General features: G+C 43.4%; 4 protein-coding genes across 20 annotated transcripts; 3 read left to right on the plus strand and 1 right to left on the minus strand.

Annotated features, from left to right (window-relative positions):
• Nucleotides 1–28,849: 28,849 nt before the first annotated feature.
• On the plus strand, nt 28,850–221,880 carry dab1a (DAB adaptor protein 1a). Of its 12 annotated transcripts, none has more exons than XM_047586880.1 (19): nt 28,850–29,230; nt 102,485–102,493; nt 143,703–143,759; nt 177,899–178,184; nt 192,716–192,855; nt 195,313–195,411; nt 200,675–200,806; nt 203,920–204,039; nt 204,480–204,518; nt 204,937–204,999; nt 206,322–206,375; nt 209,827–209,961; nt 211,706–211,768; nt 211,952–212,048; nt 212,859–213,265; nt 214,593–214,788; nt 214,907–215,055; nt 216,394–216,490; nt 219,743–221,880. In XM_047586880.1, the coding sequence occupies exons 4-18, from the start codon at nt 178,115–178,117 to the stop codon at nt 216,472–216,474; spliced, it is 1,845 nt and encodes a 614-aa protein (XP_047442836.1). In that variant the 5' UTR covers nt 28,850–29,230; nt 102,485–102,493; nt 143,703–143,759; nt 177,899–178,114; the 3' UTR covers nt 216,475–216,490; nt 219,743–221,880. The 12 variants fall into 12 exon arrangements, with proteins under 12 accessions (XP_047442836.1, XP_047442834.1, XP_047442837.1 ...); XM_047586878.1 differs by having other exon boundaries at nt 28,850–29,204; XM_047586881.1 differs by lacking the exon at nt 143,703–143,759 and having other exon boundaries at nt 28,850–29,204.
• Nucleotides 221,881–223,492: 1,612 nt separating this feature from the next.
• LOC125009164 (FYN-binding protein 1) lies at nt 223,493–233,852 on the plus strand. Of its 5 annotated transcripts, none has more exons than XM_047586870.1 (20): nt 223,493–223,740; nt 224,189–225,339; nt 225,417–225,586; nt 226,727–226,924; nt 227,021–227,309; nt 227,394–227,521; nt 227,713–227,753; nt 227,836–227,870; nt 228,022–228,190; nt 229,968–230,127; nt 230,266–230,389; nt 230,474–230,508; nt 230,591–230,669; nt 230,783–230,817; nt 231,728–231,797; nt 231,889–231,960; nt 232,061–232,080; nt 232,166–232,217; nt 232,804–232,894; nt 232,981–233,852. In XM_047586870.1, exons 1-19 carry the CDS (start codon nt 223,732–223,734, stop codon nt 232,880–232,882), a joined length of 2,916 nt encoding a protein of 971 aa, XP_047442826.1. In that variant the 5' UTR covers nt 223,493–223,731; the 3' UTR covers nt 232,883–232,894; nt 232,981–233,852. The 5 variants fall into 5 exon arrangements, with proteins under 5 accessions (XP_047442826.1, XP_047442821.1, XP_047442823.1 ...); XM_047586865.1 differs by having other exon boundaries at nt 223,494–223,740; nt 230,585–230,669; XM_047586867.1 differs by having other exon boundaries at nt 223,494–223,740; nt 230,585–230,669; nt 232,169–232,217.
• prkaa2 (protein kinase, AMP-activated, alpha 2 catalytic subunit) lies at nt 233,785–245,047 on the minus strand. The gene is made up of 10 exons (XM_047586871.1): nt 244,642–245,047; nt 243,356–243,497; nt 242,289–242,382; nt 241,008–241,152; nt 240,061–240,148; nt 239,479–239,703; nt 239,008–239,170; nt 238,363–238,701; nt 238,156–238,282; nt 233,785–237,552 (listed from the first exon to the last, which is right to left on the minus strand). Exons 1-10 carry the CDS (start codon nt 244,739–244,741, stop codon nt 237,302–237,304), a joined length of 1,674 nt encoding a protein of 557 aa, XP_047442827.1. The 5' UTR covers nt 244,742–245,047; the 3' UTR covers nt 233,785–237,301.
• A 1,526-nt stretch (nt 245,048–246,573) lies between these two features.
• Nucleotides 246,574–274,248, plus strand: plpp3 (phospholipid phosphatase 3). Of its 2 annotated transcripts, none has more exons than XM_047586372.1 (7): nt 246,574–247,156; nt 259,244–259,398; nt 262,329–262,421; nt 263,147–263,334; nt 263,438–263,495; nt 266,863–267,039; nt 272,065–274,248. In XM_047586372.1, exons 1-7 carry the CDS (start codon nt 247,018–247,020, stop codon nt 272,191–272,193), a joined length of 939 nt encoding a protein of 312 aa, XP_047442328.1. In that variant the 5' UTR covers nt 246,574–247,017; the 3' UTR covers nt 272,194–274,248. The 2 variants fall into 2 exon arrangements, with proteins under 2 accessions (XP_047442328.1, XP_047442327.1); XM_047586371.1 differs by lacking the exon at nt 259,244–259,398 and adding an exon at nt 259,799–259,956 and having other exon boundaries at nt 246,577–247,156.
• The last annotated feature ends 14,110 nt before the right edge of the window (nt 274,249–288,358 follow it).

Here is a 288,358-nt window from a genome sequence, read left to right on the forward strand (position 1 = left end):
CAGTGTTGATTTAAATTTGAATAACCGGCTTTCTTCCCGGCCTTTCAAGAAGGAGAAGGTGCAGTTTAATGAAGGGAAGGAACATTGCGGAAGCCGAGGGGGAGTCGGAGATGTGGAGATGAGATGAGGTGAAATTGTTTAAATCAGTCTTCCTCAGCTGCTTTGACACTAGTTGCTTTCGGTGTTTGGGTGCATACGTCAAGTCACAACTCGGGGCAGGCTTATTAAGATGCTGTTCTACGCGTTCTTTTTATGGGTCTATGGGAAAAAAATGAACAGCATGAAACAGTATGGTTTACTGAAGGACAGCAAATTAAGTTTAAAAATGTGTTGTGAGTTCAGACTGCCACAGATCCTTTTTATTTACTGATACTGCATGCTGTTTTTTTTTTTTGGTTCGACTGGTTCCGACCCCTGTCAGAACATTTGGTGGCCATCAAGTGAGAAATGCTCGGTGCACTGGTGTGACCCTCCTCCCCAAAAAACCCCAGCGCATCCTGTTTTTACCATCCATGTGTCTGTCAGTGCAGTAGTGCATTATATTCTTCGTCTCACCTCCTGTGTGATCCCTGTGTATCCATCAGAAAGACATGGGAGAGTGGAATTCAGACCAAAACACTGTCAGTCACTGTCAGTTAAATTCAATAAACTGTGACAAGCTTGGATGTGTATTTAGACCTCAAGTAAGGTACAACTGGTAAGCATATCTTCAGCGCTGCTGCTACAAGTTTTGATTTTTTAATTCATCTTTAATTCTGTGCTCAACTCTCAGATGCACCGCTGCACCATTTCCAGGACATTCCTGTCACTTCAACATTTCATTGTGCAACTTAAAATATCTTCCTACAAGTGTCAAGGTCGGTAGGTTGTGTTGTAGGACCCAGGTGCAGGACAGCACGAGGTGAGGCAGGAGTTCAACAAAAAAGCATTTAATAACGAAATCAACTCGAGGTGCTGCAGTGAAGTCAGGTAATCCAAACGGGAAGAGAAAATGAACATGGGGGACAAACATCGAGACAGGATGACAAGACTGTAGCATGACGACAAGAACATAGGAGGCTGATGAAAACATGATGGCGAACAAAGGGAAAGGCAGGGCTATATGTATTCATATCTATGGGGCTATACACACAGGTGGGCAGGAGGGATGACTAGACACAGGTAAAAACAATCAGTGAAGCACACAAGAAGAAAAACCAATAAAAAACAAAAAGTAACCAATAAAACAATAAGAGGGGGGAAACAAGGAGAAACGACAGGAAACCAAGGAGGAACTTTACAAAATAAAACAGGAAACGCAAAAAATGTTCACAGGAAAGGACCATAACAGTATGACAGCTCCCAGAGAATTGGATCATAGTTTTATGTTAAAACTGTTTTGTTCATGCTGAAATGTTTCAAATGTTTGAGATTGTTTGCGGCCTTACACATCCACACAGGTGTTTTAAATTAATCTGATTACACCAAGTCAAATTGAAGTTCTGGTTGAGCTTGGCCTTATAACTGAGGTCAATTTACGCAGTGTACCAAGACTAAGGTCCTCTCGAAATTGGCTATGATCATCTCATATTGTCATAATGCGAAACAATTGAACGGAAAGTACAACCAGAACCCACGGACACCGCTTAGCTCCGAGTTTAGCAAGCTAACCACCTGCTAGGAGTATGGTAACATTTTACCAACAGGACGACGCTGTTTTGGGATTATAAACCTTTAAAAACCTTTACCAAAGCCTACGACAAAATTACAAAATATTATGTCGCCATCCACTTACGCCATTTCGGGAAAATGTCACACAACTAAGGTGAAGTGAAGTCGGACATTGGGAACGCAGCTACTTAGCAAGGTAAGCATGTGAGCACTGTTAAAATGAGCAGCACATATATTGTTTAAATTAAGTACCTTTAGATGACATTTAGATAAAATATTTTGGTAATTTTTTTCCGGGAAGATTCTACAGAGCATATTTTCTGTTTTTGTAGTTTTCATTTATAAAGCCTAACATGCTAAAAAATTTTAGCATTTAGCAAAAATAGACGTATTTTGTGAAGCTAAGCATGCTATACTGTTATTTACAAAGTTATACATCCTAAAACATACTCCAAGTAGTTATTTACAAAGCTAAATGTGCTAAAATACTCTAAAACTTTATGAATTTATGAAGCCAACTTGCTAAGACATAGTAAAAATGCTAAAACATGCCACGTGCTAAGTAACTATGTATATAATTATGTATAAAGCTACCACATAATAAAACTAAATTAATTGAGAAAAAAAGAGCTAAACCAAAGTTGTTACAAGACAGTTTTTTGGCTCAAATGTTTCGGCTAAAACCTGCTATAATATAGTTGGCAGGTTTATTAGCATAGCAAGACACAATTCAGGTTAAATGCCACAAGTTTTGTTTGTTTGGCTACAACATGCTATAAGTTGCATAAGGTTAAAGTTAACGTGTTGCTGTAGTATCCATTCATTTCAGTTTCTTCAGAAGTCTGTACAAGAAAGACAATCTGACAAGGCTACTCAGGAAAAGGGAACCGGAGGCATTTGTGTATGTGCATCTGCCTGCTTACAGCTACTTACGAGGGATATTATGAAGGATTAGGCCCGGAATAAATTAGAATAAATTCACATTAATCCTCGTACGTTTGTTTTCGTGACGTTTGTTTCAAATTTGACGTTCTAATTCCAGCTTACTGCTGGAGGGGCGGGGGCCATGTTAGGTAAGATTCATAAAATAGACTTGATGCCAAAACATTAGTGACTGGGAATAAATGCATGGTTTCTGTTGGTTGGAGGCCAGCTCAGTTCTGTGGGCTGTATATGTTTAATGAGCAACTTTGATAGCTCAGATTTAGAAATTGTGAGGAAAAAACCCCGCCGAGCCCTTATTAAACCAAAGCGCCGGCTCACACCATGCCTCAAAGTCCTGCAGATCTGCCAAGAAAATTAACTTATACAGCATGTTGGAGTGTGTGTAGGTGTGTGTGTGTGTGTCCGTGTTATCCAGAAATGCGTGTGGGGGTGAGGGTGTTGAGAATCATATATATTTTTTTTCTCTCCCACATATCTTTGCCTTCCCCTTCAGTCGTCCTCTCGGCAAACCCCATCTATCCATACATACATCCATCCTCACTCACCCTAAGCAGTGCTGTCTATTTGCTGTCTCGTTGCCATGGTTCCCATTATGCTTCCTGCCTGCTCTGGTTTGAAGGACAAAGCACTGATAATGGGTAGTATTAAGACAGAGAGAGAGAGGGATAGAGAATCACTCAACATTGAAGGAAGATGTATGTGAATATGCTTTTTCTTTTTTGTCACTAGCTGTTTATGGTCATCTCTCGCTCATCGCACGCACACACACACACACACACACACACACACACACACACACACACACACACACACAGACAGGTTTTCGATCCACATCCCCAGGGTTCTAGGGAAGGTAGAAAGGCAGCTTTACGCTAATGCTTCCCCTGGTGTCAGATGTTTAGTTCTAGCAGGCCTTATCTTTTAACTGATCGATAAGCAGGTGGTAACAGCATTCCCTCTCCTCTCCACGGGATAGGCTGCAGTTACACAGGACTGCACATGTTCTGCTCGACGACTGCATGCGGCCGAGGAATACGGGGAGAAGGATTTGCTCTGAAATCACTAACTGGCACATGCAACTGCTTTTGTGCGCCACTGCTGTCTTTGTGTGAAGTCTTCAGGCTGTCAGAAATTAGGCTAAAACCGTGGACTTTATTTAGCTGACCTGGTTGGAGAGTGAGGAGGAGTCACTGCAGATGAGAGGGGAGAATGACGCTGTGGACTGTGTGTGAAAACAGAAAAGCAGGAGTACAGAGCGCGAAAGAAGGAGAGCTTAAACTCAATCCTGTGCCCGCCACACGCATCACCCCCTCCGCTGTGTGATTCTCTCACCCCCACTTTTATTGTATAAGGTTCTTAGGGCCTTCCTTAACTTTTAATAAGAGTCTTTAATAAGTCCCCAGATCATGGCTTGGTCGGTCAGGACTTCTATTTCAACAGAGCTCTGCTTAATCTTGCTCTAAAATAGATCTGCTCCCTCCTCGCTCTTCCCCTTAGCCAATCTGCCTCCTGCCTCTGCGCTTCTCTACAAGATTGTTAAAGTATCTAATAAACTATTGGGGGATCAAGCAAGGTTGTATCGACCTCTGTGGTGTGTGTGTGTGTGAATGTATGCATGCACACTGCTAAAGGAATGATTGAGGATATACCAGTTTTTTACTATTAAGGGGAATCAATAGGCATGTCGTGCGAAGAAATATCGTGGGATTCAGTAATGCACGACAGATTTTTTTTTTTTTTTTTTTGGACCTGAGCCATGTTGACATTTTGTATGTTGAATTTCCCTCCAACTTTAACTTCCTATACTGAAACCAATTTTCAAACTTCGGCCAAGTCCTTGCCATAAAATTGAATGACCTTTTATCCATAAATGTAACAAAACCACGTCCCTCCAATGCGACTGTGTACGCAGATTTCCCCACACCAGTTGTAATTGAAGCACACATGCACCGAGACTCTAAAGCAGCTCCTGAAATATGTCATCCGTTCTTGGAGTTCCCAGTTGCTACGGTCTGCACGGTGATGCTGTGGCGCGCCTGCATGTCATACTTTAGTCAGCCTCTTTGGCCTACTTAGGCATATTGTAAGTAGCACACTGAGCTGCTTCTCGTTTCCCTGTGGAATCTGGCTGAATAATTGAGGGGTGCTGAGGCTGGGTAATAAGCTATACTGCCACTGTAATAACCTGCTGGACAACGTGCGTGTGTGAGCTCATGTCGCTTGGTCTCAGTAATGAATGCTATTACTCGAGGCCTTTGGAAGCAGACACACGCTGTTTAAGGAGCCAGACGTGTTATATGAGCATATGTGTTTTTGTGCTTTCTTTCTGTGTGCAGGTTTTGTAATACGGGTCTGATATGAATCAGGCAGATTAGGTGTCCTCCACAAGAGACTCTCACGCTGCTTTCATCAGTCTCATCCCTCATATAGTTATAAACACGTTCTTGTATAAATCTGGTGCATTGTGTGTTATTTATTCCATCAGTTTTCAATGTCACTGTGTTGTTTCATACATTTACTAAAGAATCTGCTCTTTCAACAGAGCTCCATCAGTTGCATATAAAAACGGATACAACCACAGGTTTCCCAAGGACCTGTTTTGAAGGCAGGCGGGTGACATCCTGTCAGAAAGATCGCCGCCTGTGACAGCACTCTGTTGTTGTTGAAAGCAGACATGCCTAAAATAAGGCATACATTTAAGCTGCGATATAATTTAAACAGCTGAGTTATATAAAAGCCGACGTGTACAGAAATGAGAGCGACAGTATCTGCTTCATTTCTCAATCCTAGAACTGCAGCTTGGTTTTTTACCTGTTATTAGGTTAATTGTTAGTGAGATCAACACATCAGCGCCTTCCAGCTGCATTCATTTGTCTGTATATGGCTCATTAAAAACCAGCATGATGAAGGCCAACAACATAGGGCTTCAAAACAGAGAAACAGATTATATCACGTCCACTTCCACTTCTTTTGTAAAAGTAATAACAACTTGATTTACTTTATTTAAGTAACTCCTTGGTTATTACATTGTTATTTGTAAAGTTGTTGTAAAGAAAACAAATCATCCATCCATCCATTCATTCATCTATCCATCATGTCAGTTTGTTCATCCATCACTGTTCAGCTTCTTTTTATCTTTAAATGAGATCTCCACATCAGAGAAAACAAATGAATGTAAATGTCCAAAAGAAAATAAACGAGGGAAATAAATAACCCACGAATATAGACATACATAATAACCTGAAAGACATTCTGCTGAATCTGTCATCTGTGGCCAGATTTCATACGCTGAAACAAATCGTGTTAAAGGATTTGATGTTCGATATGATGATTGTTACGTAACACAACGTGACCCACTTTCATCGCAGTGTTTACTAAGAGCGCTTTTGTTACTTTAAGGTAGATTTTTTTTTTCTCTCACTAACATTTTGTCTGTCCCCCTCTGTTTTTGTTCTTCCCCCTCCTCCTCCTCCTCCCCCTGTGTGCGTATATCTGAGAAACAACCCTCACAGACGAACGTTACACACAACTCAGCATTTCCCCCCCTGCCAAGCTACAGTATCACTGTACCGATGAGTGAACCCCTCCCCTGCTGCAATCTCAAACCAGCATCACTTAGATCCCTTAAATTCTTAATGCACAGTCCTAAACCTGCAATACTTCAAAACCACTCTCCAGTCTCACTTGGTGCGGTTCTCTTTCATCTGTCCCTCTTTGGTTGATGGACTGATTTGCCCCCCGTTTGATTGATTTGTTGACGGCGCTTTGTAATAATTCAAAGGAAAATGATAAACAAAATTCAGGTGCTTAACAGACACCATATGTATCACACCTCCTGGTGTCACCATCTTTCCTCTCTCTACTTTGTACCTTCTCACAGATGAAAGCTGTGCCTCCTGGTTACTGAAACATAACAAATCAGAAGGAGAGTGGAAGAAAAGCCATTTATCAAAAAGTTGGAGGTGACAACTGTTTTCTGCAGTGTTGCACGTAGGTAAGTGTATTTTGCTGCTGTCTTTGTGAATACTTTGATGTGAACATTACTTGTTGTACGTGTGGTATGAGAAATGGCCTGTTGCAGACATTTCCTCTTTCCAGCCTGCGTCACGCTGCCTTCTCCCGTGTCCTGTCAGTGTCTCTGCGTCGTTTCTGACATTTGTCACGGCCTTATTTTGACAGTCAACACAATGCTCTGCCGTTCAATCACTGTGTTGCTTGGCTTTGGAAAAATCACCCTAATACCAGACTAACTAACCTCACATATCACAGGCACATATACTCTCTCTGAGTTTAAGCTGTCAGTGTGATGGATGTGGTCTCTCAGACCTTAGTGCTGTGTGTTGCATCTCAACCTCCAGCCTCACCTTCAGACTATATCCACCAGCCAGGCTGTGTGCGCAGGAGAAGAGAGTGTTTGATCATCAATACAAAAAAATACCCTGCAGTGTTTAGAAAAAAATAAAATGAACACCCAGGGACTCTTCCCCATTCCCTGTTTTGCTATTACACACGCACACACATGCACACACATGCACACACGCTGGCTCCAGTGGCTGATAAAGACCTTTTTGGCTGAGGCTCTCCTCTGTGCTGTGGGCTCATTAATGCTCTGAGTGTGTCCCTGTGACTGAGGACTAAGCCCTCAGCCCTTATCAACAACACCAGGCCCGGTCGGCTACACACATACACACACAATCACACACACAATGGATTATGAAGAGTGTGGATAAGTCGCCAACATCAGCTCCGATATCCCCTTACAGGACAATGACAGGCACCCCCTCTCCCAGCCCACGGTCACAGTCATGGATACTGTGTGTTTGTGTTCACAGGGTGGCGGGAAGTCGGGCGCACTGTTTTCCAATTTATCCATTTGTAGTTGTTGGCCCATTAGTTCGAAGTTCCTGTCATAGATGGGGGTGTGTGTGTGTGTGTGTGTGTGTGTGTGCGTGTGCTGGGTGTATCATCGCAGCACAGAATGACATAAAAGCTTACACCTATTTTCCTCCTGGGTACTATTTGTTTCCTATAGTGCACACACACAGATACACACACAAGCTGTGGGGTTATTTACATATTTATTACTGCACTGTGCTTGTGCTCCACAAATTGATATTGCGTGTGTGTGTGATTAACTGGCTGTTGGCGCAGACTAATGTTTCAGCCCTGGTTTAGTGAGGACAGAGTGGGCGTCTGTTGGTTTATAGCTATTTCAAGTTGCTGTGCGTGTGAATTGTTGTTTCAGTGTATTGTCTGAGCCCTCAGGCTGTATCTATTGAGGCTGGTGGAGAAATATTATTACTTTATCCCCAGGGAGAGCAGAGGTGACGTACAGCAACACCCACTGCCCACCACCAATCCTTGCCACGTTCCACAACACATGCACGCACGCACACGCACAAACACACACACACGCCGTAACCTTGACAGACTTGTATCAGGCTCATGGCACGGAACCATGTTGGTTGTGATGTTTGTCTTATTTTTAGAGTACTTTTCTCTCCATTGTTCTGTTTTTGAAAATGCATTATTTAAAAGCTAAGTTTTCAGGAATGTTTCACAGCAACCTTATTGTCATCCATTTTTTTAACAAAATATTATTATAGGTTTTCCGTGGATTTTATAGGCCCAGGGGTCACGGCAATTGTTCCACTCACCGAAATAAAAACAATGCAAATCAAACCTGAATTCCAGTTTCAACAACAGCAGCACTAGTGTTTTCTTCTTGTTTTACTTTTTTTTTTTTTAACCCAGTCTCCTCACAACAATTCTTTCTTTCCCCCACGTCAAGCCCCTTAACAGAGCAGACGTAGAATTAACAGCATCCAAAAAATTCTTCTTCTTTTTTTTTTTTTTTTTTATTTCATTCTGAGCTTTGTAATCTCATCTCTCCATACAAGAGAACAAGTGGACCGGATGTCCTCTGGTGGGTTCAGATCTAATCACGTTGAAAGGCAGCCAGTGTAGCTCGCGGCACTCGATAATTGGTTGACCTCAGAAACACTCTGGCTCTTTTTGAGGATTTGATATTTTACAGCTGATGCTAAAACGCACACGGCTGCTACTAACGATGGTTCCTCTGCTTTACTCCCTAATTCATCAGATAGCCTGCCTTGATTTGGAACAGTCAGGCGTCTGGCTGCGTATTCCCGGCTATGTTACCATTAATATGGCTCATTAATGACAGCATCTGGGGCCTGGACAGATTGAGAGGCAGAAAGGGCACATTTCTTTTCGTGAGCAATAGTAGGAGCAATAGTAGGAACGCAGTGAGGTAACACCCAGGAAGGGGTCTTAGAACTCAGTCAGAAAATAATTTGTCCCTGTGCATGTGTCAGTAGTTGGCGTTGATTTCTAGTGCACACGGCAGAGATGGGAGAGTGTTAATATCCACTGTTGTGTATGTCGGTGGTTGGTGGTTGGGTGGGCATCGTGTGATGGCCTGTGTGTGACTGTAAGTGGTGCACGCGTGTGTTTCTTTTGTCTGTTAAGGGAGTTGAGAAGCATCTCTTTAATTTGGTCTATAATTGAATTTGGCCCATGGGCATGCAACACTCTTCTGAGAGATGGCAGCAGATGAAGGGGGATGAAAAGAAGTGGTGGAGGGAAGGAGAAGGGGACAAGCGGAGGCATGACAGAGGGAGAGAAAGAGAAAGAAGAGGTGGCATACGGATGAAAGATGAGGACGTGTGTAGAGGGAAGGAAAGGAAGCTGGAGGAGGACACAGCATTGCATCCTCAGTCATCTGTGAGACTTCATAAGTACTGGGCACATGGGCGAGTGGCTGGCAGTCAAGTCAATATGACATATGAATATTGCAGCAGCCATTCTCTCGCCTTCTGCCCTCCTCAATTATTAACGTCTGGCTCAGAGTTGGCTCAACTTTCACCCGAGGCATTCCTCTCCAATACTCCTGAAAATCAGTAATCAGTAAGAAACAGAAAGGGAAAGACAGATGCACAAACATAAAAATGACAGAGAAAAGAGCAGAGCTCGATAGACAGGAAGGTACGTGGGCACATGTGGATGGAGCAGAATGAGATGGGCTTTATTAACTCTGAATACTCTGATCGTTCCTTACTGCAACAGTGGACTTTATTAGCTGTTATCTGCAGTGCACTGTCAAACCTAACAATGCAAAAAAGGAAAGGTCTGTCGCACTAGTTATGGCCACACTGCTCATTATAGAAATGCATATAACAGCTCTATTAATTATTATAGATTATCATTATCATTGATTTTATTATGCACTTTCATATATTACTGAGTACATGGCAAAATAATCTGAACAAGTGTTGTGCTCTTAAAGAGAGAAGTGTCAAGTCATCATAGTTTGAGGCAACATGTTTGATATCTGGATATCTGCTGTACTGCACAGTCACTGATGTGTTAATATTGAATATTCTGAAGCGTGTGGAAGAAATTACAGCTTAAGGCCTTTTTGAAAATCAATACTATGGAGTTGCATATATGCACGTAACTAATAGTTTATGTTATTGTTCTGTTTGTGAGAGCGGCTGTAACATGCTTTGCTTTTAAATGTCAGATTAAAACCCATCACATTTACAGATTATTTGTGTCTCTTTTTTCTGGGACAGCTGTAAAAATAATTCATAAGTCTAAATGAATAAGAATCAGTTGTCAGTTTTACTTAAACAGTTTGATAATTGGTCATTATAGAAAGTGTGTGAAGGTTGTAAATGTAGGTCAGACTGTTGGAAGTGAAGGGAACAGAGCAGTTGTATTTCTTTTTTCCAGTCAGTCTCTGTGTTTATATAGTTTTTTTTATTTAGCTTAGGTGTTATTATTTCTCCAAATATTATCTTTTGGTTATTAGTGCATACACGTGTAAAGTAGTAGTGATACCGTGTCAACAGAGTTTAATTTGCTCCAGCCCTTGTGTCAGGAGGTGGCCCTGGTCAACCCACTGTACATGGTACTACCTGCATGGGTGATATGCTAGACACAAATTACTCAGGCTGTTTGGAGGATAGCCATTAAAATGATTGATAACTTGTGTCATTTCCAATTAGAGTTAAGCATTATTTAAAGGCACCAAAGCGTGACATTAAGCCCGCGAGTGTGAGTGTCAGATCAGATACGTGGTAGCCGATAACCTTAAATCTAATGAATGCATGAAATAAAGTTTTGAATAGGTCACAGCGGATACATTGATTCAATGTGACTGCTCGTCCTTGAGTCCCATCGTTGCCGGGCAAACTGTTACTATGAGGCCAGCCTGGTAGCTGACATTACGGCTCTGATTGACCTTAGCGGCAGGTAAGGAACGGAGGGAGAAGGTGGGCAAAGAGGTGCTGCAGTGTGTGTGTGTGAAGGCCGGAGGGTGGGCAGGGTCAGAGTGACTGGCAGAGTGTTGGCAGGACGTCGGCACGGCAACAGGGTGGATCTGAGTGCAAGAGACCCGCCCCGGCTGGGCACCCGATTCAGAAAGTGGATGTCAAGGTCCCCCGTGTTGTTTGAGCGCTCCTCACAAACACTCCCACACACTTATGCATGCACACATTCACAAACACCCACACGCTGCCTGTGTTCTGAATGTTGACCTTGTTGGGCTGACAGAGTTAGCAGACACAACACCTCTCTTTGGCAGCATCATCTGTTTGCTTTGAGCAGGCCAGTGTGTTCTGGTGTGTGTGCATTTTGGCACTGTCTTTGTAGTTTTAGTTAAACTCCCATCGGACCAGGTGATTCATCCCTTACATATTCACAAGTTGAGAGGACACAACAGGAGAAAGTGAAGAAAGTAGAAAAAGCAACAGTGGGTCTTCAGCTTGTGTGCCGGGTGCTTAAAGTGGATTTTCGAGGATTCTTGTAGAACTGGAGCAAAAAGTCCAGAGCTTCAGTCAGTTGAACTTAGCTGAAGAAACCTGCACACTTGTTTCTGCATGCATCTTCATCTAGCACTTGCATGCGTCTGAGTTGCTGATTGATGTGCATCTTCAAAAGCTTCGCTACATTTTTAGTTTTTTGTATAAAATTGATCTAAACAACTTTGTTAAAAACTGTTTTTGCTCAAAGCAAAAGTTGCACTTTTGATGTTTGTGCACGACAGCTTTTAAACTCTGACTCACAAGTTGGGCAAATTTCTATTTTAGACAAACAAGAATTGTAAAACGTTATATAGTGTAGTGTATATATAGTGTAGTTGGAGTGGTCAGTTTTCTGTTCATGCATAATTAGTCTGTGACTCAAAATGTGTGTTCGTTTTCAGAGAGAAAGACCAAATAAAATATACAAAATGTAGGAAAAAGTCTACAAACTCCAGTGTTTTACTCCTGTATTATTACTTGTGTGTCTGCTTGATCTTTGTTGTGTACTGCAATGCACCATATGTCTGCCACTTGACCAGTAAGAGACTGTTTCAAAAGTATCTGCTAACACAAAGTTGATATCATTCAGCTACAAGCACGATTCACACCACCACTAGAAGTTCAGACTCCGGTCCAATGAGAAATTGAAAGGCACCTGGTAGATTTTGTGAAAACCTTAACGTGCTTTTCACATACTCTCAGAAAGGTGGTTCGCAAAGTAGGAGACATCATGTGTGTTTGGGTATTTAAATCTTTTGAAATGAAAGTAATTGTACATTCATAGCTGCAGGAGTGGAGATTTCATTTAGAGTATGTAAGTTAAGGTAATTATTTTTATATATCTCTTCTAGTGTATACCGTGTGAACAGATGGGCAGGTGTTTGTGTATTTGTTGACATTCAGAGTGGCTAAAATGCCTTTGTGTTTGTGTGTGTAGCTGTGTCTGACTGCGTGTTGCAGCCGCTGTAGCAGTGATTGACGAGGAACTGTGAGTGTGCAGTAGGAGCAGAGCTCAACCCCATCTGACTGATCTGTAAATATTCTTTCTTTCTGCTGCCTCAGCAAGTCGCTGCAGGAGCACAACACATGGATCACATTGGCAGGGCACAGGCAGGGAGGGGGGGAGCGAGAGGTGTGGAGAAAGCTAACAAATACGGAATGAGAGGGGAGGCAGGGAGAAACTGTGGGGACTGGAGGAAGACTGGAGTGTTTGAGGGTACGCAGAAGGAGCGGGGCTGCAGAGCTCTCTTCATCAGCTGCAACATTGAGCCTTCAGGCCCTTCTGGACCCCGGCCAGAACCACATAGCAACAAACGCAGGATCAACTCCCTATTTCTCCTTCTGTTGTTCTCCCAGTCTGGATTCAATTCCCTTTGCCATCTCTCAATGTCTCAGCTTCGCCATATGATATAATATAGGAATGAAGGAGGCGGGACTCACTGGAAATGGAAATTTACTATAGAAATGAGACTGAAGTTAAACTGCGTAATAAAAACATGAAGAAATGTCCAACCCTGGGAGGATCCCTCTCCTAACTCTCCGACTGTTAATTATGCATCAGTCAAGATTCACTTTACCTGAACTCTTTTTGACTTGTTGTTTACTGCTTCAGAAATGTTTTCAGCTGAAAACAGATGGATAGAGAGGTAGGAAAAAGTAAGACGTGAGCAAATGTACAAATAAACAGAGAGGAGAGCAGGTAGCCTCAGTTACCTCGTTCGCCCCTGGTATTCATTCCTCCGCAGTTAGAAGCAAATGCTCGGCTTCAGATGAAATGGACGTATTGATATTAAAGGTTTGCCCTGCAGTGGAGCATTACTAGGTAATTTTCTAAAGTAAAAAGGACATTTTAGTCGTGACCTTTATGAATCTATTTCTTTTAAACATTTCAGTCTGTTGCGCTCACACACCCACTCACAGAAACATACACGTGCTCTCATCCACATCCTCATATTCACATTTCACAGCAGCGACATGCCGAGTGTTTTGGGGCGGAACTAAAATCTTTTAAAGCCACTTTGCAAGGTTGGTCCACTGGCTAATTCCATTCAGTGTGAAATGAAATTGTGAGCTTCTGTGAGGCATGTCCAAGTCTTGATTCGGAGGCCTGCAGCTTCTTTAAAGGAGGATTTAAAAAGAGCAAAGGTCTGACACAGGGTGGCTTTGTTGATTGCATGAAATTAGCTCCTGCTCATTGGCTTTTTCTCCCTCCTTACTTATATAAACCCTGCTGGCGTTTCCATTACTCCTTTGGCAGAAGCATGTGACAATAGTGTTTCTGTGTGGTAATATGATTACATTAACGGGAGGAAAAGAGCCAGTTGCTCATAGAAAGCTCAGTTAAACAGGCTACTCACTCGGACATTTTACTACTGTTTTTACTGTCTTTTTACATTCTTATAACCGGCCTTTATGCCTTTGTTTCTTCCCTGTTCTCAGGCCAAAATCCACTTAAGGTAATGATCCTATTTTGACATGTTGACAAACCTGCAGAGGGTCTGCACAACATTGGGCTACACAGCATGTGCAGAGCATTGTTCAAAAAAGCAAAATATTATATGTTCCAGTGTCATTCTGTGAAGGGACTAATAAAGCTCTGTTCAGACTCAGGCTCATTGCCAGATTCATCCCCAAACTCAGCACTCATTCATCACTCATGACAATCTTAGCAGAGGAATGTCTGGAAACTTACTTACAGTACTTTCACCACTAGAGCTGGGTACTGACATTCAGTACTATTACTATAGTATTTCAGTGCCACTGAATTTTTTATTTAGCCTCCCCCCCAAAAGTCCCACATGCAGATGCTACATTTGACGTCACATCAGTTTTTTTTACCTTTATGGATGGTTTTGAACCTTCAAAATGCCCACAGTCAAATGTGAAAAGTTTGGCTGTATTTCACCTCAAAATAAGTATATAAATACATAAGTACGATATTATGCAAGGGAGGCAACACCTCAAATTTGATTTGAATTTGACAAAAATGATGAATAGCATTTTTTTTTAAAGCTGAGAAATGTAATGTCTTTGATAGCCTGTAAAAGCCAATACCAGTGGAGTGACAGTTCATACGCTGCTGTTTTTGATGGTTATGACCGTTTGTTGTGAATTTTATTTTATATTGATTAATTTATTTCTTAGTCTTAGTTATATTTAGATTATTTAAATGAATATTGGGTTCAACTTGCAAGTCACAAAATGCCTTAAAAATAAAACAGCACTATTTTTGGACAAAGTCTGTGTTTTCCGTTCTTTAAGCACCAGTTCAGGCACCGTTTAAGCACGAGCACCTTTTCAAAAGTACCGGTTTGGCACCTTAGCGATACCCATCCCTATTCACCACAGCCAATGAGAGAAGCAAATATAGAAGGACATGGAATAGCCAACAGTGTTGTCAAGCATTGGCAAACATACTAGCTGTCGATGCTAACCTTAACTAGTGTATTAGACACATGTTGAACATCTTCCAGTTCTGATTGAAGAGTGAACATCCCATATTGTTAGACATCCCTACCTGTTTCTCACCTCACAGCAAAGTTTAGCAGTTGCTCAGTGGGTAGAGCTGCTTGACCACAAACCAAAGGGTTAGTGGTTCGATCCCTGGTGCATAGACCACATGCTGAACTGTCCTTGAGCAAGACTTTGAACCCTGAGGTGCTTAGCATATGTCTGTGTGAATGAATGGCTGTAGTATTGTGACTGCAAAGGGTAGAAACTAGGGGTTGCGCAACATTAGGTTTTTTAAAAGTTGCTTATTATAAGATGAAAGTCAAGCTGACACTGAGTGGTTACTGATAATGTCCCCTAATAAAAGCACAGTAAATGCTCTTGTTTTTTTTTTGTTTTTTTTTTATAGTGCCTTTCTACCTATTGGTGCTCAAAGTACTTCACAGTCACAGACCCATCTACCCATTCGATCACAGTATTTCATTTAAACTTTCAGCAAAATGAATGTTGAAGAACTTCACACTTTTCTCCAAATTATTATGCAAGCGACATAACAGGATATCAATAAAGTCAACGTTTAGTTTATGGTATTTCCATGAAAGTTTCACGTGCCTTTTTTAAGTAGGTGGTATTAATCTCAGACACGGTTGTCATTACTGTGATTATTGTCATAATTTTTCCCTGCAATCTTAATATAAGGTAAGCCTGTTTTTTAATTGTTCAGTTCACTGATCCTTTGTAGAAAATGAAGCAAGCGTCAGTGAAACGACTTGAGCGATTCATAGTGTTTTGTGTAACAAATCAATAGTATTATGGCAGCTCACAAAGATAAATATTTGCAGTGGACTCAGAATTGGATTAAGACTAATTTTCAAGCTGTTTTATTTACTAATGAAGGCCACGCCACGATGAATGATGCAGATGTTTGGAGTTCTGAGTGGTTGTTGAGATTTCATATTTGACATACTCTCCCTGATTATCGTGGTATTTAGCTGCAGTTGTCATGGTTTGCGAAAACAGAGGAGGTGTCACATCTTCCAGAAGATGATGGACATGCTAAAAGTCTGTAGTTTGTTCAGAAACAAATGCACTCTCAACTCCACATTTACACATTTCCGTACCTAAAGAGCTTCAGCAAAGGACTTTATGTGTAAATCAGGTGTTGCAGACGAGCTGTGTTGGTTTGCTGCAGGCTGAACGGTCTAAATGTCTTATCAGAGACATTGACCCTCGGCCGTCTGGTTGAGCAGAACAGTGAGACTGTATTTGGTTTGTCCTTTAATCAGATTCAGCATCGGGGTTCGATAGATGCGGGGCCTGTAAATGTATTTGTGAACGTTTAAGTTGGTGAGAACAAGAGAGGTTTTGTGGCAAACCTCTTAGCATCGAGTGGCTTTACACTCAGTATCAGGTCAGACAAAACAAACGGCTTTTAACACTCTTACATGTGACTCACCGTGTTTGAAAGCAAGACGAGAGAGGACACTGTCACCTCAACGTGACCCCACGTTGTCCTTGTAATTAACAGATAACCTTTAATGACGCTTTGGCCTCCCAAAGCTCTTACCGCGAAAATGTCACTTTCAACCAGACAGTGACACGTCCCGCCTCCACGCGCGCACATGCAGAGTGTGTGTACGACGCACACACACACACACACTTATGTACATACGCATACGGTGGAGAACGTGTTAAAAGCGTCCTGTCATGCCATAAATGTCATCTGACTGTAACATTCAGGAACTGCCTCTGTGCTCTTTACAGATGGATTGTGTGGGTGTGTTGGAAACAGCCTGGGAAAGATCAGCCTGTCACAATGTGTTGTCATCTTGCACTGAGGAGAACAGCGAGCTGAACACATGAACAAATTAGTCTAATCTGTGGACAGTTTTCATTAAATCAAATCTGTCATAACAGAATCCGCTCTCTGTATCTGATCATCAAAACATCCTTTTCTTGACAAAACAATGTCAGAAGCGTTTTATAAACGGGGACAGTGGGGAGCGTGTATTCTCCGGCTGGGTTCAAACCAGACACAATCTCTTGGCACTATTCTACCTGCTGCTCTCTCTATGTACTCACTTCACTTTTTGATCTCTCCTCTGTCGCTGGCTGTTTGCTGCACTCGTTTTTCTATCTGCTTCCTTCCTGCTTCCTATCTGGCCTCTCTTTGAACACAACTTTTTCTGACAGTTCATTTATGGGGAGCTGGATTGATGTGAGCAAGGTGTATTTTCAAAGCGCATGCACACGCGCACACAGGCACAGCAGCACTCGCATTCAGCTAGGTAGCCATCAGGGAGCTATTGTTTGTAATAAGGTTAAACTCTGTCCTGGTTGTGGTCACTGAGGTAAGCTCCTTGGCTGTCAGATTGTCTTATTGGTACAAAGTTTATCCACACACACACTCAGACACCCAGCTTAACAAAAGCAATAAACCTTCGCCTGAGCTCTCTGTGCCTTTATAGGTCTGTGGGGCTTTTTTTTTCCTGGGGAGCAAAATGGTTTATTTAAATATGAGACCGCTATAGTATAAATGTATAGATGTGTCTTTGAGTCACTGCTGGGATAATTATGAGCGGAGAAATAGGCTTTCAAAGAGTGACACAAAATAAGTGCTTCCATATCTGCAGTGTATGAGAAAGATACTGATCCAATAACGCACACATTCAATGAACAGTTTAGCGTGTTGATGTCAGAGGGGAGGAGTGACACGTCTGGCTATTCATTGGTTGTGTAGCAGTGAGTGAGGCCGCGCGAGCGTCTTTTCGCCGTAAATCGGCTCAGAAGCGAAACTGTCAACTTGCATCAGACGGATACGTGGCGGAATGTGAATGCAGAAGAGATGTGTGTGTCTGTGTGTGACGCTTTGTTGGCCGCTCTGCACTGCAGCACAGTGCAGAGTTGTACTTGTGTACTGTATTGCCCGCACGCCTCACTGTTGCGCGCGCACGCAAAGCACGCACACACACTCCCACAGAGTCGAGATGTACGAACAGACACAATCGCATAGACATTCCCCCTGCATCTTGTGCTCCCGTCACGCCTCCCTGACATTCTCTCATTGTCTGAATGCGAGATGAATACACACGCAAACAAACACACCCACACCCACACACAAATTATACCACCCGCGCAAGCACGTTCTTTAGGTTAGAGGACAATTTGTTCAGCATCTGTGAAATTAGACATGGGGTTACATTGTAGCCTTTTCAATACTGATCACTGTCATACAAGTCTGTGTTTGTGTGCCTCAGTGTGTGTGCATTTGTGCGTTTTCTACATTCTGAAGAGACTTGAAGAAAACATGATTGTGGTTCTTTGTGTTAAGTTATTGTGAGCAGACTGCGTGTTCCAGTGGTTTACCTTAACTCCTGTTTTTTTTTTTTCTTTCTCATAAGGTACATGCTCCTCCATTCATTGAAGTACCCTCCAGTCGCTTATATTCTGACAATGAGTTTATTGTTTTGATGTTTTGGGCAATTAACAAGGCAAAATACACCACAACCTTGTGTGTGTTATTTGAGACATGTTAAATCTATGTCAGTCCACTATAGTCTAGAAAAATAACACACACATGAACACTGCAGTAAACCTTATATTTGTGGGTTTAGCTCATGAGAGAAGCAGCAAACTCTGTAGGACAAGTTGTCTCCTTCACAAAATACATCCCACAAAGGTGTGTCCACACATTTTTTTACGTGTATTTTTCATGAAATTATGAAATTACAACTAACTGATATCCATAGGAATGTAACATGTAACAGTCATTTCCTGGATTTTTAAGGTTAATAGAAATCATCAAATTTTGCTCAATGTAGCATCAGAAATATATTAAGAGGCCTGATAAATGGTACCGAACCATAATTTGACACAATGCGTCCCTGATAGGACGCAGGAGAAGAACAACCGTGTAGACCTAACATCGTAGAATTAAAGTACACATCTGCCACACTAGCCATGTTCATTTGATGCACAATTCAATATTCAAGAACGCATATGGAACGCAACAGAAAACTTCCAAAAGTCGCTCTGTGTTTTTCTTTGCTCTTGTAATGGCGAGGGTGATTGGTTTTGATTCTTTGTCTTTGAGGGGGTTGTTTTTTGGTTTGCGACCTCTGCTTCTTCTACTCTGTTTGTTACAGACGTTTGTTGCCTTCTAAAACACTTTATTTGCTCCAAGCCATTTGAAGAAAACTCAGCCAATTTCTTTTTTTCATTACGGTGACATTTCAAAAGTTTGATTCAAATTTGTTTGTGCGTTAACTGGAAACACAGCTATGTTTTTCTCCCCTCGCTGTGTTGCTGTTGAAGGAAGTATTTATGAGAGCATATCAATAATCTGTACTCTGTGCATTTATCTGTGTGTATGCCAGAGACGGACTGGACTCCAGTTAAATCAAAGCCGCCTCTGCGCTTGCTCCTTCAATCCCCTGTTGGTGAAAACTCAGTTTGTCTAGGAGCTAAAGGAGACTGGTGAATTATTAAAGCTTGCTGAAGCCTCACTCATAGAGAACCAGCAGACCTCTGAGACACCACAACACACACACTGAGAGGCCAGTTCAATGTAATACCCACAGGATGCCGTACTCACAATTGCTACACATGAAGAATGTTGACTGCTCATGCTGAGCAAAGCTTGAGGATTTCACTGTTTGCAACTTCAGATGAACCACAGTAGCCTTTCAAACATCCAGCTATAACATACTCTTACCACAGCTCGCTACAGCACGAAAAAAATATCACAACACCTGACTCACAATGTTTGTGGCTCTGGAGTCAGGTAAGATTTATGAAGAGCTGCTGCTGCCTTGCACTCTCTAACCTTTTAAAGATTCATTGTGATGGCATTTCTGTTTTATTAGATGAACAGCAGGTAAAAGACAAAATAGTTCTGGGTTACAACCTAGCTATGTTATAATTGGTAAAAAAATAAGTGACTCTGTGGTTGGGGGGCTTACATGCTGAAATACAACTGCATATGGAGTTTCCTGATATCTACATCTCTGTCTGTAACACTGTAATGAGCAATTTATCCATGAGCAATTCCAGTGACTTTATGTTTTGTAAATGCAGTGATTCTTCATAGGGTAGTTATACAACAGGCTGTATCGGTAGGAGACTATCAGATTGTCAGTCAGTATTCACACTGTTGGTACCAACTGGACACTTGTCGGCTTTTCAGTTCATTGCATGTTGCATGGTTTTTGAATTGGCAGCAAATCATAAGATTACTCAGATGGTCCATTCAGCTCATCAAACAAATGCATGAGAAAGAGAAACAGAAGTGACGAAAGTGAGCAAATAACAAATTCAGACACATTTTTCTTCCGTGTCTCATGTGAACATTCCAGTACGTAAATAGTCTCACAATGACATGGACATCTGGCAAACTGATTAGCATGACTCAGGAGACTGTTTGTAACTCTTCTTAGTTTCCCAGCTGATCTCACTTCCTCTGGTTTTCACCTTCGACGGAAGAACACAGGCTACTGCCACCTGTCTACCTGGTGTGGAAAGTTATTCTGTTAATTTTTTTTTTTGCTCACAGCATCACAGTTGGCTGTCATTTGTCAATTAATTCTTTATTCTTTGGTTCTCGTTTTGTGTGTCCGGGCCTCAACATCACCAGGAAGGTGTTTTATCTGTCAGTTGTAATGTTGTAATGTACTGACGAGTTTACTGACGAGTCCTGCTGTCATGGTTAACTCTGGCAAACTTGGCTACATTTTTAGAGGAATAGAGAATACAAAGCCATGTTATGACACAATTTAGATTTGTAGCAATCTCTAAAATCCAGTGAGAAAATGTGTAGGCAGAGTTGGTATAATTCATTGGAGGCACTAACACTGCTCACAGTCTGAGCTGTGCTTACAAGATTTATGTTCTTATACGTAATGTTATATTTATATATCATCAATTTCAGATGTTCAGCTAAGACCCAGAGTTCACCTGATACTCCAGTCAGTGCTTTCTTATTTGTGCTAGAATAACATTTGAGCATGCCAGGAGAATAGCCTTCCATATGCTATAAATATGTGGGTGGAAGAAGCAGTAGCTCCAACCAGGTTTCAGTATATCCTCAACGTGAGTCGCAATGAGTGAAGAGAGAATAACGCAGAGGTTTATTGTCGCCAGTGGTTTAATTAAGCTGCTAAAATGGAGCTCGTAGTTCAGGTCCTAAGCATGAGGTCATTTGTGCTACCTAGATGAGGTGATGATCAGCTGACTCCTTTAAGCCTTCACACGTATTCACATGATGGAGCAGTCTTCTTAAACACTTCCATGGATCTGCTGTTTTCTTTCCGTATTGGTCACGCGCTGCACTGCAAACAGAAGTGTCCAGCCTTCACTTATAGTTTACTTAAATTAAGCAGATTCATGAAGCCTGTGTACAGTGTACACATGACCAATAAAGAGATTCTGATTATAACTTAAGCTTATACATTTAAGACTAGACAGACGCAGACAACAGCAGCTGTGATTGGTCCAAAAGCCTTCACACATCTGTCAGTGGCTGTGGGTGCAGAGAAAATTCCCTCCCTCTTCTGCCTCAGTAGATTCAGTGGTTCTAACACACCATCTTCTTTGACGTCTTCTGTCTCTTCTGCATTGCAGTGATTTCAGTAAAGCGAGCTGTTGTTTAGTAATGTGTTCAAACATGTTCAGCTTAGTTCCCGTCGCTGTTGTTTGAAGGACATGACGAAAACACTACAGACCGGCTTTTTGACGGCAGCCGTGAGGCTCGAAGAGCAAGTATAACATCCTACAATAGTGTAGGCAGCTTTCAGAGGCTACTGTGTAGGCTCTGTGTAGATAGGATGTCTATGTTTTAACCATCTAATAGTACATTGAAATTATACTGATTGGCTACTGTAGCAGTGAGCATCGGCATGATTCATTTGGGCTTTTTCAGAAAGTAGAGTGAATGTCAATGAAGGACAGTCGTGTTGATCCACAGCCATGATAGAATTGATTAACAATGCTTCATAGCTTATTAGAAATATATTGGCGTTCTATAGTGGGACGAATTAAGCACAAAGATTCTTAACAAATTACAATTGAAATAGTTTAGGCACTTACTATATTGTCCTGTGAGACAGACGCCACTAATCTCCAAGAAGCTCGAAACAAATGCGTTTAATTATGTCCTCATCTTGTTCCATCAAGGTTTGCCATATAGTAATTGTAAACGTTACGAGGTGTGTCTGCATTTGCCATTTGCCATCAATTCCTAGTCTGGGGAGATCACAACCGATCTATTCTTTCTAGCCAGTGGCAAGTTGCAGCGTTATCTGTTGTGTGAGGCAGCCTCCATTGACTGCTGCTGGTCAAGCTGGCATTCATTATCAAGCAGGTAATAACACAGAGCACTGGGCCTAACTGAACCGGCAGTGGGCTCATTAATATAAACAGGACCCTAAACCCAAACTCAATTTACTTGAAAGCCTCTTTGGAGATGGGGGTTCAGTGAAGAGCCGTTGCCTGCACCCGTATGTGTGACTCAGAAAGGTATTAATCATTCCTCTCCCACAGCCCAGCACACCAATACACAAACAGTGCTGACTGTGTGCATGTGCATTACAAAGCACCAATTAGATAGCTGATCAGTGGTGTATATTTAAGTAGTCACTCATCTCTTTTCCCTCCCCACCCCCACTCATATCTCTGTCATTAATGAGTCCAATTAGCACATGCAAATATTTACTTCTAACTAGCATGTGTGATTTATCACACTGTTCACTCTTTAAAACAAACCATCACAGTAATTTGTGTGTGTGTGTGTGTATGTGGGTTGTCTCTATTTATTTATGAAGCCACATCAAGTCATTAGGGCCCTCCTGTAGAGTAAGATCATCAGCAATGCAAAGAGAGGAATCAAAAAACAGTGTTAAGAGGAGGAGAAGGAGCATCGCAGATTCTTCACTGGAATATTCAGCCATGCAGACACACACACACCCCCATGTATCAGTCATTGATTTAGGGTGTGCGACTGTAATGGGTACCACTCCACTACCATCAGATTAATGACACCCACCCAGACATTGCAGAAGGCACTGGGAAAAGGAGGGGGGAGGGTGGGAGGAAGGGAGGAAGGAGGAGATTAAATAGAGGGAAACAGAGATGCTCTTTTGGGGAGTTATTGCTGAGAGGTACTTAAATCTGCTGCACATAGGATTTTAAAATATCAATATATCACTGGGAAATATGTTATGATGCCTCTGTAGAATTGACGTAAATAAATGGGTGCTATTGTAAATGTTAGTGCTTTTTTTTTTTTCTGTTCTGCCTCCTTTGTGCTGCGATTGTGTTCATTCACTGTAAAATCAAACACGATGCAAGTGAAAATAAAATGCAGTGCAGAGGGCGTTATAAGCTGGAAATCTTTATAAACAGACGTCCTGCCTGCTAATTTATTCATTGGACATATCGTATACAGCCGGAAAATAAGTATATTTTCTGATGTTTAATGTGGATTTTAATAACTAAGCCTGGTTAGCATGAAAGCTTGTGGTATGTGAAGTATTCTGCTTTGTTGTTGCTTTGATTTGTGAGCATCCCATTGTAAAACACTGACACAAATGTCAAAATTTTAAAACGCTCCCTTCATTATGTGAAAACATTTTCATACTCACTTGAAAAATGTTAAAGCAGTTGATGAGATGGATAAACCGTTCTGGATATGTGTCCGGATGTGTAACTTGGTCCTTGCTCCTGCTAAAGAATCACTGCATTTCTCTGGGTCCAGACAGCATGAAAAAGAACTTATATGTTTTCCTTTTTGCATTATTTAAAACATGTTAATTTTAGATCTTAGATGTCTATTGAATCATAGTTATTGTGAGATATTAACATGCTATATATCTTACTAGTCACAAAATCGTGGTTGAACATCTTTGAGCCTCGTGCACATTTTACTGGGGAACCACCATTTTGGAGGCACCACCAATGATACTGCCACAGACTTAACATTTTATTGAGTCATTTCATTTTAAATAGTAACAGTGACATAATTGATTCATAGAATTAAAGAATGAAAATAACTGTAAAATGTCTAAAATAAGACATTAGTATTTCTGTCTATACATTTCATTTTTTTATTTTTTTTTCTTCTTTGCCAGAAGGAAAAACCTTCTTGGTAGAAGAGGAAAATCTTGATTAACATGCTCTGCCATATTGCCAGTCCTGAGAATGAATATGTGGGAGGTCGATGGAACCCAAATCAAATACTAATATATTCAGGAGTGTGTACCAATTACTTTTTATGATTATCTCTCTGACCTGAAGGCGGGTGTGACGAATAGGAATTGGTTTCCTCATGTACTGCCATAAATGTGATTGTACAGTATCTGTGTGTGTTTGCATGTATGCATGTGTGTGCTCTAATCTGAGGGCTGCAGCATGATCATTTTCTATGTTTTATTCATCCGGGAGGCCGTCACCAGCTAATGGAAAAAGGAGGTGCATGGGTCCAGATGCATGTGTGTTTGGACATGTCTACATGTCTGCCTGTGTGTGTGTGTGTGTGTGTGTGTGTGTGTGTGTGTGTGTGGGGCGGGGGCTCGCTGCCAGTTCTCTGACCCTGCTGCTATGATTAACTACGTGGAGAGCTGCCCTGTAAACTCTTTGTTGAAAATGGTAACATTTACAAAAGAAAACAGAGGGGGGAGTTATTTGAGTGTTGAATATGATACAAGTCGTATGGTGATGTCAGCAGGTGTGCACGCTGGGGTTGGTGAGAAGTGACGGTAAAGCAGAGCGCGCTTAAAAGATTGTTGTCATTTCTATGGAATCCAGTCACTGAAGCCTCCACACTGAGTTCATTGAATTCAGGATTTAGACTAGGAAAGCAGAGAAGCTCCAGTTTTATACCGAGGCTAAGAGGAGTCACTTCTGTTTGGTGTTACTACACATAGTACTGTGCTGGAGCACCATTATATCTGTCTCACAAGAAACTACTTTTAAATAATAAATTATTTTCCGTGAAATGTTATTTAGATTAATGACCAAGTCTGGATGAGAGTTTTACCAGAGTTGTTGCTGTCTGGCATCTAATGGCTTATTTCTATAAATAATGTTAATATTATCTATGAAGCATTAATGAATACATTTTACATAATAAATATAGGTTAATATAGCATAATAAATTAATTAAAGGTGATAACAGACAGTTAGCAATGTATGCTTTAATATTAACAGCCGCTAACTTTCCATCTGTGGTAAGACTGTTTTATTCATTAGACTAATCATCTCATCATCATGCAAACAAATTGTCTTAATAGGTGAAATGGTCTAATTTTGATATCACAAAAGATTTCTTTCCTGTATTTTCCCGTGTGTTCGTTGAGTGTTTACTGTGCGATGTTTTCTTGGTAAAGTATGTGTTTGCCGACAACTTCCTTCTCACATACGGAGCACACGGTGATGAGACCTCAGCATTCCAGTACTCACCCATCTGTCCCCTCACCTCACCCCTACAATCCTCCCTCCCCGTCTTCTTCTGTCGCACAGCAACCATCCGTAATTAATGAGCTTTTACAGTTCGATCTGATCTGCCTCAGGATTGGACACGTCTGATAAGCCGAATGGAAGATACACGCAGTCCTGCCCCTCTCTGCTCAGCGCTGCCTGGAAATATAATTAGTTGAGAATGAATACACACACACACACACACACGCACTTAAACACACATAATGAATAAGCCCAGGTTAATACCAATCTTTTTCCTCTCCCCTGCACTAATTAGAAATATACTGACGAGTCATTTGTTTGGAAGTTGAATGCACTGTGCACTTGTTGTCGTTATTCAAAAACGTAGATAATTGAATCTATTTAATGATATGCTTTAGTGAGCGTATGTGTGTATGTTAATGTCACGCTTTGATGCTCTTAATGAGCATGTGACAGTGGCAGGGAGACGGAACAGCATTCCACAACTAAATACCGTTGAGTCAGTCATTACCTAAGCATAATCTATCTCCCCTCTGTCAAATGACAGTTAACGCACTCGCTTATCAATCTGCCCCTTTGGCCGCACTCGACAGCTGTCAATGGGCTGCTCAAGTGGCTCCTTATAACAACTTAATCGCCAGGAAGTAGATGGTAGGACTGTGCTCATGACGGAGCTAATTTCCTGGATGGAATCATGTTGCCCAAATAATCCCGGTGGTGAATCTGTAGGAAGCCACAATGCGGTCTGGTCCTCAGGGACCAGTGATGTAAGTGTTTGTGTGCGTTTTCTTGTGCACAGTGTGAACATGTACAGCATAAGCACGTACAGAGACACTCCACAGCACAGTCAGGTTTATTGCTGTGGCCATAGCAACGGCCATGAGTGGAGATTTCTTTCCTTTTTTGTGACGACGCACTGAATGTCCTTGTTCCGGTGAGAGAGGAGAGTGAGGGTTGAAAGCGCAGTCGAAGCGAGGGATGGACGGAGGAGAGAAGAGTGGAGAGATGTGGATGAAATTTTAGAGACTGATCAGAGGCTTTCCTTCTTTCTCTTTAGCTGTTTGCTCCACGAGGCGGTAGAGCTCTGTGAAATACTTTCTGTGAGTTTATTATTTTCTGTCTACCCACTTGAATTGTGGATTTTCCCACCGACTGTGTGTCATATGGAGACGTTATGTGACATCAGTGCAGAGCAGAAGAGAAATGCTGTTCACCATCTTATCAAGGACAACGTTCCTGCTGCATTTCTGTGCTTCCTCGTCTTCTGGGTGACCTCTGCTGTGGTGGTTTCTTTCCTGTTGCGTCTTCGCAGCCTCTCATAATCCTTGGCTCTGCATAGACAACACAATGAAGGATAACAAAAACCAATACAGAACCATAAACTGGCCTTTAGTTTATAGCAACAGGGTTACTTGGCTGACGCGTGTACGGCAATAAAGCAAGCGCCGCACCCCCGAACTGCTCCCTGGGAGCTACAACTGTCGCTGCCCATTTCTCTGAGTGTACACACTACTGTGTGAAGGGGTGGGTTAAAAAGCACAGAGGATTTTCCCCACGGGGGATCAATAAAATAAATAATAAAAAATAATAATAATAATAAAATAACAGACATGTTGTATTTGCTTATTAATGGTATTAAATGAATGAATCGATATCACAATGTCCTACAGGCTTAATCTTAACATTTTGATCATGTCTTTCACCACAATTTAAGCTAATTATTTTCCAACATCTCTCCAACCTAAGCCCGTCTGATACAGCTGCTGCCGTCTCCTCTGTTTCCTGAGTTGCTCTTTTTTCCCAATGGGTGACGCTCCACTTGACTTCCCCTCCCACTGTTTATGTGTTCCTCTCTTCCCACTCTTCTGTGCGGGTGTCTGTGTGTGTAGTCTGTCTGTGGCTAATCTGTGCGTTGGGGAGGGCTGAATAAGCCTGTCTTTGTCAGGGCATTAGGTTTGAAGAGGATGAATACATTAAATGATAAATAGTGGTGGTGAAGGTGGTGGTGTGTGGATTCATCCGGGTGCTGCTGTCCTTCTCATATTTCCCTTGCTGTTGTATTGTCGTATTGATGTGGTTCGTTTGTCCCTTTGTTAAAGGATGATTTAACCACACGGCTAAAAACGTTTTGGTTTCCACTGTGATATGTAGGTTTAGTTTTCAGTATTTTTAATTGTTTCTCAGAAAATGGCTTTGAGTAATGTTTGTGTCATATGCCATTTATTCAAATCTAATTATATTCACCTTGTCAGGGTGGAGGCAAAGTCCTTGTGACAAAGTGGCTATTTCAAAACCTGGGAAAATAATCCCAAATACATCTGCATAGTTACGGCAGGGGTGGCAACATGTGCACCAGTCAGCCACAGTGAAAACACTAATTACCTCATTACCATGTTATGTTCCTCTGGGAAATCTGGATCGTGTCGTTATGTTGATGTAACTTTGACACATGCTGTAACAACACCTGACCATTGTTACAGCTCAATCTCAACGCTGCAGCAAAGGGCTGATCCTTGCCCCCCATCCTAGCCATCCTAGTTACAACGGACGCCTGACTGGTCTACAGCCACACCTTTCTATAAAAACAAGAAATGAATGTTTTCAGCAATTTGATCTACCGCTCACCATTTGGTTCAGACCGTGCAGGTCAACCATCGCTCCTCACGTGCATCAGTGAGCCTCGTCCATGACCAGAGGCAGTTCTTGGCATGGTGCCCCAACCAGGGCCCCGCCCCCGTTGTCGATTGTGTCGCCCTGGATGGACGGAGAGTTGAGACTCCAGCAGTCACCACTCAAAACATTAACTGAGGGGCCGGAGAAAGGAAAACGGTAATAATAATAATAGAAAAACATGTATTAATGATAGTCAGTGTGTGATGTTGCTCACTCCGCGTCTTAGCTATTCCCCAACACTCCGAGGGCATTCCCGCCCAGAATCACCACCGTCCATGACCTTGTTGCTGCTTCACAGCTTCTCCTTGCTTGGATCACTTTTGATAGATACTGATCACTGCAGACCAGGAATGCTCCACAAGAGCTGCAGTTTTGGAGATGCTCAGAATTAGTCAAACCCTTCCATTTGCTAATTTTTCCTGCTTTTAACTTTTAGCTTGACAAAATGTTGCACTTGCTGTCCCCGGTAGACTGGTCTTATAGACATCACACAGCATGAGATGGTTTGTTGGGAGTTGAATGTTGATGTTTTGGAGGTAAGGTATATGTAGTTACCTTTTAACGCTCCTGTTTCTTCTCATGTCCGTAAGCACAGTCACCTTGAACTTGAACGAGGTAATTATTGAGTCTGCTTATAAACTGCAACATTTCTCTGCCTGACTGAAGGAAAGCTGAGGATGCGATGGATGTATGCTTTAGTTAAGGAGGAAAGAGAGGCTTCTGCTATTAGGGGGAATGTGGTAACTGTGCGAGCGAGAGGAGGGGGTGGAGGCAGCGTGAGATGGAGCCGGGTGGGGTGGAGGAGAGGGGGGCTAGGTTGCTGACTCGGAGCTCTGCTGCGGTGAGCTTTGAGCTAGCGACTCTGTAAGCTCTCTGACTGCGCGCGTGTCTGTGGGCTGGTGTGGTGCAGACCGTAGCCTAGCCTCCCTCCCAACACTTTCCACAGCTCCGTCAGCTGGCGGCTCCGGCACATTTCAGCTGCAGCTAGGCTCCGCAGTCTTTAAGCGTCTCTGTCTGCAGCTGAGGATTTCCTGCTCCTGGAAGGATTCTCTCTCTTTCTGACCAAAGCAGAAAGAGACAGAGAGGGACAGGTAGAGAGAGAGGAGAGGAACAGAAGACACGCAACAGTGGGCCGGGAGTGACCTTCGTGGTGTGGTGGCACAGCAGAGGAGGAGGACCCGGGACAAGCGTAGCGTCTGTCAGGTGTGTGTCGGCACTTAAAAGGACGAGTAAGTGTGTTTTGGGTTTGAATGGTACAGTTGGAAGGATGCTTTGTAAGTGAAGTGCATGAAATGTGTCAGGGGGGTAAGATTTAGTTTGAAATGCTTTACAACATGTAATTTCATAGCGTAATTCTGTGTGTTGAAGTTAAGTAAGAAGCAAGAAACTGATGGAGGAGAACTGTCAGAGAAGTGGATAAGGATTTAAAGAGATATCCTTCTGTGGCGTGCTGTAGATGAATACATCCTCACAGAAGCCAGATATAGAGATGCTGATATGAAGAGAGTGAGAGGAAATATAAATGGAGAAAAGTGGAGATGGATGGAGCAGGAGAGCGGGGGGATTGGTATGCTGTGCCAGCTAGAGCTCAGCGAGGATGACAGACGTGTTTGGTTGTGTGTTTTTCTAACTGGCTCGGACTTGGCTGGTGAGAAAAATGCCTGTATCAGAGTATCAATCACTGTGGGCTGGGCGCTGCCTCAAGGTTGCAGACTGGGGAAGTGCTCTCACAGATATCAGGCGGAATCTGTGCCGTGTGCCTTTAGTTTACATAATGTGTCATTCTTTTGGATTACATTATAATATTCGTATGTCTTTATTTGAACTGATGTGCGGGAGTTTAATGTTATAAAAAGATGTTAGAGGGCGCTGGCCCTCAAGTCAGGTGGAAGTTGAAGCATGTAGTTTGGGATGTACTGTATATCCACACCTGTCACACTGCCTTGCTACCGCGCTTGTTGTCAAGTGAGAGGAACCTTTTTCCTCAAAATATTCAGAGGTTGAATGAAATCAGTTGAGCAGACTGACTGCCCCCTCATCAGACGTCCTGGGCTCCTTCCTACCTGACAGATAACAAGTGGCCTTGGGCTGACAGTGAATCTCCCCATCTTCAGGTGGTGCTGCTCCCCGGCCAAACCTTCCTGCTGTCACTTTTGTCATGTTTGTGAATTGTGTGCTCAAGGGCTCCTCGACAAGATAAACACTGCCTAGCATATGTTACGAAATCGCACCTCAAGGCCGGTTTTGCCCATTTTTCAGAGGTTAAATTAGTCATTTTGGCCATTCATCCGTCTGCCTATAGTCCTCCATGCTCAATACTACTGACGGCCAGGCAGAGAGCAGGGATGTGGGAGGATGAATGGACAGGAAAATGGGAAAGCAATTAAACTGTCTTAGATAAAACATGCAAGTCATTATGTTGGCTTGAAGCCAGTCTAGGGCATTGGCGATTGCCTCTGCATCCACATGTATATGTGCATCAGTTTGACAGATAAAACCAGAGGGAGGGACGTAGGGAAATATACTGTGTGTGTATGTATGTGAAGGTTTGGTGTGCGTGGCTTAAGCATGTCCTCTGTGTACGGCATGTCTGCCTTTTTGGTTTTCTTTTTCCCATGACATAACATCATGTCTTCCCGAGGTAACAACTAGGCATTGACCTACTGAGAATCTAGTTTCACCCAGGCCAGTCCATTGTGGATGCTGTGTGACTCAGCAGCAGACACACACATACAGTATATACATACACACAATCACTGGCTAGTCACGAGGTTGTTAAAATTCCGGTCATGCTTCTGCATTGGTATAGTGCAGAATATTGACTGTGAATAGTGTCAGTGATATAGAGTGGATATGAGCGGTAATATCACTTTGTTCGAAAATAACACACCTCTACTGTGTCATGCTGGCAATTGCAATATCACATTATTTGCTGTACCGCATTTTCTGTGTAGAAGCTTGTGCGAATGTGTGTACAGGTGCTGTGCCGAACTCATAAGTTTCCACCCTCCGTACAGCAGAACATCATCTGTTAAACCAGGAGGGGAAAAAAATCCAATTACAGTCTCCTCACACTGTCTGCCAACAATGAGACAGGCTTTTTATATCTTTGATTTTACAAATCTCTTTCAATCATCAATTGGGCCAAATGCACCTTAAACGGTATGCTCTTACTGTATTCATTTGGCACAATGACTGTGGGATTGAGAAACTTGTATGCGCATAAATGTTTGTGTGTGTTTCCAGCTAAGGGGAAGTGTGTTATTCATGTGGAGGTAAAAGCATTTCCTTGATAGATCCCGACAGAGAATTCCATTATCTACAGTGTGTAGGTCTTTGCTATACAGCCTCTGTGGATGGAGTTTGGTTTGAAGCACTAGTTATGTGTGAGGGTGCGTGAATGAGCAATATAAATGCACATATTTCTTTTATGTGGTGTGTATGTATATATAAGTGGAGGCTTTATAAATGCACATTTTTATTAAATGCACACATTATGTACTGTGTCCTTTTGTGCCCGTTATGCATTAAGGACCTTTGGACATGGCAAATGAGGGACGGAGAAAAAGAAAGAAAGAAAGGAAGGAGAGCCTCTCTTCCTCTCATCCCTCTCTCTGGCCCTGCTTGGCGCTATCATGGCTGTAATGAAGGATCATTTATCTCCATCTCTGCACAATCTCATCATTCACATGGGGGGTGCAGTAGCTCTGCAATGAGGATGAGTGTGCATTGTTTGGAGGATGGTCATACGTGTGCACGGCATGAGGATGGATGCTCGAATGCAATCAGTGATGCAGAAAGTGACCTGTTGATGTACCTGTTGAGTTGAGTGGAATGAGTGAAAACTGGTCACTTTTGATACACAGCGGCCACGTGTTGTGTGTTTGTTGAGCGTTGTGAGGGCAGGCTGCCGGTGCAGTATTGAATCAATGAACATGGATTACGTCCAAAGGTCACGTTAAGTAAGCATCCGTTTGAGCCGTGGAGCTGCCTCCTCACCCCGGAGAGGGAGTGAAGGGGAGAGGAGAGGGCCGACTGGGAGACAGACACACGTTGAAACAGAGGGATGTGTGTAGAGAGATAAAGGCTGAGTAATGTCATCATAGGCCCCCTGTCCTCCAGGTCTGATTAAGAGGCTCTCCGAGCATTCCCAGACGCTGCGCTGTGATAGGCCAAGGTCACTGCGAATCACAGCACAGCGCTGCAGATTGATGCTTAACTCCGTCAGGAAATGGCACAATCTAATTTGGCCAATGGGCTTCCTCTCTACTTCAGATGAAGAGGACAATTCTCCTCGCCCTGGGGCCCTCCGGCAAAGTCTGCGTGTGCGTAAATGTTTGCTGGCTCTCCGCCTGTTCAGTTGAGTGTGTGGTTGTGCATGTTATTACTTCTCACCATGTTTAAATGTGAGCCTACAGTACATCCATGTGGATGCGTTTCTGTATAAATGTGCTTCTGCGTGTGTGTGTATGCCTCTCAGTATGTGTGCATCACCACTCTTGTCAGCATGTGGTTAAGAAAATCTATTGTAAGTGATTGGCAGGCTGCGATATTAGTTTGGGAATGATAACACTATAATAACTCAGCAGTGTTTGCCTCAGAGAATGAGTCCAGGTAATTGCATTGACTCAACACAATCACTGTCTTACTGCCCGTGCCCAGGACGGGACTTTTTCATTTCCTCTTATGAATGTTGTGAACTCTGGTGAAAATCGTTCTTTGAGAGTGATCCAGCTTGGATATGAGAACAGATAGCTTGATCCTATGTAATATGTCCATGTGTGGGCAGCTGCATGACAAAGTGCTATATTTAATTTAATCTGATCTAAAAAGTATTTCATTTGACTGTACTGTGATATTTGTTTAAGGTCAGCTTGTATATTTTTGGTAGATCTGTGTGTGTGTGTGTCTGTAGGGACTGCTGTAAGTCTGAAACAGAAAAGGTTGGCTTCCCTTCTGGAGAAAAGTTTAGAAATGATGCGAGTGCAGCAACAAAGTGCACCGTCACTGCTTTTTCCAGCCTGATCCAAGTGCCTGTTGTAAGTGAAATGCAATGCAGCAGAAACTTAAACATCAATTATGGTGATGGAGTATGGCAGTGTTTGTTGGAGTCAACATCTCTTTTGGCATAGTACAAGCCAGCCAGCAAATGTGTTGCTGTTTTGATAACTTGTAAACAGCTTATATTGGTCTTTGTGATGAATGAATTCACCTTTGTGACTGTTATTTCCATCATTGATTAACCTGCTGATAATCTATTTGTCGTGAAATAGTTATACATTTGTCTGCTGTCATTGGTTTTTACTTGCAAGTCAAGTCTACAAAGAGCCAAGCAAGTGGCACATAGTCAGTCTTTGTAACTTTGCTACCCAAACACTAGTTGGTGCTGAGATTTCTATGCTACGCTTTAAGGCATTTTTAACATTTTTCAGGAGAAGGACTCCCAAACTGAAGGAAAGATTAAGTAGTGACCCCCTACCTATTATATGTTAAAAATATATAAAGAATGTCTAATAAACCAAAGATTTTGCAACTCCCCGCGGATCATCTAGGGGTCACAGACCTCCTGTTGAAGACCTATGCTTTAAGGTTTCTTGTTGTAACAAAGGAGATTGAAACTGAGGAGATCATCTTGGAGATGGAGCAGTTAAATGTTGAACAATAATTAGACACAAGAGTGGATGGTTCGTACTAGGGGATGACAGACTTCAGTCAGCTAATATGTGGTGAAAGTCGAGTTGCGTCAACTAGTTGATGACGCCACCCATAAAAACACAGTAGAAAGTAATGCTCAGCAGCGTGATCTAGACTTCCTGCTTAAAGCGTCATGGCAAAGCACTAAAGTCGACTAGTCGGTGCAATTAAACCAAATACTTGTCCAGTCACAGAGAGATAAGATGTGACTTCCGTATCCTGATGTTGTACCTATGGCGTGTGTTTGATGCAAATGTATTAATTCGATGTTCAGAATGAGGCAAATTGTCTTGTGACTGTATACGTGATTAATCAATTGTCAGTACCAAACAAATGCACAGGAGCATAACCACATTATGTCGCCATAGAGATCAAGATCCTTGAATGAGCAGAACTAGGTACCACTTCCATGAAAGACTTCATCCTTTTAGTGGCATGTAATCATGTTTGTTAAACGAATCTAAATGTGAAACGTGCTCACATTTCTGCTATGAAGATATCTGATTGGAATAATTGCATCTATTCACACCACATGCATGTTGTAAATGTGGCATTTTCCTGTACCAGCTAAATCCATGTCGCTCTGGATGCTGTTTTGATTGAATGTGTTGTCAGTGGATTTGTCGATTTTCTTCCAATGAACCATTTATGAAACAAGAATCAAAAACCCAAGGTTGGTAACTTTTTTTCGTTCACCACATTATATTAAAGAGAAGGAGAAAGTATATGAGGATGATAGAGAGATGCTTATCAAATGAAGAGTGGCCTATGAGGGCTTTCTGAGTGGCGCAGCGTTCAGGAGAGAAGGGTGTGAACAGAGGGGCCCGGGCTAACAATATATGGCCGGACTAGTGGATCGATAATATACTCCCTGATCTGTAACATATTAAAAGGAGGGAATACATTATTACTGTTAAGAGATGTCAGGTGGACAGGGCAGAGACGCACACACCGGAGTGCTGGGGAATTTGCAGTTGAGTATAGGGTGAGGGACACAACACTGCATCTGGGCAGAAAGCCAAAGAACAACCTCCTCTCCTCTCCTCTCCTCTCCTCTCCTCTCCTCTCCTCTCCTCTCCTCTCCTCTCCTCTCCTCTCCTCTCTCTTCTTAAATCCTCCTCCCCCAGATGTACCCTCTCTGTCCATTTCATTTCCTGTCTTAATATCCTGATTGAAGTGGTCACCTTTCCCTGTTGTGGTTAATGAGCAGCAGGTGTCTGAGTGCAGCTCACTCGACCATGGACCCAGGACTAACTCACAGTAGTGCATCTTCTTTATCAGCCTGGAATAAGAGGAAGAGTGCAGTCCGAAGGATTTTAATGGCTTTTCATTACTGCTGATAGGGAAGAGAGGAAATAAAAGAGAGTGAGGAACAAGGCAGCATTAGAAATGTCATTAAAAGTGTGATACTAGGGCGTTTCTCATCAGTGCTATTGCATTGTTCTGCTAGGTTTGAACCCAGTGAGATCCCATTTAGTGAATGTTATCACATTTTTGTTTCCAATTTTCGAATAGGAAAAACATGGATACTGTATACAGTGCAGTGCCAAAGATGAAGAGTTTCAGCTTTCCACACAATACTTGTCAGCATCAGCAGTGTACACTTAAGTGTATGAACGCGTGTGTGTCTGTTTACAGTTCTGAATTTTGCATTTTGTGCTGTCTACGGTACCATGTCTGACAGCACCGTTCTGCCTGTGTGAGTTGTCCACTGCAATGCAATGCAACATGCCGCATCAGATTATGTGCTTTGAATACACAAGTATAGCCACTAGATACAACGACTGCGGAAAAAACTAACTTGTATGGTAAGAATATTGCTCAGTGTCTCCGTAATCTTTCTTTTCACTCACTGTCTCAGGTATCTTCTGTATATGTACTAAAATACACTGATCAGCCACAGGATTAAAACCCCTGACAGGAGAAGTAAATAAGATTGACCATCTTGTGGCAATTCAGTATTCTGCTGGGAAACTTTTGGATCACCCCACAGCAATGACACTCCTTGATGGCAGCAGATGCCACCTGACACAGACACACACACAAATCAAGTTTAGGAAAAAAGAAAGAAAAGAAAAAACATGAAGAACAGCACAAGGTGTTGGTCTGGCCTCCAAATTCACAAGACCCCAAAGTATCAGTCTGATGATCCACAGAGGCCCCTCCCCTCAACCCATAGGACCCAAAGACCCCCCCACAGCAGCCTTTTTCCAGACACCACAGGACACCCTGAGAACGCCAATGTCCATTCTCTGATGTGTCACAACACAAATAATGCACCTTGCATTGTGTAGATATATTACTGCATGTCACTCATGTGACTTGATTATGTTTAGGGTTAAACAAGTTGATGAATACATCAACTGTCTGCGAATGGCAGTCCACTGCCAAATGATTTGGGACATATTTTCCCATTTTATTTAGTTAATTTAATGGTCTGCTTCTTTGAGGATTCAACTCTGTAAGTAATTAACCTGTGTAGCACAATTCAGTGCGTATGCTAATAGGAACTGGCAGTTGGAGTTGGGCCATATTAGGCACTGATTTCTATCTTTCACAAAACCTGTGAATGGCTAAATTATAATAACGCCAGTTAATGTCCAATGTTCAGCTGTTGGTGGTGAAAAGTAAAAACAATTTTTACATTTTATTTGAGAACCAAACCAAAACCTGATTGTGCCTTTATGTAACTCGACCATTCAGTAGCATGTTATTCCCACGTGTTTATTTAGAGGCTACAAGCAGAGTGTCCTTCGTCTGGCGTCCCCTGGTTTTCAAATAGTGTCAGACAGCTGTTCAGCTCGTCCTTACATCATACCGCTTATCAACGATCTCAAGGTGATGTGCTAAGTCTGAATGTAGAATATTCCTTCAAACTGAACACAATATTTACAAGACATCGTCAAACGTAGAGTATTACTTCAACAAAGAATTCTGAAAACAGAATAATACTTTCTGCTTTGGGCATGACTCAAACATATCAGCAGTCACTGCTTGTAGTTCTGACAGTTGCTAGCTGGAAAAATCTAGGATATTGACTAAACATGAACTCTATAGATGTGCATGTTGTTCGAGTGACAGCAGAGGTGAACAGTTTTGATTAGCTAGACTCACTTAATTTCACACCACAAACACAATCTTGTATATTTTGGTAGTAAAACCTTTGCATTGCAGAAATATTAACCCCCTTGACATCGTGATATATGATACTTGAATTTCCTCCTTCTGTGTCCTGACGCTACACTCATCATCGTAGCATCATAGTCATAATTTTCACAGTTGCTTTACTCAGCGTCTTAACCAATCAACAATCATTAATGCTTAAAAAAAAAAGTGTCTCCTTCCTAGCAAACCCTTTCTCCGTCTCCTTTACTGTCCTCTAACTATTGCTGGAGGTCATTTCTGCTGATATCTGCCCCTGAGCTAGCATCGCGGTGAATATTCACAGTAGCGCTTTGCCTCTGCATGCTTTTACTACTGCCTCCCTATTGGTCCACCGAAGGGATTTTTAAGCTTATGAACTGACTGACGACCCAGTAAGCCCACTTACTGTTTAAATCACCATCACTGGGGAATGCAATAATGACAGTCCATGCAGACCCGTCCTCTGCATAGAAAATATGGACGGTGAGAGACAGAGGGACACTTGTTAGCCTAAAGGTGGACAAATAAATGTTATTTCCATTTTCAACTGCTTTTAAGAAGTGACTGATTGTCGAGCCAGAACCAAACATTGGTATTACTGTATCGGGTTGAATTAACTACCAGGACTGTAATTGGTATTTCTCATAGTGGCTTTGAATCAACCACGTAGGTCTCTGCAGGTTGTGATTCAGTAGAGAAAATCATCAGGTGCGAATCTCGTTTTCCATCGTCTTTGATTTCATTGATTGTGGTTCAATCCATCCCAGTGTCCCAGTTATGAGGCTTTCACTGTTTTCTATTTTTCTAACACGTTCAGAACATTTACATGCAACACGGAAAAGTCATGTTAGTAATAATCCCTGTGTACATGATGACTACTGGCGTGCTGGTTACTGTTTATTGCGTTCTGTTTGTGCAGGTACTCGTGCTATTTACATAAAACAACTGAATTAATGAAAAGCACTATTTTATATGCAAAGTTTGACAAAGCAACTGACCAGATTTTGACGTCTCTTCCTGTGGAGGCTCAGAATCTCTCATTACCACCTTTGTTTTGGTACAACACTGTACTGATGGTTAAGTTTCCCAACTAAACGCCCACATACATTTCATTCTTTAACTACCAAATGACAGAAGTTAATCAGTCCAGTAGGGAGACACTTACATTGCTGCAATTGCAATGAAATAATTGCATTTACGTCACTTGACTGTAAAAAATTAACAAACAAACACAAACAGTGTGTTAGTTCTGCTTCAGACTGCTGTGTTACAGTTCTGGTGGAATATGTGAGCTTGGACACCCAGTCTTTGTGTTTACAGCTAAAACTTGTGCAGGTTTATCACTATCCCATCCCTTGGGTGTTGTGTTTGTAGAAACTGAGCAAGGCCGAGATAATGGGCTCTGTATTCTGTGTCCAGGTCCAACTTTATTAATTTATCTCTAAGCCACAGCCGAGCTTGAACTGGGACGCAGGGAGAAAAAAAAAATGGACAGTTGGTCAGAAAGAGGCGAATGAACGAGAGGACACGTGTGAGGCCGATGCCAAGAGCCTGACTCTAGGTTCGTATCTCTGACAAACATAGATGCAGCAGGTTCACATGCAATGCAGCACCGTACAACCTGGGAGAGGGAGAGATGAACTACGCACGTACTTTCACAGCTGATGTCGGAAACGCCAATTGATGTAGTTCCTTTTTTTTGTTAGTACCACTCTTCCTTCTCCTTCCCCCTCTCCCGTCCTCCCTCCTCTCTCTCTGCGGTGTGAGCGCGCTGAGGCCAGATGAGTTGCTATGTCAGAGGGAATGCAGCAGTGAGGGAGCTGAAGCTTTATTTCTCCGTGAAAGGTGTATTTTTCTCTTGTCAACAGGCATGGCTGCATCAGCCTCTCCTTGACTCCCCCTTCCAATCTCCATCTTTTTCCTTACACTTCTCCGGTTCCTTTCTATCTCCGCCTCCCTCCCTCTCGCTCTGCCTCCTATCTCGAGCTGTACAGAGGACAGATTGAGGGTATTATTTTTCTCCGGCTGAGTTTTTCCGCCATGCGGTGATACTGAAGGTCCCATTCTGCTCCTGTGTCCAAGATAAATCAAAAATATTTTTTCTACAGCCGCAATCAATGCCCTAGCCCTTTTTTTTTTTTCAACAGCTCTGCCTTTTTCCTGTCTCTCTGTCTCTCTCCCTCTCTCTCTTTCTTACACATAGGCAGACACTCTTAAGACACACATACACACGCTTTCTCCTCTCCGTTTCTTCCTTAGGCGGTGGTTCTCTCTTGAACGCTGACATCAGATAGCCTCCCTCCAGCAGTCCACTCCTCTGGGAGGGATTTGCATCTTATTTGCATCTCATTACAGATTTAATAGAGCAAACTGTGCTCCATCCTGAGTGAAAATGATGAGGAGGGGGGGAGGAAAGGTGAAGATAGCCGGGCAGAGTCAGTCTACTGGCGACTGTGTGTGTCTCCAAGCAGCTGTTACACTGTATACCTCCTCTTACACCCAGCCAGTGTAACTCTGCGATTAACCATATTCTCGAACAATAAAGATAATAATGTCAAACCTTACAGACTGCTAAAGTGAACACCATAACCCCTGGGTTCTAATGCAGACTAGTCATATTGACACTAATTGCTCAGCAGTATCCCATAAGGTCTACACCTTTTGTTGAATCATTCATCTAGAATGTCCTGATTTAACAAGCACAGTCTTTATTCGATCTACAACATGTTTTCTCATTGTGTTGGAGTGTTTTTGAATAGTGAAAGTATTGGTCATCATTAGACAGGAGTAGATCCGATTAACCGTCCCTTTTTATGGATTACGCCTCCTGGAACATTTAATGTTAGACCTAGAAAGTAGGAGAAATATTCCTGTAAGGGGTGAAAAAAGGTCAGTCTCTGCTTGATGTGGCTGCGTGTTAGTTTTGAAAAGTTCCAGAAATTGATGAACGCAGCGTCGCCAGGTTTCCAGACTGAGATCAGTCAAGTAAATGGACAAGGAGGCCCGAGCGGTGTAAATGTTTTGAAGCGAGCAGCATTACAGTGACAAATTTGGGAAGATGACATCAGGAGAAAATGCAGGGGAATGTCATGGATGAGGTAGACCTTTTCATAGCGGACACAAACCAAGAAAAGCACCGGTGGACCTTTTTGGTAGCTTAAACTATAATATAAAGTTATTAGCTCTTCATCCAGTGCTTTGTAGCAGACCTCGGTCACTAGCTCCAGTCTCTGATTGTCTTGCTGACCCTCTTTTTTTCTCTGTTCTCTAAAATCCATCTGGTGTCACTCAACACTCCAAGTCTGCTGTCAACATGGTGAATTGAGCCTTCAGCCAGGGACCTTATTCGTCCACCGTGTCGGTGGAAGTCCATGTTATGTCACCCCATCAATGCTCGACCGTTCCTGTGTGAAGTCCCTATTAGAATGAGCCCTTTATCTTCAGGGTGAGTGGCTCCTTTCCCATAGAGCTTGCCATGTTGTGCGACAATGTGGCCATGTTCAGTTTACAGTAGCCCGGAGTACACGAACCAAACCGTTTTTGTTTTTACAGTGGGTGGTGGCGACCTTGGCTTCTTGTACATGCTTTGAAAAGAGAGGATATTCAGTTGGTTGCAATCTTCAATCTCACTATCAGATGTCGTGTCATAATTCAGACTGCTCCTTTCAGTCAGTAGAAAAGCATCAGTGAGACGTGGGAGTCTTTAACTCGGTTATTGTAGTTAAATTTGGTTCTTCTTCTCTTCCTCTACAAACACACACGTTCCCATTCAGTTAATAGGGCAGAAAATATGATTTGTTTATGTAAATTCATATCAGTCACTGTGTGACAATCCTGAGATAAACCCTGCTGCATCACACAGCGCTTTTTAATTACCTTATTGTGCTGTTTCTCCACAGCAGCAAACTCCTGGAAGGAAGAGGCTTTTTCAATTAGGACTTCCACATCTGAGCTCCAGTCCCTGCAACACACTTTGTTATTGTGTGTGTGTGAGAGAGAATTATTTGGTAACCTTCTAATTTCACACTTGTTAAGTTTCCATGTAAAAGGCAACATTTTAGAAAGAAGCCCTGAGGATGGGTGAATGTCATTAGTAGATGTGTGTGTCCCTGTGTGTGTTTGTGAGTATGGTGATAGAACATAGATTAGTAAAGTGAGGCAAATCTGGGGGCCAGTTCACATTTCTCTGGGGCTTTTTCTACACACACTTGGACACACGCATACAAGCACACAACCAGGATACATCGCAGCGCCGTTGCTTACACTTCTGTGATGAAATAAGGTGATCAGCCGTTTGCTATTGTTTGTCATCTCAGACCTCCATAGGCACACTCTGCTGTGTGCGTTTCATGATGATGATTATGCTCTCTTTTTGTTTGTTTCTCTCCCTCTCGCTGTCTCTCTTTCGCTCCCCCTCTAATTTATGTGTTGTTGTTGGAGCTGGTGCTGATAGGCCCAGAGATGGCATTTAGCTAAAGAGCAGAGAGGCTGTTAGCTTCTCCATTCATCTAATCAATCTCACTAATGAAACCACTGTCCTCTCCACAGCCTCTTTCTTCCCTCTCCTCCCTCAGTCTGCCCTCTACCCTCTCATCATTTGCTCGACTCGTGCTTTTATCATTTTTACTTTCTATCCATTCTGCTGCCCGGTCTCATTGCGTTTCCTTCCTTCCATCCTTGCCTCCTTCGTACAGCTGCCCCAGATTTACCAGCAGCAGACTCGCTCCCAGTGAGGCAGCCTTTTCTGATGTTTGCTTCCTCCATTTCAGCAAAACCCGCGTCTCGTCCTTCCCCCAGAAGAATAGATGGTGGATTGACCCAGTTAGGCCGAGAATGGGTATTGTACTAGAAGTGTATATGTGCCAGGGTGTGTACCTCCACGCTCAGGTATCATGCACACACAAAAATCCCACACGGCTACAGTATGTGTCCGTGTTCAACCTGTGTAGATGTGCCGCTGCTTTAAAAGAGCAATTTGGTCGTAGAGCTGATGAGTTTTTAATTAGTTATTGAGGCAACATCTTTTGGCATAATGTTAATTTCAGACCATGGCAGCATCAGCCTCTCAGGGAGCGCCCGGGCAAACCTCCTGCCCCCTGATGTGGTAATTTCATCTGGTAAGTGGTGTAGTGTGATTTCTAGTATATTAGGCCTCATAAAGATGCATGTAACATAATGATGGCCAGAAAGGTGCAGTATATGATGTGGTATAGACAAAAGCAACACGACTTCATGTATCTATTCATCTACACCACATCTAAAACTATTGGTTGAGTATCTGATCAGTTGTTAGAAGACATTTAGTTTGTTCCCTGTTTTTTGAGGAACATAGGATGTTACAACTTCCATCTTCTCTTAGGCCTATAATATGATCTTTGGTTAAGTTACTAACCCTAACTCTGGAACGTGGTTCTAGCAAGCAACAAACAAACAACATGTCTATACTGAAGAAACGTTGTTTGATGCTGCAGCCGATTTATGCTTTAACTGTGCAGCCAAGGCCTTGGGTTCCCTTTGGTTTCAGCTTTATTTTAAATACTCAAGGACTAATCATTACAATAGTATCTGCCATACCCATGACTTTTTAAGGACTTATCAGAGTGAATTCTCAAGTTCATATCATGCCCAAGTACCGGAGAAAAAAGAGAAGCTGGGTCCATCTCATCATCCATTTTTAAAGGCCGGGTTTGTTTGGCTCACCGTTAGTCCCATTCCACAACAGAGCAGTAATTGGAAATGAAGCAAAAAGCAGACAGAAGTTTAAAACATAGCACATCTGTGATTTGAACTAGTTCCAAGACAAGAGCAACATCTTGAATGTTCATTGACTTAAATAAAGTAGTAAAAACATAGAGTACTTCTATTTAAACAGGTTTTATGTAACTGTGACAATAATTAATAATCATTAATAATCTGGACATGATCATGGCTGTTGCTATAGTTCCCTGAAACTTTACTTGCCTTGTATTGATTGCTGATTTTGTATTGGTGGGCCATACCTAGCGTAATTCTTAATTGACATCATTAACTGACACCAATCAGAAATTTTTCTTGGCCATGAAATAATAGAACATTAATGCATCTTAGTGTTTTTTGGTCACGTTTTTGGTGATGAAGGAGAAAGTGATGAAACGTCTCTTCAGTACTCCAGCTAGACAGACAGACAGAGAGAGAGAGAGAGAGAGATTGTCCCTGGGGCTGCTGGGAAATCTGTATTTCTGTGTATGTGTCTACATGTGTATATATTATTGTTGCTGTGTGAGCGTTTGTAGCCTTGGGGTATTGACGTGTGGTGGACAGAGACTATGCAGAGAACCTTTGTGGAGAAGTCTTCCCTGCAGCAAGGTCGCTGCTTCCCTCCCTGGTTACATCCAAGAGCGTATCTGTGAAACGCTCAAAACCGCATCTAAGCACAACATGCCTTTACCTAAATGACAGGCTCATTTTTATTGATGTACATTTGCTATTTGTCCCCAAAATGTCCCTACAATGGATACATTTGCATGGAGCATGAAATATTCCTTCAAGCTGATTCAAATAATTCTGATTAGAGATTCCTAAAAAAAATCATGAATAAAATATTTGTGTGTTCATGCTGAAAAACATCAGCCAGAATATGTAGTTTTTGACATGCACAAGGTGGTTCTGTCTGCTCTGGAGCATTAAATCTGCTGGAGATGTAACAAAAGAAGAACATTTGAGTGGAAACAGTGAATTCATTCAGTAGAAATAGATGGACTGAGATGAACCCACAGTTCCAACAGTGTCGCCAACATACTCACATCTTTCCAACACTTTGAACAACTTCTTGCTTTGCGGTTGCCACCATGCTTCTGTCCCTCACAGAAACTAGTCAAAACAAAAACTCACATGTATTTGTTTCAAACCAAGAGAAACAACTAAATCACCACGTGCTAAAATTTTCTTATTGACCAACTTATGAAAGGTTTGCTCTGCCCTGATCGGTCACATGAGACGTGCCTGTGTGTACATGTTACATATTCATTTTTGAATCCATATTTCTAGTGAAGCCAGTTGTTGCCACAGCAGAATGTAAATGTGTATATTGTTGCAATTCGTCTATTTGTATTTTTGAATGCGTGCCTCTGTGACTTTGTGTATGTCTGCTGGATATCTGGACTGAATATAATGTATACATGGGTTGACTTTTGTTGGAGGACATAACACATCCTTCATAGTGCACTGCTCAGACGCACAAGCACGTACGCGAACACACAAGCTCATACATTTAAAAGCTGCTAAACTATTCATGTGGTATGTGTTGTGCCAATAGTACAGGAGTATATAAAGACACAAAGCATTGTTCATTTTCTGTAGCACATATACAGAGGGACATTTTGTCCTTGTGACGCTTTGATGTGCACCCAAGCACCGCACTTTTAGTTGGTGTGTGCGCGTATGTGCTGTGAGTATGTGTGCGGGACAGTGATACCGTAATTCCCCAGCTGTCCCACTGTGAACAGAGAAGCCGCGTTACCGCAGTTTTACCTTTGAGTCTTTAAGACACACTCTTACACACACACACACACACACGCACACACCTCAGTTGGATGCACATCAATCATAGCTCCAGGCTCACCTGTCATTGTCTTTGTTGTCGCTTATACAAACATCCCTCTCCTGGTCCGCCGAGTAAAGACCCCAATCAGCATTTACATTCGCAGCATAGCACCTTTTTGCTCCTACACAGTCACTCCCACCGGGGAGGAAAAAAAAAACACAACAGCGTTCTTTTAGCCAAAAGCCTAGCGTGCTGTTCTGTTCCTTTCTCGCAATTACAGTAGAAGGAAGTGAAGAAATAGAGGAATAAGTGTGGGTTCTTTGTGGAGGAGTTAAATTGATTTGCGAAAGAACGGATGAGGAAGATGTCGAGAGCAAGAATGTGAAATTGGGACAATCAAGTCAGAAGGAGGGACAGGTGAGGCGTGTGTGTGTGTGTGTGTGCGAGATGAGCTTGCATAAACATGCACGGTGCTGAATGCTGATCAGGGACAATAAAACCTCCATTAAAGATTTATTCTGGAGAGACAGAAGCAGGGAGGGTTAGATGATAGAGAGAGGGAGACGGAGGGGGGGGAAAGGGAGGGAGAGAGACCACTCAGGTTTGTGTCACAGAGTGGATTATACCAAAGACACCTCTCTCCACAAACACACGCACAAACGAGTCCTTAGACTGTGCATTTTAATAGCCCTGTCACCTCCAGCTATAATGCCAGACAATGGCTCTTTGAGCAGACACTCGTCTCAGAAGTGTCTTTCGTGTATGATGACAGGCTCGATCGAGAGCTAACTGGCTAGCTCACCACAATTATAGATCCCATCTGTGTAGTCACAGAACTACAGCGCACCTTGGCACAACAAGCCCGAGGCCACTCTGTCAAAATGTCACCTGGACGGGGCTGTGCTCCAGGCGAGACACCCAGGCGCTTTTTAGTTAATATCTACAATAGGATTGGGGGGTAGACGAGAGGAGCAGGGGGAAGAAAATGAAATGACATGGAGAAAATGTAATCTAATTCACCGCCCCCTCCTCCAATGAAGTGTGCTGTCAGCTTTATCTCAGAGCTCCAACCCCGTTCCCCCCACACCTCCTCTACGAGGCCACGCTTTCATCCTGTTTGAGATGATTGAGATTCAGAGTTGATGCTGATGACATTTGAGCAGGTACTTTACTGTTCCACTCACTGGTGACTGACTGGTCGGCTTGAAGACTGGGGGAGACGCTAAATGTGTAGAGAGTGGAAGGAGGAGGAGGAGGAGGAGGAGGAGGAGGAGGTGGTGGATGGCAAGAAGATGGATTTGGAAATGGAAAATGGGACTGTGGAGAAGAAGGAGGAAAGAAAGAGGGGAACAAAGAAGAATGTTGGGGGTTGGGGGAGTAAGGAGAGGAAAGTGATGAGGAGGCTACTAAAAGCACTAGGGAGGGACGTGAGGAAGAGAAGGAGGAAATGGGAGATATGAGAAAGGAATAAAGGGCACAGAAAGGGCAGCTGGGAAGGTGGAGGGCATGTTATTGCAGGAGTGGGACATTTACTTCAAAATCAACCAGCTCTCAGAGGCCGTCATTTTAATAAAGGAGAGCAACAGAATCAATAGAAAGATCCCCATGTAAAGCTCCCATGATTATCATGTTCGTGTGTGTGTGTGTGTGTGTGTGAGAGAGAGAGAGAGTGTGCATGGGAATGTGATTATCAGAGTGTTTGAGAACACTGTGACAAGGATAATTATGTTTGATTACTAAAGACCCCGGTGAGAGTTTACATTATCAGCCACTGTGCTCCTTTGGTATTTTCCTAAGCCTTGATGGTGAGCTGCCATCGCTCTGTGTGTTTTTCTGATAGCCCTGTCTTATTCCTTCTCTATTGGACTTGTTAAACAGTAAGTTCTGCATTGTAAATAAAAAAGTTTGTGATTGATAGACGACATTTTCTTCACAGAAGCTCTCACACCAGTTTCACACAGATGCTGCTCATTTTATACAATTAAATACTCCACTAAATGGAAAACAGAAACAGCATTTGAATATTGTAGAACAGGAATTAACTGAAGGGAATCACAATCAAGATAAAAAGATAGAAATTAGGCTGCTGTTTGCCGTCTGTGTCTCAGTTCCCAAGTCCCCCCATAGAGGACCTGACAGAAGACCTAAGACAAATTGTCCTTTCACAGTAATTGAACAGAGAGGTTGCATATAGTTATATTTATTGTGTACAGAAACATCAATACGGTTATTTTCTTAGCACACATGCAGATGTTTTTTTTCTGTGTTTTAATCAACTGTAGCTCTGTCACCACTAATTTCTCCTGTAGGCGATCAAAGGTACCTCTTAGCTGACATACAGTTTAGCTAAAATCCACATTTAAATAAACCTGGAAAGATGTTATCAAAATCTGAAAATATGAGAACTGATCAGGAGAGTGGAGCTGAGGCTGGACTGGTGTAAAGCTGTGTTAGAGCTGGATCATTAGGAGGTGGGGCACATTCCTTTGCCAGTCAAGAGAAAATAATAGACAATTATGGATTTTTATTGAGCTGTAGAAAACAGCCTCTTGTTTTAAAGTAAAAGATAGAAACCTGTTGAGGCTTAAGGTAAACAAGGACATGAATTAGTCACACCTTAGTGTTTTTAATTCTTGCTTTCTCATTTCTTCCTCTGCACCCTCCACTCAGTGTTTGTCACATTTCTCACGTTTGTTTTTCCCGGAGCATTTATGTCTGTGTTTGGAATGAGGTTTGCAGGTTATTAACACTTTGATCCTCATCTATTGTGTGATTACATCTGAAGTGGAGCCAGTGCCTGAGGTCCAAATCTTGGCGTTTCTGTTAATGGCAGCCAACGCCTCCACCCCTGTCAGAGGTTTGTCTGTGAACGTGTGTGTGTGTGTGTGTGTGTGTGTGTGTGTGCGTGCGTCATAGATCGACTGATGTCCTTGTGGTGCTATTGGGACTGTGGCCATTATCACCTCTTGTTTATAGACCGCAGAAGTCTCTCTCTCATTGTCATGCGCACACATGCTTCCGCACACACACAAATGTCCAAGTTTTTTCATGCATCAGTTACTCTGAGCTAATTGCTCACAGTTTGCTCTGTCTGCTAGTTCTGTCTGTCAGCTCCTGTGTCTGCCTCGCCCCGTCGCCCCATTGCATACCTCCGTGCACACATACGTGCACAAACCTGCGCACATTAATCATTTTTGCTTGTCTGGGTAGTCAGACAGACATCCCTCCACAAATGGACGTCTCCAGTCTCATCATGCATCGTACGTTGGAGAACACACATAGTACACATCATCTTCAGACAAGCAAAAAAAAAGAAAAAAGCAAATGTTCTCATGTGCTTGTATATTAACGCCACACATCTTTGTGTGCACAGTCCTGTGTGGTAATTCTTTTAGCTTGATGACCCAGACAAGGTAAAATGAGTAATGTGAGTAAGTTTGTGTGTACATTATTCTGTACTAACCTCTCATCTTATCATCATTAAATTCTTTAGAAGCAAGTACAACAATCCTTATTCTTTTATATTATATACTACCTGCGCAAAGCTTCCAGCCTTGGTTTGTTTTTTCTTGAATCAAAATAAGGTCCATATGATTAAATGAGGTATAGATCTGGTCTTCTCATAGCTTCTTATGCAAGTTCATGTTTATTTAACCGTGACCCAAGTTGGAACTAACCTTGTATAATTTATGCTTGGTCCAAGGTAAAGCTGTTAGGGGACAGAAGGGTGAGGAGCACTGCACTGAGATTACTGTGAGACTGGAGCTGTCCTTGGTGCTGAATCACTCAGGCTGCGCCTGACACTGCTGCGATACACTGCAGGTTATGTGGTTGTAACCAGTAAATATCCACACACATCCTGATGCTGCTGTAGCCTCGTCTGTGTTGTCATATATTCTGTTCAGCAGCCCTTCTGTTGTCTTCAGAGTGACTTTGAACTGTCTCCTCCTGGTGTGTCCTCCTACTGACAGACTTCAGGTCAGTCCTGGTGTTCAGTTCAGAGTGGAAACACTTTCAGCTTTTGCACTGTTCCACACCTTAGTCCTGTTGAGACATGTACCTCACAGCGTCCTTCTGTGTATGTCTTTTATTTTGGCCCAAACTGTCTCCTGCACCCACACATTTCATCCTCTCTTCACTGCTTCCTCTCTCTCTCTCCCTCTCTCTCTCTACTTGGGGCGTCTGTAGAGATTTCATTTATTGCCTACCGCTTTAACCAAGGCTTAATGAAAAGATGAGGACATTAGTCTGTCCCCTAGCCCCTTGCATGAACATTCAGTCTTCCTCGCCTCTCTCTAATTCTGTTGATTGGGTGGGGCGGATGGATGTGTGTCCTAACGGCACTTGGCCCGTTTCTGCCTGTGAACTGTACGAGCTTATGACTTATTGTATGTGTGGTTCTTATCTTAGTTATTAGTTTATCTCCATGACTATCTGGGTTTCATTGCTCTACTGCCTTTCGCTATCAACCCTCCACATATTAATCCATTCACTCCCAGTTCTCCAGCTCTATCTGCCTAAAGCCTATAGACAGTCTAAAGGCCACAGATAAGGCTGACATGCTCTTGTCTCCTTTCACACTAATTGAATTGACATCAGTTGCTCTGCATCAAAATTAGACTCAACCCCTTTTAACATTTGGCTTGTATTGTTTTTTTTTCCCCTCGCTACCATCCAGGCATTTGCTCTGTATGCAAATACTGCTCACTGCAGCATGATTGACAGCGAGAGTAAATTGTGTCTGTGTGTGCTCTTGTGTGACACACTGAGTCCTGCTGGTGTGTAGTGGTTGAGCCCTCCTGAGCAGGGAAATCGGCTTATTTCCAGCTGCCTCTAAAAGCACCTCAGAGGTGCGTTAATGAAACAGCGTTAAAGGAGGGATGAACACTGCCCTAATCCTAATTTTTGTCTACTCCTGCTGCACACCACCATGACCCACCCTCCCAGTCTCTTTCTAGCTCCCATTCTCCCTTTTTTTTTTTTGTCAGCTATCATTTTTGCAGAGATTTTTTGCACATTTTTATTTGCATGTGGATCAGTGGTTTGGAAATATTAACGGGTTATTCTCCACACATCTTTTCCTCAATGAGTAATATAAGCTGTGATTCTGGCTGTGTGCCCTGGTATTGTTCCTAGAGTATTAAACAGTATTTGGTGACATTACACTCTGGCATTTTTGTTTAACCTGAGGGCGCGTACAGATTGATTTCCACCCAACGTCAGCACTAAATCCAATACCATCCCTACCCTAGTCCTCTGACCCTTTACTGGAATATTACTCGTTTATAGAAGTATAGAAATATGACTGTGTTGTGGACGTGTGGCAGGAGAGAGAGAGACACACACACACACACACACACACACACACACACAAAATAAAGACAAAGCTGTGGGGGTTGAGCTATGGTGTTGCATTGTGAGCTTTGGGGCAGGCTTATATTTAATGGCTGGACTGGGGCTAAATGAGCTGAATTAATAGGGTCTGCTCTGAACACTTACATGCCTGCTAAACATACATTTGCGGGCATGTGTGTGGGTGTATGCGTGTGTGTGTGTGTGTGTCATTATTAATTGGGTCATCTTTCAACCATTTCATGCCCTCTAAGCCTAGACTGAGTTGATGTGGGTTTGTAGGCTACAGTTTTAACATATGTATTTTTTTACTAATACAGTATGTTTCTCAATTTTTAATATCATTGTTTGAAAATTGATATTTTTGTTATATTTTCTAACATCCCCATACTTCAGTGTTAGTCTTGTGTATTCATTTACAAGGTTTAGTTTTTCCCTTGTGTCTCTGTCTGTGTTCTTAACAGAGTTTTTGCAAACAGATGCAGAATATCAATCATGGCTCACACATATATGTCCCTCGGTGACATGTTGGCTAAGAATTAAAGCGTCATTCCCTGGTGTGTCCACTGAATCGGTCGTGTTCGGGGTCCCTAGTACCACAGCAGACTCCACCCCCCCCCCTACTCCATCCTTCCCCCTTTCCTCTCGCCGCTCCAGCTCATTAACCTCAAGTTTTACTATCTACTGAGTATTTCCTTCTCCTCAGAAAGGTTTCAACATGCATTTCTCATCTGTCATCAAAAATTCTTCTCCCCCTCCCCCTGCTCTAGGCTGGCCTCAGCACAAGTCTGACTCCCCACAAATAAGGCCAACCATTCTGACATGAAAGGCTACAGGCTCGGAAGAACAAAGACTGGTGTTTGTGTGTGTGTGTGTGTGTGTGTAAATGGAAAACATGAGCTTGTTCTTCATCTCGGTGGGTTTGTTTCACATGTCTCAAAGTATCGTGCATATAACATGGAAATCATGAGGATCTTTAGCACTACACCCTCATTGTCCTTTGCCTACCATGTTCGCTTTAGGAATGTTACAAGAAATGATCTTTATGTGAGACTGTTTTGACACAAAGGAGGATTAGTTAGTGTTAAGAGGAAGTATTTTGTCTCTATCTCCCATTATCTGGACCCCTGTCTCTATTGTCTCTCTATCTCTGTGGTTCTTAGTCTGATCTCGTTGGCTCAGGATGTTTTCAGACGGATTATCTGGACAGCGAGAGGATCATGTTCAGAGGGTCAGCCAGACTGTGTCTTTCTATCCACAGGCAAAACACAAACGGAACAAGACCGACTCAATATGTCTCACAGAAGAAAATCCTCTTGAGGATAACTGAACTCACGCTGCCGTCCCTCACCTTACTGCACAGGAAACTACAACACACACACACACACCACATGTTGTGCAGGATATCGTACAAGTGTTTCCTCAGCAATATATTATCTGATTAGGCAGAATTAATGAGACCCAGTGGAATGGTAAAACTCCTTTTGCATCCTTCCTTCTAGTTATCTCACTATCCCTTCATCCTCTTCCTTTCACAGTAGCTTCACCCTACAACTCCCCTTTTTCCTGTGTGTTCCTCCTCCAGTCATTACCTCGCTCCTCTTTCTTTCTTGTGCTCTAGTTTGGTATAGAAAAAAAAACAGTTTGAAGTGTTTTGCATATGGAAACAGTTCTCCTTCTTACTTCTTTAATTATTCTTAACATGTGCTCCAACAAAAGATGGCAAACTGATGGTGACACACACGCAGTCACATATCCTCAAGCGTCTGTGACAGTTCACGCTGTGCCGCATTCTTGATTTGCCACAAGTTCCATTTTATCTAAGCACACGCAGTATTACAAGTGATTAAATTCTGCTTGATGCGTGTGAAAGCGAGAAGACGCCGGTAGCTTTAACCAGCTGCTTGTCTTCATATGTGAGCTGGCACTAAAAAAAAAAAAGAAGGCAGGAGATTCCCTCAACCCACAGTCTGCCTTTCTTATTAAACACGCAGCGCTCGTAGGGCTCTCCTCCTGCAGACGGTGTGATGGTTTGTGTGTGCGTGTGTGGACTTTGTGAGTTTGGAAATCTCCTATGATACAAGAGTTGTTTTTTTTTCCATGACGCAAAATGTACTTTGTTATGAGGGACGGCATCAACACGCGCACGTTGAGGGGAAGAATTTGTGTGTGTGAGTGTGTGTTAGCCTTGGGCCTGCTTCTCGTGATGTTTTAACCAGAGTTTTATGTCTTCCCTCGTTAAATCAAAAGGAACAGTTTCTTTTTCCTTTTTTTTATGTTTGAAGAATTGCTGGTGTGAGCAAGAGCATGGGCATATGTGAGCTTTTTTTGAGGAATCTGGGACTCATCAGTGGCTCAGCTTCATCAAGGCAATCACAAAAACCACAAATCACAGGGGAAAGTGCTTGGTCAAACACGTGGTGACAGAGAGGGGGTAAAGAGCAGGTGATATTTTCATCCTTGCTCGTACCTCAGGTCATTATGTTTAAAAGGGGTGGGCGGAATAGAAATTTCCACATCCAGTGATTCGCTATTAACCCCTCAGCCTCTCACATTAGTTATCTGAGTGGTTTATGCAATGGGAACAGTAATACTGCAGATTTAGCAAATCACACCTACTTCACACGCCTTCTGTAACTTGACCACGTTATGTTTTTGGGTTGTACATCTCTGTGTCCATCTCATTTGCACATTCTTGTGAACATCAAACCTCACAAGTACCTTGATGGAATATCTTCAAAATGTCCTCTTCAAGGATGAACTGTTCAAACATTATAATATCAATAATTAGCAATAATTATAATTATATCAGTATAATAAAAATGGCCTCATATATCCAAAGTCTACGCTACATAGTGTCTATTATATTAGTCAGAACTGAACTTGATTTACTGGTGAAAGCCTGTAACTCTATGTTTCTATGACTGAGCTTGTCACATATATTCCAGTAAATACCAGCCAACCAGCTTTATATATATATATATATATATATATATATATATAGTCACAGCAGTTTGATTTGATTTTGGTTTTGATCTTGTTTTGTTACTTTAAAACAACTGTTAAAATTAAACCAAATGAAGGGAAAAATTTCTATTCAGACACATGTGAGCTATACTTTGCCCTATTCTGGCATCCCCAGTTAAAAGCAGTTAAATCATAACTAAATGCGTTTCTTGTTATTCTGTTTTATTTATTTTTTATTTATTTATTTTTTTGCTCATTGTTATTCTCACTCAAATCACATCATCATTTGTATCATTCATTTGTATGAACCTCCCCTTGCGCCTATTTGAGGTGAGTGCTGGTAATACGCAAAAATTTGAGCAAAGCTGCTTTCAGGGTTATGAAAACACCAACATTGTGTTTTATATATATATTTTTTTGTGCTTCCACGTCTGTTGAGCAGAATATGTGTTGGAGCTTCAAATGATTTCCTGTTGCCGACGCGTCTCTGAGCTGTTATATATCTGTGCAGACAGAATATGAGTCACGGTTAATCTACAGAGTTGAATGAAGAGTTTCAGACTCGTGTGTGTGTGTGTGTGTGTGTGTGTGTGTGTGTGTGTGTTTTTGTGTGTGTGTGTGTGAGGGTTGAAGTTTTTCCTCTGCCTTGACTTACTGACTTTATTATCACATTAGTGTGTGTGTGTGTGGGTGTGTTAATATGTTTGCACTGCTTCTCTTCAAGTGTGAAGTAAAGCATTATGTTGCTCTCTTACACTCTCCATATGAGTGTTAAAATCATAAATTATAGATGGTGAGAAGTTGGATGAGAAGGTGAAAATCAGAGGGGATAACACCACGCTGATTGTTGTTGTGGTAGAAAACACTCAGAAAACATTAGCAACGTGTTGTTAATGTTGCCTTTAAATGAGCTTGTGAGTACGACACCAAAAACCAAGGAGTCAAAATGGTTTGTGTTCAAGTGGAAACATCGGCCCTAAGTTGTGTGAGTCAACTCTTGGCACCTTGATGCCACTGAGGGTAAAAAGTTTAAGAAGCTAATGAATGGGAATGTAATGAGGGAAAGCAAAGGTATAAAATTACAAAGAAAATGTTATACAACTACATTTGATACATCAACTTTCCATACACCTCCACTATTTCTGAAATGACTACTCTTCTGAACATGATAAATACAAGGCATCATAAAATGAAGTTAACAACTGTCAGATACTGTTCTTTGGTGCTAAGATCGTTTAACATAGCTTAAGGTTTGGCTTTAGTTTTCTACTACTCATGATGACCATCCATCCAGTCTACTGTTACCTACTGTTGACTGCCACAGCCACAGCTACGGCCAATTTTTCAACCACCGACAGAAGAAGGGGAGGAAACCACATCACCCAGCACACACACAGATAATGCAAACTCTACACGGAAACGCCACCTTCAGCCAGCTGCTCCAAACCCCTCAGTGTTAGCCACTGCACCAGCATCCTCCAGCACGTCGCTGCAGACGTTTGCAGCTCGTGGTGCTGATCAAAAAGCATCATCACGTTCAGAATGTTTGCACTGATACTTCATATCAAAGTATATATTTTCGTGGCATGCAGTGAAGCACAGAGCAATAAACAGATTATTTTAGTACCTAGCTTATTTATTTATAGATTTAGCTACATGGGCACACATTATGTAAGACTGTACACAGGGAATGCATTTATTGATGGCATCGCAAATGGCAGATCTGCAAGAGTTCTCATCCTTTACTTTGAATCTATCACTCCAGTCACTGGATGGTACAAAGTTATGATTAATAGCATCACATTTATTTCAAGGATCTTGGAGGAGAGAGAGGATCAGAGAGCGAAAAATAAAAGGACGTGGAGACAGAGGATGGAAAGAGACGCTCTATCCCTTTATTCCCATTTCTCTGTAATAACAAGTCGTCCTGTCACTGTTTTCTGCGGAGGATAAACTATTGTTGACTCCTGCAAACTCCTTTCAATTCAGTTTACTTCAGTTTTGTTCAATTCAAATGAGCACTTCAGTCTAGCAGAGCTCAGTCCAGCTGGAATTAGTTTGGTGAATTCCAACCCCTCAAACAGTTAATCATCGAAGAGGACGCACAGACCTTTTACTTTTAAATTTCTCAACATGGGCACTATGTGCTTTCCTAGGATACCATACTCCACACAGAAACCGAAACATTTGTAACTCTAGGTTTTGTTGCATTGACCTTTCACAGGGCAGGATTCTACCTGGATCATTTCGCTCAGTCTCTGGCTCCTTTCTGCGCTCAGAGCTGGGCCTCGTTTTACTGTGGGCCACTGTGCTGCAGCTCTACGCTTTTTTTCAGCGCTCATGCATAATCATGCAAAATCTGAATAAATAAAAACTCCGTCTAACCTCAACCCATTTTCCCCCCGCTCAACATAAAGTCTCGATATGAAACATTTCAGCCATCAGCTGTAAAAGTTATAGAGCAGATGCTGTTTGGTAATTTAATGACTAAGATGTCGTGAAAAGACGATGTTCCCCGTTGTGTAAGGACTGCAGTCACAAGAGAAACTGATGAGAAAGCAGAATGTCATCCAATCTTGTTTGTCAGTCTTGGCACTGCATTGTCACATCTATGTTCACCGAATTGCTTGTCACTCTGTGTGTGTGTGTGTGCGTGTTTGTGTGTGACGGAGAGAGATGAGTTCATTTGAACGGCAGCCAACAAACATTTAATTTTCATTGATGCTCCACCTTCACAGTCACTCTGTGAAAGCAGCAAACTCTGTATCATTAGCAGAATTCATTAGTCTCCCTCTTGTGAGCGTGCCAGCTAAAACACCTATTCATTTTCACACCGCGCTCTTAAAGGAGTCAGACAGAATCGGCTGGAGGAAAAAATGAACCGCTCTCAGGATACCGTCACAGGACGCACAACACGGAGACACGCGCTTACGTTATGCACAACGAGCATCCGCACACACCTAAGTGACACCCGACCAGATCCGTGTGTGTTTAGATGATTAAACATGTGTGGGTGAGGAATTGGAATAGAAAATAGGCTTATGTGTGGTGAAATTGAATTTTGTTTGACAGTAAAGCTCAAGAGATTAATCTGATTTGTGTCCTGATTTCACGTACGTGATTCTTTTACGGTGGGAGTTTCATTACATTACGTGCTGTAAAGGCTCAGTATTAAATGTTTCCTTGTAGCAGGCAGCACGCAGAACACCGACCGTCCGACTGGATTGATTGTAGTGATGTCGTTCGTAGTTGTGCGCGCTTTAAATTGCCACTGGTCTCCGCTTTAACGTGGGCCGCACCAGCAGGGTGCGACACAGACGTAGAGTCAGTCATGTCGTCCTTCCCCATCTGTGCCGAGTTTTCCTGAACGATGAGTAAATGGATTTAAGCTTCACTCTCCTTCCTGCTCAACAGGATCTCCCAACTCCTCGCTCCCCGCACGGCGCCCCAGTGTTTCTCTCTGTGCTGGACCTTCGCCAGTTCACGTGTGCGCCGACACGTATGAAGCTGTTGTGTTGTTCCTCTTGGTCGCCGTGTGCTCCAGTGCGTTGCTTCGCATGCAACTGGCTCACGTTTACGTCCTGATTGCCTGTGATTTATTTAGCTCTCAGCTCGGGCTCGTAAGTGTCCATATGTGTATGTGTAATTACTCATGTCTCGGCGTGTGTGTGTGTGTGTGTTGATCAGTCAGGGTGACCTCACACACCCACTAATTTTTTTTCCACGCACACATCTTCAGGCTCTCTGGGCTCTTTCATCTAATGTGTTTTGCAGGAGCGAGTGACGTTACACGCTCGCCGCCTGCTCGCTCCGCGTGATGCCTCACTGTACGTAGTGATTCGTTGCGTGAGATATTTGCTGGATACAGATGTGTGTTCATTAATGTTGTTTACCGAAACGCCGTTGCACCAGGTGCATCGATCCGCGCCCGCCTCTCCGAGTGCATGTGTGCGTCGTTGCAGCACTGAGACTATTGATCTCTACCACTCCCAATAGTGTTTATTCCTACAGCAAGTCTGTCAAAAGCCAAGTATAAGTAATCTCTCTCCCCTTCCTCCCTATTTTTCAGCTTTCCCCCCTCATGTGCGATTTGTCTCACTCAGTCAGATTCAGGTATTGTTTTAAATGATTCAGATTTTCTTCAGTCTTGCTTTGTGTAAATTCTGTCACGTTTGTCTTTTTGATTTTATTCATTTATTTGCTTCGTATCAAACAAAACGTATGTGTGTGTACTGCATATCTTCGGCTGGGTAGTGTTTGTATATTTCATACCCAGCCAACACTTGATACTTTGTACAACATGAACATACTGTGGCATCAAATTAAGCTCTCTGCACTGTGACTAAATTCCACAGATAAATGTCTTTTTTTTTTCTTCTTCTTTTTCTACCAGTGAGTAGAGTCCTAGTCGTTGTGTGTAGTGGTTTGTGTTTGAAGCTGCGGGGCTGGGGCTATCTCTCTAATTGCTTTTGACTTCCAGCTTTCAGACACATTACCATGACAAGGCAGACGCTGGATCCAAACTGTATTACATTAATTGTTTGTCAGTGTTGCTGTATGACAGATGAAAGCGAAGAGTCTCACATGCACATACAGTTTTTAACGCTGCCGAACAGCAAACCGGATTCCACCTTATGCACACATTTTCCTTTAACCATCAGTGAGTTGTGTACTCAACGCTGAAGATCACACTGGTGTTTTTAAACAATGCAGCGCCGTACGAGATGTGCAAGACCTTTTTGCAGTAACACATTTAGACTCTTTAACTGAGGAGTTTGAACTCGTTCCAGATCAAGTTGCAGCACAATTTTGCTGACTCTGGGAGTTCAAATGGACTTTGTTGATTACACAATACAAATGTACCTCACTGCACTGTGACAAAGTAATTGTGTCTTAAAGGTCCACAGCAGTTTAATTTTCCTCTTGTAATTTTATGTTTCTGTGGAAAAATTCAAGACACATAATATATTTGTTTATAGATGATGGATGGTTTTAGTCGTACTTGATATGTAGTGATACTTGAACCAAAACCCACAGAGGCATTAATTAACTACTACTTTCACATTAACTTGCAACAGAACATATTACATATTGTGTTATATTGTCAAAGGGCTGGATGAGATAACAATGAATGAAGCGACAACTTCATTCATTGCTAATGACTGACTTGACCTCACATCTCTTAAGACGTGTAGGCTTTGACATAGTTATATGTATGTAATGGTACAGTACAGTGACTCGTGATGTATCATAGGTTCACAAGAACACAGCATGAGGACAGCCTGGCTATGTGTGGGAATCAGCCTTAAAATGATGGATGTTACCATGGATGAACTGCCACAATACTTCAGACTAGTGACAAATTTGGCCACATCCTGGATGAAGGTTATTAAGATTACAAAATACTCAAGTTAGACACTGAATAACTAAATGAATATTTGGTTTTAAAGATATACTCACTATGGGTTCATCCTAAAACTGCCTATACATTAGTCACAGTACTGACTTAGCATAGAGGCACAGCTGATATTTATAATGATATTATATTGTATAACACCACAAAAATAATACACTGTCATTGTCATTAGAGTCACTGAAACTGAACATTTATCTTTTTCATTCTTTTTCCTCTGTGCTCCACCTTTCATTTTTCTAAACATCCACTCAGCAGGCAACTTTTTCTATGGCAAAACACACGGTGGCATAATTTTTGCAGCACACACTTACTCTTTGGGGACATTGTGATGAGAGAGTTGCACCTGATGTGTGGATTCTGAGAAGTCCCTCAACCCGTCCCTGCTTGCTACAGCATCACTTTGTTCTTGGGAAACCTTGTGGCACAACCTGTTCATGTGTGGCTGTCTTCTGTATTGATGCTCAGTCTGGGGCACGTGCTCTGTCTTTAGCTGAAAATGATGGAGATATTTTAAGGGGTTAAACATTATTATGTCCAGGTGCCTTTAAACAACACAAACCCTGGACAGAGAATGCATCTCAAGCTGCCGGGGCAGAGAGTATTTATTTCCCACTGGCCACCCCCAGTGAAATGTATGCACTTGTGATGAATGGTTGGATAGTTGAATGGATCGCCCAGGACTGGGGGAGATGAGTAGTGGGAAGAGGGACAATGGTTGAAAAGAGAGGTGAGATAGTAATAATAAGATTGGATAAGAAAAAGGAGGGGAGAGATGGAGGGCAGCACGGGTGTTATAAGTGCGCAAAGAGGTTATTCAGGGTTGAGCAGTGAAGCAGAGAAGCTGTTGCACACCGAGGCTGGGTTGTGTGTGTGTGTGTGTGTGTGTGTGTGTGTGTGTGTGTGTGTGTGTTTGGAAGTAAGCATCTGCATTAGATGAGTTTTCAGCCGCAGAACTCAAGGAGCCAAGTGTCCTCTCGCTTCCTCAAAGTCACTCCACATCCTCCTTCCCTCCTCTTTCCACCCAAATCCATCTCCAAATCACCCCGTAGTCGCTCGCTCTCCTTTCCTCCTCGTTGACACCGTCTCCCCCTCTCTTTGGGGGGTCCAGTCAGACCTGGCGTCAACATTCGCACCACGTCACACAACTCCCACCCTTCACACAGAGGAGTATGACAAAGCTCGACACGACTCTTCTCTTCTCCTTCTATTCCCGAGATCACTGCAGAGCCATGCCGAAGTCGCCCCGTGTAGGTTTGTTTTGTCACACTTTATGCAGCACTTTATGTGCCAGCAGTATGTTATGAGACGCAGACGTGTGCGTGCATGCGATCAGACATACACGCGTGTTGTCTCTGCTTCTCTCTCTTTACTGCGCCGGCCTTGGGATTGCACCTCATTTCTAAATTTATCCTCAAAGTGTGCCACCTCTCTTGTGAGCGGCTGCTGGGATTGTGTTGTGGGGTGCTGGGAGGCAGAGGGGTGAAGAGGGGTGTAGAGATTGCGGTGGAGAAGCGAGCGCAGTGGAAGGAGACGATGGGGGGAGGGCAATAATCGGAGAAGAGGGAGGAGAAGTGTGGTGAATGAGGGTGTGTGTGTGTGTGTGTGTGTGTGTGTGGTGTAAGTATGTGGGACACAGCAGCTTTTCTCTGCCGTCTTCCTCTTTTTCTTATCTCTTCTGCCATCATCCCATCCCTGTCTCCAGGCTGCTGAGTTTATTTGGGGGGGGGGGGATTAGCGACGTGTACGTTTGTGTTCGCACGTCTTGCGCGCAAGTAGTATTTGCACTCGCGTCACGGCTTCTGAGGACCCCTCTTTTGCATGTTTGCACGGAAACATACATGTTGTTCTGAACATAAGCTACGTGTGTCTGAGTGAGAGGCAGATCAAACCGCTCCCGACACACACAGGTAGAACGTTCACGGACAGTAATCTGCAGCCCCTGCACAGCAGCACATCACCTACGGTTAGGATTACACCTGGATAAATGTGGATTTCTTATAGGTGTTTGTGCGTTTGGAGGGCTGATAAAGATACGTATCCACTTGTGAATACCCCTGAATAGAAAATCAATATCCTCAGCAGGATTAATTACTGGGCACACAGCACGTGTAAGCACTAGTGTGCACACACCGCTCTGGTACGCACACATGACATTTACTCACCTTGTACAATATTAGTGGGAGAATCTACAGGGCTGTGGTGTTATAGTCTGCCTGGTACCAATTTACATCTTCATTGATGTTAAACAAAAGCCGCTATGTTGGGTGAGTATGTGGCTCCGTATGCGTCAAGATGTGTGTGTGTGTGTGTCTTTCGTACAATAGCTGCCATGTGTGGTTAATCTCTCACCGACAATAGTCTCCCTGAGCTGCCAGCTCTCAGGCCCACAGGCCTGCAGTAAAGCCTGGGGAGCGAGGTTGGAAGTCACCCAGCCAGAACTCAAGGGACTGGACTTGGACTGCGTCCAACTCTCCCTGTGTGGGGATGATTGAGGGGGTTGCAAGGACACTACTGCTCAGCACAGAGGAGGCCAATAGAGGAGACAGGAGGATAGCGGAGGAGAGATAATGAAAGGAGAGGTGAACAGATGGAAATGAATAGCAAGGACGGGGAGGGAGCAGGGTAGGGGTAAGAGGAGAGACTGTTAAACAGTAAACCTCATGCGACAACACAGACGTTCACCGTTTGATTCTTTGGGAAAGCATTGTCAGTGGAGAGTAGCTGTCAGTTTTGCGTTGTAACTTTATTCAGAAGCTAATATGCTGCATGTATGCCATTATATTTGTCATTTGACAATTTTATATTTGCAGTTGACAAACAGAAACATTCTGTTTTTCAGGAACTGCACTGTCAAATGTCACTGTAACTTCAGAGTGACAAAAAGTTTTCCTCTTTCTTCTGAGGTGTTCTTGGAGCTTCTCATGAATTGCTGTTAATATTTAACCGCACAGTTTTCTTCTTTTGTACATTGCATTGTGGGGGAATCCTGTGTTTTTTTCCAGTGTGGACACACAACATGTAACATGGACACAATAACTGTATTGTTTCAGTTTGCTGCACAGGCCAACATCAATAATAGCTGCAGCCCAAGATTTGTAAGAAGAAAAGCTCCTAGAAAAACCTAAAACTTCACAGAAAACTTCAGAGGAGGATTTGTGGATAGTTTAACATATTGCATCTAGAAAGTAAATGTATCGTCTGTACCTGCAGTCTCATAATATCACTTTCGATTATACCTGCTCCGTATTGAATTTCTTTCAGAGCAGTAGTTTGAACTGGAAAATGACTGCACCATAGTATTTGCTTGATCTGACTGAGGTGGACACTTCCTATGAATATGGATTAGACTTTCTATACCCACATGGCAGCGTAAAGGTGTGAAATTTAAATGGCAACAAACCCTAATTTGTAAATGTATTTGAACAGTTTTAAAAAGGTTTAATTGCCTTGGTTAAATAACCCTCTTGACACCCAGTGTAAAGATGCAGATGGTGCAGTTTCAGTGAGTTTCTCTAATTTCCCTACTGACAAAGTAATCTTTGAAAGAAAGAACACATTCAAAGTTCGCCATCTGTATCTTTATGCACCATGATGAGAGGGAGATCATTTATATTTTCTTTGAAAGCTCAAAGACAATACAGAAATCCCATCCAAAATGAACGTGTTCCGTGTGCTCGCTTGAATGGGGTGTTATTGAGTTTGTTAGATCTGAATTTCCAATCAACATTAATTAGAGCAAATCTTTTCCAGCTAGAAAGACTAAGAGTTTATATCTATATATGTATATATATATGTGTGTATATATATATGTGTGTATATATATATGTGTGTATATATATATGTGTGTATATATATATGTGTGTATATATATATGTGTGTATATATATATGTGTGTGTGTATATATGTGTGTATATATATATGTGTGTGTGTATATATGTGTGTGTGTATATATATGTGTGTATATGTGTGTGTGTATATATATGTGTGTATATATATGTGTGTATATATATGTGTGTATATATATATGTGTGTGTATATATATATGTGTGTGTATATATGTATGTGTGTGTATATATGTATGTGTGTGTATATATGTGTGTGTATATATGTGTGTGTATATATGTGTGTATATATATGTGTATATATATGTGTGTATATATGTGTATATATATGTGTGTGTATATATGTGTATATATATGTGTGTGTATATATGTGTGTATATATGTGTGTGTATATATGTGTGTGTATATATGTGTGTGTATATATGTGTGTGTATATATGTGTGTGTATATATGTGTGTGTATATATATGTGTTGAATATTATATGTTATGTATATATATGTGTTGTAGATAATATAGTGTGTATATATAATGTTATATATGTGTGTATAATATATTGTGATGTATATGTGTGTATGTATATGTATGTATGTAATATTAGTAGTATGTATGTATGTATGTATTATTTATAATATGATGTATGTAATATATATATGTATGTATGAAATATGTTATATGATGTATGTATTCATATGTATATGTATGTATTTATATATGTATATGTATGTAAATTATGTATATGTATGTATATATATATGTATATGTATGTATATATATATGTAATAGTATGTATAATATATATGTATATATGTATTATATATATGTATATGTAGATTATTAAAGTAATGTAGTATATATATATTGTATATGTATGTATATATATATAATGTAAGTATGAATATATAATGTATGATGTAATATATAATAATGTATATGTATGTAATAAATAATGTATACTGTATGTATATCTATATATGTAAGAGTATATATTATTATTTATGTATGAATAGTAATGTAGTCAGTCATCTTGATATGTATGCGTCTGGTCTGTTATTATACTGTCTAAGTAACGTCATATGAATGCAGTCAAACTTTAGCAGAAATTGTCACGAGATATCAATTATTATCTCCTGTCATGTCATAATGTTGTGCTGATATGTATGCAAGTATCCAGTAGCTACTACATATGTTTGTAATGTGGTTGAAACTATGTACTTATGCAACTGTATGTATCTATTATATTACTATGTACTGTACATGTATGAAATGAATGAACTATTGTCATAAAACAGCACATTGAAGTAACCATTAATTGTAAGTAATAGATTGATAAATGTGAATGTGTGAAGAAACTGAATACTAGAACATTGACCAAGTGATTAATGAAGATAATATATTAGTGATGATATGACGATAAATCAAAATAGTCATAGTGTATGTATGTTACTAACACAAAGCTCTTGTAGATACAGAAATCCCATGATATATAAACAGAACAATACATACTGTACTTTCATTGTTCCCAAATTATCACAGATTTAGATCAGTCATGTACTTACTAAGCCTGACTGAGTACAATATATATACTATGTATGACTGATTAATGATGCTACTAATATAATGATGTAGATGTATAAACATGATAAGATTAATGTCTCTAAATCATAATATGTGATGAAGTATATAATATATAGTCATTACTGTACTATGATGAATAACAAAAAAGTAATGTAGTATTAATGATAACTACTAAACAAAGTAGTATATGTAATAATATAAAATACAATATAATTACATGTATGACAAATAAAAAATAATATAATGTAGCTAGTATAAACATCAAATATAATATGTAGTAAGTATATAACAATAAATTAATTAATGTAATGAAAATAAAATATAATATGATATGAATGATATAAATATAACATAGTAGTGTATATATATCAAAAATCATATGTATGTGTATGTATGCTATAAACTAACAACTGTAGTGAATATGTATGTATAAATCAAATATATTATAGATATAGTCAAACATATAATATGTAATATTATGATATACTAAAAATATGATGTATGAGTAATAACATAAATATGTAATGTATAATATAATAACAATATTACATATATATATGTATGTAAGTCATGTATATAATAATGATAGTACTGTATGTATATATAATCATATAGAGTATAAATTACATATATAATGTACAGTACTAGTAAAATATAATGTACACTATTAAGTAAATAAAATAATATATAACATAATGTCATAAATAATGTAGATGACTAGTAAAAATACATAAGTATAATACACATAATTACATACAGTAAGCATAACAAGCTACTAAGTAGTAATAATGTATGAATGTATAATATTCAACAGTACATACTAACACAGTGATATAATATATACTAAAATACTAAACATACAAAATATAAGCAAATCATACACTACATACAACATATAATATATAAGCCAGAAATCTGGCTTCAAATAATGTCATACTAAAATATTACATTACAATAAGCAGGTGAATGCAACTTCTGAGTCAGTCTTTACTTTAAACTGGATAAAACTGAACATGCAAATCAACCCCTAATAAATGCTGAGTTGCAAATGTAACCATGCTTCTATGAATTCTGGATTCTGTGGCATTATGGAAACAAATGTACATTTCTGTCTTGTTATGTCGTAGCTGAGAAGCCAGACCGACTTCCCCGCCCACAACTGTTTATTGGTCTGTTGTTGCTCCGTTGTGAACTGATTGTGTCATGATGAAGATCTGCCACGCCAAACAAACTGTTCGGCCAGACTTTGTGCGGTGATTGACAGACGAGTAACAGCAGTAATCATACGCTGATGTGTCGTGGAGTTGCTAACAGCTATTAAGATATTTATTAAGAATGCCCCAAGTGTTGCTCTGGTTGGTTGTCGTACTATCCAGTTGCAGACAGAGGTATTTTCTTTTCTTTGCATCGGTTGAATGACGACAATGTGTCAGGCTGCATCCTGCTGGGTGTCATTGCTATGGGGGGGCGTGTCTGGTCTGGTCTAGGTGGGTGATACATGTCTAAGTAACGTCCATATGAATGCCAGGTCAAAACGTTTCCCAGCAGAACATTGTCACGAGATGATCAATGTTATTTACTTCTCCTGTCAGTGGTCATAATGTTGTGGCTGATCTGTGTATGCCACAGTTCCCAGCGTAGCTACGTCGACCATACTGCTTGAGATAAATGTTGGGGGTTGCACAACCTCTGTTACTTCATGCAGGAACTCTGTCACTCTGTTCTAGTTTATTTTCACTCTTCACTTTACATGTTGAAATGAACATGAACTATCTGCTCCATACACAAACAGCAGCAGCTCTGACAGCTAAACCATTACATTGCTCCGAAGGATTTTTAATTAGATTTGATGAAAATTGTTGAAGTGTGTGAAAGAAATGCCGTGAATACTGAGAACATTTGGGAACCAAGTGGATTAATGAAAGGAGGAATATTTTAGGATGAATAATGCACAGATAAAATCAGAAATGAGTTCATAAACAGTGTTTGTTTTACTAACGGCACAAAGCTCTTTGTAGATCAGGCAGAAATCCCCACCTGGATAAATAAAACAGAACAATACATACTGTACCTTTTCATTGTTCCCCGAAGATTATCACAGATTTCAGATCACGTCCATGTGTACTTTACTTAGAGCCTGCACTGAGTCAAATTTTATGACCTTGTAGACGAATTTAATTTGAATTGCTGCTAATACATGATGTAAATGTTAAACATGATCAAGATTAATGTCTCCTACAACCTCAGCTGAATTATTGGTGATGAAACGGGAACATTTCCGTCTTATCCTGGTCCTTTGATAACACCAACCCCATCTCGCTCAAATGAACCATCTGAAACCAAGTCTAATTATTCTGTCTGAGGCCGGCGCTGAGCCTGTCTGCATCGTAAATGTGTGCATGTGTGTACATGTGTACATGTGTAACATGCATGTATGTCTATTTTTGATGCCCCAATGCATTAATGTAATTTTCCCTAAGTTCATCATCTGTGAAACAGAATTTTTGGCCAGATCTCTGTTGTACAGACTCGCAAAAACACATAAGACTAAATATTCTGAGAGAATATGTGGTGAGAAATGTGTTTTCAGTAAGACTGGATCACAATGAGCAGTTTTTCTCCAAGGAAATATCTAGAAGGAGATTGGACAGCCATAGCGCTATCACAGATACTACATGGCAAATGAGCTTAGACTGTGGAAGTCAACAGGGAGATAACTATCTCTCTCTGTCTCCTGCTCGTGCTTCTGTGCTGTTTCATATTTTTTTCCTCAGCTCTCGTTCATTCCATCTTTTAATACGCTTTTTTTTTTTCATTGCACTTTCCCTTGTGCCCGGTGCTGTTACAACATATCCATCTTGTCATTTTTTTCTTCTTTAGGAGGTGTATGTGCGTTACAGAGAGAGAGAGAGAGGGAGAGAGATACAGTATCCCTGTGTATTTAGCTGCGAGTGCATGTGTGAGTAGATCTGTGTGTGTTTGTGACTGCCACAGTTATGCATGCCTGCCTTCCAGGCCGGACATAAATCATCATTAGAGATGGCAGGTGTGTGTGTATGCACGGCTGGTTGTGTGTGTGTGTGCGTGTGTGTGTGTGTACTTGACTGTACGTGTGCGCTCAGACAGGCCGACTACAGCAACTGTAGCTTTCCATGCTCAACAGGCTCTTATTGTTACAGCTTCGATGCTCTGTTCTGCTTCGTTTCCAAGGTTTCCGAGATCTGGGACTGCTTTAACACGTACATAAACACACACACACACACACACACTGTTGTTGGGACTGGGTGACCTTGCACAGTGATGAGAGACTGGTTGATAAACTCTGCTGAGAGAGTGTTTACTCCACCTCCATAAAATGGTTCGCACAATGCTAGCAGGCAAGTAGTTTTGTTGTGATGGACCCGCGGTTTACACACAAACGCTCGGCCTCTGCAGAACAGCTATTTTATCACCTGAAATCACATGGGACCTAAGTTGACTCACACTGGCTCTGTACTTTGAAGCTTGCGTAGAAAAATGTGGGTATATTTCACGTTGTGGGATATGATATGAGGTTCGCTGTGTTGACACTTCATTCCTGCTTGGTGTTCAATGACTGGAGTCAGTCAGAGCAAGCTCTTGTAACTCTTAAGCATAGGTCTTCAACAGGGTGTCCGCGACCCCCAGGAGGTCTGTGAAGGTACTGCAGGGGGGGGGTCGCAAAATCTTTGATTGACTATACGTTTTTTTATACATATGTATGTGTGTGTGTGTGTATATATTTAAATTTTCCCCCACAAATTTTAATGTCTTTAAATGCACATTAACATGAATCCGACATATTTTAGTAAAGGGATAAATGGAGACAAAAGACAGTATCTGTAGGTTTGTCAGTTATGTCAGTTAAATTATAATAATAATAATAATATATTTATAAATAGGCTGAGTTTAATATAATACACATATAGTAGGTAGAGGGTCTCTACTTAATCTCTCCATCAGTTTGTGGGTCGTCGGCCTGAAAAACATTGAAGACTCCTGCTCTTATCCATCATGAATCTAAGTTGACCACAGTATCAAGCGTTGCTTTCTTTACTTAGAGTGTTTTTATAATGTGCATACTATAATATGCTTCTTTTTTCATCTTACAGCATGTGAAAACAAAAAATATTTCAAGTTAAACCTGCAGTGTGGAACGTTCGTCTTTACAATTACAGAAAACTTTCTACAATTCATGGAATTCAATTGACTTGAGAGTTTTATTTTTTATGTAGTTTAACCTGGTGAAATAAAATAAATAAATACCTGGAGCGTCAGGAAGTCTTCCTCAACACTTCCTAGATTTTTCAACCATTGGCTCCTCCATACTTGTCGCTAATGTCGGCTACTCTGACTCAGTCGCTGTGATTGTTCTGCTCTTCAGCTTTGACAAACCAGTCACTGTCAGTGGAATGTCCCGCAGACACCAACGTTAAATCTGTGGTATTCAATGAATGAATTCTTCCACTGAATCGTCAGCACATATTTTACTGTCATGCAGGTGATTGATTAATGCACAAATTCTTTAGTGTTACATTAATTACAGAGCATGCTTGCTTTTCCTCTACATTTCCTTCCTAGTGCGCCACCAGCTGGAGGCATGCCAGAGAGGAGAAATAAGTATACTGTAATTAATTGCAGATGCTCACATGGCGCTGAGCTCTTCACTGTAGAAGGGCGCTCTGCTGGAGGCGGATGCTTAATGTCATATAGCCTGCTGGCTGCTGCTTCTGTGGCCCTTCAATCATTTGTTCACAATGCTGAAAAAAGAAATATAAATCTACCAGGATACATCATAATCATGGTATGGTATATATAGTGTAATTGCACAGATGTGTCCTAAACTTGTCTCATGTAGCTTCGTCTGTAGGTTTAACAAAAGAAAGCCAATGCAGATAAACAGTATTTTGACTGATGTCCTGATGCAGCAGTAATTAGGAAGCCTATCAGATATAAATCCAGATGTTTGCTCCTGGAATGACAGCTTTCATAATCATTATCTCTTAAGCTAGATTAACACACTGCAGACATGGCTTTGTGAGAGCATTATACAATAGGAAGCAGTGATAATCAGTGTGAGCAAATAGTCGTTTTTAATTGAAATCATCAGTATTCCTTTGATTGTGGACCTTGTCCAAATGGGACTGCAGCACAGATATAAAAGAAAAAGCTCCAGGAACCAGGCATTATTCTTTCTTAGTATGATGATAAATTAAACTACACTAAAGTGTTGAGAGTAAGTTAGAAAAGAAGACATGGCCTTGAGATGTCAACGAAGACACGGTTCAAAACTCAAACCAGGATAATGGACTACTGTTTCTGTAACGACACTACATGTCAGATGATGATGACGGTATGACACACAACATAAACTGGATGAAGTCCATTTGAAATATTATGCAATTATTATAATAGACATAAAATATTGTAATGAAAAGATAAACCCCTTGCAGGTATCTCAGTGAGCTCCTGATGAAATAATCACGACGCACCGAGCGACATTTTTCACTGACTTCACCTGGATACACGTCATTTAAAGTGGACGTTTCATTTAAATGTGGCTGATCAAAACACAGAAAGTTTGAGGGATGAGTCCCCGTTGTTGGTGCGAGGTACCGATCGACGTGCTCCATCAGTTCTTCTCTGCGCATGCTCTGCTCCCGTCGGACTCATTTGTGGCAGACGATGTCATGGATTGATCTCGAGTGGAGGCCAAAAAGTGGTCGGACACCCGCACGCGGTGATGGATGAGCGTGGCCAAGCAGGAAAGGAGGACGTACGGTTAAGCGTTGGCCGGGGATTATTAATGATAATTTCCTGCTACCCTCTAGTTGCTGCAATCAGCCGCATTCATCAGGGAGCTCACAGAGAGTGAAGGAGAGAGATGGGAACAGTCTTATTGTCTGTCGCTCTCGCTCCTCAGGTCCTTTTAATTTTCATCTCATCCTGGATCTGTGAGGCTGATTTGTTTGTCAGTCAGTGTCAGAGGCTCCCTGCTAGTCCTCTCTGCTTCCTGGCTTCGCATTAATATGCGTTTTGTTATCTCTTTGAATATTTGTCAGCATTCAAAATACCTTGACAATCCCTCTGCTTCTGGCTTCCTTTGCCTGGCAGGCCTCCAATAGTTTCGCTGTCATGTTTGTGTGCTCCTGTCTCGTTGCCAGTCCCAGTGTTAAGGGAGGTATCACAACTGACACTTTCTTTTTCCTTCCCTTCATTTGTATCCCATCATTCATTGTGTGTGTGTGTGTGTGCGTGTGTGTGTGTGTGTGTTAAAGGAGGCGGTAAAGACTCCTGCAGCAGTGAGATCCACAGATCCATTATACTCTGACTACCTTCTGACCAGCTGGGGTGTGTTTCTGTGCGTGAGTGTGTATGTGTTGGACACCAGGCAAAGGAAAATCAATGGTATTAATTTGCGGAGGCAGTGGTGTGAGCTGAGGCAATCTGCTGCACACTGGGAGCCACGCTTTGCTCTGATTTACCGCGCACACACACACGCACACACACACACGCACATACCTCCTCTCCAATTCCACCTTCCCAAATCACACCTTCCCTCCTCTCTTCTCCTCTCTGGTTTGCATTCAGAGACAATATCAGTTTACAGTTTTATGAGGCACACTGGAATGTCACGCTTCACCCGCTCCCTGCCCGTCTCTCACTCTCTCCAGCTCGCTCTCGCTCTCGCTCTCTTTATCGTGGTGCAGGTAATTAAAAGGCAGGCTGCTCCATGGTGGCAGCTGGGAGGAGAGGACTGGAGGGAAGGGCAGATTCGAGTCACCAACACACACTGTCCACACGCTGCCTCTGCCAACGCGCATAGCACACACACACACACACACACACACACACTAGACACGGTTTCTTTACAACATGAGGTACATTGTTAGTGATGGAGAGGCTTAGCGGAGTTACTGCTGTGAGGGTAACAGATTGTTCACTAGAAACTGCTGTGGAATTACAAAATCACAATCAAAATTACATAATGGTTCATTTTGTCATGTTATGTTAATTCATCTTGAATAAATGCACTGAAATGACTAAATTACATCACATGAACTTCCCATGATCCAGTTACAAGGTTGTGAATCCCATAACAAGAAGTCTGCTTCCATTTGAAGGTACAACATCTTAATTTACAGACACGACCGGTATCTTTGGCTGAAAAATGTCATCCTAGTTCAAGTTAGGGACACGGAAGAGAGAACTAGTATGAACATGCACAGTTTGCACTCTTCTGCATCTGCTCCTGCCACGGTCACATTTGAAACCGTCATCAGTGCAACAGCACAGTAGGTTTAAAGTTCCCCAGGTCAGCTGTTATAAAGCAGATGATTGGCCTTTTTGGGGAGAGAGCTGTGGGATTTTACCATATTTCTACCTGGACTTCTTCCAGTGCTTTGTCCCTTCCTGTAATGTCATTTTTACTTACAACATACCAACAGACTAGATGCTGAGAATTCCCTCGTCTACATGTCAGTGCATGATGCGCCGCCTCCTTCTTTGAGCTAAAACACTGGCAGCCACCTGCCGTGAACTCCAAACAGAGTCAATTATCATATTTTATGAGTAATTAAAACCAGCAGCATACACACATTTTTCATTGAGACAGCTAAATGTGCATTTGATGAACTCAGGAGGATATTTTTCATGTTTTTATGATGCCTGATGATTTCAGTGATGGTTCTGATGAATATGTTTGTTACTTAACAGTGAAGTACGCACCGGGACAACACTGTGCCTGCATCACTCACAGCTATTAGGATGCATTTTCAGCTTAGCCGTGGATGTTTGCTACATTTACAAACTAAATGAGCTGCCAATATCCATTACTTGATATCATCAGTATTTATCCTGGGATTTCATTCACGTTCACTGGTGGCGATAAAACCCCCTTTGTCATAGTTATGTGATTAAATTCTCTCTCACACACAGGTAGTTATTAGATTAAAATAAAACTCAAAACAAGAACACATTTCTATCCTGTTTTTTATTTTTTTTTCTCCATGTGTCCAACATTTCACCAGACATGACTAATCCACTGTAGGTCTTAATCCCATCAGACCTGTATTCTGCTGACCCAGAACGGAGAGGGCTAGTGCTCTGATGTTGTTAAAAATGTGCAGTCAACACAAACACACACAAAACATAGTCAAACATCGAAAAAAAAAGCACTTTCGTTCTGTTGTGTTGTGAGTTGTGCGTCATTTGTTGGTTTGAACCTGGGGAAACGCACACCTCGTTATTTAAAAAGATCTGTGGATGTGAAAAGAAGTTAAAAGAGTAAACAAACCTCCGTGTTAACAAAGCTTACTCAGGTTTATCGGTTCCCCAAGTGAAGTGATAGATATTAGTTTCACCTCCAGGTAAAGTTCTTTAGATAAATAAATGAAGACTTCTTTCCAGACTGTCTGCTGCTCTCATCTGGGTTTTCTGTCTTGGTAGCTGTGTCACTGTGTTGCCAAATCTGAATGAATAAACTGGCAACATCAGCAGAATAAAATTAGTGGCCAGATTGAAGAGAGTACGAGTCAACCGGTACACTCAGTTACAATACAGAATGTGACAATAAATCTATGAAACACTTTCCAATAACCTTCAGTCTTCTTTGCGTTAAAAGTTAATTTTGAGATGTTCAACAGTAAATGTACATTTATGTAGATGTTGGGACGCACTTCATTGATTATTATGTTGTCTGCAATTATATTGTGTTTGGCCATCCATGCTTTTTGATTAAGGATGTAATTTCCATACTTCGATCTTTAGATAAATTTGACCTTGGAATGTGAGACACCAATATTCTTGTGAATATTATTGTATCAGTTTCATCCATATCAGTCCACTCTATCAACCCCTTTTCATGGCTGGGATCCTGCTGCTAATCACACATGACTGCACCTAGTTTTTAATTGATTTGGTTTTGTGTCTTCAATAATAAAAACACATCACCATCATTCACATGGCGATAAGAGGCTTTCGTGTATCTCTCAGGTTTATTTTTTGTCCATTCTCATCTCTGCTTTACTGCCTCACTTCAGTCACTCGTCTGTCATGAGCCCAGTTGCCGTCCTTCCTTCCATCCAGCGAACCAAAACAGACTCACGTCTCACCCGGCTGTCACACTGGCAACAAATGCTGGGAGGGAAAAACCCGCGCTGATGAGCTGGTATGACTATTTGCTGTTGTTCGCGGGGCTGTGGATTGAGGACTGATGTCGCCGTTATAGCTTTTCTCTGTCATCTCAGGCGAGGAGAAAAAGAATCTTTTTCTCCAGTCCGCTTTCATCTGCGAGACCTCCGAATCTTGCCTGTTATTGAATAGCTGAGGAGTCATTTTCTAGTCCTTGTGTCGGGAAGAAGAAACTCACACAAGACAAATGGTCCAATTTTACTTTAACAGGCCCATTCATATTGTAATAGAGGGCTGGAACAAAGAAAGAAAAGAGCTGGGACATTAGGAATGGCACAGTCAGCCTTACTCACTGCATTTGACTTTGTGAATGTGTGTGTGTGTGTGTGTGTGTGTGTGTGTGTGTGGGAGAGAGAGAGAGGTTTTTCTCTTTAATTCTCTCTGTTGGAGATGTACTACCTCAGGGATATTCTGCCATCTGATCCACTTTAGTAGTGTGGCAAACAGCCAGGGCATCTTTTCAATTACACAGAAATGGATAGTGTGTATGTGTGTCCATGCGAGTGTGCACGCGTGGGTCTGTGTGTGTGTGAGCGCAGAATAAAAGACAAAGAGGCACAGCGAGAAGACAGAGAGAGAGAGGGAGGGAGGAAAAGAGCAAAAACAGAGGCAGCGAAGGTGTAAGCCAAGAGGGGTCTGCACTCCTTCATTGCTGGCTTGGGACTCATCAAGAGAGAGGAGAGCAAGATGACAGGTAAGAGAGGGAGAGCTGGAATGAGAGGGCTTTGCCATGGAGGGAGAAAATACTGCTCATCCTCTGTCTTTAAGCTAAGCAATAATTTAAAGTCTCGGCCCTCTGAAGCCTTGAGTCCACATTGACCGGTCATCTTAAATCAAATCAGGGCACTGGGCAAGCTGCTCAGTGTGTGTGTGTGCGCGCGCGTGCGTATTTGTGTGTCGGTCCACATATACAGAGAGCCTCGGGTCTACTCTGAATTATTGACGGTGGAGAATAATTGATTGGTTCACCTTCAAGCCTATCAGCCTCCGTCTGAGTGCACCACCTCATATCAGAATGCCTCCTCCTATTTTACTCTCACTCCCACACACACACTCCGGTTGCGTCGCTTTCACATTTCCTTCTCATTCTCCTCCTAGATATTTATTTTATTCTAAAAGGTTCGGTTTATCCAACAAACGCATCCATTTAACATATTTTCTCACTTAACGCTGGTGGCATTGACTCACAGATGCTGTTATGTCAGTGTGTGCCAGTGCTTTTACATATCAGCTGCTTAACTTTGATTTGATTCGACTTAAATTTGCCCTTTAATTTCGAAATAAGCAGGGCTATATTTCAAGAAAATGCACTGGTAACTCACTCGGTCGTGGTCCAAGAGGTAAATATCATAAAACCCCAGCATATAAGCAGTAAAACAGCGTGGACTCCTCATTACAGTTTCTCATGATTTGTGCGCACTGACCTTTAAGTCCTCCCCCCGTCTTGATCTCTCAAGCCATCTCCTTTCATTTTCCCTTACTTCATACTTCACTTCTTCAGCCCGTCCTCCCAGGCGCAGGGACGGCCCTGCCCCTGCTGCCGCTGTGCACCATGTGATCAGTCACGGCTACCTATAGTGCACCGGGACATGTATCCAATCAATAACATGATTCTGCAGGCAGGAGATTGCTATGACATACAACCGCACGCGCTGACAGACACGCGCATACGCTAACACACACGAAAGCAGGGGTGCGGCGCGCACGCATGCTGGCCTGACATACAGCCCCGCCGCTTTGACAGGGCGGAGATGAGGTGAGGATGGATGGATGGATAGATGGATGAATGGATAGATGGAGGAGGGAATGAAGGTAATGGAGAGAGGTGAGCGGTGCAGCGGCGGTTGCTGGATCACTGTCAGCGACGATGGAGTCTGACACACTCTATCCTGTTTTGGGCCCTCGCTGAGAGGCCGACTGTTTATGATAAGTCTCCAGGTATGGATTTTTACACCCACCATAACTCTGAAGGCGGTGGGACAGGGCGCCTGGCGGGGCCTTAGGTTTTAAAACCCAACAAAATATAGAGCTCAATTACCAGCTTACCGTACAAATCTCCGGGCCGCAGAATTCTCACGGCATCTCTCGGGTTGTTTGGGGTCCTTTTTCAAAGCTGCCATGAAGCATATTTTCCTCCTCCTCTACAGCACTAACGCCAACATGGCAAACTGTAATAGCTTCTTTCTGGAAGCACACTGTGGGAAAGATGCAATATAACTTTGTACTATATCAACAACAGCATAGGCTGCTCTTTTATTATTGGAAACACAATAATCTTCTTATAGTCAGCATGCTATTCAAATAATATTTATGCTTATTACGCGGAGCCCTGTGCAGTTTCATTTGGAACAGCTGAAACGCTCCGAGCACACGAGTGATAGTGTATCGCGGCACATACTGCACATTCTGATTCAGCATTATTCCAACTACAAAGGCGCCGCTGCAAATCCCCTCCTGGCAATTTTCAATTCTCTTTTCTGATGTTAGTGTAAACAGCCTGCGCATGCCTCTCGTCGTATCCATATCGGTGTTGCGCTGGTGGGATGCATGCAGTACTCAGGTGTGTTATGCAAATGTGCGAACCTGGATTAGACCAATGGGAGGGTTAGGGTGGTGTAATCCTCTCTCCTGTACACTTCATTATCATATTTACACCACAGCAGTGGAGTCCTCGTCCCGTGAAATAAACCCTCTGACTCAGCCCATCTCAGAAAGAGAGACAACAGGGAGAGGCGTTGTTGTTGCATCTCCTCACCCACCGCTCTCTCCTCTGAATGTGCTGACTCCAACAGAATGCCTCGCAGCTAAAAGAGAAGTCAATTAACCTGCATGCGTCTTTGCTCCCTCGCTTGTGTGTAGCTAGGTGCGTTTGTGAATCTGCGTGGCTGTTTTGTGTGCGTCGCAGCTGATGCGTGCGTGCGTTTAGGGGGAATGTGTTCGTGGGATGACAGACAGGGGCGCGCTAATCCCGCCGCCTTAAGCGCGTCACCGCAGTCGGCTCACAAAAGCGTCGACGCAGACAGCGGCAAACATGAAAGCGAGTCCAAACCCGTCTGAGTCTGAATAATTATTCATTAAAATGCATTTCAACAGAGGGTGTTTGTTTTATGAGCGTCGCCGTCCCTCTGTTCGGTCCTGCTGCTAGCAGCCTTTGCTTTCGCAGTCACACGCTGGCAGAAGAACACAACTCCTCTATAGGACAGGATTATTAGACGGGCCTCGCTCTCAGCTTGGTGTGTTGAATCCTTGTCTGCGACAATATGGAGAAGGAGGGAAGGAGGGCAGGAGAAAGAGAGTGGGTAATTGAGACAGACAGAGCGCGAGAGGGAGACTACAGTACGTGCCACCAAAGGTAATTAGCAGAGCAGCTGTTTGAGAGGGGAAGCTATAGCCGTGACACTGCAGGAAAGAGCTGGGGGAATAATTAGCCAGTAACACCCGTCAAGCTTTCACAAAGCAGAGATGTGTTATTCTACTTGTGCTCTCCAGTGAGGAATGCTAGACCTCCACGCACAGTCCAACACCTACTGACTTCCAGCATGCACAGCTTTTTTAGTTAGATGACATAGGGTGTTACATATGTGTGTGTGTGTGTGTGATGTATCTACTCACCAGTGCCATTTTTAGAACATGTTAATTGGGTATTGATCATAATGGAGTCTGTAATGATGTATGACAATTTCAGGTGAGTGTACTTGGAGTGAAATGCATGTTACATGTGCAAATATATGTATGTGTGTGTGTGTGTGTGTGTGCGCGTGGCCCCTGTTGTCAATAACCACACACTGTATTCAGTCAAACCTCCTCAGTGGAAAACATTCCTCTTCTTTCTGGATACCTGGATCAATGCACTCCAGCTTTACCAGGCCTCACGCCATTATGCATGACACTTAAGTGCAACAAAGCAATATAAGTCAGGCAAATTACATTTTGTTCCGCCTTTGTGGAAGAATCGATTTAAAACAGCGGGAGAGTCTTTAATTTATTCCTGTATTTTGCCATCTGCAATTTTAAAAAGTCCTAAATGTCTGTTTCTGCTCTGTGGCTGTGGGTTGTTGCGCTCACTGGACCAGAAGCACACGGCGAACTGAACAGTGTTGAAGTGGGAGTAGTTACAGTATTCATTTATTAGATGGAGCTAATTAGAGACACTTTATAGACTTTATAGAAGATTTTAATTTCAGAGATGAAAAATGTTTTAGAATCATTAAATAACTTAATAATAATAATGTCTTCAGTGGAATGAAAATATCTTCCCTATTCTGTACTGGGTCAGTAAGTACATTATAGTTTTATTATAGAATATTTTATTGACTGCTTCTGTCTTTGTCACTGCCGTTGTCTAATATGGCACGGGTGACATACTGAGCTGCTAGCGAATTAGTACTTTATTCTCCTCCGGCTGGGAACTTGCCTGGTTTAAATTAAATTTAAACATGTATACCATGACATTTTTACTGTGTGATAACGGTTTACGTTGTGGTTCCCCTAGTGCAGATGGATTGATCTCCCCCCGCAGTCAGTCTGCTGGGCGGGGAGTCATCCATGAAGACCTAACTATACAGCAGCACATAAAGTTACAGATGCCATCGTCATCCGTCTCCATATTTCCAGTACTGTAGCGGTAACCTAGTTATGGTGCACCTTACCACAGCTATGTCATATCCCCTGTGTCACATTGTCTGCCTCGGAGACATTCACTGTCCATGATTCTTTTTTGTCCTGGAGCCGCTGGACTTGTCAGATTTAAAGCTCTGTCATGGTGAAATGAAGAACGTAACATGAAATGGAAAAACATGAACTGAAGTCTCTGTTTGATACTGTTATAATTATGGCGGAAATTAAGAATATTAACATTTTTTTTATTCTTAATCTTCTGTGTTTCGAGGTAAATATTAATTTATTTAAACATCATGACCACCTTCTTAATATTGTGTAGGTCTCTTCCTATGAACCAGTCAGTTTTCAGTTGTGACTCATCAGAGTGGTCTAGATGGATGCTACATGTCTAAGTAACATCCACACTAATGCCAGGTCCAAAGGTTTCCTAGTAGAGCATTGAATTGTCACAAGATTGTTATTGACTTCACCTGTCAGTGGGTTTAATGTTGTGATGATTGGTGTATACTACCAACCTACTCACTACTTATTCTAAAGGGTCATGGTGGGACCGGAGCATATCCCCGCTGTCATTGGACAAGAGACAGAACAGACCCTGGACAGTCAGAAAGACAAACACTCATATGCACACTGATGGGCAATTCAGTGTCTCCCATTACTGTCCTGGAGGAAACTGGAGAAGCTGCAGAAATCCCACACAGGCACAGTCAAACTAAACTAAACAAAGGACGACTGCAGCTGACCGATGGGTTCAGAACCCAGAACCTTCTCGCTGCGAAGTGTCAGCACTGGGAACTAAACCCCAGTGCACTAAATTTATTTTTTCAAGCTGAGCTAAGAGGTTTTTTCCTGTTTACATGGAAACAAACATAATAACAGTGAATACTGAATAATAATAATCCTCTAATACTGAAAGATGTATGGGTGTACATGCCCCAAAACATAAATCAGACCAGCGCTGTTTTGATATGCACAAAGCGGTCACGCCTGTTATAGAGCCTCAAATCTTCCAGTAAACAAAAAATTTCTTTTTTTATTTTTTTTTTTTTTTGCCCCAACTGCGTTAATTTAATAGAAGAAGATGATGGAAATGGACAGTGTTTTCAACGATACGGCCCATATGGATTCCATCTTTGTTCATCTTTTCACTCTTGTGTTGACTTGATGATCTTGGGCTTTAGTCTATATCTCATCTAGCCAACTGAAGTCCCAGGGCGTTTTTTGCTTGTTCGTTTTATTAGTGTTGCACTCGCATCTGTATGCATGAGCTGTAATTTGCATGTTTATGGAAACGCTCTTCTTGGAACAACATACACGTCCCATACACAAATGATATGCTCCTTCTTCTCAAGTGTACGCTCTTCTGATCATACATATTTGAGGCCTTTCCCGAGAAGATCTTTGATTTTTTAACAGAAATGCATATTTAATTCTAACTTCATGTGTTTCATGTCTGCCTAACGATCTAATGAGATTTATTTCTAGATGAACACAAGGCCGTGTCTCACTTCTCTTTGTCTATATTCAATACATCCAGTTTCATGTTCCACCACATGTGACTGAAGACGTTATGTCTTCAGTTTGTCCATGTGTTTGCCTGTCTTGTATGTACAATAGTCTCATTCCCCTGAATGCCATAGATAAGATTTTCTTTTAAATGTACCATAAACGTTCACTTCACAGATGCACATTGATACTAATGTTAAACACATGTTCAAGCAGATCATTGTTTTTTCCCCTTTGCACGGGACAAACATGCAGAATGTCTTCATTCATTCCACCCAGAGAAAAACAAGTATTTTTATAATTAAGTGGCAATTTCCTATTTAACTGATGGGTTACTTCTCTAATTTTGCTCTAATTGGGCTGCGATACCAATTATTGGTAGTGAACTAGTGTCCGTGTAAATGAAGTATTTCCCACAGATAAGCTTTGCAGTCATTCCTCTCTCACCTGCTTCTCTGCACAGACTCCTGAAAGGTGATATCTGTATAGAATGGGTGGATTGAAACAGTGAAGTATGTCATCGTGTTGTGTCTTTATCGTCCGTTAACGACAACAGTTTAATCAGAAGAAAATGAAAAGCGCAGTGTTTCTGCACTCTTCGTCTTATGATGATGGACCGGTGTGAACCTTCATCACCAATCACACGACGTCCGCAGGCAGCTGCAGCATTAATTAAAAGGCTCCGTTTGGCCCGTGTGCGCGCCCCGTTGTGACTGAGGTTGATGCATTTTCGCCGCGAACCTCTGTTTTCCACACTGTCATTATGATGATCCGAGCTTTGTCATGCCCAGTCGAGACTCATCCGTCTCATTCCTCGTCTGTATTGTGGATAAGTGCCTCTCCATTTCGGTGTCCGCTGCGGTTATGAATAGACTCCATGGTGTGTTGACTCTGCAAGAAGGCCTGTCAAGTTTGCGTTCACTGTGAGTCCCTTTGTACTGCGCTGAAGCATTGAGCAGCTGCTCTCATTTTCACCCCACACTCCCTTGGAGTAGATGAGGGTGTGTGTGTGTTTCCGTGCCCTAAGCACTCCCCACCTAGAGATTACCCTTCATTTTGCAGTGAGCCACTAGAGCTGCTGACAAAGCTACTTCCTACAGAGAAACTTTGCATATGTATTGACTCCGTGTGTGTGTGTGTGTGTGTGTGTGTGTTTGTGTGTGTGTGTGATGCTATGTCTCTCTCCTATTCCCTCCACAATACTGAATAGCGTAGCTCAGCTCGCCTTTGATACTGTCACACCTCTTCATTTCATTCATTACTCTGCACGTCCGCAACGTATTTGTATTTGCTTTGCATTTTACCTTGTAGCTTCTGGTCTGTTAAGATTGTTCACGAGTCCTTCAAAGCGCCGCTATTCCACTGATGTGCATAAGACAGGGGACAAAAGTGTGTGTGTGTGTGTGTGTGTGTATAAATGATGCCTGGGGACTGGTTTTTATTCCCAGCACTCCTGAGACAGCAGTCAGATGGGTCATAAATATACAGGAGCATCTGCTTGAGGTTCACACACATGCATACGCACTGTCCTAAAAACCCGGAAGGGCGTTGGCTTTTTTCTCCCCTGACAGTGTTGACACCTCCCAGTGGGAGCCTACAGTGTTATGGCAAATGGGACAGTTGGATTTACATATTCATGAATACTAATGAATGTGCCGGAATGGAAATTGAATGTTAAAACTTTTTTCTTCTCAGGCCATATGGTGGACAGTGCTCAGGGAGGGACGGGAGTTCACTTTAAATTTGTTTATGCATGTTGTTATAGGAAGGATGCAGGGAAAGGCGAAGCAGGAGGACGTTTATGCTGATTGCCTGAGTCACCCGAAAGGAACGAAAGCCGAGGGAGCCTGATGGTGGGCTCACAGCACGATACTTTCTCCTTTTTTTTATTTTCTCACTGTTTGTGTGTTGCTCTCAGAAGCAGCAAAGTGTAATCAGTAATTTGGAATGTGTGCATGTTTAAGTGAATTGCGTGGTTTCACAGTCCATTCAGGCCACTTTAGTCAAGTTGAGTGTAAGGAGCAGAATATCAGGAGAGAGAGGTAATTTTATGGATGATTGCGTCTCACTCTTGCGCTCATTTTAACTCAATCATATTCTGAATGCCAATATTTTTGTTGTTTTTGATAATGGAGAGGGCGCAGTCTGCAGCATGAGTCAGATACATGCAGATTAGGAGATTTATTTAGGAAAAAGTGACATGTTCAATAAGGAGCCCACTCTTGACATCCTGGTTTATTGGCTAAAAAGCCGTCACTCGCTTTATATCATGACTTTATATTTAGGTGCGTCTACTTTATATCTCCTCTAATTTTACCCTGTGAACAACAAACTGTGCTAACAACAACGATCTCGCTCCATCTTCTCGACTCTCGTTTCTCGTCTGAGTGCAACCTCTCCCCTCTTTCTCCCCTCGTTCCTCCCAAAAACCACTAGCGCTCATGCACACCTGACAAGACGAGCTCACAGGGGGGCCCAGAACCGACAGCTGCTTTTAAGAATGCCATTTACTTCAGATCACACGCGTCGAATAATTGCAAAAAAATGTTGTCACCTCCACTGAAATGATAATTGCCGTTTTACCACGCAGAACCGAACAGATGAAAGTGCTCCTGTAAGCTTTCCGTTCCTCAGTGCGCAACGGGCGCACGCTCGCACGCACACACTCCCGGAGAAAAGGAAGAGAGGATTCCCCAGAGATGGTTACTCCTCAAACAGGAGACACTTACAAGTGTTCCATCTCATCAGGCCCCTCTCTCCCACTCTCTCCCTCCGCTCTCACAGAGGGAGGAATACAGGTTAAGTTGTGTGAAATCACCGTGACAGTACATGCAAATTCACCTCAGCCCACCTACAATGGAACCTGTCAATCCGAAAGGCTGTTTTTCTCCTTTTGTATGGGCTTGCGTATGAGACAAATCAAAATGAACAATTCTCTGGGTGCCGTCGGGACGCTCAAGTAGTTCTGCTTGAGGCTCTTGGGCTCCAATCTATATCTCATCTAGCCAACTGCAGTCCCAGGCGGTTTTTTGCTTGTTCTTTTTATTAGTGGTGCACCTGAATCTCTATGTATGAGCTGTAATTTGCATGTTAATGCAAACGCTCTAATTTTAACAACATACACATACCATACGCAAATGATATGTCTCTCCTTCTGGATTGTTTGTTCTTCTGTTAATTCAAAGCCTTCTTGATTTTTTTATTTATTTTTTTTAGCAGAAATACATATTGAATTCTACCTTCTAATGCTTATATACCAGCTTAAAGGTCTAATGACATTTATTTATAGATACACTCAAGGCTTTCTCTCACCCGTCTTTATCTTCAGTAGTAATCTCAATTTCTACCATATTTGTTGGTTACTGGCAATATCTCCTAGTTACACTAGAGTTACACCTGTCCTCTCTTATTCGGTTTAGAAGCTCAGACTCCATATAAACACCTGAAGAACCAACAGGCCCAAAAAAAAGAAATTTCATTCATGCGGTGCCGCCAAGAGCTTGTTTCTAGTAACAAGAACTAGACATTATCGCACGCTTAGACGGCAGAAAAAATAGAAATATTGAGCTGTTTTAAAAGGTCCACCAAAAATTAATTGAAGCCACGATAGACTGAAGCCTGGAACAAAATCAGAACCGCTGGTTCTGGCTACACAACACAATAGCAAAAGTGGATGTGACCCCACAAACTTTCCGAATCATGCCGTTGCTTTAATAATAAAACTGTAGAAACAATAGCGACTCCTATGTTGATAGATGAGAGACGTCCATCTTTGATCCATCCATCGCACATGTTGTTTTCATCAGTCTGTGTATGTCACACATCTGTTCTGTTAAAAGTAGATGTGCATGCAAACATCAGATCGGAATAGATCACCTCACAAGAGTTGACCTGAAACCGTCAGTCAGAATGAGAAAAAAAGTCTCCATGTAAACCAGGCAAGTGATTTCATTTTAAAGGTGAAAGATCAGAGTGACTCAACAAAAAACAGTTTTGGTCATAACTCTAAAACACATAACTCCAAAAGGTCAAATGTTTGCTTCTCTGTGACATCATAATGTACCACAAAAAACATAATAAATAAATAATAATAATTAAATTCACTGAAAGTCTCCATGTCCTTAGGAAACTGAGATGGTTTAAAATATGCCAGAAGCTGCTGGACACGTTCTATCAGATTTTTGTTGCCAGTGTCCTCTTCTACGCTGTGATGAGGGAGACAGCACTAAGAAGAAGGACACCTCACGGCTGGACAAACTGAGACAGAAGGTGGGCTCTGTGTTAGAGGCAGAGCTGGAGTCCCTGACATCAGTTATAGAGACAAGGACCTTGAATAAAATCCGGTCCATCATGAACAATGCCCACCACCCTCTGCACCACACCATAGTCAGGCAAAGAAGCTGCTTCAGTGACAGGCTTCTGTCTCTGTCTCTGTCCTGCTCCGTGGACAGGCAGAGGTAGATCATACAACTATACAACCCCTCCCTGTGAGGACTGTGGTTGTCGTCCCCAGTGTTGTATATTTCTTACACAGCATCATATATTCCCATAATTGTTATAATAATATCTCTGTCTGTGCGATGAAGATGCTACACACAGAACAGAACAGACATGGAAGCAGCCTGCAGTTTGACAGCTGGTCTCAAGTCTAGTTTCTATGGGATGATGAAAACTAGTCCGAGTGTTTCAGGAGGTTTGAGAGTGAATTTCTCTACCCTCACATTACCAGATAATCTGAGTAAACCTTCGTTTGTCAGACAGGGTGAATCAGAGGACAAACCGGCCCGAAATTCCTGTTATCTGAGCACCACATAATGCACAGTTCTGCCATGCACCGAAGAGGCTTTTTTTCCTCTCATTGTATGTACCGGAGGAGCAGCTACTATACCTACTCAAATCCGTTGTTTGAAAGATGTTGCAAAAAAGGGCCGGTGTTATAGAACAGGAGCTGCCAGGATTAGTGGGACAAGTTTGGACTGAAGCAGGGTGTGATGTTGCGCCTATTATCACGTAGAGCCCCAAAGCGCAGGGACACTAAGCTACTCTGCACACAGGGACACACATGTATAGACCGTCTCCCATAAGAAACAGGAGGCGAAAAAATAAAAAAAAAGCAGCAGAAAGTTGCTCAGCTCTGCTGAACATCTTGTTTCTTAGACTTCCTGTGAAGAATGTGTTTGTTTATGTGTGTGTTTAATCTGGGAAGTATGCAAGACTCTTTCATTTGCCTGTTTGGTGTTTGTTGTCACAAGGCCAATTTGCATGCTGATATCAACTCATTAGGATCTTTAACTGAGCTGACGAATGTAGATTATGCATCTTGCCGCAGTGTGCGAACATGTACATACACATGCATACGGAGTCACGCGTGCATACAAACACACTCGCTGGGTTCTTAAATGAATATGTATGGCCCGCAGAGGGATGGGGGAGAAATAGGAACAGTAGTGTTCTTGTACAAAGCGCTTCGCTGTCTTCCCGTTGAAGCAGAGTGAAGTAGCACGGAAGAGTAAGAGAGAAAAAGACTGCAGAAAAAAAGGTGAGGGGGTCATATTGCGTCTTTCTTTCATGCTTTTTACTTCCTCACCTCCTCCCAGTGGGACGTACCACATTTCTTTTCTTTCTATTTCTTCCCTCTCATGTATCTCAGCGGGGATAATAGGCTAATGTGATGAAACCAAATGGAGACAAGTGATGGCAGCGAAGAGGGAGAGAGATGTCAGGATTTCCAGAAGCAGGAAGGCCAAAAGAAAAAAAGATAGAGATGAATGTCTCCTGTTCTCTCCAACAAACTTGATGTGACATTATTTCCCTTTAATGGCTCTTAGTAAGTAGCGCAGAGACCGGATTCTCCCTTCTTTCCATCGCTCTCTACCTCTCGCTCTCCGTTCCTTGCATTTAATGACTTTGTAAATGAAGAGATAAGAAAGTGGAGCCAGTCGGAGCAGAGTGAGCCAGGCAGACAGACGAGGGATGTCTGGACTTAGAGGGTGGATTTTGGCCGCTGTGCTCTGTTACCAAGCAACAAGCAGAAAAGTCCTGAGTCACTGGTTTTCTGCGGCGGAAGCAGCTGACCTCGCCGAAGTCGAGGTCAAAGGTCACCTCAGCCTTCCTTCCAAGAAAATATTGACTCAAAGCAAATAAAGCAGAGGAGTTTGATGCCATCTTCTGAGTAGGGGTCGAAGGAAATGTGTGTGTGTGTGTGTGTGTTTTTCTGCGCTTTTATTTTCTCCGCATATTGTTTAAAGAAGGTCTCCATGCTCATATACCGTATGTCCTTGGAGGCTGTGCTTTTGTTGTGTATGCATGCACAACATGCATGTCTGTGTTGGTGTGTGCATATAGTTGAAGTGACCGAGTTAACCCCGTAGCATGTGAATGTGAATTATTCATGGTGTGAAAGCCCATGAGACGCGCCTATCCTCAGTGTTACAAATGGCTACCTTCCTCTCTGTACGGGGACTCAGACTTCACGCTCCAGTATACGGATGGCGAGGGCAGAGCTTTCATGTTTATTTTATGTTTTTTGCGTGTGTATGAACTTCCTATGTGTCACAAATTATGCGCTGGAAAATAAATCACGGTGTCACCGCTCGAGCGTCAACTTCTCTAATATAACACACAAAATGAAAACCAGTGGTTTTAGATCAAGAACCTCTCGACATTATGCAGATTTTAAATGGCTATCATGAAAGCTAAGGTCACAAAGCCCCACATTAGAGGGCTACAGTGTGACTGGGATACGGAAGTCCAGATAAGACTCAAGACACATGCAGAACATATTAACTAATGATTAGCATGATTATTGCAGACGTGGACGGGGCAAATCCTGCAGGAAGGTGCAGTGTTGAAACAAGAATAAAACTAATGTTTAGCAGTATAATGTTTACCTCCTCCAGCATGTTAGCAAGCCAAAAACTGTAACGGAAAGTAAATTTGAAACTGCAACTATTCAAGTTTAATTCAGTCTACTTTCTGAGGCCTGCACGATGTTTTGTGTGTTGAGGATGACACCACCTCAGTCTGAACTGTAGGCGGAGGTGATGGGTGGGGAGTTTCTGTCCAACCGTCCGACAATCAGATCAGACACAGTATGCTTCCTCCTTTACAGGCAGAGTCAGGGGATATCCAATATAACATTATACAGTATCTGACCCAAATTGTCTGGAAATCCATCCAGTATTTGTCGAGCAATATTGTAGTAGAAGTTCAGTCTAACAAGAAAATAACCAGATGCTCTCATGGTGGAAGTGGTTATTTAGTCACTGACTAGAAAAGCCTTAACGATTTTTTATTGTAGCTGCTACAGTTACATTTATGTAACTTTATGTAGTTGTACCACATTTGAAACAAAACTTAAGGTTGACAAAGTTTTTTTTTTTTTTAACCTGAGGGTGCCTGCATACTGCATATACTGTACGTACACATGGATACCCTCACAAAATCATACATGCCACATACAGACATTAATTTAATGCAAACTGTAACCTTGTTTGTCTCATTAATGTACATGAGAGTCCACACACCAACATAGTATTGGTCATAAATAACATGTGGAAGTCATTTAGACTAAATTGAACTTGAATCTTTCACTGCTCCAATAATTCTCTGCTGTCGTTAAAATATTAGACGCAACACGGCATGGGAATGTTTCTGCTTCTGTTATCTCTGTTCATAACAGGAAACAGATAAACAATTCAACAATTTAACACAAAGGAGTAAAAATGAAGGAGTGAACAGGGTAAACCGATAGCAAGAAAACCTGAACAATACATGAATTAATTTGCAACACACAGTATAACAAGTAAATATCAGCTTCCAGCCTGTCAGTCATTCATTTTTCATTTAGCGATACATTTATGTTCCTCTCACCACTCTGTGGTCTGTGAGCTTCAGATTTACGAGTCACTTTTGTCCGTTGTTTTATCAAATCTATTGCACATGTAGAAGAGTCAGTTTGCCTACCGTCAGACTCAGACATGTATTTTCTGGTCCTGTGATCAGAGCCATTAATCAGCAGAAAAGCAGACAGGCAGTGGGCGTACGGTGACTCAGGTGCTTGATCGGTGTGTCTCAGTGTGTGTGTCTCTCTCTGTGTGTGCGTCTCTCTGTGTGTGCGTGTGTGGGTTGGTCAGTAGATCCCTGCGGCCATAAGCGCCGATGAGGAAAGCTCGGGTGAGTCTCGATGACGGCTCACGGAGCAGATTCCAGTCATGACTCTGCTGCGGCTCTCGCCGGTTCGCGCGCCCACACAAACGCACACGCTGGAACAAACGATCACAAGTGGAGTGACAGGTACTCTCTGTGCATCTGCATCTTTCTCTCTGCGCGCCCCGTGAAATCTGCACGACGCTCATTTGCGAGGCCCTTGGGGCTGATTTAATACTCGAATGAAGCGCTCGCTTATAGGTTTGCGTGCGCACGCCTGCACTTACAAAAGCGCACGTGGCACACGCAGACAAGTCTGCCCGTCCTTACAGCGACACAAACGGCTGCCACTTTTCTCCTGTCAAGCAGCGGGAGGGAGGATGGAGGGAGGACGGCTGCCAAGAGCTAAGCATCGGAGGAGAAAATAGAGTGAGGACAACAGAGAAAAGGCAGTGAAAGATGTGACTCTAATATACTGTCTGTCTCCAAATAGCTGTTGTTTCATTTCTCCAACTGGCGTGTGTCTTGTTTAGCCTGGGCTGTTCCAATATGCTAAACTGTTTATGTTTATGCGCAAGGAGGACAATGAGCACCAGCCACTTGTTTACATGCAGCTGCCTCTAATCATCATGTCATGAGTCAGACAGTGATTGTAGAGGAAGAGATGAGATGGTTATACACAAAGCTTTGTTGTCCTGTGGCCCTAGCGATTTTGTTTTATTTATTTTTTTTATGCTGTTGGATTTTTATTTTTCACAATGGAGTCAGTAGGTAATAATTTTAACATCACATACACGACAAGCAATGTGTGACTCTATATATAGTCTCTATTCCTCAGCGAAATTACATCTCATCCCACAACTGCAGAAATTACCTTCACCAAAATGCAACATTGGTTACGGTCCTTGGAAAATATTTCAGGTGAGTGTGTGGGTGTTGTTCCACACCTGTGTTTCTCTTATGCCTCATGTGTGCAGATGGATGGAGTTAATGTGCGGAGTGTGAGCCGTACAGGAGGATTATTCAGACGGAGCGGGGATTTGCATATGCTTCATCTAATAAACAGCAAATCAAATCCACATCAAGGCTGCGCCGCCTGCCTACGTGTTTCTGTGTGTGTACATATGTGTGCAAATTGCAGCCTCTGTCAGCCTTTGTGTGTACACAGAAATATACACGCATAGTTGCAATTCACCAAATTAGAAGTAGTTTTAAGAAGTTCATCTGAGCTAATATCCACAGAACGGTTGAGTTCCAACTACGCTTAAAAACAGAGCTCGGCTGCGTTCTTCAATATGCGTGTGGGTGCTTTCATTTTGTTTATGTGTGTGTGTACAACCAATGGATGGACATGACTTCCTTAGTTTGGACAAGAATGTCAGCCTTGTAATCCAATCACAGGGATGGAAAATCAAATTATAGAGAGCAGCTAAGAGATGGGTGTGTCTATACAGTGCCAGGCAGAGAGACGGAGCTGGGCTCTTTGCCTAGAAACAAGGTTACTTAGAGTTGTCGAGCGGCCTTACAAAGGCAGCCATGTTGGTCATGTTGGATGAGGAACACTGGGATGATAAATCCGTCCAGCCATATTTACGCGGCTGGAGATGGTTTGCCGTCACCCCGAAAGCAGTTAAAGTGGCTGGGTCGTCATTTATACTGTGTTCTATTTATGGTCAATATTTGCAAAGTAAAGAAACGAGAATGCTGCTCCCACCACTTCGAGGCCTTTTCGCTCCCTTCCCTTCCCTTTCCTAGACAAACACATCGTCTCCCTTTCAAGCTGTGTGTGGGCTTGTTTGTTACTATTTCACAGTGTGTCCTTACGCGGCGCCATAAAAATGAACAGCATGTGTGTGTTTCTTAGAAGAAATGCGGGACACTGCTCGAGTTAAATTAGAAAAGCAGTCATTTTGGTGTGATGTCCTATCATCTCTAAACTAAGAGCTGTGAAGACTGAGGGGAACAGAGGAGAGGAGAATGAAGAGATGAGAGAAATAAAAATGTAGGAAAAGCAGTGGAAAAAAAATGCAGAAGTCTGAAATAAACTGTATATAGCACTTGAGTGGAATGATTTGTTCTTTGTGTTTCCCTCCAAGGTTCTCTCCTTTTTCCATTTTAAAGTGAACAGGTGCAGGAGCAGGGACTTGTGCTGAAAACACATCTCACTTGTGCCGGGTTGAACTCAGCAGCCACCTTGTCACAAAGTTCTCATCTAAAAAGCCCCTGAGTACAATTAGCTAACTCCATGTGGTTCCTAAAGGGGTTTTAAGAGATGTGGGTTTCACTTTGAATAAGGTTAGCTGCTGTAATGCCGCTGAATAAGGTTAGCGCTGCCCTTGTATATCTAAATGGGGATAGCAATTGCTTCTTGTGCTTTGGTAATCATGGCGTTTGTTCTCCTCTGAATGCTAACGTCGATGCTAACCCAGTTTCATCAATGCTAACGCTGTCTCCCAAATTGAATTAATTCACAGGAGGATGTCAACAATAGCCCCTAGAGCGTGTATGAGAGGGAACAGCTGAATCCTGAGTGTCTTCGCTCCTTTTGACTCTGTTACAAACGGAGCGTCGCCTCGAAGTGCGCGCTGCATCTATTCAAACGCGTCTTTATAATTTTCCTCCCATTTTGCTGGAAATCAGATGCATATTCACTCCACGGGCTGGATTTAAACCGCTTTTAATCTCTCATATGCATCACAGATAATGGAAGAGGAAAAGCAGACAGATGTATATGAGTAAGCACGTGTGCGAACCAAAGTTAATTTGTTAGCGAGAAATGTCTTTCCTCATCACGAGAGACTGGATCGTAAAACCCGAGCCTGTTTGAAGTATTAGCGCGTGCCTCCGCGAGTGTGCGTGCGCACGTCCACATCAGTGTGTTCCTCCGAGTGCACGTGTGGGCACACGCGTGTCTGGATGGATTATTTGCTGCATTCAAGAGATCCAACAGTCATGGCCAAATCTAATGAACCAATTATAGTAAAGTCTTTTCCTCCTCTTCCTCTACTTGATAGTGAGAGTCATACTGTGGATTAAGCTGCTTTACTTTATTGCATCTCATTAACTTTACCAAAACAATGTTTGAAGTACAAATCAGCTGTTTAAATAGAGCATGGTAACAAAATGAGGCCCAGAACTAAAGTTAACTAACAAACCGCTGCTGGAAAATACAATGTTTTGATGTTGAAGTCCTGGTAAAGTGACAAATCATTCCCCACATGGGTTTGGTATCGTTTCTTACTGTATAATTGGCTATAGGTACATGTAGAACTCAACCAGCAACCAACCTGTATAATGATCGGATGTAAATGTTATACCAACTCAGTAGCCATGAGAGTCACTGAAGTGGTCCTAGAGGAAGCAGGTTGGGCCTCCTGTCATACAATAAGGTTGACAGGAGGTTATCATACACTCATATCATATACTGTGTTCTAGAAAACAAAGTGCTACTTCTCATTCATCTCATATAAACACTACACTGACTCTGGTACTGTCTGGTTAACAACTTCCACAGGTATCAGTTGATTTGCATAATGTTGTTACTGTTTCTTATTCAGTTGTTTTTGATTTTTGAATGTTTAAAACTTATTTTTCTCAAACAGCCTATTATATAAATAGATAAATTGTTCTTTTGACAACAGTGATGATAAGGTAGTAGGTTATAAGTACCAAGACTAGACCAGAAGATGCTGCTGATTTAAATAAATTAGATACGTTTATTGTTACCATTCAGTGTTATCTCCTGCTGCAACTTATATTTAAAAAAACAAAAAATGCACTAGATGCCAGTGTTACCCAGCGTACAGGGCTGGAGAAATACACTTTTAACCCAATCGGTCAAGTGTTCATGGCGTTAGAGGGTCTTTAATTAGTAAAGCCGTCGTGCCCTCGTGTTTACATATAGTCGAGTAAAAGTGTTTTTTTTTTTCTGTGTGTTTCATACTTTAAATGAGTCTGCTGCCCTGCGCTCTGTGTTGCTATAGGAACCAAAAAGGTCAATAGAATATCTTTTGAGCGGGTATTTGAAGGCTCTGCGTGGGAGACAGATTTCACATTTACCTGTCGGGAAAAAAAGAGAGCGAGAGACTCTTTTCTAATGCTTGCCCTTACTTTTTTTTACATCTGTAGTCTAGCTTGGTCCTTCCCTTGCAATAAACTACTTCTTTACCCCCCACCTCCCCTCCCCCCATCATTCTCCTCACTGGTTTATAGACAGATCTCATCTCCTCACTTGCACCACACATTGTACTTCTAGAAAGGCTCTCTCATCGACACTGACAGCTATCTAATTGCCCTTGCATCCTTATGAATAGCTGCTTGTTGTGCGTGTGCATGCGTGTGTGTGTGTGCGCGCGCGTGCGCACGTTCTCTGCGTCCGCCCCAAAGCTATTACCCGAGCCGCTTCCCCGCTACATTGTGTGGTATTTTATAGTGTGTCTCGCATTGTCCGCCGGCTGTAGCAAGTAGTGCCTCATCAACTTACAGGTCGATAGCGTAGTTGAGAATGGAGGATGTCCGTCAATGATGAGGGAGGGAGGGAGGAAAATGCGCAGGGGGGAGGGGTGTGAGAGCAACCTTTCCTTTACAGTTTAATTTTGCCTCTTTTTGTGTTCTGGCAGGTCAAACAGAGTGTGTTTCATAACTGGACTGACATCCAAATAGCAGCATTATAACTTTTTGTTACTTGCCTTTAATATATTTAACACAAAACATGCTGTCTACTGAGAAAACTATTTGGGTACTTCTGTCCAATTTTTAAAAAGGCAATTTGGTGTCCATTAGTAAACTAATAAGTAATGTATCCAACAACACACAAAATAAACACAAAAAACAAACGTGTGCACGCACTCCCACAGAGTTTGATGAGACAGATGGCAAACGACTGGAGGATGAACCAAACTGTCCGTGTTATCTTTAAGTGTAATGGTGCAGCTAATGATTCCGCCGTGCTTGAACGCTGCGGAATATTACATAAATTACAATGTATGCATTATCAGTTAGCGCGAGAGACAGAGGGATTTATCTTAGTTTGAGTAGCTGTTCATTAGCCTTCTCTCCCAGGCATCCGGTCAGATGAGAGTCTAAATCAGGCAGACAAAGCATCAAAGTTTTGCCCTGAAACTTGGTCTGTTTTTAGCCTGACCCGATTGGATTAGCTGGTTATTAGGATGCAGCGCGGAGCTTCAAGGCTACGGCATGTTTTATAACATCCAAACCTTCTAGTGGGTGGATTCAGTTACATGTCCTTGGAGAGAGAGAGAGAGAGAGAGAGAGCAGCAGACAGAGTGTGTGTTCAGATGCGTTGGCATGTGTGTGTATTTATGTGTGCCAGTATATTGTGTTCAGTTTGGTGTCTGTTTGAGAAGAATCTGACAGACAAACCTCCTCGGAGCTTATTGATTCTGTACTATCCTCTCCTCTCCAAGGGACAATACCATTTCATCCTTCTTCAGTGCTTTTGTGTGTATGTGTGCCCGTGTGTGTGTTTGTGTGTGCGTGTTATAACAACCCAACGTGAGCACTGTCTGGGGCGATGTTATGTTGTTGGTTGCTACCTCTGTGTGAGTCCCATGAGAATCCACGAGACGCTGGGATTATCCTGTCCAGTCTCGCATCACCTGAACCAAGTCACCAGTCACTAATGTTTGTGTGGAGATGTGTGCGTTGGTGTAATGCGTGTCCACACAATCTGTAGCTGTTGTAAGATGAGAGGATTTGCGAGCATACCAAGGCGACACCTCTGTGTGACTTCTGCCGACAGCTTTCACCAGAGAAACTGCATTTTCACGTTGCTCATCACTCACTGATTGCTGAGATTTGGTGGTCAAATCTGCAAGGCCAGGTGATAGTCATCAACTCTTTATAGAGTACAATACAAATACTACAACTGTATCCATTTTATATTAATCCATGTTACTGTGCAGCTGAATGAACCTTTGTTGAGAATACCTCTAAAGTCAGTGAGCTACATTGAGACGGTCTGAAATGCCAGTGCTTCCTCTGAGTTCAGGCTAATACATAAATAAATTTGCTACTGTTACGTACGCCGCTCAACCATAACATTATGATACATTGTGTAGGCCTCCCTTGTGCCTCCAAAACAGTTGTGACTTATCAGAGGATGGACATGGGCCTTCTGAGGGGGTCCTGTGGAGTCTGATAACAGAATGTTGTTAGCGGGGGCCTTATGGGTTGAGGGGAGGGGAGTGAACTTAGAGGCCATTTGTGCCATTTTTCATGTTTTTTTTGTTTTTGTTTGTTTTTTTTGAGTGTTCCTAAACTGTTTTTGTGTGTGTGTCTGTGTCAGGCTGCATCCTGCTGGAGAAGGCTGAGTTCATCAAGAAGTGTCATTGCTATGAGGTTGGGGTGTCTGACCTGGTCTACGTGGGTGGTGCATATACAGTGGGGGAAATAAGTATTTGATCCCCTGCTGAATTTGTAAGTTTGCCCACTTCCATAGAAATGATCAGACTCTGGTTTTTATGGTTGTTTACTGGTTATGGGTATAGACAGAATATCAGTCGAAAATGCATAAAAAACACACAATCTAAAAGTTATAAATTGTTATGTATTTTATTAAGGGAAATAAGTATTTGATCCCCAAGCACAACACAAGTCAGTACTTTGTAGAGAAACCTTTGTTGGCAAGCACAGCGATGAGACGTTTCTTGTAGTTGGTCACCAGGTTTGCACACAGCGCAGGAGGGATTTTGGCCCATTCATCTTTACAGACAGTCTCTAAATCCTTCAAGTTTCTTGGCTGCCTCTTGGAAACTCGGAGCTTCAGCTCCCTCCACAGGTTTTCGATCAGGTTAAGGTCTGGAGACTGACTAGGCCACTCCATGACCTTAATATGCTTCTTCTTGAGCCACTCCTTTGTTGTCCTGGCAGTATGTTTTGGGTCATTGTCATGTTGGAAAACCCACCCACGAGGCATCTTCAGTGTTCTTGCTGAGGAAAGAAGGTTTTTGTCCAAGATGTTACAGTACATGGCTGCATTCATTGGCCCCATAATGCGGTGAAGTTGCCCTGTACCCTTTGCTGAAAAACAGCCCCAAAACATGATGTTTCCACCTCCATGCTTAACCGTGGGTATGGTGTTCTTTGGGTCATACTCACGTTTTTTCATCCTCCAAACACGGCGGGTCGAGTTAATGCCAAATAGCTCAACTTTGGTTTCGTCAGACCACAGCACTTTCTCCCAAGCCTTCTCTGAGTCATTTAGATGTTCACTGGCAAACTTAAGGCGGGCCTGTACATGTGCCTTCTTGAGCAGGGGGACCTTGCGGGCACTGCAAGAGTTCAATCCATAACGGCGCAGTGTGTTGCCAACTGTTTTCTTGGTGACGGAGGTCCCAACTGCTTCCAGATCATTAACAAGCTCCTGCCGTGTTGTTTTAGGCTGCTCCCTCACCTTTCTCATCATCATCCTCACTCCATGAGGCGAGATTTTGCGGGGAGCTCCAGACCGAGGACAGTTGATGGTCCTTTTATGGGTCTTCCACTTGCGAATAATGGCACCAATAGTTGTCACCTTCTCACCAAGCCTTTTGCTGATGGTTTTGTAACCTATACCAGCCTTGTGCAGGTCTACAATCTTGTCCCTGACATCTTTTGACAGCTCTTTGGTCTTGCCCATGGTGCTGTAGAAGTTGGAATGTAAGAAACTGATTCTTAGAGCAGGTGTGCTTTATATACATGACGAGTTAAGATCAGGAGTATTGGTAATTAGTTGACTGAGCACAGCTGTGTGCCACATGCGCACCAGCCAATCTGTAGGAGCCTGAATTCTAAGTGAATTGTTGGGGATCAAATACTTATTTCCCTTAATAAAATACATAACAATTTATAACTTTTAGATTGTGTGTTTTTTATGCATTTTCGACTGATATTCTGTCTATACCCATAACCAGTAAACAACCATAAAAACCAGAGTCTGATCATTTCTATGGAAGTGGGCAAACTTACAAATTCAGCAGGGGATCAAATACTTATTTCCCCCACTGTAAGTAACATCCACATGATGCCAGGTCTAAAAGTTTCCCAGCAGAACATTGAATTGTCACAAGATGTTATTTACTTCTCTTGTCGGTGGTCATAATATTGTGGCTGATCAGTGTACCTTTAGTTGTTGAAAACATTTATTTACGATGGAAATAATTGTTGTGCGTAGTAGATCCCTCCATTGCGTATTGATTTTGCTCTATGCGAAAGAACGCACTGATGAACCACGGAACGAAACTAATACCCAAAATAATATCCTCAAATTGAAAGTAAATCTGCCCAGACCTCAGCAGTCAACCTTGGAGAAATAAACCAAACTTTTGCAGGCGGCAGTGAGTTTTCTGTTTAAGGCCATCTCGCAAAGAAACACCCTGTGACCTGTGAAGACACGCATCTTTCTTAGAGTGGTACACTCCTTCAAACGAGGTTTACTTTGCCATGGGCTGTTCCAGCTAAAATGGTCTAATGTGCAGAATTGTAAGGAACATATTTGCAATTAATAAACTGCATTAATAAATGTGTCAGCCTCGAAAAATCATTATGTCGAGACTGAAGCCACAAAATGTGAACATCAGGAGTGAAGCACATCCGGTGAAACACAATGCCTGTTAGTAACACTAAAACAGATCTGAAGTGTTGTGGATGAGAAAGAGCATTCTCTCTGTCCTCTCAGTGGAGAGGGACTTTTAATGTCCACGGAGAACAGCCAATCAGAGCGGGGGGGCAGGGGTCAGAGGTCAGGGCCGCAGTGACAGTTCTCATCTAGTTGCTGCATCAGGGTCAGATTTGTGATTGTTCCACTGGGCTGAGGTTCGCTTGTTGGGATGGAGGGCTGATTTGTGATTAGACTGAGAATAGTGATTTATTGAGGGAGGCTGGAGGGGTAAGAGGGGAGGTAATTGGTTGTAAGCTAGAGATTCAGGGGTGGAAGTGCAATGAATCGCGGTCCAGACTGCGTCCCAAAAGGTTTCAGGTTGTTGCCACACCAGTGATGAAGCACAGCATCATACACACAGAGAACATTAAGACCTTTTATTTTCCTTGCTTGCTAAATAAATTAGGATAGAGGGTCTTAGTTTTGGTGCCAGTTCAACTTCAAGTCCAATTTGTTTCCTATCGCAGCACTAAATTGAACAGATTGAAAATGGAAGACCAAGCCCTGACAAATTTGTTATAGACTCTGGATCACTGCTTCATTATATATCTCATTTTCTCTCTCTAATATTGTGGTGCATGTAATTTCTCTGCAAATGGACAAAGAGGATGTATTAGTCTTATTGGGCTTTGGGCTCTGATCTGCGCTGATACGTTTGAAGGTCAGTCCTCAAAGAGGAAATGGAAATAAAGAGCATAATTTAATCTCAAATGCGGCATAATAGAACTAGACGCACAAAATGAGAAGCGGGGACGACGTAATGTCCATTGTTTTAAGAGCTGATAGACTAATTGTATTGTAACAAGGAGCACTTTGGAATAAAAGGACACTTCCAGAGACACATAATGAAACAGAAACTGCCTTGAGTTGCTATATAAAATAAACCTCAGTGTGTGACAGGCAGAGTCGGAGAAACACAATCTCATCTCGCTGATCTGTTTTCATCCACGTCTGTCATGTTTTTTTTTTGTTATGTTTTTGCTTGATGTGTGAGCTTTAGTTGAACCTCTCAGGCTGACTGTGTTTTGTCTCCGACGCAGGCTAATAATCGCTAATGTGTTAGCTGCTTTGGTGCTGTTTTCTCAGAGAGTGCCAGACATTGGGAGAAAAAGCAGCACTGCCTCAATTTGCACCTTGTCTTTAGGAACGTGTGAACAACAGCGAGAGAGTGCTTATGTGTTACAGAGTGTTAAACAACCCTAAGGGAGCGGGCTTTAAAAGAGGGCCTGTATGATGCTAGTTAAGACAAAAAAAAAAAGACGAGAGTGAGAAAAACGAGGGAGGGCATCATTCAGGAAGAATATGGTTGATTGTTAGAAAAGTCCAATCATAATGTGTTGGTGCTGACGTTCTCCTCATGCTTAAGTTGCAGCACAGATGAAGGATGACAGTGATTCATGCAAATCTGAACCGCTTTGATAAATATATGAAATGAATCGCGGACCATAAAAGAGACAATTTTGGCCCTAATGTCGGGGATTGGGCCTTTGTGACAGCGTCTTAACCCCCTCGGTGGCTCCTCTGTCCCAAAGTCTCAGAGCCACCACTTCATACATATACATGGCTACTAAAGAGATGGTTCATGAATACAATCAGGACCACGGTCTATGATAGTGTAGTTCTATATGAGTGTGTTTGATGTGCTGTTGTTTTTTTCCCCTCCATCATTAATACCATTACTGGCTGTATGCATTCAGCTGTTTTGCATGATCATCACCACTGGCCTCGACATCTGTGCGGCGATGGTGACACCTTTTTGTGTTTACCAGCCTCAGCAGTTGTGTATTGACTGCCTCTAGAGGCTCTTAACATAACACCAAGCTTTACTGATGATGGTTTCTCCCTACTGGAAATGTGTGCTCCGATCAGTCCTGACTGGGTTAACCCTCAATATGGGGTGTGTGTGTGTGTGTGTGTGTGTGTGTGTGTGTGTGTGTGTGTGTGTGTGTGTGTGTGTCTGCTCTTTTTTTCACACGTGTGTCTGTAAGTCTTTTAATCTTTGTGTGTGTCCATGTGGGTGAAATCTTTTAATGCTACTGTTTATCAGAGGAAAGGCCTGAGGGCAAAACACTCTTCCTCTTTCACACAAACACACACACACACACACACACACACACACACACACACGCCCTTTAATGAAACGTTAGCTGCAGTGGAGTTTTGCAGTAGCTCTGTGTGTCTCAGGTTGTGAGTCTTTATTAGTAGTGACTTAGTATTGTGTATGTTCAGGGGGAGTTAGACTGCGGCTGCCTGCAGCCTTCTTTTTATTACACAGTGCTGTAACTCAGCCGGAGAACTAGTCCCAAGCCTACTCTCTTTCTCTCTCTTTATTTGTGCGTGTGTGTGTGTGTGTCTGTCTGTGTGTGTGTGTGCGTGCCTGTGCATACCTGTGGCAGCTGTCACGGGCATGCTGTCTAATCATGTAATGTGTCACTCCTCACAGTGGAACAGATTCCATACTCTGGTTCCTGTCACTCTACCAGGGAGACATTGCACGTCTCATTTTATCAGTTAGTGTTTTAATTGCACTGCAGTGGGAATGTACATGTGTTTGTAGTGGATACCGTGGTACTGCAGTGCGCACGTACAGTAGGTACTCTGTAGTCTTTTGATATGACCTGCCTAGGACTTATTGCCCTAGTGCCTCTTGAAGCCATTTAACTGTTAGGAGATAGCTGATAAACCCAGCTCAGCGCGAGCGTTCGCATAATGATGGAAAAATAGTACTACTTGACTGTATTCACATAACAACACATGACGGCCTTTTATGTATATCTGACAGCCTGCAGTTGATACTCAGCTTGTTCTCCCGGTTGGTGCGGGACTTATTTTCGTACCTCTTGAGTCCTTTTCACACAGAAAAAAGCTGAGTGGTGCCTTTTTGTGTCAAAAAGTCACAGCAGCATTTTCAGCTACCTTCAGGATCAACCTGTGACGGCAGGATTCAACACTCTTCAAAACAGCTATTTCCCTTCTTTATTTACATAGAATATATTGGGGGTTATGACCAAGGAGTTTTTTTTTCTTCTTTACTTTGGATTTTCAAGATGTTTTTAGTGCACTTTTTTATTAGATGCTATGTAAGGTTTATAGGACGTCCCTGATCTCAAATCAGCCATGAAGAAGGAAGGATGGAGGTTGGTTCAGGAAGAAGTAAACAGTGGTGGAGGATGAGAGGAGCCAGGATATGGTGGGTGGTGGCTGTGGATCGTAAAAATCTGAAAGACAAATCTCTGGATAGAAGAACCAAAGCGCATCAAATTACTGGGCAGTGTTTACCGTCTTACAGAGACCTTTAAACCTCTTCAGCTTGTGGAAAGCGGACTCCTTAAACTGTTACTTGCCCATTGAGAAAAAAACTGGGACACATCATGATTTGTTACCTGAAACACAAGGATTCCTAGAGCCTCAACACCTGGCACCACAATCGGGTTCTGAAACCCATTGTGAAAAGAAAAGCCGGTGGAGGGATCTACGAAGCCATTGGGGGTCTTGACAAGAGTACAAGCCTGGAAGTGGTCTGGAGCCAGCTGAAGTTTCCACAAGTTTACACTGTTGCAACTACACCTGCCCTGAAGAAGGCATCCTCCTTGTACTGGAGGTGAAGGTGTCGGGAGGATTGTATGGAGAAAGAACTGAAGGCCAAATATGAAGAACTGCCGGGGGCAGGACTGGAAGGGAAGATGCATGCCCATCTAGGTTCAATGCAGAGTAGTCCTGGGACAATCACTCTACAAAGCCTAGAGCCAACTTGGTGTTTGATTGGCAGCAGCATTTGTTGTTAAGCCATTTTAGTTGTAGCCATTACCCATTATCCATGCTGGCCTGTGTGAGTGTATGGCTCACAGCAAGGTCTGGTTATTTTGAGATATATTGTTATAGGTTGAAAATAAATCCTTTTACGTCTCTGTCTATAGGCGTGTGGCTACTGTAGGACTTCTTTGGAGGGAGGGGAGCAGCAACAAAAGATCTAAAAGCCTCAACCAGAGGTACTCCATCTACATTGCAGCCACAAGGACAACTGTAATCAAATCTATCAGTGCGTCAGCAGTCACAGAGGCAGCAGAAAGATCCTCAAGACTGTTCTGGATTAGGGAAGACGACACAATGTAAGCCGTGATCTGATGAGCAACAGCTGGGTGAACTGAGAGACTGTGTCTCGTCTTGTCTCGGTAAAAGAACCAAAACAGCCGTTGACCTCCGGCTCATTGATGATGCCTTTGGTTGCATCTCAGGGTGTATTTACAAAAATGTCTTTCCAGCAGGACGCAGCGCTCCGACGGTTTAAACAGACACGTCAGTTTAAATGGCAGCTTATTGTGACACTGTCAAAATAAAATCTTTGCGACAGGACTACAGTTACACATTTTTAATTAATTCGACCTCCGCTGGTGAAAGGCACGATAATGACAGCGAGTGGATTGCTACTGAAGCAGCTCTGTGAAACAATGAAAAGGTTGCCAGTGTGTGACAACAGAGGCCGTGCTCTCTGACAGACCTTGCTCTAATGCTGTCTAAAATATGACTCTAGGTGATACGCAATTCTAATTAAAACTGATTTCAGAGCCCCGCTGGTTTTGTGCCCTTCAGTAATAGCTCTCCTCTGTCTCTGCTCTTTCATGCTTATTTTAGCAACCTTTTGTGTAGCCATGTCCTGCACTTTTCCTCCTTTGTTTCTGCCTTTGTGGCAACCACGTCGCCGATGCATCTGCTAATGATCGCGAGAATATTGTCATTTATTACGCTCTGACAGAAAGCGCGTGAAGGCGCACGTGCAATCACAGACGCGCACAGAGAGGCGCAAGGATTTCTCTGCATGACCTTATTAAAAGTCATCATCATTGGAGGGAAAAGCTAAGTACTTGTGGAGAAAATGACACCACTGCTAATGAGGACATTGCAATGACTTTCTCAATGAGTATTAGCGACCAAAATAGAGGAGCTGGGAAATGAGAGTGAGGCTAAAAGACAAGAGAGACAAAGAGAAAACGGGAGAAGACGTTGACATATGGTGAGATTTGAGGATGTGAGCGCGGTGGCCACGAAGCCACAGACATGCCCAGTGTAATAACAAAGCTACATCCTCAAGAGCTCAGTGGATTCCCAGAAATAAGAAACAGACGACTGATGTCTGCACAGCCCCTCATTCTCCTTGACCACCTGTATCTCTGAGACGCTCTGTCAAAGCCAAAACCAATAGACTGATGCGGGAAACCTTTTCCCTCGAATCCTTTCCCTCCGATTTTATTCCTAGCTTTATTTTTCTTCCTCTCACACACGCAGAGCTCGTCTTCCTCTAGAAGTTCAGTTCACGTCCTCTCATCGCGCTGCAGGATCCGCACTTCACACAGAGTCCAGCGGTTTATGTTTGAGATTTGATTTGTGTTTCTGTGTGAGCTTGCAAGCGGCTGATAGTGTGTTTACTTTGTGCGTGTGTGTTTTTGTGCTGTGTGCATACACGTGTGTTTCTGTACCTGCCCAGGCTTGGGATTAAATGTCAGTCTCGTAGATTGATGTTCCCTCTGATAGAACAGCCACAGCAGGAATGAATCCACTGCAGCTTGCAGATGGGAATAGAAAGACACTTAAAAACACACACACACAAAAAAAAATGTATCGAATTTTCCAAATGCACATGAGCCAACGGAACACACACAATACATTTCAGAAACACACTGTCACTGTGGTTCAGCTTTCTGCCCACAAACAAAGCGGTGTGTAGGCCGTGGGGGGGGGGGGGGGGGGGGGGGGTTTCATATTCAACGTAGGATAAGATTCTATGAGGGAGCATCAGCAGAAAAGGGCGGGAGGTTAAATGTTTCCCTTTTCAGCACATAGAGGGGTCACATGCTGGTAATGTGCTGTGAGTGGCTGGCAGCGCGCCATGCAGAAAGGGCACACTTCTACCCTTTCAGCAAAGTGGAAGTGCGGGGGAGAGCTTGTGGGTGTGTGTAAATATGTGGACACAAGAGTAGGTGCATGAACATGTGAGGAAGTGGACGTGTGTCATTTATTTTAAAGTCTGAATCAGGGAATAACGTCACTCACAGTTCTGCCACATTCATCCATACTATGGAGAACACTTTTATCAGGCTTTTCCTTTTGAGTGACCTCGCTAATGTGTGTGTATGATCTTTTTCTATTGTGTGTGTCTCGACATTAGTCATGAGTCCATGAGCAAGTGAAATGACTTTATTCATTTTTCTGTGTGTGGTTGCTCTTAACTGTCCACTAGATGCCCATGCTCCTTTGGGTTTAGTTTGTTGACCAATCAGAGGCTGTGTTCTCAGCTGTGCAGCAGTTCTGATTTCAAACACACTCTGCTATGAGGTTTGTTCCCCCCCATCTTCCATAAATGCCATCTGCCATCGTTAATTTTTATTTAAGTTATTTCTAACAAGCTTGGTAGCTAATTTAGTTTAAACTGTATTGAAAACCTCCTCTTCCTACCGCTCCCATCCCTAGCAGTGTTCTTTACAGTAAATTATTAGTTGTAAGGGTCACACTAGGGTTATACATGCCAAATGTCACACTATTGAATTTGATGAATTTGCCACAATTAGATTTTTTTTAAACAAACCCAGTCAGTTGACACATATCTTTGTTGACAGAAAAAGGTAGTAATGGTAGTAATAGTGGGAAAATATAATAATTTTAACAGTCTACCTGACATTTAGCCAATATTCACAGCTCAATGTGTTTGTGTGATTTTTCCTCATAATTATTGACTAATGAGTCCAAGATGATCTTAATGTGTTTATGACATATCTGATGTTTTGTTTCACTAAATATCTCCTCTTCTCTTCCCTGCTTTCGCCTGAAACAGCTGGAACAGGTCAGTACCTTCCCATGCTACTTCCACCACAAATGCTGCTCTTGTAAACTGTGACTGATGCTAAACAGGCTGTTTATGTTTATGTTGTAGTATGTGTGAATTGCACAAACCGTGCCTGCAAAACTATTATGTAGTCTCTGTTGGCTCCTTTTTTTTTTTTTTTTTTTTTTCTTCTGTGAATTATGGCTGAAGATCCAGAATGGCTCTCAGTATTTCTAGTGGGATTTTATGGTTGCAGACAACAGTAACAGCATGTTTTCAGGACACCCACATGAGTCACGCGGTAATACTAAATTTCTCATTTCCGGACTGAAAAAGAGCTGCATGCCACATTTACAGGCATTAAGTCAGAACTAGTCATGCTGGGAAATGTAATTCACTTGGCAAAGTCCTGTATTGTCCAGGCTCTCAAGTTTATACATGAGCCTATCTGGCCTCCACAAATCCTCAGAAAGAAGAAACGTTCTGAGCTGGCAGCAGCAGAGGAGCTGTCCTTGGTGCTGAACTCACAGGAGATTTGAGGACGGGAATTTATTGTCTCAGCTTGTGTTTTCTGCTGGAACACTGAGGGCAATAAATGTGCTGCATGGGACTCATGATTGTATCTAAGACGTTAAGGGAAGTCGCTTTTGCTTTTTATGTTGAGTAGACAGTTTGTGGCAGAGGATGAATAGTTGTTGTTTTCTACTGTAGGCTTTTTTCTTTCCTGTCTCTCTCGTGGCGTCTTTCTCTTTGAGTTTGTGCATGCATTCGTTTCTCCTTCCTCCTGATGCCAGTGTGAAGCAATCAATCATGGCTTCATAATTTCAATGTTTGGTGATTGTCTTATATTCTCACACTTGGGACGTGCCTGTGAAACTCGCAGTCGGTATAAAATAAATATTCAGTTATGTTTGGTCTCCTGCCTTTATGAATACTTTAAGGCAGGGCTACATCATTCAAGCTGGTGTGTCTGTGAGAAATAAAGTATTTCTTGATCTCACATCGGCTACAGCTGTGCAAATCTGATTGATTTGACTCCGTCTACAGAAGAAAAGTAGATGTAGCTGCATTGCATAATGATGCTGCTGTCAGAAAAAAAAAAAGAAAGAAAAAAGAAAACGTACCTCCAGTGTTGATGTTTTATCACTTTTGACTGGAAATGAATTGTGCTGTTGTTTTTTTTATGACCAGAGGGCCCACAGGGACCCATTACAAACCCGTTGTGTGGTTTCAAAATGGCCAGGCATCAGTCGGAATATCTGATTGGATGTTACTCTGTAGCTCACAAAAAACGTACTTTTCAGCTGAGCTGAGTCTGACAGCAGCAGTAGGTCTGAGCTGGGAGTGCGTGTAAACAGATGGTGGAGAGCAGAGATGGCACAAGGCTCAGAACTGTCTTCACTTCCAGCTCGTCTCTCCTCATGTACAGGAATGTTAGCTCAAATCACACTGAGAAATGCCTCCAGCAGCATCTTTCCTGCTGGTCTGCATTCTTTAATACAGTCAGATACGGCCCGTGCAGGACACGGCGCACAAACACACACTCTCTCCTCCAAAGAGATTTCTGCCAGATGTGCCATATCTATATGCTGTTGTCCATCTGTCTTTTTCTTGTTTGGGCAAGTGTGTGTGTGTGTGTGTGTGCATGTGTGTGTGTGTGTGCGTGTTTCTGTGTGCGCACGTGTCCCTTTGCTGTAAAACACACACTCATTAGATGTACATTCTAGAGCACACTAATTAACAGCCTCGTTAAGGCTCAAGCAGCTCTCCTGCTGAGGCTCAGAAAAAGCCAGACAGTCTGATACAGACACACACACCAACTCACGTTTCCATCTTTGCAAGTGCTTTCCATCGGCATAATGCATTTCTAAGCTCCTTACCCCAACTCTGACCATCTCAACTAAATGCCTAACCCTGACCTTTAACCCAACACTTAATCATGACCTAATTGTAACCTTTACCCTAAAACCAAATCTTAATTGATTTTAACTCAGCCTCAGCAGGAGAGCTGCTTGAGCCTCTTTTTCTTGAGAAAAATTGCCCTGTACCATTAGTATTCTGCAAGAGATTGGCCCCCACAAATTAATAGAAACAAGACCACACACACGTGCAGAGATTCGCACATGTTAGCATATTCTCTCATCAGTATCTATATGATTATATACATAGAGGAAGCTGTAGTGAACAAATACATGAGGAAAAAAAATCAGAATGTCTACGTGTACCGCATACAGACCCACATGGTTATACGCACACGCTAATATGAACACACAATCTTAACACACATGCAAATGAGCTGTTTTATTGAGCACAGTTATTATGAGAAAGCCCCGTGTTCTGCCGTCTTGCACAAGCTCTGTTAAAGGTCATTCTGTATGTTCAGAGATATTGCGGCATTAAATTGTAATACCATAACAGGAGTCAGACTGACTTCTCTCTCTGTCTCTTTGTGTGAGGTACAGTATGTCTGAATTCCCACAAAACATTCACGTGAGAACCACCAGCGGCTTAGTCCAACCTTGTCTGCCCACATTCTCTCCCTCGCGTTGCTCCCTCATCGTGTAGCAGACGCTTAGGTAAAGGCTGCAAAACAAATCAACTCTTTGCAAGAATCTCCATGAAAGCAAATGTGGCTCTGATATGGCTTTACTGACTTGAATTACTTTCACGTTGAATTGGTAACACATTGATTTACTTCCGCTTTCTCTGTTGCTCATCAAACCCAGTAACAGGTGTAGCGTTTCTATTATTTGTGTTCCTAAGTGTCTTTGTGTACAGTTGTTTAGTGTGACAGCTCTCTAATCTGTATGCTTCCAGGATTCCTGCTGCAATGCTAATGCAATTTTTAAATGGCATAAGTGTGTGTGAATGCATAAGCACCCCGAGTGACATGTTTGTTTTATCTGTCTCCATTGCGTGTAAATATACATAAATATATCTCTCCTGTCCATCTGTTCCTGTGAAAATGATAGGGATGATAGTGTAATACATTTTAAATGCCTCACGTAGAGGTAAACCTATGTCTTCTTATTTTCTGGATGCCTGCGGTTATGCTTGAATGACCACTTAAACCCACAGAGACAATAACAAACACATACTAACGGTGTAAAGGCCATTTGCTACTTGCTGCATTCTGTCTTCATGACGTCGTTCTCACCAGGCAACAGATCCCATAATTTAGCCCTTATCTTGCTGGTGGAGGTTGTTTGTAGGGGAATGTGTGTAGGCGTGAGTGTGTGTGCTTTCAAGCAGCCATTTTTTGTGCTTGTGCACCAGGTAACAGTGACTCTGCTCACTATATACATATATATATATATATATATTCTTTTTATCGCCACCTTGATTTGCTCTATTGTTTGAGTCTTAAAACCGTTTGGCATTTGCAATCACTCCCAGCTACTTTGGATAATTGCTACATTTCATTGAGTAGGTGAAAAGCGAAATTGCAGGCAGCGTATTATAAAATGTACGAGGCTTAGTCAATCATCCAAGTTACTTACAGTTTAGATGTGAGAGCGTAACTTTAGTAATTATTGATGCAGAAAGCCATGTGCCAGAGGAGGAGGTTTAAAGGAGGTGGGCTGGCTGGCCTTCAGCAAAAACCACATATACAGAAGCCAGGAGCTGAGAGCTGAGATGGGATCAATGCAGCAGGTCTTATTTAGATTCCAATTACAGACATTTCTGATCAATTGGCTCCTCTCCTCACCAGCAAACCTGAGCTCTGCCTTTGATCAATGGCCACACGCACAGATGCACTCGCACACTCAACTATAAACACACTTTCTATCTTTATGTGTGTGTGTGTTTTTTTTTTTTTTCCTGCTGTCCTGCATGCAAACACACACAAGCACGAATGCAAAACCATCCAAATGTGTTTGATCAATGCCCTGAGTGCAGGATCTGCATTATTTCATGCTCTGTAGTTTGAATTGATCGCAGGATAAAATGATTAGTGAAGGAATCTTTCATGTCGTTATTTTCCGTTTCCCTCATAGTGAGCCTCCAGGAAATCATTTACAGGGAGAAACATTGTCCTTGAAAGCGCACTCGTGTGATCTTAGTTTTTGATCTTGAAAGATGCAACAGGCACATCTTCGAGCAGCATAGAGGTTCCTGTTGCATCGCATGATGTTGTCGTGATGCGTTTCCCGATGTGTTTCAGCAGCACGTTGCATTTGTATATTTTGTGTCACTTGCTGTGACAACTCAGTAGTCTAATCACTTAAAATGTTCACATTCTAGATAGTTCAGGCTGTAGATTTCAACTGATATTTGACAGCAGACATTTTTACTTGTCTCTGTAGGTAAAGCATGGGTATATTAATTCCATCAATCCCTGAAAGTTAACCGGGATGTTAAAAAACTAAATTTCTCATTAGTTAATACACTTACATTAAGATCATTGACTGTATATACTATCGACAACCTCATCGTGACATCACCCATTGGATTCTGAACCTCAAAAATGAAGCCCTTAGTGGGCGGAGCCTGTGGTGGCCATGTTAGATGAACTTTACTCCACCCACTTAATAAAAAACAAACAAATGAGGCCACTCGATGAACTGCAGTTTTTTGCACTTGGAGGTTGCCGCTTGGTCAAGATATGCACCATATAAGATGGTCAATTGTAAATGACTGTGGATGGCAAGGCGTAAGGTGTTACAACCCAAATTTCTTACAAAGCAGTTGCATGCTCATACAGTCATTATCAAGCATCCACTTCAGGCTCTTTTAAAGTACTGTGGGTAAGCCATCTATATTTGTCTGGCTCACTCTGTAACAACGCCACCAAAACGCTAGTCAGAACTGTGTCTTTTCGCCAGCCGGGTAAATTTTTGTTTCTATTTCCTATTTCATTTCCATTACTTTCAACAATAGCGACTGAAACTTTCAAGTCATACAAATGTCTGCCTCAGTTAACCCTTCCTTGATGTGTTCCTTCTGTGTTGATCCCGAACAACCAACACGATAAGAGATGGAGAAGCAGCTGGAAATACTGAAGCAGACTCATGCAACAACCAAGCGGACCAATCACCAATCACAGCTCTCACACTCTGCGTCGCCACAGTGTGTAGTTACATTTCTTGGGAGGTGCACATCAGTTACGGCACTAGGGTCAGCGCAGGCTCTGCATAAACGTCTGCACTGTCGCCATAGCTTTTGTGTCAACTTAACACAGAAGTGTAGACCAACACTGTCAGATGTCAGTGTGACGTCCTGGGGAAAATAAGTCCAGTTTCCCTTCTTTTTCAACAGTGTTGTCAGTTTTCTTTCAACTCACGATGGAAATATCTTGTGCTGTTAAACGCTCCACTATATATATTTTTAAGCATTTGTTCATGTCTGTCTGCTTCACACAGGTGCACCTGTAACCGCATCTAACTGGAGCACACCTGGTTTACAGCTGGAAGTGGTGTTAAGTTGCTGTTTTAATGTGCTCGCTACTATCATTATGCAGGTTAGGTGTCTTTAAATAAGGGATTAATGCAGTAGAGAACACTGCCAGCAGTACACAACTGGACATAGACAGACTGTACAATGAAAATATGAAGGATGGAAAATATGAATGTATATGGCGCAGAAGAATACCATATCAATGTACCTGTTAATTACATTATTAAACCCTACCTATATGTATAATATTGTGTAGGTTTTCCTTGTGTCACTGAGACAGCTTTCAACCACTGAGGCCTGGATTCCTAATGACCTCCTAACATGTTCTGTGGTGGGCGGGGCCTCTGTGGATCAGATGTGGAAGTACACATTATCCTGCTGAAAGATTCCACTGCCATTGGTATATTACTTTGTCATTAAAAGCATGTACTTTGACCCTTTAAGACCTAAACATCTGCCGATAGATTAAAAAAAAACAACAACAACAACAACAAAAAAGCTTGTGGTATTTGAATTACCATAACTCACTAATGGACAAAATTCAAAGTGTGGCTGAACAGTGGGAAGTTGTGCTTTCTGGTAAAAAAAAAAAAAAAAAGCTGCCGTTACGGTAATGATGACGCACCGCTGCTGTTGACTGCAGGTTGGGGAGCGATGCAAGACTGGGAAAACCCAGGATGAGAGGGTTGTTTGGAGGAATTTGTTGGTAAAAATTAAGTTAGTTATTCCCTTGAGATGTCACGGAGGTCTTCCAGACAAATGCATAACTTACCTTTGTTCAGACACACTTAGAATTTTTTGTCAATAGCACAAACCACTGTGAGTTATGGTAATTCACGAACCACGGTTCTAAAGGGTTAAGTCTGCAGCAAGATTAAGTGTCAAAGTAGCATCCACACATACATCAAGACCCATCACACTACATCCATGCTGTGCCACGACACATACTGCTCCCATAGAACTTCGGCAGTGGACAGTGGTCAGCATGGGCACTCTGATTGAATTGTTGCTTCTCATTTTCATACTTAGCAACTGTGTGTTATGAAACCTTTCATAAGGTCATAGCCATTTAAGTTTTCAGCAATTTGTATGTATAGTATCTCTTCTGTGAGACTGGGGGGACGTTTTGACCGGTTGACCTTCCTGGGACCACTTTCAGTAGATAGGAACCACTGTATACCCGGAACACAAGACACTTTGGAGATGACAGGTACCATTGTACTGTGGGAATCATCATTCTTTATTTCACTTGGTTTAAATACTGAGGCTGATATGTCTGTGTGTGTGTGTATTTAACAAAGTAAGGTCAAGAAAAAAACAGCTCTGTTTGTTGAGTGGGAGGCGTAGTGTTATAAGTGAGCATTGTTTTGTACGAGAAGATCATTTGTTTTTTGACAGAACCACTAAATGACCTAAAATGATTGCAGATGGCTGCGCACAGATGCTTTCCCACACATTTTCACGCACACAGAAGCCCAAACTCCTCCCATACACTCTTCCCGCCTGCATCTGTGTCAATACGTCTGCTTTGTCTGGATGCGCCCGTTCATTTTGTTGACTTACTGTTATTTTTGTCTTGCATCAGAAACAATCGGCGCAGAGATTGGGAAGGGGATTAATTTTATGCAAATGTATGCAAATAACCGTGTCACAGAACTCCATCCGCATCGGTTCTATGCAAATTGTGTTTGCTAAACAGCCATATTGGAAGAGCCCACATTTCCCAACCCCCTCGCCTCCCACCCATCCTTCAAACCTTCTCCCAATCCAAATCCCTCCCCCTCCCCCGCCAGCGTCGCCCTGTGCTTCTCTTTTTATCATTTCCCCTTTTGCCCTCCTTTGGTCTCCTCTAATCCCTCTCCAACCTTTTTCTCACTTGGTCAGCCACACTGCCCAGGCCTCTCTCCCCCCAGTCTCACCCAGTACCCCCGCCACCGCTCTCGCCTCTCCCCTGTAATCCTCCTCTTCATTCCTCCCCCTCTTATCCTTCTGTGTGCCGCATGGCTGTTAGCGGTGTGAGGAGGCACTAATGGGGCTTGAGGAAAACATTGTCATAGTGCCTGGAAAGCGCAGAGCCCGGAGCCATGAAGGAGGCAGCCAGGAAGGCCTCACATTAGACTTGCTAATAGAAGGTTAACAGAGCGCCGAGAAAAGATGGGATGGAGAGGGAAACGGAACAACTGGTGGAGATGAAGGAGGCCACGACTCCAGTGACAGCGGGGACAGAGAAAAGGGCCGAGGGAGAGGAAGTGAGTGGCACAAAAAAAAAAAAAATATCAAGGGGGATGAGATAGATAGAGGCACTTCTAAGGGAGATGGCAAACAGTGTCATCCTCTATCGGCCTGTCCTGCCCACAGCTGGGGGAGGTTTAAGAGGGTGAGGAGCGAGGGAGGGGGGGAGTCTCTCTCCACCCTCCATACTCAAATCCTCTTTTCTGGTTTCCCGTTTTATGAGGAGATTGCAGCATCATGCGTGACGCTTCCTTCAAAAGGCGAGGGAAAGTGTGCGTGTGTGTTTGAATGTAAGGAAATTCATGAAACCCCCTTCCACCCACCACAAATTCCCCAGACAAGCCCCATGACATACGCCACTGCAGTCACAGCAGGAAAGAAATTCTTATAAAACTTGCCCATCCATGGTTTTGTGTTCATCTCGTAGTAGCGCCAATTAAAGTAGCACTGCTCAAAAATAGCGGCCTCTCAGAATCAAACCTTGAAAAAGAGTTTGTCTCGCCGCGCTTGAAGTGCCAAAACAGCGCCGCGTTGACTTGCGAGTGCCATGGGGGGGCTCTGGAGGAAGGAGACTGTGAGGGAGACTGTTCCCAAACGGCATGTGTGGAGCATCCGGCCACAGTCAACACCTAAATGGCATTTGTGAGTAATATGCTTTTCTGTGCTGCAAGTGCAAGCAATGCAATACGGCTAAGTAATATCTCTCTGCAGAGCAATAGCGGCTGTCAGCATTATGTGGACGAGTTGATGTCTGTGATGTGTGTGTCTGTGCACGCTTGTCAGATCCATTTAGATTGCAGGTACAGGAGTTAGACGGAACTGTTGGGAGAGAGGAGAACAGAGTCTCGCGTTAGCCATGCGTCATTAGCATTTGTGACCGGTCGCATGGTTGACTGTGCCTCAGTCGTTTGGGAGGAAGTGTGGAATAAGAGAGAGGAGGAAAGGAACGGACTGAATGACAGAGTATGTGAGCGCACATTAAAGAGGATTCCTCGAGATCTCTTCAGTTCAACTCTGAATGGCGTGGGGCACGAGAACGCAAAATTCAATCAGAGATGAGCAGCTTCCACAAATAGGCAACAAATGAGCTGGTGCTGGTGGCTCAGCTGCACCTCCGTGGTTAAAGGGGTGCGTTAGGTGTGTGTTGCTTGAATATGAGTGTAGCAGGTTAGACTGCCTCAAGGAGATCACAGGATTTGGTGTATTTGTTCTTACAACTCACCTTAATACTACTGCAACAGATTTTTCGTAGATTGATTGTGAGCATTTAAAATTGTGCAAGGTTTACATTTTTACTATTCCCACCAAGAAGAGAAAAGGAGATATACAGTGGAAGGTGGTTAGAAAAGTAGTTTTGAGACCGTATTGTTACAGATTTGTGTCCCTCCCACCTCCAAACTGCTCCCCCTGGTCTGTGCACTCACGAACGCTCTGGGCGCACACACTGCTGTGTGAATGAATAGATGGGTTAAAAGTATGACAGAGAATTTCCCCATAAGGGTTCAATGAAGGAAAAATTTCTTTTTATTCATTTATTTACTTATTTAACTTTATAATTTCAATCCTATCTGTTCCCAAATCTAAATTCTTCACTTGCCATATTAGTTTATTTAAGCTGTCTCGCCACGATCACAGATCTCATCCTTCAGTGTGGTGATTATATTTTTATCTCAACCAACAGGAGCGATTGCTAAACCCTTCAAAAGAAGACCAATGCCAGATTTGTCCTTTAATTCATACTGACAAAAAAAAAAAAAAAGACGGCGCGAAAGAGATAAAACATGCAGACCAAAAGAGAGCGACACATGAGGAGGGACGCACACAGGCACCGACGCACACAACGGGAACCAGACAATACAGATTTATGTGGCAATACAATGGCATGGCAGTTGCTGTCAGCCACTGCGGTGACATCCAAACTCAGCAGGCCCCCGGCTCTGTTCTCTGTGTGTCTGTATGTACAGACTCCAGTGTCTCCAGCAGCTCTCATCTGTCATGGCTACAGATGGCTGCTGAGCCACCACCAGACACCGCTCTTTGGTTATGACAGACATCTCAGCGTGTTTGTGTGCCTGCGCGTTGCCGTTTATGCGGCTGATGTGACAGGTCAGCTAAATGAGTGAGCTTCCCGAAACAAGTGTACGTATAGCCCTCGGTGGTGACACACACAGCGAGTCTTCGTATCATCCCGGCTGTTGGGATGTGTTTCGATCCCGTAAGGCCAATGTGTTCTTGTCACACTCAATACTAAGCAGCAAAGTTCTCCGAACAACAGCGGCTCCGCCGTTCTCGTCGCCTGCTTTCTAATTCACGCTCGTCCACATCCAGCAGAGAGTGTAACGAAGTGAGCAGAGATGGATGGGAGGGCAGTGAGATAGCAACACGGGGGGAGAGAGGAAGTGAGAGTAAGAGAGAGAGAGGATGATGGAGTGAGACGGTGCGGGGAGTTTGATTCCTCCAGTTGTCAGAGACGCTGCATTATTGATGTGCTGAGTATCCCACAATGTCGCAGAGATTCTCAGTCTGTCACGTCACGTCCTGTGCGCGCGCGTGTGTGTGTGTGTGTCTGCGTGTGCGCAAACCGCTCGTGTTTGCTGTGGTCGCGCAAGTCCCGCCGGCGCGCTACCTGTCAACAGCTGCATATCACAGGGAGCTCACTCACTGACAATACTGCCTCCGCTGCACTGACCACAAGGGACAGCCGCACTCACAAACACGCACTTCCGTGCTGATTTGTAGGATGAGGTGACCACGTGCGCATGAGATGGGTTTTGTGTCGCACTGAGGATTCTCTTGGGTCTATCATGCTCTCTAGATGTTAGAGGTATAGTCTGAAGTAGCTCTGTGTGCATGTGTGTGTTGAGACGATGCACCTCTCTGTGAGACGGACCTCCTGCTCTGAGCTTTGTCCCATGAATTCTTTAGGCCGTCTCTTCGGCAGACAGAATACCTCAGCAGCAGATACAAAAACAGCGGTACACAATCCATATATTCATGCCACACTACACATCCGCTGGTGCATCACAAAGAATGCAGCCAACAATCAACAATCTGTTCACTCTTTCTTCCACTCACTTGCTTTGGTTCATAAAATGTCAAATGTGTTTTTTTTTTGTTTTTTTTCTCCAACAGCTCAGTGTTACATCTTCAGAGGGATTTCGTTGCGGAATGAACTCCACACATTTCTGAGAAGGCTGCAACACTTCTACGCTTGATGAATGTCTTGAGAAACGACAGTTTATCACAGTTGTTATTTTTTCCCCCGTGAACTGTTGAACTGTTTTACAACCACCACAGAGACACACTTTCTAATCTTATCTCATCAAATCTAGACACCTTGCTGCATTTTGATACAAGGCAGGGGTTTAAATGTGCACCTAAACAAAATGCCTCTGATGAGAACTCCACTGATTTCCTCCACTTTGTTATTCATTTAATACCCAGGTGGCCCAAATACCAGTGCTGTCTGTGTGTCACTTAAACAGGAGTCAGACTCTGTTATTACCAGTGATTAGACCATTAGATGTGTATGTCACTCCTCATCCTCGTCCCCTTCTGCATCTTCACATTACAGTTTTCAAAAGCCGCTCCTCTATAGACATTATAAACACAAAAAACAAACACAACTTACATGCTGGAAATTGCAGGTTCTGACAAAGACTTCGATCGTGCAATAAGTGTTTCAGCGAGGACTTCACTCAAGTCACTGATTTCACATGTAAGAATCCATTCCTCTTCACACTGGGGCTGGGTGTTACGGTTATTATAACGATGAACAGTGTACTTTTCTAATTTAAGACAATGCCAACGCTGGCAAGTAATGTACATTTTTGAATAACTTTAATGATGATAGAACGAAAGTAATTTCCTCCAGTAATTTTTTAAAAAAACTTTTAAAATGTCCTGCGAAGTTTTATGTCTGATTATGAGTCTGGCTTTACAATGTTTTAATTCATCAGTGAGGAATATTGGCCTGTTTCCAATCTGCTATATACTGAAGTTCTTTTTCACTCGGTCTATAGCGCGGGAACACATTAAAACACAGGGAGATGTACTGTTGTTGAGATATGCGTGCTTAGCAATTTCAATTAAATACCAGTGCTCATTGTAAGTTACAGCAAGTAGAGTAATAAATGTGTTTGAATCCGATCATATTTCATCAGTGCTTTCTCGGCTTTTATCGCCGTGACCTTAAAGCATGTATTATCAGCCGCTGACATTAGGCTCTGGGAAAGCACCACCATCAAAATGACACACACCCTCACCCTTCAACTTGCAAAACTCCCACTCGTATTTTGCTTTTATCGCATGCCATGAACTGAAATGCGGGATTCCATTTCACGGGGAGTGTAATAAAGGAACTTATAACTTTTTATGACAATTTGTCTATTGGCGAAGGATTTCACTCCAAGAGTTATCTGCTGTGAAAAGCAATTATCTGAGAAAACATAATAGAAACCAAATGACAGACGGACAAATGAAGAAATGAGAGTGAGAAAATGGACAGAAAGGAATGAATAGATGGAGAGATAGAGAGAGTATTGTGCTGGCCATCTTCCCAGATAAGAAGGATCGATCAACAGGACGAGGGAGACTCACTATTTCCTCTGTCAGTGGAAGGAGCCGGGCTAATAATGGGAAGCAGCCATCATCTCCCCTTTCTCTCCCCTTCTTTCTTTCCCTTCATTCCATTTTTTTTTCTTTTTTATGGGAAAAACAATCATAGTCTCGTCAGACTCTCTCTCCCACCGCGATCTGACATTTGAAAAGCAAACCCGTTTAGCCGCAGATGTGGGCGTTAAACTGCAATGAGCCTTCTGAAACACCGACTCACGACATGCAGGGGTTGTCAGCGCACATATGCAGGCATAGGCTCGCTCACGCACATGAGTGGGGCGCCGCATGAATATGTCAAAATCCCTCAGTGTTTCCCGGCCCTGCATCAGAAACAATAGAGGAATCAAGAAGGTTGCAAGTCAATGGTCCAATCATGGCGGCCGCATCCAAACCGCCGCTACCTGCTAGTGGTAACGAGCTAAACGACCTTTCCGCCGCACTCATTGCCTCTCAAACCCCCGTCAGTCACTCCGCCTCCTAAACACAATTACTGCCATTCACGAAGTCGAGAGGCCAGGTCTTTGCTGCTTGTTATTCGTGCAACTATTTTTGTTTGTGTGTGTGTGCATATGTGGGTGTGTTTATGTGTCCTCCTGCAAGAACTGCTTTAAAAATTATTAAAAAGTTAGCCTCTATTTTTATTCCCCAAGTCCAGTCTTGAAATCTGAAAACAAAACCAATTATCAAATGACATCACATGGGGGAAATTTATGAAAAGACTTTAAGCCACCTTAGATGTCCTGTGGAAGGACAAAAAAAACTTCATGAAAACTTTATGCACTCGTTATCATGTGTGCAGTATGACTCCCCAAGACATGTAAACACTTCAGTTTGTAAAACCAGAGTTCAAATTTACGCATAACGTGATTTTGATATGTTGTTCTTAAACATGTAGTTCCTTCCCGCTGATATTGTTATTAGTGAGTTCCAGAAATAGATTAGACTGGCACATGCAGAAACTTTGGTTTAAAACCAGCTCCGCCTCACTGTGGGAGAAAACGAACAACACTAATCATGAACTTAAATGCACAAAGAAACAGAATTAAATTAATTAGATTACACCCAGAAAGACAATGTGGAGTAAAGGTGTTGCTGTCCCTGCCTACCATAGAATGTACAAGTAGAAACCAGATTTATTTATCCATTTTCAGTGTTTTCTCCTTCGTCTCTTAGCATCAAGCTGGTTCGATAACACACTCAATGGTTAGAGGCGTCCCACCCAGACATGTATTTTTATCTTACTGTGTCTCCAGGTAAACAAAGCAAGCTCAAAGGTTAGCACCATGTGGCCCGATGACTGTATTGTTAAGTACATTTTTATTCTGGCTTATTCTCGGCTCCAGAGGAAGAGGTTTTGCTTTTAGCAGCTAGCTGTGAGTTCACCAGATGTTTACTTACTTTGTTTGCTCTGCCATTTGGTGGCCGGAAATATTGACCAGAGCCCGGCAATAAGCTTAAAGATGACAAAACTCATTGGGTGGTCATTCTCTGTGGGATCTCTATGATGGTAATCTTTCACAAAATACACTAACTGGCCAGGTAGTGCATCTAATCATTTAATTCACTGTTTATGCAAAATTTCAATTCTTGCTGATATTTTTGTCACTTTCAGCAGCGCTCATTTGATCCCTCTTAGTCAGCACAGCTCGCTGAATGAAGTACCTCAAGTTACTTGTGGAAAAAAAACACATGATGCCAATGCCTCTGCTGTATTTACCAGTGGACAGCTCAAGGCTGCTGCCCAGCACTCAACATAAGGCTGAACCCTGCCACTGTGCACGCGTGTGTGTAAGTCTGCGTGTGCGCGCCCTGCTGATGTCAAAGAGAAGATGCTGTCATTCAGACAATGAGATCATAACGGGGATACAGCATCAGAATGTGACACACATCAGCGTGACACCTTACAGCGGTGCCTGTGTGTCTGCTGTCTGACAGACTGGAAGGCAGAGGAATACAGACAGATGGGGAGCTGGTAGAGGCTACACATAAATAGACAGAAAGAGACTAGTCCTTTTAACCTACTGCTCCTGCCTCCCTCCTCCATCTGAAGCCGTCCGGCGCGCCCTCTCCCTCGACTCCTCAGATCTTTACAGCTATGTCATCATTCCTGTCTTCATCACATCCTCCTGCCATCAAAAGACTAATTTGTATCATGCCCTTTCCAACTTTTTTTTTTGCCCCAGCTCTCACTTTCTTCTGCTCCCTCTTTCTATTCCATGTGTCTCCCCCCCGTATGTCTCTTTCCTCCTCTCCTCTCTCCCTGCATGCGTGTTCACAACCAGATTGCTATCTGGAGCACAGTGAGGGGGCCATTAAAATTCAACAACCTTCCACAGTATCTTTAAAAGCTGTGTTTTAATAAAACACTAACGAGTAGAGCGTCTTATCCTCTGCTCAATAATCATCTTTTTTTCTCACTCAGTTTTCAGATAAACAGATGAGAAACACGCTACAGTAAATATTCTTGCAGCACCAAGAATAGGATTTTGTGTTTTTTAATGAAAATCCTTTTTACTTTGGAAATAATGTTCAGTGAGTAACTGTGCAAACTTGTAAGCAAGCAAATAAAACTTTGCCTTGTTTACCACATAACTCTACTTTTGTTACAAAAGAGAAATGGAAAGATTATTCTGAAAATACTATATCATCACGATGTTAAAGGTCACTGGCTTGCTGTGATGTGGCTTATTTTTCTGTGTGTGTGTTTGCCTGTGTGTATGTGCTCATGTGTGCCGTGAACTGATGATCAGGAAGGTCAGTGATTTTACCAAGGAGCTCTTAACAGCGCTATAGACCTCAGCCCGCTGACTAATTCACTTTGCACTTCTATCTATTAGGCAAATAACCTTTTTAATGCTCGGACTAGCCTCGTAAAAGCCTGATTAATGGTTTTAAATGCTCCTACTTGTGTATTAATTAGCTCAGTGGATGTAAAGCAGAGTGACTGGATACAAACACAGATCTTAAAGTGGATAGACTTTAGTGTCGGTATCCTGTCGTATATTTCTTGGGGTTTATCTGCCCAGTGGGTACACTGTACATGTACACTCACCAGCCATTTCATTAGGTACACCTTGCAAGTAAAAGGTTGGACCCCTTTTTGTCTTCAGAACTGCCTTAAGTCTTCGTGTCATACTTCCAACAAGGTGTTGGAAACATTCCTCAGATGTTTTGGTCCATATTGACATGATAGCATCACACAGTTGCTGCAGATTTGTCTGCTGCACATCTATGATGAGAATCTCCCGTTCTACCACATCCCAAAGGTGATGGTCTATTGGATTGAGATCTGGTGACTGTGGAGGCCATTGGAGTACAGTGAACTCATTGTCGTGTTCCAGAAACCAGTTTGAGATGATATGAGCTTTGTGACATGGTGCATTATCCTGCTGGAAGTAGCCGTCAGAAGATGGTCCACTGTGCTCATAAAGGGATGGACATGGTCAGCAACAATACTCAGGTAGGCTGTGGCATTTACACCATGCTCAGTTTGTACTAAGGGCCAAAAGTGTGGCAAGAAACTATCCCCCCACACCATCACACCACCACCACCACCAGCCTGAACCATTGATACAAGGCAGGATGGATCCATGCTTTTATGTTGTTTACACCAAATTCTGACCCTGCCATCTGAATGTCACAGCTGAAATTGAGACTCATCAGACCAGACAACGTTTTTCTAATCTTCTATTGTCCAGTTTTGGTGAGCCTGTATGAACTAGCTGACAGGAGTGGCACCCGGTGTGGTCTTCTGCTGCTGTAGCCCATCTTCTTCAAGGTTGGACGTGTTGTGTGTTCAGAGATAGTATTCTGCATTCCTTGGTTGTAACCAGTGGTTATTTGAGTTACTGTTGCCTTTCTATCATTTCAACCAGTCTGTCCATTCTCCTCTGACCTCTCACATCAACAAGACATTTTCATCCACACAACTGCCGCTCACTGGATATTTTCTCTTTTTCGGACCATTCTCTGTAAACCCTCGAGATGGTTGTGTGAGAAAAACACAGTAGATCAGTTCAGATCAGTTTCTGAAATACTCAGACCAGCCCGTCTGGCACCAACAACCATACCACGTTCAAAGTCACTTAAATCCCCTTTCTTCCCTATTCTGATGCTCGGTTTGAACTTCAGCAAGTTGTCTTGATCACCTCTACATGACTAAATGCATTGAACTGCAGCCATGTGATTGGCTACTATTTGTAGCAATTGAACAGGTGTACCTAATAAAGTGGCAAGTGAGTTTATCAGTTGTTAAATCAGACGTGCACGAGTAGGGTTCAGTCAGATATTCTTCAGCTAGTTATTCATATGTGTTTGATCAGAGGGGCAGGGTTGATCAGTGAAAACAAAACTGGCATCTGTACAGGAGCTACATGCTGCTGCTTCTTATAGTTCTTCACTTCCTGCGGCCACAACAGAGTTGGTGTGTGTGATTAAGTTAAAGTACAACACTGCGGCTGACGCCGTGGTTTTAACTTTAGTCGATATGGACACTTTCTGGCTAGTGTACATGTTTACCGCTACACCTGACTTATGGATGGAGACTTTGATGTTGACATCTACATTAAAGCGGACAGGAGGAGAGCGAGAGGCTGAGGAAGACAGACAGAGTCAGAATCAGAGAGGCGAGGAGAGACGAGGAGATACAGTCAGCCTAGGATTTATAACAAGGAATCTTCCCAGCATATGTTGCCAGGAGGCATAGCAAACTGGAGTGGATGGGTATGCAAGTAATACAAACATATTCATACACTTACATGCAGATGCATGAGAAGCATGGGTGTATTGAAGAGCACAAACTATGTAGCAGTCTCTTAATCTGATGTGTGTGGGTTGTAATGGAAATTTTTTTCAGCAGCTGTTTTAACATCTGAATTTGTTGAGGTATATGTCATATGTTTTGTAGTGTTCTTGTGTTGTTTCACGGCCTTGTCTGGGAGCCAGGCAGATAGCTGAGGGAACAATGTGACCTCCAGTTGATAGGAATTATAAAACAGATCTACAGAGTGTATTCTTTGCTCATTTTCTGCTGTCAGCGCTTGGTGCTTTGTCTGTGCTCTGAGCTCAACTGCCAATGCTGGATTAAACACACAGAGAGACCAGAGTTTTCTTTTTTTTTTTTTTTTTTTTTTTTGCAGTGTTTTCCAACAGAGATTTCCACCACTGGGGGCATATGAGTATCCATGTGCAAAACAGTGTTTTGCTGCTGGGTTTCTGTACGAATGGCATGTTTGGAAATCACTTAACTCCTGTCACAAGCTGTTATATCTCACCCAGCCAGAGGGACGGAGGAGGAGACAGAGGAGGAGAAGGAAAGGGACTGATAGTGGGAGATGGAGATAGAAGGAGAGAAGAAACCCGGGAGCTGCACAGACTTTACCTGAAATGAGTTTCTTAAGTTTAGTCTTTTTTTATGCCTTTCTCTTTGCAAGAACCGATCTGACCAATATCCCAACATGTGAGCCCTGAGCGGGGTTAAATACTCGATGACACTAGGTCGACGTCAGCTTATGGTGGACAAACACAGACCTGCTGTCCCTTTGTGTCGGTACCGTAGTGCACGGAGGCGCACATACACACAAATGCGCGCACAGAAAAGCATAGAAGTGCATTCATCCTCCTCCTGCGTCTGTGTCACCCAGCCACCCCCACAACACTGTGAGTCCTATCTCTACAGCCTCCTCCTCTCATCCTGAAAGGTCAGGGCTCATCACCATGTCAGATGGAGTTTATTCATTCCTCCTCTCCCACCGACGTCATTCTCACCAACTTGGTTGTCAGAGTGGGTGAATGTCGTGCACTTGTCAAAGTTGCATCTCCAAGATTTCTTTGCCTTCAAAATGCTCAGACGCCCCCCCGTGTCTCCCTCTGGATATGTCTCCTCTTTATGTGTTTCATTCTCATACATATCATCCATAGATTTATGTAGGCATAAATTCCTCCATTGTTCATCCGCTGGTTTCTGTTTCTGATTTGCTTGCAGGTGAGAAGAAGAAAGCGTGCGACGGGAATTTCCTCATTTCCAGCCATTATCTTGACTCAGAGCTCATCCTTTCTGGCTCTGCTGCGTGTTATCTGATTGCACACAGAAATTCCTTGATGCTGCCGGTGCAAATTGGTTTGCCAGAAGCCGCACAGGAGCAAAACTGAGAGAGGGAGAAGGGGAAGAGGAATCGGTGGCAATTAACATCACCTCTTTACGCCGACTACTTAAAATCCTTTCACTCTCAGCGTAAAAACATTCTTTCTTCTCTATCTTTCTTTCCTGGGCTCTCCCACTCCTTTTTATATCCTCACCAAAATATGAGACTTTCAACTCCCCCGTTGGAGTAGCGAGGCGCAGGGGAATCAAACAGCCCATGTCTGCTCGTACTCAGACGCTTGTTAGAGAATTGCTAGTGTCAAGATGCATTAAACGGGTCAGAGTGAGAGCGGCGTGATGTGGGCTAATTTAAGGCATTGCACCAAACGAACATAAATGTTTCTGCCAAATAGCCAAAAGCCATAGTCAAGACAGATTAGAGGTGGCGATCTAAACTCACTGTCAGTTATGTTACACTAAAAGCAGAAATATTACATGCCAGGAGATCCAGACTGGTGCACTTGGCCCTTAATTACCCGTTGTGTAAAAACCTGGTTCACAATTAACAGTTTGTGGTTGCTGGCAGCCGTAATGGCCATCATTAATTCATGTCTGCTTTGCTGTTGTGGTCCTTCAGCTCCTATTGTCCTTAAAGCGGGCGGCTAATGCGAGCGTGGCGTACTGGGCTGCTCTGCAACCAATTAGAGCGACAGCAGCTCGTATGCGTGGTCCAGTGGAGCATGTCTCTGGTCCTGTCCAAACCTGACCCCGCTGCTTGCTCCCTCGCTCCCCACTGGAAGTCTGCATTGCGACCGTGCAGTTCATTACAGGCAGGCCACATCTGTGGGTAGCTATGTCAAGTGTGAGGTGTCCTCAGGGCCTCTGTGACCTACCATGCAGAAGATTTGTTCTGAGCTTTCCAAGTGAGTTACAAGGAATGTCACTGCAGGTGTGTGTGTGTGTGTATACGTACAGGCCAGATAAAGTACGCTTAACACCAAAAGTCAACTTATAGCAGGGGTCAGCCACAAATCCCCTCACTTTCAGAAAAAAAGCTGGAGAGTGGAAGACAATAAAAGCAAGCGAGTGCCAGGTTTATAAAATGCTACGTGCCCTGCCATCTTTAAAGAAAACATGATGGATGGTGGGAGAGGAACAGGGACGGAAAGAAGGAGACGACTGCAAAGACTTGTGATCCCGCCGCAAAGTGAGTGAATGGTAAACCTGAAACACACTTAGGTCTGGGTTATTGATGCGGATGTGGTTGATTTGATGCACTGGTAAATGTGAGTTCCTTTTCAAGCCGAAGCAACACCGGATCACAGGCCCAGACTCCCTGGGGAGCTGCACTTTACCAAACACACCACTCGGCAGTGGATCAAAATAGAAAAGGAGAGATGTTTTTTATATATATTCCGCAACAAAACAGCTTCTTTTTTGTTATTATTATTTTTTCTTTTCTTTTCTTCTGGTGATTTGTATAGGTCATTTTCAGTCTGCCATGACCACTGACTCTAGAGACAGTGGCCCATGTTACTCCAGCTGACAAATTCCCCATTCAATCCTGAATTATACATTGTTTAATACAAACTGTGGTCAAGTCTTTATTCCTAATTCATACAGTGCAGTCTGTGCATGCACCACATCGTGTCTAAACCAGCCGATAGAGAGATGTACAGGCCTCTACAGGATGATTACTTTGGCTCCGTGTGAACAGCCTGTACTGTGCTACAGCTGTCAGAGAATATAGGGAATCCATGGGGGAAACTCACACCCACCCTCAATTACAGGCTCGCACTGACAGCCAGCCTCTCTGCTCATCAGCCAGCCAACCCACCCAGTCATCAGCCAAGCCTGACGCTCCTACCCCCACTCCCACTCAAGACATCCCCTGCCTGTAGTCCTCTTACCCAGTTTCAAACTAACCTTTGCTGTCTTTAAGGCTGAAACATGCTCGGAGTGTGTGGGAGTCACCAGGGTCTGTGCACGTATACGTGCTCCCTGCAGATGTAATTGCTTTAGTCCCATCCCTCTGTTTTTATGACTACGGTTGTCATGTCACACAAAACCAAACTGCATGCAGAGCTTAAACAGTTGAGTTATTTCACTGACAAAACATTTATCGCCATCCATTTTGAGAAATATATGAAGTAAAACAATAAAAGCTTTTATTCACTGTTGGAGTATTCAGATAGACACTCTGTTAAATAATTGCAGATTTAATATTTTGCGAGTTTGGGAAACTGGAATTGTCCATGTCTCACAATTTTTCTCTCGATTTAAAGGAAAAAGAGTTGATAATCACATTTGTGATCTTTTATAGAAAAATATATCAGAACTGATGATGCGCACTAGCTTTGCATCAGAAGATGATTCACAACAAATGAAATGAACCCTGAACATAACTCTAATGTTGATATTAACATACTGAAAATAGATTATATTACGAGAAGCGACACACTGAAAGAGATAAAGTGCCAATACAGTATGTATACAAAGAGTGGCAAGTGGCAGAATCCATGGGACACATGCAGGTAGGGGTGGGTATTGGAAAGGACTTCATGATACGATACGTATCACGATACTTGAGTCACGATACGATACCTTATTGCAACATTATGACATTGCGATATATTGAAATATTCTATATCGTTAACTGAGAAATTTTAAATGCAGCTTAAAATACACGTTGCATATATTTACATCAGTGATAATTCACTGTCATCTGATGTTCAGCACTTGTACAGAAAAAGTGGTGGTGGAGGTGCAGAAGTCGTTCATGATCGGCCAAAACATGACTTTTTCTTGATTGATCGACTCAAAATCGATATTGTATTGGAATAAAAAAATATCACAATGTGTTGTCAAAAATATTTTTTCCCATTCTTACATGCAGGGTCTTCAAACCTTTTAGATTCAAAGTGGAGTCCACTCAGTTGCCGGCCATCCCAGCCTCAGACCATCATAGCTCCTCCAGTAGGTATAGATTGTCTTCTGTGCTGAGCCTTGGGGGGACCAGTAGGCGATAACAGAGGGAGGTTGATACACAGCATCAATAACACACAGGTTAACACAGCCCTTGCTGTGCACCATATTGCCTGTTGTATTTTCATGAAAGTGTAATAGTTTTCTCGTGTATCTGTTGAATCCATATATAAATATATATAACCAGTCCACAAGCTTCCACATTTTTTTAAATGGTTTCTTTCTCCCCATGATTTTTTCTCTCATACATGTTCCCTTCGATTCTTATTTGGTCTTTTTATTTTTTTTCTGTCTGTCACCACACACTCTGTCTTCTGGATCCCAGAAGCCCTAATCAAGGCCCTCACACGAGCCTCACAGAGACAGAAAGAAGAGTGCACAGAGGCTCCCAGTTCACTAATAGGGCAGAGGTTGGAATCTGTCAGCTGTGGCCATAAAGACTTTGTTGCTGTGCCTCTGACAGCACACTGCTGTTTCTGAGTAACCAGGAAACCCGAGTGCTAATGCAGATGGCACTGCACGGTCACAGGCTAACTGCTAGCGGCAACGCTATGTGGACTCGTCAAGGGACCCAAGATGAATCCAAGACTCTGGAACAAAGCTGCTTCTTCTTTTCCTTTTTCCTTTTTTTTTTTTTTTTTTTAGAGAACTCATAAATAGAACCCTGCTCTTATTTACTTTTTACTATCTTTTCTCCTCTTTCCTAAAACTTATCCTCCCATCGCTTCTTCCACCTCCTCCCCCACTTGCTGTGACTTTAGCTCTGGTAATTTGAATATGTAGATGTGAAGTATGAATGATTAATTAGAGTAATGCGGGGGGATTCAGAGGGCCATACCTTTTCTATGCAGATATCGAATGCCTGGAGCTGATTTGCATAGATCTTAACCTTGTGCCACTAGTGGAAACTAAACCACACGGTGCAGTGTCCATTTTAAATAAATGTCCGTGTTTAAAAAAGGAAAAAAAAATATGACAATATAATCAATATAAAAGATGACTGGTAGCGTGTTAAAACTGACTGTTTTGTCATTTTCAATTTACAGAACCCTCCACAGCCCAAATGTTCACGCCACCATGGGATTGTTGGGGATTGTTGAGGTCAACAAATGTGTTAGCTGATGTATTAGCCCAGCTTAAAGCCTGACATGTTACATATACGTTACACACGTCGGGTCAAGGTAATCGATCATTTTCCACACCCTGACTGGTTTGATTTTCTTTCCCTTCTAATTGGACACAAGGGGACAGACCGTGGTGGAAAGAGTCTGTGATATGATCACACTGCTCTTTTGTCATGGCAGGAAAACATAACCTACATCCTTTTGCACATATACACAATTACTCTTAAGAACACACAAGTAGTATTTCTCATATACTCAGTGGCAAATTGCAAAGCAAAACTACAATTGTTGTTTTTCTTTTTCTTTTGGGCAAACTCCATGAGACATTGGAGCGTTTCAAGCATAATTAATAATGTTGAGGTTTAATCTCTTTAAAACTGGAGCCAGAACAATTGTCATTGAGTAAAAGACGAACCTTGTGTTAGATATCTAATCTCAGTCCCCTCCCTTTTCAGTGGAGCCAGTGATTTTTCATCCAGCACCCAGACTGTAATTGAAATGTAATCATTTCTTCTGTTAAGTTGAATTTGATAACCTCCAAACTCTGAGCATATTTGCATATTTTTAATTGAATATCTCCGCTCTGTCTTTTATTTGTTTATTTTTAGATCATCTAAACTCCCTTTATTATCACATTAACTAATTAATGTGTCCTGACCGGTATACGTCTGTTTATTCATTATTTATGATACAGTGAAATTGATCGTGTGTATACTCTCTTGTGTATGTGTGCGCCTTGTGTGATGCCTGTGTGTTTGAATTGCATGCTCCTGTTAGTCGTATCAAATTTACATACCGCTCCTCAGCAAACATTTCCCTGCATGTCGTTCTCTTGACCAATCACACCTTTGCAGAATGGTTGCCATGACAGCCTTATAGCCTCAGCCTCTGCAGGGTTGCTGGAGGTGTGTGGTTGCTCGTGTGTGCTGCTGTGTAGTTTTGTGTTTCTGCCATAAACATGTTGCCTGAGAAAAGGAAGCCAGCAGTGATAACGGTTCAGTTAAGTCTTGCGCGTGTCTGGGTGTTGTTATCTGCATGTGGCAGCAAACGTGGCCGTGAAGTGAAAGAAAATATTTTTGGAGAAGTCCATCGTTGGAATCAATAGCTCGTTGCTGGAGAAACAGCAAATTTAATCAGTTAAATCTTCAGTCAAATTTGATCGATACATGTTTATGATGAGCTTTACCCAAAATCTCTGTTGTTTCTGGATTTGCTGGGGGGCGGTCACTACTGGGGCTCAGGTTCTCAGGTGAACTCTACTGTATTTGCCTATTTGTGTAAGTTAGTGTTGTGGCTTGTATGTTTGATTGAACTGTATGTGGCCGAGTGCCAGAGGCTCAGAAGGAGAAATACATTTCCTTTGATTCATTTTTTTTAACCAGACCTCGTAACTGTTACACATGGATTGTGCAAACATTGATTTTGTTGACATGCACACTGGTATGCTATTTATGAGACGCGGTTTTGATGTTATTTGGAATATAATGCTTCCATGCACACACAAGTGGTTACTCACTGGATAGTGATTACTGTGTTGTGTTTCTGCAGGTGCCTGTTAAACTTCCTAATATTGTGTAGGTCTCCCTTGTGCCTCCAAAACAGTTGTGACTCATCAGACAATGGACATGGGCCTTCTGGGGGTTTTCTGTGTTTTCTGGTAACACAGTGTTGTTAGTGGGGGCCTTTGGGTCCTATGGGTTGAGGGGAGGGGCCATCAGGGAGTATCATTGCTATGGGGTGTCTGGTCTGGTCTAGATGGGTGGTACATGTCTAATTATCTATACAAATGTTAGGTTCAGAAGTTTTCCAACAGAACATTGAATTGTCACAAGATGGTCCATGTTATTTACTTCTCCTGTCGGTGGTCACACTGCTATGCCTGATTGGTTTTTGAGTGCTAATGTTAACTGAGTAACTTATCTTGGATGTGATGTGTCGCCCTGTGGACGTTTCACAAGCAGACATCAGCACATTCACCAACACGTTTTCTAGTTGTTTGATGCCACATCTTTGGTTGTGATGTTTGATGTTGTTTTGATGCTTTTCTTTACATCTGCGGTGTCGGGCAATCAATATGCATAAACCATAGTTTTGGTGGTGTGTAGTAAAAAAAACTGCCAATGCTCATAGTCAGTGTGTTCGCTCAGTGGTGGGACAGATCACTCCGATTGGCTGATCAGTTTAGCCAACCAGTGCACGGGAATTGGACAGTAACGAAAGGAAGCAAATAACAAAAGTCAAGAGGGCACACAGAGTGCTCTTCATGTGATGCCGTCAGTGAGTTGTAGACTGACGGATCAGGATTATTTAAATTCTGTGAAATGGTTATCTGTCCTGGCTCTTTTGGTTTCCATTCTGAATAAGGAATACAGACTACTGCCAACTGCTAGATTAGAGAATTACTTCCGGCTGACTATAATCTTTGCCTTGTGTTCAAGCACAACTTTTTAGTCCAGACACGGACAACATGATGTGATCACAGCCCATCTTTGTTGCTTTTAGTCATTAGTTTGGTGGATCTGTTCCAGTATTTGAACTCGCTCATGCTAAAACTCTGTTCCTTCATCACTCCAGAAGTGAGACACTTAAATGCACCCATTGTTTAGATTATTAATCCCATTTTCCCATAGGTACATACTGGTACATTTAAATTCTGTCTTATTTAGTTGTCTCACTAAGGCTGGAGGGTAAGGTAAATGAGACACGAACACATTAGTGGAGTCAAACACACCGAGTGTCAGTGCACCTCTACCAACAGACACACACATACCAAAGATTGAGCGGATGTCAAGGAGGTAGAAATACCTGAAAGTCCAGTAGGTGTTACGGAGGAAAGGAGGAGCACCGGAGTACAGGGGAGGTGTGGGCACAGGGGCAGTCTGGGGTCAATTAGTATTCATAAAAGACAAATGAATCCATAGCTGCGGCCTAATACCAATTACTTTTGATCACCTAATCAATTAGAGTTGGTTAGGGTTACTGTAGCTAAATAGAAAATTAACTGTGACATTCACCATTGGTGTCGAGATGACTTTTCATCAGCCCCCACATTGGACATGTTAATTTCCTCATCAAGGTGGAGAATGGCGCGATATTACCCCGCCTGGCACACTCCTGCACACGCACACACAGGGAGCCGCACACAGTTATTACTGGCCCTTTATTAAATATCCCCATGGCCCCTTAATAGACAAATAGCATCTGATTCTATCAAGTAGAATATAGAGAAAGCGAGAACAAAGGAGGGGAGAAAATTAACAGAGTCCTCGGTGGCAGAGAGAAAATGCAGCGCTGAGAGACACAGTAAATGAGTAATTCAGGACTGATTGATTGTACAAGAGAGGGAGAGAAAAACGAAGAATGGGAGAAAGTGTAAAATAGGATGAGATATAGTGAGGGAGAGAGATAAAAAGTGCCTTAGACTGCAAAAGAAGGGGAGGATTGAAACAGAGGGAAAGGAAGTGAGAGATGGAGATTTGAGAGATTGATAGTGAGAGATTCAGATGAGAGGGTGATGTAGTGGTTGTCATTTCCCAATTCTTGGAAGGTGGATTGTTATTAGGTTTACACCTTTTTACGTTTTCCATCCCACTTAAAGTTCAGTCATCGCCTTGGGCGCGAGTGGAAGAGGAGTGGCAGCAATATCGGGTCAAGCTTTGGGAGGAGAAAAGCCCAATGGTTAGTATTCTCCGAGTGTCAAAGGCAGAGAGACTGGAGGGAGGCGGAGCGGGGAGAGTGTCTGGTGGGGGCAGGGAGAGGATGGCTGGAGGGTGAAGCTTCGACTTAGGTAAAACACAGGGCTCCTCCTCCGAGGCTGACTGTGGTTTTTAGCATCAAAACTCTGTCTCCTGCAAAGTATGCTGACATACAACCACTCCCCTCCGCTATAGTAAATGTGTTTTAGTGGCCGCGGCAACATGGCAAGTGTGCCTATGTGTTGTTGTAACCACAACAAACTGTGGTTTTGGGTTTACATTGTCATCGTCTCCGTCTCATGTTTCAAGCATTGCTTGACTTTACAGCTGAGCTGAGCGTCCTTCTAAGAATGGGCACTTATCGTCTAGCACCACCTGAGCATCAAAGTTTTTCGCACACCCAGTGAAATATCTCAAAATCTTGCCACTTGAAATCAGACCTTCCTGACGACAAATCCTAACGAGTTTAGTGATTCTGCTTGACCTTTGTGGCTTTGAAGTAAATGTTTAGGTGATGAAATGTGGCCACTGGTGATTTGCTGGTTTTTCAGTTCAGAATTGTAGTTTGTCCAATACTTATATAAATAAAAATGCATTTATAGGTGCCAAGCATAGTGTAAATTAGAAATATGATAGTATACTGACATGCTTGAGCTAAGCTACTGCTTCACTCTAACATACTTAACATTAACTTGTTAGTATTGTCATTATGAGCATGCTAGTTACATTGTATTTAACTCTTAAAGAGTCGACACACTAGAAGAGACCATACCACTTTATTTAGCGATGCAACTGAGGCAACAACCAATGGGAGGGACAGTTTAGTGACATATGACGCACGCTTATGGTGAGATTCAAACATGGAGAGAACCTAGATGTACGGGGTGGCACTTCCTTTTGCAGTAGAGAGTGGTGAAATATACAAAATGCTCACATAGACTCGTTATATAAGTAGAAAATTTAATTCTTCTCCTAGATTCTGTAAAAGATGTCTGTGTGAACCTGTGTAAATGCATGTTTCTGAATTCATACAAATGTGGTGTGAGTACACGTGTGATACATAGCGGGATGTAGTACAGATGGTAGACATCTGCGAGGAGGTGACGACTAAACACACTCCAGGTGGCCGTTCATCACTTGTTATACTGTAAATGTGGAAAGATTTCCACTGCATGCATTACGTGTGTGGCTCACGCCTACAGGTGTTTGCTGTGAATTCATATTCATTCCTGCAGACTCATTTCTCTCTGCCCTCCGTGCCTTGCCCTCTCTCTAATTTGTCTCTCTCCTCCTCCTCCTCTTCTCCGTCTCAGCCTCCCTCCGTGTCTTTGAGGCCAATGGCCAAGACAGGCTCCCGCGATGCAGTATTGATGTGGACGGTTAGTTAGCTCTTCCTCCACATATAGTCCTTCCTGTCTAATTAGTGTCGGAGGAAAAGAGTATGAGCCGTGTGTGTGTGTGCGTGTGCATGTGTGTCCTAGCCTCTGCTCTCTTATCTCAGAGCTCTCATTAACCAGGCTTTGTTTTCCTTAGCTTCATTAGCATTCCCGTGACAACAGCTGTTACCTCGGCGCTGGGCTAAATGCTAGGCTAAATGGTGGCCATAAGAAGCCGTTTTGCCCCTTTTCATTAACATTTGCCTGTTTACATTGTCTAAGTGTTTGTAAAAGCAGTGACACAGCTTTCCCCAGCAGCCCTTTGGCGGTGTCTCTCCATGCATAGTGTCTGCTTTCAGCTGGTCTGCTTTAAAATTGTGCGAGACAAATCATCTTTCCTTCAGAATATGTTAAGGCTTGCTTTTGGAAGTAAATTCTCTTCTCTGTGCCCATGGGAAATCTGGACTAGTCTATTAACATGAAGGCGGCATCTGGACAGACGTGTTTGCTCCAGGTGTAGGACACTCTGCACATTTTTCTAATACCGCTATCTGGTCTGAATGCAAAGAGGAAACAGAAGAAATAACAGGGAGGAACAGGGAAAGCACCAGGAGGGTCTCTGATTCAGACACAGACGTGGGGGAGGTTGAGGCAGAAGAAGTGGAAAAATGGAAAATGGATGAGTATGGCGGGAGGGGGGTGAAGGGAGTGCACGAGGTTGTTTCAGAGGTCCCAGTTTATGGTCTTCTCTGAGGGAGTGTAATGAATTACAAGGAGTTAATAAAGGAGACTCGGCTGTGACAAAAGAACGCCTGTTTTAAGGTAATACGGGTAATTCTGGTACAAATACCACCAATATGTAATGATCTCTAATGATAAACACTGCCAAACATTAGAGTATTTCAACAAACTAAGATCATATTAAAGGTTTTCCTTATTTATCCAATTAACTTCACTGTGTTAATTGTATTACGGTTTTTAAATTATTCATTTCAGTTTGACTTACAGTATTATGTGTGAACCAGCAGCGTACATTGTGTTCTTCTTTTATAACCTCTCATAATCTTCACCAGTGCTAAAAGTTAAAAGGCTTCTGAGGTTACACAACAGATGAACAGGATATGTTTGTGTGGTTGCACATTTCAGCTCCTTCAGCTAATTCTACTTTAAAAGGTTTTTCTAAACAAGAACTTAGCAGAAAAAATGGATTCATGCCACCCCCAAAGGGCCTGAACACATCTTTTTTGGGGGGTAAATCCCATTTTCCACACCTCCAAGATGTTGAATTTTTTTCTCTACAACTTTTTCATACCATTTACCCATGCATACATAACACATGTTTTTACAGCCAATGCATCAGATCACTTTTCTTGCCTGGATCCAGATCCTGAATCCGTCTGTTCCACCGAGTTGACTCATAGCGTTGTGACATGAACCGGCATCTTTCTCAGCTGAAAATTGCAGTCCGTCCGCGAGAGGATTCATGATTAGCTTCACTATTTTTTTTGACTGACAGCATGGATTCTTATTATCACCTAACATCATAGTTTGTTTTCACCTTACTTCACTTTTAAAACCTTGGCAAAATGAGTATGTTGGCATGGTTACACATCAGCATCGACTTAAAGGGAGGTTAGCTTCAGGTCACTACTGATCGGTTAGGTAAAATTAATTCTCTCCCATGGAAAAGGGTTAGAGTGGAGGTAACAGCTTTTTCACTGAGGTTGTGCTACAATTCTGCTAACAAGACCCCCTCATTGTGGCATTTTTACTTGTTCACACAGAACCCAAACAAATCCAGTATAATAGCGCCTCAATGCCACCATTTCCCAGCCAGGGTCAAAAAACACCAAGCCGACGGTCGGCCATTAGCTTCACGAGAAAAGAAACAGATGTGACAAAAGAAAACAAAAACAAGTCAATAGGACACACACAGTAGCATTATCTCATCTGAACATTTAAATACACAAAATATTGTCAGAAGAATGAGTAAGTAGACAACATCTCTCTGTGAGGTTTTCTTGCTCTCTCTCACTACTTAGTCTGGTATTAGTTAGTTGGTGGTTGTTAGTGGTGTCTTCAAGTGTAATGTTTTAGTCCAGACACAGGACACGTGAGGCTACGTCCACACTGACCTTCTTTGCTGTTATTCATTGTCAATTTGTTGTGTCTGCTGCTTGACACAGCCATTGGTGTGTAGTATAAATGTATCACCATGCAGACTCTCTTTCAAACGGTATTTGTTTTGGCTCTACCACTATCTGTGCCTCCACCTTAAAGACGCACCAACGTCAGCCGCTCCAACAGAAGACTGAAGCAGAATTAAGTCACGACCTTTAACAGACTCTGTTAAAGGGGCTGATGTCAAACTGAAGATGGAAATGAGTTGACATTTCTGTCTGATACAGGGAAACATCCTTTCTGCGCGGTCTCCCGATTTAGAGCTCTTGAGGATCCCTGCGCCAAAACGGTCTCGTCGTGCTGAATGTGTGTTATTGATGGAATGCCACTGTCATTCCCAACGCAGCTGTAACACAAGGCCAAAGAAGATTAAGTGGAGAAAAACTTTCAGCCATCTGAAACACTTCAACGTGTCAGCTTTATTGGCCCTGTTAGTGCTTCACAGTCAAAGAGCGCGTGCTCCTTAAGACTCATCGTTTTGTTCCATTGTTAAAAAAAACAAACCAGTAAGGAATGTGTCGTACGAGAGGCTGAGGTTTTTCAGCAGACGCTTGGCTATATCTTCCAGAATTTGCAGCCATAATGCAAGTGTTGTGAGAAAGTGCTGTCTCCTCTGTCAGATGAATATTGCTCAGGGATCAAGTGTGGCAAGACAGATGGGAATAATTATGAAAAAAACATCCTACCTTCTTTCCATCCTTCCTTATCCTCCTCTTGCTCTCCCAACCCCCTCTCTCCTTTCTTTATCACTCTTTACTCCTCCCTCTCTCTCTCCCGCCCACTAACCTTGTCTATCAGAAGCCCAGTGCTTACACATCCTTGCAGAAGCTGAAGTGGTCATTATTCACAGCTTAGTCCATGGCTGTTTGCTGTGAAATAGCTCACAGTATGCTAACATGCGTTCAGAAACGCAATTAGCATAGCGATTAGCATAGCTATTTCACATGTTAACCTGTCCAGCACCTCTCTCAGGACCCCTACAGTCAAACCTGACAATCCAGTCATAATGGAAGGACATTTCCATCATGCATTTATTCACTCTGAGGTAGAAATAAAACAAGTACTGAAAGGGAATAGCGAGCCGTAAGTACAGTGTATGTAAGGAAATGAACACACAAGTGCCTTTCCACATTTGTCTCTCCCTGTAACATATGTCTGTGTCAACTCTCTGTCCCCCCCTTCCATCTCAGGCTCATATGGACCTTATCTCTGTATCAGTTTGGCCTTTTTTGTGTACAATATGTCCCCAAGGATCCTTTGACTAAATGGGAAACCCCCACAGTGATGGATTAACACACACAATGTTATTTCAACAGCATGGCCAGTGACCCTCTAAAAGGATCCCTGCCTTGGCTGTATACACATAACCTTAATAATTCACTCACACAACTCTCAAACACATACACACACACAATGAAAAGGTCTAAATAATTTACAGAGAAGGACGTCTAGCCCCCAGCATGAATAAGTAAGAGGCAACCCACTAGCCAATTGCACCCCTCTCATGGCTCCTTTCTGACCGCGTACACAGTTTAATCAGCTCATACATAATGCATTGTTTGCTTACTCGATAGTCTCACTAATTCTGTATACAGTTTTTGCTTTCATTTAACTACCACTTAGCGAATCTACAAATTGTGTTGTTAACGACAGATCAGAGCAACTATTTCCCCTCGCTTTAACAAAACAGAAGTGTGAGGATGTGCTTTAATATGATATATGCTTGTTTAAATCATTGTTACTGTAATTATGTGCATTAACCTTTTTATGTTCTATGTGCTGGTTATCTTTGATTTGTTCTTTTAGTGAGTGTGTTTGTTACCTTCCAATCTTTACTAATCCCAGTTTGATTGTTCTCCTGTTATAATTCACACTTGAACACACATTATAGCTGTTCATTACATGGACTGTTATCGGATGACCTTTACCCTAACATTAACCACTGGCTTACCTTGAGGTGTTTTGAAATGCTTACTTGCCTTTAGCAAAAAGCAGCGAAAGGTCGGGTCACTGATCACCTCCTATTCCCTCACACACGCATATTTTACTGACATGGAAAGTGATGAAAAGTGTTACCTTGGAAGATTAAGTGGACTAAGGCCAAAAAACAAACAAAAGTACAGGAGAAGGACAAAGAGTAACTGGCAGGGAGAGGACTGATATCATGCAGGGGGTGGGGGGTGGGGGGCAGAAATCTGTCTGGTCATATAGGAAATAATATTCAAAAAGATGCCCTAAAGTATTGGGATAATTCATATATGGTTCATATCGGTCAGATTCATATAAAAGCTTAGCAATAGATCCAGTATTGCATATTATTTCCAAAAGGGAGGGAAGTCCATGTGGTCTGACTGAAAAACACGCATTTTCCTTATTTTTACTGTAGTTATTTTCTTAACAGTTATTTAATATTGACATGATTTGTTGGGAATGTTAGACATAATGCCAATATTATTGACCCACCTGTCAGGAGTGAGCCTCAAGAGAAGAGGTGCACTGTGGAGCTGTAGCACACGTCTTAAGTTCAGTAACTCAAATGTAATGAAGCAAATATTTATTTCTAAGTAAACTGCAACTAAATAACACCACTATAAACCAAGAAAAAACATCACTCGACAAATTAGGGGAGAATGGTAAAAAGGGGACTTTTCTATAAATCCCGGCCTTAATAAGTAATTAGTCAGTTTCGGTTGCACCGTGCTTTCAATGAGAAACTCATTTGGATAAATTAAACCGCATTCAGTAATTGTGCTGTATTTGCAATTTAGGGAAGGTTCTGACCCAGGTGTTAGAGAATTTTTGATTTGATGTAGTCATACGATACGATACGATACGATACGATAGAATGTTATTAATCCTGAGGAAATTCTTGTGTCAGAGGACGCTTACACAGCAAATAGCAGTATACACAGCAAAATTACAATACACTCTTAACAATTAACAATTAATTACCAAAACACAATCTGACAAAATCAGTATAAATAGACTAATAGAAAAATAAACTGTATAGATTTGTATTGCTCATGATGTGGTTGTTCTCGGTAGTCTCAGTCTATGGTTCAAAGTTCGCCAGTAGCACTACAGTGTACCAGCGGTGAGATGTTTTTCTCCGAAGCATGAAAAGTTTTTTTCACTCCTCCAAAGACTCCACACCCAGGACAGAACCAGCTTTCTTAAAGTCTTTTCGTCTTGACCCTGCTGCCCCAGCACACAGCGCTGAAGATGATGCTGACTACACAGAAGTAAAGGCACCTCTGACCTCTCCTGTACAGAGGGTTGATGTTTTCCATAGAGTTCTGTTGCTGACATGATTAAAAATATCTTAATTTAGACACCGACTACATTTTTACTACTATTCTAGCAAATGAAACGAAGTCATGATTCTACTAATAGCATTCCTTCATTAGAAAGATCTCAAAGGTTCCTTAACTCAGTATCAATATATTGACTTTCTTATACGTAAAAGTTGCCCCTTTAATTAGATTGTACATTTCCCAAATTAAATCTTAATTCCTAAGTACTATAATACACGTTGGGGACTCTTTGCACTCTCCAGCACATCACATAAAACAGTGAGTTTAAATGAGAAAACAATTACAGTCGTGTAGTCAGTGTAACTCTGGGATCATGTGCTTCGTCTGATTTGTTGGAGGTCTGCCTAGACATGTGTAGGAGGTCCTGGCACATAAAGTTTATTGCAGAGAAACTGGCATGTTGGCTGTCTTTGACACATTGCTGGATGAGTAGTGCAGACTGTGTCCCGGGCTTGTGTGTCGGCCAGTCTTGCAGTTTTTGCTCATATCATCTGAGGCTAGCAGATTTGTTTTTGTGCTTTGAATCTCTAAAGGCCTACGTATTTACAGGTTCACACTAATAGAAACTACACTGATCTGCCACAACATTAAAACCACTGACAGAATGTAAATAACACAGAGCATCTACAAATCATTTGCGTGGATCTGACTTAGATATGTATCACCCACCTACACTAGACCAGGCACCCCCACCCCATAGCAATGACACTACAATTAGGAACAACTGATTCAAAAACATGAAAAACAGCACATGGTGTTGACCTGGCCTCTAAACTCACTTGATTCACTAGACCTCTCCCCTCAACCCTTAGCACCCAAAGGCCCCCACTAACAACATCCTGTTTCCAGACGCCACAGGACACACTCAGAAGGGCCATGTCCATCCACTGATTTGGAGGCTGTTTTGGAGGCACTATCCAGGTCCTGTCTAACTACATATCAGGTTTGCTGAAGGAACAAAAACCAAGAAACACAGAAAAGTTGGCAAAACAAGAAGAACACCAACCAAAACCCCTGCAGCGTTCTCTGGTTCTCTTTCTCCCTCTGTTTCTCTGTGTGTGAGTGGCAGCGCAGCAGACGCACTCCTCTTAACTCATTCAGAAAAACCTGCCAGATTGTTTTCAGTTCTGTTCAGCTTAGGATTTGTTGGTTCTACTTCTCTACCTCCCGCTTCCTTATCCCCCCCTCTTAACGTGTCTCCCTATCCTGACCTAGCATCCCGGCAGCTTAATGGTCAGCAGGGAATCCCTGCTATAGCAGCGCAAGTATTTCAGACCAAGGAATGAAGAGGGGCAGAATAACAATGAATAAGAGCGGATGATTGCATCCCCTTCTCTCTGTCTCGCTCACACTTCTTTTTTTTCTTGCCTTTCATCTCTCTCTGCGGGGGGTTCCTCTGTTCTCCCGCACTCATCTCCGTGAATGTGTCCTTTTTGTTGGTAATTAAACTAACCGGTTAAATCAGTGATGGAGATAAAGGGAGACGCCGCCTGTCCTCTTCCTTGGAGCCCTTTCATTGCTGCAGCTTTTAGGAAGACATGCTATAGATCTGACCGGAGAAAGGACGACAGAAGCAAATGAACGACTGGGAAGTGTTAAGGCAAAAGGAATGAGAAGAGAGGAATAGACAAGCAAAGAGCTGAAGGGAGAGGGAGCTTTAGAGGCAGGGAGAGGTAAAGGGAGAAAGTGAAATAGCGTAAAACGCTGAGCAGGGTGCTGCATGTCAGCGGGTATCAGGGGGAGTATTTGGTGGCTTGGAGCCAGTATGAGTGAGATGAGGGGAGGCGAGTCTGCAGAGCCAATAAATTACAGGCCTTCAAGCCCCACTTTACATTAATGGAATGTGCGGCACTGCTCTCTCCGGTCGGCCACTGAGATTAAAGAGTAGGGAAATGGCTGTGGACAGGCTCTCCCTGGCCTGGACCGTGTGTTATGGGCCTTGAGAAAACCTCACCGTGGCCCTGTGGTGCTGATACCCAGCGAAACAGTGAGGGCTGCGCACGGAGGTCCAGGCTAAGTTTTTTAATCATACATTCATCCTAATAAAACCCACAAGCCTTTTTACCTGTGCAGCAACAATCCATTGACTTTGCAGCACTAGTGAGGATGGTTTTTAGAGAATCAGCAATAATAGTGCAAAGTCCTCGCTTGGGATGTTTATCTGCAGTACTGTATTAAATATCAGTTTCTGGGAAAGTCAACCTGGATACAGTGTGGATTATGTGGGATAAAGTGTGCGAATACGAAAGAATGGCTGGAGCACATCCACCTAAACCGTGCTCTCTTTCACAGCCTCCAAACCCATTACTCCACCATTCATCTCTCAATTGAACTGTGCTACTGTTGTGTGTCCGCCCGTCTCCTGGTGGCTTTACACCCGTTTGATGGAATCAGATGCATCTGGGAAGATTCAATTAAAATGCCGTTGCCTTTCTTAACTACTTCTCACTGCTTGCATGTCTCCTGCCAGTCTTTTAAAGTGATTACACACAATTATTTCAATTAGATGTCAGGAAGTAGTGCCATCATCATCAGACAGTAATCAGGTTGTGGTGGAGCCGTGGGAGACGGAAAGCGACAGCTCCTCCCGTTCTCTTTCATTAAAGATGGAGGAGAACATTACTGAGCATTTTCCCTTCTCTTTTTTTTAATTTCCCCCCTTTATGTTTCACAATGTGGCACACAGAAATGCAGCAACAGACACATGTACACCCCCAGCAAGCTGCTCTCATGTCTGCTAATAAATGAAATCCGTTTCTGGATCTCTTTCTGAGAGACGGATGAAGATGAGGGAGTGAGGGAGGCACAAAGGAAGAGCAGACCTCCCGTTGTTTCCTGGACACAGTCAAATAGTGCAAAAGAGAAAGAGAGCCTGCTGGCCATTCTTTCTATTAGACACGAGTCATAATAATACCTGAATGAAATCCTGTTCTTTCAATTTAAAATTTATATTAATTCAGATTAATATTACTGCCGCTACCTTCCATTTCACTGTTGTTCTTTTTTATAATACAGTTTTTTTTTCAGGTAATTATTGTAAGGCAAATTGTGTAAAATGAACAGAGACACAAGGAAAAAAATTAACTCAACATTCAAATACAAACCCGTATATTCATGCGCGTTGTTCATCGGGAGTTCATGAGCTGTGTGAGGTGGTTATGGTTTGTTTCTGCCGGAGCTCCTGTGAGCTGTCTGAATATACTATAGATGTTCCCGTGGGACTTCGGTATGGTAACACAGCCAGCGCAGGAGCTGCTCAGACTCTGTGTTGTGATAATAGAGGCTTTGCAGGAGCAGACACACACACACACACACAGCATAACCAACAACTGCAATGCCACTGCAGCACAAATGCTGGTTTGCACACGTGTATCTGCTCATACAAGGTCAGGAACGTACATGTGATGTGTTTTTCTTTCATCCCATTTTCATTTATTTTTTTTTTGCTTGTTTTCACATAACGTCACCGTGTACGATACGTGCACACATAAAAGTGCACACGTGCTATAATGAGGCAGCCCAGCCCTCTGCAGCACATGCTTGGCTCCTTAGCCAAGGCCACGCTGACTGCATGCCTTACAGCAGCATCAGTATGCTACAGGCATGGTCCTGTGTCTACAGCGCTCCCTCCTCCCTCCCTGGGCCCATCTCTCTTTTATGCCTCCCTCTCACTTCTCTGTCTTACCTCCATCACTTTGTCCATGCTCACTTGGCTCTGGTACTCCCTCCATTCCTGATCCCCTCCCTCTTTACAGATAAAAGGAACCAGGGTTGGGCTAACGCTAACTCCAAAGCTGCTGTTTGTTCATCTCTTTACTTTTTCCATTTTTCTTATCATACATTTAAATTGCACGTGTTTCCCTGTAACTAACCCCCTTGCTGCTTAACTTCTCTCCATCCTGCATCTTTCAACGTCTTCTTACTGCTGGCTGGGCTGTTGAGTTTTCAGGTCCAAGTGGGGAGCGGCGTGCTAGGTTAATTATACCGTCATTTTTGGCTAATGTTGTTCTTCTTCCTCTCAGTTTTTCATTGTAACCAGGGGACAGGCCCATTAATTGCCCTGCTGATGGCTGTCATCATCCACACCCCTCTATGACCAACACCGAGGGGAAGTGTGTCTGTGTGTGTGTGTTTGTGTGTGTGTGTGTGACTCACCGCGGGTGTCTGATGGGAGAGTGCTCAAGTGTAGAGGACTCATCATGGGTTATTAGGAGCGTGCAGGGGGGCTATCAACCGTGAGAGATAGAGGCTGCAGAGAGATGAAGAGAGAGAGATGATTACGAGAGGATCGTTTCTAAAGCAAACTACTCCAGGTCCTGAGGAGTCATTTGGTTCTCCTCTTCTGCCCTGCTCCTTGAAATGCCCTTTGGTTAAACTTTTGATGCCACGAATGACACACAGTGGCATGCAAAGGTTTGGCCACCCCTGGTCAAAATTTCTGTTAAGGTGAACGGTTAAGCCAAGTGGAAGATGAAATGATCTCCAAAAGGCATGAAGTTACAGATGATACTTTCCCTTTACATTTTAAACAAAATCACGTTTTATTTTCATCTTTTCCATTTTCAAAATAACAGAAAAGGAAAAAGGAACACAGCAAAAGTTTGGTCATCATGCATAGTTAATACCTAGTAGCTAAAAATCACAGCTTGCCAAAGGGGTGGTAGACCTTAATTAGTCTGAAAGGGTCATGACTCATCGTTAGGAAAGACCAGTTGATGCCAACTCCCTGGACCTTGTCCCAACAATAAGCAGCCATTGGTTCCTTTAAGCAGTTGCCCTGAACTAGAAATGATTGATGCCCAAAAGAAGATACCATTGTTCAACTGTTCAGCAACACCTGCACAAATGCGGTCTTCGTGGAAGAGTTCTGTGGACCGATGAGGATAAGATATAACTTTTGGGCTGGACTGAGCAAAGGCATGTTTGGAGAACAAAGGACACTCATGAAAAGAACATTAGTCCAACAGTGAAGCATGGTGCTGGATCGATCATGCTTTGGGGCTGTATTGCAGCAAGCGGCACAAGGAACATTTCACAGGTGGAGGAAAAAAACGGATTCAATTAGATTTCAACAAGTTCTGAAATCAAACATAACACCATCTGTAAAAAAGAAAAGAAAAAAAGCAGAAGTTAAAAAGAGGATGGTTTCTACAAATGGATAATGATCCTAAACACACCTCAAAATCCACGATGGACTACCTCAAGAGGTGCAGGCCATGGCCTTCACAGTCCCCTGGCCTAAACATCAGTGAAAATCTGTGGATAGACTTCAAAAGAGCAGTGCGTGCAAGACGGTTAAAGAATCTCCGAGAACTGGAAGACTTTTATAAGAATGAATGGAAGAAAATCCCACAAACAAGAATTGAAAGACTCTTTCAAAGCGTTTACAAGCTATGATTATAGCCAGAGGTGCTAGGTATTAACTATGCATGGTGCCCAAACTTTTGCCGTGTTCCTTTTTCCTATTCTGTTATTTTGAAAATGTAAAAGATGAAAATAAAAGAAAGAAAAGGGGCAACACTTGAATCAGCAGAGGCTGAAATAGCTATATTTTCTGCCGTTAGTGTGAGTCTACTGAAGTTAGACTACTTGAGATAGAAACACATCAAATTGCAACTTCAAATTGCCTTTTCCAGACCATCCTTTCCAACAACTTTTTAAACTCTACAATATATTCCTGCTTTTTCGGTTACAAACATGCAGCGTCCGAGCTCAATCCAAGCTGCCGCCACTGTCATCATCGCAGTGATTTTCTTTTATCACGGCCTCGGTTGTACTACGAATGACTAGTTAATGGATATAGATAACCTGTGAGACGGACAAGTAGCATCATGTGGCATTTAGTGACTTCAGATGGACAGATCACACACACTCACGCACAAACACACATTACCTACAGTACACACACTGGTCTCTCTCATTGGCCGCTGTTAATTTCCTTTTTCACATCCTCACGATACATGCAGGCAGATAAAGATAAAGGATGGGAAACCAGACAGCCTTGTACGTCCTGATTAATTCATTTCATATTCCGCACGCCTAGAATGAATGTGCAGTTAATATTTAATATTCCCATGCTTTTTCACATGATTGCAACACGATTATGAGAGAAGCACACGGTGGCATGTTTGCGAGGTGAGAGAGCGAGCGTGGAACCACACGATTTGTGTGCTGCACTGTTAATACTCTTTATGCTCACCAGTGATGTAATGAAACAGAAAACAAAATGAGACCGGAGGAGTTAGAGTAAGGGAACAGAAGATTACTGGGGTATGGGAGGACTAGGAGGGCGCAACATTAGCATATGTAGTTCAGGGTGGGGGGTGAAAAGCCTGACACAATTTGTTGTTGTGCGTCTGAGCGGTGCAAGAATAAACAGAGCGTCTTTATTTGAACGCTGTATTAAGCCAGAATAAAAATTCACCCCGTTTCTATACATAAAACAACCACTACACAGTATTTTGTGTGTTAGTCTTTCTGCCGTTGAGACCGGCTGGATGAAAGCAGCAACACCTAGAGAGATGGTGTAGATTTCATGTAACATAATAACAGAACCCTTGAAATCATATTATTGTGCATAATTAGAGCCTTTAATAAATCCTCTGAAAGGTCATGGTATATTAATGGCGTGTGTGTGTGTGTGTGTGTGTGACAGTGATTTAACTGATTCACAAAGCAAAACAAATGTGGATACTCAGCCTCCACACATGCTTATGTTAATCGTATGGAGTAACTATTGTTACATCTGTGAATATTCATGCAGATTGAAGTAGAGCGGGGTGTTATGGACACACAGCTAACGGAGCACGTTGCATGCTAGATACACACTGAAGTATAATTTTATTGTTTAGTTTGATGCATTTTTAGCTTGGTGCCTTCTTAAATAGATAAGAGGAAATGTGCAGCTCGCTATGTGCATTGTTAGAATATAGATAAATAATAGGCTGTTATTGTACCATTGAAAAGTTGTCCTCTGTCTGAACTGGATGTTGTGTTTTAAAATTTATCATGTGAACCGATCAGGCATAACATTATGACCACCTTCCTAATATTGTTCACTTCTCCCTTGTTTCTCTAAGACAATTATGACTTGATGTGTTTGGGATCTGGTGAATATGGAGGCCAGGTTTTTGTTTGTTTGTTTTTAGTTGTTGTCTTGTAGTAGTTGTTTTGTGTGTGTGCCTGTTTTAGGCCGCATCCTGCTGGGGATGACTGCTGCCATCAAGGAGTGTGAGTGGAGGTGCCTGGTCTGGTCTAGGTGGATGCTACATGTCTAAAGGTCCAAAAGTTTCCCAGCAGAACATTGTATTGTCACAAGTTGATCAGTGTTATTTACTTCTCCTGTCAGTGGTCATTATGTCGTGCCACAGTGTTTCCAAATGAGCTGGATGTTAGTGCAGGCGGAGAAGTATGTTCCTGCCTTCACACACACGCATGTCGTATTTTTTTTTTTTTTTTTACAGCAGTAGTACTATGAAGTTACAGCCACGGGGCTGAACGAGAAGTTAATTGGAGGCCAGGCCAGTCATCCCCCCTTTTCTGACCCAATTCCACCCTCCCATCACCCCCAACTGCATCTGTTCTCATCTGTCATTCACAGTCCCGCTACTGCTAATGAGCGAATTGTGAACCATACATTATGTCTGCAGCTGTACCTTTTTTTTTCCCCCTGTACAGTGTACCTCTGCTTTTTTTTTTTTTTGCTCCAGAAAGAACGAGAGGGCTTTTCGTTTCCCACCATGTCTCCAATTAGATGCCCCTCTTTTCAGGCTTCTGTCATTTTTCCACCCTCTCTCTCTCTCTCTCTCTGTCTCTCTCTCCTCTTGTTTCTCTCATCTGCCGGCGTTGGAAGCCGGCTGTAAAACAGGCTGCCTTATCCAAATGGAGACAAGCCCTGCGGTCACCGTAGTTTTGTTACGGAGGCAGAGTCACATTATTCTCTCTAGTCTCCCCATGCATGTGTGTATGTGTGTGTTTTGAGGCTGTGCGTGACATTAGCCTCGCAGTCACAGGTAATGATCTCATCTCACCGCTGGTGACTGGAGGCACACAAGGAATTACACACACACACACGCGCAATGAAAAGGAAAGATGGGGAACAGAGATTGGTACTGTAATGGTTCTCTAATGGGCTACCTGACAAGCGCTTTTTCTTAATGTTATAACCCCCTTTCCCCCCCACCCTCCCTCCCCGTCTCCCTGTCTCTCCCCCTCTCTTCTTCAGGTGCTTTTTCCTTCTTTGAGGACCAGTGATATGGACACCAAGTGTGGTGACGTCCAGGTATGTTGAACACTCATAGCTCGCGTGTGCATTAAACACGTCCTCCTGTCTGGATGCAACCCGCTGGACTTGTTCGCCCAGTTTATGTCTGTTTCTATAGCATCTGATTTCTGTGTTGTGTAAAGTACAAGATGAGCATGTGCAACGCTTTTTTTTTTGCGTCGCTTTTTGTAGATGCGGAAGTGAACTTTGACTCAAAATCACGATGATTCATACGAGACATACAGTGGTACTCACAATAGACTAAATTATGCCACACACTGTATGTAAATCAGCGCACAAAGCAGATGGTGACTGACTCTCAAATGGAACAGAATCTCACTTAAGACTTGTCTCCGCACATCCCATTAATCACAAACAGTCAAAACGGCAAAGTGAAACAACAGTCAAATCACGGCAATACAAATGAGCAGCAGTGACTGATTGCTTCTTTCTGACTCACACCGCCCATCGTACTGATACAACTGCAGACGAACCGTATTAGAAGAAACATTTGTCTGTCCACCCGGTATCACAACTTGTGTTTTTTGGTTTTTTTTTTTTTTTTTTTGTGCAGCCTCCCATCCCCTCAGACACATGACAGTGCTCTCATATTTCTGGCTCCCTATTTTTCTATTTATACCCACTGAGATGAGCAGCGAGCTCCAGGCACCCCTCACTTACCCAATCCAAGCAGAGTCACACTGGGACAGAAACACAATTTCTCCCTCATACAAATACGTACACGTGCTGTGAGGTGAGGTTGAGCTGGAGGTTGGGGGGGGGGGGGTTTCATCAACTGTGTGTCTGACCATATGCCGCACCGTGTCGCCTCAGAAAGCACATAGAGGGCCGGAGCTCACACTTTGTCCTTGCTCTCAGCCTTGTGCCTCACAGAATCTGAAACCCATTCCAAAAAGCACTACTTTTCCATATATATGTGTGTGTGTGTGTGTGTGTATATATATATATATATATTTATTTTTTTTTTTTTTTTGAAAACATGTCTTGATTTATAAAGGTGAAAAAGCAATAAACGAAAGACAATGTGGCTCTGACACAGGAGCAACAATGACTCCGTTTACATGGACTGTATTCCCTGAGGGTGATATAAATCATTCTGATAAGACATTTTTACCTTAACTCTTTACTTTATACACGACACTGAATTGATTCAATCAAAAAAAGATGACCAAGATGAATCCACATCTTCAACAGTACTGCCCACATCAATTCCAGCTGTCCAGTCCATGTTTATAGGACCTAATACTGAAATAATATTAATGACTAATGACCGTGTCATTCACATTAAGTAGACTGTCAAAGGTTTCCTCCACTCCTCACAGTGTGTTAAATCCTTTTGTTTTGTTGGTTTTGTTGATCCATGTAAATGTTACTGCCACCTCGGCAGTAACTATGAAATTTCAGGAGCCTGTGGGATTTTTTTTTTTTTTTTTTTTTAACAAGTAGCTGTTATCAAAGAAGGAACTGTTTTTTTTTCAGATGTAAAATGAAGTAAGTTTTAAATTGATCTACAGAGTCACTTGACTTTCTTCCTGACTCACAACAATAGCATAAGAGAAATCTGTTTTGAAGCTTTAATTAGCTCCAGCAATCAAAAAGCGATTAGCAGCGAGCCATTAACCTGCCTGGTCTTTATGCCCTCGACTAAAAAGGTAAGTTTATCGCATTAAACACACACCTGTACATACACCGACACGCAGGCTTACGCCCACACACGGAGGGAGGGAGGGACAGAGAGCTGGAGTACTACTGTGTAACTGAACCAGTTAAAAATGAATGAAGACAACATCCAGGAGAAACAGCCCGTTCTGCATTATTTACAATATTGCGAACACACTAAAACTGTGTCAGTTGGTCTTGTTCCAGCTACTCTGGCCTCTTTTCCCTTACTCCTCTCTCCAGCGCTGCCGTCTCTCCTCCCACCCAACACACTTTACCTCCGTTAACTGCACCTGTTACGATACGATGATACTCAATATCACAACTCCTCAGTCCAGTGAAGCAGAAGGTAATCCAGAAGGATATAGTGCACACCAGATGCTCTTATCGGCTCCTAGATTCACACTAATGTATAATCTTTGGATCTGAGTTTTAGATATTTTTAAACACTTTTGCACACTATTCATTTCTTTATGTGCAATTTTATCTGCGTAACAAGTATCGCTCTCCAGGAGAAGATGTGCAGTTTGGATTAGAGCTTTGTCAGAATGTAGATAGATGATAGGCTGCTGTATAATGCAGGGACGGTGGATGGATGGTCGTCTCTGTGATTGTAGAGCTTCAGAATTTAAATCCATCTGTGTGTGTGTGTGTGATTGATGCTCCTGTACAATAAGGTAATATCTGCTTTATATGACAGGTCTCTCATTTCATTTCCTGTTATGTGTTTGGCATGAAATCAAAATATAAACACACATATTAAAAATGCAACAACAAGAAATGTAAACTGTATCTGTAGACTGGACGGTGTCTTGTTAAGGAGAGAAGGACTTCCAGGCTTCATTAGGGTGAACAAGGTTGTACTGTATGTCCACACTTTAACCAGCCTAAGCTAAAGTATGCAGGCTTACAAAATATATTGTCTGTGTTTGTGTTCTCTTCAGGGGTTGTTCTACATTAGGATCAACTTCCTTGTTCTGTATTGTGGTGTTGTGAGTATGTGAATATATTTTAATTGTCACTACGTTCACTGTATAATCCAGATATGCTTTATACTTTCCACATAGCTGTGACAACTGTTAAAAAAAAATGAATAGACAAATAAAACAAAGCAACAGAATTGTCACAGACGACCCAGAATGCACTTGTTGCTGGTAATGTTATCACCACTGCCTCCTGTCATTTCCACTAAGACCATGTTAATCTTCCCCTGCTAATAACCTTCTTTAATTGCTTCTCACACACAAATGATGTTCCTGTTTTGACACGTATAGATCCGCAGAATACTTGATGATAAAATTAATGCATTTCTGTGTTTGTTTTGTCTCACGGAAAGAAAACTTTAACAAGCAATTTTCAGTTTCTGTTAATCACATTCACTGTAGTTTGCTACGGGCGCAACTGACGGCAACTTAAAAACTTCTGTGCTGGGACTTTCTGGTTCAATGAGTTCAAACTGGGGGTTCGTAGTCATGCGTGTAGAAAGCTAGGATTAGATACATGTTTTCCTCCTCTGTTCTATGGAGACTGACTGCATATATATATGTGTGTGTGTGTGTGTGTGTGTGTGTGTGTGTGTGTGTGTGTGTGTGTGCGCGTGCGCGTGCGCATTTTTCATGTCTTCATATGAAAACTTATTAATGAAACATGATGAAATCAGATGGACGCCCCCCCCCCCAGAGAGGCAAAGTGCCTCAAAGTTACACATCCTGATAAAAGCATAAACACGTGTGACATTTCAGCGTAGCATATCTTTGAATCTAACCCCCACGAGGGTTACTGCACACACATGCTATACGTACTGGATATACACACTCATACACCAGCTCCTTCTCTCCTTTATTCTTATCAGCTACACACTAGTCAACCTGTCACCTAGATCTTTTTTTTTTCTATCTGTCTCCCTTTCACTTTATTTGCACACTGGAACACAGTTGCACTGGTCTGTCGTAATGTCGGCAGCATGTGTGCACATGCAGAGTTTTCAGATTCAATATATTTTCCCTCTCCTAAACCATCTCTCTTCATCTCCACATGCTCTTTCACTCTCTTCACAACTGTCGGGCACTTGATATCCTGATGCATGTGAGTTATTGAAGAGTGGCATGCTTTGATAGCGCCGCTTATGCCATGATATTTCATCTTTGGATAGGGGTCTGGCATCGTAGTTCTGTTCCATCTGCCTCTGGTGGCCCCCTCTCCCTCCCTCGCTTTTATCCTTTCATTCTGATACACGCACACACATGACATCCCGTCGTTACAGCTAAGTAAGCAGTGCAGGTGATGCTAGATGAGACAGATCAGTGTATACTTGTGTGTGCATTTGGGTCAAAGTTAATCTCGTTCTCGTCTTGATGCGTCTCTCAAATTCACCTCCAGACGTATTGACGCCTTTTCAGAGGAGACTGTGTCATTCACAGTCGTCGGCCGATTTCCGTGGTTGGTTTCAATGTTGTGTGAATTTGAATATGACGCAGGGAGATTAGATTTGGAGCACACAGCTATAATTAGAGCTTTAATAAGGTATAGCGTATAATGTTGGGCCCGTGCCCAAATAATAAATAAATACCCGGTGTCCTTTAAAAGTTGCTTTACTACTGCAGGATGGTGCCAACCCAGAAATGAGTACAAACAGCTGAAAACTGGTGTTTATGTTCGTAACAGTTCATTAATTAATCTCTCTCAACATATATCTGCATGATAATATACAGGAGTGGAGGGATAAGTTCTAGATACCGGATACTGGTTTAATTTTGTGCCTGTGTACTATTTATTGATCGTGTCTGAGTAGACTTTGGTTGCATACAGGTAAACAGTCCATGATGATGGTTTTAAACGCCCATGGATCCCAGCTGTCTACATCGACTCACTTGTTTTGGTCTGGAGTTGCTAGTTGGACAATAAACAGCTGTAAGACTGGTCATTTTGGTCCTTAATATCCATTAACTGGCAGCCAGACTCAATTCAGTCTACAACTATCCATTATTGGATGTGTTTCACACAGTAAATGCTTCTGCACTCAGCTGAATTGTCCTACAACCAGAGCCATCTTATTGTGAACAAATTCAACTCTGCGACATTCAGATGACATATCAGGGTGTTGCCCTTCTGTCTATCACTGCATAAATTCCACCCACACCATTAAGTTGGCCAACGAGGTCTTTGCCCAGCAGAGTTGGTCCTGACCAACTGGTAGAACGATGATCTGGGCTCCAGGCTGGTAACCCCCCACCGAAATTGCCGTTTGTTTTTAGCCTCTACCTCTGGCGGGGTCTTTCTACATTTAAAAACCTTCTTTTCTACTTTAGCTACCATTTAAAAGGTCAGTGACAACAGTGAGAGATCAGAATCAGAATCAGACAAAACTTTATTTATCCCGGAGGGGCAATTTCGTGGGCAAAGAGCGGCACATAAAAATAAAGAGCAAGAGAATAAAATCACAAAAGTGGGTGAGCTAAAGCAGGATATTGTGTGCCGGTAACAACATGTACAAATATAATGTACATCATGCAGACTCATCAAAAGTTCTGCCCTTTATTTAGGCCTTATTGTTCAGTTGTGGTCAGTACGTACATTTGTTAATACTATTAATTGTGGTTCACGCTGTTGTATTGACCAAGGACTTCTCTCCCACTTAAGCATCCATGTAATTAAATCCATATATGTGGAACACGAGTGGATTTAGATTCTAAACATGACTAAAGCACATGAACCACAAATGTCCTGATTCTGCATGTGAACATATTTTAATATGTTTTACCCTGAATCCGACGTCAGTGCATTTGAAGACTGTTGGTCAACATGTTTCGTGGCTTAAGGTTTTATCTAGGCTTACTGTAATGATGAAGCGACCGCCTTAGACCCACGCTGCCGCTGCACTGTACCGCTATTACAGTAGTTCAGCAACGCAGGGCTGTGCTCGGGCAATTAGAGAGCAGCTTTTGTTGCCTTTAACGAGTTTGACCCATTTTTCTGCAAATACAAATACATTTCCATTTTTACTCCTCTTCTGTTTTTTCCCGTCAATTCCCCCCTCTCTCTCTCTCTCTCTCTCTCTTTATTTCTCCCCATTTTGCTGCATTTGTGTGAATTTGAGGAATCCTAATCCTTTCGAAACACTGTTATTGTGAACCGCACGAAGAAGCTGACCTTCAAGTTCTCGCTCGAGAGATCGTTCCCATCTGGACATTCCTGTGGATTACCCTAAAACAGACGGTTGTGTCTGTGTGTGTGTGTGTGTGTGTCTGTGTGGGTGCGTTTATGCGATTATGATCTTCTCAGGTATGTTTCCGTGTTACTGATGTGTGTATGTGCGTGAGGAAGGACCGAGGAGAAAGAGAAAGCTAGCTGCGGGCCTGCCTACATGAGCATCCAGGAGTTATCTGTTCAGCCATGCTGAGACAGACCGACAGAGACTGAGAGCAGGGGAAGGTGAGTGAGGGAGGCAGATACCGAGGGTGGGAGATACGGCAAATGGGTAGAGATATCGAAGTGTGGGAAGGGAGAGAGAGAGAGAGAGAGGGGAGAGGAGGGCTCTGCACAGATAGAGAGTGTAAACTACAGCTATACGTAGGCAGGAATACAGAGCAGGGAAGGAAAAGACAAGAGGCAAGAGTGGCACCGGGTGAAAAGTTTACGCGAGCTAAAGTGACAACGAGGCTTAATCATTTCAACGAGGCTTAAACACACAGGAGTGAAGTTACATGCTGTAAGGATGATAAGTGCCCAAGAGCTTTCAGGGGAGCTCTCCCTGTTGAACATTTTTGGCGTGTTGGAACCGAAAAGCTTAGACGGTCTCTAAAGATTACATTGTCGTTCATCTTCAAACGTCAGTATCTATTCCACGTCGCTTTCTGGTTAGGAAATAAAACCGGCGGTGACAGGAACAAAGGGATGGATTGATGGTAAGCACGTGTTTGGGATGGCAAATTGCTCCGTGATTAAAAATGAAACACGAGGGTGTGCGTTGGTGGGGTGTTGCTTGAGGTGAGATGATGAAATGCGATTGACATCCTTATCAAACCCCTAAACATCACACGGCGGCGTATCATTTTGCGGAAAAAAAAAGGGTTTCGTAACTATTACAGTGACAGGGTTTTCACAACGAGGCCCTGAAACGGTGCTATGCATCCAGTTTGGTGCTGTGACAGGAATTTGCATGTAACATATTGAGTTGGCCCACGCTCCGTGTTGTTGGATGAAGTCACATGGTGTCAGTTGTCGTTACCACTTTAGACATCTGATGGCCTCGTTGAAATGATTGAGGGCAGCTGAATGTTTAATGTCAGGCGGCTGAGCGCGGATTTAGTAATTTGGTTCATTTTAAAGCTGCTATAATCCAATCCTTCAGACATACTGTATTGCTCTGTGTTTATTCAGATAGGAATCAATTAGTTTTCACGTAAACCTCTGATTATTTGTGACATCACCCACTTTAACTCTTTTGTGCTCAGATGGCACATGTGAGTTCAGTCTAGACACCTGCAGGCTTTGGTCACCTCCTACAGATACGACTGTGTCTCGTAGCTGCCAAAAGTAACACTGTAATATTATCATGTGTCAGATTCTAAGCAAAGAGCAGCTTATTCACTATCAGATTGTGTCTAAACTGAAGGTTCCTACGTTGAGTACAGCTTCAGAAGGTAAATACATCAAGCTTTGTGTTCTGAAAAACAGAAACACAACTCTATCCTAGATAAAAAAAAATTTGCTAAATGAAGAAAAGGTTCTGTAAAAGAAGTGTGACTCACGTGCTGAGTAGAGTGTCTGTACCACTTCACCTGGATGACGGGAAAAGAAAAGTTTAACCTGCACTTCTACAGTCTGTCTTTTCCTTTTCTCAGATTTGTATGTAACCGAAGGGTGTGTGAAAGGCTTCCGCAGTGTATCAAATCCACAGTGGAACACGCTGGGGGACCAGGTACAAGACACGCTGCGTCCACTGGGTTGTGTCTTTTTAGAGGAATCATAGTGCAGCTGGATAAAAAGCCCTAACACAACTCAAACGTTGGCAAGAACAGCTTGAAGCCCAAGGAGTGCTGACTGTCATGCAGTGACAACATGGCCTCTCAGGTTTAAAGAAACTTTTCAACTGGAGTGTTGTTGAAATAAAAGCAAATGCGGGACAAACAAATGCTGGATATTTGGGAGTTTATGTCCATTTGTTACAGATTCAACTCTTTGGTCAAACTCTTCAGAAAACTGTTGTAGTAAATCCATAACATATATCTCCACTAGTGGTCTCAGACGTTTGGATTTTCCCGCCTTCTTGATATATTCCCCCCTCTCCCATGTATCTCCCTCTACTATTAAACCAAACCCCTGTCTCTGTATGAATGTGGCAGAAGAGGTATTAGCTGGAAGAGCGCCGCGTGTCTTCCAGTCTTTGCAGAGATCAGAGGGACTGTGTCCACACTGAAGCTCCTAAACTCTCCACAGCAGCACAACAGATTTGGAGAGGAGGATGATCTGAGGCCCGAGAGTGGAGGAGAAAGGGAGAGGACGAGGCGCGGGGGAAGCAAAGTGAAAAGAGGGGGATTAAAGGGGGACAGGCTGCTTGAGATTAAAGCTTGAGGGAGAATGGAAGAAAGACATGAAACTGCAAAATATTACGATTCAGGGAACTCGGGTTTGGTTGCGTCACTCTTATTTGGTCAGTTTTGCACTAATTAGTCAATTTCAGCGAGGCACTGCTGTCAGCGGCGGTTTATCCTCTTTTTCTTTCTTCTCATTTCTTCACAGCCCTGACAGCGTTAAGTGGGCTCTGATTCTTAGGTTAGACACCGTGGTGAATTTGCCAAGTCCGTGACTCACGTCCGATTTGGGCTGCACGACTTCAGCTGTGGGTGGTTAACCGATCAATAGTCTGTGCTGAGACTGGGAGAAGGCTGCAGCAGGACTGGTTGGCGCATTCATGATTCAGTGAGTGTGTTTTTATGTCAGCACTACAACGTACGTGGGGAAAGGCTGTGTGTGATGATGATGAAACCTGGACAGTACAGTCATCTCTAAACTACGTCCAACGCTGTCTGTCCATATGCTGATGACGTCCTCTCCACTCCCAAGTCTGATCACATTTCTTCCCTAACTTTTTTTTAATCCACCAGCCAGCCCTCTCCATCTTTTTTTCCTTTCATCTCTTCTTGCTCATTATAGTTCTATAATATACATTTTCTAAATCCCTCACCATCACCCAGTGCTTTTCTTCTTCTCCTCCTCAACCCCCCCACCCTCACTCCTTGAAAGCTGGAAATCAGGACAGTTCAGCAGCGGAGGGGTTAAGATGAGCCGAGCGTTGTGATTGGCTGGCGGCCGGCGGTCTGAACCAGCCTACAGAAAAGAGGTAACCAGGCAACCTCAGAGAGGGAGAGAGAGGGAGAGGAAAGAAGAGGGGGCAGAGGACCGAGGAGGAAAAAAAAAACGCGCTGAAAGAAGCCTGGCATAGTTTTGGAAGGATCGCGGAAAAAGATGTAACGAGGCTTGCAAGCGCTCTCCTCGGGATGGAAAACTGGATTACTATCCCTGCTGAAACACACTGTGGATGTCTGAGCAAACCAGGAGGAGATACTCGGGAATGAATGGATTCTAAAGCCTTTGCTCAAAATGGGAACTAACTGTGCTCGTTTTCGCTGTAGTGCAAAGGTAAGTGCACGCAGATGCAGAACAAGTGGCAAATTTGCTCCCGGTTCTTTGCAGAGGGCCCAAGAAGTGTGTACTTTCAGATCGGTGTGTGTGGCGTGTCTCTAGAAGCCTGTGGATTCACTTGGTTCTCCTCCTATCACTGCAATGAATTATCTAGTGCTGCTGCTGCTGCTGCTGCTGCTGCTGGTGCATCAGGATTTTAGTGTGCGCGCATGTGTGTGTGTGTGTTGGGCGGTTGTGGGGGAGTGACCCGCTCACTGAAATAGTGGTCAGAGGTTGTGTGTGTGTTTGTGTGTGTGTGTGTTTGTGTGCTGTTAGGCGGGAGGACAGAGACTGGTTTACTGCATTTGCCGTGTGCAGTCCGTTTTAAACACGATTATTTACTATAAAGTGAAACCCTCTCAAATGTTTATTAATTTCCTCCTCAGAAAAAAGCAATTTAACAGTCTTTAAGGTGCTCTCCTCTCATGGTGCGCGCTTGGCTGCTTCTCTGCCCCAATGAAAGCAAATAAATAAAAATCTTAAGCAAGGTGACTGTGGCTCTTTACTAACGTTATCATGCGCAACTGTGTTTAAAAAAAAAATCTCCCCAGACTTTAATGAATCTTCAGCAGAGATTGAGTTTTATGGCCCTGCTGCACTTAACCAAATATTTTTTCTAAACAAGCGTGCGTCTTGACGCACTTAGAAACTTTATTTAACGCTCCTTTACGCACGGGATGTTTTCCATTCCCGCCGGATGTCCCCGGTGTGTGCGGGGTTTTTCGTCCACGGTTTAGAAGGTCGGCTCGCGACGGGAGTGGGGAGAAATGAAGTGAAACGCGGCTCGGCGGAGGTTTTCTTGATGAAGTGTTAGTGGAGAAACGCGGTCAATGGCCTGTGGAGTACAGCTGGTTCCTAGTCACTGGGTTTCGGTTGATGGAGAAGGAGAAAGGGCGACAGGCGCGGGAGGAGAGTTGAATGGGCAGCCCGGTCAGCTTGCTTCGGGGGGCCCAGGCTCCGCTGCAGCTAAAAGCCGCATTAATCATGAAGCTCTGCAGACCCTCACTCCCTCTCCCTCTCTGTCTCTGTCTGGCACATAACCTGCATTGAGCTGGTGCATAGTAAACTACTGCATATGTAGTGCATGCACTCTGTGTGGGTGTAACTAAAGTCGTACTCTTTTATCATGTGTGATTCTTCTTCTATTCATCAATGATTATTTGTCTAGTGTAAAATCGAGGCATTCACATGCATGATAGATGCAGCCAGTAGGCTACTATACTGTGCTCACTCAACTAGTGTTCCTTTCTTGTCAAGTCAGTTTACTTAAGTATTTCAACTTTGTGATACTGATATTTACACAGCAAACATGACATCATGAAAAGTGTCCTGAATACGAATCTCTTTCCTCTACATGGTAAATGCAGTTAGTTACATGACTACTTTAAAGTTGCAGATCGATGCGGGTCACTTTATTTTTGGTTATTTTTATTTTACAGTGTTGACACTTTGACCTCAGTAAAGAACGTGGATACTTTTTCCACTTCTGACAAACAGACTCCTTACTTTTGCCTCTATGGGCCCAGCTGGAGACTCCAGGTTGTCATAGAAACCCACAGAGTATTGTGCAAAAACTCTCAAAGAAAACACAGTTGAAGGCTCTCTTTCTCCTTTCAATTCTCATCTCCGTCTGCTCCATCCACAGCCTCTTTTCTCTTCTTTTTTTTTTGCCTATTCTGGCATTTTTCCCAACCGAGCCAGCCTCTTGCAATTTATGCTTTTCCGTTGCAGTAGCTACAGTAGGTTTTATGTCTGTGTGCTTGATAGTGGTAGACTGTGCTCCTGAATGAATGTTGGTGTGAACCCAAAAAAAGAAAAGAACTCTTTTATTTTATATAGTCTTGAGATAAAGACATCTTTGGAAGGTGGAGATTGATGCTGCGGTTCCTAAATGTTTTCACAAGTTTCGCAACTGTGGTTTTGTATCTCAGTTGGAGACATTAGGAAGTTCTGATACCTGCAAAAGCCTCTTTTTAACGTGCAGTAGTTTTATGCTCCACGGAAACTCCACTGACACCTTGCAAATGTCTGTTGTAAGAAAAAACAGCACCACCTGCAAAGTTTTACATCAAGCCCAAGGTCTACGTTTAAATGTTCTCTGTGTAAAGTTCGAATCGTACGCACGGCTACCTGAAAATAATAAGGACCATTTTGCACAGTCAGGTGTTGAGGCCTTTCAGCTGATTCACTGGAAACCATACGTGGCTGGAAATGAGTTGGTTTTGAGTCAAGTCCAGCTTTACTCTTAGTTGTGTGTAGACCAGTGGAGGCTGAAGAATAACATGAGGAATTAGACATCTTGCCACTGCACCAAAATAGAATAAATTGGTCTAATTCTTCTCATATGGTGGCTGTAACCTCACCGTTTGCCTCTTTTGTCGAGGCCCCCCAGTGACACTTGTTGCTATGGATACAGTTCATCGCTACAATAAATTGACAGCCTATTCAAGTTACCTGCTTGACAATTCTTTAAATGAGCTGGTGAAAACAATGAGCAGGCAGCTGTACCAGAATTAAATTGTGCATGAAGATAACTCAAATTTAAGTCCCCCCGCCTTCAGTGTTTTGTTTCCCTGTTTGAACTGGAAGCCCCGGGGGAATGTCTGACTGTTCGTCTACTTTATATCGAACTTGGCAAAAACAGCTACATTTCAAATTCAGATTGCTTTTCCTTTGGGCCAGTTCACTCTCATTCTGTACTTGTTTGTTTTTTATTGGACACTTTCATTAGGTGAGCTACGGCTTTTTTTGTATCGGTGAAACCTCCTACTGATGTTCTTAAATTACATTTTAAAGGCGTTCAGTTCAAAGGGGAGTCGTTGTGGAAATGCAATCCATGTTTCGCCACAGCAGAGCTCACTTTTTCAACAAACATGAAACAAGGTCACGTCATGCAACAGTTTTTTTAGGAAACCAAAAATGCCCTGAAATAGTAAAATACTTTAACTGCAGAACCAGATCCACAGTTCAGTCCAGTTGTTTCTTAGCTACACTAGGCCTGCATCTACTCTTCAGCAAGTTTTGCTTTTCGAAGTGGAGCCTTCAAACTAGAGATGTCCCGTTCCGGGATCCCGATAACAACTAATTCAGGAAATTTTGATATGATTTGATCGGACTCCAGCCAAACCGGATTTTTTGCAGTTATTTGTTTTACGTCTGAAACAAACCAAAGAAAACGAAACTGCTTCTGTTTTCATGACTGTTGGTTTTCCCAAAAGATGCAACTACTTTAATCTGGAAAATTAAGTCAGTCAGACGGCAATTTGTAAATGACTGGGGATCATAATTCAATATGATTTGCCACCAAATCACAACAGAATCCATTGAGTCCACTTAGGGAAAGACTGCGTCAAAACATCAACAACAAACACTGAGCACTGAGTAGTTGGATGACCGGCACATTTCTGTCGCACAGAACGCAGGTTTTCACCATCTGTTGGGGAACACATGAAATCTCACATCGAGGTGATTTTGTTTATTTAAGATCAGATCGGGCGATACTCACTCTCAAGTGATTGGCATCGGATGGAGGAGCTAAAAAATCTTGACAGGGACATCCCTAATATTAACTTGTGCTTAAATGCAGCAGGTACACATTTAGACGTGAAAGGTTGAGTTTCTTTGGATGACAAGTTCTTCTCTGTTTTTGATGTTTGCGTGGGTTTAGCACACGCCAGCTCACGGTGCAGATGTCCTCATGATTCCAGTTCAGATGTGACTGATGTCTGGATCTCGTTTGCAATCAATAGTTTCAGTTATAACCCACCTTATTTTTGGTTGAAATGCCTGGAAGTTCACATGAGAACAGAACAGTGTTCTCTGTTAGTTGAAAAGCCCCAACAGCCCCCCCACCCCCTCCCTCAGACTAAAAGAGGTTTTGTCTGCCATCACAACATGCAGCCATTATTTTTCACTTTCCACCGCCACCTTTTGCCACCTTTCCACACCTCACTTCTCTAAGTTTAGTCCAGTGTACAGAGCGGCTCTGACTTGTAATTGAACCAGGCTTGACTTCTCCTCAGTGTGAGGCCGAGATGATGCAGCACTTTACTGTAACCTCCTCATATCCTCCCTTAAACCACCATCAAACGGAGGAAATGCTACACTTTAGGGACAGAAATAGAAAGGCAGGAAGAAATCCCAGTAAAATTTACACTTGCTCTTGTAACATGTTAAGTATTGGTATTTTTCCAGTAGGGCTTCCTCCGTTACACAGAGAGAAAAGACGGAGAATTGACTGACTCTTGGCTGGCTGCCCTTTCCATTGATCCGCTTCCTGTGTGAGTGTATATGTGCACGTGTGACATTCTCTCAGATATAATTGGCATCGCGAATATGTCTGCAGCCCACTGGGACCACGCGCGTATGTACTGTAAGTACCCTATTTCTTGGCATTCATTTACTGCGAAGGAAGTGCGTTTGCGTCGGGCGAATCAATATTTACACAAACACACGTCTCCGTCTGAAGACACAGTGCGTGCACAAAACCGTCATTACCACCAATCATGATTACCTCTCGAATACAAACAGGCACACTAAAGCACATTACGCACTCATTCACTGAGCGGCTGTGAAAGAGCAGCGTCGTCCATCCAGAGGTGCAGATCAAGCTGCCAGCTAATCTTCTTCCGCAGTCTGTAATCTATAATCTTCTTAAAACACTCGCAATCTGTCCAAACCTGGGATTAGTGTCTGTAGACACAATAACCGCTTGCACACACACACACAGACACACACACTTAAATTTGACCACAGAAAGACTGCTGTGTGGGTTTGGCATGCTCTACCTTTACAACTCAAGAGCACGATTCTGCAGTTTGATAATTAGATGAACAAAATGTTTGCACAGAGTTCCAACCTATTTCTTGTTTGCGGGGGAAGCACTGAGCACGAATTGCAAGTATAATCAAATGTGTGTGGAAATTCCAGAGCGCACAACGGATGCTGAAGTCCAAGGTGTACCACGTTACTCTCTAAATCTTCAAACCTTTTTGCATATTTACATTTTCCATCCTGCTTTTAATGTCAGACTGAAAATAACTGGACAACCATAATAATTGATTTTATTTTGCCATTGAAGACATGGAGACTTATAATAGATCGTTGCTGTCTTCTTTTTTTGAGTGTTTCTCTATCTTGGTCTCTGCTTTTCTCAGCCTTGCTATACTTCCCTCCACCTCTCTCCGTCTCCCCGCCTGTAGCGTAGCTTCAGGGATCTTCTTGTTTCAGATGAGCCGTTGATTATAGATCTAAGACTCTCGAGCTTGTTTTCCTGCCTGTATTCACATAATCAGTAATATTTCACGTCTTCATTATCACATCTAGTCCATTTCCCTCGTGCTGCCATACTCGTCTGTCCCCTTTCTTCCTCTGGTGAGTGCCACTTCGGGGTGAAACCACAAAGGTGTTCTCTTTGTTAATGAGTTTTCACAGCAAACAAAAGCACTTTAGAGGAGACGTACACACACACACACACACGCGCACACACAACGCCATGCACCAAGGTGGAGTCACAGCACATTAACAGTTCAATTAATTCAGCGCCTTACACTCTAATTTCCCCAGAAGTCGAGATCCCTGACCGCCCCCTCCCTCCCTCAAACCACACACACACACAGATCCACACACACACCCACACACACCAATAATGTGCGGTGCCCCCTGTCATGCCTCAGCAGACCCCAGCAGTATTACATGATCCTTGTGACATTTTGGGTGCTGCAGAGAAAGCGGCAAACAAAGAATCACAAATTACATTTTCATTTGCGCTCTTTGCCTTTTATAGAATCATGTACAAAGGAAGCAGAGATGCTTGCTTTTGTACAATATTCTTCATTCACTCGGTACAATAGATAATGAATGCATGTGTTGCAGGGGGAGAGGACCGGAGCGGGCCTTTTTTCAGTTTTGCTGTTGGCGGGGGTCGCGAGCTCCTCTTCCCCGTGGATCAGCTCCACTGACTTCCACACTCGCCCTGAGACTGCAACAAAGTTAGAGGAAGAAGCAGACAAAGACAGGGATGGAGAGATGTTTTCCTCAGAGTATTTACTCTTTGTACCGCCCCTTTCTTTCTCTCTTTTGTGTCTCCCATGATTTCTCTCCATCCGCGCTCCCCTGCTGCTGCTCACTAATGAATTTTTAACCGTCCCATGATTCTCCCCTTTGTCTCTCCTTTACTCTCTCTGTCTGAAAAGATTAGCCACAATTCACTGTCCGTCATCACCCCCCGTCTTATGTCTTTACAGTGTGTTTATGTATAGTGTGGCAGGAGAAGATTTTGATTTTTGATTTTGAAAGACAAGGCGCTGGTAATTAAATTCCTCATCGCCAGTGGTTACGTGACCTTGTGGCCATGCATTTATTTAAGCGGATGAAACGAAGGCCGTGAGAGTCTAAGAGAGAAGAGCTATCTCTGGGCCAAAACCATATCACAAGTTTCCTCCCTGACACTCTTTAGGACAAAGTTTCAAAAACAGACCATCTCTGACTGCACGGACTATATTTCTCCAACCCTGTTCAGATCGTTGTGTTTTCTTCTGATTTCAGCTTAAAGCTGAACATTGAATAGTGCAGCGTTGTAAGTTTTTTCATCTTTACGAACACTTCTTTCAGCAACTCAGTGTTTTTCTACCACCATAGTATTGGGCCTCCCATAATCACACGTCCACAGAATCAATGTATTTTTTCTAGCGAGAATGAAACAGTTGTGGTTATTAATGCTATTAAAAATGCTGTAAATATTTCTCCACTGAACAGATTATGAAAAGTCCAAAGAAAAATTAAAATTGCTTCCGATCACAGCAGCTTGTTCTGACTGGGGTGGTTTCATGAGGCTTTTTTGCTCTGATTAATGAACTTATTAGTCCATGTAAAAGTGTCATTGTCACCATCCACGACGCGCATTCACCTCCTCCTGCATTTTCACACATGTACAAACTCAGCTCGCAGCGCTCAGCACTTCAGTGTCATGAAAGCACTTTTGTGGTCGCAGAGTGGAGTTTTATGTGGTTCCATGGGTCATGAAACCTGCTCAAGCCATAAACCAAGTTAAGTTTCAATTAAGGTAGAAACATAAAAATGATCAAAATGGTTTTTTATCATGCTGCATGTAACGGTGAGAAACCTCAGAGGCTTCAGTTTTACAGTTTTTATGTCTTTTCACCTTGTGCTCTACGTGCAATCAATCTTTTACATACCCTTTTCCGTTAGTGTTATAAATACTACTTCATAAGAAAACAAGTTTAAATCATGCCAGTTTTCTTTGTTCTGCTAGCAGGTTAACAGACAGCATGTATGAGAAGAATACGAACTGAGGCGTAAATGTATAGAAGCTGAGAGGAGGTTAAGGCTGAGTTGAGTAACAACGGAGGTTTCTCAGTGTCAGTGCTGCAGAGCCGTGTGTGGCCTTTTCTCTGCTCGGCCTCCGCTTCATGTCCCCCCGTCTTTAACCCTCTCACGTAAGGACACGCATAGAAAACGTGATCCTGGACACATGGCACTCTTCTCTTTGCTCGTCCCATTTGCCTCCCTCTGCGCCACACACACACACACACACACACACACACACACACACACACAGACACACACACTTTGGGCCCCTCTCACAGCGCCACACGTTTAGAGAGGTGAGCAGAGAATATTAAATGCAGTCTGTGATATTTCCACTCACTTTCTTCATAGGCCATTTTCCGGACCTGTCTCGCAGAGGTCAGTCGCTTTGGCCACTAGAGAGACTGACAGTGACAGAGGCCAGATTATGAATACATGAGCAGAATGCATTAAACTAGATTGAACTCGGTAGAATAAAACGTCTCATTCAAAGATTTTCTTGTTTGGCTTTTTGTATACTGGGTTATTTCACTTCTTTACGTATTCGCGACATTCGTGGTGCCCATTAATTAGTTCTTCTTTGCCCCTCTTTGATATAAACATCAAAGCCAGAATTGCACATTTAAAGCACAACCACGACTGCAGCTACAGTAGCATTAACAGTTGCGTTATCCCAAATCTGAGCCCCAGTCAGTCTCAGCAGAGGTCATTGACAGAACTTGTGAGCTGGCTCCTCCTCGACTTTTATTTCTGGACACAGCGATACGGCTCGTGTCTTATCAGCTACAACGGCAGGTGGAGATAATTCCCACTGTGACCTTCTGGAAACTCGTAGACGGATGCACAAAGATAAAATCACTGTATGCGCAGTGCTTCTTCTCAAACTTATCATCAGTGGCCCTCCCACCTGGATTATATTTTAAAAGAATATTCACATTTACAGTGATTTAAGCAGCTATTACATTATTTGTTATCTCTGAAATGACGGCTCACTGCTGTGGCTTTGGACTGCAATGCTTTCTTTATTGTTGCCATCGCAATACCAAATGATGCACTAATGCATCATTTAACTTGATGCACCTCTATAAAATATATTATTATTACATACTGTATGGTTTAACGTTGTCCATGCCCTCATACACACACAGCTAGCACCCTCCCAATGATCTAACCCATATCCGTCCTGTGCCAGAATTTGCCGTTCCTCCACTATTAAATGTTGTTTACAGGCAGTCGTGTAAGAGGATTTGAGTCTCAGTCACATAAATACACATGAAAACTAAGCAGTCCTCACTTAACTGTAGGAATTTCCAGCTCTGAACCTGTTAGTGCAGCTTTGTGCTTTAGATGGAGCTGTGTGTTTAGCATGCATTTATTAAGCATTTAAAGGAAATGAGAATACAGCTGTATTATTCATTTATAAAAGGCAGAGGCTGATGATTCATGCCACGTTAAATGACTACCAGTACAGGCTGAAGAGCCCAAAACAAATCTTGTAGTGAGGAGCTTTGATACTTTATCAGCTTATCAAGTTCTTATGGTGAAATCTGTGGCAAACAGTCACCTGTTAATCCTGAAGGAACATGGAAACGCTGCAGTCCTTTTCTCTGCCTGTCGAGTTTAACTCCAGATTTCACTGGTCCGCTGAGACGAATACGACAGTTTCCTAAGCCGGATTTTAGTTTTAGTCTGCAGCGATTTGTCCTTCTCGTGTGGATGAAAGAATAACTGACTCTACGAGCTTTAGAGTGTTGTTGTTCATAAACTGGCTTAGAATTTTTTTACATGACGCATCCACGGATCGTTGAGCTGGAAGCATCTTCTAGGTAATTAATAAAAATCTAGCAGTATTACCAGTAGCTGTGTTCATGTTTGTGTGTGTGTGAGGTGTGTGTGAAGTGTCCAGAGTTCAGTCAGGGACCTTCTTTAAGGATGAATGGAGGATTCAATCATCTGCTCTTAGGTCATTTGTTCTCCTTGATCGAGTTCCACTGAGCATCTACCAGACTGACACACTCTGCTGGACTGCTGGGCTTGTACTTGCACACACACACACACACACACACACACACACACACACACACGAACACACCCTCTCCCAAATACACATACAAATACACACCTTGAGATGATGAAAGAACATAAAACTGAAGAGTTGATGATTTTATTTAATTTTTTTCAGTCTGATTGTGTGTTTGATGACTCCTTTACCCCCAGGCCGAGACCTCACTGTCTTTCTCTCCTTCTCTGTCACACACACATCCTCCCAACCGCTCTCTATATATTAGCATTAAGATAGGCAGCTTGTAATTAGCTGGATATGCTTTCAGATTACGACTCATCTCTATCCATAGTAGTCTGAGGGCTGTATGATAATCACGTATGATAAATCATTTTTGGGAACGAGGATGTTAAAAGACCACCCATGCAGCCATGACGCTAAGCTCACTCTGTGAGTGTGTGCGGGTGCATAAAGCAGGATTAATGAGCATGATCTAAAAACTGCAAGGTTAAATGATGGTTTCAATCAAACACGAAACTGACACTGACACTGAATATTTCGCCAGGACTCATTTTAGCAGTCGATAATGTGTTGTGGAAGACTGAACCACATTATTGCGTGTATGATTTAAAAGAGTTCACAACACAGTTTTTTTTCTTTTCAGCACTTTCCAGCTTTGCAGTGCTTCAGTCTATAGTGGAAGCTGGTACCAGCAGCTGTACTGTACATTTTACTTCTAAAGTTAGGAGAGGCTGTTATCTCCACTTCTTGTATTTTCTCGTGATGTTACGAATGTGAAGACCAGAGAGCTAGTTCAGTGCTGCTACAGCAGCCATTAAAAGTGTGTGTCCTTCTGGTGAGATGTAAGAAAATGGACGAGAGGAAAAAAAATAGCATTAAAAGTTTGCTAAAAGAAAAAAAAAGAAAAGTGCATTTTTAAAATAAAGTGACCGAGTCAAAAAAGTTGGATAAGAAGCGAATGTCAGAGGCAGGAATGAAGGAGCAGCAGGAAGTGAGAGATGGAGAGAAGTGAGGTGAGAAATGCTTGTGTGGGCCCCGGTCTGCCTCAGTGATTTCTGCTCTGTTATTAGTCGTAAGAGTTGCTTACGCGGCCTGCCCGGCGCTCCTCGCCCGGCCTTCACCTGCACCCAGCCACCTGGCTCGTGCATGCGCCTCCATGTGTTTGTGTGGGTGTCTGATGGGTTTTTAGAGCCAGAGTCAGCGCCTTTCTCTCCTAACCTGGAGACTCTGCTCTCGCCTGGAGAAAACACACTCTTACCTTGGCCTTTGCTGTAAATCGCCCCTCAAATGAGTTCTTACTGTGATCCTCACACGCTGCCTTGGACCAGACCTCTCTGGAGAGGACAATTTAATGATCCCCTGTCTGATAAACGGAGGCTGGAGGAATGAATGGAAATGTGCGCTGAAGGGAATATTTGAAGCCTGTTGTCTATCAGGTGGCCTTCCATGAGTGTGGACCTCTTCACCAGAGTGGATTGACCTCTGCAATTTATTACCTACATCTATCACATGAAAGCCCTCAGGGACACACATGCTATAATAATATTGCGGCAGGCCCATACCACTGACCATATGACTGCCTTTCTACTGCTGTGAATGTCTGTATGGTATATTAAATGACTGACTCAGTGGGGCTCCTTCTTCCTCTGTGGTATTTTTGTACAACATGCTGCCTCCAACTATGACTATACATAATTAACCATAAGCTTGGGTACCTATTGCTCTGCTCATCTGATTTCCAGCCCTTAAATCACCCAGCCTCAGTGATTCCTTCCTGATCCTTCTCCTTCCCTTTCCTCACAGCTTCTTACATCAGTCTCTACCACTCAGTGTGTATTTCAGTTTGTTACAAGACTCTGTTGGACATGCACCATTCATGGAAATGTCTTTTTGGCAGTGTCTATTGCTGTGAGTGGTGACTTTTACTTTCGATCCGAGCACAGGTGAGTCTGTTGCATTAGCTCCTCCTACTATAGAAACACTAGCGTGTCACTAACATGTGATTTTTAATGGGGATGTTGTCACAGACGCCCAGTGTTAACATTGAAATTCAAGATATTTCCTATAATTGAATCAGGGGGTCATAGGCCGATCACTGTGCTGCCTCATTTAGTGATACTGTGTTTAACCCTTGTTTGAGACTGACACTTTTTAAGGTCTGAATTAAATACTGTCACATTAATGTAAAGGCCAAAGTAACACAGGGCTAAAATTACAGAGGATGAGCCAATATTGAGCTGTGAAGGGATTACACTGTAAAAAAGAAAAAAAAGAAAAGAAAAGAAGAAGAAGTGTTTCTGTTGCAGTGCAGTGGAAAAGATAAGGAAATATTTCTTAGAAAAACGCAATAACCAGAGCTGCTTTAGTTGGACCATATAAAATAGGTGGCTAATAAATTATGAAAACCATGTGAGCATTTATTAGAGAACCCTCTGGTGAGAGCTGGGCCGAACATCCCCAGCGCTCACCATGGGCATTAATTAAAGCTTCCAGTGCGAACTAAGTTTAAATTACATCTTTGATGCAGCCTGTGAGAAAGGTAAAAACACTTCTTCCTCCTTTTTTGGGGGCACGCAGCTGCAACCACTTTTTACTAGATAGTACATATTAATTCAGAGTCGCAGCTCTATCCAAACCAGTCTCACAGAAGGTGCTGCATTTATGTCCTAAACATTTGACGGTTTGGGGAGATTGAACTAAACCCTGTCATATACATTGTGAACCACAATCTTTGAGTAGGCTATTGACGTCATCACTTAATAGACAGATGGGCCCAGCAAAGTTACACACTCTATGTCTGAATAAGACCCTGAGGTGTGTCTCTAAGTCTTAATGTGTGTTTCTTAGTGTGTGTGTGTTGTGAATTAAGACAACAGCAGAAATGGGAGGGATGTAGGATAGGAGGAATTCTTCCAGGTGTGGCAGAGCATTTAATCACTCACCTGTGAGACTAATGAGATGAGCTGGTGCACCACACACACACACGCACACGCACACACACACACACACACACACACACACACACACACACACACACACACACACACCCATATGTGCTCACACCCATATGTGCTCACATGTACACGCACGCCCAGACACTAGTGGGACTAATTACCACAATTCTACCACAGGAAACGCTCCGGCACAGCGCGGCTGGTAAAGCGGCATTCAAACGCGTATACAAATACATGACAGCTTGCCGCTGCCTCCGTGACTCATTACGCCGCTCGTCTCCTGCTCCGCTCCTCATCCTGCCGCCGTCTGAAGGAGTCGCAGGAGGAGGAGAAAGGGAAAGCGAGCAGAGCGGTAGCTAGCAGGTCAGGAGCCAGATAGGTAGAGGCTGCTGCTTCTCCGTGCAGGCTGTGGCTGCAGGCAGCGCTACAGGTAACAAACACATCAGTCACATACACAGCGCACCTGTTACTGTACAGATGGCAAGCCCTGGGAGAGGCAGGCAGAGCAATGAAGAAAGATGAGCAGTCAGACAGGGACAGGAACGCGGAGGAGCAGGCACAAAGGAAAGGGAGGAATGATATTTTTCATGGGTAAATGTTAAAGGAGGTCGAGGAAGAGAGGAGAGAGCTCGGCGGAGGTGGTGTGAGGTGGAAGGGGGGTGGAAGGGAGGGATTTCCTTACCTGTGCTGTTTGCCTGGAGCAGTCTCTCTCTCTCTCTGTTCTCTGTATATCATTAAACGCACTTGCACACACCTGCATCTTTTTTTATCTCTCCTTTTGATTCAGCTCCACCTAAGAGGTAATCCTCTTCATTACCTGTATCCTCATCAAAGACACTGCAACATTCTCCACAGCTCTCTACCTGCTCCCAAGATCTACCATTATCATTTTGTTCCCTGTAATCATAGAATAAAAGGTTTTAGTCTGTGTGAGTGTGTGCGCATTAAAAAAAAAGAGTGTGTGTGCAGATGTGCCTGTGCCCCCAGCTACGTATCTTAATCTGCTGTCTATTAGCATATTCGCATTCATATTATTTCGCCATTGGAGGCATCAGATAGGCTAATTTCACAGCCCCTCTGGTCTTCATCTCGCTCCAGGAAGTGAAGACGACAGTGTGTCTTGGGAATAAGATGAGAAGGAAGAATGAAGTGTTCCAGCCTTTTCTCTCACGGTGGCTCTCGTGACTGATCGAGCTCAGTTGTGAATGGGCTCAAGGTGCTCGGAGAAATACCAATTTCCCATGAAAATTTGACTCCAAAGTAAACAGTTTCATCTGGGTCGTGTTTTAATTAGGTCTTAGACATCAAACGTTAGTATTAGATGATGGTTTTTGAAGAGAACAGAGAAAATTTATGGTTCTTTTTATGTTTTTTTTTTTTCAAACTTCTTATAAAAGTGTTGATTGTATTAGACATTTTTTTCCTCTCATTTATTCTTTCTGTAAAAACCTTCCCTGTCTTGTCCAGTAACTAACTGAACATGACATTTAGAGACGTTCACAAATGTAGACGTCCTTCTGCGTTTGGCCACATCATATCAGTGAGACTTTGAAAGCCCAGTTTAGGCTAGCAGTGTTTTTTTTTTTTTTTCAGAGTATTGCTAGAGTCCCTTACAAAAATGTTTGAAATATGAATACTCCTCTTCGGCGGTACTGTTTAAATTTTGATTCCCTCCATTTCAAAGACAGAGGGGAGTTTTGGAATTATCTTTAAAGCCATCATTCAAGATAAAAAGCAATCTCCAGAAGTGCAGGCTCCTGTTTTATTCCTGGGAGGTCATATTGAACAAAGCGCATCCACCGGCTGTATTATTAATCCACATAGATGCGGCGGCGCAGCTCGCGCGGGGCACACACACACTGCCAGCCTTGGCTTTTCAGTGTGTTTGGTGGTGGACAGTGTTGTGTGTGTGTGCACTGTGTGTGTTTGAGAGAGCTGGGAGGAGGAGGAGGTGGAGAGGGAGAATCAGATTGCCTATTCCAGTCACACGGATAGTCTTCCACTCCTCAGCCTGTGACAGCACATTTCCTTCCCTCTTCATGCTGGTTGCCTTTTCTCTAACAGCACACTCTCCCTTCTCCCACCGCTTCTTCCCCCATTCTCTCTCAAATGCATATTCAAATTAGCTTCATTTGCCACACAGTGATCTTTATGTAACCCAGCATACATTACTAAAATAATAGGAACATTCTTATCCTTTCTCTTTAATTGCGTCCGCCTCCTCTCGACCAACTATTTTTTCCTGTTCGTCTCTCTCCCTATCTTCTCCCCTTCTATCCTTGTCCCCCTTTTTACTCTCCTCACACCTCTCCCCCTTGGGCGGGTGTATGCATTGGTATCATTAGCAGCTACACTATGATGGATGGCGCTGAGAGGCTGGGGTGGGACTCTGCTTAAGCGCACCATCATTACCTGCACCACATACACATACGCATGCACACGGGTGAGCACACACAAGCCCGGACGTGCTGCACCGACGCCACGTGTGCACCTGCGTACTCCCACCGTGCATTTACAACTGATGCACGTCTGAAACAAATGACGTCATTCAGATGACGGCCCACCGGTGGAAAAATAACTATTGAATTTTAACTTGTCTCCCCTCTCTATCTCTCCCTCTGTCTCGCGTACACACATGCAAACAGTCGCACGCTTGAAGCACACACTGCATTTTCTGAGTTTTAAGAGGTTTGTATTGACTCAGAGCCCCACGGGGAAGTGAATGCCAATAGCCCCTCCACTCTCCATGAGAGTGCAGACAGACCAGCAGTCCAATAGACCATAGGGTGCTAAAAGGGTTTATTTCAAGAGCTGGCAGAAAGTTTCACCTCTAGGAACTTTCACAGACTTCACACGCAGCGGGAGATTTGTGTGTTTGCGCTATAGTGTGCGCATGTGCTCATGTGTGTGGCTGAGAATGTTTGCATATAGTTCAAAGAGTTTGGAATTCAAAAATGGAAATTATGCTAATCGCGTCCTAAGTATGCCAATCCCGTGGTGATTCACTCCCAAGATGACATCAGAGGGTGCGGTATGTTTTATCTGGGCTCCGATGTGTGCGTGTCTGTCTTCGTGAGAGAAAGCGCAGGGACGGCCAGCTAGCACAAGAAATAAATATCAAGGCAGAAGAACATCCAGCCTGCTGTACGTGTAGGGCACTGGAGCTGTACTTACTCCCACGTGAGGAGTCGCGCTGGCTGCTCAGGTTGTCAGAGTCCATAAGAAACAACAGGGCCTTATTAAACATGGACACTCTGTAAAGATTGATTTGGTTTGCCTGTCTGTTTTAACTGCAAGGGCAGGCAGCTGTGACAGTGTGCGTGGGTGATTACACACAAGGGCAGGAGGCAGGAGCTGCGCCTGACTGATGGACACTGGTGGCAAGAAGCAACGAGAGGGCCTGGAGAGAAGATGTACTCCCTCGGGAGCTTCTCCCAGGGGCTGAGGGGGCTGACGGAACATAGACTTTCCCTCCGTGCTTATACTGGGCTCCGAGCGGAAGGTGGAGAATCTGTTTCTTCCTCCGCAGCGCACAATCTGTAGTCATCGATAAAGTTCACCCATGGGCTCCTGCAGATGTGCGTCTCGGTACAAGCTGCTGGATGATGTGAGCTGCGTGCCAGGGGCTTGCAAGTAAAGAAGTTTGGGGATGTCACAGTTGAAGGTTTAGCCAAAAGATTTCTTAGCTTCTTTAACTCTCTCCGTTCTCTGCTCTCCTTCCATCCAGCCTTCGCCCTTCTCTAGACATTGTAGACCGAACCAAACAACTCTGTTTTAGAAGAATTTACACCTTACGGATGAGCCATATCATTATGACCACGCCTAATTTACTACTTATGCCCTTTTTGGCGTGTAGCCAAAACAGCTCCACACTCTAACAAATTATGTGCTGGCTCAGTGTAAAAAATTGATATAACACTTTGCATGGATATTTTTAAATAATTTCATCTTAGCTGGTATTGAGTACATGCCCCAAGACTTCTAGTTAACTCAATTACTTTAGGACTAGGGACACAATTTGCCTTGTCCTCTACAAGCTTATTTAAGTTAACCAGACGTAATTACAGTCGTTAAATGGTGTTAAAATAATAATAAAATAATAATATTTATCGTAGATTTACCATACACACTCGCTTTACTAAGTCGCTTTACATTAGATACATTATTCATCTGTTCACACAGTCGCAGCCTGGTGGTGGTAAACTACCTCAATAGTCACAGCTGCTCTGGGACAGACCGATCCACGCCAACATCCTCTCCACCACCACCAAACACCACTCACATTTTGGGGTCAGCCATTGGCCATAGATGAGTCCTCATGCAGTACTTTTATTTTGACATGCTAGTACTGATCAAATATGTGGTACTAAATGATAAACCCAACTACATACGTCACTGAGTGGAATGCACTTGAGACTGTATCACTAATTAGTGGTCCACCATGACTGAAAGAAGGTAACTGATAGAAGTTTATGATCATGATAATGTTAATGGTGAGCTCTATTTGATGATACATTTAATATCTATTGAATGAATCCATCAGGTGCAAACGGACAGAGACCTTTGACTGGAATATGCCAGATGTCTTGTTTTGGTCGCATTTGGAATTTGTGTTGTATGTCATACCCATCGCTCCCTTTATTTCCCTTTTGTCACAAGAAATCAGCAGTCAAACAACAAACAGATGCACAGCTTCACATCTTCATTGAAGGGCATAAATATCTTAGATTGGATCTGTTGGACCCATTTATCAGTTCAGTAGCAGCTTTGTAATATTATTGAATAAGTTTAGAACTTTGGCTTCCTCAAACTTCTTACAGTCGGCTTCAGGCTTAATGAGTTTACCCTTTATGCCGTAAATAATACAAATATAATACCTACACGATGGCAGTGACTTGGACATTGTTCATTGCGGCTAGCGTTGGTCCAGCTGCTGCAAACAGCTGCTCGGCTGGAACAGATGTCCACGAACACTGTTGCACCAGCTTTATAAGTTAGGACGTTTTTCAGTATTTACTGCCACCGCTAAAATGTATTTCTATTCAAAGCCGGGGAGTGTTGTTAATCACCTTTTAAAACTTTTGTAGGGAGGCTCGTGCTGGTCCTGACTGTCAGCAGTGTTAGCGGCTACAGTGCTGCTCTCTGACTCTCAGCTCCAAACCTTCACCAACCAAACAGCTGCTCCCGCTTCTGTTCAGCGTTCTAGGTGAAGCATTAGCATGCTCCTCAGATAGAGAACTAAACCCAACTTTTTGCTTCAGTAACGACCTGTCACACGCAGCAAAATCCACGTAGTGGCTACAGCAAATCTGTAGTGAAACAGCACATTCCTCTGCTTCTGCGTCACTAGTGAATATATTTGATTAAATTACTGATGCCAATTAATCAATGAACGATTATTGAGATTACTGATGTAATTACCATAATCCCTTGCCAAAAGATACTGGAGGGACTCCGAGTGAAGCAACAGTAATCCCATATCTTTATTCCCCTTTTCATCCATCTCTCTGTCTGCGTCTGCCTTTAGAGGAACCGTATTAGAAGCCAGTGGTTCGTTTGTCTGTGTGCGCGTGTGCATGTGTCTGTTTGTGCAACAGCACCGTCCTACACCATGATTAAGTGTTTTGAATAATTGATGATTGCATCCCTCATTAAGCCTCAGTCTTCTGCTCCAGCAGGCTCTGGCTCTATTTTTATGCGCCAGAATCCTCATCTCTTCTCTTCCACTCCGCAGATGTAGTGAATCCATCACTCACTTTAGGCTCTCCTGATGTGGGTCCAGAGGGGCTGTGGACGATCTAAATCATGTTGAGTGGACATTTTCACCAGGCCAGCGTCACAATGGACTGTAGCTCGGTGATTGTGATTTTGTAGAGAATAGAGCGACCCCTGGCTTCAGAGCTGCTGGGGAGAAACCGGCTTCAACAGGCCAAACTCCAAATGATGTTGTCATTGTTAAGCCAAGAGTCATGGATCATTTCTCAAACTCCATTTACAAAAACCTCCTGTCTGCTTCTGTATTGTGCCCTCTTTCTTTCCCTGTACACAATTTATTTACTCATTCATATGCACAAAATTAAATTAAATTCTGTTTATTATGACACAATGGCTCTGTGGTTAGCAGTGATGCCTCCAGCAAGAAGGTCCGGGTTTGAGTCCAACCTGGGCCTTTCTGGATTTAATTTAGGGTTTAGGTTAATTGGTGACTCTAAATTGACCCAAGGTGTGAGTGTGAATGGTTGTTTGCCTATGTGTTAGCCGTGCGATAGACTTGCAATGGCACCCGGGCTCCAGCAAGCCCCCGATCCTAGTGAGGATAAGCAGTAGAAGAAGATGAGATGAGATGTATTTATTTTGTTCTGAAGGGTCAGGGAGCCGGTGGTCAGAGGCTCTGGTCTGTGTTTGTACTGTGCTCTGTGTGTAAATCCTCAATATCCCTTATCATATGGCTGACATTTGCCTATGTCTGTCAACTACAAGCATACATATAGAGGAGAGAACAGAGCTCCAGTTCTACCTTCACATGTTGCTTCGTGTTGGAGAAGAGGAATAATTTGCAGCAGTTCTAGTTGTGTGAAGGCCATCTACAGTGATACACCATTAGACGTGAACAGGAGACAGGCTGCAGCAGAACTCAATCAAAACATAAATTGCACAAGGCAACACGGTCGACCAGTCGATAAATGTCTGTGACCCTAGTTCAGGGCGTGTGTCCTTGTTGCCACTTGTTGATCTCTGTCGTTCAGAGAGATCACCGTAATCGGCTGTTCAGCTCAGAGACCCAATGAAACGGACGCAGTCTGATCGTTCAGAAACATTTGTTCAGAACAAACAAATATTCTCACAATGGCATGATCATCTATAAAGGAAAACATGAAGATCAATGAAGCAGCATGATTCAGGAGAGGTCAACTCTGTAGAAAAGTAGTCTGTGCAGTGTGTTCATGCAGCTTTCTTCATCCAGGTGCTGGCACCTTGTTACCGGTAGTTCTTTCATGTTAGTTTAGTGTGTCGGGATCACGTCCTAAAGTCAATTTGGACTCCAACAAATGTGGTAATACGCTGATGCATACACAGTAAAGGAACGATGCAGGTTGTTGTAGTAGAATATCGCCATGGGGTTAAAGGAGGCAGCGAAGAATCAGAGTGTGGGATTGTTAATAAAAGGCAAACCCACAAACTGTCAGCAAAGCTGCTGCAGCTTCTCCGCATGAAAAAAAGACAGCGCTACACACATTGTTGAGCGGGACGCGATTTACATTTTAGCACATTAACAAGGCAGAGAAGACACGTACACACTCACGTACACTGGGGAGGTGCAGGGAGAACGAGACTTGTTTTCATCTATTTCCCCTTAAAACATGAGAAAGGAGGAATTCCCCAAAGAGAGCGCAGCGCTTTGATATCTACAGCCCTGCGTCTGTAAATAGGTTAGGTGAAGATGATGTGTGTGTGCGTGTGTGTGTGTGTGTGTTTTAAGTGCATGTGCGCATGTGTTTTTGTTAAAGTGAGAGCCGCACGTGTATGTCTGTCATCTTGTGGGGTTATCCTATTTCTGTCAGGGGATTGTGGGTGGAAAAACCGTGTGTGCCCGTAGTATGTTTACCTTTTCCTGATGAGGCCTCTGCTGAATGTTCCTTCTAGTCATTCAGGCAGACAGGGAGACATTTGAGGTACTTGTAGCGGCTCAGGATCCAGCGTTGTCTCCCTGCAGTGTGCTCTTGTCCTGGCTGGTAGCCTGGCTGACTGCCTGCTGAACTAGATGCACTGTTGTTTTTACAGGAGTCCAGGATGGCTGCAGGAGCTGGTGCTTTATCCCCACGACAGCTGCAATAACACTTCTGAGGAGTGGTTTGTCCTGTATGTGGTGTAGATATGACCACTGTTGAAGTCACAGTTTTCATTTTTATTTTTCTTCCAGCCATCAGCCACATGTTTTTTTTTTTTTTTTTTTAGATCTGTTAGAAATGCCCTTTGTGTCAAAGGCCTGCGATGTCATGCTTTAGCTGTGCTGTGGTGTGTTGAGCTGAATTGCGTCTCAGCTGGTGATAACTGCACTGCCCCATATTGAGTCCCTGCTTCTCAACACCTCCTCCTTTAAGCACAATGCCGAGGTGTACAAGGGATTTTGAATTGTTCAAAACCTTGCCCATGTTCAGCTTTTGTACTGTTAAAGCTTCACTGTGTATAAGAGTTTCGGTGGTTTCAGAATTAGTCGGGTTCTTCCTTTTTCGTGTTGGTAGTTTGGTCTAACAGGAACCTCCGTGTTTTCCTCGTCTCTCCGGCAATGCTGTTGAGTCTATTTTTAGATTATAGTTGGACCCAAAGATTATTCAGTATAGTTAGAAAATTTTGAAAATACTTCATCACATTTCCTACATGACTCAGGCTTTTCTGGCTGGAGTTGCTCCGGGTACTCTGGTTTCCTCCCACCCTCCAAAGACATGCCCATTAGGTCGACTGGTGATTCCAAATTGCCCATAGGTGTTTGCCTATTTGTGTTGGCCCTGTGATGAACTGGCGACCTGTCCAGGGTGTACCCCGCCTCTCGCCCGATGACTGCTGGGAAAGACTCCAGCAACCCCAATGACCCTAGTGAGGGTAAGCGGTGGTAGAAGATGAGATGACACATTTCCCACATCCCATATATTATCATTTCCTCTTACCTAAGACAAGGCAATGGGCAGACTCTCACACTAGAAAAGCTGCGACCAGGAAATGTTTAGCATTTGTAAGTGAATGATGACGGATTCATTGATTATCAAAGACATCAGCAATTAATTTTCTCATCAATTAAGTAACTTGTCCAATTTTGTCTTGATAAAATGACATTTCAAGTTCAAGCAATGCATATTAGAAGTAGAGTTTCCTGTGGTTAATGGATAGTTAAGATCAATCATTAACAGAAAAAGTTGACCCACAATCCAGTCAGTGACTTAACCCATGCTCCTATTGTTTTATCTTAAGTGAGATTTAGGTCACTGCAGTTTTATTGTTGAGTTTAGGACAAAGTGCGGAGATATGCGTCAGTTATTGAGGCATGACACTGAACTTCAACCTACACTGATGTTCTCAGCATATTGTTTTATAATATTTTTATCTTTGTGTCCCGTCTAATAGTCACCGTCTTTGCATTATCTCATTCCCCCAAAGTCACGCCCTCCAACCTCTGTTGATCTTTTACCCTGTTCTTTTCCGTCGCTCTCTGCGTCACTCTTCACTGTTCTCTTGTCTCTTTCTGAGCTGGTTGGACTGCTGGAGTGGAGTGGCTACTACACTATATATTATCTACAGCTCAAAAACGGGTATGTTTTATATCCCTAGTTTTTAGGGGTTTTTTTTGGTTTGTTTTTGTTTTTTGATGGAACATGTGTTGACATTTATTTCTCTCTTTGCCCTGCTCCTGTGCTCTTTCAGTTGACATTTCGAGCTTAATGTATCCATTTGGGTCTCTAAAACCCCGCCTGATTTTGTCTGTTTGTTAAGACAGTTTAGAGAAACATTGTTCATGTACCACTGAATCATCCGAAACGTGGCAACATGTAACATGGGCTAATGTTTAGCGCGCATGTGGCTATTCATCAACGAGTGCAGCTCAGAGGAGAAACATGCCACTGATAAGAACTGAAACGCGGTGGTGTCAAAGGTGGCGTTCGATGGTAGGGACGGATTCAACGGTGCTGTGTGTGCTCCTGTGCGTGTGGGAATGGACGGAGCACAAGCAGTGTGAAAGGTAGCGTAGAGGTGGTCTCTGTGATTATTCATTATTGAGATGGCAGGAGAGCTGGATGAGTGGAGCCACTAATCTAACTCTGAGCCTGATGGACGGAACACAATTACCCTGAGAGAGTGGGAGGTGGGAGAAAGGGGAGGAGGATAGAGGGCCAGAACCCCCTTCTCGCATTTCCTTTCTTTTTTTCTTTCCGTTCTCCTGGCAGACTTTACTGTAGCTGCAGATGATTCTGGGCATTAAGCTCTTGTTGGCAGTGTCCTGGTAAAACAGGCGCACACACACATACGGGGAAACACACACACAGATCTTCGCATCACCCACCCGCGCCTGTTGGCAGTGCCCGATTTGCGGACGTCCAATTTGCTGCTCATTCCCTTCTCCTCCTTGCCTCCACTCCGTGTCTCCTCTGGTATGGCTTCAGATTGCCGTCTAAATCCAGACACACTAAGCCATGTTCACATCCCGCTCTGCTGCTACATTTAGACTGTGCACTGATTCCAGGTCAAACCTCCACTACAGCGTTCGCGATGGCTTTTTATGGCGCTGCTCTTTCCTTCACTTTATCTGTGCGCGCACGAGGCGGGGGATACGTAGAGCTAGAGCTAGACACGAACAGCTTTTTTTTTTTTTTTTTGTGAGAAATTAGCTTGTTCTCTCCTCCAGGGACTGTAGCTTTAGAAGTAGAACTCTTCACCGAGTCTCCAGAGAAGCAACCGTATGTCTGGAGCCTCAGAGATGTCTGGAGAGCGGCGCTGCAGCACATTTTTCATTTTCAGTCTCAGGCTCTTGTTTCTTGCTCATTTTCACCCGTGAACTAGCGGCTGTTTTGCTCGCAGTGGTTGGATGGTTTGGACTTCTTCAAATAAGTGAGTTTTCCTCTCACTGGGTTCATTCTGCAGACAGAGCCGTAACTCTGAGCTCATTTCACAGTCTTATTCTCGATATACTTTTGGATGTGCCCTCAGTGTAAAACTACAGGAACAACTCTTTGAATTAGGTTCTTTGTAGCTGTAGAATAGAAGCTTTTTCTGGGAGGGGGTGACGCGGTTTCTAGGTTGCCTCTAGTTTGAGGATTAACAGGCTCCCTTTCTTAAACACATGCTCCAGATGCTGCCTGAAAGACTTCCCGGTTAGAAGGAGGAGCGCGAATTCGGAGAACAAAAAGGAGAGCGAGGTGAGGGACAGACGGGGACATATTCAGGGTTAGAGCCGAAGCCACTCAAACTCCATCCTTTCTGTTCTGATTTTACTTCCTCTGGCTTTTTTTTCTCCCCTTTTACCCCTCGCTCATTATCTTACTCACCCACTCTATGCTCCCTCACCCCTCACTTTCTTTCCACTCTGTTCATTTCTCTTCCCTATAACCCCTCTCCCTTCATGCTCACTCTCTCTCCATCCATTTGGTGGAACAGTGCTGCTGATAATGCCTGTAATTGGAGTGACTCACACTTTTCCAGTGTGTTTGGACCAGATAAAGAATATTGTCAGCATTTTGCCGACATGGCCTCTGCTGGCAGAATTAAATGGACTCTGTTCTGTTCTGTCTGCAGCAAATTAAAAGCCTCTCAATTCATCTGTTCTCGCCCGAGGCTTACAGGGGCCTCCTATTCACACAGAAACACCGTGGAGAGAGGGAGGAAGAGAATAAGAGAGATTTCCCTCTTCCTCAAGAAGCACCAATCTTTTAGTTTTGTTCGGATCTGCACTCAGCCACTGTTAGACGGAGATGGCGGAGGAAAGGAAGGTCAGGGCTGATAGTCTAAGAGGTGAAAAGCAGCTCGGGAGGTAGTCGGATTCATTATGTAGCACGTCAACTTGCAGCTGTCTCCTGCTGTCTTTGTACCCCGAGAGTAAGAAAGGAGCTTTTCTGCGTTTGTCTGTGCATGTAAATGTGTGTGTTTTCACAAGGCAGGGTTAGAGTGTTTTTGGCTCTTAGTTTATGGTCGTCATTGCCAGTCAACACTTGAGAATAAAGCAGTGGCAGATGGGCAGATGGGAAGAAAGGGCAGAGTGCTGGAGCCAGGAGGGCCGGTCATGCACTGGACAGGGCCCAGGGAGGACAACTTGTACGGTTGTAGTAAGAAGAAATTAATAAAACCTGGGTTTAGTTCGTTTGAGTTGTCTTTATTGCTGCTGAGGATAAAAACATCAGTTAACAGTACTTGGAAAAATAAAAGCACCAAATGGTAAAATTATTGCGTAACGTCTTATTTGAATCACAATTCTCACATAAACTGTATTTACAGTGTGTGCCTGGTTTGACTTTGCATTGAAGGATTCAAGTTCAGAGGAAATCGCATTTGAATGTTGATCAGTCTAGATAATCTGTCTGTACAGTTGCCTGACTTTTTCTTTGATGGAAATACTGCAGATTGCAAGTGTTAGCACAAAATCCGTGAATAAATGAATCCAAAAAAATGATCAGATTGTAGTTGCACAGGATTTTTAAAACTCAAATGACGTTACATTATTAGTGTCTTTAAGACGTGTTCTAATCTAATTTTTTCCAAGTGGAACAGAGAGGTGGGATTCTTCCTCAAGAAATGTTGTTGCTGAGGCACATTATTGACAGAAAGCACAGTGCAGCGCAGGTCTCTTTAGTCTGTTACCATGGGCAACATCAACTCAAGTCACAGCAGAAACAAGCTCATTCTCATGCCCGCTGAGAACTCTTGCTAGGTTTTCGCCTGCCAAGAGTGAGCGCAACCTTTTCTGAAGCAAACCTTTCTCTTCCTTTCTCTTTCTCCCCCCCCAGCTCTCTTTGGGTGTATGTGGGATGTTGTGTCAGGGCTAAAGCCCGTCCCTCTCCCATGAGCCTGTGTGCCCACACACACACCTGGCGCCTCCACGCACACACCCGGCGCCCACACACGCACAGCCGGCACTGACGCTGTGAACTGGACCCTCGGAGCCCAGCGGATCTCCCAGCTGAGCCAAGCGGAGCGGAGTCTAGCCCAGGAGGAGCCTGAGGATGTCAACAGAGACAGAGCTACAGCCAGCGGTCAGGCCCAGCAGCATCAGACGGGACTCCAAGAGGAAAGGTAAGCGCCGCACGTGTTGTGCAGTTGTGAAGTTGCTGAATACTAATGACAATTAATTTTCTTATTCTTATACTCATTGGGTAAATAGATCATTTCATTTGCTATTCTCCTGTTTCACAGCAGACAGTTTGACTGAAAGTAGAAGAAGCACAGTTGTCACATGATAGGCGGCATGCATAATACCAGCGCCTTGAAATCGTGGCAGCTTAATAGAATTCAGCTGTCATTAATTTTGTTATTTACAGGGGTGATTTCCCCACTGTAACACGTCAAAATGTCTTCTGTGTGAAGGGGGGCCCCCGGTGTTCGTGCCAAACCATCACCTGTTAGGACGGGTGGAGGGAAGACAGTTGAGCTTTCCACAATGTGTTGCTTTGCACTGGTTATAAACAGTGGACTCACAACTCGTTCGGCCTATCTGTTGACGGTATTTTGGCTTAGACAACAGAATGCGGGGCTGCCTTTGTTCATAGCTAATTAACAGATGCGGGGGGGCGGGGGGGGGGTATCACGCTAGAGTAGGTCGCAACCAAACAGGTGCGCGGGGTGTGCCGTTCTGCGAGAAGCGAAAACATCCAGGTGTGAAAAGCTCCAGAGGCAGGTAGCTAGCAGGTGCGCGAGAGCAAGCCTGGGCGATCTCAGAGCAGAGGTGATGCCAGGGGCCAGGCCGGCGGCGGCCGCCCAGCTGCTCGGTGCCACCTGCCCTGCTGCGAGAGTGACGCCTGGCGTTCTCTGAATAAGCATCTGATTGATGCGGCCAAAAGTCCGGACGCCGTCGGGAGCGGCGCTTAATGGACGCGTGCGACGACACAGAAGCGCGCGCGCACGCCGTCGCTATCACCTGCAGCAGATGCCTCGTTGCGCGCGGTGCACCTCAGCCCCTGCAAACAAGCGTCAGTTCCCCCGTACACAGAGTGTGAGGGAAGGCTGAATGCCTCTCATGTCCTATTTAGAAACACTATTGTTCTGCTGCAATGGAGATCATGTTCATCATTCAGACTGCTCTCCATATTTGGGAGACATGCACACACACGCGCACACACACGCACACACACTCTCACACACGCGCACACAGGGACTGGGATTGAAGCCCAGAAGAGCATATGAGAGGGAAGATGAATGGTTTGCCTTCAGCACTGAGACTTGTGGGTTTTCTCTCTCTTTCTCTCTCTCTCTCTCTCACACACATACACACACACATGCAGACACACACACGTTACCTTACGGCTCGTCTCTATCTGCATCCTTTTTTTTTTTTTTTATTTTTCAAATGGGACATAGAATGTGCTCAGCTACAGACTCATCGAGCTCGGGGTGCATCCATCTCTCCTGTGATCTGGGTCATCCTTCCAGACAGATGCGCACATGCACACATACATGCACACACACTCACTCAGCAGGGTGATGAAAGTCAAATGCAATCGTACAGTATACCTCACACAAGCAACAGGCATGACCTGAAACCCGAACGTGTTTGTGCGGCACGCCCGGCCCCAGCCCCGGTTTCCGTCTCTGCCGCGGCTGAGTCTGAATGAAAACGGGCGACTGTCATTAGTGTGTAAATGGTGAGGTTGCTGTTGTGAAAAGCCCCAGCAGGATAGCCCCTCACGCCTTTAATACCCTTCCTCTCCCTTTCCCAGCCTCATCCTCCTCGCACTCCTCAGGCTCCTAAATGACCTTGTCCTGGATAAGCGAAGCACAGAGGAGAGACTGATCATGGAGAGAGAGGAGAGTGAGAAACTAATGAGTCAATGTGAATGAGAGCTCTTTAATCTCAGGCCTTTGTTTCACAGTGTTGTGGAGAGGAATGTAATGAAAAAGACTATGGCAGTGCTACGCGTCGCACATTAATCACAGGTGTTTGCTCTCTTCATCTGTGCGTTGGTGTAGGTCTCTGTGCACACTTGTGTTGTTTTTTAAAAAATTTTTCATGTGCACACTTATGCTTTATGAGAGTTCAAAGGGACATTTTTCTAAGAGTACTCTTTTCCCCGGTAGAAAGGTTTTATTGAATTACCATTGTGAGGTAGAGATAACCATTGGCCTTTAGCATTGCACGACCTGAGCATAATAACTGTAGCTTTGTGCTTCATCAGACAATGAAATAGTCACTATTATTGGTCAAACTGAATTCTTAAACTACAATGGCCCTTAATAATCACCAAAGAGATTACATCTGCCCACCTCTCCACCCCGCTTTGATTTCTAAAGTTGTCCTGAAGACAGATGACAGGAGCTCAGTTTTCCGTGTAACTCCTCAAACAGCCTCTATAAGTGTCCACTGGTGAGCAGTGAGCTTGTCATTTGGAGCTCAGTTGTTTTATGCGTACAAGTAGAAGAGCACGAGCACATTGTCGGACCTGATAAAAACACTGCTATCAGTATCAGGACATCCTCACTGGTTTCCTCTCCCTCTCGCCTCTGCTACTACTACTTGTGGGTTTGTAAGGGATGTCTTATTTTCCTCTGTTCCTCGACACTAAGGGGATGAGCAAACTTCAAACGCCTCGAGTGAACGCTTGTTAATTAGTATAACTGTTTAGCTTTTTAAAAAGAAACACATTTTGATATTCTTCATTATCAATAAACCACAGAGTTGACAGCCTGCCAGTACAAGCACTTCTATGTAAATGTCAAATTACAACAGCAAGACAATTTGACATTTGTGAAGCTCCGAGCTGCTGAGTTCTGTCTCCATTTAAAACTTTTACATGTCAGCGCCCACCTTGCTAATGAAGTATGATGAACCATGGATGCCTTACTCTGGGGAGTCTTTGAATCGCATTTCCCACTTTCAGCGCGCGAGCAAATCATTCTGACATTGAAACAACACTGCATTCAGTGTAATGTAGTGTAATTAATATAATTACAGATTACCTTAAGCTGTTAGGGAACGGTTGCTGAACGCATGCTTCACCCTCCACAAGATGTGTGGTTTCTTGTCAAAACAGGGTACAAAGATCAGTCTGCTAACAAGCTGGCTGAGAGACTGTGGGGCTGTTTAACGGTGCTCCAATTTATCTCAGTTATATAATGGCTGGGAAACAAATTGTCAACAGTGTTTCTATAGCGCATCTATTCTGACAAAACTAAATGAAACTCTAAATAGAGGAATCCCTGCTCGCGGATAAACTGGTACTGATATCTGCGACGCTGGCATTCTGCCCGTATTCATGTTGCTGTGTTTGGACATTCTCAGGATTATGAATGAACATTTGAGGTTGACCAAACATCACTTGGATCATTTGAATGTTGTTGATTTCTAAACCGCTTCTGTTCTGTTAAAACACCTTTAAATGTTCAAATAAAACATTCGCCGATGCCTGTCTCTCTTTCACGAGGTGACTCGGAAAATTATTTTAACAATTTCCGCCGCCGTCAACACTCGCAGTCAACTGTCGTGACAACTCTGAGAAATCTCGACTCCCTGACAGTGGGATTGGGTGGAGGGTGCGTGGGACGGCATCCCCACACTGTAGCTGGCAGCCAGTGGCATGAAAAGAGTGGTTAAGGGTTATAGCTGCGCAGCTGTTAGCCTTTGTGTTTGTGTGTGTGTGGCTGTGTGTGGGTGTGTGTTTGCTCGTCTCTGGTGTGCGATTAGCAAACACATTATCTTCTTCGTGTGGATATTATGCACACATCCAGTCTATCTGGCACAATCACAGCAGCCATTTACTCTGATATCTTTCCCTGGGGAATCTTAGAGCACAAACAACGGCATTTTGAGTGTGTGTGTGGTGTGTGTGTGTGTGGTATGTGTGTGTGTGTGTGTGTGTGTGTGTGTGTGCGCGCCTTCTATGAGAGGTAATCAGATCTGTTCCCTCCAATCAGACAGAGATTGAATTGAATTGGCTGTCTGCTGTTGTGGTTGTCAGAGGAGGCCAATAGTGGCTACTGGGGGATGGAAGGCAAAAACGACACTCACTAGCAGATAGTGACACACACTTTCCAAACGTGGCTTTTCTAGCACTAAACTATATTTAGAGATAACTGCCGCCTCTGTCCTCTCCTGCCATTCTCTCCCGTCAGTTTATTTCTGGAAACCTCTCTCTGTCCCGGTGCTCTCTGCTCTTTCACCTGCTCTCACAGTAGCCACTCGTTCGTTTTAAGGGCAGCGAGATGCCATCGGGCCCATTCCCATTCTTCTCGGCAAACTTGCATCCTCTTTCTGTGCGGCAACCCCAATCACACGCTCTTCTGCCCCTCTTCCCCGAGTGTTCAAAAACCTTCATCGAAGCTCTCTGATGTGTCCGCAGCGAATTAGCGTTGAAAACGGCTGACTCACGGAGAAAGTATATATCAGGAAAATCCTTTTATTTGCCTTCCTTGGTGTGTGTATCTGTGTGTGTGTGTGTGTGTGTGTGGTCGCTGGTGTTCTCTGTGATCCTCTCGCTATGTTCAGCTTAGTCCTCTCCTCCACACTAGTTGGTGTGGCTTTGCCCACCGCATCACTAACTACAGTCTCCATAGCAACAGTTTGCTCCCTGCAAATAATTTGCACAAAAGGAAAATGTCCCAATGTCACACACGAGCTCTAATAGAAGCTGATACTTTCACCCTGCTGTGCAGTTTGAAGGACTGCACGTTGAAAGGGCATTTCTTATTTGTCGGTGACTGACAGGCTGCTGCTTTGCTTTTCAGATTTCTCTCAACGCATGTACAGAATTTACAGCCTAACCTGAGACACAGAGTGGAAGTGACACACTATTAAATATTATTGTTATTTGATGGATGGAAAGTATAAATTCAGCATTATATCAAGTGGTGGGAAGCAGTTTTTTTGTGTTTCCCTGTATTGTTTGTCACATACACAGGTGACACAAGGGAGACGTATATGTACAACCACGGATAAGTAAACATAGATCTAAACAACTGCTGCCACTACAGTCAATATGATTATCTTGGTTATAAGAAGATAATATAACTTCCACAATAACTTTTATTTAATTTCCATAATAATTTAATAACATATTTTAACATGAAGTCTAAAATCAATGTTAACCTCATAACACTAGAGTGTTAGAGCGAGTGGATAATAGTTTTATATATTACATAAACACAGGCCGTACAACTTGCGAAGTTACTGGAAATCGGTGTTGCCATAGTATTAGCATCAGCTCTAGTCTGTGTTGAGTTCTTGAAAACCACTGACCACCAACAATCAAACAAAACTCACTTTAAGTACACGGATCTACTCTGTTGGATGCATGGTGGTCGTGCTGCTGCAGTATACCATGTATTTTTCTTTTAAAAGCATCCATTAAAAGAATTCTTCTGATGGTCACAATCAGGCTTTTCCTGTCGTATGTCAGCATGCCTGGTGGTGGGAGCCACCATGATTGCGAATGGATGTAAACATGCCATGCAAATCAGCTTATTGGTGTAACACACTGATTTGTGTTTGTCTGCACTGGAAACTTCAGAAACATGGGACCTCCTGGTGGTCTTCTGATAAAGACTCTGGCCGGAGAAGTTTCACCCTTCTCTCTGCTTCCACGTTTTCTGTTTCTACGCTGCAATTATCTTTAAAAAAAAAAAGTCAAAGGAACAAAATAAATTTCTTGTACGTTGTTTACTCACAAAAAAAGGAGCCTTGAACATGTCATTTACAAAGCAGTTTTTAACACAGCCGACGGGGAATTTAACTTAAGTTGTACTTAAAAGACGTGAAACTGATGCTTGTATGTACACAGACAGGAGATAAGAGAGAGTTGGGGACATGGAGAGACACGCTGGCAGATGGCAGAGACACCATTTGCTTTTCATGCTGTATGATGTTCATCAGTCCTCCTCTGCTCCGTCCATCTCTTCTCGGACCCTGGCTGAGTCAAGGAATGGAGAGGTTCATTACACGAGATAAGACACAGAACGATAGAGAGGGGAAGGACAACAACTTCAAGTGATTCTATATTTTCAGTGGGGATGACAGACACGAGGGAAGGCTTTGTTCTGGCATGAAAGGACGGCTGCTGTGTTCTGAGGAGTTACCTGTGTTTCCTAATACTTTGAAAGAAGCAGTGTTCAGCAGCGGCAAATACGACACACTCGTCCATAAATGTGCACTGCACACAAGCGCACCAGAGTCAGTGGGATTGGGAAACACATTTTTACACTTTTGTGTGTGTGTGTGTGTGTGTGTGTTCAGGTAAGGGACTAAGGGAGGAACAGCAAGGACAAAGTGTGCGCTGCTTTCTCTAGTCCTTCTGACGGTAGGAAGTATTTGGTGGAAGCTCACACTGTGGGGCTGTGAAAAGCTACTCCTTCTCTTGCAGCAGAACACTACATGACCATTTCTGCGCGAGTGTGTGAGCGAGTGGCAGCTTAGGGGCATTGAATACTGCAGTGCTGGGGGGGGGGGGATCTGCGTCAGCGTCGCATGACAAGATGCAAGCTGTTTGTTTACACACTGTGCTCTGTGATACCCTGTCAGAGCCCGGAAAACACACAACTGACACAAAAGCAAAGCATAGTTGCATACACACTAACTTGCACACTTGCAGGCTATGTTATGCACCGTTAGTGAACAATTACCTTGTATTTAAATACAGGGCAAGAAAAAAATAACTTTACAACCAGCAGATGTTGTTAGAGGAGATGAGGACATAAAGAGAACATGTTCATGTGTCTGTCTAACAATGGTCAACGTGTGACGCAGCACTGTCACAAGCACATAGTCCACCATTAATGTTGTAGTCAGGGGCTAGAGGGTGGGGGACGCCGGGATGAGAGTGGGGCCATGACATCATCGTATTCATATCAGGCTGTTCACACGAATGAAAAAAAGGAACAACACGAGATCCGTATTTTTTCTTTTTCATCCTGGAACCTGGATTCAACAGGGCGCGTTTCATTGCCTGTTGCATTAAGACTCTACTCTTAATCAACACGGTGTGAACAAACAGCACATTGCGTTTCATTTAGTTAACATCAGCTGAGTGCTTTTTGTAGACTACACAGAAACCAGAACCTCTGAAAATTTTTTGACACTGAGAATAAAAACCACGCAGACGGGTTTGGAAGCGCCGAAGCGGGAGCTCTGCTGCGCTCCTCTTTGTGGTTCATGAAAAACTTGGTTGCATGAAAAACAAATCCAGCCAAGACAGAGATCTGAAAGGTTCGGCTGCATGCGTAAAGCAGTGCCCCAGAAAAATCCATCAATAGATCATCTATAACCACTTGTGGGGGCTGGAGCCTGTCCCACCTGGCCTCAGCGGAGAAAAGGGGTGAAACCTGCACAGGTTGTGTGGTATAACCAAAATACTGAATAAACTGAAAATTATAATTAAAATATCTACAGTTAAAATGATCAGATTCTTTATCATCTAAAGTGATATGAAGGATAAGAATCAAGAATAAGTTTGTCACTAATTAAAACTCATAAAAACATATTGTTGCTGTAAACATTAACACACTGACACACATCTGTGAATAATTAGTGTCAGTTAAACTAGTGATGCCCACCCAGCTGCTGCTGTCACGGTGCAGTATAGAGGAGAAATATGGCTGATCAGTGTGATATAGCATCACACGATGACACCAAATCATGCAGTTGTACAGTATATAGTACTGAAAATAATCAGACTCTTAAGAATATTAAAGTATTTTTAATTGCATAAGGGATGCCAGTGCTGTCAGGTCCTACGGAAATAAATAACTGCAAAAAAGTCTGGTCTGTGTTCCCCAAACTCTAAAGATACGTTTCCTCTGTCTGCTTTTCTAAAGTGACCTTGACAAAGGGTGCGGGTGTTCCTGAGAGTGCAGGAGTTTATGTGGGACGGTAATGGGCAGTGTGCTGCGTCTGTCCCTGACGTATTTTCCAGCTCTAATTTGTTCTGTGTTTTCTGCCAGACAGGATAGCGGGATGCCTCAGGACACACACACACACACACACACACACTTTTATGCACATGTAGGTTCCTGGCTGGGACCTTGTCATGCAGTCCTCCAGGTTAGAGCAGCAGGTGACACGGAGATAGAGCCGGGGAGAGGAGGGAAATGACCACGGATGTGGAGAAAGAAGGATTATTGAGATAAAAGGGAAACATTAGAGCCAGCATATCTGCATTTCATCTCCCAACAGGCTCACTTCCCTCGTTGTCAAGCCTCCACGGGCATGCTCTCCTGTCTTGCGTTGATACTAAGTAAGTCGCAATGGTTACACAAATTTGTTTTATAGAAGCGTCTTTATATGATAAACACACAAAACAAGCAGTCACGTTACAAATAAGACAGAAAAATACACATCTATAAAAGCACGGTGCTCATTTAGTTGATGAGTGGTCATCGTAATTTATCATCTCATTTTACACCTCCACAACTGTGGTTCTGTTTTCCTGCGTGATATGTGTTTACTCAGTCAAGTGCGAGTTTTTGTACGCCAGATCAGTGTGCCAGCATTAGGGAAGCAGCTGAGGGGGAAACTTGCCGTTTGTTCCTGTGAGTGAGGTATGAGTGAAAGCCTCTTCAGAACAAGTCTCTGGTAGGTATGGGAAGCACAGAAATAACACACACATATTCACACACACGCAGGTTCAGCAGCAGGGTTTAGAAGCAGGATTAATTGGAGAATAACTGCCGGGTTCCCTCATGTGCTGTTGAGTGTTTGTTGGGAACCATCCCAGCTGTAGTTAAGAGCCTCTGGGCACTTCTTCATCTGGAGCACAGTGAAACAAGCTCCACACTTTACCAGCCACAGCAAACAATGCAGGCCTGCTGAAAACAAGTGGATGAGTGCGGATATGCGCTGCCACTGGGACGAGCATCATCAGCATTTTTTGCCATTAACGTCATTTCTGAGGAATATCGCAAATATTAACGTCACACGTCTTAAAGTTATTTGCTGAAGCAAGCTGCTACATCTCTCACATCTTTTTGCTCAATGGCCTTAAACTGATGGCCCAAGTCTCTAATGTCTTCTTCTCTTTTCTTCTTTTCCTTTCAGCTGTTCCCTTCAGGGGTCGCCACAGCCACACGCTTCATGTCCTCTTTCACTGCATCCATAAACCTCCTCTTTGGTCTTCTTTTAGGCATCCTGCCTGGCAGCAGCATCCCTTCAGCATCCTTCAACCAACATATTCACTATCCCTCCTCTGAACATGTTCAAACCATCTTAGCCTGGCACCCCTAGCTTTCTCTCAGAAACATCTCACGTGAGCCGTGTTCCTCTGATGTACTCTGTCCTGATTCTGTGCATCATGGTCACAGCTAGAGAAAACCCCAACACCTTCAGCTGTGCTACCTCCAGCTCGTCTTTAACAGTTTTCACTTGACTTGAGTTCCTTGACCTTTAACCTTCCATAGCCATTTAGCTATCAAGGCACTGTGTTAAGTGGGGGGGGAGGGGGGGGGGGTTCCAGCTAGAGGGGAACAATCATGTAGAAGGGTTGTGGCTTTAAAGGAGGAGAGCAGGAAACCAGGAAAGAGTGATGAAGGGACAGGCAGGAGCCAGAAGGTTACAGTTGCCAGGGGCGATGCTAGGGGCTTCCCTGAAGGGCTTGACGCACTGTACCACCATCTATCACCTATGTGCGTGCGTGTGTGTGTGTTTGTATGTGTGTGTTTGTGGGTGGATAGTTGTGCGAATGTGTGTCGGGGGGGTTCTGCCTGTCATAACGCTCTAATCCTGAGTGACATTTATCCAACGGAGGCTTCGCTCATTCATCCATCCATCACGTTCTATCCCTCCTTTCCATCCCCTGCTCTCCTCTTTATGTCCTGTCTGTCGGAAGCAACAAGCTTCAAGCAGTTGTAAACCAATCCTGCATACCAAGTACTGTCGCACATACACAAATGCTCTTCAGGGTATGAAATGTTTTACCATAGTCTGAAAAGCTGAATTCCAGATATTACATCTCCAGTATCCTACTGTAGCGTGTGGTGTGGTTTTAATTCAAGCCAGGTTATCAGTTCACCTCATTTATATATGCAGTAGTTCCAAATAATAACATAAGTCTCCACAGGGCATTAAGGACAAGACAATATTATAGATGAAATGTGCAGCAGTGCCGAGGAGACCTGCCCTCATGAGGCTTGGGATAAGTGAATATCAGAGGGAGCATAATGTGTAGGGCTGCAGTCGCCCAAAGAAAATCTTGGCTGACTATTTGTACCTACTTTTCCAGTCATTAGTAAATGGTCTTGCACTCTGCTGCACCCACATTCACAAACCACTGCCAAGCGCTGGGAGCAACTCAGGATTCAGTGTGTTCCTCCAGGAGAATTCATCATGTGGTCCATGCACCGGGGGGGTTTTTAGCCTAACCCTCTTGTTCGTGGACGACCCGCTCTACATACTGATATTTACCAGTTTAAGTGTGCAATTTATCTCTGTGTTAACTAAATTGGCCACAATGCAGTGAGCGCTGTCTACTTGGTAGCCTTATTAGCCTCAAGAAATTAGGAATAAACATCAAAAGCTAGCAGCATGCTAAGTCATCTCATCTTCTATAACAGCTCAAGGGGGTCACGTCGGGACTGGAGCCTATCTTAGCTACGGAGTAAACCTTCCAGACAATTCTCCAGGCTATCGCAGGCCTGACACAAGGAGACAGACAACCATTCACACTCACACCTAAGGCCAATTTAGATTCACCAATGAGCCTAACGGGCATCAGGAGTAACATGACAGAACCCACACAGACACAGGGAGAACATGCAAACTCCACCTAGAAAGGCCCCAGTCGGATTTCGAACCTTGCTGTGAGGCATCAGTGCTAACCAATGCACCACTGTCCCGACCCCAGATTAAGTCATTTCAACCTAATTATTTGAAATGATAACAGACCCAGACCCAATCAGCTGGCAGCTTCTATGACATGGTGTCAGTGAGCTTGAAACAGACTCAGAAACACAGCAAAGATCTGCTGGGCCAATGCAATGTAGTCATACACATCATCTGCGTACACGTTAAGTTGAATTTTTTGTTTTTACAACACAATGACTCTGATTGGTTGTAGGAGAATCCAGTTGTGTGTGCAGAGGTATTTTGTTTTCACTGTACTAGTTGAAACCACTCCCAGATTAGAACATGGGAGGCCACATGCATAGCCTATGTATATGAACAGTATGTACAACTGTGTGCGTGATTGTGTGTCCGTGTGTGTCAGCTGGTCAGTGGAGTAGATATGATTGATGTTCCAGAAGATGCTTTCATTAGTGTTATGGTATGGTAGGTGGGATGTGTGAGGACATGTGACTACACACACTTGGGGTTCTGTGTGAGTGTAATAGAGAAAGACATGAATGTGTATGTGTGCTTGTCTGTGGAGCAGCCATGACAGATGAAACGAAAGATTCTTTCATTAGTTGTGTTTGAAGCTCAGCGGGGTCACAGCAATAGCAGACATTTAATTACAGCAGACTGAATGCTTCCCCTGCTGACACACACACACACACACACACACACACCAACACACGCATTCTCACGCACTCACAGGGAGGCCTTTCATGAAACGTGTTCCCTAAAGGTAATAATATCAGCCACTCAGCAGGAGAAGTAACCCTGGACCTTCTCTACATTTTTCTCTCTTTCTTCCCCTCTTGGCCTTTTTGACTTCTCCATCTCTGTCTCTCATTGTCTCCCTCTGCGTGCTAAGTATAGCAGCTGTAATGGTGATGGATGCAGATGGAGCAGGCGGGTCTTAAATGTCAAACTCAAATGAAAACCACTGTTCCGGTGAGACAAAAGCAGCTGGACACATTCAGTGTTATTTAACACTCACGTAGATTCATCCTCACTCACACACACACACACACACACACACACACACACACACACACAGAGGAAGTCCTGCACAGTCTGTGTAATTATGAAGACATGGATCCTCAGATGAGTGCATGACTGTAATCAAATTATCTAATTTAGTTGGGGAAAATATTTAAATAAAATACATTTGCAAATAGTAATCAGTGAATCAAAATGTATTGTTCACTAAAGCCACTCAAACGTATCCTGCCATAGCCCGAACAGCTAATTGTGATTTCATTATGAGGCGCGTTTCAGCCAATGCAAAGGAGTAGTGACACGCAACTGGATAGACCTACAACTAACCACAGTAACACTATAATCTAAAAGACCTCAGAGTTGTCCTTAAGTAGCTTTGTTTAGATGTTTCTTCACCTACAGGCAGCATCTACCCGTGCTAAATATTTATTGAATCTACTCGAGGATTAACAGTGGAGGAAATAATCAATCTCAAGCTTTTGATCAGCTGCTTCTTCAGTACATCATATTGTGTGATTTATTTATTTTCTTAGTATTTGAGTCTGGACAGACTCATGTAAACTACGGCTTGACTGTCTGTCATAGACACATAGCAGCTACTTTTTCATGCTGATCAGTGCTCATCCTGCGCACATCTCCAGTGATTTAACAAAGGCAAGGAAGAGCACTGCAAGCTCGTAAACACAAATGAAAAATATGCGCGATTTGATGTAACGAAGGAAAAAACATCAACTTTACAAATGTTTCATGAGGAAGGAGGCACTCAGAAAAACTTGTCAGACCTCAAGGATACACACAATAATTACTTTTTGTCAGCACCAGCGAATGTAAACAGAACTTTTGTTTACAAGACAGCTCCCCCAGGCAGCTTTAATTCTTGTTGGTGGCTATAAAAAAAAAAAAAAAGACTCCTTGCAACATAATTTAACTTTATCTGCAATATCACGTTAAACTTTCCCGGCTTGTTTCCACGAGCAGAGATTTAAGGCAATTGTGTTTCCTGACAGACAGCTCGCGTTTGAATGTGAAAGAATTATGAATGTGTTTCTCACACGCGGCGGCGGCGGCGGCACATTTCTTGGGAAAATATGTGTTTGGGGGGGAGTTCGGCTGGGTTTATGTGTGCATTTTTCCATATTTTACGAGACGGCTTCGACTTTAATGAAGGCAATATTTAAATGGGTTCAAATGAGCATCTCCGCTTTGAACAGGACAAACCTCCAGTGGTTTAGTCGCTTACTCTCATCTCGGCCCAACTGAGACGTGACACATTAGAGATGGCTGTTCTCTCTCACTCTCTCCAAAATAGGGACAGATATTCTTCATCTCTTTTGTCTTTTAGGACTTTGAGACAAACAGTCGTGATTTATCCCAAGTAGGTCTGAGTCTGTTCAATAATTCAGAGGCTTGACTTCAACCGAACCACGTTTGTGAGCGTGTAGGTGTAGATTTGCCCGGTTCCTCCTCACGTGGGACAAGGATTTCCACCAAATTCATGTTCACAAACATGAATTCTGGCAGCCTTGCACTTATAAAACTTGTTATTTGAGGCTTACACAGCTCAAGACTATTAACATGGGGCTAACCCAGCGCAAGCATCCGGCTGTGCTGTGTGATAATGAGGTCTTTTGTAGTCTTAAATATCCTTAAGTATGGTCCAACCTCTAAAAATAAGTGTGAATATTATTTACTCAGATGATGCAAATGGGGCTCTACAAAGGGGCATGTTTGCATGAGTTCAAATGTGTGCAAGCAGGAAACATCGAGGGAGGTGGGAGATTAGTGTTGGGCACCGATGATTCAGTAGAGCCACATTATGTGCTGCTGGTTAAAAGACTCATTTCTATTATACTGCAATGCTGTAGGGACTCTGTGTGAATGGAGGGAGCGTGGAAGAAGGGGGAAACGAGGAGTGGGACCTCTCCATCACTCCGACTATGACCTTCCAAGAGTCACCACGCTGTTATAGAGTACAGAACTAATGCCTCAATATATTATCTGAATATGCTGCATTATCATTATGCCTCTCCCTCCCGCTATCACTCTTGCAGTCTTTCACTCTCACACACGCACACACACGTGAACACACAGATAATGCAGTAAGGTGCATCAGTGTTTTTTCCTATGCAAAAATTTAAATGTTTGCGCACTGCACTTCAGAGATAAAGAAACAGGATGGGTGGAAGAAATAAGCGATAACACGATGTAAATTCTTTTGGCTTAGCCTTGTAACTGCCCACTCTCAAATTCTCTGCTCCGTTTTGTGTGCAAAGAGGAACATGGGAGATAACATAGAGACTTCCTGGACGAGAGCAAGGTCAACACGTGAGAGCCACGGCCGACACTCGCTAATGCATGCACACAATGCCGACAATCTGGCGCACAATAGCAAGTGAGGAGATAGGGAGACCTGCAGGAGACGGGAGATAAGAGCAAAATGTCACTCCATTATTTGGTATGGGTAATGGACGCAGAGGGCCACAGTTACTATTTCAGCTCTCATCCTGCTGAACACCATCGATTCACATGCCCGAGTGTATTGACCAGTGCCATTCATATGATACCACAGTTCATTGCCCGCAATCTGAATTAACTGTGTAACAAGACGTCGCTAAAATCAGTAGATTTAACCTGTGCTGTGCTTTGTTTAGTTTTTGTTTTTTTTGAAACATCACTGTTGTGGTCTTTTGTGGTCCATGTGATTGATGACCCTGAGGTAATAGCACTGGTCTGAGGTAGATTGAGGTCCTTGACTGGAAGATGTACTGTAGACTGCAGAGTGAGTGTGTGCGTGCGTCTGTGTCCACAGGGCAGGATCGCAGCGAGGCGGCTCTCATCAGGCGTTTTAAGGGCGATGGCGTCCGCTACAAGGCCAAGCTCATCGGCCTGGACGAGGTCACTGCCGCCCGTGGAGACAAACTCTGCCAGGACTCAATGATGAAGCTCAAGGTAAGAAACGTCTTTCCTCTCCTTTTTTTTTTTTTCTCAGCTGATGAAGAATTGAATTAACAGCCTAAAGGTTGCTACTGAGATGCAAAAAATTCCTCAAATAATAAATAGTAGTCAGTTAAAGGCAAGGTGTTAGATAATAATTAGCCCAAATGCAGGCCAGGGAAAATAACCAGGGTGGATAAATTCCTGGTCATATAATGCGCGTGCCAGTTCAGGGTAATGGTACATTTCTACAGATTTAAATTAATGAATTCAACAATAGAATCATGCTGTTTTCAACACTTTGTTGTTCTGGATTACTCATCTCAAATAATGTCGTCCTATTTCAGTGACAGAGCGTGGATATGTGTTCTTTGTCATCCTTTAATCCTGGCCTACTGTTGTTGCATATGGCATGCCTGCAAAAAAATTCACAATAAAAGCCCCGCTAAAAAAAAAACAGGTGTTTCTATAAACTGGAGTGCAAAGGGTTTTTTAATTCGATGCAGTTACAGTGCTGCCGTTAACTTTAACAATCAAAGAGTAGTGGATTAGGCTTCGCATTAAAATGTGACCAGTTCTACTCATCAAACAGGGAGAATTAGAAGTGAAGGCGTGCTAATAGGTGTCTGCTTCAGAGAAAGTCCTGTTGCCTACTGCAGTAGAGGTAAATATAGACCAGGTCACTACTGGAGGAAACACTTTGAACTTTATATACTTGTACCGAGAAATTACAACATGTGGAGGACATCAACTCCCAAAGAGAGGATGGATCACGGTTCCCTGCAGCTGTAAGAAGTTCCACAACTCACACAAAACAAAACAAAACGAAACAAACAAACACTGAACATCAATCGGAATCGCAATTTCCAGCCCATGAATAGTCTTCATGCATATGCACAAGTTTAACATTTAAATATGCATGCGATGTACATGGCAGAGTAGCTGCACCTCTGCGCGTGACTGCCTGCACGCTTGTTCTTTTGCAGACTGCCCGAGGAGCGAGGCGGAAAGAGGGACTTAAAAAATGGAGAAGTTGGAGAATTTATAGGGACCGCGATGATCAGTGCAAGAGGGAGCGAGGAGGTTAGCCATATGGATGAGAAGGGGAATGGGGCGAATGTCTCATTTGCAAGGACAGGGACAATTAGAGGGAGAGGCAGACAGATGGGGCAGTTACCAGAGGAGAGAGCAGAGGAGGGGAATCATTTTGACGAAAGGTGAGAGGGAGATGAGCAGCGATGATGAAGATGAAGAGAAGTACACCGTTTTGTGTTCATTTATGAATAACGCTCTAATCAACTATTTCAGTTTATGACACAAGTGATTACAGTGTGAAAAACAGACTTTGTCATTACTGAAGGGCTAAAAAATGCTCAAATGTTCCCTGAACAGTCACATCCTTAAACAAAGCTCTAGATTTTTGCATATTTTCTCCACGCTGGAAGAATTTGGAAACGCTATCAGTTTGAATAGCGCCTTATTCATTATTAATTGTCTCTTAACTCATACTGCAGGGGATGTTTAAGTGGAGAAAATTACATTTGCGTTTTATTTACGTGCAGTGAGAACTCTATCCAGCGGAGACCTGTAAGGGTCAGAAGAGGATAGACAGCTCATTGATCAAACAGCTTCCCTCCTCCTCATTTATTCAGACAGGAAATCCATCACCTCTTTTTCTCTGATCTCTCCACCTCTTCTTTCATACCGCTCCTCCCTTTTCCAGCCCGGCTCCTTTGTTTCTGTGCGTCTCTTTTGCTGTTGTGACTCACCTATGCAAATGGGAGGTGGGGTGCATTAAGGGGACATTCCACCCTGAGAAACACTTAAAGTTATAAATCATCAGCATGTCATTGTTCTGCGTTCAGTGCCCTCAAGCAGTTGTGTTGTCATAAAGTGATATATTCTACAAAGGCTTTTGCCATGCTGAAAATTTTAGTTTGATAATGGCGGTTCAGTATTTCAAAAAGTTTCAAAAAATACTGGAAAGTATAACAAATGGTAATTTCTTAACTGTGGCCTGAAAAGTGTATTTTCTCTCTTTACTCTCAAATATATTCCTCACTGTTGTGTTGGTTGGTTGGTAATAATAATAATTTATATTGTATTGATCACTAAGAGAAAATAATGTTCCTGCCATTTGACTCATCCATTCAGTCACACTGTTATAGTGTGTACAGTTGGAGCAGTGGGCGAACCAAGGACCTTCAGTCCCAAGTTGCACCTCTAACCCAAAAGTTCCAGTTCATAAAATTTTCTCCACTGTCTGATTATAAAGTAATGTCGATATATCAAACTTATTGCTGACTTTGTAGAGAATTTAACTGACGAGTAAACAAGAAAATGGTGTTTTAGATGGTCATCCATAGAGAGATGCTCCTCATGGACATTCCTGTCATATTGCCTGTGTACTCCTGTTCTGCTTCTAATGTGTTTGTTTGCGCCACGTCTTTGTGTGTGTTTTCCCTCCCTCAGGGTATCGCTGCAGCGGCGCGGTCTAAAGGAGAACACAAACAGAAGGTGTTTCTAACTGTTTCCTTCGGAGGGATCAAGATCTTTGATGAGAAGTCGGGGGTAAGCTCTGAAGCCAACGCGGGTGCATTTCGTTGTGCACGTGTGCACGTGAACTACTGCATGCAGGATTTTCTGTGTGTGAGAGTGTGTGTTGTGTTTCCTCTGTTAATGAGGCATCTCCATGAGCGGGAGAGGCCCCTGGGGAAATCAAAAGGCCCTAATTGAAACCCTGAGAACAAGGCCTCGGTAGATGAAAGAACATGGCTAGCCTATTGTCTGCCTCTGCGCAAACAGCGACAACACTGGTTCCATATTGTGCTCCAGGATTATGCGTTTTCCTTCTTACATGGCTGCTTTTATGTTTGACCGATGGGATCTGTCCAGACTTCACCGTCCGTCTACAATGATTCCCCACAGTCCATTTAAAAAGATCAGTCATAAATAGAGGGCACTCTGTGTTCAAAAGAATCCGGTTATTAAATGCAGTTGTAGGATGAGTATGCTTGTAGCTCAAGGGAAAGTCACTGAAAGTGCCAAGTGATTTGATTTTCTCAGTCAAGGACCCTCTGATAGGTGTTATCGAGGTTCAGTGCCCCAACTGGCCGAACCTGTCACTGTATCCTTGAGCAAGAAATGTATGTAATGCATACATTCACAGGCCTTTTTGCTTTTTTTCTGTGTTAATGGTGAAGAATTAGTGCCCCGTTCAATCCTCGAAACTTCTAAAAATCAATCTTTAAAAATCCATTTTAAGGTGTTTGCCGCCGGTTGCTAACTGGAGCCTGCCTCTGTGCATGTTAGTTTTTAGATGTATTTTGGCAGCTGGAGCAAAACAGCCTTAAAACACAACACTGTACAGTCAGCTGTTGTGTATGTGATGTGCATTATCCTGTTTCACTGCACTGTCCTGTCCTGAGTAGTCCACTGTAATATGAGGCTGCTCATACATCGAGTGATGGTGGCTGACATGTTAAGTCTTCGATTTATACTGTGACTGGAGCTCAATGTCACTGACACTGTGTGTGTGTGTGTGTGTGTGTGTGTGTGTGTGTGTGTGTGTGTGTGTGTGTGTGTGTGTGTGTGTGCGTGTGCGTACCTAGCAACAATTCAACAGTGCCTCTCATGTGACATGCAGCGCACAGTAAGATGTGGCCACCCACGTGGCGGCCATATTGGATACTGCCACATGTCTCTATCACTATTGCAGTCCTTCTTTTTTAGTCTTTCTATTCAACATTTCTATAATGACCAACAGAGAAAAATAACTTGATCAGAGATGTAGAAAAGCGGAAGGATTAAGTTGGAGAAAGAGACGGAAAGAGGAGACAAGGCTGTGAGATAAACAGGGGAGAGACGGACTTAAACAGAGTCAGGTGGATAGGTGAAGAATCAGTAAGCATATGTCAAAATAAAGCTCTCTACAGGGAGACCTTGTCCTCTGTCTCCTCGCATTAATATTAAGTATAGAGATATGCTGTCCTTACTATCAGTCCTTCACCCACTCCTAATAGCTGGGGAGGGGGGGGGAGAGGGAAGGAGAGAGGGAGAACGAGAAAGAGAGAATGACTGTGCTGAGGTTCAGGGATCTTGACAGTCTCATTCCCCTCCTGTGCATCAGTCAGCCAGATGGGTGGATGGATGTATGGCTGAACGAATGGATGGATGGCCTCTCTCTTGGAGGAGGGAAGGTCGAGCAGGATGGATGGAGGTGGCGCTTGAGATGGAGGAGAAGAAGAGGGGAAACATTAATCTAACAGAGGGCAGGCCAGCATGTCTCTCTTTCTGTCAGCCTCTCTCTCTCAGCACACACATACATGCAGACACACCTAGGCACACACAGCACTGCCCTCTCCGACCCTTGTTGTCAGCCGCAGTAAGGCCACTGCACCATGTCAGGTCATGAAGAAGAGTGAAGGGCTGGGCTCGTCATCCTGTCTGCTGTTCCCTCAGTGAATGACATCAGAGAGATCAAATTAATCCAGTTCAGCCAAGAGAAAGGCCTATGCAAAGAAATACACGGGTGTCAAGGCCACACTCTTCTATACATTCAATTTGGGTCCTCTCAGATGTACTGTCACCGTACGTTGTCAAAGATCCATCCCGTTTTCAATGTTAATTGGAAGGTTTGGATAGACGAATGAAAGGGGTCAAGATCAGAGGCTGACGTGAACTGAGGGTGAAGCTTGAAGGGATTAACCATGAATCAAACAGGAATTGTTCTCACTGAGGCACCATAGTTTCATCAGCCACCTCTTAGTACAGAGGACAAGGCAAGGAAACGCAAAAGGTCCTGTTGGAGTGTGAATGAGAAAGGATGCGTTCAGACATTAAACTGGTTGTAAATGATCTGTGTGAATTGTTTCTGTTACCTCTTCTGTGCTTATTTGAACCTTTAACCACTGTCAGTGGGTCTGATCAGGAGAGTATCTGATCATGTGCCGAGGTTTTTCCACTATTCCACAGTAAGACCTACCTTCTGTTCTATTGACATAAGTAAATGACAGGCAGAAGACATCTTAATTTAGTAGTATATTGAGGAAAATAAAATGTTTCCACAATATAATTCTGCTGTTTTGTTTCTAAACTGGCTGCAGATACATGGAATAAAGTCAAACTTTCCACTTTCAGTATAAGTGCTGTGTACATCTACAATGTTACAATGAGTAAAACACCTTTTTGAATCGAAGTAATCTCCACTACTACTACATATATGGTTAGACATAAATAAATAAAATAAATTTTAACCCTTAATTGTCCCACAGTGGGGAAAATTGTTCCTGCTGCTGACCCGATTGGGCCACACTGGCAGAGAATCGGGTGGTGTTTCATCTATTACTTACAGATGTGTTCACCTCTTCAAATACTCTGTCCCTGGAAGAAGCCATCTGTGGCTTCTATCACCTGAATCTCTGGCTGCAGCTTAAGCCGTTAGTCTGCTATATAAGTTAGAGGGGATATGGCCTGTGATCAGAATACTAGCCTCTTCATTAGGAATGTGGATGAATGCAAACTATAACAAATAAATACAGAATATAAGTAATGTGATGATTCCCCAAATGTAACACAGTTAAAGTAGTGTTTTCTCTCTAAAAACTTGGACAGCAAAATGTTTTATTAGTACATAACCATAATTCAGTTTGATTCAGTAATGCCTGCCCACTTAAAACAGCAGAAGGAGCTAACTGTTCCACGGCTGTGTTTGTGTGGTCCTGTAGTAAGAAGCTGTGTGACAAAAATAATGTTTTTATTGTCTATGTTTGTGCCTCGCAGTCAGTTTTCCTGACAGTTCGGTGACAAACTGTCAGTTACTAGAATATTTAAAGGTCCAGCCCTCCTCGTGTTTGTGTGTGTCAGTGTCAGTGAGCTCTCTAACATCCCGTCACAGCAGTCATACCTCTCGCGAGGAACTAATTAAACTTCAAACTAAGCGCTAATCTCAGGCCCGTCCTGCTGGCTGGAGACCGGACAGCCTCCGCGGGCCCTCTGATGATGTCTGCCCTCCAGGAGGGCGATGTGAAGATCAGGGAGGAGAAACGGCCGGTGTCCTGCTGATTCCCCTCCTCCCTCCTCACTCCCAGCGTAACAGGGAATATCTTGGTTCAGTGACCAGCATGCTGCCCACAGTCCCTCACAGACAGTGACGCGGCATGTGTGTGTGTGTGTGTGTGTGTGTGTGTGTGCGTGTGTGTGATTGTACGAGATGGACTGGTGGTGCATAGCAAGAGTGTTGGGGAGAAAGACCGAGCACACAGTCAGTATCGACTTTCCTGATACACCCACCTGTTTTTGCAAACAATCAGCTTCCCCAGAGAGTGCATCTATTTAAGCAACTCTGAGCAACATCTGACAGTTGAAGCTGCCAGACATGTCTGCTCCAGCAGCAGTATCCCTGTGGGATTAAATCTCACTGCTTTGTCCAGACTTTACTGAGAAAGGTGCTAAAAAAAAATCTTGGGAATGTTTTTGCCGCAGTCTTGTTGCCAGAAATGTCTTATAATTTCCACAGAAACAAGTTCCTCTTGAAGATTTATTCATGTTTTGTGTGTTAACACCTTGATACCAAAGTCCAAATGCAAGTACCCACTGTTAATCTTTATGTTTATTAGTGCTATGAAGAGAGAATATCGAGCATGTTGAAAATGATTTTTAGTTGAAGTACATTTCGACTGTTCTGACGCTTCTTCACTACACACACAAATACACTCACGAAAGACAACGTGCATCACTTCGTCGCGATAATAATCTCCCTGTGTCTACCTGTGTAATTAAGTTTGTTCCAGAAAGGCGGCAGAGTCTAAAGACCAGAAGTCAACTGCGCTAAGACTCTTTGTCGTATGTGTGAACTGTTGCTACTCTGTATTAAGATGAAGAGGATCAGCCGAAAGCATACAGTCATTTAATTTTCTGCTCTCTTTGAATCAGCGTCCCTCTTTGTCACCTCCCCACCTACCCAGAGATAATTCAATAACATCTACAAATGAGCTGTGTGTGTTGACGTGTTTTTTTTTCGGCCTCAGCTGTCACTCTCAGATCAATCAGAGGTGATAATAATAATCATTACTCCAATTATTAAATTTAGAAGACATGACTCATACAATGATAATCTATTTCTGCCGGGCCTCTCAGCGCGCCACGTGTCAGTGGCCTCATGTTTAACCGCTGTCACTCTCCCCTGCCACGTCTCGCTCGCGGAATAGCTTCAGATGTGAGGGAGCAGATGTGTGTGTTTAGCCTCTGATGCACAGAGTGACAACCCCTCGCATGCACTCGAGGGCTACCGGGTCATTATGTCGACTGTGTGTCTCTGCTCCCAGCATGCAGCTGGCACAGACAATAACAACAAAGCAGACATTTAGTGTGACTTAATAGAGCGCCGCCGCATATTAAGTTGCGTATTGTGTTTGTGTGTGCGTGTGTGCGCGCGTGTCGTGAACGAGGGCGCAGATGAAGTGATCAAGTCGACAGCTTGCCGAGTTGTGATTGTCAGTGATCTCCCCTCTGTCCTCAGGAAAAACAGTGCCATCTGCCACGGGCAACGCCAGCTTGGCACTCCCCACCCAGACTAAACTAGAGAGGGCAGGGAGCTAGAAACAGTTTAATACAGGATACAAGGTCTCTGTGTGAGTGTTTGTCTGTGTGTGTATGCTTTGGGGAGTTTGCATGTGTTTTTTTTTTTTCCTGCTTCCCACAGGTTTTTTGGAACGGTCTTTATGAATCTGTGAATGAGCGAGTTCAGGGTTTTGTACACCTGAAATTTAGTCTTATAATTGCATTAATTAATTGTATTACTTCAAACTCACCCTGCGTCCCTGCCCTGCTGCAGATCCTTCAACACCAACATGCGGTCCACGAGATCTCCTACATCGCCAAGGACATCACGGACCACCGAGCCTTTGGCTACGTCTGCGGGAAGGAAGGGAACCACCGCTTCGTGGCTATCAAAACCGCCCAGTCGGTCAGTATTTGTGTATGTGTGTGTGTGTGTGTGTGTGTGTGTGTTTGCACATTTATGTGCTCAGAAAGTGTTCGAGTGTGTCTCATCATGTGCCCTTTGTGTGTAGGTTAATGTATGATTCATCAGGGTCTTTTCTCTGTACCACAAACCTCTTGACATTTAGATAAGGACACTTGTGCGGCAGCTCACGCGGCTTTTTGCTGTTCATCAAGCAAAGCGTTTACATCAGATTTAGTGTGTATCGAAGGGTTCGGGTTTGGTCTTGCAGCAGGTTTCTCTGTATTAAATAGAATACCTCTTTTGGACATGTTATGATTGCTGTTGCTGTTGTTCTATCTGTTTCCCCGGCTTGTTTAGTCTGGGTCCAGCTGGCTCGCTCTGAAGCCATATTGATTTCCCATAGTGAGTCGATGAGGGTTTGAGTGTGTGTCACCAGCTCTAATGGCATATCCATCCTCCCAGGGCCATGAACTGTGGCTCTTTGACTTAGATACACACAAACACACACTTGCACATCCAAGGCTGTACTCACAAACGCGCCAGCATCACTTGGACTCAAACAACAGTTGATCATCAGATGTTACACCGCCTCGCGGTGTAGCACAGAGCTAAGACCTCGTCCGTCGGCTGAGCTGCCATTTACCTGACGAAGGGTCATAATTATATTTCGCTCCAGTTTTCAGGATTTGAACCAGCCGTCACTCGCACTCAGACTATTTGCTGCGGAGCAGACAATAAGCGGGGTAGACACACACAGCTTATTGCCGAGGCTGTAATTGGAAAGTAACCACTTTGATGTGAATTAACAGTGCGTCTCTGTCGTCTTGAAGACTAAGAGTTAAGGTTGTTCCGAAAAGGCCAATTTAGGGTTACATTCGAAAGTAATTGGCTTACCACTCAACTGAAAGTCTCAGCACAAGAAAGACGTTTTAGTGCAGACGGAAGGACCCTAATTGTGCGGGGAAGGATTGCGTAGACACGCTCTTAGTTCAAAGTCATTGTTATAACTTTTTCAAAACTTACAGTTGTAATTAATATGGATAGGTCTGTTTGTTACAAAACCAATCTTCTGGTTTGTAGGAAGGCCACAGAGAGTTCAAAGGATAGAGTCGGTAGAGAACAAAACTTAGGCAATTACATTGGCAATCATTAAAACCGGTGTTTTGCACTCTTAAAATAATAAGAAAAAGGGGGTTCAGCCATTCTCTAGAAGTGTTGACTCACTGGTGTTTTGATGCAAGCTTTATATATCACCTCTAATGGAAAAGCAGGAAAAACAAATGTGCATCTAACATTTCTGGTTATAAGATGCTCTTTAATGTCTCATTTATTGTCATTGATTACTATCCAAATGGAGACTGTATCAAAATACTTTTCAGTGTTTCTTGCTTGGTTTATTTGCTATCCTGACTCTCCAGAAATAAAATACTAGTGGATAAATCCCTCCTCGGACAAAAACATCTAATTGTTAAGTTCATGTTGCGCTAGGTTTCCATAAATGAAGGAATCAGTGTTGTAATTGCATGTACTTTCCCTATGTGTGTCTTCACACCATCCTCTAGAGGTTATTGAAAGTTGTCTTTGGAAATTTAGAAAATCCCTAACTGAATTTAATTTAGGCAAGACAGGTCCAAGCAAATCCAATATATCAAGAAATAAATTCAGGAATATCCTGGAGATATTCTGCCAGTAACCAACACCTGAATTTAATTTGAGCACACGTAGCTGCTTGAATCTGTTGCATTAATATTCAGTTGGATTGGAGGCTCATCTTTTCTTTAAATCCTGAACAGTGCAGCTTTTAGTAGAACAGCGGATCTGCAGTGAAAGTCTTTATTACTACTTTTTGTCGGAATTATTTTTCCGTGTTGCCACAGGCTATGAATTAGTCATCTGATTCGAGTGCTGAACCGTGGTTGTGGTCGCATGGGCTGCCCACTCGTCTCCGCAGGTTTTAAAATTCAGTGCTTTTCTTAGCGACCTGTCTCGTCTCTTATCTGGGAGTTCAAGGAAAAGCAAAGACATAAATAAAAAGAATGCAAAGGCGAAGGACAAGAAAATATGGAGATTAGAGCGTGTTTAAGAAACGCGAGGCAGGTCTGAATCTGAGACTGAGTCAATATGTTTCAGTGCTGACTCAACAGGAGAGACCGTTTACCCCAATGTGTCTGTCATGAGCAATGGGCAGCCGAGAGCATCTCGCAGGAAGACAACGCTGAACTAGAGCTACTTTATGCACGGCGGCGTGTAGTCTATGAACTCCGCGTGACCCTCGCATAGCTCCAGCCAATAATTGATTGCGGCTGCAACACCATTGTACTTGTCGCGTCATTGCTGTTGTGCTGTGACAGTATTTGGAATTTGTGAGTCATCTAACTGATTTGCTGTCCCGACATTCGCTGACAACCGAGGTGGTGCAAGGTAACACAGGAGGCTAGTATCTGCTCTCGTCACTGTCTGAACCAGATGTAGGGATTTTGCAGATAAGTGTGTGGAGCCTGTAGCGTGGTGTTTTGACCAGGTTTGCAGATCAGGGTCACAGGCGGCAGTATTTATTTAGCATAGTCGCAAACGTCCATTGTCAATGCCAGGACTTTCTTTCCTTTTAAGAAAGATTTCAGACAAACGCATTGCTTTGGTTGTATCCTTTTGCTCTTGGACAAAATATTCCATGACTGTTTGTTTCCGGCTTGTTTCACAATCTATCCATTGTCACTTGTCTGATTGCAGGACTCGTGTTGTGCAGCTTGCTGTAGTAACCTATAACGAGAGATAAACCTGATACTGAAACTCGAAACTGTTGAGAAATCAGGAAAAATTATCATGGCACAACTCAAATAATAGAATATGATGATGGGGTTGCGGTAAAAGATGAAGCATATTAAATGATTTGGCCTGAGCCCACTGCGTTAGGAGCAGTGCTCTGCCAATGACTGCGTTCTTTCTCCTGCAGCTCTCCCCTCTTAGTCCCTTAGTCTCCTGTCCGAAACCTAGAGCAGGTTTACGAATCTTCACATAACCAGATTTCTCTTGAGCTTCATGAGTTCTGATCGATGCCGTGCTCACGTTAGTGTTTGTGTTAATGGGTCAGTAATCTGTCCTTGCCTTCCTAGGCCGAGCCTGTGATCCTGGACCTGCGGGACTTGTTCCAGCTCATCTATGACATAAAGCAGAGAGAGGAGATGGAGAAGAAGGCTCAGAAAGACAAGCAGTGTGAGCAGGCGGTCTACCAGGTACGTTCGCCAGCTCTCCCTCGCGTGCCGTTACTGTTTCGCCACCCTTTCCTTAATTGTCTGCCGTAAGTATGATGAGCTTCATCTGAGAGACACTTGACAGCCAAGTCGGGTAAGACTCAAAAGACGCATCAAAGATTGACACGCGGAGCACCCACTTTCAGGTTTCATCAGTGGCACCATCTGCCCATTGAGCTTATTTCACCTTCCTCTGTTCTGTCTCCTCTGCATCACCTGTTTAATTTCTCTTTATCTCTCAGTCTGTCTCTCTCTGATGATTGCCAAATGATTATCTGAATGCTGGGAAGCTGCTATGTCTTGCTGTGCTTACCGCCTACTCTTCCTACTCCACCGGCTTAACTCTCCGCCTCTTCCCTCTCTCCTGCCTTCTCCTCCCCGTTTGATCTCTCCCTCTCTTTCCTGCCGCCGCTCACCTGCAGACAATACTGGAGGAGGACCTGGAGGACCCGGTCTACCAGGTAACTTCCTGACCAATCGCACTGCTGCTGTCTCCTGCTGCATTTCCAGCCAGTCGGCTTGCTCCTCTCTGTGTGCACTGTGGGGAGACAGCTTGTGTGTGGGCACAGTGTAGTAACAGTACAACATGTGCAGATGTGTGTGGAAAGCCATCTACAGTAGGAGGCACTGTGTGTCTGTCTGTGTCTCCGCGGGTCTGGGTGCATGATTAGCCGAAAGATCTGTTCATTTTCTTAGCTGTCACTTAAAGCCTCTGCTGTGTGTCTCTGAGATCTGCTTTTTAACAAGAATCTATTGACAAATGCTTTCTGACTAATCACTTCTCTGCAGTTTCACCACTTCTCTCTCAATTTCTTTATCTTCCAATTTCCCTCCTGCTTCTTTTTTTCCCCTCTCTCCCCTTCTCTGCTGACGTTGTAGTACATTGTGTTTGAGGCGGGACACGAGCCGATCCGTGACCAATCAGAAGAGGGCATTTATCAGGTACTCACAAGCTCATTTTGTTTGCTTGTGTCTGACTTTAGCTCTAAACTGTAGCTATTGTGGTTAAGCTGCTGACAAGGAGTTCCTAAAAGCATTTAAGCCACAGAGATTTAATGTTCTGTTTAGTGGCCAATTGTTACCAGCTACATTACGCTTTAATGGGATAAATATACAGTGGTCTGCCCGTAGGATTAATTGCTGCTGTTTTTACACAGAAATTATATATAGAGGAAATAAAAGATGGTAAAAAGCAGAGGCGAACAAAAAGGCAGCGCTCTCCAGAGGGCCTTGACAGCTAAAGCTGGCTACTCCAGGGAGACGAGGCTTTCTCCGGGTGCTCTCCTCGGAGACGTGGGCAGACCTCCGAGGGATGGAGAGGGGGAGGGTACGGCGTGCGCGGAGGGGATGCGGAGGTTATTCCTGGCCCGCGTGGAGGGCGGACCCCTCCTCTTTCCCTCGCCTCCCCTTCCTCTTTTCCCGAGGAGATGAAAGAAAGCGGGGGAAAGAAAGATTAATCACCAGCCTCTCGTTTGATCTTTAAATAAAATGGATTGAAAATAGAGGGAGTGCTGGCGCGCGCACAATCGCACACAAACAAAAACACGCGCAAACAAACCCCCGCTCTCTCTCTCTCGCGCATCAGGCGTAAGAAACGTGCGTCTCAGCCAGCCTCCAGCCACAGAGGAACTAATGTATGAATAAAGATGGCAGCTTCTGGAAATAAACATGTGAAGGAAGTAAACAAGGCATTGAAAGGAGGAGACAGAATGAGACAGGCTGTGCTAGATAGATATCCACATCTTTCGTCGGAGTGCTATTTTTCATTTACCACTCTGATTAGAGGACACCCGAGTGGGAAAGAATAAAACTGTTTCCAGACTTGTGTCACTGTCACAGAAACCAAAACCGTATGAACATTTTCCTATCACCGCTCATTGTTTCTTTCATCACGCACGCTGTCAAATCTTTCCGTGCGGGTGACATAGAAATATTACATGTCTCGATGTGTGTGACAATCTGAGTTATTACATGTCTGTGGGTATGATAAGCAGCCTCATCCACTCTTTATTAGGGAGAGAGCCAGAGAAAGAGAGACAGGCCATCACCGCGTAATCCGCTGATTAACTTAGTAGATGAGTCCTCTCTCTGTAGATTTTAATTCTGATTATCCCCGCCGCACGCGCAAACAAGTTATTTGTATGATTCGCGGAGAGCCGGGGGTTCAAGGTGTTGCGTTGGCGTCCAGTGTGTCGCAGTGTAATGTCTCATTGCTGGATTAATCCGGAGGTAACGGGCTCTGAATCTATTGGTCAACTGTGTAGGTTCCCACCAGTCAGCAGAAGGAAGGGGTCTATGACGTCCCAAAGCGACACCCAGTGAGTGACCGTGTGTTTGCTCTCCCCCGTCAGCCTGCCTCCCCCTCTCAGACAAACCTCTCAGCTGTCCCACCATCACTCAGACCCTTAGTGCCCCCCCCACACCCTATTCTACAGCCTACAGCTTTAATATTGCAGCAATTCTACTTCCTGTTAAGGCGTCTTCCCCCTGCAGCGAATCAGTGTGTTCCTCTGAGAGGTTTGCTGGGACCCAGTGCATTATGCAGTGTGCTGTGCTGTTGTACTGCTTGTGCTGTAGCTGTGGTGGCTGGTGTCCTCCTCCTTGTGCTCCGTGGTGCCTGCTCCTTATGGTTAACCAGTGTAATGCGTGTGTCCAAATGTGTGTGTCGTGTCAATTTGCTCAACGAAGCATGCCTGGCTGTGGCTTCGCCACCGGTGGATCGAGTGAAAACCTGCATGACCTTATCCCAGGTTGCATCGAACTCATGTTTTGTCACCGTTGTGTCTTTCTTTTAATGGATGGATGAATTATACATATGACTTTAAATGTGCACGGCCTAGTGTTTTTAAATATCTCAGGGCGTGGTACAGTTTTTCACCCTGTTCATGCAGATGAGTAAGAATGTTTGCAGTCGAAGTCTGTATCACTGTTTTGTGTGTGTGTGCATTGCTGGAGTGTGTGTGTGGTATATATTTATATAAGTCCATGTTATGAGCTCATACGGCCAAAATGAAAGATGACCTTGGCCGCTGTCAGGCTGCACTGTAATTCAGCTGTTCTTTATCTGGCAGCGGAGGTGCTAGTTATATTGCTTGCTGATTTAATCTGCTAAAGTCGTCACACTCCCAATAACCAAGCTGCCATCCTGTGCATGTGTGTGGGAGGGGATGTTTGGTTATGTGAGTATGTGAGCGTGTTGTATTCAAACCATGTAGCTACAGTATCTCATAGTCCAATTTTCCCCCCGTCTTCCCAGAGCACACCATCTCTGTGTTATATCCCCCTGCAGTAGGTCCTTTATCCTTCAACCACTAAAACTGGACTCCTCCACGTCACTACCGGCAGCCACACTCCCACTCTATAAAATTTGGTAGTCTGGGAATCAGTCTCACAGTTTCCTGGCTGCATATCATCCTCAGATTTGGTAAGAAGCTTACAGGCGCCATAGTATTCCTGTTCTCTCCTCACCCAGCCCACAACACATGCTGCTATTTGGATTGCTTCTGTGTTGGCAGGTGTCTGAACGCCACAAAATCCAATATTTCTCTCTTGTTGTGTGCAACCAATTGGACTAGTCTCCCGTTCTGGATTAAATAAAGCAAATTCAAGTCCTTTTTGCTTCAGTCTTTCAAAGAGAATAAATATAACCCCGGATCAGAGCAATCTTAGAATTTCTTTTGTGGCAGGCAACTTATGTAGTGATTAGAAAATGCTTTCATTTTCAAATAAATCCAGGCAGCAGAGGGTAATAAATGGCTTCTGAGCTGCTCTCTTTATGGGATGAACCTTAGATGTTCGTGTAATAGAAATAGGGAATTTGGGTGTCGACTTCAATGCAGCAAGTCTGCTAATTGTAGAAGAGCTACAGCTACACATTTTTGCTACTCTAATCTCCATTTAACTTGTAAATTAAGTGCTCTTAACTTAGAAAACAATGAGAATATCTAATTGAGGAAGCGCTTCAGTTGTATGGAGAGACATAAGGCATCTAGCGAATCTCATTTCGCTGTCAGTAGCAGCGTTGGCGACTGGGCCTGTGGCATCAACAGGTTCGAGATCATTGTTATTCATTGGGGTTTTAGTACTTATTTCACTGGCAATAGAAATTCACAGAGTCTTCCCAGCAGAAAGACTGACAGTGGACAGAAGCTCTAGATGACATCAGTGTCGCCTGTGTGCACACTACACCTCAGATGAAATGATCCCATCGGCAGAAATGTGACCTCCTGTCAACAGCGGCCTCTTCTGTTGTTTACTCTGTCACCTTTTTAAGCGATGGCAAATCAATAAAACACACACAACATAAACACACACGGCGCCATTTCAATCTGCTGGGCCCTTGACCTGTAAGACCCGAAAGAGTCTGGTGAATCAACAGAAGCCCTCGCTACCACAGAGTTCACATGTAGAGGCCAGCTCATTTCCACCAGCTCAGCCCAGACGCTATGATGTGCTATGATACGGTACCATTACCTCCATTACTGTCAATTAAAATCTGGGTATTAATTGACTCCTGGTTTAAATAAAATTTACAATAAAATGTGTGTCTGTGGCGGTGAGAGAAAGGGCGACTGTGACTGTGCAAGGAAAGAAAAAAACTCCCCGTGGTCTGTTGTGTTCAGGGTTGTGAGTCTGTTGTCTGGGTGTGTTTGCATGTGGCAGGTCAGCAGGGTTTTAGGTGTGTGCCAGTGTGATCAGTCACACGGCAGGGGATCAGCAAGGTGGTGTTAATTAAAGGAGCTGCGTTAATTGTATGCAGAACACATGTGCACAGGTAATTACCGTTTCCCTGGAGACAGCTAATTGATAGGTGGCGGCTCTACTGATAAAGATAAAGGGCCGGGCAAAGAGATGGTGGGAGTGCATAATGGACACAGATGGATAATTGGCAGAGAGAGTAAAGACGGACAGACAGACAGACAGACGGAGCAATGGGCAGCGGCAGCAGAATTTAGCTCTTTGTGAGGGAGACAGCAGAGACTGTATGATTCAAAAGATAAACATCCAGTAGAAAAATGGGCAGTCTATCCAGAGCTGATTAGTATTGGGCAATCTGTTATTGTTTTTCAGTATCAGCTAATGATGGCCATACCTCATGCTTTCATCCAAAGGAAATAATATGCTCGGTATTATTGCCGGTCCCCAAATACTGTACTGTGCTTTACCAGGCTAATCTGCACATCCTGTTTTTCTGTGCCAGTGCTGGTGAAATGAACGGCAGGACCCATCATCATTCTAATTTAGCTGAAAAAATGGTGGTGGAGGTTTGCACGGAATTGTCTGGGGCAAATGCAAAATTTCTCTCTTACGTGTTTCGTCCTGTGTTAGTTTTAAATTGCCCGAAATGTAGCGGCTCCTTTGCCTGTAATGTGACGTACTCCCTTTCCTCGCTCTCGCATCGAGAACATTAGTTAATCCAGCTTCATTTTCTGCATCTTCCTGCCTCACTATCTCCCACCGTGGCTCCTGTCACAAGGGAGCTGGTTGTACAGAAGCACAAATGGGGTTTAAACAGCTCAGTGCTGTAGTTTAGACTAAAGGTAGGGATGATCCATAAACCTCTTTAAATCTTCACTTAGTCTGGCAAGAAAAAACCTGCTCTGTGTGTGTGTTGTGACTACAATCCATCATATTCCTCCTTTAAGAAGCCTCACTTCGCGGAGTGGGTGTGTTCCGTGCTCCTCTGAGTGTGTCAGTGTTAACTAACATATCTTTGTGTAAGAACATTTCCATCTCATCTGCCATCTAACACTGGGGTTGTGATTGCAGAATGGACAACAAAAAACCCCCAAACATCATCATCAACATCACCATTATCATGAGCAACCCCTCCAACAACAACAAACCCAGCAGCAGCAAGCAATGGCAGATCTGATAGACTTAGACCTGGAAGTGTTGCCTCAGGTAAGGCTCTATACAGGCATACGGCCAAGTTCTCTTGTTCTTGTGGTTCAGACAAATACAATGTCCAACTGTAGGAAGTATTTCAGGATGTTTTGACCAGGAAACACATCAACATTTGTCTCACCATGCTCTTCTGTACCCTGCAACTTTTGTCCTTTCTAGTCGTTACGTGACCCCCAACTCTTGACCCTAAGTGATTAATGAATAAAACATACAACCTTGCTGTTCCCATAGTAACCAATTCCAGGCAGGAGTAAAATTGAGTGGCTTATAGGTGCACTGGTGTGTTCACACCTGCATGCGTCCATGTGTGAAAGAGGGAGGACAGGCCGATGCAAGAGAAAAACTCTCCATTAGCTCCGGGCGGAGGTCCTTTAAGGGTGGTGGGCGTAGAGGTCAGAGAGTTTGTCGGAGAACTGGTGGGGTTCAGCGGGTTTAGAAGGAGACGGAAGGAAGCAGGTATCTCAGCTGCAGACACATTAGTTCTGCTGCTCATATCACGTTAATAAAGTATTCATAACACCGTGTTGATCAAAGCAACCTGACCTCACTACCACATATGTTAAGGAAATTCAGTTGGGTAAACTAAAAGTGGACAGAAAGTCTCTAAATGTCCGACTTTCTGTACTGTTTGAGAGGAGGCTGCAGTTTTCCCGTGCCACTGGTTTCTGTTTGAAGAACTCCAGCAAAGGCTCTGTGTCATTGACTCACAGGGCTCGGCCACAGGAATTTATTATATTTTAGGTTACAGTGTTCCTTAAACATCCTTTGTGAATTTAATCCCATGGACATTCTGTTATCAGCTGTTGCGGATGCAACGTTTTGCGTATCTTGGCTATCAAGCTTATCTTGTTACGTCGGTTTTTGTCTACTAGACTCTGCACCAACACAAGCACATATCACAGATCCCTATCCCCCTACATACTTTGTTAAAAAAAAAAAAGACAAGAAATATACTTATCACGACACACAACTGTAAAACACCCATGCTCGCAGATCCATTTTCTGATAGATGTGGAAAGAACTTTGTGGTCTCTGTGTGACCCATGAGAGTGAACGAGAGGGAGGATATTCTAAGAACATTCATTATCTCTAAAGAAATTATCCGCATCCATGATTTATGCAAATCTCTGGCCATGTATCCAAGGCTTAAATTCCTTTATCAACTAAAAATAGAGTTTCCTTCGCTTGCCACCAGCCTAAAGATATTATTAATGTACAAAAAAAAAAGAGGGAGATAGTACAGAGAAGGATCATGGTGGGACTGTGAAAGGAATCGGAACGATACAGAACAAATTCAGATCAAATGGAAAGGCTGCTGTCTTTGATAGCTGTTCCCTCTGAGACACACCGCACATCCCCTACAAGAGAGAAGCATTAATCGTTTGTCCAGGCGAAGACGCTGCTGCGGTAATGATGCTATGGGTGTGGTAGACTGCTTTTAGATCAGCTGACTGAAAGCCTCTTTATCTGAAGCAGGTGACAAAGATTGTGATAAGTCCTGGTAGGTATGTCATCATGATCAATCATTTCATCTCATTATCCCATCTCTCCTCACCCCTCTGTTACCTCTTCTGTGTTGCTGCCACAGCGCTCAGGTAGGTGCCTCTGATATACCGAGCCCGTGTTGTGTTGCATGCAGTGTGTGATGCATGTTGCACTGGAATGTGAACCCGCTGCAGAAATTGGACGTTGTTTAAGGGTGCAGCCGTCGTGTTTAGTTCATGCTGTCTCTGATTTTCAGAATATTAACCAATTAGAGATTTTTGGAGACATGTCTACGCCTCCTGACATCACCTCTCCCTCGGTGAGTAGCAGCCACACACACACACAGACACAGCTTGTGATTTAGATTCCCTGTCAAAGGTTTGGATGCACGTTCTCGCTGAATTTAATGAGGCGGACGTGTGTATCTGCTAGTGTATATCTTAGAAATTAACATCTGCATTCCCAATGAGTTTGTTTCCATTTGTGATCACGACCTGCGCAGACCCCCGCCTCTCCAGCCAACACCCTCGACCCCTCGCAGGGCTTGCAGCCTCCCACGGAGCTGTTTGCTCCCTTCAATCCTGCTTCTGTGCCCTCAGGTAAGGACCTTGTTCGTCTTCTGCTTAAATACACCACAGTTACAAGGAAAGAGGAAACAAACGCGGCAGGAGGGAGGGGAGATGGGGGCAAGTTGGAGGACTCAAAGGCAGAGGAGACGGAGGAGAGATGGAGATAAATCGAGACGGAATAGAATTGAAATGTAGATGAGGTGAAAGAGGAGGGGAAGGTGGGGCCGGTTGTGTGTTGAATATGAAATGTTTTATTAGCTTGCCGCCACAGACGCTGCCTGATTTACCTGTGGCTGAGACGACTGTGGTGGTCAGAGGAAGTAATAAAACCTGCTGGGAAGATTGTAGTGAAGACTCCTCGGCACACGCAGCATCCATACTGGTGTACATTTCACTTTTTTTTAAATTTTTTTTTATTTATTTACTCCCCTCCTCACCTGTCTCCTTCTCCCTGCGCATGTGTCAGAGCCACCGAGGTTAAATGTCAACTTTCTCTCCTGTAAGTAACAACTGGAGACCAGAGGCAGGGGACTAGCGAGTGTGTAATAGAACACGCTTCCACTGATGAGTTTGAGTGATTTTAATGAGTGTGTGTTGAGCTCTGCCTTTTTCATAATGGCTCTGCCTCATTCTGGAGGTAATTATGATAGTTCGCCATGACCATTAAGAGACACCACATTAGCTGCAGGCAGAAGTAGGGCAGCGCTACCCGGTGATGCATGCGCTATTATCTGCATGTGGGTTTGCATGTAGGAGAAAAGGAGCATATGCACCATGGGTATTCTAATCACTTCCTTTGTAAATAAAATGACCTTCTAATATCTAACCGTTCACATCCAGGTTATGTGACGATGGGAGCAGTACCTCCTGGCCACTGGTCCCAGCAGGCATTCGCTGCCCAGACGCCGCTGGCCTTCGGGGTCCAGTCTCCCCTTGGCACGGTAACCCAGGTGCTGCCAGGTGGCCAACCTCTCATCTGGGGCCAGGCCAACATCTTCCCCGCCACCCAGCAGCAGTGGGCAGCCATGGCAGCTGGAGCCTTCCCCCCTACAGCCTACCTCCCTGCCCAGCCTGTGGGCACTCTGCCTGCTGCCATGTTCCAGACACTAACCCCCGTCACGACCGTGACTCCGGCCGGCGAGAGCCATTCAGGTGCCGGAGCCGGCGCTTCGGCTCCCTCCCCTTCAGCGTCGTCAAGTCCACAGCACGGGGAGAGAGCAAAGAAGATCGGCAAGGAGCTGTTCAAGGTGGGAAACTCAAATGAAGAGATCCGCTGAGACACAAACTGAGATCTCTAGAGTGTTTCTTGAGCTTATCCCCATACCAACCCCATACTTCAACTGCACATGACTAAATGTGACCTTGTTCTCTCTGGTGAGCCAATTAAAAAATCTTTGCACCACTTTGGCATAAAAATGATTCAAAACTTTACAGCAAAGTCCTGAAACAGAAATAGAATACTTTTTTTACTTGTTTGTTTGATAACATCATTTGTGAGGGGAGTGAACCCTTGTTTTCAGTTTATGGTGTCACCCAACTAAACATCTCTGGTAACTTTTAATCAGTCGTCTACAGCAGCTTGGAGCAGTTTTAGCCCATTATTTGGTACAGAACCACTTCACTTCGGAGATGTTGGTTAGTTTCCTCATATGAAGTGTTTGCTTCAGGTCCTTTCACAACATTTCTGTGGGATCACAATCATTCCTAAACATTTTGTTCCTTTGTTGTAGAATGGCCTGTGCGCCTGTTGTCTCGCTGTATGACTCAGTTATTCAGTTTAGATGTCCTGACATTTTCTTTTAGAATTTGCTGGTATAATTCAGACATAATTTGTCCATCGATGATGATGGCAGGCTGACCTGCCCCCGATGCTACAAAACAGGACCAGACAAGGTCATTACTATCTCCACTTTCCAATTCATAACCAAATAATTCTATTTCGGTCTCATCCATCCACAAAACATTTTATCTATTATGTCTCTTGCTTGTGTTCGTCACCAAAGGTAACAGTCGTCTTATGACGTCTTATCACTTGCATGTTCACAGTCTGTCTGACTGTGGATTTGTGGTTTCCAAACTCTTTAGAGATGGTTTGTAACCTTTTCCAGCCTGATGACCATTAACGACTCTTTTTCTAAGCTCCTCAGAAAGCTCCTTGTCTGTGCCAAAAACATGTTTTGTGAAGGTCAGATTGTGATAAATCCCTGATTGTATTTAACATTACTAATATTGGTAATCATAACTACTATTATAATATTATACCATACGATATTATTATTAATAATAGTGAAATATACATATATTTGCAGTAAAAATAACAACAGTGGAAAAATTTGGTGAACATAATGGTTCAAAGTTCATTTGATTGCCAGAGTTTAAAACAAGTTTGAGCAAGTAACACTTCACTCAGAAAATAACTGACATCTGTAAGGGACTGTTTTCGCAGCATTAATTAAGGGATCGTCACTGAATTTTAGGGTGTACCATAAAGAATAATGAACACTTTTTGGATGTTTTTTTGTCACTTTTCTCACCAACTTTTTTTTTTTCTTTTTTTTTTTTTCCTTCCTTCAGGATTTCCAGCTGGCAAAACCTCCGGCCATGCCGTCAAAGAAGGCCGATCAGCCCAGCTTAGCAGGGACTTCAGAGGCGTTCACCTCTTACTTCAGCCGCGTGGGCACCGCCCAGGACACGGACGACTGTGATGACTTTGACATTTCTCAAATGAATCTGACGCCGGTCACCTCCACCACACCATCCACCAACTCTCGTGAGCCCCCCGTCACGCCCGTCCACACCGTGTGACGTGCTTTCTCTTCGTATCGCCCGACGGTGTGTGTGTGTGTGTGGCTAGCTGCATGTAATTTATCTGTCTCCCCCCCTTGCAGCACCCACACCAGCTCCCAGGCAGAGCTCCCCCTCGAAGTCCTCGGCCTCTCATGTCAGCGACCCCCCCACCGACGCCACAGACCCCCCCACGGACGACTCGTTTGGGGAAGCGGAGGGCAGCCCTAGTCGCAGCGGAGAGGAAGACGCTGTAAGTGTGTGTGTGTGTGTGTGTGAGGTTGTTAGAAGAGGATTCCGGAGCAAACCAAGAGTGTGCCTTTAATAAGACTCTACTTATGCTGCTATACCTGCGTAGCGTGTAGAGATCTGCTGATAAATGGCCTTTGTAGCGGTGTTGGCGGGCAGGTAATCACTCTGGCTGATTAGGGGGCCGAAGCTGTTGTGCGCTTTTGTGTGCGAGTTTGTGTTTATGCCGGTGCATGTGAAAATTGTGGGCATCGAGTGTGTGTTACTGTGTGAACATGAGGCACGTGTGTGTGTGTGTGGTCAACACAGCGTTAAATTAGCTGCAGGAATTGTCAGAGACATCATTAAGCTGTTATTAATACCAGCCAGGTAACATCCATACATCACTACTTCTACATGGACGGACTCATCTCTGATGGGCCGCACTTCTTCTTCCAGGGGCAATTAATATTTGTTTTACCTGCAGCATCTTAATCTTGGAGTGGAATTCGGGAAGGATTTTTTACGGAGGGCGAACCAACCCCCTTTGCCTTTGACCGAAAGTCCTTGTAGAATATGTGACCTTCCCCAAAAACAAGACTTTCCTCGTACTTTGCCTGCCATTTTTCTTCCTGTCTCCCTCCCTCTCTGTGTGTCTTTCAAGCTCGTGTCGCTCCCCTCCCTTTGCTCCACACTCCAGAGGCGTGAAACATTAGTTTTATGCCTCCAATCCAGCTATTTTAAAAAAAAAAAAGAAAAAAAAAAAAGAAGGACTTTCACACTGCCGAAAATGTCACCAAGCCTGAAAAACACACATAAGCTTTACGCGACCAGAAGAAGCATGCATTGGCGGCGGCGCTGAGTGAGTGCTGCGAAAAGGTTACACAGAAAAGGACGGGAAAGATGGAGCGAAGGCAGGAAAACAGCCTCCCACTCTGTGTGAGCCGAGGTGTAAAAAGCGGAAGTGTTTTAGGGAATAAAAAAAAAAAAAAAACACGTCGGATCAATAGAACCAACTCCGTGGAGCCTTTGATGATAGGACGCTGTAAATGAGAGCCTGCATGAGTGTGAGTTTGTCTTTGTTTGCGAAGAGGCTTCTCATAAGAGAGATGTGCTGCGTGGGTTGTGGCGTCTCACTCTAAGTGTCCGTATTTCTCCTTCAGAGTGCTGACACCTTTACCCTTTACTTCCTGTTTACTCTGTTTATTCGTATCCTGCGATCCTTTCTCCAGATTTACTCTTCTCTTCTTTCCTTTCTGCTCCTGTATTTTTCCTCTTACTTTTCTTTTCTTTTCTTTTCTTAAACCCTGGACCTTCTTCTCCACCTTTTTCTCCTCTTTCACCCCCTCCCTCCCCTCTTTAGGCGTGTGGTTCTGGGTCGCCCTGCCCCAGTGAGACAGCAGAGCCCAGCCCAGACCAGGCCAGTCCAGAGGCTGGGAGCTAGATAGCGGCAGGGCAGGGTAGGTATCAAAGCCTCTCCCTCCCCCCCGACTCCTCCTCCTTCACCTCTCTTCATGCATCTATTCTTCACGTCGACTGTTATTCCTCCCACTTGTATCAGCCTGGCTGAACTCTCAGTGTGCCGCATCTTTTCTTTTCTCATCCTTGATCCCATCTTCACTTTTACCTTCTCCTTGTTGCACGCCGTGTGTTTGAATGCGCATCCATGTGTGTGATTGCACACGTGTGACGATTTGCTTCTTTTTCCGTGTGTTTATGTCGGCTCCTGTCAGCACCACGGCTGCGGTTTTGTAAGTATCTGCTGGTCATAAGAGGGTACTGCATGTGTCGTGTGACGTGACCACGAGTTCATCACACACTATCACTTTGACCATAGTGTTCTCATTGTGTCCTGTCCCTGTGATGCGCACCTCCATCACACCCAGTCCCCTAAATAGCACACGTCTCAGTAGGAGAGTCAACAGTGTGTGACAGCCAATCAGAAGCGGTGCACTTCAGTGAGCAGGGTCTCTTCTGTGATTTGCATGCAACGTGCTGATCTCAGATGTTTAGCCTAATATATACATGATGCATGCTGACAGTTTATACATTATGAATGTAGCGTGCATCATTGTGAAGTGATCGAACCGATAAAGACAAGCAGCAATTGATGATGGGTGTGTTAGAGTACAGTTAAATTCACAACTTTCCTAGGCTTAAAATTTAACAGGGACTTTGCCACAAACGCGCGCACACACACACACACACACACACACACACACACACGAACACACTCTCTGAAGTAGAGAGCCATTTTGATCCCTGCCTCCCTTCCCGGTGTCCTCACCCACATAATTCCCGACTGTGGCTCCTTAATGATAGCTGCTGGCACTCACACAGGGAAAAACGTAATGGTTTTGTTTTCATCAGCTAATACTGGGGTGCCAAGATTAATGACTGCCCCGATATAATTGGCATTAATTAAAACCCAAGAAGCCTTCAAGTCCTTCCCAACTACAGGAGGGGGGGGTGGTTGGACAGCCTCCCTCCCCTGTTGGCCCGTGTCCTCATATTCAGACAGTCTGAAAGCCGCAGGGCAGCAGGTGGATGGAGGCCTTAAGTGGGAGAACGCAGAGTACTGAATGGTGAATCTGGCTGCAGTCTAACCGATAGGGCCAAGAGTCTGTAGTAGGTGGACTGCTTTGGTCCTGGTCCAGTGACGCCGCTCCCATATGGTGTTTACTTGCTCAATCACATCGACTTTAGACATCTTCCCAAACACGCACACCTGCGCAATAGGCCCAGTTATTCCCCAGACAAGCACACCTGCGATCGATACCGTCGCCACCTGTGCTCGTGTTGGAGCCAAAAATATGTGCGCGTCGGCGTGTTTGCTGCCGGCCATGACCGCCTGTCCTCCCCCTCCCACTGTGTGGCTCCGACAGACATGTGTTCATGCTAGTGGGAGCGTAAGTATTTTTCTTTTTTTTTTTTTCTGGGGTGATCTCATCATGTCCAGCGAACGCTCCCGAATCTCAGCCGTGAAATGGCCCGCTTCCACAGTTCACTGAGCAATCTCACATTGCTCCTCCTGCCCAGGGCCGACCACTGACACGCAGGCACACAAGTGTCCACGCATGTACCAGCCAGGCCAGAGACTTTGGCCCTCAGCCTGGTCCGGAGCCAGCTCATCACTCATACCTCTGCGGAGGCCCTCTCCTCCCTCTCAGCGAGGCCTGATGGGGCCAAAGGGGCCCCGGCAGGCAGCGCTGGTTAGATGATGCGGGGTGACACTGCCGGGCTGTGGCTCTGGTGCATTGGCTGAGCAGTGTGCGCTTGCTGTCACTGCTTGTCTCAGCCTCTTTGTCACCTCTCTCAGGGCTGCTGGCAGCTACTTTCTGTTGACTGTCTAGCCTCGGTCGCCCTGCAGTTACAGCTCTGTATGCCAGAGCTCAGAGCCTCAACCAAAGCTACCCCTCCCAACCTCAGGCCCAGCTCAGGGTTTCAATAAGAACTGTTGTAGATCATGCAACAAGTCGTCTTTTAGCTGGATTTTTGAGTGAGTCATTGTTGTTTCTCAGCGATCACCAAGGTAACGCTCCATGCCATTAGACAGTTTAAAATATAACATGAATCAAATCAACATGAACCATGAGTCTGTAGACATTTACTGTACCAACTGGGGACATTAGCAGTAATAAGGCTGCAGTTAGCTGTTATTTCTGACCTATGACGTATATCCTGTGGTGATGGTTAATGTACATCAACAGACCAACATAAACCGTACATTTCAACACTCTCAGTTGGTTGTGTGTGCACTTTAGTTCATTTGATTTGATTTGATTCGGTGTGAATGCAGGGCAGGATGCAGTGGCATCGAAAACGGCTTCATCTGATGAGGATGTTAAGACCTCGAGACCTCAACATCATTTATTGCTCGGCCTCTTGGCTGTTGCCCTTTCTCACATCAGCAGAAATCTCTCTGCAGCCTCCTCACCTCCTCTGGTCAGGTTTCATCAGATTATGTGAACATCGTGTGCTCTAACCTTATTGGAGCGCGATGGGTAGACCCCAAACTTTAAGCACACTTCTCTCCACTGAGTGGGAGAACTCTCCCAGAATATAATAGGCCGGTCTCCAATCAAGTTGTCTGCATGGCAGATTGAGTGGCTGGCTATAATTATGTGTACGATAATAACGGCTCCATTGTGAGCGAGCGGAGCGGGCTTGGTGCTCTGACTGCAGGGTGTTCCATCATCCGCTGTTGTCTTGCAGCTCAGTTGGAGAGAAATACAGACATGATGAGTCATAACTGGTCTTTCAAGGCGCTAGTTTATGCCTCTGATTCATACTGGTCCTGGAGGGAGCCTGGAGTGGCAGAGAATATGCATGTGCGTGCGCAATGGCACACTCAGAAACAATAACTCCCTTACGCACACACACACACACACGCGCACTAAAAGGTTTCAAGAGTGAGGGGTGAATTTTCCAGTGAGGGCTCTGAATGGGCTCAGAGAGGAGTGACTGGATATCTTCATCAAAGCAGTGTGCTACAGCCACCTGGTGGTGACATCAGGTACTGGGCCTGGCAGTCCTCTGCAGGTCTGGCTCCTACCTGTCGAGGCTTGCAGGTCGGTGACGCTTGTAGTTCAGTTGAGAGAATAAATCATAAATTCGGGTCCTCCCTTTTCATTGTGTAACATTCAGATGAAGCGCAAAGGCCGACTTTTGCAGAAACAGCCTCTCGTGATGTTTTTCTCTCTCGTTGACAGAAGGGGAAGGACCCTCTCTACGCCCAGATCAACAAAGGGAAGAAATAAAGAGACACAGAAAGACGGACCTGACCAGCACTGAGAGAACAGGAGGAGAACCCCCAACCTCTGTGTGTGTGTGTGTGTGTGTGTGTGTGTGTATGTGTGCGTGTGTGTGTGTGTGTGCGTATATGTGTGTGTGCGTGCCTGTGTGGCACACCCCTGCCTGGCCAAGCCCTTCTTCTTCTCCTCCTGCTAACAACCTCCCAGGAGGAGCATCCACGCTCCCACTGTCCTCCTCCTCCTCCTCCACCTCCTCCTCCTCTCTGCAGTCTTTCCTCCTCCTGAGAGGAGAGAGCCCTCTCAGTCATTCTCTCCAGGCAGGAGGGATATCAATCACTGAGACGGATCCAGTTCTCCCTCCACTGCGCTGTCTTCTCCTCTCCTCTCTCCTCCCTGTGGCGACTCACACCCAGCCTTACAGACATAACCTGTTTCTCCCCTCTCTCTCTCTCTCCCTGCCTCCTCCTTTGCTCTCACACTTTCCTCTGCCTCCCGTGTCTGGCCAGAGACTGTGCTGCCAAGAAGGGACTGAGTCAAGCAGTGCCTCCCTGTGTCCTGACACACCTACACACACGCACGCTCATCCGGATAAGAATGATCACCTTTCGTTTTAATGGACAGAATCTGCATCCCCAGCGAGGAGATCCTACAGGAGGAGCCAGACTCTTAACGGGCCTATCAGGGACGGACCGTTACCGGGATCGCGGCTTGTGATTGGTTGATTTGTTTGGGCGTTTTCTCCCCAGTCTTGTGAGTGTCTGCTTGATCACTATGCAGAAATAGACTCTCTGGGAGCTACTCACGTACCAACTACACATACTTTGCACATAACAATCAGCCGACATACACACACACAAACACAAACACACACACACACAGTTATGTCCCATCCTCTCTAACATGCATACACACAATAATTTGCGTCGCAGACAGAGGCCGGAGGACCGGACGCGCTGAGGAACGGACCCTGAGAGGGAAGTGTTGCAAGTTAAACAGATTCTGTGATCGAACTGTTCATTCTCTATAGCTTTTGTACAATACTGATTTGAAAAAAAGAAAAAAAAAAACAGAAGAAATTGAAAAATGGAATTTTTATTTTATAAGTCAATCAAGCCGCTGGGGTCAGCTCTATACGAGTTATAGGGTCAACATGGCTTTAAGGCATCTGATCGTTGGTTTGCCAAACTCATTTTGTAAATAATGATAACAACAACCACCATTTTGTCCACTGGACTTCTGCGCCATAAAATAGGAAGGCTTCAGTTATGCAAACTCTTGACGTTAACCCAAGCAATACCAACATATGTTTTCTTTTTCCTGTATTTTTATGGTTCGTTTGCCACTTCCTCCCTCTGATAGTTTGTCGTTGTGCATGGATGTCGTGGGTCTTTGTCTTAGCCTCACTTACTAACCCTGTTTCCAGCTCTAAACGTTGCACCACGCCTCTCTTTGTCCTCTTGAGTCCCATAACCACACATTCGTTTTATGTCCAAAATAAATCAGCTCCCACGATTTACGTTGTCCAAACCCTATTTCCCACACCTCCGTGTTTACCTATTACAACGCTATGTTTTTGCGTCGCGGGCAGCACGCTCCATCACTGAAGCCCAAACTGCTGCTCTCCTCCATCCCATTCCAACAGACCAGTGTTTAAGATAACGTTACGCTCCGCCCATCCGTCCATCTGTTGGTCCGTTGCCAAACTGCTGCCGTCCTGTGTGGGCCGCAGCCTCCTCTGCTACAACTACATCAACTGTGATGCCAATGACTCCCTATTTTATGGCCAGAGTCCTCATGTCACTCGAGATCTCTTTTGGACTACGATGTTGATTATAACTGAAAAACTTTGACACCTGGACGATGAGCGAAGAAGCTGAATAAAAAGGGAAACGTTGCTGTTTGAGTACATAACATTTCTAGACCTATTTTAACTTTACCTCAGCTAACAGTTTCTTAATGTAAATTGACACATTATTTTTATCTTTATGAATATGACATTCTACAGTGGGTTTTTAGATGATTTTTTGGTTCTCTCTTGATTTACGTATTCCACCATGTATTACTGTTACAAATAAACACATCCCAAATGACTAATACGTCTGTGTATGCCTCCTGTCTTTGTGTGCATCCAGCAGAAAGTGAGCCGGAACGGTGTTTGTCTGGCAGAGGTGATTAGCAGCGTGTCTTTAGTTGGTATAAAGCAAGTGCCTCAGAATTTATTTGTAGTTCAACACTGATTTAATGGCCTGACTCATGCTGCCACACAGGCCGCCTTTAATGCAAACTGTTTATTAATGAGTGACCACTCCTGCTTCACATTTTGTCCCCATGGAAACACATGCAAACACACGACACCATGGCAGTATCTGTCCATGCAGTTAGTTTCGCATTAATGTGACAAGTATTTGAGATGTTCGACACTTGTGACCTCACCACCACCCATACACTGTGTAATGGAGGTGAATTGATTTTTGTTATTACTGCTTAAAGCACTGAGAAACTCCATTTAACAGCTTGCGTCTTTTCAGGGACACGGCCCCTGTTACATGATAATCCATATGCCTCACTGTCAGCTGTTTGCTGTGGGACTGTTTCTTCTGTGAAAGCTGCCAGCTGCTGTGTCCGAGTTTCCCATAATGAGCCGCACATTGTGCTGGAAGAGACAAGCTACATCACCATTTTCAAATAAAGTTATTATTATTAATTGGGGTTTGGCAACGAAACCACACCCTCATTGTATTTCCTGTGCTTACCTCACCTGTAAAGGTGTGTCCTAATCCTCTCTCCCTCTGTTTGCCCCAGCTCTCAACCAGCCTCCCTACCCATCCCTCTCTTTCCTTTGCTTCCTCTTCCATGTTTCTCTCAGTCTTCCTCCCGTTTGATCACTACCATCCATATATTCCACTCTCCCTCATCCTTTCCTTTCCACCCTTTTACTCACTCAGTTATTTCTCCCATCTTTTCCCCCTCACTTCCTGTCTACCAAGAATATAGCTCATATCAATCAAGTATTCTTAAAGACTGAGTACCACAACTTAAGTTAATCTCAGATTTACTGTAAAAGATAATGAAGTCCACAAGAAAAGGAAGGGGATTTAGAGTGAACTGATCCTTTAAAAAGAATAGGCTGCACCTGCTAATCTTCCTCTCCACAGGATATAATTTATAAGAGCAAACACGTCCGTACACGAGGCCTCTCTCTGCTCCCTTGACTCACATGTCACCGGTCTGACACCAATCTGAATCAAAAAATATTTCGGAACGATCTAATCAATGCTACGTCTACAAGCTTGCGGTGTATTTGTGTCATTTTATAAATACCTACCTAAATGCTTGTGCATTCTGTGTAACAAACTTGGAATGTAGACCGACCTCTTTCTCTTTATAATCTGTTTGCCTTAAAGATTCAGTTTAAGCTCCACGCAATTATCCACACACTGACTACAAATAATGTGTCTTCACACAGATGATACACATTTTAAGATGTTCTGTCTCGGGATAACTTTCCCTGTGGGCGACGAGCTCTAAGCAACCACAATTACATTCGTATTGTTTCTTGACAGTGACTCGCGTTTGCGCGCACACTTAATGCCAGCCCGGCGACATTCCTGTAGGACAGGAAAAAAAAAAACATCCAAGAGGTGTTGTGTTAAATCCTCAACAGGACCCGTTTGACGAGACGGACTGTTTTTTAAAGATGAGTGTGAGCACTGAGCCTCATTCTTCCACTGAAACCTTCTCCTGCGCGCATGGGACGCACACTTCTCTCGATCAGAGGAGAAACACGCACGGAGTTGGAGCAGTCGATTGTTTGTGTTTAAAAAAAAAGCTAATTTAATGAATGGTGTATTTTCACTGGATATAGAATGAGAGGCTGAAGAGGAGCGTTTGTTTACTCGATTAACGAGGCTCTTTTTTTGGTCGTTTCGGTGACATCAAAACACCCAATGGATCAGGTATGTTGTGCTTTAATGCCTAAACCTTTATATTAGGATATAAGGATGACTGCGTTTTTTATGTTATTAAGATATCCAATGCAGTGTCAGCAGTTTTAAAACAAAACTTCATTTAAATACGTGGTATCGATTGTTGAGAAATTACATATAATTCGAATGAGTCTATCTGATTCAGTCGATAAATCAGTGTCTATCTTCTCTGTTCAGTTAGGTAGGCCGAAAAAAATCTGTTTAAATTAGATTAAAACAAACAGACACCCTGTTTTATTCCTGAAAGCTGTTTATCTGGTCAAACAGAGACAAGAGCCGCACACGCTTTCATGATTAGTCACACGATTTCTGTGATCACAGGCATATTAGGTGATTCTTCCTGTATATTATTCCTGCCTGTATTGTATGACAGTACTATTTTACCTGAAGCTGTTGCAATATGTGATACTTTCATCAGGAGGACACAATGGACTTCAAGGCCCTAAGGGCCAAGTTCCAAGATCAGGACCTCCTGAAGCAATACAAAGTAAAACCTGCTCTCCCAGACAAACCAAAAGTTGTCCCTCCTCCACAAAGCCCCCCTCATTACCTCCCCGCAGGAGCGCGCCCCTCCCTCCTCACCTCCATCAGCCAGAGTTTGGAAGGAAAGACTGCCATCGCCCCAAGAGTGATCTTCAAGGAGGAAAAGGAGGACAAGAAGGAGAGCAAAAAACCTCTCATCCCAACTAAGGGAAAGGACAAGAGTGAAGGAAAGACAAAAGCAAGTAAAGATAAGACAAAGAAGCTTGATGAAGATTCGTCGGATCAGAAGCAGAAAAAGGAGAATGGTAAGGACAAGAAGAACTTATTGGTGCTGCCTGGAGCACAGAAGGAAGCTACGGCTGAGCTGGTGCCGGCCAACCCTCCCCCTAAATCCACAATGTCAAAGAAGAAGGGTTTCCTTGGTTTCATAAAATCCTCAAAAAGAGATTCGATGGACATCACCCCAGAGCCAATCCTAGACACTCCGAGCTCAGATGCCCCTGGAGCAGTTCCACTCATTCCAGTGCCTCCTGACTTTAGTAACGCGCCACTAGAGCCAGAAATCCAGGCACCACCATCCCTTCTACCCAACAGCTTCACCGTACCTGAGTCCAGTGCTGCAGGGGAAATTGCCTCACCCTCCACTATCCTGGAAACTTCAGACGCCATCTCACCTGCTGCAATTACACCTGTTATCCCAGTACCTGAAATCCTTACCCCAGAGAGTAACATCCCTCTTGAGATTGAAGATCCTGCCTTGACAGTTTCCAGACCGTCCAGCCAAAATGGAATTATCCCCAAACCACTGAGCGCCGCGCCCACCCCTCCGCCAAGGTCTCCTGAGCCTGAGATTGCAACTGAAACTGCTGCAGAGGCTGTAAAAGCAGCCGCAGAGCCTACTTCAGCTCCTACGTCAGCTCCACCGTCAGCTCCACCGTCAGCTCCACCGTCTCCCAAACCTGAGCGTCCCATCTCAGCACTCTCTGCCCTGGAGAGGGCGGAGGACATGAGCCCTGGAAAGCCAACACCCCCTGTTGACCAGAGGATTTTCAATGCTTTGGAGAAGGCTCGGAGGAAGACCACCAGGTAAGCAAGGCGAACGCAGAGCACGCACACATTCAGAGGATGATCACAACATGTTACTAACTCTAATCTGTTTCCAGCACCTCGGCAAACTCCACTCGACCCTATTCCATCTCCCCTCCATCTGAGGAGCTTTCCCGTCCTCAGAGCCCCTCCAATGCTTTCCCAGAGCTCCCACCCATCGATTATGAAGACCGAGCTGGAAAAGCTCTCCAGTCGAAACCAGCAGAAATCAACGGCCTCGACCACCGTGAGTCTAATTACACTCACCACAACAGAGGACCTCTGTTACGTCACCTATATTCTTGACCTATATAACCTGGTATGTGTTGGGGGGGTGCATCAGGTGTTGGTTTGAAGCAGCTTTAAAGATGCACAACGAAAACTGTCCTGACATTCTTCTCCTGTGCCAGAAACAACTGAGCAGCAGGCAGGGCAGAGCAGCAGAGTTATGACAACTATGAAACACCTGCAATGGCAAACACGCGTCTGTTAAGCAACGCAGGATGAATAGAATGAGTCTGCTGATGGGTTTCAAGACAACTCATTTAGTATGAGGATATAAGTTGTACAAGCAGATATTACTTTATTTCATAACCACTCTTTTACTGTTTCATGAAGTGTCTTATTGGATGTTACTAATAAGATTCTCTAATGTTTTCTGTTTTTTTTATTATACATTGTGTATTAATCTTTAAAGGACAGCTGGAAAAGAATTTTGAAGAGATATATTTTCAACAGTAATTAGGTAAAGTAGAAACATGTAGTTATACTGCACCTTTGTAGAAGTGAGTGCACCTTTAAAAACAAAAAAAGTACGTAGAGAAACAGCACAAGGAAGAATTAAAATACTGGACTGCTATGACAACCTGATTTCCCTTCGGGGATGAATAAAGTAATCTATCTATCTATCTATCTATCTATCTATCTATCTATCTATCTATCTATCTATCTATCTATCTATCTATCTATCTATCTATCTATCTATCTATCTATCTATCTATCTATCTATCTATCTATCTAAAGAGATATCCAGGAAAGGATTGCCTGTTTTTTTTTTTCTTTAGTTATTTTTTTTCTTGTCCTAATATTTCTCTGCAGAGTTATAGCACAACAACTTTTACAGTGTGTTTGACTGGTTTGCTTTCCTCACAAATCAAATTCTTCCACTCGGCTCGCTCTTGCCTCATCTCCCTGTCTGCGTCTGAAAACTTCCTTCAGGTGCTTCAGCTCAAGTTGTTCTGTTGTTAGCTCACTGAGTTGAACTCCAGGCTTCCATTTTACTGTGAGACTTGGAGCTGTTACGTATCTGTCCAAGCAGCAATATCACTTTTATTTAAATTCCTCCAGATGTCGCACATGTGGATTAAAGTAATGATACTCTTTGCAGGACAAACCTCCCCAGTGCTGGAAGGGATTGCTGAGGAGGGGACTGAGGCTATCCCAGAGCTGCTATTGATCCCCCCTCCTCCACCCAGACAGCTCCTCCCAGAGCCGGAGTCTGCGGGTCCTGCACCAGAGAAGCCTCCCAGACCTCCCTTTGTCAACCTGAATGAATTCATTCCTCCTCCTCCTTTGGAAGATAATGGTGTGACCTCCACTATTACACACAAGGCCTTGCGAAAGCAAATTTTAATTGCTTTTAATCTAATGCTGGTACATATTGTTTTCCTCCAATCTTCAGAGATCCCTGCTCCTCTTGAGTTTTCAGAGACAGACACCATGGATGTCCCAGAGTTTGACGATGTTGTTTCAGACACCTATTCCCCCGAGCAGCCTTCTTCAGAGTGGGGCAACGAGGAGCACACAGTTCCAGATGTTCTGGACACAAACAGCCTGCCACAGTATTACAGTAACGGGATAACTCTTCCAGAAACCGAGATTTCAGAGCCGGCATTTGGAGATGAATACCAATATAATCTGCCAGTAGAAACCTCCTTCTCTTTCCCTCAGGACACCACTCCAGTGGCAGAGTAAGACGTGCGCATACAAATTGCTTTGTGATGCTGATTCATGTCTGAGGAGTTGTGTTTCATTGCTGCATGTTTCCTGAACAGGGTTCATACTGTTGACGGCAACTGCCCAACTGAGAGCGCAGAAACCACGTATGAGGACATCTCCACGTCTGCCAGCAAAAAGAAGGGAAAGAGTGATGGGGGCAAGAAGCGCAAAGGAACACCAAAAAGTAAGAGCAGAAAAGAAGTGGTTCTCACATGTCTGATCATATCAGGGGTCATTGAATACGCAACCTCCACAATGGTGTAATTCTTGAATTTGTCCCTAAAAGTCATCCGTTTATCTTTTTAATGCATCTTCATTTATATAGCTGCAAATGGAATTAAAATGATAATAACTGTGTTTTTGCTTGTCCCACAGATCCATACGCTGAGGCACCACAGGAAACAGTGAGCCCCTCTGTAAGAACTGACTTTAAATTAACAGTTGTAATCATTTTCTGTGAAATCAGTAAAATTTCATCTCTTTTTCTGTCATTTACAGACTCAAGAGAAAGTCAAGATGGGCAGGTTCGGCAAGTAAGGCCTCATTTCTTGACCCACTGTTCATCTCCTTTCAGAGTTATCCCTCAGAGTCTTAAAGATGAGGGTTTGCTTTGCTTTCCTTCACGAGCTCATCTTCTATAAAAACATGCAGTCACCTTAAAAAACATTATTCTCTCTTCCCCAGGAGCGAAAAGAAAGCTGCTGCAGAAGGGCCGGATGAGAAACAACTGAAAAAAAAAGAAAAGCAGCGTCTGGAAAAGGAGAAGAAGGAGCTGAAGGAGAAACAAGAACGGGAAAAGAAGGAGCAGAAGGAAAGAGAGAAGAAGGAGAACGAGCTGAAGAAGAAATTCAAAGTGAGTGCGATTTATTAGTGTTATTTTGACAGAGAAGGGAGGAATGGAGTGAGAACCGTGGGGAGGGCAGGGTGCTCGTCTTGGCGCGCAAACCAGTCTGGATTCATTCCTCTACGTTGAGCTGAGCAACATGTGCAGACTCTAACGGAATTTGTGTAAACATTGTTTCACTGTCTGTGATATTCCTGACGGAAAACCTTTTGACTAATCTTTATTTCTGTATTTTACTTTTCCAGAGATAAAACATTAGGTTTTCTGTATCATGTACTGTAAAACCATGGACATGGGCCTTCTGAGGGTGTCCTGTGGTGTCTGGTAACAGAATATTGTTAGTCAAATATAGTTACATTCGACTTGTTAAATATCAGATCTCTGGCAAAAAATATTTGCTAGATTAAGCCAGTTACATTTTTTGGTGATTACTGAGACCTAGTTAAGTCGGTGTAATTTTGTTCTTCTAAAGAGAACCTGTCCTGATTTTTCATGTTACACTCACGCCCGCTCTGGTGAGCTTTTATTCCATCCGTAAAGGTCTCTTTACTTTGTGTTTGATCTATAAATCTTCATAATCTACTCCAATAAGGAATTCCTACTGTGGTTTGAGAACTTATTATAAATCTTTTAATATCTATCTATGTTTACTACCCTTCCAGTTCCTCTTATAATCATCAAATAATCACACTCAGTTATCATCAACTCTGTGATCAGCCCCTCATCTTGCCAGCAAATTTACCACTCTATGAAATTAGTTTTTATCAGTGATGTAAGACTCCAGATCCACCCTGTTTAACTAAAGATGGTTCTGTACATCACAGCCACCTCAGCTGTCTTCAAGGTTGGAGGCTCGTTCACCTTGCACTTCAAAGAACACAATCTTCTTCAAATCTTTTAGATATTTCACCCACTGAATTTCTTCAAACAAGACTGTGTCAGTTGTTGTTGAGGGATGTTCTTCTGACCTATGGTGTTCCCCAAGGCTCCCTCCTTAGCCCTCTGTTGTTCCTTGTTAATATGCTTCCACTTCCACATTACTGGCAAACACAGAATTCATTATTGATGTTACATACATAGATGAGACACGTATGCCTCTTTTATTAAAAACCAGAGAAGAAAAGCAACCCACACCAACATCTGTCTTGTCTGCTTGATATGAAATGTTAGACGTCTGACATGTTTGATTGAGAAGAAAACCAGAAATTTGGATAATTGCTCCTGCTAAGTCAGAAAACTCTTCGTTCCCTTAGTATTACGTGTTGAACAAGCAGTTAGAAACCCAGGTGTCCTTTTTGATGAGGATCAAGTGTGCAGTCAAATTTGCTCTAACTGAGCAAGAATCTTGTCTAGGTTACTTTAAATAGCCTGGTTCTTACGTGAGCTAAAAATCAGTGTCAAGCTTTTATCTAGGTCAAAAACACCGCTGCTCAACCTGTGAGTAATTCAAAGAGACAAGATCATATAGAGCCAGTTTAAGAGGCGGTGTTAAGATTATTTTCAGAGTCATATTGAGGAATCGCTTCACAGCTCTTTGAGCAACTCTTCCGTGTCTAACACAAGAGTAAAGGATGACAAAACATAGCTCCATATGGCTTATGTCATTTTTGATGCTATTTAGATTGATGGGTTTATAATGTTTTTGTCTTTAATTATTATTATTATTATTATTGTTTTTATTTTGACAGTTACATTTAAAATCTTTTTTTTTTGTTGCCTTCTGAAAAGTACTTATGCTTAAATAGTGTTTTATTGTTATTATTCTCTTGTATTTTTATGTGTTTAGATCACGGGACAGGAAGATGCCCTGTACCAGGCCAAAGTGACTGTGACCACAAAGGGCCGCAAGAACGATCTGCCCGTCAAGTGTGAAGACGTCATCAGCATCATCCGAACAACCAATTGCCCCAAAGGGAAGTGGCTGGCCAGGGACAGAGATAACAACTGTAAGTTCAAATTAAACGTTTTTTTTTTTTTCAAGTGGGAAGTTAAGTAAAGATGATGAAAGGAAAAAAGAAAGCGAGTTTGAAAAGTAAGTGTTAGTGAGTGTTGACACAGTTAGTGATGCTATGAGTGTGTTCCAGACGGGTATGTTTCAGTGGATCACGTTGAGCTGGACATCAAGGAGATGCTGGAGCTGGGAAAGAAAACTATCCACAGACCTAGCAACAGTGTTCCTGACACAGAGGTGGATAGCCCAGATAAAATGTACGTGTTCACGGTAGGAAACATACACAGACAATGCTACGGATGAAAAAATGAAAAGCTAACACATGCATTTTCTTTTCTCAGGGCCTCCAACCACTTTGCACACTCTCAAGAAAGTTGTAAGTATAACCTGCTGTTACTCATGACCACAGCGTAGATTGAATTTACTTAGTAGATAAATGTTTTCATGTTCAGTCACAGACGACAGTGAGGAGTGGACCGGTGATGAAGATGACACCCTCTCCCCTACTACAGAAACTGCAGATCCACTGGCTTCAGTGTAAGTAGATGTTTGGATTTGTCCAATTTTGCAGCAACAGCTACAATGATTGATTATTCATCAAATGTTTTTAAGACCAATGCCTTGTGTTGCCAATGTCTTTACCTCTGCAGGGGTCACAGCAGGACTCTCTCCATGCCAGATATGGGTGAGTCATTCAATGTATTTGCAGACTTTATCCAACCCAATTGCTCACTAGCCAACTTTTCTGCTAGAACTTCATTGGAAGCACTTTGTCATTAACCTCGCAATATTTGTCACAGTATAGCCACGCAACAGTATGCGATACTATGTTTATCTCCTCCATGCGTTATCTCTATAGGGGTGAACAGATTGAGTAAACAGAGATACCACAAAACCTGATGATTTGTTACAGTCAGATAAGTTCAGTTAAGCTGTTTCAGCCATGTGGCACATTCTTAAAGATACAGATTCGGAGGAGGAGAGAAAATTACAAGGTTGTTTGTCAAAGAGGTGAAAAGGTCCTTGCTGGCCAAGGATTAATTGGTATTCTGCTAAATTAGCACAACATCATGGTTTATTGATCAGTGAGATGCTCCTCTGAGCTTACTCTGTGCTAGACGGAGGTCAGTTATTTCCTCTGCTGGCAGAAAGCAGATGAACACCGGCAACAACAGAGGAGCATGCATGTTGTCGGGCACGTTAACAAAACTGAGAAGAAGAATTCACGGCACGTTTAAGACGCAGTCACACGTAATATTTTACATCAATTCAGCCAGAGTAGTTCACCAAATAGCCTGCCAAACAGCTAGCAGTAGGTGTTTCAAAAAGAGTCTAGCTAATGTTCTGTAAACGCTGCACATCACATCAGATCTTACAGCTACTTTAGCTAAAGGGCTAATTTACATTGTGATCTAGACGTTTTTTTTGTCCAGTAGCCTAACAATATGTTCAAAGGTCTTAACATCACAATAAATATATCTAAGGAGTGAAGTGAAGCTTTATTTTGTGATCAGGAAGTTCATAAAGTGTGATAGCATGTCCAGTGGTTGGTAAGTGGGGAAACTATTAATTGATACATCTGTGTTGCTTCACAGGACAAAAAGACCTTAGCATAAACCACCAGCACAGTCACAGTGACATCAGCGGCGAGGGCTCTCATATCCAGTGAGTTCACCTTCTTCATTGTTCGTCATTTATCACAGACACGCGGTCATAGTGTGGATTTGCAGCACATGTGTACTTGTCTTTCTGTTAGAGCGAGACATGAAGCACTTCACAAGTTGACAACTTTCTTCCATTCACCAAAACCTGTGGAGGCGCCTGCCAGGTAGGCATGATGCACTAACATGTATATACGCACCCGCAGACACAGAAAGGATTTAATGTTTACCTTTCCTTCCATTTTTTATTTTTTTTCCCCAACACAGCAGCGATGAACAAGACACAAGTAAGTGTTGGCTGACAAATCACATGTATAACTCACTCCAAAATTGATTTTCAAACCTTTATGCTCACCGGCTTTGTTTCCACAGCAGGTCCTGTGTTTGCGACCGAGGAGACGGCTCACGAGGAGACGGCTCAAGAGTGAGTAAAGAGAGAATCTGACACACATGCACACTCAGGAAAAAAATGCGTTGCGTAACGAGTAGACAGACAGGTTTCTTCATTTTCACCTGGAATCGTTGGCTGAGCATGAAAAGGCCGAATGTTTTATTTTTCCATGTTTGAGGGGAATCACTCATGTTCTACCAGGAAGTAAAGTCAGTCCGTGTCTCAGATGAGCAGTGACTCAGCGGTTGCTGTGATTTAACTGGATCTGCTACTACTGTAGACAACATAGTGTGCTGCTTTAGGTCTAGGCTGCTGGGGGACTTCCCATCTCTCACTTTACATGTTTTTGTATAACAATATTGCATGTAACTAACTCTACATTTCTCTTACTGTACCTATGATTTCCTCCTCCTCCTCCTCCTCCTCCTCCCTTCTTTCTACCTGACTGGCCTCAAGCAATTGGCTTCAGCTCAAAGCTTCTTCCTGTTTCTTCCTTGCTCGCCTTAGTGTTTGCTCTGTGTGTCAGGCTCTAGGTTTTGATTGTCATCAGTGCAGTGTAAATACAATTGAACTGAATCTAAATAATCAAGTTATTTTTCCAATGTGTTTTTTCCCCCAGGCCTGAGGCCAGTCCAACACAGGAAATAAGTTTTGAGCTTCCTGAGATGATCATCTTGCCTCCTCCTGAGTTCGAGTGACCAACGCACAAGGTGAGGATGAATCACCTGGAGTCTTCAGCGACTTCAGACGACTGTGTGCGTGCCATGTTGACATGTTGTTTTTCTGCTCGTAACAGCTGAACGTGCAGCGGGTGGAGCTGGATTTGCCTGTGGTTTTATTCTTTGGAACTTCGCCTTCCCGGCTACAACCTGACTTCCTCTGTGATTTGATTTATGGATCCATATGATGATTTACAAGAATGAGCGACACCGTGAGGGACACTCAGTGAGGGACAGTCTGGCGGGTGGCTCTGGGTGACTTTGTATTTTTGGACCAAGGTGAATTGCTGATTCCGGGAAAGGACTTGGAGATTTGCATACATCCACAAATCTTCTAGGCACTGTGACCCCGAAGGTTCTTTAAAGGAAAATTACATTTGATAATTGACATATTAAAGAACCCACCAAGTAGCTGAATATTTATCTGACATATAGTAGATTCAAAGCTAGATATCCTGTGCTCTTATCATTTTACAGAGTTTCTAGCAAAGAAATGAAATGGAAATGATTGTGTTACTGTTCGCGTCACAGTGTTTAAACAGGCTCCGTTTTAATACGTGATTTTAAATACCATTATCTTTAATTGGACGCAAATAAACGACGTTCTGCTACTGCCATTTGCTCTGTATTGATCATAGGTGCACCTGCTGGAGGGAAACATTGTCCATAAACTTCATTTACTTTGCTTTTTATGGAGCTGGTGTCATAGCAGGTGTGACATTTATGTGATGTCTAATGCTTTTTTCATAAACTGATGAATAATAAGTATTAATAAGAACGAGCTTACGTTTATGTAATACAGTGTTGTTGACGTCTAAGGGTGTATGTTTGTCTGCGTGCCCGTGAGTGTAAAATCTCAAAAAGCGACACAAATACTTCGGTTTTATATATATATATTTGTTTATTGTTTTTCAATAAATACTCATTAAAGTGCAAATCATAACAGCAATATCATGCAGTGCATAAACAAGAGAAATCCAAACCCCAATCAGAGACAGCTCAGACGCACACTCACACACCCACGCCCACGAGGACATTCTTTACATATTCACAATAAGCAGTGTGCATCGCACCCACACAGATATCACACACACACACCACATACGCCGGGGTATTTAAGGTCACACTAATCATAAGAACCCCACTACAGTTACACAGAGAGCACAGCTTTCCTGTGGAAAGTATTCACTTTGGTACAACATGGATAGTGTGTATTTAGTGAGGCCTTCTAGCATGCGCTCCAGCTCTGGACTGAGTTTACATGACTAACATGCCACTGGTAGTTGCATACAGTAGTAGTGACTACACCTGACAGTAAATACTGGTTGTGTCAGAGTTTTCAAATCTGACCCATGGCTCCTGCAGGTTACAGCACTTCACTGATACACGTTTTGTATCGTGTCGTCACAACAGCAGTACCGAGAACAAATGAACAATGGGCCGGCTATGATCGCCTGAAGCTGTTCACTGTACAGGAGACAAGTCATTTAAGACACAGTTATAGAGTGTAATACAGATGATTGACAAAGAGTTACAAGTTTCTCGAAGCAGGGAGGCTCTCCCATCAGAGAATAATCAGCCGAGTGTGCGCTGTAACAGACAGATCAGACGACCACACACAGACAGGACGGACGAACGGTTCGTATGTAGTAAAGGGTTTCAGCAGAATACTAAATAACGCGATAAATAACGTCTCTGTTTTAACCAGAAGTCTAAAAAAAATCACTGTATCCGTTTCAGAAACAGCGTCGACAAAAATGGGGCCGAGTCCACGTGACATCAACTGTAGAGAAATCAGTTCCCAACAACAGATTTAGATGAGCGTGTGAACCTTCAACATGGCCGATATTAAATAAGTAAATAAATAAGACGCTATGAAATAAATAAAGGACGCGAGCGTGAACCAATGAACTGTGAATTAACACATTTTTAACGGTGCTGTCAGCAAGCCCTGCCTTTCAGCTACCCACCTGTGACAACGATCAAAACCGCTCAATAATGACTCATTAAATGATTCACTTGTTATATTTTTCTGCACTAATTCATCTCAGTGTGTACGACCAGCTCGCTTATTTAAACTAGTTTGTAACTCTTTAGCCGTGTGATGTTTTACAGTCGAAAGCAACCGTCCTCAAAACCAAGCGAGCGATCTCAGAGAAGGGGAGCAGAGGGTTCATGTGAGCAGCAACAGCTTTCGCTTTACACTTGTTCAGAAAAGATGTGGAAAAATAAACATTTCGTATGACAGCAGAGATACACAACACTGTTAGTGCATTACAGCCTGACAGGACAATGTGGACCATTTCTACGAGAAAAGCACAGCGTTGAGCTGAATGCAGCAGACACAACAGGTACGGTGAAGTGAGCGTATCCAAACACAAAGATTGTGGTGCAACAAAGAGCGTGACTGCAAACTGCTGGATTTTACAGTGACCGCGCAGCAACAGCCAGAAGATCAGACAGCTACAACACAGCAGTAAAGCCTCATGGTTTAACTCAGACATCTGAATCTCCCAAAGATCTACCAAAAGTTGCAACAACCGCTATCTGTGACGCACTATCTGAGCTCCACAACACACGCTGGCTCACAAACACACACGCCATATACACATGCACAGAATTACTGTGTTGTATTCTTTAAGGCAACTGGAAAAAGCTTCCCGTGTCTTCTACTCTCCTGCAGCACCATCTCACATGAATTTGTCGCCCTTTGTTCCTCCTCCACCGTCATTATCTCCTCAGTACGTTCACATGAAGGGCAGGGGGCTCGTTCACTTTATAATGTGTTTCTGATCAAACGAGTCAACGAAAATCCATTTTAAGACCCCACATAAGGCATTAGCCTTAACTTAAAACTTAAAGGATATAGTACAGAATAATAAAATGTTTTTTTAAAATAGGCCTGTTGTTATTAAGCTTAATGCATATGTGACGGAGGTCCTGTTTTTACAGGCCGGTCTGTTTCTTTTTAATTACATTCAATGCACAAACAGGGGAGCAGTATGACAAGTTCAACAACAGTTTTCTTTGTTAGAGACGCAAGTGAAAAGTCCTTGCGCTTGTTGCATATTTGTGACAGTTGCTGAATGTATGAAAAAATAAACTAATGAAGCCCACAAAGAGGACCACTAACTGCACTACCTCCAACGGCCACTAGAAGCTGATTCCTAAAGTGAGTCAGTCCTCACGGACCAGCATGTTCAAATGTTTTAACTTTACAGAAGAAATGAAAGTGTTTACAGCCTGGTTAAAAAAACAAACAAAAAAAAACATATTTACTCATCTGTTTAAATTGTATTAAGGCTTAAAGTAATGCATAATTAAGGGCATGTTCAGGCTGCTAACTGTCTCAATCAGCTTCATTCACACTACATCTCTGCCCATTTTTTAATTAGTCTGGAGTTAAGTGTAAAGATGGTAACTGCTGGAGGCCCACAAACAGCTTCAGAATTTGTGGAATCTGGATAGTCTATTGCTCTTATAGAACAGTGGTTATAAAAACTCATGTGAGATGGTGTGCATCTCAATATCAAACCGAGTGTTATCATCCTACCATCCTGCTGTCTCTCATCTACAATCTATTCAAAAATCAAGTTAAAATTCTTTGTTGACACTTAAATAATAAAACTACAGTGCCTAAAAAAGCTATCCCCAAAAATAAATATGGATTTGATATCTAAATAATAATAATGTATAAAGTCTGTTATTTGGTATGTCTTCGTTTCAACTACGTAGTGTGGTTGTAATATAAATATAATACATGGATAACAAAAGCTTTTTTTACAAACCATATAATATAAAACCTGAAATAGAATCTTACATGTAGAAGTGATCCCTCAGACACAGATTTAACGTTAGTTTTAACAACCGTGCCCTGATCACAATGTAAGACAAGATGCAAAACTGACCTCTGATCAGTGTCTACGGTAACTCAGCAGGACGTCCTGCCGTTAAGTGGTGTGGTGTGCAGCAGATTGTAAAAATGAAGGTATTTGTGGGAGGAGTGACGGTGAACTTGACCTTTTGCTGACTCCGGCAGCTCTGTGAACTCTGACCTCTCACTTTGTTTGCCTTCTCTAGTTCACAGATTTCTTTCCCAGGATCGGTTTCACAGGCTATGGTCCTGATGCTTAAAGACCAAGACTCAATGAGAAAAAATAAGCGATTAATACCCACTTTCCCTCTTTCTGTCTCCTTAATCTGAGGTGAACGCCACACAGGCATTTCACATTTCACATTCCCACTCACCCTTCCAGTCCGATACAACTGGAAGAAATGGAAAGGAGACAGAAAGAGGAAGTCACTCCAAACATCTGCATTCCCTACATCCCAGATCTGCAGTTAGTTTAAATACCCTACTGACATCCAGGTTACAGTGAGGTTAAGGGTTGGCAGGCCTCAGCGTGCCAGCGTGGTGATGAGACTGGCACACATTTCAAAGAAGTCCATGGTGTGTGATCCCTGGCGTGGGGTGAGTAGAGGGGAGCTACCGGACAAGGATCCTGGGAGAGAGGAGCTGAGCTGGGGCAGGTCGATGGCCGGGCTGGCCGAGTCGATGCTCAGTCTGGGTCTGTGGAGGCCGGCTGTGGAGCCTGACCTCTGAGGAGTGGAGGAGCCCGATTTAAAGCCCGCCGCGTCGACGATGTCATCTAAAAGTAGAAGCGTCAGAATGGATTATGTAGCTCGCGAAGTGATGTGTTCATATTGACAAGTAGTTATATGTTATATATTATATGAGATTTCCCACCTGCGCTACTGTCGATTTTCATTGGACAAATTAGTGTGAAATCTATTCGGAATAGCTTACACATCTCAGCGGAGCAGACAGGTACAGACATGTCAGTGCTATTTAAAAGTGTATGTATGATAGGGCTTCATTTGGTTGTTTAAAAAAACAAATACTGTATTTCCTTAAGAGGTAGTCTGAACAGGCTGAAATGTACTGAACCAGCCCTGTTAACTAACTAAGTTTATAAATGTTTGGTAAACTGACTCTTGTCTCCCTTGTCTGTTATCTCAGACACAGATTTAATCTAAATCTAAAGTCTTCAACAAACTGCTCCAATTACAGCCTAAGTGACCTTTCCTGTTTTTAGAAAAGGGAAATTAAAGCAGACAAATGGAATTTCTAACTACAGATTCAGCTTTTCATCTGCACGAAGCCAGAACCATAAATCGTGTGTCTTTGAAGTTAAAATAAATGGAAACAATGTTATCACAGTGCTGTATTTGCTTCAGTGTATTGTATGTACCATCAATGCTCTTGAAGTCAAGGAGGTAGGATCTGTTGTCCACCTGGTAAAGCTGCAGGCTCATTTTCACCAAGCTGCCCGTCACTGGATTCTTCCTCCGCACGCGCAGATGGTATGGGTTCACCACCTACGGCACAAGACGCCAGTTTGTACATACAACTACAGTATGCATATCCTGTACATGTGTGAATATATATCCAACATTACCTTCCAGTCAAAATTGAGTTGTTTCATAGCTCTGTAAACCTCGGCCATGATATCATAGGGCCTGCTCTGACTTCTGATACCCAGGTGCCACTTGGCTTTCTTCACTGCCAGCGGTTTAGGTCGTGTGGTGTTGAGAGCGTCTAGAGGACAACGAGACTTGGGGCTGTCAGCCAAGAGGGGAGGCATCCTCTCTGGGTGGGGTTTGACCCCAGGGGGCAGCGGCATTCCCTCCTCTATGAAGGAGCCCTGCGGGGGACTGGACGCCAAGTAGAATTCGCTGGCCTGGGTCATGATGCGACGGTTATCTATGATGAGGTGATAGGCCACTGCTAACTGATCCTGGACAGACAGAGGAAGGACAGGAAGCAGAGTGAAGGATGATTCATTAAAACCACCAGACCTTCAGACAGCAGAAATCTACGAAACCAGTCAGTCAAATTAACACATAACTGCATATTTAAACCAGCAATCACATTTTTTTTTATAACTATAAACTCTAACAGCTATGAGGAGGGCTCTTGTAATTAAAGCAAATCTAACACTTTAGCCTCAGAAGAGTTTATGGAAATATTTAAAAAAAGACATCATGATCTTGTTTAGTACAGGTTTATTATTACAGTTTATGAATAGATTGGGAATGAGTACCTGTGGATCTCCACTGTAGAGGCTGGACATGACCTCAGACTCCGTGCATTCAAACTTCTCACACACTTCCCTGACGGCCTCTTCATCCAGGACGGTGGAGTCGTATGACGGGTCCTCCGGAAACAAGTAGCCTGGCAGGTCCTGCTTAAACCATTCATGTTCCCTGAGAGGACGCAGACCCATCAGCAGACTCAAACACTTCAGCCCAAATCTAACGACTTTATCGGTCACAAAATGTTACCGTATGCTACTTTTAAACTCAAATGAAGTCCGACTATTGTCAAATACAGTAACCTCTTTGTAAAATGATTTGATAAACACATCACAGCATTTTAGCTCTAGTGATGCAAAAATGCCCTGCTGTATTGATGACACTAAACAAAGCAGTGGCAATTATACGAGAAGAGAAAAAAAAGATGTTAACACGGTAGATAAAGGAGGCCTCTTGACTGAACAGAACTGGGTCTGCACCTGATGTCTTTGATGGTGGCTCTCTTCAGAGGATCCACCTGCAGCATGAGCATTAGCAGCGAGGCAACAGAGCGGGTCAAGTACTCTGGGATATAGAAGACACCTCCTCTGATCTTCTTAAACAGCGTGGGGACGTGCTCGTCATCAAAGGGCAGAGTGCCACACAGCAGGGCGTACAGGATCACTCCGCAGCTCCAGATGTCAACCTCAGGACCAGCGTACAGCCTGACGAAGAGACGAGCCGACATGACAGGGAATAGAAAAAAAGGCAACAAGAAAGCATGTCAAACGCATTTGTGACATGGACATAGTCGTATTATGAGACCATAGGAGTATAGTAAAGTGCAAAGGTGCCTTAGAGATTACTCTATGCATGTGCATCTGCAGGTACATGCATATGCAAATAGAGCAAATACCACATGAATGACCAACCAAAAACACAGGTAATTGTAATTAGGGGACTGGGTGATTATCACAAAAACAATCAATAGCTATTTCGACAATTATTGAATCATTTCACAGTTGGTTATCAAAAACACAAAGCAGCTAATCATGAGATTACACATGCTGTAAGACACACACCTTCCTGAGATGACCTCTGGAGCTGCATAGTTGGGTGAGCCACAGCTCGTTCTTAAGAACTCCCCGTCTGACATCATGTTTGACAGTCCTGTTGACCAATCACAAGATAGTAAACATCAACACACAGATACTAAAGAAAGACCTCTTTGACCACATTATTGCTATATCGGTCCTTTGCTACACAGAGGTTAAACTGAACACGGCCCAGCGGGGAGGAGGGAGTTATACACAGTGGACGCTGTTGAGATCTTTATCCTCCTTCACCCGCCAAGACTCTAAGCCCTAAACACAAAGCTGGTCTAATTGGATGAGCCTCTCCCACAGCCTGCTAAGGCCCCAGCCAAACGCTAAAACACCAGACGCTCGTTGATGTGCTGACCTTCCCTTTGTCTTTTATCCCCGTTCCCCTAACGCTCCCTCTCTCCGCTCACCAGTGTCTTTTCGCTCTCAACCAAAACACTTCTCCTGCTGTACACCCCTGCCACACCCTCCCTCAATTCCTTCCCTATCAGATGACACCGGGCCTCAAGGCTTCCTGCCAGACTTGATATGAGACCTTGCCGTTGCTAAGGGACGTCTCCCCACCCCACACACCCTGCTGGGCACGGGGGCTCTCATGTGTTTTTGAAAGAATTTCTCTCTTTCATGGTCGTATTGCATCAGGAATTTTGTCTTCAGCTGCAACAATTAATACCCCAACTGATAAAGGGTAGATATTCATTCTCATTTAATAAGAAAGTTTAAAAAGGGCAGGAGGATGACTTCACACTTTTCTACATGTGAATACTTAAAAATATAAAACTAGAACCAGTTTAACTATTTAAACATTCGATGAGCAAATTACTTTGTTGTGCATTTTCTCATCTGAAATACAAAAACAGTTCTTCTGCCAGACCTATTCTTCTGTCCCTCCCTCTAGCTCTAACTGTGTTCCTCTGATATATTACCAAAGTCGGCGATCTTGGCGTTCTTGCTGCCGTCCAGCAGGACATTCTCAGGCTTCAGGTCTCTGTGGACCACCATGTGTCTGTGACAGTAGTCTACGGCAGAGATAATCTGCTGGAAAAGACGGCGAGCTTCTGTGTCCTCCACCTGAAAGACACGATATGAAGAGACACGACTGGATTACAGCTCGACTGGTATTTCTTTGGTGCAGACTATGGCGCATGTATGTATAAACCACGCACTCCACACAGACTTTAAACAAGAACCAAAAGAAGAACTAAATATCTCTGTCATCTAAAATATGCACAGACTCTAAATGATCAAATAAGACATTTAAAGCACCGTTTTCTCGCCACTTGGAGGCAGACCAAACATTACACTATTAATATTATTATATTATAGCAAAGACTTACACATCAATGAATGAAAAGATATGAATTTTAACATTAATTTCCATTTTGTTTGAACACACTTAAAAAGTCCGATATTAACTCTTCAATTAGCTCTGCTTTGAGCTCCACTGACTCCAGAAGGAGAAATACTTAAAAGTCTTCACATACTCAAACAGTGTGTTGACATCTAGCTAGACCAGCTTTTTCACTAAAACGGCAGCCTGCTTAAGTTTGCATTATAGCTATGAGAGTGATAAGAGAACCATTACTCTGGAGGTGTGGACCATAACACCAGAATACTAAGCTGGATGACACAAAGATAAGAATGACACAGAGCAAAAGTATCAATGACTGCAGCTTTGCAGATGCACGAGTAATATTGTTGCAACATGACTTCAAAATGTGAAAAGAACAAGCTTAGAGATTCGATCAGTGGTGAAGCAACGGGTGGATGTGTTTGAGAACACTGGTGACAAACACGCTTAACAATAGAGGACCTCACTTCAAATCCAACCACGTTGAAGCTGAGTGTTCAAACCAAAAGAGGAATGACATGCATTTAAATCATTTGCAAATATAAAATCATGACAACACCACAAAGTTGAGAGTAACTGTACACAGCTAATTGCAGCAGTGTGACTACATAACGTACTACAGAAGTCCAGGAAATCCAACATAAGAGTTGTGTTTGATTTATTATAAATGCTTAATTGGGGATTTACGTAAGATTGTACAGTATATTTGCACTTTGACACAACTGCTTTGCAACTAAATGACTATTCACCCAATGGGATCTGAGATTTATGAGCTCATCGGGACAATGGATGATTTAAATATGATTTAAATCTCTAGCGTTAACGTCACAGTGAGTTAGGAAATCAAATGCCTTACCCGTCCATTTTTGCAGATGTAGTCAAACAGCTCACCTCCCGACACATACTCCATGACCATGAAGAAATCCGTAGGTGTACTTATTACCTGGTACCTGAAGCAGAAACACACAATTGCATTATCTCATATCTGAACCTTTAATTCCAATGAATTTTCATTAACACGTGTACAGCATAACTACACAACAACAAATGCTGCTCGGTGCAGATACTCATTTCATAAAGGTCAGGTATATTTAACTACAGCGTAGTTGATGTGATGAATGGTTGCTTGTGGGAGATTCTGTACTTCACCGTACTCTGTTCTGTTCTTCTATGTAGCACATATAGAAAATGTCTCAAGAATTTTAACAGTTAATATAATTTTGGGCAGGTTTTAAGAGCATACTTCGCTAAGATCTGCACAAAGGCCACCGATTGCCTGTTCCTGATCACAAGCAGACAGTGTTTCTAAAATATATGCGTGTTTGTGCGTCTGTGTTTACGAATGTATGTGTCTGACAGTGTTCCACAGCCCTCCAGCTCACATATCTGCCATTGCTTAGAGTGTGACAGAGGACTACTAACCCTAGCCCTGACCTAAAAATAACACACAGATTGTTGAGAGAGACAGAGAGATATGGACAGACAAGGAGATTGAGGCCAGGAAGACCGAAGGAAAGAGAAGGAACGACGCTGAGGTTAAAGAAAAACCCAAGGAGAGCCTAAACACGCGGGCGACGACAAGGATGTAGTCATGGGGGTATGACAGAAACTTCTATCAACCTAAATGAAGATTTGTGCTAATCAGAGCAGGCTTCTTTATCCAGCTCCAAGCCTGTGTGAGCTATGTTTAAGATTTCTACCTCCTGGGAGCCTCATGGACATGCTCAGTACAGTGCAGCTGTAGTAAACAAACAGGAAAAGGCAAAGCATGCCACTACACACAGGGAACACAGCAAAGCAGAAAGCCCACATTACAACAGAAAATAAAAAAAGAGAGAGAGCTCTTTCTCTCAGTCTGTGGAGCCTGTCAGCACAGAGAGCTTTAAATCTGACAGAAGGGCGCGCTGTAGTTTCTCTACTCACAGCTTGATGATGTGTGGGTGTCTGAACAGTTTGAGATTCTGGATCTCACGCTTGATTTTCCCGACGACATCGAGGCTGCGGATCTTCTGTCTGTTCAGGATCTTTACAGCCACTTTGTGACCTGTCAGCTGATGCTCGCCGACTAGAAACAACAGACAACAGACATGAAGGAGATACAGACAAATAAGAAACACATGCAAGCTCATATGTTCAGGCCGTTAGGCGTGGACTAAAGGGATAAGATTTGATTTGGTGACCTGTTGAATACAACGCTTTCACATAACTGTGAAGTAATTGTTTTTTTTTTTTTTTTCAGTTTTTGTCTCTTGTGTAGCCTTCGTTTTCTGGCCATGTCTTTGTTTATGGAGTTGGAGCTATCTGCCTGCCTGGGGCTCTGCAACCACACTGTTATTGTAGCTGGCGAACCAAAAACAATTATGAACCTGTAATCCAACTATCATTACTACTGACATTTTTTTTTTTTTTTACTTTCATTCAGTGTAAACCATATGGCTGACTATGCACATTCTTTGCACTAGTAGTTAGTATGTACTCACATATTATTTCTTTATTAATGCAGCCCTGCTTTGAGGAGGGTCGAGCTAATGCATCCCTCAAACTGCGCACATGAGGAGCAGGCGGGGTGAGATAAAGCTCACAAGGTCAAGCTGAGAGCCCGAAAACTAGCTAAGAAAACAGTAATAATAGCCCGAGAATCTGTCCCCGGGTGAAGTCTTCAGCCTGCAAATGATTTTGAAAGGACTTGGCAGGCACTTGACATGCTACCACCGGCTAGCAGCGGGGCTAATACGTCGAAAGACCAGCGGCGAAAACAAACATTAATGTCAGTTAACAATATCAGGCTCGCGCCGTGGGTTCCGGTCAAACTGTACGCTTCAGACGTCCTTTACCGTGAGACAGGTTAAAGAAACCTTACCAAGGATCTAGGTCCACATTGTTTGTCGCTAAATAATCATAATGTGAGCGTGGGTGTGCATCTTTATTGTCCTCCAGGTGAATACACCTGCCATAGCTGATAGTAGTAGCTACGTAGAGGGGCTTCGGTGAAAGAATTTGACTTTGAAGCGGCCATATTCTCAGAGCGCAGCTACGCTTTAAATCCCGACTGTAGCCCCCGTCGAACTGGTCACCTACGCAAACTGCTCACTGGCCGCCGGCAACTTCAACGCAGAGGGGGGAGGTGAAGGGGAGGGGGGGCGCACATTAACTAGTCCAACTGACAGCCACAAAACGTACACATTGAGCAGAACAAAACATGACTTAACTCTTCACTTTCCCGAATGTCCCCACTCCGAGCGTGTCACCGAGGATGTAATGGCCGATCTTTACCCTGCCTTCGTGTTTCTGTTGTTGCCGCTCTGCCATCTTCTCCGTTACCGACGGCTGAGCTCCTCGCTCTCTCGGTGCGCGGTGGGTGCGCTGCCTGGCTGCCTGCGGGGCGCACGGAGGGGCGGGGCACTCCACTTCTCTCCACTGTGGGAAAGCGACGGCTTGAGTCCGTTAAACGACAAAATTAATGTGAGCGGAGGCTGCAGCACAAGAAGCAAGGTGGCTTTTTCTGGAGGCCAGATGGCATATGTGGCACAACCACACACACAAACACACCATGTGTGGCGTACCCGGATAATCCCCCCAAGAGCCCGTCGGCCTCTGCCACCGACCCAGTACGGATCAGCCGACACCAGGTGTTATGTCGAGTTTTGGCACTCAGGTCAAATACCTGCTCTGAAAGAATAAATAGACTACCCACGACAGTTCTCCAACAAGTAGCTGTATGTAAAAAATAAATATCTATATTTACTCTGACCTATAAAGACGTATCTGTAACTTAGATGAAATCATGGATATATTAGGTATTGAAAACTACTCGTGTAAGCTCTTGGTCCGCTTCCTCCATATTTTATTTGTCCATATCTATTTTTTTTTTCTGGGGGTGTAATTATAGCCACGCTTGCACTAGAGGGCATTCTGTTTTTAATATTACTGTATTTACAAGTCAGCAATAGCAACATGTATAAGGAAATCCTAAGACCAGAGAATGGTTGAACTTTGCGTGTTTTGAATAGAAAGTTAAAGTGATACAAACACTATGATATAAAGCCTGTAAAGTCGTTAATATAAATATATATTTAATTAATTAATTATAATTTCACTTCCGCTGGACTGGTGAAAACAAAATATGTGAAAAACGTAACGGACGATGAGTTGACAGAGATGAGACGTTCATGTTTGACCACTTGATGGCAGTGTATGTTTGCTTTATCCACTACGACTGTTAGATACGCTTTTGTTAGAGCCCTCTGTCAAACAGGACAACACCTCTTCTCAACCCTTTCATATCGTTCGTATTTAATGCCTTCACAGCGTGGTCCGTTTAAATTTTGAACCAGACCAAGGATCCCTTCCTACTAAGTGTCTATACCTACTAAATCTTATTCTACAGATATATTTAGAATGACCGTGTCTCGTCATCTTCTGTTTCATTCGTTTTTAGGAGAAAACATCTACTGTCTCACATTATCATATCCTGTTTTACATAAGACATAAAATCTACATTGATTTAGATATACTTTATTGAATTTGAAAATACCGTCATCATTCTGGAAATATTGGAATCTGTAATATAACCATGTTTAATCCTCGCAACCCACGCGGTCATTACTGCTATATCATAAGACAGTACAATTATCAATGTTAATTCGACATTTACCACTTGGAACACAAACCATTACATAGTAAAATCATCTCCACCAGTGGTGCCGAGTTATTTGCCATGTCAGTTACTGAAATGGCAACAAAAACTCAGATGAAAGCGTCTGTGCTTTTCTGCGTGTATCTGTTACTCACATTTCCAACACAATAAACAAATAAATACTAATTTCAAACTTGACTGGGATAATGAATGTCAGACGTGCATCTGTGCAAAGTACTTGAATAGTTCGGGATTTTGCCAAATGCGTCAATAATGCACCATTGACTGGGAAATAAGAATTAATTGCAGTGCTTATTGTGAGCGTGAAAGGAAGGCTTGTATCATCCCCATCTCAAGTAACTCGACCACAAATCTCCACCGTCCGGGGCCACTTTCACCAGAGCGCCTGTCGTGCTGTGCGTAACCGCCGGGGGCGCTGCTTCGCCGCCATGCTCCTCTCCGCCTAGTGGCGTCCAGTTAGAAAGTTTTCCATGGCTGGGATGGAGGTGATTACCCACCGCTAGCGGAGGGAAGAGGGCCGAGCCTCGAAGCTACAGGGGAACTTGAAGAGAGCAGGGGGAGGAGGAGAAGGATTGATATAACAAGAGCGGCTGTCGAGTTTTCACTCACTCACCAGACCGATAAAGGGGAGCGGGCTTTCCATTCATTTAGAGCGCAGGCAACTTTGCTTTCTTGAGTTCGTGGCGCGGGTCCGTTCACCACAACAAACTTACCTATTTTTATTATTATTATTATTATAACTTTTGAAGTTTTCTTCGTAAACGTCAAACAAGACATCAGCATATCAGAAACTGTGAGAGGCGTCCGAGGTGGGAAGTTTGTTTCCTTCCTTTGAACTGCATGACATTTGAAGGACTTGAGAACCTGACAGAGTTTCTTCACCTACCGCGTGGTGTGGGATTTTTGAGCCGAAACGGGGAGTTCTCAAATGCAAAAGTACATGTATGAGAAAGCAATGGCACAAGAAACAAGGAACGGAGGAACCTCTACGTTAAATAACAACAATGGTGTTGACAACTGCAAGAAGAAGCTGCTCATTGCGCTCGACGTCTTCTGTCTTCTACTCGGTAAGTTCACAGTTCAGCTTTGCTTTTATCATTTATTCCTCACCGTTAGTAAATGTTTGCATTTTTTGTCTTACACCATCTGATTTGGTTTGTTATGCCAAAATGACAACACAAACAGTGGATGCATTAAAGAGTGCCCGCACTTTCTAATAGTTGGCAATAAAAGCTTTATCGTTTTAAGAGTATCGTCTGTTATCTGTTATCACAAGACAACTTAATCTGCAGCATCCCCTTATCACCCGGCTCCAACACACCACGCCAGAGCAGCGAAGCGCTCAACATTCAAAACACAACATTATCAGACTTTGTTTGTTTAAAATAAATACACAGTGTAACCTGAAAACCTCCAGACAAAACATACACTGACACATATAAAAAATACATTATAAAGTTTTTTTTTTTTTTTGCAAAGCACAAACCACAAACTGACTACTTGTTGTTTTCTGACATATTCGCTATCAGCTGAAACAGAAAGTTGAAGTGTGTTGTCCTCTTGTAATATATTGATAATTTCAAAGTCAACTGAGTGTCAGTTGATGTGGCTCCTCTGCCAACATGCCTGGAGCAGAGATGATTGGGAGAGTTGTAACCTGCCCATTTACCGCTCTTTAAAATAGCCAGCCACTCCCCTCCTGTGCCCTGATAACCTTGCTCATCTGACCTAAACCTCCAAAGGTGCCATACCTCAGCTAGATTCCAGCTAGAGCTGTCTATGTAAAAAAAAATATTTAAAAAAATAAAAAACAGAAAATGCAATTCATGTATTGACTCATCGCTGACGCAACTGTTACTGAGGCAGAGGTGATGCTTCAACAAGCGGTCTGTTTGTGATGCTGTGTGTGCGTCCTGACTTGTTATTCTGCGAGCATCCCATTCAGAATTAGTGTTCTGTGTGTGTGTGTGTGTGTGTGTGTGTGTTGTATTGATAGCCGGTTTGTTTTTGGCCGTTGTCACTGCAGCCTGGTCCTTTTAGTTTCGAGCTTCAGTGGCCCCCCTTTCTTTTCTCTCCATTTTCAATCCCCCTGTCTCTCCTTTCTCTTTTTTTTCAGTTTTTTAGAAAAGGGATTATGGGAGTTGCGCTTAACTTCTACACATTCTCTCCCAGAACCCTGCAAATCCCTGGCCAGCTGCCGCTGATCACTCCACTTCAACTTTCTTTCTGTCCTTCTAGCCCTCTTTCTCCCTCTCTGTCCAGGGGAATGCGTGGAATAATTGCTTAAGCATGTGTTGTGGCAGGGAATGCCTCTCCAATCAGAGAGAGAGGGACTGAGAAGTGGGACCTGTGGCTGACCGGGCTTTAGAGGAGCAGGTGGGAGTCTCTCCATCAGCTCCGTACAAAAAACAAAAAAACGGAACCATCAAAAGTGACGAGGAAATATGCGACGTTGCTGCAGTGGAGCAAGATTTTATTAGCCAGGATGTTACAAATGGTGCACATTAACTCCACGCTCTCTTAAGTGCTGCGAAGCAGAAGCAGATCTGCCTGACAGACACAGAGTTTTCCAGTGGCTTTATATTGGTTTGCTTATTAAAGAACCTCAAACAGAGATACACTGTTTCATCTGCGCTCGTATAAATGTAGATGAGCTTTGAGCGCATGTGGAGCCAATTTCCTACATAAACCAACTTCCTTTAATGGTGAAAGATCTACAGTTGCCTCTCAGAGGCCGTGTTAGGACGTACACACACACACACACACACACAGACATGTGTCCCTGTAAACACACACAATGCATGTAAGCACCCAGTCGCAAATGGGCACGCAGATTCTCTTTTGTTATTCTAAACACAATCTGGCCCCTCAGTGAAGATTGGTTGCCCCACTTTAGTCGTTTAGAGAGGAGGGGTTAGAGATGGAGGGGGGTTTAGTGGGTGGAAGGATTAAAAGGGAGGGAGAAGAGGAGGAGGAGGAGGAGGAGGAGGAGGAGGAGGAGGGTGGGGGGGTTATCAGGGCGTCCTGAATGAAGGATGAGGAATGCGGGTGTGTAGAGGGCTCAGAAGAATTCCTGACGTTGAATGGCCTTTGTTCAGCGTGTATCAAAGAAAAAGTAATGTACACCTACCAACTAGTACACACATAAATATCTCATTAGCTTTAATTAGCTCCTGTCTGCCAGCTGGTGTTACAGACACAATTCTTTCTATAGGTTGTCAATCTTCCTAACAGTCCCCTGCAGGCACACCTAATACGTGCATTTGCATAGACGACATCTGAGGCCATCCATAATCACACTCATGAGGACAGAAGCTAACATTTGCACCAACATCTCTCATTGTTCCAGCTAATGAAGGCTAATAATGCCCAGACGGGATCAGAATGGCAATAAAATAATCATATCCTCACGCAGCTGTCAACCACTGAGACCAGAGTCGCCGCGCACGACTTTGGCAGCTGAGCGCAAGCATCATCTGCTGATTTCACTTTGGCTCGGGTTCCACTCTTACAGAGCAGCGGAGTTGATTTAGCAACGCCATACAGAGCCCGCACACAAACACTATATGCTCACTATAAATACACAAAGCCCGCTGCAGACTGCAGAATTTCATACTGCGCTGTCCAACAACCTTCCATCATCCGGTTTAAAGAGTTGCTCACTGTGAAAAAAAAAAGTAAAGTCTAAACCCTGATTACGTTTTACACAATGCAAAGGAGATTATGCATTGTGCGTCTGCTTATGTATAGACGTGGTTGGTGGTTTGAGATACAGCGGCCTCGCTGCAGAATCTAAACGTGGATCATTTGCTCTAGATCGCCTCTACAGGGTCTGTTTAGACGTTGCTATAGTGACCGATTACAAAATAGTAAATAAGTAGACCAACAGGCTTTTTTTTCCATCAGCATCTTCCATTTTTTTTTTTGTATTTCCTCTGATCTTTGATATGGTCAGGTGCTCAGTGACGTAATTTTCCATGAGCGACAGACATTAAGATTGTTGTTAGCAGCAGGAAAGAGTGTAACCTTTTGGCCTCAGGGAATGAGCCTCAGAACTGGCACCGGAGCTTTAACCCTATATGTCAGTACCCAGCTCTTTCCTCCCCATTAGCTGCTATAGCATTACAGTCAGTCACACAGCCCCTCATTAAAGCTGGCACGGTTTAACCTCTGCCTCTCCAGGCCTCAGCCACTTCAATCCCGAGCCGCTCTACAAATATTTTCCAGAATTTCTCAAATTCTTCATCTGGCTGCAGTGCCGTGGCCAAAGGTTCTCGATGGGACATCTGGTGCAATTTTTGGAGTGAGTGAACCAGGGGGCATGGAGTGTGTGTGTATCTAGCGGAGCTCAGGAAAGGGTGGGAAACGGAAAGGTAGTGTCGGTCGGAGGTGGGTGTGGTTGTCAAATGAAATCCTGTCCGTTTCTTTTCTTTTTTTTTTTCTTTTTTTTTGCCTCACAGTCCATTTCTCCCCCCTCGACCTCCCCTCCCTCACTCCCTCCTTGCTTCTTCACCGCTTTAGCCAGTCTTACCCCTTTCTTAATTGCCAAATGAGACTACTTGAAAGAACAAAATAAGGGGAGAAACTTAAAACGGCAACGCTATTAGAGTCAAGACATTTTGTATGTTTATAGAAAAATACAGCCAAGAAATCCCAATGAAATACATAAACGGTTCCCCTTTGTAGAAATTAATGTTTCAGATAATAAAAAGAGATTTTTTTTTTTTTTTTTTCTAAGAAAAAAACTCTAATCAAACAGCAATTGGGACACACAAACCCAAACACAGGCTTCCATCCAAAGTTGTTGACCTTAATCCAAGGGCAAACATTCGTAGGAGTTCTGCACGCGCCTGTGCAGGAGCAGAAGCAAAGAGGAAGTTCTTTGGGATATACAGTAGAAGTAGTACGAATAAATCATTCCACTATATTTATTTTTCATTACACCCAATTTGTCATGGGTAAATTATTAACTTGTGATAACTTCAAGCAAAATAGAAACCTTTCTATACTAGGAGCCGTTCAGTTGCTTGTCACCCAGAGCGGTCATGTGTATCTGCGGTTGCTCAGTGCATGACATTTACTGCTGTCGCGCACAGCCGAGGGCTCGATGCGAACACACGCACAGGAGAATATGTAACATCGATATCAAGATTGAGTTCTGCATACAGTCAATATGTGTGTGATATTTTCCTAGTGATTGCATCACCGTGCATGGCTTTGTGATTTCTGTGGCTTTAGGGCTCGGCCTGTGGAGACCTGTGATGTGTGTTTATGTTATGGCTGCAGGACAAGGCGAGGTTAGGGCTCTAAAGAAGGTGCTGGGCGTCCTGTGGCAGAGAAGCTTCATTGTATTATGTAACAAGATAAAGATCAGCAGATGGTTATGACAACAACAACAACAACAGCGGCCACGGGGACACTGCCCCTCCCAGAATGAATGTCATTTTAACTGTGCGCCTCGTGTGTTTTCGTGATGGCGAACGTTGCCTGACATGTGTCTGTAACATTTTCTGCCTGTCACTGCGACATGTGGACGGTTCCCGCCGGTGCAAGAGTTAAATGACAAACCCCCCGGAGTTTGCGTCTGTGCAGGGCTGTGATTAGAGGTGTGTGGGTGTGAGCGTGTGTGTCCCGTGGGGTTCATGAGGGAGAAGGAGCTGCCCAGAGCTGTCATTAAATGGGCTGAAGGGTGATTTTGTGTGCGCGTGGTCTAAATGTGCGAGGCATCTGCGGCTCGATTTGTGTGTGTTTGCGTCCCGCTTGGTTCCTGTGGGCGAGCTGAAGGCATCAGGTTGACTGATGTGTTTGTAACTATTTACACGGGTACGCCAACCAGACACATTTTAACTTCTTTTTTTTTTCACCGTCTCCATCCTAGCAAACAATTAAACGGCACAGTAAAACAAAGACAACAGCTGGTAGCTTACACTTTAACAACAATGGCGCAGTAAAGCCACTGTCTCAGCCCATGCTCTCATCTATAATTATATATCTGTCATATAAACACTTTGAAAACCCCTTATTTAGATCATTTTGGATTACTGGGCAGAACCCTGCCATTGACTTTTGTTAGCACTCATTCTTGTTTAAACTTGTGTTACAGTTTTCAGTGGCCACTGTAAATGAACGTTACACGGAATTCTGTGTGTGGGCTCATTCATAAACTCCACCCATGAAAATAATGATTTTTAGGAGTCCCGTTCATGCACACTTTCTTTTAAGTAGCCCGGCGTCTTTCTAGGATCGATTTTGATGGTTAAAACGCCAGCAATGCAGTTAACGTGAGTGAGTGAAGAGGCTGCAGATGATCTGAGGCTGCAGCCCTCATTATGTCTCTCCGTTACCACACTGTCCTCAGCCTGGGCCTCCTCCCTGCTGTTACACAGGCCCCTCTGTCTGTCACTTTCTCTTACTGCATTAGCCACTACAGTCCTCTGTATTTGTGTGTGCGCACATGCTGTGTGCAGCCTGGGATGGGGGGTTGGGGTTCAGGGAGATTTCACTGTTTCACAGAGAACAATGCCCCTTTTGATGCATCTCAGCGCTCTTTGTTTCGTTAACGAGGACCAATAGGCCGATGGCAGACAGAGGGAGGATGAAATATAGGGAGGGGGAAGAAGTGAATGAGGTGGAGATGAGAGAGTCCGACCCTCCTCGCGGGGTACTCAAGGCCACTTGATTATCTATCAGAGGTTTACGACTGTTGCTGCTTCGAGCTGGCTCGTGAGCTGAATTGTAGGCTGTAGTGCTTATCGTCTCAGCGCTGCGCCGTAATCTGCTCAGCATCTTTATTGGCGCAGGTCTTATCTGAGGAACGGCCACTGAGCCCTGTCCTGTTTACATACAGAGAAGAAGCCTGGGTGTAAGGCCGCGGAACGTTCGCACCGCAGCGACGAACTAGCACCAATTGTCTTCAGAAGTCAATTGTCCACGGTACGTGCAGAGGTGAGCGGGATATTATAGGGCTAGAGGAGGGGAAGGATTTAAAGAAAGGGAGGTACGTAATGGGTGAAGAGCATTGTCTAGACAGAGGTGTCAGGTTTCAAAGAGTCCACAGGCCAGGCTTTTGTCCCAGGGGGTAATAACACCATTATGGCAATAACAGAGAAACGCCCCAGCTCGCCGTCCAACCAACCAGGCCAGTAGCCTGATCTGGCCCCTGGGCACTGCTCAAGTTTCCTTTCAGCGGAGCAGCTGTGCGTTCGTCCTCCCCTTTCAACCGAGTGCGACCAAGCATCAGAAATGTTTCAGTCAGTTTTAACTGATCGTTTTTATAACACATTATAAATATCCTCTTAACTCCTCCACTTGCTAATGTGAACCAGAGCTGACTTCCCACAAAGCAGCGTCAAGTCCAACACCGCTTCAAATGCGCCTACGAGCCAACAGCAACAGCACAGGGCCGGCAGCGCAGCAGCATTCAGAGGCTGCCCGTGCAGGTGCCTGCTAGCAAGAGTCCCCTAGAGAGTGTCCCAGCAGATGCCTGCGTGTAATGGGCATTTATTCCCGTGAATAAAATCTCTCTGAGTAAGCACATGCTTCAGCCAGCGGCCCCCCGGTTGCTGCAGCTTTCACGCAGAGGGGTGGGAAAAAAAGACAGGGATTCACTCTGTGCACCACTCTGCTGACCTCAGCCACTCCTGTGTGTCTGTGTGTGCGTCCATGTTTGTGTATTTGCAAGCTTTGTACAGCCTGTGCGAACAGGTGAACCTACGTCTCGGGCCAAACATCTGCATCCGTGTACTCGCATGCGCACCCGTGTCACCCGTGCACCCGCATCTATGAATGCTCGATTCCTAAACGGCGATTATGTGTATGGACAAAGCCTGGGTGGCTTTTATGGAGTCAAGTTTGTTTATTTGGATTGCAAGGACATTTTTAAAGTCCTTTGTGGTCGGCAATTTAAAAATGTTTGAGAGAGGCTTTGTTGGAGATGCCAGCGCGACCACAGTAATTCACTTCCAACACCCACATAGCCACACACACGCACTCAGATGTAACAGTTACAGTGACATTCGTGTCCTGCTCTTGTAAACTACCGTATAATGACATCCCTCACCTTCAACCCCTGTAGCTACTTCTAGGGTCCGTCATGAACCTCAGCTAACCTATGCACTCTGTTTCCAAATGTCTGGAAGGCCGCGCATACTCGTGCTTTTAGCGGCCTAAAGATAACACTTACCACGTGGGCTTGCACAGTATACTGTTGGATATGTGACAAATTTTTATAACATCCAAGGCATCCACTTGGCAGGCCCTATTTAAAACCCCAAAGGTCACAGCGCAAACGCTAATCAGTGTGTGTCCTTTCCAAATGTTACGATTTATATTAAGACTGAGAATGAAACTACGTGCCAACCTGGGAAGTTACTGTTACGAATAAATCATTGCCAACATGTACCACATTTCTAATATCTTGCCAGATGGTCATGTGCATTCACTGTTGCTGCCTTACTTTCAACCCAGCCACCAACAAGTGATCCCGGTGCTAAACCACCCACTCACTCTGATCCCTTTTCCTTACCCTCTCACTGTTAGCACACACAAGGCTAATCTCTCCTCTCACAAACACGCACATTCCCTTCAGACCAGGTTCAGACAGACTTGCAAAGTAACGGACTAGAGGACGCTCTTAATGCAAAGAAATTGAACAAAGACACTCCCTCTCTGTCCCTCGCTTAACACTCATAGAAAAATTCACAGGCATATCAAATGACCTCACCATAATATCTACACAAACTTCTTTTTGGGAATGTAGGCCATTTTGGGCTTTCCTTTAGCATTGCAGCTTATGTTGCAGGGACTGTTCAGATGTCCACATCTGAATGATAAGTCCGTCAAGAGTTTCCTCCAGACACCGGATATAGACATGTAAAGTCGTTTCAGTGTCTTGGGAGAAATGGCTGCAGTTTTTTTCTCCTGTGAAGTTGAAAAGGAGAATGTTTAAACTTAAATCCACAGTTATGGCATCATAGGTTAAGAAATGAATCCATCACAAATCCAGTCACATATTTAAAGATAGAGTACGGTTGCGTTGCTTGGCACTGCAACAGATATTTTATATCAGTACCGAAAGCCCTGTCCTGATCTCACTTAAGTTTCTGAGTGTCTGCCAGCTACTATATCTGATCTGATGAAAGAACGGCGTGACAAATCGGAGAGAAAGAGAAGACAAAGTCTGATTGATTGACTGGCCAGTCTATAGAGTCAAAACTCGCTTTAGCCTTCGCCCTCTGTAACTTTCCTCTGAATTGTCCTCTGTCCTACTCGGGACGGGTCACATGGTGCATTTAAGAGACAGGAGAAGGAAATCCTCCATTAGAGGAGGCTACAATGCCTCTTCCTCTGCCGCGGCCCGCCTCCCATTCACCTCTCACACACACTGCTGACACTTGGACTCGCGCTCTACAACCACAATATCGCTCTAATTCTGCTCCCGAAGCCATGAAAGCCCATTAAAATGTCAATAGAGGCCGAGGAGGGTTGGCGAGTCATGAGAGCCGAAGAACGAGAAGCTTGCTGCTATAGCCTCAGCGTACACGCAGGTGTTGTTCTATAGGGAAATGACATGTCAAGGGGACTTAACCTGTTAAGCAACACAGAGCTTTAGCTGGTGTAAGAATAGCTATTATACAAACAAAAGTCTTAAGCTATCAGAAAACAATAGAGGATCAATCATCCTTAACCTGCGAGGCTGAGAAAATTTCGACTAGATGGTAATGAAGACTTCAAATACAACAAAATGCAAATTCCAAGATCTAACCAGCGTATGAGTTGAGAAAAGGAACAAACTAGACTTAATACTGGCCGCCCTGCTTATCGGGCCGCTCCCTCACTTTACCACATTTAACTCAAAAGCCAATTAAATGGACGCCGGCTGGATAATCTCTCTTACATGAACAAAGGAGTGCATACAAACTCACACATGTCCAGCGCATAGCAAACTGCGAATAGAAACACGAAGTGTCCAAACATCCAGACACACACCGCACACAAACGCACGTGGACATATTTTTACACACTGATTTCCCGCAGGCAGCGGCGTGTGAACATGTGAGTGGATTTAGGGCTGGAAAATAAGTGCAACACACTCACACACACACAGACACACACACACACACACACACACACACAGACCCTGCTATGACCTCTGTATATAAACTGGGATTCAACCAGCCAGAGAAATGCCTCTCTCTCTGACCTGTGGTAAGTAGTCTTTAGCGGTCTGCAGTGGTTCCCCTCACAGTCTGAAAGAGAGAAATGCATGACAGGATCTGATAAGACAAATAGAACTGTTCCCAAACTCGCCAAGCCACCCACTTTGGATATATGTGTGTTGTATTTCCCTCCTTCTGCATTCTGTATACTTTCAGGCCCTCTCTCTCTCTCTCTCTCTCTCTCTCTCTCTCTCTCTCTTTCCGTTTCCATTGAGCGCATTTTTAGGCCCCAGTTATTCTCTGACGCCAGTTTGTTGTGTTTAAAAGCAGCTCGGTGGCTGGATAGCTTATAAGGCTCATTGGCTCTAAAAGCGCAGAAACACACAACTTGTCTGGCAGAGAGATGCACAACAACAAAGGGTGAAAATTGGTTTAAATACCACCTAGTTCCCTTCGAGAATTTGAGAATCTCAGACATGACTGGATGTTACTGACCCCATGCCAGAGCCTGCAAAATAGTTGTTTTTTAATTCAGTGATTAACCAATGGACTCTGCCAACAGCCCAGCCCACGTCTTTCTTTTTCTCCCTATTTTGTATGTATTCCTCCGTCCTCTGACACTCCCCCGTCTCTTTTCTTTAGTCTTTGTGGGTCAGCGGGACCCATGAAGGTCACTCTCCATTCAATTAGCTTAAAAGAGGTCATATTTCTTCACACGACTGTTTGAAGATGAGGCTCACATGTACCGTATGGTGTTACTACTGGAGTGTGTTTTATTTTATGCTGGGGCTTTATAGTCTGCGGTATGAGGAGAATGCCCACATACCAGGCTGTTTTCAAGGAGATGGCATGGGGGTGGGGGGTGGGGGGTGGGTGGAAGCACAAAACAGCTTGGCATCTGAAGGCTGGACAGTGTTCAGACAGAGAGGCTTTCACAAATTCCCAGTAGATGGTGTCGAGATGTTCAGTCGCTCCACTCTTACTTTACATCTTCAGTCATTCAGCCGGTCGATGCCCGGGTTTCCCATGGTGTTCTCGGATCGGTTTAGCCTCTAAGCACTGGTTAGCTTGTGTGTTTTTGTCTGTGTGTGTCTGTTAAGCCCGTGACCTTCTTTCACTTCTCCTCATTAGCATGTGAATCACAGACACAAGTAGGCCAGAGTGGAGGGACGGTGAAAGACAGGGAAGGAGAAGGAGGAGAAAACAGGGAAGGAGAGTGGAGATTGGCATGAGAGGAAGAAGAATCAGGATTTCTGAAAAAGTTTTTTTTTTAAATGTTTACCCAACAGAAACCGGTTTGTTTATGGACTTAATGCCTGAGGTTTCTCACTTTGTTTGAGGTATTAATCTGTAGCCGAGTCCACTGACACATTAAACGGAGAGACTTGCATGATATCTGCACTAGACTCCACTCGTCTTAAGTCGTGTTGACAACACTGCCCTGTCCTTTGTGTGGACTGCATGGTTCCCAGACACCACCAAAGCTGCGCTCAGCTCTGTGTGGGCCCACCAGCATCCTGTCTAACCCTGGTGCTGCACGCTGTTTGTGCAGGTGTCAGCCTCGGTGACCATCCCATCTGCTGCCCTAACCTAACCGCAGGGCTGAGACGGTGGGGAAAACTACACTATCAAACCAATAGAAATATGCTTTAATCTCTTTATTCTGCGGCTTTTCTGCCAGAAACATTAAGCTTCAAATTTCACTTCAGGGTCCATTTGTTAACTGTTCTAAAAAAGACCAAATGGACAAACACGGTAGCCAGATTACAGAGACGTGACCTGAATGTCTACTCATTGATCTGGTTCTTACCTGGGACAACACTTTCTTCTGTCAACTCTCATAAGAAGTGGGCTTTGAGGTTCTAAAGAACCTCGCAAAATTAATCCTTGAGAGAATGTTTTTCAGAACAGACCGGGAACATGATCCCCAGCTCCCATCACTGGTGAGACGACAGCTGAGGTTAACGGCCGCATTAGGAACATTCATGAGCAGAACTCTCGCTTTAACCCAAATGTCAAAAACCCCTGTGATGTGAGCTGACCACACAAGCCGCATGTGGGAACACTTTCGGTGCAGTCATGACAATGAATGTGTATGTTGGTGGGTCTTCGGGACGCCTTCATGTCTTGCGCTCTTTCTATTTATGAGCGACTATGGCCGTGCGTACACACGCCAAAAACACGCTCTCACGTGAAAAATGTTCCAGAGTTGGGTGGGCTTACTTTTTGTTTTTCCTTGGTATTCACACGTTTTAAAATCCCTCAAGGAAAACGCAGAGAGTCCCGGCCAGAGTCTGTGCGCCCGTGTTTGTGTTCCTTTGATTTGTAGATAGGTATTAATTTTCCCCTTGTTGGGACAGAATGTGTCCATACATGTGTGGTTGACGAAGCGAACAACCGAATCAATTTGACTGACCACAAATCATAGCCCTGGTTTCAGTTGTTTGTACATTTGTTGTTGACGTTGGAATATGAAGCTCCTCTAGGTCTTCATGAAGGCCGTTTGGAGTTGGAACAGCGTACGTCCCAAAACAGCAGACATCTATAACTTAATACATAATTCTTTCAAGACTCTTGGTTTTCTGGCACTCCCTTCCTCTAGTATCAATAACACTAAACTCACATTGTATTGACACAGCCCCTTTGTTGATCTGTTTCTCCTGGCCTAGCTAATGGACCCCTAGCCTTTAGTGTCTATTTGCTCTGTCAGGAGGGCGTGATGCTAAAGGATAAATCTCAGTTTTCAGTGGCCTGGTGTCACATTGTCAATACAAGCAGCAGGAGAGGGTTTGCTGAGTAAACGGCCTGTTCAGACACCTGTGACGGTTTTTGTATGTTAATGTGTGACGTAATTACATGTTTTTGTTTACAGCTTACAGGTAAGTGGATGTAGCTAAATGATGCAATGTGATTCCTTATGCAAGGTGAGTGTGGATGTATGTTTGGCAGGTTCACACATTTATCTGCGTGTATGTGTGTATGTGTGTATGTGTGTAGCCATGCTGCCGACCCTGGCTCTGCACCGTACTTCTATTCGCCCGTACCAGAGGGGTCTTTACTGCAATGACTCCAGCCTGAAGTACCCCTACAAGAACAGCACCGTGCCCTCCTCAGTGCTCATTTCTGTCGGCTTGACACTGCCCGCGGTGTCCGTAAGTCCCCCCGACACAAAGAGTGCTCGGCCCGTGGGAAACGCTGAAGGCAGAAATAGGGAGGGCTTTGGGTTCATGAAGGCGGCTGCGAGGGAGTGAGTGAAACCCCCCCATGAGATCCAGTGACGTTTGGAGAAGCTGATTTAGCTTAATTTTCTGTTAAGATAGCTGCATCTGATTTTGGGAAACCGTCACTCCTTCGCTCTAGGCTGTCCAAACATGACACCCCGAAGCCCCACCCACTTCTGATAAACTTTAATTCCCCTTGTGCCAGCATGCTCCTTGTGCTGCCCCCTGCCTCCTGTTTATGTCCGTGTGACTGACCTGGTGCTTTTATGCTTTCTTTCTTTCTTTCTTCTCTCCCTCTTCCTGCCCTTCTCTCTCTTTATGTCTTTTGTAGCTAGCCTGCCTTTCCTGATCATTGAGACTAGCACCATAAAGCCGTACCAGCGCGGGTTTTACTGTTCGGACGAGTCCATCCGCTACCCCCGAAAAGAGGGAGACACCATTAGTGATGCTGTGCTTTGTGGTGTTGGCATTCTTATTGCCATCTTCTCTGTAAGTCGACCTTCACACCTCCCTATGTTTACTGCCTTTACTCAAACTCTTTGATGCCTCATAGTCCATCACTTAACAGACCCTTCGTCAAAAGTTTGAGTGATTTCTTATCATGCAGTATTTTCTAAAATATTCCAGTTTTCCTATAAATGTGCTTTACATGTCTACCCCTTCCATCCTGCCATCTTCTCTTCGTCATACTTTGTCCTTCCGTAGTTTCTCTGACTCATCCCAGTCATTTGTTATGGCCTGTTTTTTATTGCCTTGCTAAGTGAGTCAGTGGTAGTGAGAGGCCCCCCCCAGGCGACATTAGGAAGCGTTTGTTGGCGTGCATGGGCGCTGACGCATGCATGCCAAAGACCAAAGAGTCTTTACGAGTTCCTCCGAGATCCCATTCTCATGCCCCCCCACTTGTATCCTCACACCCTGACTCCATGCCCCCTGCACCCTGAACATTACTCTGGGTGAATGTGTCAGTGCTGTTTCCCATGCCCACGTTTCCCCTCTGATAGCCCGAGGCATCTCACTGGTTAAGATGTCCTATTCCCATGGCTGCGGCGTTGCTCTAGTGTGGTGCCAGCAGATTAGAGAGTCAGCGCTAGTGGAAATATGTTATAATGACATGTGACGATTATATGCCAATTAGTGCCACGTGGTCAGGGTAAATGATCTTTACAGCCCCCAGACTCTTTGTGGCGCAGCCCACTCGTAAGCTCCCAGACTGAGACGTCACTTCGCCACCACCATCAAGCTCGCTTGGTGGGCACACATTCATACACATACTGTACCAACTCAGCTCTTCTGCTTATTGGAACCAGGAGAGTTTCTTCTCATGTTCACGTGTGGGCAAAGCTGCCGTGTCTCACGCAGCAGCTGTGATCCATTAGTGCCGTCTACTGCCATGCAGACACCATTCCTTTAGCACGCAAAGACGTTCTCTCATGAAGGGCACACACAGACACACACACACTCGCATATATATATATATAGAGAGAGAGAGAGAATATATAGCAGATTCCAGTCAGGCTTCATGTTTATCTCCAGTGTGAGGGATATCCCACTAGTCACGCTGGTCAGACATTTTCCCGTCTGGCAGGCTGTGAGAAACGGACTTAGTAATAGTAAGACAGAGTTCGGTGACCATACACGACAGCGATCCAAATAAACCCATCAGCCACTTATTGAGCTTTTTGGTCTGGTCAGAGATGCCCTGTCTGCACACAGTCCACCAGACACATAGGAATAAACAAAAACAGAGAGAGAAGGGGAGGAGAGGTTTGAATGCAAATGCTGACAACCCAAATAAACTTCTCTGACCTTTATCAACCTCCTGTGGCTCTAATCTCCAGCTCCGATCGGAACAATTCAATGACAATAGCACACACAAACACACTATTACAGCTTTGTGTTTGTTTCTTCTGGCTCCGAGCCTGCCAGCTGACCACCCAACAGGCTACAGGATAGGTCTGTGTATTAAAATTAACAATACACACATAGGATACATGCACACAGAGAAACAGTGGCTGTTTTAATAGGAAAATAGGATGTGTGGGAAAACCTAAAGCTGTAGATTAGGGGCTACGCATACTGACAGAACTGAGGGGATTGCTGGCTTAGAGATGGGCAGGTAAATATTTTCCTGAGAGACTGGACGGGGAGAAAGTAGCCAGAAGAGTGAAGCCTTGTGTGGAGGGAAGGAAGGAAAGAGAAGCAGCCGTCCATCAGTTAGTTACCCCAGGTGGTAGACATTTGATTGACATCTTCATGCCTCAAGGGTTGGCTTGGCATATGCCCCCAGTGTAGATGAGGTCTATCCATGGGGCCCAACTCTACTTAAAACCACCTGGCTGGAATACCGCAGGACTCAGGGTTAGCCCACGGGACTCGAGCTGTACAGCAGTTGATATGTATACCTTTATATCGAGGTCCAGTCAGCCTGGCTGAGATTCTTACCTAGTCTAGACTAGTTGAACTTTCATGTTTCCCTTTCCCTTCACTGCTTTCATTATCTTTTATATTCTACATAAAATGCCTCATCATATCATTGAGCAGGGAATCACCACTGCTCAGACTCGTATCACATCCAAACTGCCTGAGGGAAAGGCAGGCCATTCTAATTCTGGATGTCTGTCTGTGCCTGACTCACTCATTCTGTCTCTCCCGTCTGTCCTACGCTCCCTTTCTACTGCACCTGTCATTTCAGGCTGGAACTGAATTAGATATTCTGCATGATACGCCCTCAAACGTTAGCGTTGTACTGCATGGTTTTCTGCATGTAAACCTGCTGTGCCGCACAAAGTCATTTCACGTCACATTAAGCCACATTATTGCAACGCTGTCTGTTTATCTCAACACCTGTACTTCTCTTTTAGATTGTGATTGGAGAATGCTTCAGGATTCACCAGCTACATGAGGGAACCAAGTCATTTGTGGGGAATCCCTACGTGGCCGCTCTCTACAAACAGGTCAGCTCTGCATACCAGTCATATCATAGACATTTAAATGATTCCAAACATAGCTGACCGTTCCCCCTGAACAGCAGTTGCCAATCATTACATTACTGCACAAGCAACTATGCACGGCACACAGCTGTCAGACATCGTGCTTGGGGGTCAGCTGTGATAGCAATACTATGTATATAGAGTTTGGATAGTGGTCACTTCCTAAGACTCTAACCAGATTTACAGATTTAAAGAGCTTAGGTTAGGATTAGTTCTTGACCAGAATATCACGTAGTACCGTGTGCCATGTGTGGAAGCAACAGTGTGCAGACAATACGCTAATTGTCATGTCTTGCACCTGGATCATCCTATTAGCATATGCTAAGGTGTGTCTAACTAAAACTGCTGTACAAAGTTCCATGTGGAAATGTTGTCAGATGGAAGCGTGAATGAGCCAGTCAGCATTTCCAGGCAATAATTAAAACACTATTAGCCCAACAATAGCCAAATCAGTTTGCTCATTATACCCAATGAGATCACTAAGCAACGCAAGTATCACTTCTCAGAATAAAAAGGAGAAGTGTGTTTATGTCTACCACCGGCCAAAAAGAAAATCAAGATGGTAATAAATCTACCATCGCACGAATGGGATCATGCTATAAATAGCATTAGATCTCAGACACAGATCAGTTATGGATGTCATTATGCGCCAGTGTTTTGCCTAATCTTCGTTGTGTGTCATCCTGCAGATGGGCGTGTTTCTGTTCGGCTGTGCCGTCAGCCAGTCGTTCACAGATATCGCCAAGGTGTCGGTGGGTCGCATGAGACCACACTTCTTAGATGTGTGCAGACCAGATTTTGCCACCATCAACTGCTCACTGGGATACATCACCAACTATACCTGCACCGGCAGAGAGAGCGACGTACAAGAGGCCAGGTTTGTGTGAATGACAAGACCAAAGCAGTACACTGTGCATTCAAATAAAATAAAAATATTTCAATTGGTAAAAAAAAATAACCAAAGATCTTTCTCTCCACAGGAAATCTTTCTTCTCAGGACATGCCTCCTTTTCGATGTTTACCATGCTCTACCTGGCTGTAAGTAATCGTTGTACTCCACAATACACTCTCATCCATGCAACCACACACATGCAGACAATCACAGAGACAATGGTTTACAGATTGTAGAGGGAGTCACGGAAAAAAGGCTTTGATGAGGGAGTTTGAAAAAGAAAAAGAGCAAAGCATTGTTCTTATCCACCTGCTCCTGCTTTTTTTTAATGAGAGATGGATGGATCATCCACCTGCTGTCCTCAGAACAGCTGCATGTGTACTTCCTGTCCTCTCCATTCCCCTCTCACCCCACCTGTCGTGGGTGTCTGGTTGGGCTTAGCACCCCAGAGGCATTTCGTGCTTCAAACAGTCTAATTACACACCCACGTGTACAATTGCCGACTCATAGCTTCCCCTCTCTTCCTCTGTGCATGCACCACAAGTTTCAGCCTCATTTTCCGTGCAGCAGAGAAGTGAGACGAGAGAAGAGAAGCAGCGTTCTGGGTCTGTCTGGCTTGGCCGCAAGGTGGTCTCACGCTTGCAGTGGACTCACTGTTGAAGCTCTGGTGTATTGTAGAGTACTCCTGTGCAGTGAGAGCTTGCTGTGGGTATTTCCCAGCCTCTATGTGAACCTACAGCCGCACTCTGGTCAAACCATGGAAAACAGCTGAATCAAAAACAGGGGAGAAAGCAGCGAAGGGAGTGGGGATGTACAGCATCCAGACCACAGAGTGACACACCAGTTGAAGATCAGTGCTCCAGCAGCAGCGGACTGTAGCCAGGGTAGGCTGGTCCTGACATACAGACGGAGGGGAGCGGATGAGAGGCGGAACAGTTTGTAGTTGATGTCCGGGAAAACAAAACAAGGCTGCAACTGAACCCACCACAGAGGCATTCCTGGAGGAAAAAGGAATCCGCTGCATTTTTTTAGTTTGTGCCGTTTTAGAACTGGCCACGTGACATCGTGTTTTCACTCACAGGCACTCCCACTCTCTTGAAGCCTCTTGTGTTTCTCGCATGTCCTCAGAAAGACGTTATCAACGGCCAAAGTACATTCTTTTTAATATTGTGTTGTCTTGTTTTGTTGGACAAATTAAAAAAAAAAATCCTTATATTTGTGAAGCTGAGACCACTGAATATAGTTTGACATTTAGGGGGACATAGAAGTAATCAAGAAGTCTGTTTTGTCTGCAGCAAAGCCACGAGCTCCCCCACAAACACAGACAAATATGCATCTTTCTTCTTCCTGGGTACATTCCCGCAAACTTGGCTGCCGTCTCATTTCTGGCGACAAAGTGTCACTTCCACAGTGTGGCTGTCACCTTGTCGTCCCCCTGCAGCCCCCGCATCATCCACTAATTGGCAGTCTGTGATTGCGAAGCGTTTCTGTTCCTGCCGAGCGTGCCATGGTGTTTCATATGTGACTGATGTGGTTTGAGCTGCGCCTCGGCATCGCAGGCTTCAGAGATAGTACACGAATAACTCGCACAAACCACATGGCACGCTATGGCAAACAGGCTGCCCTTTGTTTTGTCTATCGCGCACGCAACATCTGTACTTGCATACGTGATCCAGTAGCAGAGAGCCGTGGGTTCTTCGTGCCTACAGGATTCCTGCTGAGGCACATAGAATGTCATTGGTTGAGAAAAAAAAACAAAAACACAATATTTTTGTGTGAGATTTAAATGGAATTAACTGCAGCTGTGGTTTTGTCTCACAGCATGGCGCGAATCAAGGGGAAGGACGGGAAAGGGACAGGCGTGTAAACCTCGTTCTCATTCTTTCTCACTTTGTTGTGCTTGTTTGTGTTATTTTTTTCTTCTTTCATTTGACGCAGACTTTGAGTCAGAGCGACAGACACAGAGGGAGAAGATCTCAGTGGAATGTGCTGAATTCCTTTAGAAACCACTAGACTTTATGTCGCTCTTGTCGCTCTCTGTCATGGGAATGTGTTGGGGATCCTTTTGTTGTGTTTTATAGTTGTTTTCCTCAGATCTGACTGTTTAAAACAAATTATTGGAAGATGACAGGTTAAAAGGCCATCGCCTTGTGTCTGCGTAGCCTTTAAAGAGGAGACGTTGCACTTTAGTTTGGATGGTCTTTGAACCCGTTGGTTGCTTATCACGACTGTGTTTCCATGCTTCTGCCGATTCAGGCCTCTGTTAGTGGGTTATTTGGGTTTACTTTTTGTCCTCAAGTTCGATTGGCTTAACTCGACACGGGCGGTTAACTGTAAGTCCCTGTTTTGACTAAGTTCAAGTATTTAATTTCACACCGCCATCCTCCATCGTGGTTTTTCAAAGAAGAGCTTCAGAGATTGCGTAAAGGGTAAGTAGTCTGTGCCAACTACCTGAGAACCATTATAGAGGAAGCCCCAAGTGTAAACATCCCTGCCAGGGAGGAGGAGAACAAGACTAGAAGGGATGGGAGGGATCCCTTCCTCTGCTTCCGTAAGGAGACGAACAATGACAGAGTGTCGTGGAGGAAGTGTGAGGGAGCCATACGTCCACACCTACGCGGGCTCATAGTGGATGGGGGTTGCTGGGAGGAACTGTGGCAGTCTGTAGGTATTGTTAGTGTGTCTGATTATAAGACATGAGTATGGAGGCTTGGGTGGGGTAGACCTTGGCGGAGGCCAGGCCCTCTGGGTGTGAGAGACAGGAAGTTAAGCATATGAGTGAGACAGAAACACAGGATGTCTTAAGGACCTAGGGTGACCTCACGGCTGTGCTGGATGTAAGAAAAAAGAAAAAAAAAACGACCATGCATGTCTGACTGAAAGTGACCTGTTTTGGTTCTCCTCAATCTTGTAATGACCCAGAAACATGTCTTTGGCTGCGCGCGGCGCGGGGAGGCCTGTCTGTTTTGTCTTGGGTTCGCTCTAATAGAGGGTAGAGGGTTAATCCCGACACAATGTTGTAACATGCCCTGCAAGGGAATGTATACATACAGTGTGCGGGCTTATGTGTGTGTCTGTGTGTGTTCCAGTGGCTTTCTGTGGTTGTGCTGCTTTTACAGCTGGGATGTTGAACCATGAATCAGATGTGTTGTGTTGTGGAAGGGAGTGTGTGTGTTTCTCTGGGAGTCTGGCACTTTGATTCAGTCTAGACTGCTCACACACACACACACACACACACACACACACACACACACACACACACACACACACACACGCACACTGCAGGTGCAAGGTCAAAAAGGCAATGTAAGTCACTGAGTTTTATGAAAAGGTCAGTCCAGGTGTGTGTGAGGGTTACGGTCATTAAGACCAGTTACTTACACTTTCGTCATGCATAACTGATCTTATACAATTAACCACACTCTGTACATTTTCTTTGGATTGAAGTCTTTCATGTCAGAGCATCCACAAAATAATTGTGATTATAAAATTTTTATTTTTTTTCGTTTCCAGTTCTATCTCCAGTCTAGGTTCACATGGCGTGGTGCTCGTCTCCTCCGCCCGTTGCTCCAGTTCACCTTGCTGATGATGGCCTTCTACACCGGCCTGTCGCGCGTCTCCGACCACAAGCACCACCCGACCGATGTCCTGGCAGGCTTTGTGCAGGGAGCCCTGGTGGCCTACTGCATAGTGAGTGCACACACGTCACAAAGCGCGCATTACATACAAACTGTATACAAATGTGAGAAATTTAGAGTTATTAAAAACTGGCGTACCATCACGATATCCGACCGCTGTGGATTCAATGGATGAATCCAACTTCAAATAAAGTTTGCCTCCACATCTCTCTCCTTTTTTCCCCCTCTATGCTTCAGTGAAAAGGAGAAATGGAGCAGGCAGGGAAGTGAGGAGAATCTGATTCTCTTTAATGAATAACACATTGCTTGGAGCCTGGCTAGTTGAGAAAAGTGTGTGTGTTTCTGCCCGTTGGTGTGGATCCGTGTTCTGCAACCTTCCTCGCTGCTTTAGTGACATACCGTCACAGCAGTTGCCAGATGATTTTCGTAACCCTCATCATTACACTAAACTAGATGGAGCCAAGGAAAATTGAATTTGGGTCAAGAGGAAAAAAAAAAAGAGGGAGTGCAAAAAGGGAGAGAGAGAGAGAGAGAGAGAGAGGATTAGCCTTTGAAACGGGAATGGAGCTGTTAATTATTTTGGGTTTTTTTATTTGGTGGCTCTGGTTCTATCAGCACAGCAGGCCTTTGCTTAACTCTGCTGCCTCTGGCAAAAGCTTGGAAATACACACACACACAAACGGTAACCCTTACCTTTCTAAAGGACTCAAATCATGAATGTGGAAAGAATTAGATTCATAAAATTTAGCAAGACCTTAGTAGTGGCGCCTGAGCAGACCTTGGCACAGCTCAGATGCACACGCACACATGCATGGAATCGTACGTGGCAGTGTGTTTGGATGGATTATTACATCCAAAAGTCAGCGTGTAACAATAGACAGTAACGCTCTGGTGAAATTGGTTCTGCTCCAACTGGCCGCAGCTCCTGCACGACATCAGCCCTGACAAGTTAAGAACGTATTTTTCAGAAATATGCTCAGCGCATGTGCTCGACCTCCGGACGGGCAAATCTGGCAGTGGGAGCATAGGGAGGGAAGTGACAGGAGAGAGGAGCCTTGTCTAACATCTTGGCTTGGGACGAGCGTGGGTTTAATCCAGCTCAGCTATTCCACAACCCCTCCCGCATGCAGCGAGACAGTTTAACGCACACAGACACATTATTCACGTCCGCATGCGTACGAGCCACATGTATACACGCGCACACAAACATCCAAACCCCACGGCGATCAAGTGAGTGAGGTTACTTTTACAATCCTTGACGCCCCTTCTGATTTGCCCGGTCTTAATAGAAACACACATCTGTGAGTACTTTAGCAGGGCTGCTTTGGCCTCTCAGAGAGCACTGGAGCAGAAAGGACCTGACAAGAGACGAGTGGAGCAGGACAGAGAAGGTATGAAGCCTGCCTGGCTCAGGGCTGTCTGCACAAAGTCCTAAATCAAGGTGTATCCTTAGATCGTGGCTTAGCAACTGCCCGGGTTTAGTCATGATTCTTTCAAATGTGAAATGAAGATTAAATGCGCGCGTTACCACTTTGAATATGTGCCAGGGCATATATTTCTTTTTGCCACATCCCTCCTTTGATCAACTTCTTGTGCTCTGGCGTGAGACTCCTGTTTACATGTCATACTTTGGTTTGTCTTTGGACATCACTGAGATCACACAGTCTAACAACGCAATGCCAGTTTTAAAGCATCCCGGTCTTGTTGTTCTTACACAACGTCATGGAATGTCTTCAGAAATCAGAAACAGTTGATTTTAAGGAGTCCCATTGGAGGCTGGGTATTGTGGTCTGTTAATCCAGATCGAACTTGTGTGAAAGGAGCTGTTGCCAGACACTTGTCTCCGATAGAGAAGTCTGATGTGAAGCACCAAAGAATCCATTAGAGGAATTAGTGGATTTGCACATTAGTCCCAAGTGTGCAACTGTGAACAGTCAGAGATATACAGCCTTGTGGAACACCTCCTTCCTTTCCAGATACACATCACACCATAGAGATTTGAGTTGTTCCAGGTTTCCCAAGGTTACAGTTACCTCTTTAATTGCAGTACACCCCCACTGAGTGCCAGTAAATGAATAATACAAATGTGCACGGACACATTCAGATGTAGTGACGTGTTAGACTGTGGCTTTATAGCCTTTGTTGTAAGTAAATTGCGACATTGAACCCCCTTGTCTGTCCTCCATTTCAAAGACAATTGGTGGAGTGTTATACACAGTTCTTTTTTTTCAAGAATATGTAGATGAATGTCTGTTTTCCGTTAAATGCGCAAAGCTATGTCTGTGAGCCTATGATCCAAAAAAGCCAGGAAAACCACAAGAGGAAGCAGACCGTCTGTCCTACCTGGAACATCCTATCAGACGCAGTGGCCCACTTTTCCACATGTGTCATAATAAAGGTCAAGTGGACTGAATCCAGCAGGAAGCAGCTGCCAGGGAGAAAGTCGCAGCAGCGGCCATTAGTTTTCTCGAGGTTCATTGTCATTTGTGAGGAGTTGGGTCAGGCGTTCAAAGGAGCACAGGGCACATAAACATTCTGAGGGTCTCGCATATCGAAGCCGTGTATGTGTGGTCAGTGAACTTACAGAAGCAGGAAGACATCTGGCAACGGAACAGAGAAGCGTTGTAAGCGTACGTACATCAGGGGTTAAACCACCACGAAGTAACGAGTACAGCTATTTTCTATTTTTATGCTGATGAACACAGTGACCCACGTCAGTGATGATAAGATTCTCAGAAACATGCAATGCACTAACTTAAGTATGCTAATAACTACATCCTCTGATCTGATGGTGTGAATGTATTTAATGAGATGTGGTTAGTCGGTGAATAGTAAGGCTGCTGTGCATGCAAACCATTTAGTTTTCTTTCTTATGAATGAGCTCTAGTGACTAATGTTCAGTTTGTGCTCCCACTTCCTGTGTGACTCAGTATTTTTATATGTCATACATGGCATTTTAATAGTGGTTAACCGTGCGCCATTACATTCACAAAACACGCATACATTTAGATGACTTTAAAGGTTTCTGCTGTTTTTTCCCACCGTAGACGTATCAAGGAACCAGTCTGCTGAGTTTGCATCACTCAACACAATGGAGTTAGGGGCTTTGTGAGTGTGTATTTGTGTATGTCGCGCACAGGAAGTGGTGAGGTCACGATAAGCCTTTCAGCATGGCAGTTTGAGGGTGATGGCTTGGAGTTTGGGTGACGCAGCAATAAGGCCCGCCATGATTGGTTTCAAGGCGTCCCAAAAGGCGAACAAACGTGTTTCCTATGGCGTGGGTGATTATTAAAGATATGAGCTCATATCCACTCTCAGACATATCAGACTGTGACATACAAGACATGCAGCACAAACTAATTGCTATATAGACAAAGAACCCATCTGAATCATGAAAGCGGCTGTGTGTTGGTGAGGTGGCTACATGTCATCCGTCGGCTGAAGATCACCAGTAAAGGTCAAGCTGGGATAGAGGGGAACGTCTTTGTGTTGAGCCCAACACTCAGAATGAGACTCTCTTTGTCACATAAATAGATCAGTGACTGCATGTCAAGCATTTTTTCCAGAAGACAAAGATGAACACTGAACCCACTCCAATAGGACTTCCCATATGAGAGCGCCATGTATTTTCCCAACTCTTATGAGAATTATTCATATTGTTTTCCCCTCTGGAACTGTTACACAGTAGGTTCTCTTTCACACAGTTTAGCGCTGAATGGCAGCTACTCCCCTCCTCCCCCCGCCTCACTGGCACGGCTCTCTGCTCACCCTGGACTGGCAGCACGGAAGGAAAAGCTGCTGCGCCTGCCATTTACGAAAGTGTGCGTTACTCCACAGCTGAAGCCACTGTTGCTCATAAGAGACCAAAGGTCCATGTGAGTGGAACTGATAATCCACTGTTACAGCGGACAGTAGTTTCCATGGTCCCACTTCCTGTCCATTCCTGCCCATTTTCCTGTTTGACCTATGAAGTCATGAGGATCTTTTCTTCGTGCGCCATCAGCGCCAGCAAGACTTGACTTGGAAATTCACCCCTGGCACAATGTGATTAGCCATAGTTCACAATGTCTGTTACATTAACATGAGCCATGTTAAGATCACTTCCTACAGCCAGATTACTCAGCATTACTAGTTTGGGAAAGTGATAAGGAGTTCCTTGTCAAGGAATTATGATGCAATGTCATATTTACCTCTTGTCAGCAGGCACATGTGCGTGCATATTCGCATTGCACAATTTTCAAACTCTAATTCAAAGTTCACTTGTCACATACACAAACATGCACAGCATGCATTTAACAACTGTCCTTTTTAAAAGATAAAGAAAATGTGTGTGTATAATGCAGCTATAAAACATAAGGCAATGTAAGAATAAGTCAATATAAGAAAACGTGAAATATGTAAGACAGGAATATATGAGGCAATATAGGAAAATAGTTTACAGTTATAAAGGACCAAATACAGAATAATGGACATGCTAGAATCCAGCTGAGGTATTGGGTGTCCAGAAATTGCCCAAAGACCAGGTGTTCCCAGGTTGAGGGCCGGCCTCCAGATTCCCTGTGTGTTTGAGTTCAAGGAGATCCCAACAGAGAGAGAAGAGTCCATTGTTCAGGTGGTTGGAGTCCTTTGCTATGTTGATGACCTTGGTGCGGCTCACTGTAGATTGCCTCCAGAGTTCAGCGCGGATGGTACGCTCGGCTGATCACCACACTCTGTAGAGCTCGCCATGGTTTTTCCAGAACCAGCTGAGGGGTATTAAATCTCAAATAAACATTTTTGATTATTGCAAATCACATTTGTGTTTTTGGCAGAACAAAAAAAGAATGTGGCTGAAGAAAATACATGTGGTTTGGTAACCTTGCCTTGTGGACGGACTTCAAAACCCCCACTGAAGCTCTCCAGCACAGGCAAATCAACTTAGATAGTGACTCGCCCGTCTTCCAGCATTTGCATTTAAACACAGTCAGATCCTGGCTTTATTTGGCAGGGAATTTCCGTATCCCCTTTTTGACTGTATTTACATCTTCCCTCTTAGCTTTTCCATTTCCTAATCCCGCTCTCCCTCTGTGCCCTCCAGGTGTTCTACGTGTCCGACCTGTTCAAGCCCAGGGCGAAGCCGGCCACGCCCCCGCCCTCCCCGATCAAGAAGGAACTCCTGCCTTCCGGCGATATCATCGACAGGAACAACCACCACAACATGGTGTGAGACAGGCCACACCGCCTTCCTGTGACTGAGGAGCCAAACGCAGTGCTGCTCACCTCCCATCGGACAGTAGAATGTAGCGACAAGAGACTGTAGCTGCATCTTAAATGGCATCCTCCTCCCTTTTGCTGTGCCCAGCGAGGCACTCTGTGGACTAGGGTGTCAGATTTGAGATTTGCACAGCAGAGTCCACTCTCACTATCCACATGTATTATTTACTACACTGTTAACTACTTATCCACATTTGAGCCCATCTTTTTGAGCACAAGCAAAAACAAATTGGAAGCTAAAAGACGAGCAATTAATCAAGCAATTGATGACCTGACAGGCAGAGCTGAGGGTGTGGAGGTTTGACGGAAGTGTAACCACATGAAGAAAAAATGAAGAGACGAATATTATATACGAATATATATTAAAAAAAAAAAGGCAACCCCCCGCCCTGCCTAGGGAGAGAAGGATATCCAGCAATGCTTCCTCTCTGAACTCTCTGTGGCCTTGGAACACCGTAGAACAACAACTTCCTTAGCGATGGGAAGGATATTACTGCAATGACTTGCAGCATAGAAACATTAACAGGATAGATAATTATAACTTATAGCACTGTTCTAACTTCATTGTCCATTATCACCACTTGCTGCCTGAGACGTCTGGCCAGAAAAAACTTGATCATGCTGATATGAGACAGATATTAACCAATCCCGGTGTGATAGTGTTGCACGATTTACCTACACGGGCAAGATAACATTAGCAGAGCAAAGCTTCCACAACAACTATAGCCCTGTAACCATACACTTATCTTGTTAGGCCTATATTACAGTTTACAGTACTCTGAAGGTCTGGAAAGCCAAGGCCGACATTACACGCTTCTGTCTCCAGATCAGCACGTCAAGCTTTTTGTAGTTGACTCTCAGAGCGGCCCAAACCCGGGATGTTGCATTTCTTGAGAGTTAGATGTAGTGAAGGGGGTATAAATTCTGTGGAAGGAGGGAGGCAGACCCCACAGCCTCCCAGCACCTGTGTGAGGGGCGTGGCTGCGCCATGCTTCTTCCTGGTGTTGGTGCCGCCTGTCTCGCTCCCTGAACAGGGAGGGGGCAGGTGGATGGAGTGAAAGGGTGCAGTCTGTCACCACGGAAAAGAGGGTGATGATTTACAGCTAAGCTGGCACATTATTTCGGGAAGATTTGAGCTCCTTCCGCTGGCAGGGAGGAGCTCTCACCCACCCAATCACTCATTGGCAATGGTTTGTCTCTCAGTGTGTGTGTGTGTGTGTGTGTGTGTGTGTGTATGTGTTGTGTACAATCACGTGCTTGCGTGGTTGCGTGTGTGCACATGTATGAGCCCTGTGCCCTGTGAAAAGAAACCCCCTCTTGATAAACTATGTGTGTGTCATATGAAACTCACACACCGTCAGCTGTGCCAAGTGTATGTGTGCGTGTGCGTCAGAGAGTGAGAGAGTTATAAAAACTGTGGATCTAATATTTTTATTTTCTGCTAAGGAGCATCTTTAACCTTGTATGTTTATAGCCTGTCCCATATAATCACTAATAGTTGTACAGTACCAGATACAGAAGTCCTTTTATTTACAGCCGACTCAGATATCCGCCTCCTCTGACAACACACACCGCCATGTTGCACATCTTTCTCATCGTGCAGTCCGTCCTATCATTTCGCAAAGCCGTTCTCACTCTCTTTTTATAAATATATAAATAATGTATAGATCACTAAAATTAACTCTGTAAGATATTGTTTCTTAACATGTTTAGATATATCCACTATGATTACAGACCTGTGTTCTTTAAAAGTGCTGCTTAAAAAGCATCAATTGACAGATCTTTGTATCTAGATAACAGAACTATTGTAGATTGTAATAGTTTGTAATATGCATTGAAAAAATACACCCACCAATGTATTAAAATACAATATTAGTATTTTTGTATTGTCTTGTTTTTTTGTACAAAAGAAATGGTAGTAATGCTGTTTTGTTTTGTTTGTCTTTTTTGCTAAATGTAATTAGCTCCATTACATGTGCTTTTAAATAAAAAGCTCATTATGAACACACTTTTGGCTAACCGTGGTTGTTTTGGGGTTTTTTCTTGTTTTGTTTTTTTAAATTAAAGTAGAAATTTTGAATGCAATTCCATTTTAATTCATATGGAGCGATCCAACTCCTTGAGAAAGGAGGAAAAGGAGTGCAGAATTAGGAACAACATTATACATACATACATCTGACTAATACATGCACAGAGTACAAGATATAGTTAATTCATGTTACATGAGAGATCACAGAATGAATATCGTAATGATAAGAAAGAGCACAGAATACAAAGGTATAAAATTGTTAGTGACAATAGTAGTTCAGTTGCAGGTGAGTTAGCTGGTATAATGATTAATTATGAGAGGTGTCATAGGCAGGTTGCAAACCTACTCAGGTAGGAAGTGATGACTATAGGCCATGAAGACTGGACACACTGATGAGGCCAGGACCACAGATGAGGACACAGCTCCAGGCCAGACATGCTCACGAGAAGATGAGGGAAACTGATGGAGAGAGACACACAGCTAATAACATCCTATCCAGTAGTGGCACGTGGAACAAGAAACATGAAATTAGATAAGAAATTACAGGATAGGAGTTCAGTGTTGGAGAGATGGATAGATGCTCAATGCATCATGGGAAGTCCCGCACCAGCATAACTGAGTAATGGTTTAGGGCCGCCAAAGCCTGCCCTTACCATAACCCTTTGTAGATGTTAGTTTTGTATGTTTTGTTAGACGGATGGATGTTTGTTGTATCTGGTACAACCCTGCGGGCCTGACTGTTTAATTTAATTTCAGCTGAAATAGGGGTTGGACCCAAATGCGGAACAGTGGATGCAGGGTTGAAGTATCAAAAGCAAGCTTCTAATAAAAGGTTGATAACAAAGCAACAGTACAACAGCACGGGAACATGTGAATAACAAAAAAAAAAAAAAATCTCATTGGGCAAAATTATAAGGAGCAAGCCAAGGCTGCACACAAACTGCAAAGACAAGCTCACAAACTGAACAAAGTACAAACCATGGATGCAACAGCAATAACACGAGGAGTTCAAGAGAAGCACGGCAGACAGAAGGAACACAGTGAAGGTGGACAACAATGTAAAACAGACTGGCAAATGGGGAAAAGGCTGAATAGAAATAAACGGAACAAACTGGGAAACAAGAGAGAGGTGAAATTAACGAGGGATGAGGAGAACTTTACACAGGCCGGAAAGCGGAGGACGCAAAACAAACACAAAGGGAAAATACGGCTTTCAGAATAAAACACTAATTAAAAAAACATAAACGCAGCAACATAATAGGCCACAATATATTACTCAGGTTTTTACACGTGTCCATTTTTCCCTCATCCAGCATCTTGACTGTGAGACTGATTATCACCAGATTCTGACATGCACCACTTTCTCGAGATAAACATAGTTATTTGCTTTACCTTTGAGTGGTCATAATGTTTTGCCTCACATGTCATAAGGAATGGCAACGACAAAAGAAACTTCTCAAATGCACAGAATACGTCTGTACATATATTAACACTGACAAATGAGCCGTTTCATTTCTTAAGATTGTGAACGTTTCAAACTTGCCGTAAATCATCATCAAAGTTAGATTTTATGTTGTCATAATACCACGTGCTTCTTTCAGCACCGCTTGAATATTTCAAACAAATATAGGAGCTGAGACAAAAAAAAAAATGTAAGTGACCTTTTCAGATTTCTGCCATTAACTCATCTTGGCCTCATTTAGTTTTGTCATATGGGTGTAACAAGTTTACACTTAGAAAAGTGAGTGATTTCACACTCTGGCAGACAGAAGAGCGAGGACTGGAGTCATCGAGTGTGTGTGGGGGGGTTCAAAGAAGAAAAAAAAAACTACCATATGGTTATTTTGAGTCTGACCTAAATGAGATGTCACTTTCTCCACCACAGTGCGCTTTGGCTGCGGAGACAAAAGACAGAGTTTCCATCAGATCAACCTTTTATCACCTTCCTGGTCGACGCTGCAATCGTGCACAATCAGGCACAACATGGCCAACAAAGAAAGAAAGAAACAGTCCTGCTGTGAATGACTGGTCCTTGCGTGAAATAAACGAGTGAAAAGGCAGTCCTTCAGCGCAATTACTGACTGATGTTATCATCACAGAGGCATGCATGTCTCCCCTGGGTGTCCTGTAAAGTGCGGTCTTTCAGTGACACTGTCAGTACGACTGGTCTGAGGTCAGTTGTAAAGAAAACAGGACCAAACTAAAATTTACGGTGCCTGTGAACAGCTGGTATGCCTGGGGTCAGCCATGCGTGGTTGTAATAGTAGAGGGCCTGCTGCTGAGGCAGAGAGGCCCATGTTGTGGTCTTGTTTGGCAGAGCAGAGCAGAGCAGAGTGGAGCGGAGCTGGCACAGGGCAGTCACAGGGAGGCCAAGGCGTTACATGGCACTGTACCTCTTGTGCTCTGGGTGCGCGTCCCTCTCGCTCTGCACGGTCCATCCTGCTCAGTCTCGCTCATTACTCAAGCTTTGCGTGACGCCTCCACCTCTGAGTCCGGCCTCATGTAAAACCTCACGCCCAGCTTCCTGTATCGCTGCTGGCATGTGCAAACCCTGTAACTCCCTTGCTGGTGATGCTGACATTTTAACACGAGTTGGATGGATTACGTCTTCCTCTGTGCGGCTGAGAAACCCCTCCACCCTTGGTCTTATAAAAGCTTTTCAAAAACCTCCTTTGGATAAACACGAAAGTGCGGCCCTGTTAAAAACATGGCCAATGCCGAACATTTTTAAAAGGCTTGTACTTTGGACAGTTTTCGCCACACACATACAAAGAACCGAGCAAATGTGACGATGGAATATGAAGCATAATGCAGCTACTACATAACCATTGAGTCAGTTGAATGTGGACAGTGATGTGTCATTTGACAGCTGTTTCATGTCAGGAGCAAGTCGGCTCAGTTCTGCTCCATTGGACTTTGTTGGAGATTCCAGTGTAATTGCTGTGGAAAACTGTTCCTTTCTGAGAAGAGGGCCTGACAGATTGATAACATATGTGCTGAATGACCAAACAAAGGTGGACAAAAAAAAAAAAAGATATAGCAGCAGTAGTGGTAAATATGTATAATCTGAACACTTCAGTTTTGACATATTTCTGCACAGCAGCTCTAAATCAACACAGGCTCTCAGCTGACGAGCCACAGCAGGGCTGACTAACAGACTCCTTTTTCTTGCCGCAGAGTAGTCAAAAAGCCCGGGGCCAAACGGGCCACTGGCACATACGATATAAAAAGCATCGCGGCGCAACAAGAGCGCTACTGTAGGTGGCTCCGGTTTGGTTTGAATCTTGGGAGCGAGCGTGTGCAAGAGCGGAGTGGGTCGAGCTGTGGTGAGGGTGGCACCTCCAGGAGCGCCGTGAGGAGGCCGGCAGCTCTGAGGGCCTTTTCTCTGCAGCGTGGTCCACTGAGCAGAGAGAGGGGGAGAGAGAGCTGAGCTGGTGGGAGCACACAGGGAGAAGCAGAGAGGCGAGGCAGTCAGTCCGGGCAAGGCTCTGCACTTCCTTGAGGAAAATGGGAACAGGGGCTTCCAGCAGTCAGTGTTTACACTATGTCAGTGTCTGTTTTGCAGGTCTTTAGCACACATGAGGTGTGTAGACATAATATTACCCACCCACGGGCCGTGCAGAGAGGGGAAAAGGGAAACGATTGAGTGAGGAAGACAGAAACAGAAAGACACGGGGCTAGATAGAAAAATGTTGGATTAAAGAATAACAACGGTGTCATTTCTCACTTGCAAATCCTACCCCGCTGTCAGAGCTTGGCACAAATACGAACACAAACAAAAAGCAGATAAACTGGAGGAAACGAAGCAGCCTTTAAATGAATGAAAAGAGGATGTATTAACCCGGTTTTTCATAAGTCTACAGTATTACATGGGTATCAGTGATTAAAATAAGGACACAGTGGATTGAAGGATGGCACCATCAGTCGATGGGCACACGCGTAGGCAGCGTTCGGATTAATATCCAGGATTAATGTCATGTTTTCATGAAGATGATCCTGCATGAGAACCCTGCCTTTGTCTCAGCCGTTGAGATATTTTGACACAAATTAAACCTCAATCCGCGGAGCAAAAAACAGAGCTCGCCGTGAATCCGGTGTTAATTATTATGACAGACAGGAAGTGCAGATTAACCTACTTCTTGAGTTCTGATTTTAGGGTTTCATGATTCCGTTCTGAATATGGGGGCTAATCGACGTAAGTAAATTCATTATTCATTATTATTTTACTTTACACAGTTAAGGTCATATTTGTGTTTTAGGGTGAAATATATGACAACTGAATTCACTGAAACGTGTAAGCTTACACACAAACATGAGGAACCTATGAGCCGACATTAGGCACACACACTGCATACACCCATCAGCCACAACATAAAAACCACTGACAGGAGAAGTGAAAAACATTGGCCATCTTGTGACAGTGTTCTACTGGGAAATGTTTGGTCCTGATATTTATGTGGAGGTAGACCTGTACCACCCCTAGACCAGACCGGGCATCCCCACCCCACAGCAACAACACTCCTTGATGGCAGCAGTCATCCCCAGCAGGATGCAGCCTGACAAAGAAAAATGGTTTAGGAACAACTCAAAAAACAACCTCCAAACTCACTAGATCCCAAACTGATCAAGTATCTGTGGGACCTCCCCTCAACACATTGCACCCAAAGGCCCCCACTAACTACCTCTTGCAGCCAGACACCACAGGGCACCCTCAGGAGGCCAATATCTACTCTCCGATGGGCCACAACTGTTTTGGAGGCACAAGGGACATGGTGCATGCTTTCTGCTTTCATAACAGCTTTACAGTATGTGTTATAAATATGCAGTCCAAATTCTTTTTTTTTTTTTTATTGATGACAACAAACATGGCAGACAGCCCTGAGCACAAATCATCTCTTCCTCTTTCTATTTCCTTTCTCTGGAAAAAACAAAAAAACAAACAAACAAGCAAACAAAGGGGGAAATGAATCAAGCTGTGCTCACAAATCTGGCCAGTTTGAAATGTAACATGTGTTACGGATGAGCCGCTGGTCATGCCCCGCGCCTTGGCGCTGCTCACAGATTAGAACTAGCATGCATGACATGTGAAAACGATGCCAGCTGATGTAAAACAGCTGTGTGGATTTTAGCTCTACAACATGCAAACAAAGATTTTTTCATGTGTTTATATAAAAAATGGAATAAACGGTTTTCTGGGCAACATTTCCTGCAGTGGACGAAATCCCGTTCAGATTCCTCAGCTATGGCAAGTCCTGTGTTGGCCACATGCCCACATGATGCCGCCATGATGACATATCGCAGCAGAGGCGGGTTGCACTTAAGATGACCCCCCCACCCGCAACTCTTGTATATAACTAAAACAGATCTTTAGGAGTTTCTCTTGTGTCTGAAACTCATTGCCCACTTCACGCATAACAGCATTATCACTGTGTGACACAGTGTCTGCGCTCGAGCGCTGGATGGAAAAAAAAAGAGTGTGAGCGGAGGGAAGGATAGAAGGCTAATAAATTTCACAGATGTTGGCTGTACGTGGGGGCAACAGGTGATTATGTCATCTTCACGTAAATGGCCTCTGTGTCCGCCTCCTCTCTCGCTCCTCTTTTTTTTTCTCTCTCTCATCCAAATCCCCTCCTGCATTCCTTGTAAAAACCCCTATTTCCCTACCAATACAAACACGGTCTTTACTAACCTAAATCTCCAAAGTCGTCAGGACTGCTAGGAAAAGACGTCACCTCTTCGGCTACATGGCCTGGACAGCTCAGAAAAGGAGCAGAGGGATTTTTTTTTCTTTTGCAAAGTAGTATTTTAATAGATACAAGAACATTTTACTGTCTTTTTATATACACATATATGTTGGATTCATTGTATGGAGCCCAGAGGTTACAACAGAATTTGAGAAACCTACTGACGTCTTGATCTTAACCTTTACTTATGCACCCGAGTTTACGGACAAACACCCTGATGCAGTCAGACAGGTAAAGTGTACTCAGAGTTTCTGCCAGGAGTCGGCTTTCACCTTTCCAGTTCCTTTAGGGGAGATGAAGGACGGAGAAGAAAGCGGTCAGGGGACGAAGGCAGAGCGGTGAAAGCTGAGCAGGAAATGGGGTTCGACGCCTGAGACGCAGGCCTCTGTGATCCTCTAAACGAGCAAGATGGAGTTAGGCAAGCACCCCCCCCCCCCCTTTCTCTGCCTTTTTTGCTCTCCAACGCCGCCAGAGGAAACTCTGTCACACAGCCAAAGTCGCTTAAACCCCCACGGTTCACCTGCTCACCCGCGCTGCGCTGAAACCCAAACACATATTGTTCCTACATGCACACACACCAAGCACACAGGGAAGCGCTCCAGCAGTGCCGAGCCGCAGGATGGTTACGAGGAGTGAGAAATCAGCTCAGTCCCTCTGGCTGTGATCCAGAGGCTGCAGCCTGATTTACCGGTCATCCATGTGAGCATCTGTCTGAGCAGCATTTTCATATCTGTTGTGTCATCCTGCAGGGAGCCAACTCTGAGGTCAGCACTCAGGGACCTCGCATCTTTCTTGCTGACAATGAGCCGAGTACGTGCTCCAGACGTTTGGCCCATTCATCGCGCTCATAAAACTGTGAAGTTCGCTGGCAGGAATTAGCTGGAATGTGCGTGTTTTCAGGTTGAACGCTGTAATTTGACCATTTGCTGTACAGGAAAAATTATTGATTGCGAAGCTTGTTATTCCCCTCTGGTATCAGTATGTCTTTCTCTGTGGGAGACAATGGGCGATGGGGAGGGGGGAGCGCAGGCTTTTGCGAGGTTTCCTAAGTTCAGACACGGAACTGACGTGGGATATACGTTAGGAAATGTGATTTATTTCGTAAGAAAGCTCCCAAAGCTCATTTCCCACTAATCAAAACCTGATCTGGGACTTTGCATGTGTGTCTCCATTCTGACCCGACTAAATGTTCATTCACAAGTCTCTCAAGGGAATTTTTTTTTGTGATGAATCTCTCTGTACAGTGATTCAGGCAAAGTCCTGTCTGATTCACAATTTCCTCTGTGGGGCTCAGAATATCTTCGACCCTAAAACATGTTTGCATATTTTGTACATGCACGGACATATACCAGGGTTGTGTTAGCTGTCAGGATGAGTAATTCCAGGATCGAGGGGATTTTTGAAGCCTCATTTAAGTAAATTAGTCACAAATGAGTTATTTAACACCTCACATTTACACCAGACAGACAGACAGATAGATAGATATGTGTGTTTTTTCCCCGTTTTTATAGACAAAATTCCTGACCTCACATTTGAGTTACAGGAATTGGCTCAATTGGCTTCTTCCTCTCAGGACACAAACATGCCTCCCCGATGTGTGCAGATGCTACACATACTGAAAGCTTGTGAGTCGAACGGAGAGTGAGGCCGCTCTCACTATCACTTTTGCTACAACAGACATTCGCTGTCCTGTCTGTCTTGCTAAAGAAACTCTGAGGTGCTGTGAACTCTCCTCAGCCAGATGGCTGTTTGTTGTCTTTCGGACGTCTGGAGAACAACAAGATAATGCCGCCTTTGAGAGACGAACAATAACCGTCAGTGGATGTTTTATGGCTTCACCGAGAGGCGATGTCAGTGATGGCTTTAGTGCCTTCACATGCTGGAGAGCCTGATTCCTAAATGTGAAAGAATGTGTGTCGGTCTGGTGACATAATGGCTGAAGGTGGATATTCTGGTAGAACAAGCATGTTATTAGTATTCTGAGGAGATGTAATTTCATACGCGGTGTTTGTCTATTAGTGTTTAAGGTACAACATGTAATTTAGCAACAATAACAGCACCACTGTCAAATTGCTTGACACTGAATTTTATATGAGTGATTAGTGTAAACAAATGAGCCCATGCTTATAGCGAGATCATACTTATTTCAAGTGGTTTTTCTGAAGTGAGGCCAGGCTATTTCTTTCTGAGACAAACAGGATGTTGCTAATTGCACTGGGACAATAGCTCGCCTCTGTCCCTCGTTCTCTCATGCATTCTTCAGCCTTTTTATGAGTGTATTGTCTTATTTTCAAACCTAAAAACCGCAACACATTTTTAAAACACTATTGTTGAGCTGAGGCATTGTAAAGAATTTCAGCTGATTCTTGCAAATACTGCAGAATGTGTTGATACCGCTGACAATGCACCTTTATCTTGCACCTTTTATTTAAAATTAAACCATAAATAATTAAAAAAAAGTTTTTGTTTTCTACTTTCCAGTTTTCACCAACAGTGTGGTTTTACAGTTTCTATTAACTGCCTTGTGCAACTTTTATTACTTACGGCTCAAATGACGGCCGATAATGCACCTAAATCTGTGATCCCACTGTCAGCAGTTAATTTGCATTGTACCACAGCACACCGGGTTTTTGCCAATAAAATAATAATTAAAAGAAAGCCCATTCTTTGTATGCATATACATACATATACAGAGATACAGCTGATTTGATTTGATATCTGTGCTCCATCAACTTTGACACTTGAAGGGGGTCGGGGTTTGGTAACAGTTGAAGGTAGGTGAACAGGTAAATAACATCGACAATCTTGAGACAATTCAGTGTTCTGCTGGGAAACTTTTAGACCTGGCATTCATCCAGACCAGAGCAGGCACCCTCACTCCATAGCAATGACACAGACGCCCCCACAATTTTAAAAAGACAGACAAGATGGGAAAAGAATTTTTTTTTTTTTAGTCAAATTGAGTCATTGACCTGAATCCTTTTTTTTTTTCACTGAAGTTACTGGAAAGCCAAAAGACTTCCATGTAAAATTGTGTAACACAGAATCAAAGTAAGGTTCATGGATCGTTTATTTTGTTCCTTTGAAAACTAAACCCCTGAGGTTACTCTATTCCAGTATCTACATGTTTTTTTTATGAAGGCAAGTCATCAAAGTCACACTTGATTTTATCAGGGTAGGCAGGGTCTGCTGGTAAAGAAGGCAAAAGTAAAACAGGAAATAAAAGATGGTGTAAGTGAAAGGAAGAAAATAACAAAGAGGAGGAAAACAAGAGGCATCAAAGGGCCTAAAGGTTCACGTTACAGAACTTCAGCATTATTAAAACCTGGAAAATTTACAGATTTACGAGGTGTGGTAGATCTTTCTTCATCAATCTCCCTCCCTCTTTTCAGGGATCTGGATGGTATTCAGCTTAAAGCAGGGCACTGAGGGGTTACACATTGTTATTTCTCTCTCCTACCCTTCACCTACATGCAGCGCTGCTCCTTTAACTCCTCTTCCTCCGGCCTCCCACTTCTCGTCATCCCGACATCTGGTTTAAGTCTCTGTTGAGACTACAAACGTAAGCAGCGCATCAAGAGAAATTCCCTCTTTCAACCTTTGGTCATTTTTGTTATGTAGTGTTGCTTATTTCCTGGCAATCCTGTATAAATTATTTGCTTGGACTGTCGTCTCAGACTGACTCATACATAGACACATTTCCTTGCTGAGGGTGACGAAAAAGTTAAAGAAGCAGAGCAAAGTTGTCGGCTGACAAACAGCAGGACACTGACCATGACCGTCAGAGGGGAAAGGTCAGAAGAGGTCAGGATGCAAAAGATCCTGTGTTACAGGTCACAGGTTAACAGGTAGCACAGAAAGGCAGAGGATGAAAGGTAAAAAGTTGTTTATGGCTGCTGCTGCTGTGGAGGGCATGGAAAGGCCAGTCCTTCTATCTGGTCTGAGTGGTCTGTCTGTCTGGGACTCCTGCTGTGACCCAGCTCCTCCTTTCTGGTCTCTGTCTGTTATCCTCTGTTTGTTTGTGTCACTCCCATTGTGTTATGGTCCTCGGCTTCCACTGATTTTTTATTGCTTGATATTGAGAATTGTCATATGGTACCTTGCAATCAAAAACATCCTCCACAGTACACAATGGATCCAGTGTGAGAAGGAATTTAGTGCTGCTCCTCGTCAGAGATTGGGTAATTAAAAGACAGATAACAGTGGGAATGGTCAAAATGTTGTTGCAGTTCGGTCAACCCTATGGCCTTAAATTGGCCTTTAAGTCTGGCCAAAATTGTTAGATCATGTGCCACACAAGATGATGATCTTCACCCCTTTTCCAGCAAGACTGTTTAAAGGCCTTGTAGCAGGCAGGAGAACTGGCCTAGAGCCAGCACCCAGTTTGTTTTGTTGAAAATAGTCAGTCACATGACATTGATGTTGAACAGGGCAAGTAACAGTTGTCTTGTGAGGAATAACTATCCTTGTAAAGGCTTTTACAGAATGAACACTTGGTGAATAACTGCACAGACTTTAGTGATGCTAAATAGCAACATACTGATAATTGCTCAAACTGTGATTATGTCAGTTCTGGATTATTCTGCAAAATGCCAGATACATGGTTTATGCAGGTTTGGGGCTGCATTTAAATGAAGTGGACAGATGCACTGTTCAGTCTGTTAGTGTGATTAATGTCAAAATATATCACAAATCCCCAAGTCTTTTCATCTTAGACTTTTTGTTTATCTTGACAAAAGCTATAGTTTTGAAATTGCATTACTGATTGATTACCTTATGCAGGGATCTTATACAGAGTTCTTCAGGGATCTGTCCTTGGACCACTGCAATTCAGTCTTCACAATGAAAGTATTTGTGGATTTAAACGATATTATGAATCTTTTTACGGGTGATATAGTCCTCTATGTTGCTGAGTCAAAGTCTAATTGATGTCAAACTGGTTTTAATTACAGTTAAATAAACCACAATAAATGCTCTTCCCATGAAATCTCCAAAAAGTCAAATTATTCAAATACTTTGTTGTGGATATTTTTAAAAATGGGAATACATGCTGTGAGGTCTAAAGCCAGAGAAGGAGAGCCTTTGAATTTAGGTTAGGACAGAAACAGGGAGGCATGTATCCAGTTGAAGGGATCTGATGGTTTATGCTGACTGGTCAGGTATGCATGCAGGTTTGGGCTCAGGCTCGGTTATGTCCTGTTTCTTTTCCCAGTTTGCAGCAGCTGTGGTCACAAACCCACAATCCTTCTTTCACACACAGACACACAGTTTCTATATAGAGAACTCAGAGCTTCCATGTCTCTTACCTAAAGGGAGAGACAGGTCCCTGGGAACTGGGAAACATAGTTTGAATGTAGGTTCCCAGGAGAGTGTGTGTTTGATTTTTGTTTTATATAGCTAGCATTCACAGAAGCACCATTTATACAGCATGACCAGGGAAATGAAATATGAATGTGATCTGCAGCAAGCCTGTTTATTCTCATGGCTCAGAGTGATTTATACATATCTCAGTGTCACTGACAGTTTCTTATAGCTGCAGTAAAACAATATAGCAACAGACTGTCTGAGCAAAAAGCCTCTCCAGACAAACTGTCAGAGAGCTTATGGTTTGAATTGTGCTTTAAATTTGTCTGCACACTTAAAGTGCAGTCATGTATGTGGGTGATTGTGAGAGTGCAATCATTTTGTGTTAAATGTCAAGTAAGGATATTGAACAGGATTTGCTTACCGCTCCAATGTGTTTTGTATATTTTAAAAATAAAATATGTCCGTCTTCTTGACTATTTTCCAAAAGGGATTTAATGTGAAGTCATGGAAATCTGAAACTTTTTCGACATGTTTGAATGATCAAGTATGATCATCTTTGAAGATACCTAGAATTTACATGTTGTTATCATTTTCATGATTTAAATAATAAAAAAACACCAAGTCACATGGAAAAATGTGCATAAATTTATAGCATCTTCAGAGCAACTACAGTTAAAATCAGGGGTGCCAATGGCACCAAAGAGGCAGGAATGCATGTCTGTACAGATATGTAAAACAAAATCCAGAAACATGTCAGAAAGTTTTCCAAATGACTGTCCAATGTTGGCACATTTGTTACAATCCAGAATTTGTAAATGATTAACTCATATATGTTTACATCAGTTGAAACCATTGGAGGATCATTGCGTAAGGGGCTGAAAAAAAGATCTTGGAGATGATGTATTACGTTTTCATTTCTGTAGAACCACTTAAGGCTTACATTTCACTTGAATCATAAGGTTAGTTTGAAGATCTTCCAAGGATTAACAGCATCACAAGAATAAAGCAATTGATAAACATGACAAAGCTGAAGAGTCGAACGTTCACAGCAAGAACTGACAAACATTTTCTATGTAAGTACATGAATTAAGCATATTCATAATCATGACTAATCATGACTTTGACACACCTGCACATGAGTGTTTTTCCCTCTTAGATCATTGAGGGTGTATGGTACCATTATCAAGCCAACATGACAAATATATAAATGTTTTCTATTTCAAACAGTAAAGACACAGCAGGTGAACAGGAACGTGGATGAATACAGATGTTTTCGATAACGCTATATTCATTTGCTTCTCTTTGCATGTCGCGTGCACAACCAAGCTTATCAATCCACATCTGGCAGCTCACCTGGCACATTTAACTTTATTATAAGGCAAAGTCATTAGTGCAGTGAACCCGGTAGCCCCTATTTTTTTTAGACCTTTGTTCAAGCACAATGGATGAGTGACTACACAGAGGCACATATACCTAATTACTTAACTTAAAAAAAGCGCATGTAAATGATGTTATCCAAACACAAACTGCAGCATGGGATTGAAGGCACACTGCAGGTCGAACAAGACCCGACGTGTGTTTTTCACACAGCAGATAGTGTTGAAAATGAGCTCCTCATTTGTGTACCCATCCACGACTGACACGTGAAACCACTTGGCTGCAAGTATTCGTACACTAAGTGTTTCCTGTCTGAATCGCGGGTTGCCGCAGTGAAGCTGGAGAATGTGCAGCCAGAGACTGAGGTTTTCTCTTAATTGGGTCTGGTAATCCTTCTGTTTATGGCCTTATTATAGTAGGAGGGGCTGTCAGTGCACATTCTTCCAGAATGTATGAGGCTGTTGTGTAAGTCCTCTTTCGCTGAGATTTGAAATAAGTTTCTGCATGCGGCATCAGTGTGTCCTCATAATTAGACCATTAAGAGTTGGTCCCTGTTGATATTCATGTTCAACAAGCAGGATGCAAAAACGCTCTAAACCCAAAATTAGTCCTTGTGTCCAGACCCCATGAGTTTACCTCCTCAGAGACCAAAGCTGCTCCTTATAAGGAATCATTTGCACTCCAGTCCTCTGCAGAACATAAAGCACATAAAGTGAAATTGTAGTGTTGGAGAGATTTATTCGACTTTGGTACTATCAGTGTGTGCGCGTGTTTGTTTCTGTGTGTGTGCAGGCCTGTGTGTGTGATGGAGACCAGAACATTGTTTCTTCTGCGACTCAGAGCCTGGGAAAACCACGTCCGCGATCACCCCTCTGCATTTCTCTGGCTTCATTTACTGTACGTCTTATTGTGTTATGCGAAGTTTTCACTGTAATTTTCGCGCGATCTCTCCTCACTGCTCCCTCTTTGAAACCTCATGGGCTCGCTTGGTTTTAAATTATAGCTGGCACAAACACACTCTCCCAACACTGAAACTCAACCACGGCACCCTCTCACACACTTAAATGGAGGTGGAAAGAGAGCAGCTGAGATGGGAGAGGGAGCGGGAAAGAGAGAAACGAGACTCTCCAGTTTCGGAGAAGTGCCTTTTGTTATTAATGATGAGGAGAAGATGGGCTCCTCTGAGAGCTGACGGAGGTCATGTAGGGGGTGGGTTTCTGGTTTTGGTCCAACATACACAGTCATGCAGATGTCAGTTAGTCCCATTTTACTTAAAGCCATTCGACTGGAATACAAAAATATAATAAAGATTGTAGGCAAAAGCAAGTGGATTCTAATGAAGACCAGACAAGTGAATGAGTACTGGGAGATGAACTTGGATCTGCTACGCTATTGTCCCAGTCATCCTGTGAAAACAAGGGTTATGTTGTATTCAAATCATGAGGTAGATTAGGGCCAAGAGTCGACATGTTTTGAGAAGCTTTCATGAAGGGAATTGACTAATGTTATGTCAAGAAGAATGTGAACATGAGGTCAGTTTTAGCCAGGATCTTTTTCGAGAGAATTTTGCAGCGTGATGACCACTGTTCGTGTTTTCATCACTTACAGTAACAAAACATTCAAATCCCTAAAAAGAGCCCCCTTGGTCAGGTTTCTAGCAA

Source organism: Mugil cephalus, chromosome 6 (assembly GCF_022458985.1).
Source record: "Mugil cephalus isolate CIBA_MC_2020 chromosome 6, CIBA_Mcephalus_1.1, whole genome shotgun sequence".
NCBI lineage: Eukaryota > Metazoa > Chordata > Actinopteri > Mugiliformes > Mugilidae > Mugil > Mugil cephalus.

What these genes read in the sequence shown, in the direction of transcription:
- dab1a (XM_047586880.1), top strand. Translation starts at nt 178,115, where the DNA reads ATGTCAACAGAGACAGAGCTACAGCCAGCGGTCAGGCCCAGCAGCATC. An exon ending in ACTCAATGATGAAGCTCAAG is followed by an intron (nt 192,856 to 195,312) that starts GTAAGAAACGTC and finishes TCCCTCCCTCAG; the next exon opens with GGTATCGCTGCAGCGGCGCG. An exon ending in CACACCATCCACCAACTCTC is followed by an intron (nt 214,789 to 214,906) that starts GTGAGCCCCCCG and finishes CCCCCCTTGCAG; the next exon opens with CACCCACACCAGCTCCCAGG.
- prkaa2 (XM_047586871.1), bottom strand. Translation starts at nt 244,741, where the DNA reads ATGGCAGAGCGGCAACAACAGAAACACGAAGGCAGGGTAAAGATCGGC. An exon ending in ACATCTGCAAAAATGGACGG is followed by an intron (nt 241,153 to 242,288) that starts GTAAGGCATTTG and finishes CGTGTCTTTCAG; the next exon opens with GTGGAGGACACAGAAGCTCG. An exon ending in TGACTTCAAGAGCATTGATG is followed by an intron (nt 237,553 to 238,155) that starts GTACATACAATA and finishes TTCTACTTTTAG; the next exon opens with ATGACATCGTCGACGCGGCG.
- LOC125009164 (XM_047586865.1), top strand. An exon ending in CCTGTGGAGGCGCCTGCCAG is followed by an intron (nt 231,961 to 232,060) that starts GTAGGCATGATG and finishes TCCCCAACACAG; the next exon opens with CAGCGATGAACAAGACACAA. An exon ending in CACGAGGAGACGGCTCAAGA is followed by an intron (nt 232,218 to 232,803) that starts GTGAGTAAAGAG and finishes TTTTTCCCCCAG; the next exon opens with GCCTGAGGCCAGTCCAACAC.
- plpp3 (XM_047586371.1), top strand. Translation starts at nt 247,018, where the DNA reads ATGCAAAAGTACATGTATGAGAAAGCAATGGCACAAGAAACAAGGAAC. An exon ending in TTCTTATTGCCATCTTCTCT is followed by an intron (nt 259,957 to 262,328) that starts GTAAGTCGACCT and finishes CTTCTCTTTTAG; the next exon opens with ATTGTGATTGGAGAATGCTT. An exon ending in TGGCCGCTCTCTACAAACAG is followed by an intron (nt 262,422 to 263,146) that starts GTCAGCTCTGCA and finishes GTCATCCTGCAG; the next exon opens with ATGGGCGTGTTTCTGTTCGG.